At 42.7% G+C, this 260,040-nt stretch overlaps 1 protein-coding gene across 1 annotated transcript; it reads left to right on the forward strand.

Annotated features, from left to right (window-relative positions):
• Positions 1–97,340: 97,340 nt before the first annotated feature.
• On the forward strand, positions 97,341–234,895 carry VWC2 (von Willebrand factor C domain containing 2). Its single transcript, XM_005900732.3, has 3 exons — positions 97,341–98,118; positions 124,194–124,323; positions 234,462–234,895. The coding sequence occupies exons 1-3, from the start codon at positions 97,420–97,422 to the stop codon at positions 234,611–234,613; spliced, it is 981 nt and encodes a 326-aa protein (XP_005900794.2). The 5' UTR covers positions 97,341–97,419; the 3' UTR covers positions 234,614–234,895.
• The last annotated feature ends 25,145 nt before the right edge of the window (positions 234,896–260,040 follow it).

Raw genomic sequence — 260,040 nt, forward strand, 5'->3', positions numbered from 1 at the left:
AATCCAAGTCTATGCCCCAACCAGTAATGCTGAATAAGCTGAAGTTCAACAATTCTATGAAGACCTACAAGACCTTCTAGAACTAACACCCAAAAGAGATGTTCTTTTCATTATAGGGGACTGGAATGCAAAAGTAGGAAGTCAAGATATACCTGGAGTAACAGGCAAATTTGGCCTTGGAGTACAGAATGAAGCAGGGCAAAGAGTTTTGCCAAGAGAGTGCACTGGTCATAGCAAACACCCTCTTCCAACAACACAAGAGAAGACTCTACACATAGACTTCATCAGATGGTCAACACCGAAATCAGATTGATTGTATTCTTTGCATCCAAAGAAGAAGCTCTGTACAGTCAGCAAAAACAAGACTGGGAGCTGACTGTGGATCAGATCATGAACTCCCTATTGCCAAATTCAGACTTAAATTGAAGAAAGTAGGGAAAACCACTAGACCATTCAGATATGACCTTAATCAAACCCCTTATAATTATACAGTGGAAGTGACAAATAGATTCAAGGGATTAGATCTGATGGACAGAGTGTCTGAAGAACTATGGACAGAGGTTTGTGACATTGTACAGGAGGCAGTAATCAAGACCATTAACGAGAGAAAGAAATGCAAAAAAGGCAAAATGGTTGTCTGAGGAGGCCTTACAAATAGCTGATAAAAGAAGAGAAGTGAAAGGTAAAGGAGTTGCAGCAAACCAGGTTTCCCTATCTCCTAGTCATGTCCGATTCTTTGCGACCCTATGGACTGTAGCCCTCCAGGCTCCTCTATTCATGCGGATTCTCCAAGCAAGAATACTGGAGTATGTTGCCATGTCATCCTCCAGGGGACTCAAACTCATCTCCATTGAGTCACTGCTGCCATCCAACTATCTCATCCTCTGTCATCCCCTTTTTCTTCCTGCCTTCAATCTTTCCCAGCATCAGAGTCTTTTCCAAAGAGTTGGCTCTCTGCATCAGGTGGATGAAGTATTGGAGCTTCAGCTTCAGCATCAGTCCTTCCAATGAATATTCAGTGTTGATTTCCTTTAGGATTAACTGGTTTGATCTCCTTGCTGTCCAAAGGACTCTCAAGAGTCTTCTCCAGCACCACAGTTCTAAAGCATCAATTCTTTGATTCTCAGTCTTCTTTAGGGCCCAACTCTCACAACTGTACATGATGATTGGAAAAACCATAGCTTTAACTGTACAGATTTTGTCAGCAAAGTAATGTTGTTTATCTACTAGTAATCTTTGCTGCTCTTTTCTTCATTTTTTCTTACACTTTCCTTATACAAATACTATATTTCTTTTATACTTCTTTGTATAATAACTCGACTTTCCTGGAATTTGGTTCCTACTAGCTGAGGAGGACAGAAAGGCTTCTCATGAACCCATGGCTCTTCCTGCCACTTTCTCTGCTCCTTTGACTGAAGCTGATCCAGAATGTTTCAGCTGCTAGATTTTTACATCAGGTCTGTGATTTTCTCTTTCAACACTAGTGTTTCTTAGCATGTATTTCTTATACCTGATGCTACTGATCTCTTCCTTTATTCATTCCAGCCTAGTATTTTTTTTCTCCACTCCTGGTTAGTCTCTTGAATGTTTTTGGAACCTATTAATTTTATCTATTTTCTATTTTAGTAAAACCTGAGTCTAAAAAAAGGTTTTTTGCTTCTTTTCATTTTATTTTTAAATAATTTCCAGAAGAAGAAAAATGCAGACTTTTGTTGCCATGTTCAAGATTAAACTCCTCTTGATTAAGTTATTCAAACTTATTGGCTTTTTTTTTAAAACTGAAATAAAATGCACATGAATTCTTCACAATTAAAATATTTATCAGATAATAAATTTTAGTTATGAACTTGACACTAAGCTATGTACTTTAAAATATACATTTTACTTTGAAGCAAAACATATACATGAAGGCAGATATCTTTTACGATTATATGAGTCTTAGAAAAGAGAACTTAGATATTTGTGTAAATCCAATTTTGCATACCAGGTAGAGAATAGTTAGAATGTTTTTTACATTTACAGTTTTAACTTAAGAATTTGCATCATATAAATCACTTGGGGGACTTCCTTGATGGTCCAGTGGTGAAGAATCTGCCTTCCAATGCGGAGGATGTGGGTTAGATTGCTGAGTAAGATTCCACCTGCCACAACCAGAGAGAAACCCACACTTCACAACCAGAGAAGCCAGCAAGCTGCAACTAAGACTGAATACAGCCAAATAATGGGCTTCCCCTGTGGCTCAGTGGTTAAAGAACTTATCTACTAATGCAGGAGACACAAGTTCGATCCCTGGTTCAGGAAGATCCTCTGGAGAAGGAAATGGCAACCCACACCAGTGTTCTTGCCTGGAAAATTCCATGGACAGAGGAGCTTATGGGGTCACAAAGAGTCAGACACGACAGAGTGCGCACACATGACTAAGTGTGGACATGGCAAGAGTGTGCGCACAGACAAATAGTAAACATATCACTTGGAACAGTGTACCTCACAGACACATTTCACTAACGCTAGAGTTGTGTGTTCCTAAAATGTAACAGTAGGTCCAAGATCCATAAAAGAACTTGTCAAACATTTCCCATTTCTTACATCATCTGGTCTCTGTTTCGGTCTCTTGAGGTAGTTGATGATGAAGAAAATTCTCTCCTTTTCTCAGGTTCTTTCAACCACCTGGAATTCTGCATCTGTGTGGGTGGGAGGGATCTGCTTTTAACTCTCCACTTCTCCGGATAGATAGACGATTGATAGCTAGCTAGCCACAATGTTTCTATATAATATTTGGGGGATAAAAAGTATCTTCTTGGTGAAGTATCTCTCATGTTACAAAGATGTTAGTCTTTTTTTTTTTTTCCATTGTTACATCTTGTTTCTTATTTTTCCTCAGTAATTTTTACTTTCCTACTCAAAGGTTTATACTTTAAGTCTTCTTTTACCAGCTTTCCTTTTTATTACAAACAAATGCTGTTTGAAACTTGACTCTGAAAAGTTCTATGTAGAGTTTGCCTTCAGTGTCTCTTTCATAGGCACAATCTGTCACCATGGTTCTGCTCATGTCTCCAGTTAGAAATCAGCTCCCATGGTTACAAATGGGCACACTCCCCTAAAGGTGCCGATGACCACATCAGCAATGGACCTCGAGTGCAAGCTGGCAAAGTCCATTTCTTCCTCCAGCCATTTGGGATCAGGACATTAAAACTAAAAGTTTCTCCAATAACTATTTAAACTGAGGTTCCTTAAATCTAAGGCTGAGGAAGCCAGGTTTATGAAGACAAGAAAAAAATTGAGAGAAAGAAATATAGTGTGATAGAAAGGGGAGAGAGGGTGAGGGATTGGTATGAAAGATGAAGGGCAAGTGGGAAAGCGTGGGCTCCGAGGGGAATGGAGGGACAGCTACGTGGTCCGAGCTGTCAAACCCCCTGAGCCCAAGCCCACCTTTTTGACGCTGGGATCTGCTAGTGTGCCAATGATCCTTTCAGATTTCCTTTTTTGCTTACCCTGGTTTCACTAAACCAATTCTTTGTGAAACAATTATTCCATAAGGACTTCCCCAGTGGCTCAGAGGTAAAGAATCCACCTGCAATGCAGGAGACCAAGGTTCAATCCCTGGGTTGGGAAGACCCCCTGGAGAAGGAAATGGCAACCCACTCCAGTATTCTTGCCTGGGAAATCCCATGGACAGAGGAGCCTGGTGGGCTACAGTCCATGGGATCTCAAAAGAGTTGGACATGACTTAGCGACTAAACAACAATTTTTTAACTTAAGACAACATGAAGACATTTATTGAAAACGACGAACCTAGTAGGGAATGGACTTGTGGACACAGCAGGGGCTGGTGAGGGTCGGACAAACGGAAGAAGTAGCATTGACGTGTGTGAACATCAGGTAAAATGGTGAGGAGCTGCTGTACAACACAGGGAGCCCAGCCTGGCACTCTGTGCTGATCTACAGCGGTGGTATGGGGGGAGGGAAGGGAGGCTCAAGAGGAGGAGGATTTTCCTCTCGACTGATTTTCATTGTTGTACAGCAGAAACCAACACAACGCTGTAAAGCAATTTTCCATCATTAAAAAATATAAGAAAAATGCTACAAAATATTTGAATTCCTGGAATAACAGCAGAGATTCAAATTAAAGGTTAGGAGGAGGGGCAATGCTGGGCCATTTGCATTCCTGACCTTTGGGAAATGACTTGTTTGTGCCGGCTCATTAGGCTTCAAAGAATCCTCAATGGAACATACTATGTAGAATAAAATTAAAATAAAATATCACAAGCTCCTAAATTTTCAGTCCTGCTATGAAAATCCGAAAGCTATGCTTCCAAACCTGCTTACACACCAAAAATGTTAATCACATCCTTGAGACCACTTCAGATGAGTTAATCCGGATTCACAGATGTGGGATGAGAATGATTCTTCTTCAGCCAACTGGAGAACCTCTCTAGGGGATAAAACAGTTATTGTTTAGGCATAAACAGTATTAAAAAAAGAGAGAGAGAGACTAGCACAAACAGTGGGCATAGCAGGAGGGTGAAGGCAGTGGTCCTACCTGGAAGAGTAGCTCTGCTGGAGCTCAGATCCCAGGCACAAGGCAGGTCTTCCAATCTCAGGCTTCGGTGAGACATCGAATGCGATACTAAGTAAGATTAGCTAGTAAATCCCAGTCATGGAAGAGATGCACTGGATGTTCGATCCCTGTCCACCCAGGGCTCATGATCTGACTTTCACAAGGCACGTCTCCCGTTGTCAAACCAGGGAACCCAGGTGTGTACACACGCACGTGTGAGCCGGGCACAAGCAGGTGCATGCTTCTTCAGATGTGCTTTCTGTCTCCCCTCCCCCATGGTCTCATTCCCATGCTCCATGCTATTAAACCCATCAGCATTTGCTTAGGAGTTTCCAGTCGTGTTTTCTTGCCTAAGTGAAGACTACCTATGAATTTAGAAAAGTTGATGTAGAACAAGAAGAAATTGGATCACTTTACTCTTTATTCAGAGCTGCAATCATCTGTCTCTGATTGAGTGTATAAACACATTCACTTAACTCGCATGTTTTTCTATGGGAGTGGAGAGCTGAGTGTGTATATTCTGTTTTTATCCATACACAGGAATGAAGAGGCTTATGTTAATGTATGTTAATGTTTCTTCCTTTTATTTTATTGCCCAAATGTTTAGTGTTCTAAACAACATTTGAATTCAGATTCAATATGTATATCTAGGAAAATAGTATAGATGATCTTATTTGCAAAATAGGAATAGAGACATAGAGGTAGAGAACAAACATGGACACTAAAAGCGGAAATGGGGGGGCGGGGTTTGAGATGAATTAGAAGATTGGGACTGACATGAATACACTATTGATACTACGTATAAAATAGATAACTAATGAGAACCTGCTGTACAGCACAGAGAAATCTACTCAGGGTTCTGTGATGACCTAAATGGGAAGGAGAGTCCATTGGACTGCAAGGAGATCCAACCAGTCCATCCTAAAGGAAATCAGTCCTGGGTATTCATTGGAAGGACTGATGCTGAAGCTGAAACTCCAATACTTTGGCCTCTTCCTCATGCGAAGAGTTGACTCATTAGAAAAGACCCTGATGCTGGGACGGATTGGGGGCAGGAGGAGAAGGGGACGACGGAGGATGAGATGGCTGGATGGCATCATTGACTCGATGGACGTGAGTTTGAGTGAACTCTGGGAGTTGGTGATGGACAGGGAGGCCTGGCGTGCTGTGATTCATGGGGTCGCGAGGAGTAGGACACGACTGAGAGACTGAACTGAACTGAAATGGGAAGGAAATCCAAAAGATATGTGATACAAGTTTCACTTTGCTGTACAGTATAAACCAACACAACATTGTAAAGCAAATATACTCCAATAAAAACTAATTTAAAAAATAAACAATAAGATCTTGGTGTATAGCATAGGGAACTATATTCAATATCTTCTAATAACCTTGTGTAATGGAAAAAAATCTGAAAAAATACGCATACATATAACAGAATCACTTTGCTAAAATGATTCACCAAAACCTAATCAAAACTAACTCAGAATTAGTTTTGTATATGTATAACAGAATCACTTTGCTAAAATGATTCACCAAAATCTAACCAAAACTAACTCACAATCACCAAAAACTAACTCAACATTGTAAATCAGCTATACTTTAATATGGGGAAGGAAATGGCAACCAATTTCAATATGCTTGCCTGGAAAATCCCATGGACAGAGGAGCCTGGTAGGTTACAGTCCAGGGAGTCACAAGAGTCAGACATGACTTAGTGGCTAAATAACAGTTCTTTAATAAAAGACAATTAGCTTAAAAAAACACACTGATGTATAGCCAGAAGCATACTTGTCCAAAAAGAACTGTATCTAAAATCTCTCTATATAACTTGTTTTGCCCTTGGAGTCCTGCAATCAGGCTGGGCTCCAGCCAGCCTACTTCTCCATCTAGAGCAATAGCCCTAGGAGTGAATGTTCATGGTAATTTAATAGAAGGTGACAAGTAAAGAATTTGTTTAGAATGTTTGGGTTCACTCTTTGGAATTATAACAATGTACATTTAGCATTAAGATGGAGTCTTCTTGGCTGCTTTCTTAAAGCACCAAACATTTTTTCCCTTAAAAAAAGAAAGAAAAATCTGATTCAAAACCCTGGTATGTGCAAAATGCAAAACAGAGCTGCTGCATGTAGCTCAGTCATTTCCAACTCTATATGATCCATGGATTGTCTCCTCTGTTCATGGGATTCTCCTAGCAAGAATGTGGGTAGCCATTCCCTTCTCCAGGAAATCTTCCCAAACCAGGGATCGAACCCAGGTCTCCTGCATTGCAGGCAGACTCTTTACTGTCTGAGCCACCAGGGAAGCTATTTCAATACTTCCCAGTAACCTCAAGAGCTTCCTAGAACACTGGTGCATGTGTTCCTCCCTTCAGTCATCTCTGACTCTTTGCAATCCTATGGACTATAGCCCGCCAGGCTCCTCTGTCCCTGGGATTCTCCAGGCAAGAATACTGGACTGGATTGCCATGCCCTCCTCCAGGGGATCTTTTTGACCCAGGGATCGGAACCGTGTCTCCTGCAGCTCCTGCATTGGCGGGTGGGTTCTTTACCACTAGCACCAGCTGGGAAGCCCAGAACACTGGCACATAATGAGAAAAAATGAATAAAACAGCCTGTCCCCCATGGAAGGATGCAGTGTAAACTCTCGTTCTCTTGGATTAAAAGAATGGACATTAAAATGTCCATACTACTCATAGCAATCTACAGATGTAATACAATTTTTATCCTAAATTATTGGTACCATGTAGTTTATGAAGGTTTTTAAACAGCTTCCCTTATTGCCAGGCCTGAATTCTTTTTTGAATTTTCTTCCTTTATCCCATCCTTTTCTGAGTCGACATAATGTAGCTGTGAGTTCTTCCTGATCTGAACCACACTTACATGGCAGTGCTGGTCTTCAGCTCTGTTTATTGACACGTTCACACTCTATCTGATTCTTTTCCTAATCAAAAGCCCTGTGAGGGAGGCTTCCCTCTGCTCATAAGCAAATTAAATATCTGCTACTAAACACATCCAACCCTAGGAAATGGTTCCCTTCCCTTTTCTTCAGTACTTGAGTCACATTTATAACACGTGTTTGATACTGTTTAGTAAATGTCACAGTCAGCAATTATCCTTCTATGACTGCTCCTCTCATAGACGTATTTTGCTCTCATTGATGACCATTCTCTGATTCGAATTCACACCGTGGATGGCCTTTTCCTTGGCACAGAATGACAATCCTGGTGGCCTGTTCAGTGTTGGACTTGATCATTACCATCGGCCTCAGAGCAGGTCGTTTCCTTTCTGTGTATCTATCCAGGGCCCTGTGCCTTTGGTCCAGATGGTTTTGTCTAATTAAGTATAATTTAAATACATCAAATGGAATTGGAATCATTTTGAGAGTCCTGTTGGATTTTTCAACCTTGGCTTCTTATTAGAATTACCTGGGGGAGAATTTTGAAAATGCTGAAATGTCATCCATGTCCAGGTAAATTCATTCAGACTGCCTGAAGGCAGCACACGGCATTTATGTCCAGCAGTGTTCAGGTGATTCTAGCAGCAGCTAAGTGCTGAGAGCTGCCAAGTGCGATATGGGAGGTCTGGCAACACCTAGGAGACAAGGGTTCTGAATGTGTCCTGTGGACTGTTCTACCCCATTCTCCTTGAGCGGCACTACATTGTTTCTCTCTCTAAGCAACACTGTGCTAAATTCACATTTGAGTGCCCTCCACCTGCCGTTTGAATCATGTTCCCTATGATGGGGCACCTGGCTCTGCCTCGGAAGCTCCCTACAGGCAGGAGCTGCCCAGCCCCACACTCCCTGTCTCTGCGGTGAACAAGCAGGGAGCGGACCGGTCCAGTGGAGGGCACCCAGCAGGGCTACGGCTGGCATTTCAAGGAACTCAGGAAACTGTACCTCCAAACCTTGCTATCTTCAACAACACAGCAGGACTAGTCACTCTGATATTTTAATTCTCACCTGCCTCTGAGACCATTTATCAGTTGGTTCAGGATCTATGCAGCAGGGAGAAGGAATGAATTATAGGATATATAATTAATATATACAATTATATAAATTAATATATATAATTATATAGAATATATAATATATAAAATTATAATTATAAAAATGAATTATAAATCTGCACAGCTTGCACCATGGCTGAGCTTTATGGAACTAAGGACTCTGCGCAGAGAGAAGCAGAATGGCTGCCTCTGAGGGGAAGCAGTGGGCATGCTCCAGGCATCCGCAGGCACCTCGCCCAGCACTAACATCAAGTGGAGGATGAAGGATGCTCCTACTTCTGCCTGGAGCCAAGTACAGCTCCTCAGTAGTAATGATGGGAGGGAACAGCATCCCTCAGGCGGCGCACAACATACATCGCTCTGGGGTCATCAGGACACCACCTCATCTCCCACCGAGAGCATGACTGGTGAGGGGAAGCAGCCTGGGTTTTCCCCCTCACTCCTCTTTGTATAGCTGCTGATAAGATATGGGGTTCAAGAATAAGTACAATTATATTCAGGTTAATAGTAAAATCATTTTATTTCTAAAGGTTCTGGCTAATAATGATTTTTATTTTATTGTTTTCCTTAGCTGAACTTTCTAATCTGAAGTCTGAAGACTCATTCCTTATTGAAAAAGAACAAGAATTTAAATGTATTAGAAAATAAAATGGTAGTTTTGTAATTGGTTTTTGACATTTGTGCAAGTTTATTTAGTAGAAACTATCTCCAACTTTTGCTTTAGATTGCTGTCTTGCTTAAATTAAGCCACATGGCAGCTCAGATATTAAAATGCTCAGTATTCCTGAAAACATACAATGGGACAGGAATGCAGTCGGTTCTTCATGTTAAATCTGTTTAAAAGGAGATAAAAGCAAAAAACGAAAACACTCACACATGTGTACTCACATGCCCGAATCCCCACCTTCACTCTGAATGTCTTACAATGGACTGGTAAGTATGTTTTGTACTCAATAGTATGGTCTTTTTTTAAATCTAGTCTAAATCAGGAATCAATTTTCAAAGGGTTATGTGTTTAATAGCATAAATATTTTAATATGAACATAAACTCTGCTTTCCCAAACTCTATTGCATTAATCCATCACTTTCTTCTATTGCATTTTTTTTTAATTTATATTTGTTAGTAGATGAGTACAAGCTTTGGAGTCTCATGAACTAGACTTATGTCCTGGGTCTGCCTGATGTAGGAGACATGAGCAGTAGCTTTGGGTTCAGAGGTCGGGTTTCAATTGAGAACAGTCGCTCGTTAGCTGTGTGCTTGGTGCTTCCAGAAGCTCATTTTCCTCATCTGGAAAATGGTGCTTAAATGGCTTTCTTTGTGAGATTATTGTGAGGACACAATGAAGTAATTCCTATAAATACTATTGCACTGTGACTGGCACATCATAAAAGCTGAATTGCTCACGCTTCCCTTTCTCGTCTGTTAATCATCCACACAGATATTTCAAGCTTGTGTAGCGAAACCCTTGTGCTATTCAGAGAGTCTCCATCCATGTCTTTGTGGCCCCCTAACTCTACTGTAACTGACTGCTTAAGAAGGGGTTGAAGTTTACAGCAGCAAAAACACTTCAATTCTCCCTAACGAATCAATCCAACTTAATGATTGTATGTCAGAAACAATAATAGAACAGAGAAGTGTCATCAGGGCTTTTTCCTCCAAAAAACCACATTTGAGTTTCAGCCCCTAGAGTGAAGGCTGAGACAGGTAGAAGTCGGCAGAGTGAGGGAGGTTTCCTCCTAAGAATTCCTTTGCTTCCTGGCTCACTGAGCACTTTACAGAACACTTGCTGCCAGAATTCTGGGTGGGGGGGCACATAGCAAGTGATCACCTATTTCCAGAATTAAACCCACATTCAAAATCTTCTACCCCACTGATGCCAGCACTACAGAGCTCATCCTAGAGTTTCCAGTGTGTTCATGAAAGAAGAACATAAAGTCATGAGTATTCTCCCCATAAAGTATTTGCCAACTTTGCACTGCATTAGATGTAACAGCGGAGAAGGCAATGGCACACCACTCCAGTACTCTTGCCTGGAAAATCCCATGGATGGAGGAGCCTGGTGGGCTGCAGTCCATGGGGTCGCTAGGAGTCAGACATGACTGAGTGACTTCACTTTCACTTTTCACTTTCCTGCATTGGAGAAGGAAATGGCAACCCACTCCAGTGTTCTTGCCTGGAGAATCCCAGGGACAGGGGAGCCTGATGGGCTGCTGTCTATGGGGTCGCACAGAGTCGGACACGGCTGAAGTGACTTAGCAGCAGCAGCAGCAGATGTAACAGTGTCCACTGTGTTCACCTTTGGGCAGCTGTTTATATTATCATAACTCAAAGGACAAGCAGATCTGTGCAATGGACATGTTGGCTCCCATGGGTAAAAAGTCCTGCGTGTTAGCTAAATCAGACCTCTGAACAAGTCAAGTTCAACCTGTGCTTGTTTATGGTTACAAACGTGCCAGTGTCATCAGAAGAGACAGGCTGGAAACATTTCTTTGTAAACCCACCTATTGCAGAGGTGTCTTCTACACCTTCCCTTGTAGCCAGGCATGTGGGCTTCCTGTGAAAGGTGATGAGCTGAAAATATAATAGAAAAAGCAAAAAAGCAGGCAACCAGCCAGATCTGGGCTCAATTCCTGGCTGTGTTACTTACTCAATGCTCTACCTGATTTGAAAATTTTAAGCTTCAGTTTCTTATGAGGGATAGCAAGACCAGCCCCACAGAATGTTCTTCCTCCTTCCTATCACACATGGATCCTGTCTGCCTTAATGTGACTTTCTGCTCTTGGCCCGTTTCTGTCTTGGTGGCTACCCGTCCTTACCAGGATTTATCTTCAAATAACCTCTCCATCTCCTCATCTCAGGCTAAAGCAGCATCCTGTTGCATTACCATCTCGTCGGGGGAAGGAACAAAAAGCCCCCTCACATGCCCTAAGCCAGGAAGGAGTTTTATCAGCTCAGTGATTAGAAAGTTTGGAGGTTCATGGGTTTCACTCTTAGTCTTCTTGGTACTGTTGGTGCAACCGCTATTTCTCTGTGAGGACTTGAGGTTTTGATTCTTAAATGTGTTGCCTTTGCCCCCCAAAGATGGCTGTTAGTATTACCAGAGTGCCATGCTGCCCATCTGGGGAAACACTATGTCTCTTCCATGCCGATTATAAAATGTCTTCAGCTTCACTATACGGGGAGCATCTCAAGCCATAAGCCCACTTCCCAACCAATCACCATATTACCCTGATTGACCCTCCTGAGTCAGAGGTGGAGTCTACCCAGCTGAGAACACATGAGGGCCACATTCAAGAAGGGTAGCATAGATTCGAACAAGGCAAATAAAACTCCCACATTCCCTCACCACCACCATGCCTCCACATTCTGTGAAGTTTCCCAGCCTTGACACCTTGGCTTCTATGTTATGATGTTCTAATCCAACCTGATCCTAGTAGCTGGCTCTAGAAGGTTCAACGGGAGAGGCTGTGGCCAGAGAGCCATGTGGTGACGCATCTGCAGGAGAAGGACATCTAGTTGGCTGCATGGTAATATGGAAAGGATTTGCTAGAATTATAAAGACTCTTAATAAACTACACATGAGTGTGAAAGTCTCCTGGCTGGTTCCAAGTAAAACTCATCTACAAAAGTAAAGTTGCACACTGGTGAGGAGACACTGATTTATGGGAGAGAAAATTAGGGGGGAGAGTCCAACAGCAGAGCAATCGTTAACTAAATGATGGTTTATTACTCATTCAGTAACTGCATAGTCATGAAATGTACTAACACATCAAATTGATGTTTTGAAGTAAAAGTCTGCTTGTGATATGATTATATTTACATGAAATAAACTTTACAAAGCAATGGTGGTGAAAATTTTAAAAAATCATGAAAGTATTAGGAGTATCCATGTGTGGCATCATGGATGTTTTTTTAATGATGGAAAGGAGATACATATTAGTTTTTAAATTACAGATTCCAAAGAAAGTTTGCCATATTATAATGAATATGTACAGCCTTTCAAGTGACTGCTTTAAATGAGTAATACATGTTATATTTAGTGAAAGAGAAATAAAAAAACAGCCTAATACTTAATATATTCAAGATGACACCTTAATATTGGTTCTGTCATTACTTGTTAATATAGACTTATTTATCATCTCTCAAATTTTTAGACTGTGCTGCTCAGTTCTATTAAGTATCCATCCCATCAATATTCAGTCCTGCAGAAAACTCAACAAACAAGTTCCACATAAATACATCACAATAAACTTCTCAGATAAATACAAATATGTCTCTTTCTTTATGAAACGGCATTCTCACCAGCCAATAGAACCCTACCTTACAGAACACCTGTTATAGGACACCCTAAAATTTTGGTTTTTTCTCTTGAAAACCTGGAGCCACAAGCATCTCCCTGGCTGAATTCCCAGATGCCTGGTGCTTTAGTTTTATTACAAAGCTTGCCCATTTTAATCTGATTTTCTTCGTGATACATGAGTCTCTCCTTGAAGGCTAAGTTCATTTGAGCATGATCCTTTCATTTTAAATTAATTGGCCGCTTTCAGCATCATCTAGATTGAAGTGTTGATTGTGTACTATTTATCTTCTTAATAACAAAAAATTAATCTGCAAAGCAAAGATCTAAGAGGATGGTCTGTTCTCCACGGTGAGAGATGAAATGGTCTGATACTCTCACCGAGGGTAACATTTGCCTTCTTAGAGTTATTCCTGGGTAGCCATTATTTTGTTTCAATGTGATTGCTTTCTGGACTTTATATTTTATCATTATTCCCAGAACACCCATCAGGAACACCTCCAGGTCTCATCAAGATGGAGCAGCTGCTGCCAGGAATGCTGAAAAGCACCTCCTAACTTTCTCTTTTAGGCCAACACCCTTACATCCCTTCTTGGGGCCATGGATGTAACATCCACACCAAAAGTAAATATTACAAACGGATGCTCAGGTCTACAAAACACACCTCCATCCTGTCTGGTCAGTGCAATTCCTTCCTAACATCTCTGCTACATTTATTGCTTCCCAGAACCATCTTCCCTACCCCCTTTGCCTTCCCATTCCACAGGGTGATGCAGGATATGCCAGGGGGGACCAAGAACACATCCTCAGAAGCCTAAAAAGTAGGTCCCATTCTAATTCTGCTCAGGACTCTACTTACCAAGAAGTCCAGCCTGTGCTTTGAGGAAGAACAGCTGTCTAGGGTTGTGCATGGTAAGTCACTTCAGTCATGTCCAACTCTGTGACACTATGGATTGTAGCCAGCCAGGAGCCTCTGTCCATAGGATTCTCCAGGCAAGAATACTGGAGTGGGTCTCCATGCCCTCCTCCAGGGGATCTTTCCGACCCAGGGACTGTCTTTTATGTTTGATGCACTGGCAGGCAGGTTCTTTGCCACCTGGGAAGCCCCGTTAGGATTATTCCCAGGTTAAGGAAAGATGCAGAAAAAGACAAGCCCTTCTATGAACTATGCTCAAAAGAATAAGCAAAGGAGATGACAAAGTCATGATAGACATAACGACAGAGCCCTGAGATAAAGTCGGGTCTCTGTAACATTCCTTCCACCAAACCTCCGGCCCTGCATTCAGCGTATGGCAAGTACCAACCACATGCCCTGCCCTGGAAAGACAGCTGAAAACCAGGTCACAGCCCCACCCCCAGGGGACTTGGAGGACATGATAACAAGGCTTTAGATGCCTGGCATTGCCCTACGTGTTTCCCAAATATTCATCCTTTTAATCCACAAAAATTACTGTATAGATATTACTATCATTGTCTCTATTTTTACAGATGAAGTAACATAAAACGGAGTGTCTAAATTACTGGCCCCAAAACAGAGGGCCAAAAAGTTGCAGAGGAGGATCCGTGAACAGGTAAGAATGGCCCAAATCTGTGTTCTGAACACCCTGGCTGCATTCATGGTCCTTGCCACACTCAACAGTCACCCTCTCAAAACAAGACAAGATTACAGCCTCTTTATGGCTGCAAGTCAAGGTGGAGAACATCTTATCCAGCTGTTTGCAATGAGGAGACTAGAGCACAGGCAGGGTTACTAAGAGATCAGGCGGAAGGATGTATCTGCATTCTCCAGGCTGTCTTCCCCCACTTAAAAGTAGCCAAATGCTTGGGGGTGCATCATACCCAACACAATATTGTAAAGCAATTATCCTCCAATTAAAAATAAATAAAGTTTTTTAAAATAACAATACCACTTATTTGTGGAATCTAGAAATATTGATGCAGATGAATTTATTTGCAAAGCAGAAATAGAGACGCAGATGTGGAAAAAAATATGGACACCAAGGGGGGAAAAAGGGGGTGGGATGAATTAGAAGATGGGAATTGACATATACAACACTGATACTGTGTATAAAACAGATAAATGATGAGAACCGACCATACAGCACAGGGAACTCTACTCAGTGCTCTGTGGGGACCTAAATGGGAAGGAAATTCAAGGAAGAGGAATATATGTATATGTATGGCTGGCTCACTTTGCTGTAGAGCAGAAGCTAATACAACATTGTAACACAATTCTAGTCCAATAAAAATCAAAAATTTTAAATGGATATGGGCTCCAGAACAGTGAATATCTTGTACAGCTGCCTGAAAACAGCACTCTGATTGTTGATGAGTGATTTTTATTCATGTTGGATGCTTAGGTGTTTTCACTTTGCAAAGGTGTATCTTTCTTTTCAGCTTTTTTAATAACAATTTTTTATTGAAGTATTTATTTAATTTGCAATGCTGTGTTAGCTTCAGGTGCACAGCAAGATGAGCCCATGTATATACATATCTATGTGCCTATATACATATATATGTATATATATATTCTATTTCAGATTCCTATCCAAAAATGTATCACTTTGGATCTGTACTATTTTCTGTTGATTCACTAAAAAATGCATGTGATTCAAAATCACATGGACCTAAGTCTAAATCGCCAGACGTTATTCACTTCTACCTTTGATTCTGGGCAAGTTTCTCAATCTATCACAAATAATCACACCTCCCAGAGTTTCCCTGGGAAAATGAAAGTACTCCACACATACAAAAGCATCTGGAACACAACAGCATTCTCATAAAGAAAGAGACTGCCTTTTTATTAACCTTTTCTCCCAAATACCCACTATGGAATAGCTAAACAAATATCTTGTTTTTAAAGTATTTATTACATGATTAACTAAATTTTCTCAAAAGGACAAAGTCTTTCATTTACAAAAGGCAATTCTGACAATCCTGAATTTGAGGACTTAAAGGTTCTTTACACAGCCCAGTAGCAGAGGAGATGCTGTGGATCTCACCAAGACTGAGCACTGCCCCACTGAGCTGGTTAAAACAGTCCTTCAGGACCCGGCTCTCCCTGAGCTGTGCCCAGCCACCAGACGTGGTGTAGGCGATGCTTCTGTAGGATGTAATGGCCTGATTTGCATAACTGATCACCCTCCTTCCCTGCCCTGCAGCCCGGCTTGTGCCAGCAGTCTGATGTGGGGCTGAGAGCCAGCCAGCCTGGTGCAGACTCTCTCTCTGCACTGCATTTGCTGAACAGTTCAGACAAATCACTTAGAGCGTCCCCATCTCAATACCTGCTCTTGAGAACAGTACCCGTGGTTTATACTTGTTTATCCATTAGCTGACTTAGTTAATAAATTTAAATTCCTCTGTAGATAGGTGAAACTGAGTGTGCAGAAGTGTTAATTATCATGATTTGTGGACACTTCTCAAGTCCTCCATCTTGTATGCAAATGAAGCAATAACTACCTCATTTGGTAAAAGAGAAATAAACACTAAGTAGAAATCATGTTGGTGAGTACAAATATTTACATAAAAGCAGAAAGGAAGAATGAGAGGACTCTTTGCTGGGAGAGTGTCCTTGAGTTGCCAAAATCATCTGTTGCTTGTGGAGCCTAAAATCTAAAAGTGATGGAGAAGATGGGAGCGTGGGACAGCCTCAGACCTTCAGAGAGGGTGGGTGGGAATCTCAACAACTGGCCCTGGGAGGAGGCGAGGTGCCTAGCAGTCACGAATGCTTCCCTTGGGAGTAATTAACTATTAGATATAGCATCCCTGAGCGGAATGTGGATTAGGAATTGCAAACTCTGCAGGGTGAATTGCTGTGACTATGAGTGACAAGAATTAATATGGCACCCCACTCCAGTACTTTTGCCTGGAAAACCCCATGGATGGAGGATCCTGGTGGGCTGCAGTCCATGGGGTCGGTAAGAGTCAGACACGACTGAGTGACTTCACTTCCACTTTTCGCTTTCATGCATTGGAGAAGGAAATGGCAACCCACTCCAGTGTTCTTGCCTAGAGAATCCCAGGGACGGGGGAGCCTGGTGGGCTGCCATCTATGGGGTCACACAGAGTCGGACACGACTGAAGTGACTTAGCAGCAGCAGCAGCAACTTTCAACCCATGAAACACCCATTATCTAAGAAGGGAGCACAGGCAGGTGAATGAAGAGCTACAGCCAACACGCTGGTAGGAACAGTCAGGAGAGGCTTTTGGAAGAGGTGACATTTGAACAGGGTTCTGGTCATTAAGTAGAAATTAACCAGGAAGAAATGAGGAAAGGGTCAATGGGATATGCCACTCTAGGCACTACATAGAATGTGGACACAAAAGGCCCAGGAAAAGCCAGTGCAGGTAAGAGATAATCAGGATAGCAGATGACAGAGAGGAAACCATGTCTGTCACCTAGGAAGCATCTAAGGCTAGGTCTTTAGTACATCATCACCTAGAAAACCAGACTCTGTGCCAAGGACAGATTTCAGGTCTACAAAAGGATCTCTTCCCTCAGTCACTAAAATGTCCCTTTACCACGAGTTCCAGGAGTGTAACCCATGACAATTAGAAGGTGTAAAAATGTTAGGTTTGTGCTACTAAATTTATGAGCCTACAGACATCAATGGCCTTGACATTATGGATATTCATTTCTGCTATGATACTATACAGGATCATAATCCTTTGCTCATGTCTTCACCTGCCCACCTGTCACACAACAGACCCCGCTAAACCTAAGAGTCTGTGCTGGGTATTAGTCCATGTGGGCATCTTGAACTAATACACTTGGTTTCACCTATCTACAAAGCAATTTTGATTTATTAACTAAGTCAACTAATGGGTAACCAGTATAAACCATTGGTCCTTCCTATTTAGAGGACTCTTACTGTTTGCTCCTGGGGAAGGCAGTTTCCTCACTCTGGGGAGGCCAGGCCTGGAGCAGGGAGGGTGAGTGGAGAGGGAGGGTGAGTGGAGCAGGGAGGGTGAGTGGAGCAGGGACACCCTCTGAGCTCCAACAATATGGTCCTGCTCAGGTTGTGCAGGGACCGGGCTTAGCCAGAAAGCACATGCGTGATGATCGTCATGTCGGTGCTGGTGCCCCAACCAGAGCCCGCCCAGCGTTTCTGGTTCCAGCCTCTGCCCTTTCCCAGCCAGGACCACCATGCCTTTCCCAATAGCTTTTGTATGGGTTTTTGCTTGATTTCTGTTCTAATTTACAAACAAGAATGCTGACTTCACTGAACAAGTTCCACCCCTTACGGAGGGGCTTGGGGACACCTGCTCTGCCCAGCACTGCCTGAGGCTCTGTTGGGTGCCCGCTCAGTGGGTACACGAGATTGAGCAGAGTAAGAGGGGGCTGGAAGCTGCCTAGCAGCAAATCTAGCAGCAAATCTATATCCACACCCCTCAATCCACATAACAGAGGGTACAGGCAACCATGTATTTATATCCACTCTGTGTTTGCCTTGTGCTTTAACACAGGCCATCTCATCTAATCTTATTGTTTATGTGGAACAGTGTTATTGTCCCTGCTGACAGAGACAGAAGCTGAGACTCAGAAAAGAGAGGTTTGCCAACAACACAGAAATAATACAGGTTTGCCGCACTCCTGAGCCACGTTCTTTCTGTCTCACCAAACTTCCACCTGAGACAGGTAGGTGTGGGGGTCTGTGCTGTCATTTCACAGATGATGGGGGACAGCAGGGCAGAGCAGAATTCAGAAAATAGGTGCTTATTTGTAGGTTTTCCTGTTATAGTCAAGGACCTCTATTATATTGCAGAAATAGAAGCTGTCTTGCTTTTATCCCTCATCACTCATGCATACAAAGAAAAAAATCTTTACAAATAATCTATCCAATAACATGTACACAGAATACATAAATAATTCTTTAAAGTGGGCAAAGATTTTAATAGAAACTTCTCCAGTCAAGATATACACATGGCCAATAAGCACATGAAAAGATGCCCAACATCATTAGTCATTAGGGGAAATTCAACTCAAAAGCACAATGAGATCACCTCACATCGCTGGAATGGCTGAAATAGAAAACACAAGAGAACAGTAAATGTTGGCAAAGATGAAGAGAAATTAAAACTTTGATACTTGCTGATGGAGATGCAAGATACATGTAATAGCATGAATAAGCCTCAAAAATATTATGCCAAGTGAAAGAAGCTGGTCTCAAACGTGGTACATATTTAGGATTTCATCATAGGAAACATCTGTGATGGATGAAATTTAGAGATAAATGCTGATCAGTGCTGCCTAAAGCTTGGGGTCAACGAGATGGGGGCAATCATGGGTAGAAATGAGGAGTGACTGATGGTCAAAGGCAGTTTTGTTGCATCTTTCATTTCATTTAAATAAGTTGTAACGTGAGGTTCCTAGTGTCAATTGCCATAAGATTACCTTTAGAAACAACCTAGACCTGCACAAACCAAAGCTGCATTTTTTACCTTTTACAAAGATTATATCAAACCCATATTTTCAGTTTTTGCATTTTTAATCAGAACTTAATGTCAAAACTAATATTATATTTCAATAGATGTGTGCAGGAAATGCAATATTCTCACTAAAAAGTATTTGTAGGTTCATTTTCTATCCTATTCACATTTGTAAGCTAATTTTAAATTTATTACTGTAACATGACTCTGGAAAGCCTTATACTTTTCAAAACTTAGTTTTATACAATTTTAAAGGTTACTTTCCATTTACAGTTATTACAAAATGTTGACTAGATTCCTCCTATTGTACAACACATCCTTGAGCCGTCCGACATCAAATAGTTTGTATTTCCCCTTCCCCCACCTCTATATTGCTCCTTCCTGCCGCCCCACCAGTAGAACAAAGTCTCTTTGAGGGTTAATCACAATTTTCTAAAATTAGATTGTGGCTGATTTCTGAATAAATGTGCTAAAAAGTGTGCAAAGCACACTCTAAGTAGTGAATTTTGTGGTATGTAAATTATATCTCACTGAATCTTTCCACAAAAAAAGAAAGAAAAAAAATGCCTTTTTCAATTGATAATCATACCCTCTGACATATTCTCCTACGCAAATAACCTCACAAAATTGGTTTAATGGTTGCCCCTCTCCGTGGTGGAGGAATGTGAGGCTGCCGCCTCGGGGGCATGTAACCTCAGGGTGACATAGCCGATCAAGGCTGGATCCGAAACCTATCGTCATCCCCTCTTACAGTGATGGGGCAGCAAGCTCCATCATGTTCTTAACCAAACATCATCTTCAAATGAAAGGACCCAATATATTTTGGAGGCTGTACATTTAACCCCACAATAGGTTTGTCCTGTCTTTAATATTAGGGCTGAAGAAACTGAGATGCAGAGAGGATATGTTTCGATTTTGCACAGTTTATTAATAAGTTGTCCAAATCCACATTTGGACAAAAATCCACATTTTGGGGGATTCAAAATGGTAACTCTTTTCTCCTATACACATAATGTTTTGTTCTTTAGTCATTCAAATCCTTAACTTTTTGCTTCAAAACTATTGAACCTTATGGAAAGCAAAGTTGCAAGCTTCTCATAATTTATACCAAAAAAAAGCACCAAAGGACATTGTGAAAATTGCCAGAAAGAAACACACTGTGTAGAATGATGATTCACCATCCACTGACTCTAATATTTCTGAAAATGTTTGTATAGTGCAGTACTACCTAGAACTCATATTTAATTTTGTTCTTGTCAATTGTTGCAAAATATACATAATCTATTTTTTTTCTTCTTTAGGAAAGCAACATAATTAATACACAAATGACTACCAAAAAAAAGGACCTTTCCATTCTAGAACAGGTGTTAAATTAGCCACAAGAGGACTCTCGTGTTATTTCCCAAATGTAATACAATAAAATTACAAGGAAAGCATCACTAAGAAGGGAAATGCTTTTTAAACTCCTCTTCTCTAGTCTAAATTAATAGCTTCTAGGTTTATTGGTTCCCAGAAGAAAACAAGCTGAATTTGTTTACTCCTGCATATGAATAATCATGTCAATAGTGTTCCAAGGGAAGAAAACACGCTAGAATGATCAATGTTCCTGGTTCTAAGAAGTAAACAGAAAGCTCAGTCAGAACGAGGAGGGAGGGTCTGAAATGGAACAGAGATAATGGAGTTTGCCCCAGGAAGTTTGTGTGTATAGATGGAGAGAGTAAGAAGCAATAATTCAGGAAGACAAGAAAGATGTCACCCTACCATGTACCAACCAGCATGGATGAGAACTATCTGCCCCTGCCCCACCCGGCAGAAAGCTTATGGCTTCCTCAATTCTGAGTCAGTGGAGTGAGTTTCATTTATGGGGAACAGGAGATGGAAAACAGGGAGATGAGCATAAACAATTCCCAAAATAAAATGACCTATATATAGATTTTTTAAATTGTAATAAAATTATCCTATATTTATACAGCTATTTAGAGAATTTACTCAATTTGCAGTTTTAAAATATTTTCAAATATTGAATAGGAATTATGAGGTTATAAATTTTCAGAAATAATAATTTAAAAAATTCCACAAAGCAAGCCATATATAAAAGAAGCAACCTTTGTATGTGTCTTTCCTCATTCTTCATGGCTAGAACAGAACAACAAATGCTATTATTCTGTAACAGCTAACAGTGCAATCATAAGTGAAAATTTGCCTGTTTACTGTCAACTTGAGCTGCGTGTAAAGAAACATCTAAAAGAAAACTGAGTCATTGAGCGGGAATTGAGTGTAGAATGCATTCAGTTTAAAGGTTTAACCCAAAAAGTGTAAAACATGAGTAGGCAAAGACGTTTCTAGAATCCTTAGCCATCTCTCAACCTATATCCAACCACTAAGGACATACTATGACAGAAACGTGATGATCTGCATCATGCCCTGCAAAATGTATTTTCTCTGTTATGCTTCTACACAATCCGCCTGGAGACGCTGAGAAAGATGGGGAATGAGCTTTCTTGTGGATCCAGGGAACACCTACAGCCTTTTATTCAAATTTCATGTGTGCATGTGTGTGTGCGTGCATGCATGCATGCCCAGATGCTAAGTCTGAGCCCATGGACTGTAGCCTGCCAGGTTCCTCTGTCCATGGAGCTTTCTAGGCAGGAATACTGGAGTGGGTAGCCATTTCCTTCCCTATTTTTACCCAAAGTGAGCACTCTCAAAATGAAGGTTAGACAAATAACCATAGAGGAAAGTAAACACAAAAGCAAAAGAGTTAAGTACGTTAGCTAAGCATAAATACAATAAGCAAATCTCATTAAGCAGGTTAAATTTGCATAATAAATGATTTATTCCTTTGTACTATTTGTAAAAGCCTTATGAGATGTTGTGGTCCACATTTCCCAGATGGGAAACTGAGGTTAGAGCAGGTATGTGCACTCAAGCTTAAGTGGCCTGGTCCATCTCTGCCATGCAGGGCCATTTGACCCCCAAACCATCCTGTTAATGCTTGTGATTATCATCTTCTCTTGGAAGAGCAGGCAGACAAAAGTCTGAAGAAAATCATTCCAGGCATGCAGGCCAGCAGGGAAATGACATAACCAACACTACATGCTCAAGGACATGCCAACCTATGAAGCCCCTGGGGAAAGATCTCCAGGGAAAAGCAGGGAGAGGAAGCAAAAGAATTAGGAGGTTCCAGGTCCAAGGATTTCATGCAACATCCAACATTTCATGCAAAGATGAGCTCGATAAAGGACAGAAATGGTATGGACCTAACAGAAGCAGAAGATATTAAGAAGAGATGGCAAGAATACACAGCAGAACTGTACAAAAAAGATCTTCACGACCCAGATAATCACAATGGTGTGATCACTGACCTAGAGCCAGACATCCTGGAATGTGAAGTCAAGTGGGCCTTAGAAAGCATCACTATGAACAAAGCTAGTGGAGGTGATGGAATTCCAGTTGAGCTATTCCAAATCCTGAAAGATGATGCTGTGAAAGTGCTGCACTCAATATGCCAGCAAATTTGGAAAACTCAGCAGTGGCCACAGAACTGGAAAAAGTCCGTTTTCATTCCAATCCCAAAGAAAGGCAATGCCAAAGAATGCTCAAACTACCGCACAATTGCACTCATCTCACACGCTAGTAAAGTAATGCTCAAAATTCTCCAAGCCAGGCTTCAGAAATACGTGAACTGTGAACTTCTGATGTTCAAGCTGGTTTTAGAAAAGGCAGAGGAACCAGAGATCAAATTGCCAACATCCGCTGGATCATAGAAAAAGCAAGAGAGTTCCAGAAAAACATCTATTTCTGCTTTATTGACTATGCCAAAGCCTTTGACTGTGTGGATCACAATAAATTGTGGAAAATTCTGAAAGAGATGGGAATACCAGAGCACCTGACCTGCCTCTTGAGAAACCTATATGCAGGTCAGGAAGCAACAGTTAGAACTGGACATGGAACAACAGACTGGTTCCAAATAGGAAAAGGAGTTCATCAAGGCTGTATATTGTCACCCTGTTTATTTAACTTATATGCAGAGTACATTATGAGAAACGCTGGACTGGAAGAAACACAAGCTGGAATCAAGGTTGCCAGGAGAAATATCAGTAACCTCAGATATGCAGATGACACCACCCTTATGGCAGAAAGTGAAGAGGAACTAAAAAGCCTCTTGATGAAAGTGAAAGAGGAGAGTGAAAAAGTTGGCTTAAAGCTCAACATTCAGAAAACGAAGATCATGGCATCCGGTCCCACCACTTCATGGGAAATAGATGGGGAAACAGTGGAAACAGTGTCAGACTTTATTTTCCTGGGCTCCAAAATCACTGAAGATGGTGACTGCAGCCATGAAGTTAAAAGACGCTTACTCCTTGGAAGGAAGGTTGTAACCAACCTAGATAGCGTACTGAAAAGCAGAGACATTACTTTGCCAACAAAGGTTCGTCTAGTCAAGGCTATGGTTTTTCCTGTGGTCATGTATGGATGTGAGAGTTGGACTGTGAAGAAGGCTGAGCGCCAAAGGATTGATGCTTTTGAACTGTGGTGTTGGAGAAAACTCTTGAGAGTCCCTTGGACTGCAAGGAGATCCAACCAGTCCATTCTGAAGGAGATCAGTCCTGGGATTTCTTTGGAAGGACTGATGCTAAAGCTGAAACTCCAGTACTTTGGCCACCTCATGCGAAGAGTTGACTCATTGGAAAAGACTCTGATGCTGGGAGGGATTGGGGCAGGAGGAGAAGGGGGACGACAGAGGATGAGATGGCTGGATGGCATCACTGACTCGATGGATGTGAGTCTGAGTGAACTCCGGGAGTTGGTGATGGACAGGGAGGCCTGGCGTGCTGCGATTCATGGGGTTGCAAAGAGTCAGACATGACTGAGCGACTGATCTGATCTGATCTGAGGTCCAAGGAAGTACCATAAGGTTTGTAATAATCAGCTCTCCCTGGGTAACAGACAAGCTCAGTGTCTTACAGACATATGCGTGTAAGCCTTTACTTCTTACTCACGTGTTAGTAAATCAGCTGGGGTAACTCTGGTCCATGTGTCCTTCATCCTCCATGCAGAACCAGACTGTGTTCTCTCCTGGTTCCTGGAGATGCTCTGAGAGCCCTCCCAGCTGTGCAGCTGACAGCAGGAGCCCCTGCCTGAGGTCAGCTGGGACCTCAATGGTCAGAACTAGCCACAGGGCACAGCCCACAGCTGAAGGGGAGTGAAGTGGACTTTGTGGGAAGAATATCAGGGTGAAAAATGATGGGATGTAAAGACAGTGAGGTATGAGAAACACACACATCACATCCCAGCATAAAAGAAATTTGACTGCATGAGAAGCTTCTGGGGAACCACTCCAGCCTTTACTCACCAGTTTGAAACAGATTTGTTTAAGGGAGAAAAAGAACTTTAGAAGAAGAAATCAGTTTTGGGGATGCTTGGTTAAGGGAATAACTTTTTCCCTTTCCTAAAAGAATGTATGGTACTAGAAAGAGAGATTCTACTCCAGCTGAGGAGGATGGATGGAGTACATGTGCCTGATGCACTCAGATGGCTTCTGTGATCTGATAATACACATTTTTCCCATCTGACTCTTGTAAATATGTGACTGGAAGCATTTTCCTGGAATTTTTATAGCCACTTGTTCAAAGACAAAGAAGCCAAAAAGGAACTGGGATGAGATTTCAAACCTGTTTCAAATTAAGCAACATACTTAATACCTTTAAATGTAGTTTTGTACTTTTATTCAGTAGACAGTTAAGTTACCAACTGACTAATTTTTATTCAGTATGTACATATCCATTCAATAAATGTGTGTGGTTCTCTCACTGTGTCTTTAAATTGACACAATTATTTTTATAGCCCACTCCCAGCTCTACCCACCACTTGAACTTGACTCTTTTACCCAAATGTGTGAGCATGCATGCTTGAAATGAACATCATCTTCATGTTTTTGGACTTTGAAGTCACATATCTGAGCACTTTACTTTTCTGAGCCTCAGTTTCCTTGTTTTCAAAAGAAAAATACTAAAACCTACATTTTAAGGAAATTGTGGGTGTTACAAAAGATGCAAGCCTGGCACAGGGCCTTCAGCAAAGGGGACAATGATGCTGGTGATGGTGGTACCACTCAGTTAAAAGTGGACACACAGTTACAACCCTTCAAAGACTTCTCTAGATGAGGATAAGCCACTGCCAATGCTTTTAGAGTAACAACAATCAGGAGGAAAATTGCTTTGTTGCTTAAGTATCCATCAGGCAAGCAATAGGTTTGCAAAAGCAAGCTGTGGCTTTTTCTTTTTCTTGCTTAGTTTGAATCTAGATCTACACTTTGAAGACTAAAAGTTATTACTGCCTGATGGCCTGCAATAAAGAATGTGGGACTCTCCGTCTAGGGCCGTGGAGACGTATGTCTGGCCCAGTAAAATGAATGTCTGTAACTTCAGGGGATGCTCAGAGAGGCTGAGATGGATGAAGGATCCACTGAGCACATTGTGTGATGCACAGCATCTCTGGTGGGAGGAGCAGCGAGAACCTGACACAGGCTTCTCTCTTTCACTCTCTTTTAATAGACAGAACTAAGCATCTTCTTATGTAGCACCAGCAGTTCAGTGAACTCCGGACGTTAGGCTCTTACAGTGTGAAAAGCAAGTCCATGGGAATGATGTGGCCTGCACTTGACAAAGTTTCTATCACACACATTTGAAGGTCAGGTCCATCCCTTCCAAACACAGATAACAGCAAAGCATAAAACACTTAATCACTGTGAACCATAAAGGAAAGGAGACAATGTATTTGGATTTAATCCCTTAAACACAAGAGTGTTCAGTCCTTCTCAAGAAGTCCCAACAATGTCTGAGCAACTCTTCTGGTTATGTCTGCTTTACCCCATAGGAAGGAACTATCTGGGTTTTCAAACATTACATTGGAGAATAAGACTCTATGCTTTGTCCAAATTTCTCCTACAAACGTATCATAGACATAGTTGAATATTTGGACAGTGCAATCATTGTTTCTTTGGAGTGGACAAAAGCCAGGGTAATTAGCAAATTTACTGAATGCTAGCATCTCAAGTGATTCTAATAGCAGTGGCAAAACCAATGTGATGAAAAGTAACGAGGATGAAATTCCCTGCACTAGTTTGGGTAAGGGAGACGGAACTATTTGTTTTTGTTTTTCTTCTTGCAAATCTGTCCCTCTGTCCAAAAAATGCTCAACTATAAGTCAGGAAGCACACCTGAAGTATTCAGGTAAAGCAAGGTCAGCTTCAAGAGCATCAGTGAACTGTGATACCAAAGCTGCTGCTGCTGCTGGTTTAGTCGTTCAGTCGTGTCTGACTCTTTTGCGACTCCATGGACTGTAGCCTGCTAGGCTTCTCTGTCCATGGGATTTCCCAGGAACCAATACTGGAGCGGGTTGTCATTTCCTTCTCCAACCAAAGCAGGAGACAGGGACAAAAATAATGCGGGAAGAGGGATCTTCAACCCAGAGCTCAGGGAAGACAGCAGGGAGGCACGGTTGGTTCCCGGGCAGATTTGTGAACACAGCACCCCTTGTTTGAGAGGTTCCTCCAACCCTGGGCAGAGATGATAAGAATCACTCTGTGCTGTGGAATGAGCATGAGCAGGCTACTCATGTGAGTCCCCTAGAATCTTCTTGAAAGACACACATCATGATCTTGCCAAATGTAATCATGGGAGTGACATCACCTCTACCACCTCCTATTGGAGACAGACCCTGCCACACTAAAGTGGAGAAGGACAGGAAAGGATGTGAGATCCAGGAGATGCTCTCCTTGGGACCTTATCCCAGAGTCTGTAGTCACCTGGCCTCTTACCTGGAGGGTGGGAAAGGAAATGATACAACAGACAGCTAAGCAAAATCCAGAATTGCATGAAACCCCTGCCCGATTCCACTACATCTCTTCAACTCATTCTCAGAGAGATCTCTTTACAATTAGGAGTCGGAAGAGACTCCATGGAGAGTCAAGGGTCATGAGTAACCACCAGAATTTCCAAGCAGAGGCAGTACAGCTAATCAATCCGGATACCTGCAACCTGCTTACACTACACAGATGTTTGATATCCAGCTTCTAACATAGAAAACTGGAAAAGACATGGTCTTCCCTGGTAGTACATGGTTAAGACTCTGCCTTTCAATGCAGGGGATGCAGGTTTGATCCTTGTTCAGGGAACTATCAGAGAAGGCAATGGCACCCCACTCCAGTACTCTTGCCCGGAAAATCCCATGGACAGAGGAGCCTGAAAGGCTCCAGTCCATGGGGTCATTAAGAACCAGACATGACTGAGCAACTTCACTTTCACTTTTCACTTTCCTGCATTGGAGAAGGAAATGGCAACCCACTCCAGTGTTCTTGCCTGGAGAAGCCCAGGAACAGGGGAGCCTGGTGGGCTGCCATCTATGGAGTCGCACAGAGTCGAACATGGCTGAAGCGACTTAGCAGAAGCAGCAGCAGCAGGGAACCATGGTCACACATGATATGGGAGGGTGGCCAAAATTTTTTTAAAAAAGAAAATTTGAAAGGACATTCACATGAGTTGCAGAGCTACTATTTGCCAGACACTATTATGGAAGCTTTATAGAGACTTGTTTTTAAATTAAATAATGACACACCTCTAGAGCAACTCTATTTTTATAGAAAAAAGAAATATGATTCAGAGAGAAAAAGGATCTTATGCAAGATTTTGTATCTAGAGAATGTCAGAGCTGGGATTTAACCAGAGCCAGTCAAGCTTTTATTTCATGGCAGGGTCAGTTTGCTCTGCTTCATCTCCCAAAACTACCTGATAAGCCTCACACATGAGTAATGATCATGTGCAGTCAGAAGGTGAATTTGATGGAGCTTGGCGTTTTTCATTAGTGACTAAGCACGTTACCCTGTGAGTCAGAAAGAAAAGCAAATAAGGTAGCAGTTTCTGTGGCATCATCTCCTCCCAGTAACTTGACTGGAGGCAAATGAGAAAAGCAAAAGCTGTTTAAAAAAAAAAAAAAAAACTTGGGGGAAAGAAATAAAATATTATACTCCTTAAATAAAAGAAGTGCTTTTTCCTGGCTCCCAACTATCCTGAAGTCAAAAAATGTTAACTTGGCAGGCGTTGGGAGGAGAAATGCAAAAAAATCAAAAGCTTTCCTTTATAGTAGGACAGGAACACAGAAGAATTATCAAACTCCCAGGTTCTCCCAGAATCAACAAAGAATCTCCACTCAACTTTCCAAATCCCAGGGCTTCCTTGAAGACAAATTAAAGTGTCTGGAGTAGAATGAGATGGCTCTGCTGGCTGGAAAGTCTTTGTGAAAGTGAAGTGTTAGCAGCTCAGTTGTGACTGACTCTTTGGGACACTATGGCCTGTGTCCCTCTGTCCATGGGATTTTCTAGCAAGAATACTGGAGTGGGTAGCCACTCCCTTCTCCAGGCGATCTTCCTGACTCAGGGGTCGAACCCTGGTCTCCTGCATTGCAGGCAGACTCTTCACCTTCTGAGCCACCATATTCCCTAAAACCTCTCTGTGGAGTCCTCAATTTCTGGAAAAGTTGTCAAGAATAGAAAAACAATGAAGAAGGATCTCCCTTTAGCCTTGTTCATAAAAGCAAAAATAGCCAGCCATTTGAAAAGGGGAGACTTTTAAGAGAAGGATGCTCATCATGACAGAAGAAGCAGAGAGAGCATGGGAGATGAGATGGGCATAGGTCAACCTTCAAAAGGGCAGTGTGACATTGCGACCTCCTCAGATCTCCCAAACTCTGGTCTGGAATTATCCACAGCCCTTCACCCACCCCTCCATTTGATATGGGTGGGGCTTCCCTCATAGATCAGTTGGTAAAGAATCTGCCTGCAATGCAGGAGACCCGGGTTCAGTTCCTGGGTGGGGAAGATCCCCTGGAGAAGGAAATGGCTACCCATTCCAGTATCCTTGCCTGGAGAATCCCATGGACAGAGGAGCCTGGAAGGCTACAGTCCATGGGGTTGCAAAGAGTCAGACATGACTTATCGACTAAAGAGAGAGAGAGAGAGAGAGAGAGAGAGCGAGAGGGGAGATCTAACATGTTGAATACTATTCTAAATGCTGATTTCAGACACATAGCATCATTTCTTTGGACCCAGGACTGATAGGAAGGGTGGGGTCAGCTAGTCAGTGATCAAACCTAGCATTCTAAGTACTATACTAGTGGTAGGCTTTCTAGATCAACGTGATGCAGAGAGGAGGAGGAGGGTCTGAGTTCCCCTCGAGTTGGGTCAGGACTTAAGCAAAGGAGCTGATGTCAGCCAAGCAATTAACGCTATAGTATCAGTCTTAGGCTGCTGCTGCTGCTGCTAAGTCGCTTCAGTCGTGTCCGACTCTGTGCGACCCCATAGACGGCAGCCCACCAGGCTCCCCCATCCCTGGGATTCTCCAGGCAAGAACACTGGAGTGGGTTGCCATTTCCTTCTCCAATGCATGAAAGTGAAAAGTGAAAGTGAAATCGCTCAGTCGTGTCCAACTCTTAGCGACCCCATGGACTGCAGCCTTCCAGCCTCCTCTGCCCAGGGGATTTTCCAGGCAAGAGGACTGGAGTGGGGTGCCATTGCCTTCTCCAAGTCTTAGGCTAGTTCAGTGTAAATAAGTACATTAGAGGAGTCAGAATTATGTTTATGTTTCTCATTGAATACAGAAGTTAGGGGACTTCTCCAAAGTCAGATTGCTGAGCTCCAACATTTACTATCTATATAACCTTCAAAAATGTTTCACTCTCTAAGCCCCAGTTTTTTAAAAAAATTGTATAATTAATTTACAATGTTGTGTTAATTTCTGCTGTACAGCAAAGTGATTCAGTCATACACACACACACACACACACACGTATATATATTCTTTTTAACATTCTTTCCTATTATGGTTTATCACAGGATACTGACTATAGTCCCCTGTGAGATACAATAAGAACTTGTTGTTTACCCATCATATATATAACAGTTTGCATCTGCTAGCCCAAGCTCCCAAATCTTTCTGCCCCACCTCTCCTCTCCCTTGGCAAACACACATCTGTTCTCTATGTTCTAAGCTCCAGTTTTTCAACAGTGTAATGAGTATACTGATAGGTCCTACCTCGTGGTATTTTTATAAGAATAAGCAGAGGTATCTATGGTTAGCATAGTACTTAAAATATTTATTGCTATTCAGTTGCTAAGTCATGTATGACTCTTTTATGTGACCCCATGGACTGAAGCCAGAGAAGGCAATGGCACCCCACTTCAGTACTCTTGCCTGGAAAATCCCCTGGGCGGAGGAGCCTGGTGGGCTGCGGTCCATGGGGTCACATAGAGTCGGACACGACTGAGTGACTTCACTTTCACTTTTCACTTTCATGCATTGGAGAAGGAAATGGCAACCCACTCCAGTGTTCTTGCCTGGAGAATCCCAGGGATGGCGGAGCCTGGTGGGCTGCCGTCTATGGGGTCGCACAGAGTTGGACACGACTGAAGCAACTTAGCAGCAGCAGCATGGACTGAAGCACACCAGCACACTATTTTTCACTATCATCCCAGAGCTTGCTCAAACCCATGTCCATCGAGTCAGTGATGCCATCCAGCCATCTCATCCTCTGTCATCCCCTTCTCCTCCTGCCCCCAATCTTTCCCAGCATCAGGGTCTTTTCCAGTGAGTCAGCTCTTCGCATCAGATGGCCAAAGTATTGGTGCTTGAGCTTCACCATTAGTCCTTCTAATGAATATTCAGGGCTGATTTCCTTTAGGATGGACTGGTTGTTCTCCTTGCAGTCCAAGGGACTCTCAAGAGCCTTCCCCAGGACTATCGTTCAAAAGTATCACTTCTTCATTGCTCAGCCTTCTTTACGTTCTAATTATCACATCCATACATGCCTACTGGAAAAGGCAGAGCTTTGACTAGACAGACCTTTGTCAGCAAAGTGATGTCTCTGCTTTTTAATATGCTCTCTAGGTTTGTAATAGGTTTTCTTCCAAAGAGCAAGCATCTTTTAATTTCATGCTCCAGTCACCTTCCACAGTGATTTTGGAGCCCAGTCATGCCTCATATAAATGTTGTCAATTATTTTCATTGTAAATTAGAAAAAGACTAATTTAGATTTTCTTCCCCACTGAGAGTTTATAAGGCTTATAATCTTCTGGATATAAGCCTTTTTCAAAGAGCTAATGGATCAAGATGACATGGACAATCTCTCGAGAGGTAGCAATGCTGACTTTTACCTGCTATCCATGGGTCAGTTGCAAAAGATTAAATTTTTTAAAATTAAATATTCTTGACATTCTTTCATGGTATCTAGGATGACTGGGCTACAAAATGAAAAAAAGTTTTCAGTTACTGAGATGAGCCAGTAACTTTACTATATAGAGAAGGAAACCGGGTCTTCTACACGCTAATGTATCCAGGAAGGAAAAATACTCCACCACAAAATGTGAGTACCTGGATGTGCCATTTAAGGCTTTCAGGCACCGCCCACATCAGGGCTCCAATATCCTACACTCATCACAGTCTAGGAGCAAACCACTGACTTCTCAACAAGGAATGCCACTTTTTCCAGCTTCTGACTTTGTTCTGGGCCATCTCATTTATGATCATTTCTCACACTCAGTGCTGATGCTATCCAGTACCTCCCATCAAGAGGCTAGCTCCTCCCCTTGGTGATGCTCCAGACTGCCCTTCCATCTACACATTTGAGAGAATGTCCCACTCCATGTCCAGAGCCCTTGGCAAGCAATCCTCAAGGGCAAAGCCTTCTTCATGTTTCACAGCAAGCAATTCTGTGTGTTTCCATGAGCATCTGGCCACAAAATTGATGGGGCCTGGTGCAAACGAATGGCAGGGTCTCTTACTCAACAAGGTGAGAGTGGCATTCTAAACCAAGCATGGGCCCCTCTGTGAGGGCATCTGCACAGTGCACTATTTAGGGTCTGATACCCAATTCCACTGCTTGGGAGGGTGCAAGGGGTGTTCCCCCAAAACACCAAGCAATGCTCCAGACTCCAGCTTTGGGGGTTCCCAAAATTCAACTCAGTTCTGACACTGTCTGCCCAGAGACTACATGAGACCCCCTAGATATGGGGCATGGGTGTGTGTGCTCAGTCGTGTCTGACTCTTTGTGACCCCATGGACTGTAGCCCACCAGCTCCTCTTTCCATGGAATTTTTCAAGCAAAAATACTGGTTTTCACTTCTTTCTCCAGGGATCTTCCCAAACCAGGGATGGAACCCAAGTCTTTTGTGTCTTCTGCATTGGCAAGTGGGTTCTTTACCAGCTGAACCACCAGGGAAGCCAGTCCCATAAAACCTCCCTCCACTTCAGACAGACAGCCATCACAAGACCAGGCACTTATCTGTACTTCTGACTGGCTATACAACAGCTTCCCACAACTCATCCTGAAGTTTGATTAATTTTCCAGGGAAGCTTGTAGAACTCAGGAAACTGATGTACTTACTAGATGAGCCATTTACTGCAAAGGGCACTGAAGGATAGAGAGAGGTGAAGAGATACAGGGGATGAATCCCAAACAAAGAGTCTCTGTCTTCATGGAGTTTGAGGTCCCACACTCGCCAAGTGAATGTGCTCTGGATCACTAACCCAGAAGCTCTCCAAACAACCCTGCCCTTGTTGGGTTTTTATAGAGGCTTCATTACATACATGCATGCATTACATACGTGCATACAAGTCACTTCAATCATGTCTGACTTTTTGCAACCCTATGGACTGTAGCCCTATCAGCTTCTCTGTCTGTGGGATTCTCCAGCAATAATACTAGAGTGGGTTGTCATTCCCTCCTCCAGGGGATCTTCCTGACCCAGGGATCGAACCCATGTCACTTACGTCTCCTACAATGGCAGCCAGGTTCTTTACCACTAGCACCACTTGGGAAGCCCATCATTATATATACACAATAGATTAAAGCATTGGCTATCGGTGATTGATTCAACCTTAGACAATAAAGCAGTGCAGTCAGTTCTAAGTTCCAGAAGTGACTCCCGGATGACACAAGCCCTCCAAACTGCCCACTCTCTCCATGGTAAAAGGACTGACAGTGCATCCCAAGGAAAAGTGAATTCCCTGGAAACTGGAGATGAGGAATTCCCTGGTAGCTCAGTCAGTAAAGAATCTGCCTGCATTGCAGGAGACCTGGGTTCAATCCCCAGGTCAGGAAGACCCCCTGGAGAAGGAAATGGCAACCCACTCCAGTATTCTTACCTTGAAAATCCCATGAACAGAGGACCCTGGGGAGCTACAGTCCTTGGAGTCGCAGGAGTCAGACATGACTTAGCAACTAAACCACCACCAAGAACCTGAATATCTGCTGTGTACAATTCTTTCCCATGGGTGTTTAGTTAACACTAGTCAACATCCTTCAACCTCAGTCAGTTCTACAATTCTGACAATATTGAGTGATCAGTGGGCAGAACTCAAATTCCAACCCCTGGGCTCAGTGTGACATCATATCTTATACACAATAAGTCATTTCAGCCAGCCTTCCTCGCTGGGGGCCAGCCACACCACCTTCCTTAAAAAGTCAATAGTCTCACTGACAATATTTCTCTTACAAAAAGCTTAAAATGGTAAGGAGGTATCGAAGGTCGCTGGAGGCCACCTCATCCTGGGGAAGGAGCCTTACTTCGTGGAATTCCCACATCTTTTCCAGGGGTTATGATCCAGCATCTTTGCCTTCTGAGGTTGAGGGAACCACTCAAGCATCTCTTGGCCTTGATCTCTAAAGGACCCTTGGTTAGTACTCACTGCAGTAGAAATGAGTGCACAGCTGAGTTCTTTCTTAAAGAGGGCAATGCCCATCAGGGTGTGGTTAGAAAATGGCCTAAATAGTAGTGATTGATGTGACAAAAACACAACTTAAGCTCAAGGCTAGAGAAGGGCATCTATTCCAGTTTCATCCACTGCAGAAGCAGCAAACATCCGGGACTCCTATTCCCCAGCTCCAGGTAAAGGGTGCCTACACTGTACACGCTAGTCGTCTTTGACATCACATCCATGTTCAGATTGATGAAGGCTGTGAGGATGACTGCAAATGATGGATGCAGCCACCACATCCCTTCTTGCAAAAATAAAATCACATAAAGGTGATTAATGGACTAGGAGTGTCAGTAAGTGAATTGCAGGAAATAAAATACATATTCAGCAGTATTTGTATTCTCCTTCCCAAGGGAGATCTGGGATCAGGTTGGGTGTGGTTTGGATCCTTAAAAAGTCTACTGTTCTTGTGAAGGAAGCATTCCTGATGCCTAACAGCCTGTGTGGAAGGACCAGCCACCACAAAGTGCCCTGAGACTCAGCATTACAACTGCACAGAGGACTCATTTGGGAATGGCTATTTTTGAGGATGCCTGTTAGGGTGACATGGGGCATCTCTGAACATTTTTTACTTTCATCTGAGATTCCTTCTGATAATATTGACAAAGTTCAAAGTGTTTGCTCAGCTTCATTTTATCTGTTCAGAAATAACTATAACTGGAAAAGACTCTGGTCGTGGGAAAGATCAAATGCAGGAGGAAAAGGGGACAACAGAGGATGAGATGATTGGATGGGCATCACTGACTCAATGGATTTGAGTTTGAGCAAACCCCCAGAGATGGTGAAGGGCCGGGAACCCTAGCATACTGCAGTCCATGGAATTGCAAAGAGTTGTACATGACTGAGAGAATGAACAGCAATGTCATATAGAACCTCAAAGGCATGAACAAAATTCTAATTGAATTGTGTGCTGGTGGGAGGAGCTTTTAAAACATTAACCCTCGAGAACTGATGCCCACGAAGGAAAGTGAAGACCAAAGCAATCACCTCTTCCCAGGCTTATGAGAGTAAGGGGCTAACATGATCTTCCAAAATCAAGTGTACAAAAGAATGGCAACCTCACCAGACACTAACCAGTGGGTTAATATCTAAAATATTCAACTGGAAGGAAATCATTAAAATGTGATATAGGAAAGATTGAATAATGGGAACTCATGGCCACAAGAGACCCAAGTTCTACTCAAAGGAAGTGAGAACTATTCAAACAAAATACAAGTTTGCATATCTCAAGGGAGAAAAGTCAAGGTTCCCAGATGTAAAGGACTGAGCCAGTGTTACACAGAAAACCTGGAGAACTTTGCTCCAGAGATGTGAGTAGGGCAGTCTGTTGGTCAGGAAGTTATACGAGAAGGGGTCCTTAGAGGGCAGCTATGACTCAGAGCCCATGTATGTGAGACATGAATCTTCACATCAGCAGACCTAGTAGCCTTGACTTCATGACATCAACATTCCAACATTTGACTTACTACTAGCAACTTGGAAAGTCCCAGAAAAAAATCATAACATGAAAAATCATAATCCCAGAAAATCACAATACACAGTAAGTCGCCTACAAATATGAATGAGTTCCATTCTGAGAGGATGTTCATTAAGTCCAATTTGTTCATAAGTCCAACAAACTTAGCCAAGGGGCCCAACTCGCACAATTGGCTATATAGTACCAAGGCAAAGGAACCAGAGATCAAATTGCCAACATCTGCTGAATCATGGAAAAAGCAAGAGAGTTCCAGAAAAACATCTATTTCTGCTTTATTGACTATGCCAAAGCCTTTTACTGTGTGGATCACAATAAACTGTGGAAAATTCTTCAAGAGATGGGAATACCAGACCACCTGATCTGCCTCTTGAGAAATCTGTATGCAGGTCAGGAAGCAACAGTTAGAACTGGACATGGAACAACAGACTGGTTCCAAATAGGAAAAGGAGTTCATCAAGGCTGTATATTGTCACCCTGCTTATTTAACCTATATGCAGAGTACATCATGAGAAACGCTGGACTGGAAGAAACACAAGCTGGAATCAAGATTGCTGGGAGAAATATCAATAACCTCAGATATGCAGATGACACCACCCTTATGGCAGAAAGTGAAGAGGAACTCAAAAGCCTCTTGATGAAAGTGAAAGTGGAGAGTGAAAAAGTTGGTTTTTTAAAGCTCAACATTCAGAAAACCAAGATCATGGCATCCAGTCCCATCACTTCATGGGAAATAGATGGGGAAACAGTGGAAATAGTGTCAGACTTTATTTTTCTGGGCTCCAAAATCACTACAGATGGTGACTGCAGCCATGAAATTAAAAGACGCTTACTCCTTGGAAGAAAAGTTATGACCAACCTAGATAGCATATTCAAAAGCAGAGACATTACTTTGCCAACAAAGGTTCGTCTAGTCAAGGCTATGGTTTTTCCTGTGGTCATGTATGGATGTGAGAGTTGGACTGTGAAGAAGGCTGAGTGCCGAAGAATTGATGCTTTTGAACTGTGGTGTTGGAGAAGACTCTTGAGAGTCCCTTGGACTGCAAGGAGATCCAACCAGTCCATTCTGAAGGAGATCAGCCCTAGAATTTCTTTGGAAGGAATGACACTAAAGCTGAAACTCCAGTCCTTTGGCCACCTCATGCGAAGAGTTGACTCATTGGAAAAGACTCTGATGCTGGGAGGGATTGGGGACAGGAGGAGAAGGGGACGACAGAGGATGAGATGGCTGGATGGCATCACTGACTGGATGGACGTGAGTCTGAGTGAACTCTGGGAGTTGGTGATGGACAGGGAGTGCTGCGATTCATGGGGTGGCAAAGAGTCAGACACAACTGAGTGACTGATCTAATCTGACTGTACTCTAATAGGTTTATAATGCTTTCACACAAATAATACATAAAAAACAGGCAAAAAAACAAAACATGTGTGATCTTACAGTAGAGTACTTGAATAGTACAGTACAGCAGTTAACATACAGGAACTGACATCAAGTGAACAGGCAAGAAGAGCTATTGACTGGAGGAGAAAGGAGGTAGGAGGTGGTGGAGCTGAGGGATGGTCAGCATTAGGAGACGAAGAACAGGCTGCAGTCTCACTCACAACTGCCGTTGATGGCACAGGTTCTACTTTCTTGCTGAATTCAATTCCATCTACCCTCTTGAAAACATGATCCAGTGATATTTGGGTAGTAACTCTTCTTTGCTTATCATAGATGACACAACTGTACTGAATTGCATTCTGAACGGAAGCTGCAACTTTCAGGTACTGTTTGTTCTATATTCGGGTCCTGTACCTCACCTCAGCCACCAGGGAAGCCCCCAAAACTAGCAGTGCCTCCATAAAGAAAATCCACTTGCCATTCCCTGCATCATGAACCTCTTCAGTTCTTCAGTTACTTCTTCACCCTCTTGTCTCTCTTTGTCCTTTCTCTAGGCCTCCAATTCCATCAGGTTTTCATTAGTAAGTGCCTCATGTTGCACAGCAACAATATTGTGCAGTGAAGTATAAAAGCAAAGGATGCGTGATGCATAGGCCTATACACACCCGACATGAACTAACGTACATGTCCGGACATGTCTGTTGTTGCTGTTTTTTGTTTTTTGTTTTTTTTTTCCCACTTGAAGGACAGTCAATGCCTATTGCATTCCTCGTGAATAGGAAAATCAATTTTCTTTCCTGCTGCCAATGAGCTGGGAGGGCCAAGTGTCTGACCGGGCCTGTCGTCTGCTGGCCTGCTGCCTGGACAGGGTTTAGCCTGTAGCACTGAGATCTCATTAGGGACCGAGACAGGCAGCCAAGGAGTCATACGTGGGATTGTCTCAGATCCACTAGGCTCCAAATAGTGTGCGAAAGGATTTGGAGGGAATTGAATAGGCTCACAGAGCCAGTCAGGACGCAGGGCAGTCAGTGCAGGGGCTACCTCTCTGGAGGTGGACACCAGGGGGAGGTACTGGGTCAGCCTCAGCCTCCAAAAGAGCAGAGCAGTGACGGGGCTTTTAGGCACAACATCCACCAGGAAGTGGCTAAAGGGGCATCTCCCACGGTGCTGGCTCCAAGCAGAGCCCTGCTGGTGTCCATGCCCCCAGAACCTCCCAGAGTAGCTGACAGGGCACCATGAGCTCCCAAAAAACAAACAGTGAGGAGTTCCAGGGAGAAGTTCTGCTTGGGGTAAGGAAGGGATCAGGGGGAGCAGAGCTAGTTGAGCACCGCTCAGACGCAGGGATCAGAACTGTAGTAGAGTTACACTTGGAATACTTCTCAGTCATCAAAAATGATGCCATTTTCAGCAACACAGATAGACCTAGAGAAAGTAAGTTAGACAGAGAAATAGACTCACTGACATAGAAAACACTGGAGTGGGAGGAAAGCTGAGGAGGGATAAATTAAGAATTGGGGATTAACATGAACATACTATAAAACTGATTATCAACAAAGACCTTCTGTATAGCACAAGGAACCACACTCAACGTTTTATAATAATCTACAAGGGGAAAAAAAATCTGAGAAAGAATATAAATGTGATATATATATATAATTGGAAAAGGCAATGGCAACCCACTCCAGTACTTTGCTTGGAAAATCCCATGGATGGAGGAGCCTGGTGGGCTGCAGTCCATGGGGTTGCAGAGAGTCTGACATGACTGAGCAACTTCACTTTCACTTTTCACTTTCATGCACTGGAGAAGGAAATGGCAACCCACTCCAGTATTCTTGCCTGGAGAATCCCAGGACGGGGGAACCTGGTGGGCTGCTGTCTATGGGGTCGCACAGAGTCGGACACGACTGACGTGACTTAGCAGCATATATATATATATATATATATGTATATAACTGAATCACTTTGCTATACACCTGAAACTAACACAACATTGTAAATCAACTATATTTCAATTTAAAAAATCAAAGAACAAGCAAAAAAATATACTTCAATAAGAGCTTCCCAGTAAAGAATCTTCCTGCAAAGCAGGAGACATGGGTTCGATCCTTGGGTCAGGAAGATCCCCTAGAGGAGGGCATGGCAACTCACTCCAGCATTCTTGCCTGGAGACTCCCATGGACAGAGAAGCCTGGAGGGCTACAGTCCAGAGTCACAAAGACTCAGAAATGACTGAAGCAACTGAGCATACATGCCCGCACATGCTTCAATAAAATGGAAATAATTTTTCTAAAAAAAGAATCGCCAGGAAGAGACTAATAGCAGGATAAGAGCCTATAATTGCCATCAGCAAACTTTTCCCAGTAAAGGTCCAGATAATACTTCAGGCTTTGTGGGCCATATGGCCTCGATTCACCTATTCACCTCTGCAGTTGTTGAACACAGAGGATCAGACAATAGATAAGCAAGTGGGAGAAGCTGTGTTTCAATCAATTTCACTTATAAATCCAGGTTGCTGGCTGGGTTTGGTTGTAGTTGGCCAATGAGTGTCTTAGTGTAAAGGCTTTACATTTTTAAGTAATATTTTATTTCTTTGTCCTGACAACAACAACAAAAAATGTGCTTATTGTTCAAAATTTAGACAAGATAGGGAATTCCCTGGCAGTCCTGTGGTTAGGACTCTGAGCTTTCACTGCCATGGCCCAGGGCGCACTACCTGGTTGGTGAACGAAGGTCCCACAACCTGCACAATATTACAAGCAAAATAGAAAAGTCATTGAATGTATTCCATCCACTATTTCTGCCTCATTTTACACATTTAAATCCTAATGTGTGACTGACTGTGACTACTGCTTTTTCATGGAAAATTACATCATGTATACACACACATAATGTCATAAATTCCTCATAAATATTCTGGAGTGGGTTGCTATGCCCTCCCCCAGGGGATCTTCCTGACAAAGGGATCGAAGCTTTATCTCTTACATCCCCTGAACTGACAGGTGGGCTCTTTACCACTAATGCCACCTGGGAAATCTCATATAATATTCTATCATATGGATATATCAAGTTTTATTTAATCCATATAAACTGGATGAAAAGTTGCTTTTAACATTTTACTGTTATAAAGCCTTGTCACACAGAAATTTATGTTTACCCACAAATCTGTTTACTCACAAACCTTTGATACACAAACATTTCTCCATGTGTCTTACTGTTTTCCCATAATCTCCTACTTCAAGTCGAAGCTGAGGGGAGAACCCAGTTTGTACCTCGGAGCACAAAAACAAATCAAAGGAAGGGCTAATTTTCAATATGACCCATAGCCTGGCTTTTAGGACAGAGCAGAGAATAATGACAGTGTTTTTATGCAATTAAAAACAATTATTATTGCTCTCTGTGACCATTCTATTAGCATGAAATTTGAACCAAAGACAATTTTACAACTACGTATGTGTGGTTATAGATGTTAACTAGACATACTGTGATCATTTTACAATATATATAAATATTCAATCATTACACTGTACACTGGAAACTAATATATGTTATTTATACTTCAATTAAAAAATAACTATTATTGCTATCCATCATCATTTTACTACCATGAAAACTTGAACCAAAAAATTCTGGGTGTGTCCATTGCTCAGAAATGATAACAAGGTTAAAGCACTCAATTTCAGCAGTTGAGTTTTAAATTTGAATATTAATAAAAAACATCCACAGCCAAATACAACATTATAGATCATAGTTATAATAATAACTCACATTTGTATCATGACTTACTGGTTTTAAAATCATTTTCACATGCATTATATTATTTGCCTGTAGAATTAGCACTTTCTCTAGATGGGTATTTTAAGACAATAGATGCATGATCTCAATTAAGCAAATCAGCTCTTGGATTAGATCCTCAGCATCGAAGCAAATCCATATGCTACTTGCACAATCCCAAGCTGAACTCTGAAATTTCTTTCTAGGAGAGGAATTTGTGGACGGGCTTCATCCTCTGCTTTCTGTCTCCTGCACCTGCTGTGCTCACAGAGGGTCTGATTACTTGCATTTTCTCTTTGATGGCAGGCATTTGGTAATTCTAAAGCAATTAAAAGCAGGCTTGGCAAAAAGGCCAAATTAGTATCTGAGTTAAATAAAATCAAACATTTATGTAACACTTTACTATTTGCAGATCTAAACATTAAAACATGAACTATTTAACAATGAAATACTTTTTCATTCTTAAAAGTAGTTGTTTTCTTTAATTATTATTTAGCATAAGAATTGTCCATTTTATATGCTCATGTTCAAAAAATGACTTTGAAGTACGATTATGCTGAATTGTGTAAAGACTTTTAAGTTCACAGTAAACCAAAAGATAACTTATATGATTCAACTCTGTTTCAGTCAATCCAACAATCATTGCTTGTGTTTTCTATGTGTGGACTATCATCATAAACTGCAATAGCCATTCTGATCAGATCAGATCAGATCAGTCGCTCAGTCGTGTCCAACTCTCTGCGACCCCATGAATCGCAGCATGCCAGGCCTCCCTGTCCATCACCAACTCCCAGAGTTCACTCAGACTCACATCCATCCAGTCAGTGATGCCATCCAGCCATCTCATCCTCTGCCGTCCCCTTTTCCTCCTGCCCTCAATCCCTCCCAGCATCAGAGTCTTTTCCAATGAGTCAACTCTTCGCATGAGGTGGCCAAAGTACTGGAGTTTCAGCTTTAGTATCATTCCTTCCAAAGAAATCCCAGGGCTGAACTCCTTCAGAATGGACTGGTTGGATCTCCTTGCAGTCCAAGGGACTCTCAAGAGTCTTCTCCAACATCACAGTTCAAAAGCATCAATTCTTCGGCACTCAGCCTTCTTCACAGTCCAACTCTCACATCCATACATGACCACAGGAAAAACCATAGCCTTGTCTAGACGAAACTTTGTTGGCAAAGTAATGTCTCTGCTTTTGAATATGCTATCTAGGTTGGTCATAACTTTCCGTCCAAGGAATAAGCGTCTTTTAATTTCATGGCTGCAGTCACCATCTGTAGTGATTTTGGAGCCCATAAAAATAAAGTCTGACACTGTTTCCACTGTTTCCCCATCTATTTCCCATGAAGTGATGGGACCAGATACCATGATCTTCGTTTTCTGAATGTTTGAAAATAAGGGCCTAAGGAACAATTGTCTTCCAAAGTATTGCAGTTGACTTCAATAGAAGAGAAGACACTGGAAATTGTAGTGTCCGTAAAATTTGTGGTAGATTTTTGATTAGGATGCAAATTCAAATAAAAGAGAGAAAATTAAGATCTATATTAAGAAATGGTTTGCTTCTGGTCAGAAATGTAATGGTGTCCCCATATCTTGAAAAAAAATAACAGTTTTATAGTATATAAGCCACAGCCTATAGCAATTAAAACTTCATAATACAGGCAACAATTTCTCTGAGATCTTACACTGGTAAGGTAATCTCTGGTTCTGAACTACTGTTTCCACTGAAATGATTAACCATTCAATTGCCTAGAAATTCTACAAGTGTCCTCTCCATCTGTCTTATACTGATAAAAAGAATCATAGGCAGAAAACAAATTAACATAGCTACAGAACCAAATTTATTGAAAACTTCTTTAGGAAGGGTAGAAGAGTTTAGTTTTAGCAACACAAAGAAATTCATAGTCATATTCTTAAAAGTACTTCTGGAAGGAACAGGTATTGAAAGCTTGAGCAGACCTAGAATTGGGAGTCTAAATGGTGATCTGTGTTTAGGGGTGAGATATGAACATCACACCTTCAGGTGTGGATAAAAAACAATCCTGAAAACCAGAAGGGAACAACAGGAAACATAGTTGTTTACAGCTAAAGCATCGACTTAATTAGAGATACCAAGGGAACATTTCATGCAAAGATGGGCACAATGAAGGACAGAAACGGTATGGACCTAACAGAAGCAGAGGATATTAAGAATAGGTGGCAAGAATATACAAAAGAACTGTACAAAAAGATCTTCATGACCCACATAACCACAATGGCATGATCACAAACCTAGAGCCAGACATCCTGGAATGCAAAGTCAAGTAGGCTTTAGGAAACATCACTACAAACAAAAGCTAGTGGAGGTGATGGAATTCCAGTTGAGCTATTTGAAATCCTAAAAGATGATGCTGTGAAAGTGCTGCACTCAAAATGCCAGCAAATTTGAAAAACTCAGCAGTGGTCACAGGACTGGAAAAGGTCAGTTTTCCTTCCAATCCCAAAGAAAGGCCAAAGAATGCTCAAACTACCACACAACTGCACTCATCTCACAGGCTAGCAAAGTAATGCTCAAAATTCTCCAAGCCAGGCTTCAACAGTACATGAATCGTGAACTTCCAGATGTTCAAGCCGGATTTAGAAAAGGCAGAGGAACAAGAGATCAACTTGCCAATATCTGTTGGACCATGGAAAAAGCAAGAGCATTCCAGAAAAACATCTATTTGTACTTTATTGACTATGCCAAAGCCTTTGACTGTGTGGATCACAACAAACTGGAAAATTCTGAAAGAGATGGGAATACCAGACCACCTGACCTGCTTCCTGAGAAATCTGTATGCAGGTCAGGAAGCAACAGTTAGAACTGGACATGGAACAACAGACTGGTTACAAATAGGGAAAGGAGTACATCAAGGCTGTATATTGTCACCCTGCTTATTTAACTTTTATACAGAGTACATCATGAGAAACATTGGGCTGGATGAAGTATAAACTGGAATCAAGATTGCCAGGAGAAATATCAATAACCTCAGACATGCAGATGACACCACCCTTACAGCAGAAAGTGAAGAAGAACTAAAGAGCCTCTTGATGAAAGTAAAAGAGGAGAGTGAAAGTTAGCTTAAAACTCAACATTTAGAAAACTAAGATCATGGTATCCAGTCCCATCTTTCATGGCAAATAGATAGGGAAACAGTGGAAACAGTGGCTGACTTTATTTTGGGGGGCTCCAAAGTCACTGCAGATGGTGACTGCAGCCATGAAATGAAAAGACACTTGCTCCTTGGAAGAAAAGTTACGACCAACCTAGACAGCATATTCGGAGAAGGCGATGGCACCCCACTCCAGTACTCTTGCCTGGAAAATCCCATGGACCGAGGAGCCTGGTAGGCTGCAGTCCATGGGGTTGCTAAAAGTCGGACACGACTGAGTGACTTCACTTTCACTTTTCACTTTCATACATTGGAGAGGAAATGGCAACCCACTCCAGTGTTCTTGCCTGGAGAATCCCGGGGACGGGGGAGCCTGGTGGGCTGGCGTCTATGGGGTTGTACAGAGTTGGACACGACTGAAGTGACTTAGCAGCAGCATACAGCATATTAAAAAGCAGATATATAACTTTGCCAACAAAGGTCTGTCTAGTCAAAGCTATGGTTTTTCCAGTAGTCATGTATGGATGTGAGAGTTGGACTATAAAGAAAGCTGAGCGCTGAAGAATTGATGTTTTTGAACTGTGCTGTTGGAGAAGACTCTTGACAGTCCCTTGGACTGCAAGGGACTCAGTCACTCAGTTGTGTCCAACTCTTTGCGACCCCATGGACTACAGCATGCCAGGCTTCCTGACCATCACTAACTCCTGGAGCTTGCTCAAACTCATGTCCATCAAGTTGGTGATGCCTCCAACCATCTCATCATCTGTCGTCCCCTTCTCCTCCCACCTTCAATCTTTCCCAGCATCAGGGTCTTTTCCACTGAGTCAGTTCTTTTCATCAGGTGACCAAAGTATTGGAGTTTCAGCTTTGGCATCAGTCCTTTCAGTGAATATTCAGGATTCATTTTCCTTTAGAACTGACTGATTTGATCTCCTTGCAGTCCAAGGGACTCTCAAGAGTCTTCTCAACACCACAGTTCAAAATTATCAATTCTTGATTGCTCGGCTTTCAAATAAAAGAGATAAAATTAAGATCTATATTAAGAAAAGATTTGCTTCTGGTCAGAAATCTGATGGTGCCCCCATATATTGAAAAAGATAGTTTTATTGTATATAACCCACAGCCTATAGCAGTTAAAACTTCACAATATATGCAACAATTTCTCTGAGATCTTACACTAGTAAGGTAATCTTTGGTTCTGAACTACTGTTTCCACAGAAATGATTAACCAGTCAATTGCCTAGAAATTCTACAAGTTGCCTAGAAATTGCCTAGAAATTCTACATTAATAGGTCTGTCTAGTCAAAGCTATGAGTTTTCCAGTAGTCAGGTATGGATGTGAGAATTGGACTACAAAGAAACATGAGTATGGATTATGAAAAATTATTCGAGTACAACACAGAGAAAAGAAAACCATAAAATATTTTTAAAATATAAAGAAGAGGTTAACACACATAGATTATTAATAAAAATTCAGAGAAAAGATTGTAGAAGGATTAAACAAGAAGGCAATATTAGTTCAGATAATGACTGAGAACTTTTCAGATTCTGCACCAGAATCACAGTGAAACCTAAAATCAATTACAGAAATGATATTTTACTGAAAAAAAAGTGAGTTTCTTTATCCACTAATAAATAATTTAGTAACTTTTACAGACTATATTTTCAGTAGAAATTAATAATCCAAGCTGAAAAGTCAAATAAGCAAGCAAATAGGATAAGTAAAAAATTTTAATACTTAACAACATAGTTTACTATTTAGACCTAAAATTAATATTACTGTTCAATTTAAAGATTAAATAAAATAGGATAAAACCAATATACTGAACAAAAATATTATAAAAGCTGAAAAAATAATCTAAGTTAAAGCACTCAGAGGTCCTATCTTGTTCATGAAGATTATAAAAAGACATTATTATTATATAATCAATCCAAAAAGACAGAGATCCAGTCTAAAAGACAAATAGCACAATAAAAAGATGAAAAACAAATTTAAAAATAAAAATTAAAATAAACATAAAAAAATCAGAGATTCTTAATAAATGACAGATTCTCATGCAAAGAGAGATCAAAATCAGAGATATCAAAATTTAGGTGTGGAGAATTATTGCCAGATATAATAACCAAAAGTAAAGTGGTGCTGTTATATTAGTAAATGGAAAATAGTCTTTTGGTAAAGAACCCTTCTAGAGACAAACTTTCACCATCCTAATCAAAAGGTACAATTCATCAAGAATAATAAAATACACAGATGTGAATTTGTATATATGTATGTCCCCAAACTAGAAACAACCCAGGTGTCCATCCATAGAAAAATCAATAAAACAACGGTGGTATAGATATAGAAAAAATGGAATCCTATTCAGCAACAAAAAGGAAGAAACAAAACAACATGGATAAATCTCAAAATCACAACACTATGTGGAAAAAGCCTTATAAAAGATGCTGTATTATTACATATATAAGTGTCAAAAACAGGTAAAACTAATCTGGGGTAGAAAAAAAATCAGAGGAAAAATTGCCTGGGTTTAGCAAGGATTTATCAGGAGGAGACATCAGGGCAATGATCATGTCCTACATATTGACAAAGGTTTTATTTGCACAGGTGTGCACAGTCATGAGAACTTACCAAAGATACACTTATGCAAGTAAATTTTATCTCAATTCTTTTAGAGTAAGTACATATGGAATTCTTCTCAATGTTATACACAATACATGCTGAAATACTGGGCTTCCCAAGTGGCGTTAGTGGTGAAGAACCCGCCTGCCAATGCAGGACACAGAAGAGACTCAGGTTCAATCCCTGTGTTGGGAAGATCCCCTGGAGGAGAACATGGCAACCCACTCAAGTACTCTTGCCTGGAGAATCCCATGGGCAGAGGAGCCTGGTAGGCTACAGTCTGTAGGGTTGCACAGAGTTAGACGTGACTGAAGTGATTTAGCAGCAGAAGCGGAAGTGTACTGAAGTTTACTTTGAAATGTATAAGCTGGATTGAAAAGTGGAGAAAGAAATGAACATATATGTGAAAAACCAAGCATAGTGCAATGTTAACTGTAATATTTAGCTGGCAGTTTTATAGGACTGCACTGTAAACTGCTTTCAATCTTGTTGTATATTTGAAAACATTTATAATAAAATTATAGGATAAGAAGTAGGCTGATCTTCAAATAAGACACACAAAAAATAAGGACTATCTTCATAGAACATTTTAGCAAACCTACCCTATTTGTGGTTGATAGATTGAGTGCACATAGGAAATATGTAAGACTATAGAAGATTTGAGTTATAATAACCACCTTGACCTAATGAACAAATCAAACCATAGATTTGTTTCATTCCTTTTCAGCCACCTCAAACACATTTCAAGGCTTTGACTCAGAGACAATTTTTTTTTAATCATGAAAATATAATTATGTAGAAATCAATAACAGACACAAATAAGAAATCCATACATTCAAAAATTTCAAAAACTGTTTTAAACACTCAGAGTCAGAGAAGAAACACAATTTGAAAGTATTTATTTTGAATGATAGTTAACACTAATGCATACTCTGCTGCTGCTGCTGCTGCTGCTGCTAAGTTGCCTCAGTCGTGTCCAACTCTGTGCGACCCCATAGATGGCAGCCCATGAGGCCCCCCATCCCTGGGATTCTCCAGGCAAGAACACTGGAGTGGGTTGCCATACCCAAAGAGTTTTAAAAGAAAATACAGCCATAAATACTTGCATTATAAGTGAAGAAAAGGTGCAAGGACACTAATCATTAACTTTATTCTGCAAACTAGTATTGTTACTCAGTGCAGTAAGACAAGAAAGCAGAATAAACACTATCAAGATAGGAGACAACAAAAATAAAATAGCATACAGATAATACGTTTGCTTTTGAAAAAAATCCATGAGTATAGCAAGAATGCTAGATATACAATTAATGTACAAATGCTATCATAGCCACATAGCATCAACATGGTAGAAAATATTTTTAAAAAATTAAAATCTTCTATATTTAAATATAGATATATTATGTGATATAGAAACTCCAAGCTTAGGTATGTATCCAAGCAGAAATACAAGCATATATACCCCAAACAGTCATTCAAAAAATGATCAGCCCAGTATTATTATCCTTATTATTTGCTCATGCTTCAGGAGCTACGTGACTTGTGCTTGTGTTGTGTTGTCTCTGAACTATCTAAAAACAACTCAGTATCATTAGGAAAAGAATAGGGCCCATTTGGGCTTTTGTGGGTACCTTGTCAAGGTTAGGGTTAGTGGCAGAAAAGTGGGTGTTGTGTGACACGAACAGGAGAGCAGGAAGAATATCCATGTGGTTATGGATCGGTTCTGTATCCTGACCTGGTGTTAACTGTACTCGTGTGACAGAATGGCAGACAACACACACATATTGCACCAACGTTAGTTCCTGCTTTTGATATTTCACTATAGTAATGTAAAATGCAACCATCAGAAGAACTGTGTGAAAGGTTCATGCAACCTACTTACAACTTCCTATGAATCTAATGATTTTAAAATAAAAAGCTAGCAGGTATACCTGTGGTGGATTCATTTCGATATTTGGCAAAACTAATACAATATTGTAAAGTTTAAAAATAAAATAAAATTAAAAAAAAAAAGCTAGAAAAAGATTTGTTCCTACATTAACCACCTTAAAATTAAGAGCTTCTACTAAACAAATAAACAAACATAAACATTTCTCCAAAGAAGACATACAGATGGCTAACAAGCACATGAAAAGATGCTCAACATCACTCATTATCAGAGAAATGCAAATCAAAACCACAATCAGGTACCATCTCACACTGGTCAGAATGGCTGTGATCCAAAAGTCTACAAACAATAAATCCTGGAGAAAAGGGAACCCTCTTACACTGTTGGTGGGAATGCAAACTAGTACAGCCACTATGGAGAACAGCACTATGGAGATTCCTTAAAAAACTGGAGATAGAACTGGCATATTACGCAGTAATCCCACTGTTGGGCATACACACCGAGGAAACCAGAATTGAAAGAGACACGTGTACCCCAGTGTTCATCGCAGCACTGTTTATAATAGCTAGGACATGGAAGCAACCTAGATGTCCATCAGCAGACCAATGGAAAAGAAAACTGTGGTACATATACGCAATGGAGTATTACTCAGATATTAAAAAGAATACATTTGAATCAGTTCTAAGGAGGTGGATGAAACTGGAGCCTATTATACACAGTGAAGTAAGTCAGAAAGGAAAACACTAATACAGTATACTAATGCAAATTTGGAAAACTCAGCAGTGGCCACAGGACTGGAAAAAGTCAGTTTTCATTCCAATTCCAAAGAAAGGCAATACCAAAGAATGCTCAAATTACTGCACAATTGCACTCATCTCACACGCTAGTAAGGTAATGCTCAAAATTCTCCAAGCCAGGCTTCAGCAATACATGAACCGTGAACTTCCTGATGTTCAAGCTGGTTTTAGAAAAGGCAGAGGAACCAGAGATCAAATTGCCAACATCTGCTGGATCATGGAAAAAGCAAGAGAGTTCCAGAAAAACATCTATTTCTGCTTTATTGACTATGCCAAAGCCTTTGACTGTGTGGATCACAATAAACTGTGGAAAATTCTGAAAGAGATGGGAATACTGGACCACCTGACCTGCCTCTTGAGAAATCTGTATGCAGGTCAGGAAGCAACAGTTAGAACTGGACATGGAACAACAGACTGGTTACAAATAGGAAAAGGAGTACGTCAAGGCTGTATATTGTCACCCTGCTTATTTAACTTATATGCAGAGTACATCATGAGAAACGCTGGACTGGAAGAAGCACAAACTGGAATCAAGATTGCCGGGAGAAATATCAATAACCTCAGATATGCAGATGACACCACCCTTATGGCAGAAAGTGAAGAGGAACTCAAAAGCCTCTTGATGAAAGTGAAAGTGGAGAGTGAAAAAGTTGGCTTTTTAAAGCTCAACATTCAGAAAACAAAGCTCATGGTATCCGGTCCCATCACTTCATGGGAAATAGATGGGGAAACAGTGGAAACAGTGTCAGACTTTATTTTTGGGGGCTCCAAAATCACTGCAGATGGTGACTGCTGCCATGAAATTAAAAGACGCTTACTCCTTGGAAGGAAAGTTATGACCAACCTAGATAGCATATTCAAAAGCAGAGACATTACTTTACCAACAAAGGTCCATCTAGTCAAGGCTATGGTTTTTCCTGTGGTCATGTATGGATGTGAGAGTTGGATTGTGAAGAAGGCTGAGCGCCAAAGAATTGATGCTTTTGAACTGTGGTGTTGGAGAAGACTCTTGAGAGTCCCTTGGACTGCAAGGAGATCCAACCAGTCCATTCTGAAGGAGATCAGCCCTGGGATTTCTTTGGAAGGACTGATGCTAAAGCTGAAACTCCAGTACTTTGGCCGCCTCATGCAGAGTTGACTCATTGGAAAAGACCCTGATGCTGGGAGGGATTGGGGGCAGGAGGAGAAGGGGATGACAGAGGATGAGATGGCTGGATGGCATCACTGACTGGATGGACGTGAGTCTGAGTGAACTCTGGGAGTTGGTGATGGACAGGGAGTTCTGGCATGCTGGGATTCATGGGGTCACAGTCAGACATGACTGAACAACTGAACTGAACTGAACTGAACTTAATGCATATATATGGAATTTAGAAAGATGGTAACGATAAAACTGTATGCGAGACACAAAAGAGACACGGATGTATAGAACAGTCTTTTGGACTCTGAGGGAGAGGGCGAGGGTGGGATGATTTGAGAGAATAGCATTGAAACATCTATGTTATCATATAGGAAATGGATCGCCAGTCCAGGTTCGATGCATGAGACAAGATGTTCAGGGCTGGTGCACTGGGATGACCCTGAGGGATGGGATGGGGAGGGAGGTGGGAGGGGGCTTCAGGATGGGGAACATAAGTACACCCATGGCAGATTCATGTCAATGTATGGCAAACCAATACAAGATTGTAAAGTAATTAGCCTCCAATTAAAATAAATTAATTTACAAAAAAAAAAAAATGAAAAGTGAAACCAATAATTTGGTAAGGATATTGCCACATTTATAGTCAACAAAGGGAAACATAAAAACATATCAAGAACGTTTACAATTCAGTGGCAATCTGAAAATCAATCTAAGAGAAAATAAGCAAACTACTTAAACAGCTATTTCTGGGAAGAGAAAACATGAATGATACATGAATATACAAATATATACTCATCTTCATTTGAAACAAGTGTCAATCAAATCATTATTGACTCTTTCATAGCCTGTAATGTTGGGGAGAGGCACAGAGCAACAAGAGCTGACACCCACTGTTGGCACTGTGTAACTGGTACAGTCAATTCCAAAAACAATTTGATGAACTTGAGTAAAGTCAAAGACTTGTATATCACACAATCCAGCACATTCCTTCCAAATCACACATCTTAGAGAATCTCTGGCAAGTATGCACCGCAAGCTAAGACAACATTGTTAAGAAACAAACAAGTGAAAAAAAACATCTAAGAACAGGAGAATCAGGATGAAGAATGTTGTATTTCTTTCCATTTTTTAAATTTAATTAAAAAACATTTTTACAATATTGTGTTGATTTTTTCCATACAAATTAGCCATAATTATACCTACATCTCCTCCCTCCCCAGCCTACCCTCCTCCCCCTATCCCATCCCTCCTGGTCATCAGGGAGTGTAGGACTAAAATTCAAGAACCATGGTTACATTTTGCCACTATGGCAAAATATATTTCTCATGAGAAAGATATTGGATAAAAAAATACTGAACAGTTCAGTCGCTCAGTCGTGTCCGATTCTCTGTGACCCCATGAGTCACAGCACACCAGGCCTCCCTGTCCATCACCCAGATTCACGTCCATCGAGTCGGTGATGCCATCCAGCCATCTCATCCTCTGTCGTCCCCTTCTCCTCCTGCCTCCAATCCCTCCCAGCATCGGAGTCTTTTCCAATGAGTCAACTCTTCGCATGAGGTGGCCAAAGTACTGGAGTTTCAGCTTTAGCAGGAGTCCTTCCAAAGAACACCCAGGGCTGATCTCCTTCAGAATGGACTGGTTGGATCTTCATACATGTATGCAAAGTTTCAAACAGGCTACAGTAAGTGAAATTTAGAGGACTGAGATAAAACCATAAATAAAATAATGAGATACCCAGCATCCAGGATGGGGCTTCTCTCACTGGAGTTGGAGGGAAGGCAGAAGAAGAAAGAAAGAGGTCTGAGGGGACCATTACTGCCCTTAAGGCAGGTGATGAAGACCTGGGTGTTTGGACTCTTGTGTACTTTACAGCATTTAGATTTCCTTTGAACCAACTGGATAATACTAAAAAAAAAGAAAAAGAAAAAAGAATTTAAGTGAAATAAAGTTAACTTAAATGGTCGTTTAGCCATCTGCCCACTCGAAGGGGTGGACACTTCATCCCAAGCTCAGACCATATCACTGGCTTCCCACCTCTTTCCCCTTCTGTCTCCCCTCTTTAGCTTCCTTTTACCTTATTATGCAAAGTAGTGAGCAACTTTCCACAATTTCCAATGGCAAACTCACCTCAAAGCTCATCTGTAGATATTCAAATTCCCTGCAGTATAAACCTGGGCTCCCCAGGTGTTGCTAATGGTAAAGAATCCACCTGCCAATGCAGGAGATATAAGAGACCTGGGTTTGATCCCTGGATCTGGAAGATGCCCTGGAGAAGGGTGTGACAGCCCACTCCAGTGTCCTTGCCCGGAGAATCCCATGGACAGAGGAGCCTGACGGTGTACAGTCCATAGGGTTGCACAGAGTCGGACACGACTGAAGCAACTTCGCATGCACGTAGCATAAACCTAGCAACGTTCAAAACATGTAGCACTGCTGTAGAACAGACACTGGTGGATTAGAATGGACTTGGAGATCAATCAGAATGTTAAATGATGATTATAAAGCAACTGTGATAGCCTCTCAGACTGAACTAGATGCCTCTCAGCCCTAGTTCAAAGCAAATCTACTCAACAATGTAGACCGTAGACATCCATGTACACTCTTTGTGGACATCCTGTAAACACTTGTAGTTTGGCTGAGTTATGATCCTGAATGGTTCGCCCAATTGAGGCTGCTGTTGCTAAGTCACGTCAGTCGTGTCCGACTCTGTGCGACCCCATAGACGCCAGCCCACCAGGATCCCCCGCCCCTGGGATTCTCCAGGCAAGAACACTGGAGTGGGTTGCCATTTCCTTCTCCAATGCATGAAAGTGAAAAGTGAAAGTGAAGTTGCTCAGTCGTGTCCGACTCTTAGTGACCCCATGGACTGCAGCCTACCAGGCTCCTCTGTCTATGGGATTTTCCAGACAAGAGTACTGGAGTGGGGTGCCATTGCCTTCTCCCCAACTGAGGCTAAGTGGAAGCAAATCACTTAGCTTGCAAGGAGTTCAGCCTGCCAGCAGACCGGAGGGTCCTTGTGTTTTCACCTGCTGCAGTGGAGTAAACCCTAATCTTACCCTAACCCACTTCCACCCCAACACCATCCATCTGAGACCATACCCCTGACACCATAAAATCATATTATTTACTATTCACGGCACTAGAGACCCCTTTTGTCATTTCAACCCACCTCCATATATAAACCATCCCAGGACAGTCTTTCTTCTCTTTATTCCTACTACCAATTGTAATTACTAGAATAAATGTGAATTACTAATAAACATTGCAGTCTCACTGTTCAAGATGAGAATAAAACTTTTAGTCTCCATAAGCACTTAAGGTATTTAAGGATGATGTGTTTGACGTCCTCCTTTTATCTTTTTCTTAACAGGAAAACAATTACGAGAGAAGGGACATTTTATAGAGCTGCTAAAGTGGCAGTTGTGTAGACATAGCTCATCTTCACTTTGGAAGGAAAACAATCTACAGTTCATGTCAGTCTGTCTATAAAATGGTGCTTGTCAGATAATATTTAGTGGAAAAACCAGGATGTTCATATAGAAAAAAGTGTATGAATTAATAAGAAACTTGAGGTTTCAAACTGTAAAACCCTAGCTTACATTCATTATGTGATTTAGAAGTTCAGGCAATTGAAGTCTCTAAGTTGTTTGTAAACTGTTACGGCAATTTGTATTATTATATAATTCATGCCATGTAGAATACTTGAGCTTATAGAAAAGTAGAAAAAATAATAAATAATGTTACAATGATAATACCTGGGACTACAGAAAATGTAAAGTGTTTATAATCAGTTACACATTTTTCTTTGACTTCATCTATTGATTTTGCTCTGAAAGAAAAGTCTCATCACAAACATCAGCTAATTGCTCATTTACTTGTTCTAATATATAATTATTTTATATTAAAAATGTAACAATTGCCATGTTCATGGATGGGAAGACTGTCAACTTCCCAATAACCATCAAAATGCTGATTCTTCCCAACTTGATCTATAGATTGAATGTGGTCTCAATAAAAATCCTAGCAAGTTATTTTGTGGATCTTGAAAAAATGATTCTAACATTTCTATGGAGAGTCAAAAGACACTGAAATTGAACACAATATTGAAGGAGAAAGTTAAAATTGGAGAACCGACCCTACCTGATTTTAAGACTTAATATAAAGCTACAGTCATCAGGACAGTGTGGTTTTGGCAAAAGAAGAGATGAATAGACATGAACAGATCAGTGGAACAGAATAAAGAATCCATAAACAGACCTGCAGAAATACATTCAACTGGTTTCCAAGGAATGAACATAGGCCACACAGTGGAGCAAAGACTGTTTCTTCAATAAATGGTGTTGAAACAACCTATCCTGCTAAGTCACTTCATTCGTGTCCGACTCTGTGCGACCCCATAGACGGCAGCCCACCAGGCTCCCCCGTCCCTGGGATTCTCCAGGCAAGAACACTGGAGTAGGTTACCATTTCCTTCTCCAATGCATGAAAGTGAAAAGTGAAAGTGAAGTTGCTCAGTCATGTCCGACTCTTAGTGACCCCATGGACTGCAGCCTACCAGGCTCCTCTGTCCATGGATCTTCCAAGCTAGAGTACTGAAGTGGGGTGCCATTTCCTTCTCCGGAAACAACTTATATCCACATGCAAAAGAAACAAATTTAGACACAGACCTTATACCCTTCACAAAAAGTAACTCAAAATTGATCATAGACCGAAATATAAAACAAACAAAACAAAAACTAGAAAATAACACAGAAAACTTACATGACCTAGGGTACAATAATTACTGTTAGATATGAAGATCAAAGGCATGGTCCATGAAAGAAATAATTGACAAGCTGGACTTCATTAAACTTTCAGACTTTTGTTCTATGAAAGACAATATCAAGAGAATGAGAAGATAAAACACAGACTGGGAGAAAATATTTGCAATAGACACATATAATAAAAGACTATTATCCAAATACACAAAGAATGCAGGAGACTTGGTGGCTCAGACGGTAAAGCGTCTGTTTGCAATGTGGGAGACCTGGGTTCGATCCCTGGGTTGGGAAAATCCCCTGGAGAAGGAAATGGCAACCCACTCCAGTACTCTTGCCTTGAAAATTCAATGGACTGAGGAGCCTCGTAGGCTACAGTCCATGGGGTCGCAAAGAGTTGGCCATGACTGAGTGACTTCACTTTCACTTTCAACAATAAGAAAGCAATTCAATCAAAAAATGGGGCAAGACTTCACGGGCATTCCACCAAAGATATGTAGGTGGAAAACATGCATATGAAAAGATGATCCCTATCATGTCACCAGGGAAATGCAAATGAAAACTGCAGTGAGGTACCACTGTACATATATTAGACTAACCATAGTCTGGGACACTGAGAGCACCAAATGCTAACAGGAATGTGGAGCAGCAGGAACTCTCATTCATCACTGCTGGGAGAGCAAAATGGTTCAGCCAGTCTGTATGACAGTTTAGTGGCTTCTCACAGAACTAAACATTATCTTACTATGATGCAACAGTCATATTACTTGGTATTTGTCCAAAGGAGTAAAAAATGTATGTCCATACAAAAACCTGCACATGGATTTTTATAACAGCATCATTCATAATTGCCAAAACTTGGAAGCAACCAGCCTGTCCTTCAGTAGGTTAGTAGGTAGATAAACTGTGGTCCATTTAGACAATGGAATATTACTCCGTGATAAAGGAGTAATCAAGCCACAGAAAGCCAGGAAGGAATCCTTAATGCACATTACTAAGTGACAGTAGTCAATTTGAAAAGGTTACACACTATATGATTCCAACTATATGACATTCTGGAAAAGTGAAAACCATGGGAACTGTAAAATGATCAGTGATTGCCTAGGGTTGGAGGAAGGGAAGGGTGAACAGGTGGAGCATGGAGGAGTCTGGGGCAGGGAACATACTATACAATACGATAATGATTTATTCATGTGATTTTTCATTTGTTCAAACCCACAGAATACACAGCATCAACAGCTAACAGTCATGTAAGCTATAGATTCTGGGTAATAATGATGTGTCTGTGCAGGTTTATCCATTTCTGCAAATGCACCCTCCCTCGGTAGTGGATCATGACCACGGGGCAGGCTGTTTGTGTGCTGGGGGAGAGTGTATACTAGAAACCTCTCTGCCTCCCTCAATTTTGCTATGAACCTAAAACTGTTCTAAAAACATGTATTAATAATATTATTTTTAAACATACATAACTGTTTCACTTATTAACGTTTCATTTCCAACTTTTTGTTCTCTCCTTTGTTGATCTGCAATTATTCTTTGTTAATGCATTAAGGCCTTATTTATGCTAAAAGTCTTCCCTGTGGCTCAGTGGTAAAGAATCTATCTGCAATGCAGCAGCCACAGGAGACATGGGTTCAATTTCTAGGTCCGGAAGATCCCTTGGAGGATGAAACGGCAACCTATTCCACTATTCTTTCCTGGAGAATCCCATGGACAGAGGATCCTTGTGGGCTACAGTCCACGGGGTCTCAAGGAGTTAAATATGATCAAAATGACTGAGAATGCATACTAAAATTCATTCTAAAGAGCTTCTATTTCATTGATCATCTTGAATTTCTTAATTGCTATCCATGTATATGTTTTGTTGGGCTTGTGTGTGTGTGTGTGTGTGTGTGTGTGTGTGTGTGTTTAGTTTTAAAAATGAGATCTAAAGCAACCTAGATGTGTATCAACAGATGAACAGATAAAGAGGTTGTGGTACATACATACAATGGAATATTATCAGCCATATAAAGGAATGAATCTGAGTCAGTTCTAGTGAGGTGGATGAACCTAGAACCTGTTATACAGAGTGAAGTAAGTCAGAAAGATAAAAACAAATATCATATACTTACCAACACATATATATAGAATATAGAAAAATGGTCCTGATGAACCTATTTGCAGGATAGGAAGAGAGATTCAGACATAGAAAACAGACTTGTGGACGCAGCAGGGAAATGAGAGGGTGGGAGAAATTGGAGAGTAGCATTGAAACATGTACATTATGTGAAATAGCTAGTGGGAAGTTGCTGTATAACACAGGAAGCTCAACCAATGCTCTATGACAACCTAGAGGATTGGGATGGGGTAGGGGGGTGGGGGGAGGTTCAAAAGGTTAGGGATGTATGTATACTTATGGCTGATTCACATTGCTGTATGGCAGAAACCAATATAACATTGTAAAGCAATTGCCCTCCAATTATAAAAAATAAAATAACTTTCAACAACAACAAAAAAATGAAATTCTTATTTCTTTTGGGGTCTTTCCTATCAACAGGTCTATCATTAGATGCAACAGACAAGCCGCACAATATACGTTTTAATAAAGAAAGAGACAGGTCATCTCCTATTGTCTTCATTTTCAAAATACACTTTGCTAACCATGGAGATGGCGTGGGGTGGAATTCAGGCAGAGTGCACTCAGTTTCTGGATTTAAATGGGAGATTAAACACAGGTATTGAAACATGCTCCTTCCAGATACACTTTAAAAATAAAGGTTCATTTGAAAAAACACATAAACCTACAGAAAAAGTGAGACCAAGTAAGGAGGTAAGAACAAAAGATACTGAAGGCTTCAAATCAGATGGATGGGGTGGGAGCTGACCTCAGAGACCTGAGCAAAGAGAGTCCAGAGCAGGAGGCGGCTGGAAGCTGAATGATTGACGGAGCAACATCCTGAGTGTGTGTATAGTGATTGATGACTCCAGTCTCTTTGATAAGAGTTGCTGTGGGGATGAGGCTGCATACAGAGGAGGGAGGCAGGCCATCCCTCCATTTTTCACATGGACCCTCCTCCCAACAGTTATAGTCAGTCACTCCTAGCAGACCTCCAATCTCACCAGAGAACCCCCTCAATATCAAGCCAGAGTGGGGCCCCCTGTGACCCAAAAGACAAACAGATTTCAGCAGCTCCCTCATCCCAAGGCCAGGTATGGCCCCACAACAGCAGGGACCTTCACTGCAAAGAACTCTTCATGGCACGGAGCAGTGATATGAGGGGCCCACCTAAGCCACAGCCAGACAGGCTTCCTTGAGGACTTCTTATGCTGTGGAGCAGTCAGCTTTGTCCAGCCCTTCTTCAGCTGTGTCCCATTTTACTCATCACTCCTGCAGATGACAGGAGGATCTAGGACAGCCCAGGGTGCATGTGCATGCCCAGTCCCTTCAGTCGTGTCTGACTCTTTGTGACCCCATGGACTGCAGCACACCAGGATCCTCTGTCCATGGGATTCTCCAGACAAGAATACTGGAGTGGGTTGCCATGCTCTCCTCCAGAAGAACCCTGACCCAGGGACCAAACCTGGGTGTCCTGCACTGCAGGTGGATTCTTTACTGCTCAGTTATTGGGAAAGTCACTAGAAGTCTGTTTTTTTTTTTTTCTTTTCTTTTTCTCATCCTAGCTTTATTGAGATATTATTGACATATAACATATGTAATTTTAAGATGTTCAAGGTGTTCATTTCTTAATAATTGAAAAATCAAGCAATTCAATTCACCACATACATAGAATAAAGAGAAAAATCATATGAAAATATCCATACATGCAAAACAAAATTTAATAACAGTTGAACATCCATTTATAATTTAAAACTCCCTACACTTAATAGTAGGTGGCTTTTTATTCTTATAAAGTATATCTAGAAAAAGCCAGTGTGATATTTAATGATAAAATACTAAAAGCTTTCTTTTTTTCTGTTTTTTTTTTAATTTTTTATTTTATTTTATGTTTAACTTTACAATATTGTATTGATTTTGCCATATATCAACATGAATCCACCACAGGTATACACGTGTTCCCCATCCTGAACCCTCCTCCCTCCTCCCTCCCCATACCATCCCTCTGGGTCGTCCCAGTGCAACAGCCCCAAGCATCCAGTATCCTGCATCGAACCTGGACTGGCGACTCATTTCATACATGATATTATACATGTTTCAATGCCATTCTCCCAAATCATCCCCCCCTCTCCCTCTCCCACAGAGTCCAAAAGACTGTTCTATACATCAGTGTCTCTTTTGCTGTCTCGTATACAGAGTTGTTGTTACATCTTTCTAAATTCTATATATACACATTAGTATACTGTATTGGTGCTTTTCTTTCTGGCTTACTTCACTCTGTATAATAGGCTCCAGTTTCATCCACCTCATTAGAACTGATTCAAATGTATTCTTTTTAATGGCTGAGTAATACTCCATTGTGTATATGTACCATCGCTTTCTTATCCATTCATCTGCTGATGGACATCTAGGTTGCTTCCATATCCTGGCTATTTATAAACAGTGGTGCGATGAACATTGGGGTACACATGTCTCTTTCAATTCTGGTTTCCTCAGTGTGTATGCCTAGCAGTGGGATTGCTGGGTCATAAGGCAGTTCTATTTCCAGTTTTTAAGGAATCTCCACACTGTTCTCCATAGTGGCTGTACTAGTTTGCATTCCCACCAACAGTGTAGGAGGGTTCCCTTTTCTCCACACCCTCTCCAGCATTGATTGCTTGTAGACTTTTGGGTCACAGCCATTCTGACTGGTGTGAAATGGTACCTCATAGTGGTTTTGATTTGCATTTCTCTGATAATGAGTGATGTTGAGCATCTTTTCATGTGTTTGTTAGCCATCTGTATGTCTTCTTTGGAGAAATGTCTATTTAGTTCTTTGGCCCATTTTTTGATTGAGTCATTTATTTTTCTGGAGTTGAGCTGTAGGAGTGGCATGTATATTTTTGAGATTAGTTGTTTGTCAGTTGCTTCATTTGCTATTATTTTCTCCCATTCTGAAGGCTGTCTTTTCACCTTGCTTATAGTTTCCTTTGTTGTGCAGAAGCTTTTAAGTTTAATTAGGTCCCATTTGTTTATTTTTCCTTTTATTTCCAATATTCTGGGAGGTGGGTCATAGAGGATCCTGCTGTGATGCATGTCAGAGAGTGTTTTGCCTATGTTCTCCTCTAGGAGTTTTATAGTTTCTGGTCTTACATTGAGATCTTTAATCCATTTTGAGTTTATTTTTGTGTATGGTGTTAGAAAGTGTTCTAGTTTCATTCTTTTTACAAGTGGTTGACCAGTTTTCCCAGCACCACTTGTTAAAGAGACTGTCTTTAATCCATTGTATATTCTTGCCTCCTTTGTCAAAGATAAAGTGTCCATAGGTGTGTGGATTTATCTCTGGGCTTTCTATTTTGTTCCATTGATCTATATTTCTGTCTTTGTGCCAGTACCATACTGTCTTGATGACTGTGGCTTTGTAGTGGAGCCTGAAGTCAGGCAGGTTGATTCCTCCAGTTCCATTCTTCTTTCTCAAGATTGCTTTGGCTATTCGAGGTTTTTAGTATTTCCATACAAATTGTGAAATTATTTGTTCTAGCTCTGTGAAGAATACCATTGGTAGCTTGATAGGGATTGTATTGAATCTATAAATTGCTTTGGGTAGTATACTCATTTTCACTATATTGATTCTTCTGATCCATGTACATGGTATATTTCTCCATCTATTAGTGTCCTCTTTGATTTCTTTCACCAGTGTTTTATAGTTTTCTATATATAGGTCTTTAGTTTCTTTAGGTAGATATCCTAAGTATTTTATTCTTTTCGTTGCAATGGTGAATGGAATTGTTTCCTTAATTTCTCTTTCTATTTTCTCATTATTAGTGTATAGGAATGCAAGGGATTTCTGTGTGTTGATTTTATATCCTGCAACTTTACTATATTCATTGATTAGTTCTAGTAATTTTCTGGTGGAGTCTTTATAGAGGTCTATTTTAAAGGGATTTTTCTGAAACCAGATACACTCTTACTTCAAAGTTTGTATTTCAGTATTTCTCAGGAAAAACTAGGATGAATACCTTTCTTGGAGTGCTTTCAGCAATTCCCAATCACATGTCCACTTCATTAGCTTATTTATAAAAATGAAGCAAAAATAAAGTTAACCTGCATTTTTGAAATATTTGTCAAAAATGTATTAGATAATGTAATATGTATAAAACTAATGAGCTTATGTGTTTTATGAAATTCTGGTCAAGACTGGTGCTAACATACAATTAAGGTGAGTTACAGGATTTATAACCTTTACTAATACTGAACATGGGGCTTCCCTGGTGGCTCAGACAGTAAAGAATCTGCCTCCAATGCAGGAGACCTGAGTTAGACCCCTGAGTAGGGAAGATCCCTTGAAGAAGGTAATGGTTACACACTCCAGTATTCTTGTCTGGAATACTTGCCTTCCATGAACAGAAGAGCCTGGCAGGCTATAGTTCATGGGGTCACAAAGAGTCAGACACAACTGAGTGACTGACATTTATAATACTGAACATAGATGAATATTTTATTTCAGATTTCAAAATATTTCAGCATTTATAGAAACAAAGTGAACCACTGTTTACTGGTTAGTATTCTATAACATACAAAGTTTTTCTTTTCACATTTTAGGCCTTTTTCCTCCTTCACTGTCATATAGAACTTTAGTATTTTTCATCAATTTAATATTCAAAGTAACACCCCGTTTACAGACATAAAGATCAGATCAGATCAGTCGCTCAGTCGTGTCCAACTCTTTGCGACCCCATGAATCGCAGCACACCAGGCTTCCCTGTCCATCACCAACTCCCAGAGTTCACTCAGACTCACGTCCATCGAGTCAGCGATGCCATCTAGCCATCTCATCCTCTGTCGTCCCCTTCTCCTCCTGCCCCCAATCCCTCCCAGCATCAGAGTCTTTTCCAATGAGTCAACTCTTCGCATGAGGTGGCCAAAGTACTGGAGTTTCAGCTTTAGCATCATTCCTTCCAAAGACATCCCAGGGCTGATCTCCTTCAGAATGGACTTGTTGTATCTCCTTGCAGTCCAAGGGACTCTCAAGAGTCTTCTCCAACACCACAGTTCAAAAGCATCAAGTCTTCAGTGCTCAGCCTTCTATGGATGGACTAAATAAAACCGCCAAATATTCACATAATGTACAAATGAGTTAACAAATAGGTGTATATTTAGGGAAAGTAATCTAGACAAACTCCTGAACCTAATGACTTCTGTCCCAAACCCCTTCCTCTGAGAACCCTCTCACATGGTTAGTGGAAAGGTAAATTGCTGCAGCCACTGTGGAAACAGTATGAATATTCCTCAAAAAACTAAAAATAGAACTACGATATGATCTAGTAATCTCTCTCCTGGTCATATACCCTGAGAAAATCATAATTCAAAAGGATACATGCGTCCCAGTGTTCATAGCAGCACTGTTTACAATAGCCAAGACAAGCAAGCAACCTAAATGTCCATTTATAGATGAATGGATAATGAAAAGATGGTACATATATACAATGAACTACTACTCAGCCATAACAAAGAATGAAATAATGCCATTTGCAGCAACAAGGATGGACTTAGAGACCTTATACTAAGTGAAGTAAGTCAGAGAAAGACAAATGTCATATGCATATATGTGGAATCTAAAATATAGCACAAATGTACTTCAAAACAGAAACGAACTCATAGACATAGAGAAGAGGCTTGTGGTTGCCAAGTGGGAGGGGTAGTGGCAGAGAGCTGGAATGGAACATGGGAATAGCAGATGCGACCTAGTATTTGTAGGATGGATAAACAACGTCCTACTGCACAGCACAGAGGACTATATTCAGTATCCTATGATAAAACATGATGGAAAAGAACAACAAAAGCAATGTATTAATTGCACAATGTAATTAATACACAATGATTAATTGTGTATGTGGGGGGGCTTTCCTAGTAGTTCAAGCAGTAAAGAAGCTGCCTGCAATACGGTGTATATGTGTACAACTCAGTCACTTTGCTGTACAGTATAAATTAATACAACGTTGTAAATCAACTATACTTGAACAAAATACATTTTTCTAAAACCCCCTTTTTGAGAGTCTCTGAACTTGCACGCAGCTTTGCTCTGTTGTTTGTTCGTTTCACTTGGGAGTGGACACACAAGCCCTGTGTGTGTTCAGAGGCCTTGCATTTCCCTCACGTGGTCACTGGGACACCCAGAACCTCCCTTCCCTGTTTTAATGAACCCAGGGAAAGAGCTACATCTTTGAGCGTGTTCTTCAGATGTATAAAGTATGTTTTATTTAGAATAAAAAGTAACCTTTGGAAATGTTTTTTAAAAGAGGATTTAGTGACAGCAAGAAGAGAAGCCATTCCGCCCTAAGATGCCTTCCGCTCTACATGGCCATGCAGCAGCCTGAAGCCTGAAAATGCCTTTAAGGATCCGAAGCTCACCTGGGAATCCAGGTACATACTCATCACCGAAGGGGAGTTCAGTGACTGAGAGCGTCCTGCTGGGAACAGAGCCCCCTCATGCTCCCCACACCAGGCTCCCCAGGGATGATGGAAGGAAGGCCCTTACCCCGTGACGGAAAGGCTCTTCTCTGGCTAATTCAGTGAACCCAACAGGAAGGACCTAGAGACAAAATGTCAGCGGTTACCCCACAACAGCTCCACTACAACTGAGATCAAAACTAACAAGCATCACCCACGACAGAGCCTCTGATCAGCTTTTCAGCCCTTTTGACTGTCAGACAACAGCCATGTATGATCACATATCTGAAGAAAGCTCCTCTTACAGAAAAGACTTCCTGAAATAATAGGAATAAACAAACAAACAAACAAAAAATAAAAACAACTTGGAGGCAATAGGGACCATGCTGGGAGAAGAAAAACTAAAACATAACAAACATTAGCATGCTCAGAGGAAGAAAAGAACTAGCCTATAAATGAAGTCAGTAATTATATATAATTAAGAGATATATATGGTACATATATGACACCTATCTTGTATATATAATATATATGATTAATTACATAATTATAGATAATTGTCTATAAATAAGAATTCTATGCACAGAAAATATACACACATATTTGACATATACATGGCATGTGTGCTGGGCAACCCCGTGGACCGTAGTCCGCCAGGCTCCTCTGTCCATGAGAGTCTCCAGGCAAGAATACTGGAATAGGCTGCCATGCCCTCCAGGGAATCTTCCCAACCCAGCAATCGAACCTGCATCTCTTAGTGAAAGTGAGTGAAGTGAAGTCGCTCAGTCGTGTCCGACTCTTAGCGAACCCATGGACTGCTGCCTACCAGGCTCCTCTGTCTATGGGATTTTCCAGGCAAGAGTACTGGAGTGGGGTGCCATCATCTCTTAGGTCTACCTGTATTGATAAGCTGGTTACCGCTAGCGCCACCTTGGAAGCGCCCGTACATGGCATACATTTCTGTTATATATACAACATTCAGCAAAGAGTAAAGAGACCCTAATAATGGATGACATGATAGGATGACTATAAAACAGAAGAGAAGAATTTCCAGGTAAGGTCTAATCAAGACTGCAGAGTAGCAAGACCCTGAGCTCAGGAACCCATCCACACTACGATCACATAGAAAACAACCTCTGAGAATGCCCTGAAGCCCAGCAGAACAAGGTGTCTACAACTAGGGATATAGGGAAAAGGCCACATGGCGATGCGGAGGAGGGGAAGAGACACGGTCCAGTCAGAACCAGCACCTCAAGAGCACAGACTTACAAATCAGGGGACTATCACCACCACGGAGGCCCCCACCCCCAAGGAACCAGGAGTCCGAGCCCCACATGGGGATCCTCCGCTGGGGCAACTCTGCCAGAAGAATGAACCACCCCTGCCCATTCCTCTGAGTTTAGAAAGCAGCAAGGCTCCATCCTGGAGCGACTGAGGGCTGAGCAAGGCTGAGACTTGAAGGGCTCCCACACAGACTCCCTCCTTCTGAGTTCCAGAGCAGAGGCAGCAGCTTGAAAGGCACCTGGGCCTCAGGAGCAGGAGATTCTTTGACTAATTTTAAAGAGGCTGCCAGGGAGAGAGGGGCCTCCTGAAAATTCCTTGAGGATGGAAACATGGGATGGTCCCTTTTTTTTTTCCTCACTCTCCTTCCGCCTGCTGACCCATCTCCAGTGGGCCCTATTTCTGTCACTCTCCATCATACTAGCTCACCCTGTGTGCCCTGCCTGGTCATTCCTCTGATGACCTGTCCTGCCCAACCCACACGCCCCAGGGTGGCCCTCCAAAGTGCTCCCATCTGAGGGATCAGCCTCCACCACCAGGGTGCCTGCAGCAGTCACAGGCAAACCACAACAGGAGCCCCCCCACCCCCAGGATGACTCTGGGGAGACCAGTTCTGGTGACGAGTGGGAGCTGCACCTCTGTATCCAACAGGACATCTTCCATATCAGGCCGCCCCTTCAAGCCTGGGACATGTAGCTGATATATCTGATACAAAGGAACAAACACAGACAGACTGGCAAAATTAGGACAAATAACACTGATTTAAAAAGTGGGCAGGGCGCCTGAATAGATATTTTTTCAAAGAAGACATACAGATGGTCAACAGGCACACGAAAAGACGCTCAACATCACTGATCATCAGGGAAATGCAAATCAAAACCACAAGGAGATATCACTCAACACCTGTCAGAATTGCTATTATGGAAAACAACAAATTTTGGCCAGGATGTGGAGAAAAGGGAACCCTCATTCACTGCTGGTGGGAATGTAAATTGCTGCAGCCACTATGGAAAACAGTTTGGAGGTGCCTCAAAAAACTAAAAATAGAACCACAATATGACCCAGCAATTCTCATTCTGGGTAATTTTCTGAAAAAAAAAAAAAAAAAGACACTAAATGAAAAAGATATACACACCTGTACATTCATTACAGCATTATTTACAATAGTCATGGTATGAAAGCAAATAGGTGCCATGGATAGATGAATGGATAAAGAAATACATATTTTGTATGTATTTGAAATGAAATATTAGATTTTCATTTTTTAAAACTCTTGCTATTTGTAACAACATGGATAGACCTAGAGGGTATTGTGCTTAAAATATGATAATCTGAATTGTCCTATATCTATGAAAGGAATTAAATTGATAGTTAATCATCTTCTAGCACAGAAAACTGCAGAAGATGGCTTCACTGTTCAATTTTTAAGAAACACTTAAGAAAGAAATGATACCCAAACTACACAGACTCATCCAGAATACAAAAAAGAGAGAATGTGTTTTGTGATGCAAGCCTTACTCCGATACCCAAACTAGGCAATGATGGAACAAACCAAGAAAATCACAGAACAATATCACTTAGGAACATGAATGCATGCATACTTAGTCAGTCCTCACAAATGAAATCCTGCACCGCATAAAGACTCTCATGTATCCCAACCAAGTGTGTTTCATCTCGAGAGCACAAGCTGGGTCAACGTTCCAAAGTCAATCAATGTTGTTCATTATGCATCTCCTGTTAAGTATTTTTACCACAGTACAATGAAATAAAATATTAAAAAAAAAAATAGTGTGACAGTTCAAGAGTAATAGGTCATTGGGAAATTTTGGTCATTGGGAAATTTGAGGGGAGACCTACTGCCAGGGTTGCCAGCAGGTGAAAGCCCAGGTGGGATGGAAAGCCTCTGTGAGCAGCTCCCTAACGTGAGCAGAGTGATGGGGGTTCTCGTGAGCAGGCCCGGCCACACTGCAGCTCCTCTGCTCTAACTTCCTCATGTGTGAAATAGGCATAGAACAAAGGGCATTAGAATGTCCCCATCATCAGACTAGAGAAGAAGAAGAACAGGAATGCAAAGGATGAGAAGAGAGACTCACCAAGCTCTGCATGACAGCTCCTTACCCCTTGAGAAACAGATAAATGCCCCCAAATTATGGCTTTCCTGTTTGGTTGTTTTTTTGTTTTTGTTTTTTTACTTTAAGCTGTGCATTTCATTGTTTTTTTTTTTTTTTTTTCAATAAGCTCAAGTAATATAGTCATTGTAAGAAACCAGGAAGTGCAGGTAAGCAAACACGAGAAAAAAAGTGACACAGAATTCCATTGTCTAGAAAGAACCACCACTGATGTGTCAATTTGGGTGAATACGTGTGTGCGTGCATGATAATTCTCTGTCTTTACTAATCTCCTTTCTCTCTTCAAACACAAAGCTTTCCTTGTAATAAATAAAATAGCTTTATCATTTTAAATAACTATTGCTTTGAGGATCCCATAATTTCTTTTAAAATGGTTAGCTCAAGGCAAGAGAAGCTTTATCAATAAAGATGGACTTTTAAGGATATAAAATGTCAAAAGATCTTGGGAGACCGTGTGGGCAAGTACTTCATATTTTAATAAATGAATCAATTTACTAAAATTCGTTTGCAGTGAGTATTCTGCACACATGGTGATCCTCTGTGAAATAAAGAAATAAAGATGAAATAGAAGGGGATTCTGATCTCACAGTCTTTACTATGTAAGAGCTCAATTTCTTCAAAGAAACATTTATTCAACAAGCTACATAACAGGTGAAATGTGAAAGTGTTAGTCACTGAGTCGTGTCTGATTCTTGGGACCCCATGAACTGTCGCCCGCCAGGCTCGTCTATCCGTGGGATTCTCCAGGCAAGAATACTGGAGTGAGTTGCATTTCCCTTCCCCAGGGGACCTTCCCCACCGAGGGATCGAACCCAGGTCTCTTTCATTGCAGGCAGATTCTTCACTATTTGAGCCAGAGGAGACCTTTATGGAGGGTGAGATGGGTGTAGAAAAGCGTCATGATTGTACAGACACTTTAGCTATGTCCCACTGGGAGACTGGAGGGAGGTTTTCTGGAAAAGATGGCATTTTATTGGGTGCTTCACAGTGATGATTCTCAGGCCCAAATTGACTAGGAAAGTTCCCAATGATGAGAGAACAGCCTGTGCAGAAGTCAAGGCAGGACAGAGAGGCCAAAGCCTGGGCCTCTGAGGGCAGCACCAGCTCCAGGCTGAGTGGGAAGACAGGGCTGGGTGGTCACCAGACCAGAGCTGGCAATGAATTCATCAGAATCTGCCGGGGACCAGCCCCGGCTGATCCAGGGTATTCGAAGCGGGGACGGCGTCGGCGACCTATTTATTTAAATATTTTATCAAAGATATAAAGAGTAATAGGATAAGGATATTTCAGTAGGAAAATTCAGTGGAGAAAAGAGGCTGAGTAGCTTGGTTTATGCGGGAGACCAATAAAACTTCAAAACAAGAAGTTTGCACCACTTACGTAGGCCGCAGGCGTCCTTCCGTTCTCCCGAAGGAGAGGAGATACTGAGGCCTCCCCAGTCGGATCTTAGAAGCCCAGGCATAATTAGCAAGTATGGCGGGTTCCGCGCTCCAGATGGAGACTCAGCCAGAATTTGAGAGAGAGAGCGCGACATGGGGAGACCAAGTTTCGGTGAACAAGGCCCGCACTTTATTTTCCAAAGTAGTTTTTATACCTTAAGTTGTGCGTAGAGGATAATGGGGGAAGGGGTGGAGTCATGCAAGGACAGCAGTTCCTGGTCCTAATCGAAGCCAGGCTTTCAAACTTATCATATGCAAAAGTTCAGGTGAATTACATCATCTTCTGGCCAGGAGGCCTGTTAACATTTTAAGAAACTTATCTTTCTCTACAGGTGATTATTCCAAAGTCAGGCACCAGCCTCCAAAAAAGCATTGGACAAAGCTGCATTCCTATAGGGCAAAGGTGAGGTGGGCTCAATCAAGAAAAGAATTTACTCAAGGGTCCAAGGTTACAAACATTGAGGCCACTACTTACATTTCTATACACCCATTATATCAATCAATACACTGCCAAGGACACAGTAGGTAAGGAGTATGGAGACTTAGCAACAAACATTGGCCCAATAAGTGAAAAACCCTTCACCAATACAATTTCTAATCAATCTTTTAACTACTCAAAGGAATCTGTGTTTAGACAGTTTAGAACATCTCCTGCCTATCACAGTTGGGAGGCTCTGAACAATCACATGTGGCCAGAAAAACCTATTCAGGCAGGCTAGAGGATTTCCAAAGGAGTTTGTAGGTTAAACACTGTCACACCCAGGAATTATTCACTGGAGCTGTAAGCTAACTCTTTTTTCAGAGAGAGGTAGTGGGGGACAGCCCCCCGTAAAGTCAGAGGTATAGGTGAAAGCACAAAGCAGAAAGTAGGCAGACTCTGGTTTTGGGGGTAGATGCTCGAGAATTTCCAAGGAGACTCCTGAGGCTTGATCCCGCCTTTGCGTATGCCAAGCCTCCTTCCTCATGACCTTTGCCACAGGCGGAGCTCGCTCCCCGAAAGAATCTCCACAAACAAAATTTGCAATTGCCCAAGAGATTTACTGGACAGAATGGAAGAGGAGGAGTAGTTTAGGGCCCTTGCGAATGACTTTCTCTTGTGGGAAAAGTCTTCCCATGTGGTGTTAGTGGTAAAGAGCCCAGCTGCCAATGCATGAGACATAGGAGACATGGGTTCCATCCCTGGGTAAGAAAGAGCCCCTGGAGGAGGGCATGGCAATCCACTGCAGTATTCTTGCCTGGAGAATCCCATGGACAGAGGAGCTTGATGGGCTCCAGTCCATAGGGTTGCAAAGAGTCAGATATGACTGAAGCAACTTAGCATGCATGCACAAATCACATAACCTCCTTACCCACCATTTGAGTTTTGTAAATACTGAAGAGCATCAAATTTGCCCTCCAATCTACAGATAAGAAGTGAGAGAAATCCATTAGCTTCCAAAAGACTATTTCAATCCCATTACTGCTACCCTGAAAGTGATTTAAGTGCAGGCAGTCACCTGAAATGAGCTTCTCAATGAAAGGAAGGTCCAAGTTGATGGAGGAGTCCCAGAGGAGATCTGAGGATGAAGATGAAAAGAGGAAGAAAAAGAAGCAGCAGGAAGATCCAGTCCAGCTGACAGGCTTGGGCCACTAACTGATGCTTCTTCTCAACTCCACTGTCTGGAAAAGAGGCAAGCCACAAAATACTAGCAGAACCTCTTTCCCATTATGTCAGCCACACTTCAGACAGTCGTCTGAGAGAGGCCCAGAGTCTCCAGGTTACATGGTATCCAAGGAAAAAGGGGCTGTACTGTGCTGTGCTTAGTCACTCAGTCGTGTCTGACTCTGCAATCTCCTGGACTGTTGCCCGCCAGACTCCTCAGTCCATGGGCATTCTTCAGGCAAAAATACTGGAGTGGGTTGCCATGCCTCCTCCAGGGGATCTTCCCAACCCAGGGATCGAACTTAAGTCTCCCATATTGCAGATGGATTCTTTACCATCTGACCCACCAGGGAAGCCCAAGAATACTAGAGTGAGTAGCCTATCCCTTCTCCAGAGGAACTTTCCAATCTAGGAATCAACCAAGGTCTCTTGTATTCCAGGTGGATTCTTTACCAGCTGAGGTACCCAGGAAGCCCCATCCAGGGAAGAAGGGGGACCCTGCTTAAATCATGACTTACATTACTCCAGACTGATCCAGGTAAGTTGGACTTCGGAAAATCTGCAGCCAAACCCCAAGCACCTGAGCAGGGAGCATGCAGACCTGTACTGACCATTCCAGGGCCTGATCTTCTCACCGTCCATGGAGACTTTTTGTTTTAAGAAGGAAAAGGCATAGGTGAAATCTATGTGTCACTCACAGCCCCAAGAGCTCTGCTGTGAGCCTCTGAAAGAGCTGGGCATTCGGGGACAAGACATTTTTGAAGGCCAGGGGAGATTTGCAGCAGGAGAGGAAGATGGCCAAGCTCCAGACACTTGGCAGGTGGAGAAATATTTATTCAGTGAGTTTGGGACCAAGTATGGAAATGATTTTGCCCAGTTCCCCAAAGCAGGTGGATTTGTGAGACTTGGAAGCCTTCTTGAGAATTTATATTTGAAGAAAAAATCGGGGGAATATCAAACAGGACTCCCTGGTAATCAAGACTCCTGACATTTAAGCTCTATTTCCAGCCCACAGGAGCACCTATTTTTGAAAGCAAGGGCCTCCTTTAGTTTCTGTGCTATGGTTCCCCAACGTCCATGATCTGTGGAGAGATTAGCTTTTTCAGGATGGGTTTTTTCAAAGCAAAGACATATCCAGGGCCACCTATCAAATAAATATATTAATTTGAAGTATCATGTTATAATAGAAATGCTCTATGCACATACTAACCATGCAGAGGACCATATGCCCCTGCAGTTGTTATCTGTCACTGCAGCAACATATTTGTAGACAACATTCATCCTCTAATAAAGGGAGTCAAGAGCTAGACTGTTGAGAAGGCCTAAGCCTGCCTCTAAGAATTCCAACATCTTCCTCCTTGGGATCAGTTTTAAGGTTTCTTCAGTGATGGAGTGGCTGCCACTCTAGATGACTCCAGCCCGCTTTGGCACTGGATGGACACAGCCAAGAACAAGGTCAGGGGGATGGGAAAGCCAGCTAATGGCTGGACTCACTGCAAACAAGCAAGCAAGTAGCTGCTACAGTGGGAACAGGTTGGCTTCTGCAAGGGGGGATCAGGGGGATTCTAACTGGAAGGTTCAAGGTTGCCTATATTATTTGGAGAAGCAAGGGATCTAGGGTAACAGAAAAGACAACTATCATATCATATAGCTTATATGAGGAATCTAAAAAAATGACACAGATGAATTTATTTACAAAACAGAAATACATGGCTTCCTTGGTGGCGCAGTGGTAAAGAATCTGCCTGCAATGCAGGAGACCTGGGTTCAATCCCTGGGTTGGGGAGATGCCCTGAATAAGAGAATGGCTATCCACTCCAGCAGTCTTACCTGGGGAATCCCATGGTCAGAGGAGGCTGGTGGCTACAGTCCCTGGGGTCGCAAAGAGTCGGACACAACTGAGGGACTAACACTTTCACTTTCACAAAACAGAAACAAGGACTTCTTTTGCACTGCAGTGGTTTAAGACTCCACACTTCCATAGCAGAGGCAAGAGTTTGATCCTGGTCGGGATCATGCTTGGGTTCTGACAAAAAAAAATAATAGTAAAAATAAATATTTAATACATTTTAAAATGTTAAAGATATTTAATAAAAGGCCAGCACTTAGAAAAATAGAAACAGACTTACTGACATAGAAAACAAACATATGGTTACCAAAGAGGAAAAAGGAGGGTGGGGTAAATTAGGAGGTTGGTATCAACAGATACTCACTAGTGTGTATACAATGGATGACCAATAAGGACCTACTGTATAGCACAGGGAGCTATATTCAATATGTTGTAATAACCTATATGGAAAAACAATTTGAAAAGGAATATACATAAATATATATGTATAGAACTGAATCACTTTGCCATTACACCTGAAACTAACACATTATGTCAACCATACTTCAATAAAAAATAAATATAAAAATATGCAAAAACTAACTACCTCCAAATTAAAACAAAATGAAAAGAAAAAAATTTACTAAGACACAAAAGGCAGAGTAATCTTAAGCCTTAAGAATTGCATCTGTGTGTAAATAGGTGTGTAGTCAGCATTTAAAAGTTACCTTGCAGGCTAGGACAGGAAACTGTTTCTGTATATAGGCATATAACTTTGCTCACAGGCTGACTGCTGGAGTCTGAGACATAGTGATTCTAAAATTATATACACACACCCTTCTTCTGTCTATATAAAGAGTGAAAGGAATGGGTCAAGGTGTGAAGAAGCTTTTCTCCAGTGGTCTAATCAGTGTTTATTGCTTTCCTAGGCATTGTTTTAATTCTCCAAATGTTCTTAAATGAGCAAGTTTAATTTTTTATTAAATGCTTTTCAAATAGCAGTAAGAAGACTGTGTCCTTGTCCTCAAGGAGGTTACAATATAACAAAAGAAACTTCAGTTCCACAAACATTTGCTTGGATCCTTTCCCCAGAACTCAGGACCATAAAGTGATTTCACTAAATGTCAAAATCTCTACCAGCAAAGCTCTGATCACAGAGAGGAGCAGAATGTTAAAATAGGCATTTATTTTTACCTTTTGACTTGGAAAACAGGGAAAGCTGTCATTATCATGTCTTCTTATAGAAACTCTTAACACAAAAAGTCAGCATTATGCAATCAATGGAAATGGGGTTGCCAGGTTTAGCAAACAAAAATGCAGGATTCGCAGCTAAATTTGAATTTCTGATAAACAATATACAATATTTTTGATACAGTATATCTCATAAGGTATTTTACATGTTTGTCTGGCAATCCCATGAGGAAAGAATCCAGGAATAAGAAGCCTGACTCTTTAGCTCAGACTCTTGCCCTGGCTCTGAGGATGATCTGGCTTTCAGTTTTATGGGTTAAATAAGAGGGCTTTCTGCTGACTTTTCCAATATTCTATGTAAAGGCTTCCAAGGCGAGGAAAAGTTCCTTATTAACTTCACTTCCCAGGGAGATGTGATTGATTAAAATAATATTTTTTCCAATGTGACACCTGAAGATCCTGAAAACTTTGCACATAGATGTTGAGGTTTTTGTATTTGTTTCGACTCCAGTACTCTTGCCTGGAAAATCCCATGGACAGAGGAGCCTGGTAGGCTGCAGTCCTTGGGGTCTCTAGGAGTCAGATATGAATGAGCGACTTTACTTTCGCTTTTCACTTTCACGCACTGGAGAAGGAAATGGCAACCCACTCCAGTGTTCTTTCCTGGAGAATCCCAGGGATCAGGGAGCCTGGTGGGCTGCTGTCTATGGGGTCACATAGAGTCGGACACGACTGAAGCGACTTAGCAGCATTGGTTTTCAGTTAATTTTCATTCATCAAATAATTTTTAAAATCAGATGAGTAGGTTCCACTCCAGTTACTATTTAGAAGGATGTAAAAAAAAATCAGACCTATATCAATCAAAAGTCATAAGAAAGTGTTTTAATGAATCACTGAGGTGCTGTGGATGCAAAGAAATCTAAAAGGACAAGACTACAGATTGTCCTAGAGATCAAGGGCTAAGGCATCGTTTCACAGGAGGAGAAAAGGAGAGGAGAGAAAGAGGAAAGAAAATTGGTTTTCTGATCTCGACAATTTTTTTTTAAACGATCAAAAACAGCAACCCAGAGATATAAAAAGCTCTGAAAAATTTAAACAGAAGTATAAATGAAATGACACCTAGGAACAACAGAGTTAAATGACTTAAAAGCACATATAGAAAAACTTTAAAGAAGCCAAGGAAAAAGCCATATTAGATACAGGTAAACAATGAAAAATAATAGACTTTGCATTCAAAACAATGGAAGATCAAAGACAGTGAAACAACATCTTTAAAAATCCCAGGGAAAATAAAAATCTATCAGTTTAGCATTTAATATCCAGTAATACAAATTTTCTAAAATAAAGACGAAATGTTCAGATAAATGAAAGCTGAGGGATTGCTATTGCCAGCAGATAAGACAGGCTAAAGGAAGTTTTTCAAGTTAGAAACTAAAAAAGGATAACAGATGGAAAATTCTATGTTTAGAAGAAAAGAGGAGCACTAGAAAGAATGAGAATGTGAGCAAGTAGAAATATTGTTTTGTTTCTTTTCTCATTAAAAAAGTTTGTGACTGTTCAAAGCAATATATATACACACACACATACAAGGAAAGTTATGACCAACCTAGATAGCATATTCAAAAGCAGAGACATTGCTTTGCCAACAAAGGTCCATCTAGTCAAGGCCATGGTTTTTCCTGTGGTCATGTATGGATGTGAGAGTTGGACTGTGAAGAAGGCTGAGCGCTAAAGAACTGATGCTTTTGAACTGTGGTGTTGGAGAAGACTCTTGAGAGTCCCTTGGACTGCAAGGAGATCCAACCAGTCCATTCTAAAGGAGATCAGTCCTGGATGTTCATTGGAAGGACTGATGTTGAAGCTGAAACTCCAATACTTTGGCCACCTCATGCAAAGTGTTGACTCATTGGAAAAGACCCTAATGCTGGTAGGGATTGGGGGCAGGAGGAGAAGGAGATAAAAGAGGATGAGATGGCTGGATGGCAACATAGACTCAATGGACATGGGTTTGGGTAGACTCTGGGAGTTGGTGATGGACAGGGAGGCCTGGCGCACTGCGGTTCATCACAAAGAGTCGAACACGACTGAGCGACTGAACTGAACTGAACATATTTTATATATATTAATTAATTATATTGGGGTTTATATCATATGGAGAAGCAAAATGTCTAACAATGGTAGAATGAGAAATAGGACAGGTTGCAAATAGAATTCAGTTCAGTTCAGTTCAGTTGCTCAGTTGTGTCCCACTCTTCGCAACCCCATGAATCACAGCACGCCAGGCCTCCCTGTCCATCACCAACTCAAATAGAATTATATTGTTGTAAATTCTTACCTTACACAAAAGTGCTGCAATATTAATCAAGCTGGAATTTCAAGTTAAGGATAATCATTGTAATCCCTATAGCAACCATGACAAAAGTAATACAAAAACATGCACCTAATAGTCAATAAAAGGGACACAATGAAATGATGCAAAATACCTAATGAACCCACAAGAAAACAACAAAGGGGGAACAAAGGAGCAATGAAAATAGAGGACACACACATGGTAAACATAAAGCTGATCATGTGAATAATTGCAATAAACTTAAGGGAAAGGCTATCCACTTCAGTATTCTGGCCTAGAGAATTCCATGGACTGTATAGCCCATGGGGTTGCAAAGAGTCAGACTTGACTGAGTGACTTTCACTTTCTTTAAATAAAAGGCAGAATTTTTCATTTAAAAAGCCATAAAGAAGGGACACAATTGTTTATGCCTCAGAATGGCAAGGTTGGTCTGGCCTATTTTTATGCTGGTCCCAAGAGATGAATGGTAAATAGTAAAGTGTATAGAAAGATTGCAAAAACAGAAGAAGATACACCATACAAATGGTTGCTGTTGTTCAGTTGTTCAGTCGTGTCTGACTCTTTGCAGCCCCATGGACTGTAGCACGCCAGGCTTCCCTGTCCTTCACTATCTCCCGCAGTTTTATCAAACTCACATCCACTGAGTCAGTGATGGCATTCAACCATCTCATCCTCTGTCTACCCATTCTCCTCTTGCCTTCAGTCTTTCCCAGCATCAGGGTTTTTTCCAATGAGTCAGTTCTTTCCATGAGGCCAAAGTATGGGAGCTTCAGCTTCAGCATCAGTCCTTCCAAAGTATATTCAGGGTTGATTTGCTTTAGGATTGACCGATTAATCGATCTCCTTGCTGTCCAAAGAACTCTCAAGTATCTTCTTCAGAGCCACAGTTTAAAAGTATCAGTTCTTCAGCACTCAGCCTTCTTTATGGTCCAGCTCTCACATTCTACATGACTCCTGGAAAAACCATAGCTTTGACTATACAGACCTTTGTCAGCAAAGTGTTGTCTCTGTCATAGCTTTTCTACCAAGTAGCAAACATCTTTTATTTTCAGGACTGCAGTCACCATCTGCAGTGATATTGGAGCCCAAAAAAATAAAGTCTGTCGCTGTTTCCATTCTTGCCCCATCTATTTGCCATGAAGTGATGGGATCAGATGCCATGACCTTAGTTTTCTGAATGTTTAGTTTAAAGCCAGCTTTTTCAATCTCCTCTTTCACTTTCATCATGAGGCTCTTCAGTTCCTCTTCACTTTCTGTCATAAGGGTGGTATCATGTGCATATCTGAGATTGTTGATATTTCTCCCAGTAATCTTGATTCCAGCTTCTGTTTCACCCAGCTCTACATTTCATATGAGGTACTGTGCATATAAGTTAAATAGGCAGGGTGACAATACACAGCCTTGACCTACTCCTTTCCCAGTTTTGAACCAGTCCATTGTTCCATGTCTGGTTCTAACTGTTGCTTCTTGACCTGCATACAGATTTCTCAGGAGGACGGTAAGGTGATCTTGTATTCCCATCTCTTTAGGAATTGTCCACAGTGTGTTGTGATTCACACAGCCAAAGACTTTAGCATAGTCAGTGAAGCAGAAGCAGATGGAATTCCCTTGCTATTTCTATGATCCAAAGGATGTTGGCAATTTGATCTCTGGTTTCTTTGCCTTTTCTACATTAGCTTGTACATCTAGAAGTTCCCAGTTCATGTACTGCTGAAGTCTAGCTTGAAGGATTTTGAGCATTACCTTGCTAAAACATGAAATGAGCACAATTGTATGAGAGTTTGAACATTCTTTGGCATTGCCATTCTTTGGAATTGGAATGAAAATTGACCGTTTCCAGTCCTGTGACCATTGCTGAGTTTTCCAAATTTGCTAGCATATTGAGTGCAGCACTTTTACAGCATCATCTATTAAGATTTGAAATATCTCAGCTGGAATTCCATCACTCCACTAGCTTTGTTTGTACTGTGCTTCCTAAGGCCCACTTGACTTCGCATTTCTGGTTGTCTGGCTCTAGGTGAGTGACCACAGCACTGTGGTTATACAGTTCATTGAGACTTTTTCTGTACAGTTCTTCTGTGTATTTTGCCACCTCTTAATAATATCTTCTTCTTCTGTTAGGTCCATACTGTTTCTGTCCTTTGTTGTTCTTATCTCTGCATGAAATTTTCCCTTGGTATCTCTACTTTTCTTGAAGAGATCTCTAGTTTTTCCCATTCTACTCTTTTCCTCTATTTCTTTGCATTGTTCAGTTAAGAAGGGTTTCTTGTCTCTCTTTGCTGTTCTTTGGAACTCTGCATTCACATGGGTGTATCTTTCCTTTTCTCCTTTTCCTTTCACTTCTCTTCTTTTCTCAGCTCTTTATAAGACCTGCACAGATGACCATTCTTCCTTGTTGCATTTTTTTTCTAGGGGATGGTTTTGATCACCACCTCCTGGACAGTGTAACAGAACTCCATCCATAGTTCTTCAGGCACTCTATCAGATCTAATCCCTTGAATTTATTCGTCACTTCCACTGTATCATCATAAGGGATTGAACTAAGGTCATACCTGAATGGCCTGTGGTTCTCCCTACTTTCTTCAATTTAAGTCTGAATTTTGCAATAAGGAGTTCATGATTTGAGCTACAGTCAGCTCCAGGTCTTGTTTTTGCTGACTGTATAGAGCTTCTCCATCTTCAGCTGCAAAGAATATAATCAATCTGATTTCAGTATTGACAATCTGGTGACGTCCACGTCTATCTGGTATTTGCTATGACCAGTGTGTTCTCTTAGCAGAACTCTATTAGCCTTTGCCCTGCTTCATTTTGTACTTCAAAGCCAAACTTGCCTGTTACTCCAGGTATCTCTTGACTTCCTACTTTCACATTTCAGTCCCCTATGATGAAAGGACACTTTTTTTGGTGTTAGTTCTAGAATATCTTTTCGGTCTTCACAGAACCGTTCAACTTCAGCTTCTTCAGCATTAATGGTTGCGTCATAGATTTGGAGTACTGTAATATTGAATGATTTGCCTTGGAAATGAACCAAGATCATTCTGTCGCTTTTGAGACTGCACCTAAGAACTGCATTTCAGACTCTATTGTTGACTATGAGGTCTATTCCATTTCCTCTTGCCCACAGTGGTAGATATAATGTTCATCTGAATTAAGTTCACACATTTCAGTCCATCTTAGTTCACCGATTCCTAAAATGTTGACATTTACTCTTGCCATCCCCCCAGTTTGACCACTTCCCATTTACCTTGATTCATGGACCTAACATTCCAAATTCCTATGTGTTATTCTTCACAGCATCAGACTTCACCTTCACCACTAGACCAACCACAGCTGGGCACCATGTCCTCTTCATTCCTTATGGAGCCGGTTCTCGGCTCTTCTCCAGCAGCATATTGTACATCTACTAACCAGTGGAGTTCATCTTTCAGTGTCTTATCTTTTTGCCTTTTCATACTGTTCATGGGGTTCTCAAGGCAAGAATGCTGAAGTGGTTTGCCATTCCCTTCTCCAGAGGTCCACGTTTTGTCAGAACTCTCTGCAATGACCCATCCATCTTGGGTGGCCCTACATGGCATGGCTCATAGTTTCACTGAGTTAGGCAAGGCTGTGGTCCATGTGATCAGTTTGGTTAGTTTTCCGTGATTGTGGTTTTCATTCTGTCTGTCCTCTGATGGATGAGGATAAGCAGCTTGTGCAAGCTTCCTGATGGGAGGGACTGGTTGGCAATGAGGGGCTGAAATTCATTCTTGCTAACTCTCAGTAAATGATAGGCAATATAAAGAAAAAAAAGCACTAAGAATATAGAGATAGAAATAATATTATCAACCAACTTGACATAATTAACATTTGTAAAACACTATGCCTAATAACTTCAGAATACACAGTGTTTTCTAGAGCTCTAAGACTATTGATCAAGGCAGATAACATGCTGGGCCATGAAACAAGTCTCAGTATGTTTCACAACACTGAAGTCATAAGTATTATGTTCTCTGACATTCAAATTATATTAAAATTCAAGGTCAGTAATAACAAAATAACTAAAAACTTTCCAAATATTTGGTGTATTGTGGAAGGTTTCAAATAAGAACTAGATCAAAGAAAAAATCTCCAGAAAAATTTTAAAATATTCTGAACTTAACAGTAAAAAAGATAACATATCAACATATATAAGATATAGATACAGTGTTCTTCAGATTAAAATTAGTAGCTTTAAATGGTTATATTTCACTAGAAGAATATAAAATTAATTACCTAAGCTTCTAATGTTCAAAAACTAGGGAAAAGAGCAGAACACAACATAGCCAGTGAAACAGAAAATAAACTATAGAACACATCTACAGATCCCAACATTGTTTTTTGAAAAGATTAAAATTTCAAGGAAACAGAAAGCAAACACAAGCTAGAAGAATGAAATTAGAGAGACAACTAATATTGAATGGCTTCAGCATTAACAGCATGACAGAGGCATAGTATGAATAACACTATGCCAAAATTTAACAACTTAGATAAAATTACCAAATGTCTCAAAAATATCTTACCAAAGAGGCACAAACTAGAAACCTTAGCTGTGATATATTTATTTTTCAAGTAGAATTTATCATTGAACTTCTACTCACAGTGTTGGTTTGCGACCTCAGGACTTTCCCAGGTGAGATCTGAACATGGTCTTCACACTCAGAGGGCAGGGAGAAAATAAAGAGGCAGACTCTCCAGATGGGAAGGCAGCAGGCTCAGTAAGCAGTGGACTTACATATGAGCCTTCTCTTGGGCACCTCAAGATGAGTAGCTCTCAGCACCTGCCCGCCAGAATCTTGAAAGTTTACAGAGAGAACTCACCTGGATTCAGTCACATGTATCATCCGAGTGGTCTCAACAACACTCTACTATCTCAAGGCCGTGTCCTCCGGCAGCTTCTATCCTGGGGAAGACAAGCAGATCACACCTTCTAAGAACAAGGAGGAAGGGTGGAGCTGAGGAACTGCCAGTTACCCTGGTCCAGCAGTCATGTCCTCTCGATGACTTCCTCCAATAATAAGGAACCCTCAAGTATGGATGGCTTCACTGGTGAGTTCTACTAAGCATTAAATGAAGAAACTGTATGAATCTTAAATGCTTTCAGAAAAGCGAGATTGAGAAAATGCTTCTCAATTTCTTCTGTGAAGCCAGCATTACCTAACAGCAAAACCTGATAGAGATCTTAGAAGAAAAAATGTAAATCAATATTTCTCTTGAACATGTACATAAAAGTCCTCATTAAACATTATAAAATTGAAATGAGCATCCTAACCTTGTGGGTTTACCCCAGAAATGTAATATTTGTCCAACATTCAAAAATCAAGTAATGTAATTCTCACATTAGGAGAAAATCATATATAAAGGTTAACAGACACATAAATTAGATACACAAAATTCAACACTTGTTCATCATAAAAACAACCAGCAAAGGAAAAAAAGAAATTTCTTCAATCTAATAAAGATGAACCATAAATAAAACCTAAACATTGTATTCAATCATGTAATTTGAATGCTTTCCATGTAGAATTGGAGAAAAGACTGAATATTTTCCAACATGTTGTTGGAGGTCCCTAAAGAAACATTTAAAAATAAAACATAGTAATTGAAAAATAATTAAAACTGTATTTTTTTGAATCCCATATAATTTTTGCTTAAAAAATTCTTAAGAAAATAAAAAATAATATTAGAATAATTATTAGAATTAATAATTCTAATATAACAATCAGGTCATAAGATATAAGGTCAATATACAAAAACCAACTGCATTACTATATATACTAGCAATAAACAACTGGAAAATAAAATTTTAAAGTATCATTTATGATAGCATCTAAAAACAGAAAATATTTTTCTAATAAATTTAAGAAAGTATGTGCAGGATTTTTACATTAAAATTCCACAGAGAAAATAGAGCTAAACATTCAGAAATATACTATGTTCATGGATTAGGCTACTCAATGTTACTAAGATGTCAGTTTTTCTCTAATGCATCCATAGTCTCAACATCACTCCAGCAAGCATTTCTATAGAAACTGACACACTGATTCAACTACTCACATAAAAATTCAAAAGACTTATTAAAGCTAAGAAAAAAATTTAAAGGTTGGAAAGACATTAATTGATTTCAAGGCTTACTATGAAGTTATCATGAGAAACACTGGGCTGGAAGAAGCACAAGCTGGAATCAAGATTGCTGGGAGAAATATCAATAACCTCAGATATACAGATGACACCACCCTTATGGCAGAAAGTGAAGAAGAACTGAAGAGCCTCATGATGAAAGTGAAAGAGGAGAGTGAAAAAGTTTGCTTAAAGCTCAACACTCAGAAAACCAAGATCATGGCATCCAGTCCCATCACTTCATGGCAAATAGATGGGGAAACAGTGGAAACAGTGGCAGACTTTATTTTTCGGGGCTCCAAAATCACTGCAGATGGTGATTGCAGCCATGAAATTAAAAGACACTTACTCCTTGGAAGGAAAGTTATCACCAACCTAGATAGCATATTGAAAAGCAGAGACATTACTTTGCCAACAAAGGTCCGTCTAGTCATGGCTATGGTTTTTCCAGTAGTCATGTATGGATGTGAGAGTTGGACTATAAAGAAAGCTGAGCACAGAAGAATTGATGCTTTTTAACTGTGGTGTTGGAGAAGACTTTTGAGATTCCCTTGGACTGCAAGGAGATACAACCAGTCCATCCTAAAGGAGATCAGTCCTGGGTGTTCGTTGGAAGGACTGACGTTGAAGCTGAAATTCCAATACTTTGGCCACATGATGCGAAGAGTTGACTCATTTGAAAAGACCCTGATGTTGGGAAAGATTGAAGGCAGGAGGAGAAGGGGATGACAGAGGATGAGATGGTTGGATGGCATCACTGACTCAATGGACATGAGTTTGGGTAAACTCCGGGAGTTGGTTATGGACAAGGAGGCCTGGCATGCTGTGATTCATGGGGTCACAAAGAGTTGGACACGACTGAGAGACTGAACTGAGTTGAATGAAATTATTTACATAGGACATGATAGGTGTTGCCATAAGGATGTTTGTATTAATAATGCAACAAACTGCTGCTGCTGCTAAGTCGCTTCAGTCGTGTCCGACTCTGTGTGACCCCAGAGATGGCAGCCTACCAGGTTCCTCTGTCCCTGGGATTCTCCAGGCAAGAACATTGGAGTGGGTTGCCATTTCCTTCTCCAATGAATGAGAGGTTCAAAAAATACAGTGGTTGATAGAATTTTGACAATTCTATCAATAATTCTGAAAGAAAATTGTCTTAACAACAGTGCTGGAAAAAATAGATATCTATGTGAAAAGTAAATCAATAAACCTTGACCTCAACCTGGATAAACCACAAAATGATATTGACCTGAACATAAAAACTAAAACTGTAAAGCATTTGGGAGAAAATATTGAAGAAACTATTCTCAATCATGGAGTAGACAAAGATGTCTTACAAAGCACATACCCAAGAAAAGAGCACTAATGAATAAATTTGATAAGCCAGAATTTATAAAAATTACTGTTCTTCAAGAGACTTTGGTTCAAAAAATGAGAGTATGAACTTTTAAAAGTTTATCTTCATGTCATTGTTAAAAACTGTTGAAAATGCAAGCTTCAAAAAAATTTAAACAATTAAAATGGGAGAAAACATTCACAATACTTTTATGGAGGGAATTCTATCCAAAATGTATAAACTCCAGAAATTCAATGAGATAGATAACCAAATTTAAAAAGGGCAATTTCAAGCAGTTCTCAAAACATAAGATATAGCAAAAGCCAAGAAAGTACATGAAAAGAACCCAGCTTAGTTAGGTTAATGTACCAGCTAACATTGCAAAAGCAAATGAAAACCACGCTGATTCACCACCACTAGAGTGGCTAAAACTTTAGAAATGGATCACATCAATGTTGACGAGGAGATGAGACAGTGAGAACACTCTTACTGCTGGTAGAAATGTACAACATTTACAATCATTTGTGAAATTTGATAATTTCTTATAACGCTATGTACACACTTAGAGACACAGCAATCCTACTGGGGAAAAAAAATGGAAACGTGAATCCACAAAAAGACTTGTATAAAAATGTTCATGTCAGCTTTTATTCTAAAAGCCATCCAACGTGCTACATGTCCATTAGCAAGCAAGCACAAAAACAAGCTACTGCCAAGCCATACAAAGGAACATTATTCAACAACAAGAATGAACGTCCTCCTGGTCCCCGTAACATATTCAGGAATCACAGACGTGTTAGAGTTACTGGAAGAAGCCAAGCATGGAAGGCTCTGTGGGGCCGCGTGAGTCCAGGCAAAGGAAGTCTTGAAGCAGCAGAATGAAAAAGTTTTCTGGGAGGGAAGTGAGGGCTGGTGCTGGCAGTCAGACAGGGATTGACTCAAAGGGCTTAATAAGGCACTTTGTGAGGTGTAATCATGTATATCTTGATTGGCATCCGTGACACAAGTATGATCAAAATGTAGCACAAATATATATATATATATATATATATATATATATATATATATTTCAGTATATATATGTGAAAGTTATTGTTTATAGATTGTTCCTCCAAAACGCTGGTGATCTAGACCCCCCGAGGGTCACCTCAGGGAGGATGGTGACATTTTCACGTCCCACAGCTCTGTTATGATCGTCAGTATGCTGACATATTGTCAGTATGTACACTTCATACAATTTTAATGCTCACAGACCCAATAAGAAAGAGCAAGGAATGAACTTACTGACAAAACAGAAACAGACCCACAGACATGGAAAACAGCTTCTGGTTACAAAGGGAAGCAGGGAGGAAAGATAAATTAGTGAGATGGGGGGGCAGAAGTTTGGGATTAACAAATACACATTACTATATATACATAATAGATAAACAGCAAGGACCTACTGTATACCAGGGAACTATACTCAATGTCTTGTAATAACCTATAATGGAAAAGCATCTGAAATATAAAACTGAATAATTTTACTATACCTGAGGCTAACACAACATTGTAAATCACTGTATTTTAATTTTTTAAAGTGGCTATTAAAAAAAAAGAATAGTAGTGAGCCTTCACAAATGAATGTTGTAGCTGTGATAGATAGAGACCAGTGACTTTACAGGAAGCTGTGCTCACTGAAGTTATTTGAATACAGAAAAATGCTGGAGGACCCACACCCTGCCAGGCATGAGCCTTCTCACCATGCTGGGCTCAGAGCCCGCATAAATGACCACACGGCCCCCAACCCTGCCCACAGATCTTCAGGAGCAGCCCTCCTCAGTCTCCCCAGACTAATGTGGTTCGCTTCAGTTCCATTGGTTTTGTAGTTTATTTTATATCCTATCAGTAAATTTATAGGTGCTTTTTAAATAGGTACTTACAAGCTAAAGGCCTAAGAGTTTGTAGCGTTTTCTATTTGCATACATTTTCTACAATGAAAAGAACTGAAGCAAACATTGGGGGCCTGTGAGAGTATTTCTTCTTTTAAAGGGATCAATACATTATTCAAGGCTGGGAGATGCTCAGTATTTCTAAATGGTGTTATAATTGGAAGAGACCCAGAAATCTTGATTGGATGCTGGGGCTGCCAGAAAACAATGTCGCAGTGCTGGCTATGGTGAGTCTTTGTGCGATTCAGACACAGCTCTGCCTCAGCACACAGAGGAGGATTTGCTGGGATGGCATGAAAGGAATTCTTGTGTAGAAAAAGCAGTGGCTTCATTTCTAAGTGAGAGGGCACTTTTTCAAATGCTGCGGAAAGGACTAAAACCATTGACAGTCTAACCATTATGGTGGGATTTTGGTGTCTGCACATATATGGGGGCTGCTATTAGAATTATGACATTGCTGAAGTCCATCAATGAGCCATTATATTTGCCAAGTCTTTCTAATTTGCAAGGGATGGAAAACTCAAATTCAAATAGACTTGGGCAAAAAAAAAAAAATGTGTATTGGCTTTGACCATGGAAGACACCAGCCTTCTCTAAGGCTGCGAGGATCTCACATAATATTTTCAAGACTGAATCTGTCTTCTTTTCTTGCTTCAATTTTCCTCTGTAGTCTCCATTTCGGGTAAAAACCCTGGCAGGTCCAAGCTGGATTTTCACAAGACTCAAGTCAATGAGAATGAGAAAAAAACTGTAATCCTCAGATGATTCAAGCAGAAGAGGTAGACGTGACTCTCATAGCTTTGGAAGGACCGCATGAACATCCCTGAAGCATCCTCTGTGGTCGGAGGACCACGACGCAGGCCAGACGAGGTCCCTTGCCCCATTTGACAGTTCTGCCTGAGAAGCAGGTGGTTGAGGATGGAGTAGGGCTTGGTTCTTCTCTAGAGGAAAACAGGTTAGTGTTTGTTATTATGAGAAAAGGAATGGATATTGGGTGGCAAACTTTGATATATCCAAGGCTATATCTCTTTGACTGCATGCAATCTCTAGTAAAATCAGTATGAGCATAAACTAGTAAACAAGCCTCTAACGAATGAAATAATAGTAACTTTGAGACACAAGGGAGAAAGATGATTTGAATGTAAGTATAGGCGGTGGCCTTTTCATACTGTTCATACTGTTCATGGGGTTCTCAAGGCAAGACTACTGAAGTGGTTTGCCATTCGTTCTCCAGTGGACATGTTTTTCAGAGCTCTCCACCATGACCCATCCATCTTGGGTGGCCCCACATGGCAAGGCTCATAGTTTCACTGAGTCAGACAAGGCTGTGTTCCATGTGATCAGATTGGTTAGTTTCCTGTGATTGTGGTTTTCATTCTGCCTGCCCTCTGAAGGAGAAGGATAAGAGGCTTATGGAAGCTTCCTGATGGGAGAGACTGACTGAGGGGGAAACTAGTTTTTGTCCAGATGGACAGGGCCATGCTCAGTAAAGCTTTAATCCAATTTTCTGTTGATGGGTGGGGCGGTGTTCCCTCCCTGTTATTTGACCTGAGGCCAAACTATGGTGAAGGTAAATGAAGATGATGATCTCCTTCAAAATGACCCAGATAATCACAATGGTGTGATCAAAAACCTAGAGCCAGACATCCTGGAATGGGAAGTCAAGAGGGATGCTTAGGAAGCATCACTATGCACAAAGCTAGAGGAGGTGATGGAATTCCAGTTGGGCTATTTCAAATCCTAAAAGATGATGCTGTGAAAGTGCTGCACTCAATATGCCAGCAAATTTGGAAAACTCAGCAGTGGCCACAGGACTGGAAAAGGTCAGTTTTCATTCCAATCCCAAAGAAAGGCAATGCCAAAGAATGCTCAAACTACCACACAATTGCACTCATCTCACACGCTAGCAAAGTAATGCTCAATATTCTCCAAGCCAGGCTTCAACAGTACATGAACCGTGAACTTCCAGATGTTCAAGCTGAATTTAGAAAAAGCAGAGGAACCAGAGATCAAATTGCCAACATCTGTTGGATCATCAAAAAAGCAAGAGAGTTCCAGAAAAAAACATTTACTTTTGCTTTATTGGCTCTGCCAAAGCCTTTGACAGTGTGGACCACAGTGTGGACAATGTGGAAAATTCTGAAAGAGATGGGAATACCAGACCACCTGCCCTGTCTCCTGAGAAATCTGTATGCTGGTCAAGAAGAAATGGTTAGAACTGGACGTGGAACAACAGACTGGTTTTAAATATGGAAAGAAGTATGTCAAGGCTGTATGTTGTCACCCTGCTTATTTAACTTATATGCAGAGCACATCAAGAGAAATGCTGGACTGGATGAAGCATAAGCTGGAATCAGGATTGCTGGGAGAATGTCAATAACATCAGATAGGCAGATGACACCACCCTTATGGCAGAAAGCGAAGAAGAACTAAAGACCCTCTTGATGAAAGTGAAAGAAGAGAGTGAAAAAGTTGGCTTAAAACTCAACATTCAGAGAACTAAGATCATGGCATCTGGTCACATCACTTCATAGCAAATAGTTGGGGAAACAGTGGAAACAGTGACTATTTTGGAGGGGATCCAAAATCACTGCAGATGGTGACTTCAACCGTGAAATTAAAAGATGCTTGCTCCTTGGAAGAAAAGTTACGACCAATCTAGACAGCATATTAAAAAGCAGAGACATTACTTTGCCACCAAAAGTCTGTCTAGTCAAAGCTATGGTTTTTTTATTTGTCATTTATGGATGTGAGAGTTGGACTATAAAGAGTGCTGAGTGACAAAGAATTGATGCTTTTGAACTGTGGTGTTGGAGAAGACTCTTGAGAGTCCCTGGAACAGCAAGGAGATCTAACCAGCCCATCCTAAAGGAAATCAGTCCTGAATATTCATTGGAAGGACTGATGCTGAAGCTGAAACTCCAATACTTTGGCCACCTGATGCAAAGAACTGACTCATTGGAAAAGACCCTGATGCTGGGAAAGATTGAAGACGGGAGGAGAAGAGGTCTACAGAGGATGAGATGGTTGGATGGCATCACCGACTCAATGGACATGAGTTTGAGTAAGCTCTGGGAATTGGTGCTGGACAGGGAGGCCTGGAATGTTGTAGTCCATGAGGTCACAAAGAACCACTGAGCAACTGAACTAAACTGAACTGAATAGGTGGTAGCTTTCTTATTCCAAGAATTCCAATTAGTGAATTGGTTTCCACCTGGAAGCAAGCCAGCAGTAGTGCCCTGAGATGGCCCACTTTTGGCCATAGAAACGCCAAGCTGTGCTCCTCACATCTCCCAATGAAACAAACATCTGCTAGTGAGCCAATTTACAGGAAGATAAAATGAGACTGTTGAGAATAATGGACCCAGGTGAATAACTTGATGTAAAGAATAAGATGGAGTACAGATGTACAGAGGACCAACTCCACAAGTATACTATGGAGAACCCTCGCTGGCTATCCAAGTTCAGTGGACACCTAAGTGGCTCTTCACTGACCAGGTTTTAGTCAGTGAAAAGCAAAAGGAAATGGTCAGGGGTTGGCACTTAACCCAGGAGGAATCAAGGACCAAGGACCTAGCTTTGGTGGATACCCGACTGACTCTTTACTGACCAGTAGGGGGGACCTGATTTTGAACCCCTCGACCCTCAGTTGACTCGTTAAAGTGTTTCTTTCTAGAATCTTGCAGGAAAGTGGAAGGAAAAGGACACAGCAGGCAACAACAGAGCAGTGGACAAGGCTTCTTCATGGCTCAAGACCACAGAGAAGTTTCACTCTTCCTTCTGCTGGTCCTGGAAGAAAGGAGTTTCTCTCAATAGCTGCAGATAAAACCTAACTTGCACATTCTCTAGTGAGGGCAAAGGGAAGTCTGGAAACCCTCAAGTGCACCTGTAGGACTGCGATGAGTGACTCAGCCCAGTGTGAATGTTGGGGAGTCACAGGAGATTCAGGCAAGGCACGACCCTCAAAGCTCACACTGTCTGGATTCTTCCCTAATTCATCTGACAAACGTTTGTCACAACCTGGCTACATACTGCAGAGGCCACAGGAGCTAGAGACACAGAAGTGACTTACGGTAAGGGGGCTGGGCTGTGGAAGGTGAAGGGCATCATTAAACAAGTATAAGCAACACTGTTCTGCAAATGCTCAGAAATGTAGATTTGAAAATAAAAAGCTCTTGGCCCTGCGGGGGCCATCATATGATGTCAGCCTTGTTCCGGTTTGCAGGTCCAAATCACCACCCCCTATCCCAGGAAGACCAGCAGAAATGGACTCCAGGGAAGGCTCTGTGTGCAGCAGGATGTCGCGAACTGTTAACATGAGACACAGGATGGATGACACTGACTGACATCCTGCCATCACAGGCTTCCCACAGTCTCCCTTGGTCCTTGATTCCTCCTGGTTTAGGCACCAACCCTTGACCATCTCCTTCTGCTTTTATCTCAGATTTATGACTCAGTCACCATCCTTATACCCCTAAGTCCCAGATGTCTGGATGTTCCCATGTTCGGGGTCTATGTGGAAGTAGTTTGGGGCAAGGAAGCACTTCCTTATGATCATTGTGACATACACGCTCATGTCAGAAGCCCAGGGTCTGAGCCCTAGTAGTGTTCTGGGCCACTATTTCCCAAACGATTCTTTTGAGGGTCCGTCCCCCTCCTGTCCAGGACTCAGTAGCTAGTGACATCTGGAGAGTGCTGAGATCCCCCAGGTATTGGCATACCATGGAAGGATCAAGAGGCCACTCAGCCTGGGGTCCAGGGAAGAAGTCATCCAAGGAAGACAGGTCGTCTGACACCCTACCAAAGACACATGTACCACCCAGTGGTGTTACTGATCCTCCTGGGAATACCCTCTGCTCTGTACTCTGCTTTCTTCTCCTTTGTTTTCAATATAGCAGTGTGTACATGTTAATCCCAAACTCTCTAACTATTCCTTCCCCCACCCTCCCCCGCCACCCCAGTAACCATAAGTTCATTCTCTGTGAATCTGTTTCTCTTTCATACCCTTTTTTTTTTTTAGATTTCATATATTGGTGATGTCATATGGTATTTGTCTTCCTCTTCCTGATCTACTTCACTCAGTATGAAGATCTCTAGGTTTATCCATGTTGCTGAGTAATATTTGTGGCTGAGTAGTATTCCATTGTGTATACGTACCACATCTTCTTTATCCATTCCTCTGTTGATGGACATTTAGGCTGTGTCCATGTCTTGGCTCTTGTAAACAGTGCTTCAGTGAACATTGGGGTGCATGTATCCTTTTGGATCATGTTTTTCTCTAGAATAGTGCCCAGGAGTGGGACTGCTGGATCATATGGTAAATATATTTTTAGTTTTTAAGGAACATACATATTGTTCTCCAATGTGACTGCACCAATTTACATTCCCACAAACAGCATAGGAGGTTCTTTTTTCTCCACACCCTCTCCAGCACTTACTGTCTGTGGATTTTTTGATGATGGCCAGTCTGACTGGCCAGAGCTCTGTAGCTCAGATGGTAAAGCATCTGCCTACAATGTGGGAGACCCAGGTTTGATCCCTGGGTCGGGAAGATCCCCTGGAGAAGGAAATGGCAACCCACTCCAGTATTCCTGCCTGGAAAGTCCCATGGACGGAGCAGCCTGGTAGGCTATAGTCCATGGGGTCGCAAAGAGTCAGACATGACTGAGCAACTTCACTTTTACTTTCATTCTGACTGGAGTGTTATGGTAGCTCATAGTTTTTATTTACACTTCTATAACAATTATGGCACTGTTGAACACCTTTTCACGTGCCTCTTGGCCATTTGCATCTTTTCTTTGGAGAAATGTCTGTTTAGATATTCTGCTTCCTGCTGTGCTGGGCTCTCATCCCACTGGGGGACCTAGGAGCAGAGTATAAACAGAGCTAGGTCTCTGGCTGTGCCACGGTCCCATCTGGTGCCTGACTCCTGGGAAGACCAGGGGCCAAAGATGCAGTCATGAGAAAATGCACCCCATCTCAGAAGTGCTCCAGAGTGGACCCCAGACTCCCTTCACCAGTTGCAAGGAAAACCCTGCCCAGAATGGCGTGGCATCCAGCATCTGACCGGCTGCCTCCTTCGGAACTGTCCCAAAGGAGGAGGAAAACCTTACAGAGTGGCTCTTGAGGCTTTTCACCTCGGTTCCACCCAGGCCCTTCCTCTGAGAGCACTGCCTATGCCAGCAGAAGCCCACGACCCCATTTTGTCCTTCTCAGGCCAATCAATTCTGAGGGGCCCTGGTTCCATTAGGATTGTTTTGGAAACTTCTGTATGGGTCCATGTGTCTGTGGTCTGGGGTGTCTATGATGTAAATGCAGTGCAGGTCTTTACAGTGTGTTTGAAATGGATCCCCGGCCACCTCCTTTCAAGAAACATGCTTTGCCACTGATTTCAGGAGAATACCTGTAAGTCATCCATTCGATTATCTGAACAGATGCTGCTGACTTTGGGCACAACAGTGGGAGGGAAGACTCCCCAATTTGTGAGGTAATCAAGCCGCCTGTGCAGCGGGCCAGCCCGGGAGCAGTAACTCTCCACTCTGGCCATGGATCAGAGGCTGCATGGGATGGAGCAGCTGCCTGCGTAGCCTGGTCCAGAGTTGAACTTTAACTGGTGGCTCCCTTAACGGCCAGGCTTGCTCTGGGCACAACTATAAAAAGGCATCTGAGTGTCCAAGGTGGCTTCTCTCATTCGTTAGGCTGAGTTAGTGGTCAGCCTTCTGCCTGACCCTGATTTCAGGTGCAAGTGGCTTTCAGTCTCTCCGACTTGGAAAGTCGGAGATTTTATGGCTTTTCTCTGGCCTAAGACCAGAATTCAAGATAAATGCAACTTCAGTAAAGGTGTGAACTCAATAATGGCAACCCTTAGGCACTAGGCCCAGACAGGCAGGAGCCAGCAGGATGTAGTGAGAAGCTTGAAGCTCTGCATTTTCTGCCCCATCTTTACTGAACAAGAGTTTCCAGAAGGCTCTCCTTGCCACAGAAATGACTCTGCATCCCCTCCCAGTAGGGCTGGTAGTGCTGGCAGCACCCTGCCATCCATGGCCACCTCTGGAGAAGCTCTCCCTGCATCCCAATTCCCTTTGCTTGTGGAGAAAATGCACAAGATGCTAGGCCCCCAGGCATCCACTTTCTAGTCTCCATCAGACCCTCTATACCATGGCTGTTTATTTGTTCATCCTAACCTCATCCATGGGCTTTCCACGTGCACCAGCGGTAAAGAACCCACTCGCCAATGAAGGAGACATAAGAGATGAGGGTTCCATCCCTGGGTTGGGAAGATCCCCTGGAGGAGGGCATGGCAACCCACTCCAGTACTCTTGCCTGGAGAATCCCACAGACAGAGGAGCCTGGAGGGCTATAGCCCATAGTGTAAGAAAGAGTTGGACTCAACTGCAGTGACTGGCACATACGCATGTAACCTCATCCCACAGTCTCTTTTCTACTCTCAAGCCACAGACATCACCTCTTCCCCCCTGAGTCCCGCAAACGACCCTGTCTCATCCCTCTAGGGGAGTTGGGAGCAGACCCAAGCTTCATGACATCACTTGCCACTTTATCTCCTAATATACCTCCATTCCAGTGCATCTGGTCTAATTCTTTCCTCGAAGGAGTTACCTTTCTTCAGTTATGCAGGTATCACTCTGTCCCTGATTCCTCGGCAGAAACAGACTGAGCCCCTAGGGTAGGTTAGTTTGGCCTGATCCACACACGCGACCACTAGGACGTCCCTGGAGCTGACCACAGGGCACACAGCCCGCTCTGATCCCTCCCATCCCCTCTGCGACTGTGTGCTCTCAGAAGTGTAGGACCCGGGATGCAAAGTCAGCAGGGATCGGCTGGATTGGGAGGTTGAGGAGTCCCCGTGACATGGACAGTTAAGTCACGGGCAGAGCACCACCAAGGCAGCAGTGGTGCTGGCCCAGCAGCCCTGGAGTTAGATTCTGAGGCTCCAGTGTCACCTGGCGTCTGCCCTGTGAGTCGGGACCTTAGCCAGATCACAGCTTCCTTGAGGTGTGGCTCCCCACTGGCAAAACGGCGAGCAGCAGTGGTGTCCCGGGCGTGCCGCATGGAATGAATGAGACGGCGTGCGCATGCCCAGGACTGTGAGAGTCGAAAGCACGGCTCTCCCAGCTTTTCCCAACCCTCCCTCCGCATCTGCTTCCGGGGCTGAAAGCACGAGAAGATGAATCAAGTCCAGCAGGAGGCCCTAGTTTAATAAGCCACCTTTTCAAAGGTGTGTGCAGACACCCCAGAGCTAGGACACAGTCTGCGGCTACGGGGCCTGTGTCGGAGCCAGAAACAAGCCTTGATAAAAAGGAAAGTAAACGAGCTATACCTCAGGAGACAGAAAACTGAGGACGCGGCAACTCTGAACTTGGCCTGGAACCCGTCCGCCTTGCCTGCTGCTCAGGATGGGCCTGGGGGCTGTGGGCACACTCACAGACTCAGGTCTTCTGTTGGTTGCTTTAAGACTAATAAAGTCAGTAACAACAGGTCAGGGGGGCAGAAACATGCCATGGTCTCAGAGCTCTTTGGGGTTGCTACCTACTCAGAGATGCTTTTTTTTTTCTTCCCCTTCTTCTTCTTCTTCCTTTTAAAGATGAGAAATGGTGACCCTGAGACAGCAGGTGAATTGTCTGAGGTCACAAAACTGCCCCGAGTGGGACCTGATAAGACCTTGTCACCTTACTCCACATCCAGAAATCTTTTTGCCGCTCCCTCCTACTCTGCAACCTGAGAGGAACTTAGATAAGAGAAAGGATGGAAGAAAGGAAGAAAAAAAAATTGAGGAAGGAAGAAAGAGAGGGAGGGATAGAGAGGGAAGGAGGAAGGGTGAGGGAGGAGAAGGGAAGAAAGAGACAGAGAGAAAGAAAAGGAGAATCAGATTCCCCTTTATTTCCCAGATATTGCCTTGAATTTCTCAGCTAATCAAGGTGGCATGGACATTGTTCTCCACTAAGTACAGAAATCCTTCTAAAATTGCTTCTCCCCTCATCTCATCTGCCCTCTAACAGAACTCCTGAGAGTTACCTGCCATAAGGTAGTGTTGGGACACTGGGCAGTGTAATTACTCCCTCATTTTGTCAGCCTCTTTGAGAGGCCACCATCTCTCACCACAGCTCTCCACTGTGCCCACAGACGGAGGCACAAAGCCTTCTGATTCAAGGGCTCTGTGACTGAAGTGAGATCAGAAGAGGCTTTGTGATTCCCTCTATCGGACCCCCAACCAACTTATTAGCTAGAAGTAGAATCTTTCGCACATACCATTAAAGTTTTATTCTTCTTAGTCACATCTACTAGGGATTACGCCAATGTAACTTGGTGTTATAACAAATAACAAAGTAACAAAGATTCCTTGGTGTTAAAACAGAGACAAACATGATGTGAAATGATTGGGTGGCCAGGCTGCTCAGTCCCACAGGCCAGTGTGACCAGTCTCTTGAAGTGACAGGATGCAAAGGCAGAAGGGCTTAAATCTTCCTGGACATTGAAACGCTCCACCCAACTGCTTTTCTTTTTTTTTTTTTTTGGCGTGGGGTTGGCTGTGGCGGGAGGTTGCTTAGGTGAATCAGGAGAAACTTCTTCTGCCCAGTCTTTCTGTGGCTGGGAGAGGGCCTTTTCGCAGTTCATTCAAATGGTTTGTTCAGGATCAAGAGGTGGGTACTTTGCATGCTTAGTTGCTCAGGCATATCCAATTCTTTGGGATTCTATGGACTGTAGCCCACCAGGCTCCTCTGTCCATGAGATTCTCCAGGCAAGAATACTGGAGTGGGTTGCCATTTCCTCCTCCAGGGGATCTTCCTGACCCAGGAATCCAGCCACATCTCCTGTGGAAGAGGAAAGCAATTGTTCTCAAACACCCATCCCCAGGCCAAGGCCTGACCTTGTAGGATAAAGGTTGTATGTTATACATCTGAGTATTGTCAGTGATTTTAAGATGACACAGTAAGAACCACTGACTGGGAATAGACATCTCTACAAAAAATTTCATTTTAGGAGTTAATTTGAACAGTTTCCTTTTCTCCTTCCTTTTCTTATCAAAGAAAAGTAGCATGTTCATTGAGCAAGATTAGAGTAAAAACAAGTCTGAACCACACAGGCTTCTGCTGGACAGCTTAGCATTCCAGCGAAGTTAACCTGGCAGATGTTTCTATTCGGTGACAGGAGTCCCTCACCCAGGAAAGGGGAGCCAGAGGGACCGGGGTGGGGCTGGGCAGTAGAGGAGAAGAGAGATAGGCAGAGAGTCTGAAAGTACACTGCGCGCATTGTTATGGGTTTCTGACTCTTACACGTCTATACTTCTGGCTTTCTGAATGTAAAGAGAGAAGCAAAAAAAAAAAAACCTCCGCATAAGCTGCTATGCTAAGCTAACACGGCCTTCGAATTCCAAACTGAACACAGTTTGATTCGGGTTTTTCAACAGTCGCAAGACCAGGCTGTCCGCGGGGAGGAAAGCCAGAGGGGGCCAATTAGGAAGGAAGGAATTAAAGGGAAGAATAAAGGAAAGGAAAAAGCCCAGATGGAAGGTCCAGCGGAGGGTGAATGACAAGGCTGGAGGATGGCAGCCGGCGGCGGAGGTGGGGAGGCGGCTGCGCGGGAGACTGACAGGTGGGTCTCGGCCGCGAGGTGGGCAGCGGGGCGGGAGGTCTTCCAACCCCCGGGTAGCGCCGGCCGCCACGGCGACGCCTCCCAAACCCCGGCCGCAGAGGAGGGCGGGGAGCGCGCGGGGCGGGAAGCGGCTGCGGCAGGGGAGGCGGGAGCAAGGGCTCCCACTCCGGCCTCGGGGCCCGTCGCCCGCCCGCCGCGCTCCGGGCGTCTCTTCTGCCTCCTACGCGCCGCGGACACCCCAGCCTCCCGGCTGCCTGGTCCGGGGAGCTCTCCGCGCCTGCCCGAGAAGAGCAAGAATGAGTTGGGGCGCCCCGGGGCGCGATTCGTGGCGGAGACGCAGGGACCAGATCGGAGGATGAGCGGCGGAAGGCGGCGCAGAAACTGACGCGAGTTGGGGCCACGGCTCCCGGCCGCCGGCGCGACGAGCCAGACCGCGGAGACGCCCTAGCCGAGTGCACGCGCCGGGCGGAGCGCGCGCAGGTGGGGCTGAGCTCTCCGCTGTGCGCTCCGCTCCGGGCCCTCGCCGGCCGGAGGATGGGCGCCGGCGCCCAGGGTCCGTGCCCGCCGCTGCTGCCCCTGAGCCCGCCGCGAGCCCGGCGTCCGGCCGGCGCCCTGCGCTCATGTATGTAGGCTGGGCGCCCGCCCTCGGAGATGAGGATGCATGCTGGGTGTCCGCGCCCCGGGGGCCCTTCCGCATCCCTGCTGCTTAGGAGAAGTCCCCCCACCCCAGACCCCAAGTTTGTAAATATGGTTGATCGCCTGGATGAGGTCCACCGGGCTGGGGCTGGAAATGAGCAGAGGGCACAGAGGAGCCCTGCTTACTGTAAGAGGGTGGGGAAGCGGAGGAAGCCACTCCGGGGCGCACAGATTTGGGGAGTTGGACGGCTAGGTGGAGAGAGACTGGGCGGCCAGTACCCTGCAGCGTCTAGTCTAGGGTTCTGTCGGCCCTTTTGGGCCGCAGAAAGTTTGGGAACCAGAGAGGTTTTCGGAGACCGGGAGACTGAGGGGCGTTCGCCCCCGCCCTCCATCTCCAGCCTTCTCCACCGCACACCTTCAGTCTGCTGGGCCTTCCTGCTCCAAGGCCACGACCCCCTCCAGGGTCAAAGAAATTAGGAGACTGAGCGCTGCGGCTCACACGAGGGTCTCTGGTCTGCGCCCGGAGTCGCTGAGCCGCTGCCAGATGGCTGGCGGAGGAAGAGAAGCCTGCGGAATCCCCGACCCGCAGCCGGGAACTGGGGGTGGGCTGGGGGATAGTCGGGGACCTTCTTCCCCCGGCAGCCGGGTCCGAGCTGGAGAGCGGGGAAGGGGCGTCTGCGCCCCGCACTGGCGGCGTTTGAAAAGTTTTTCAGATGAATCACCGGGCCCTGCAAGGTTTCTTCCCTTCCTTCCCTCCCCTCTTCCCCAAACGCCCTCAGGCAAGCGAGGAAGGGTTTCCTTCTTATTTTTCTGCACAGTCTTCACCGTCCACTCCACTGCGGAATTCTCCACTGTGCGACCTTTGGGGAAGTGTGGCCGGGACCTGAAGAGGGGCGCGAGGCGCTGGAGTTATGTGGCTCCATCCGAGCCTTGCAGGGGGCGCGGGCCCAGCTTGCTGCATCCCCACCGCTCCACCACCCGCTAATAACGACGACAGGGGGCACACTGCGGGTCGGTGTTTTTCTGGGACTCGCTTCCGTGTCCAGGCCCGCAATCTTGGATCTGTAGGACCCCTGGCGGCGCCCGGGCGCCGGGAATGCAGCCCCTGCCCTCGTGGTCCGGCGAGTCCATCTAGGGAGCCTCGGGGTCGGGCGGCTCGGGGCCGGGAGGGGGCCGGGCGCGCGCGGGCCGCGGGGCTCAGCTGTGCTGCTGTTCTCTCCGCAGGGACGGCGGCTCCCGGCTGGCGGCGGCGCGCCCCCGGGCTGTGAATGCGACTCGCCCCTCGGCCGCGCTCCCCGCCCGCCCGCCCGCCGGGACGCGGTAGGGAATGCCCAGCTCCACTGCGATGGCAGTTGGCGCGCTGTCCAGTTCCCTCCTGCTCACCTGCTGCCTGATGGTGGCCCTGTGCAGCCCGAGGATCCCGCTGGAGAAGCTGGCCCAGGCGCCGGAGCGGCCGGGCCAGGAGAAGCGCGAGCACGCGTCTCGGGACGGTCCGGGCCGGGTGAGCGAGCTCGGGCGCCCGGCGAGGGACGAGGGCGGCGGCGGCGGCCGGGACTGGAAGGGCAAGAGCGGCCGCGGGCTGGCCGGCCGGGAGGCGTGGAGCAGGCAGAAGCAGGCCTGGGCCGCCCAGGGCGGGGGCGCCGGGGCCGGGGACCTGCAGGGGCGACCCCGCGGGGACACCCCGCACGAAGAGCCCCCGGCCGCCGCCGCCCAGGACGTGGCGGGTCCGGAGTCGGAGCCCACGCCTGAGCCGCCGGAGGAGTACGCGTACCCGGATTACCGGGGCAAGGGCTGCGTGGACGAGAGCGGCTTCGTGTATGCGATCGGGGAGAAGTTTGCTCCGGGACCCTCGGCCTGCCCCTGCCTGTGCACCGAGGAGGGACCGCTGTGTGCACAGCCCGAGTGCCCGCGGCTGCACCCGCGCTGCATCCACGTTGACACCAGCCAGTGCTGCCCGCAGTGCAAGGAGAGGAAGAACTACTGCGAGTTCCGGGGCAAGACCTACCAGACCCTGGAGGAGTTCGTGGTAAGAGGCCAGCGCCCGGGCGACTTTGCACGTCCCAGGAGCCGGTGAGCTGGCTCCTCGCCCCCACTTTGGAGAAGAGGCGCCCTGTGGTTCTCAGAGGTGGACCGCGCTGTGCCTGTGTCCCCTCTCTTTTTCAGTGCAGAGGTAATTTTTGAAAGCCAAGTGCCCAGCTGACATGCATTTGCTCCAAAAGGGTTGCCTTAGAGTAAAGCCCGTGGCACCAAAGCCCAAGCAAAAGTACTGGCTGCGCTTTTAACCTTAATTGGCTGCTCCGGAGTTAAAAGTGTTGCTGCTGAAATGTTCACCCTGTTTTCAAATACAGGGCAATTTACCTTGCTGTTTGGGATGTATTCTTCAGTTAATAGTTCATTAAGGGAGACTATTCATATAAATAAGCCATTTCCCTGGATTATGTGCTGGGTATCAGGCAGATGTTCTAGAAATTAAAACAAAACAAAACAAAATTGTTGCTGATTGGATGCCAAAACATGGTCCATGGCAAAAATAAGTCCAGGTTATGGTTTTTTAAATGGTTTTATTTTAGGCGAGTACTGGTCATAATATTAGTACTGCTATTTCCTGAATGCCTACAGTAATGTCCCACCCCCAGGCTGCATTTTCACCTATACTAACTTAGTTAAACCTCAAGCTAGGCTATAAAGTCGATTGTGATCTCTTACCTCCAGCTGATGGAGAAGAGGAAACTGAGACACAGAATATTTAAATAAGGTGTCCAGGGCAACACAGCTGCTAAGAAGCAGATTCAGTGCCCCAAGCCTTCTTTGATATTCTAGGCTCTATTTACACCAAAAGCGCAGCCCCACGGGTGCTGGGTGGACATACTGCCCAGTGGGTGTGCTGGCCAGGGGCTAAACTTGCCCAGAGCCCTGCTTCTTCACTAGTGGCCCTGGCAGACCACCCACACCTCTGCTCAGTCTTTCCAGCCCCCCAGGGTTGGCTCAGCCTCTGGCCTTCCTGGACTTGGCCAGTTGACTTGGCATGCCAGAGTTTTTCTGGGCAGCAGAGGGTGTCCTGGGACTTCCGGCCCCCAAAGCTGAGTGAGGAGGCAGATGGGGAGGAATCTCCTCCAGGGTCTCCAGAACGGAGCCTCTGAGATCTACAGATTGAGAATGTGGCCAGGGTGTGACATCAGGTAGTGAGTTTCAGGAATGAATTCCTGAGTGCTGTAGAAACACTCTCTTTCCTGTCATCTGTAAAGTAAGGCTAGCCATTCCTTAAGGCTCCCTGGAGTTCTAACCACCTGACATTCAGGGTCTAACTCCAGGCAAACATGTTGAACACAATTCTTGGCTTCGACCCTTTGGAGAACCAGACAACTTTGATGAGAACTTTATGGGAACCAGGCCCTGGCCATACAATAGAAGTCAGGAACTCTGCTTTCAAAATTCTCCTAGAGGACTGAAGAGCCAGACAGATGCCTCTCCAGAAGTTTTGAGTGCAGCCCGGAAGTGCAGAAGCAAAGCTGGCCCTGGGAGCTAGTGGGACCCAAAGGAGCCACCTTCTGTGTTGGCCAGAATGGGACTGTAGCCAAACAATTCCCTGGAGTTTCAGGTTCATCAGAAAGTGTTATAAGATCAAAGACAAGGAGTTAATTTTTTTATTAATAATATTTACTGTCTGCACTATGTGTAGTAACATAATCATTTCTTATGTATCCCACAAGGCGGGCTGAGGAATTACTAACATTTTGATCTCAGAAGCCCAAACACATCACAGAGCAGCCATCACAGGCAGAAGGAAGAATTCAAATCTGTTTGAGTTATCCATTGCTAAATGCTGGATGCCATGGTCTGTCTGTGTATATGGTTGGTGGGGGAATCTCCTGGTGGATTTCTGTTTCCAAAAATTAGTGCCTACCCTGATGGCTCAGCTGGTAAAGAATCTGCCTGCAATGCAGGAGACTCAAGTTCGATGCCTAAGCCTAGAAGATCCCCTGGAGGAGGAAATGGCAACCCACTCCAGAATTCTTGCCTGGGAAATCCCATGGACAGGGGAGCCTGGAGGAGGGCTCCAGTCCATAGGGTCGCAAAGAGTCAGACACGACTAAGCATGAGAATGAACAAATGAAAGTGGAATGTGTTTCCCACTCTGGAGATGGGAGAATTTAGCAAAAGGGAGTTTGGAGAGATGATTATCTTGGGAAGAATCAAAATATTAATAAAGCTATTTTGAGTGTATTAAGTGCATCTTTCATCTTCAAGTGACCCTTCATTCTTAACTTTCATCCAATCATTACCAGCTGCTAGGATGACACATGCATGAGGGTTGAGCAGCTGCTGCAAAATTTCCACTGTATTCCTGCTCCTATGACATATACAATTGCATAAGGATTTCACTGTATATATCGTGCTTGTTCATTTCTGTTAGTATCAGGAACATTTGTAGGTTTTCCCTGATTTAGTGCGGCTTTGTGCATGTTTCCTTCCAAGACCAAAAGGATGCAGGGCTTTGTCAGGGGTGTTGGGAGGTTGAGCTTAGAAGGGTTTAGGGTCAGCTGTGGTGGCTCACTGGTAAAGAATCCACCTGCAATGCAGGAGGCCTGAGTTCAGTCCCTGGCTCAGGAAGATCCTGTGGAGAAGGGAATGGTTACCCACTCTAGTATTCTTGCCTGGAGAATCCCATGGAGTGAGGAGCCTAGCAGGCTACACAGTCCTTGGGGTCACAAAGAGGCAGACACAACCGAGCAACTAAGCACACAGGGTCAACCGTGAGTCCGTGGGGCTTGCCCCCGTGCCTGGTCTGGGCCCACTGGGCTTCCAGGAGGTCTGCCAGGGCTTGCAGGTTGCATAGCAGAGGAAACAGAAAAGGGAAGCATTTTATATCTGAAGCTCTGGGGGCTTCTCCGAAAAAAATGCAGTTCAGTGGAGGTTGTGGTCTCAAGGGTCACACATGAAACACTGCTGACCATGGCAAAATTGGAGGTGAAAGGGAGGCTGGTTCTGGTCCGCTTTCCCTGAGGCACGCAGGCGCTTTGGTAGTCTGTACTCTACTTTCTGAGAGAGAGGAGATTACGGATGGAGACTGGGAGCTCGACAGAACTGATTCTTGTGCCTGTGATGTGTAGGCAGCCCCAGGCAGAACATCACTTCTCCCAGCCCTCCTGTGGGTCTCTGTCCTGGGGGCCTCTCTGCAGTCACTGTGCCAGCTGCACACTGGAGCCAAATCAACTGAAACCTCAGAGTTTAGAGCAGATAAAGGTATATTTATTGCAGGGCCATGCATTCAATAGTCATATATGGATGTGAGAGTTGGACCATAAAGAAGGCTGAGTGCCAAAAGACTGATGCTTTTGAACCATGGTGTTGGAGAAGACTCTTGTGAGTCCCTTGGACTGCAAGAAGATCAAACTAGTCAATCCTAAAGGAAATCAACCCTGAATATTCATTGGAAGGACTGATGCTGAAGCTGAAGCTCCAATACTTTGGCCACCTGATGCTAAGGGCTGACTCATTAGAAAAGATCCTGATGCTGGGAAAGGTTGAAGGCAAGAGGAGAAGGGGACGAGATGAGAAGGGTGAGATGGTTGGATGGTATCACTGACTCAATGGACATGAGTTTGAGCAAGCTCCAGGAGATAGTGAAGGACAGGGAAGCCTGGCGTGCTGCAGTCCATGGGGTCGCACAGAATTAGACATGACTGAGTGACTGAACAACAATAACAACAAGGCAAGGAGCATGGGGAGGGAGAGGGGTTTTGGACAAGATTTTACAGGCAAAATTTGGGAGGTAGGCTGCTGGGTGTGTAACCCTCCTCTGATTGGTTGGTAGTGAGGGCTCCAGGAATTTTGTGCTCAGCCTGAAGTTACCATTGTCCAGGAGGGGGCGTGCCTTACTTTCTGCAAAGGAATTCAAAGATAGATATCAGAGGTCTGTGTCCATGACCCAGGAGAAACTAGGGCCCTCCTCCATCTGCATGACTGTTTCTTTTTGCGTTCTTCATGCCCCTAATTATTGATGTTTGAATCTGCCCTTTGGAACTCAGGGAAGGTCTTGGAGGCTGAAATCTTTGTCCTACAAAGGAGAAATAAAATGCAGAAAGGTTTTTATACTAGGGAGGGCCCCACAGAGTCCTGCTCACTTTCACTCTCTGCCCAGTTTTCTCTGTACTTCAGTCTGTCTCTCCCTTCTCTCCAGGCTCTTTACCCCTTTAAAACCCTCATTCCTTACAGCCTAGTTGATCTTGGGCAGATGTCAGCTGAAGACCTCACTCTTCAATGAAATACCATTGAGCTGCTAATAATACTTAGAGTAATACCCTCATCCCGCTGGGGGTGTTTGCAATTTCATTTGTATATCCAGATAAAAGCATAGTTACTACTAGAATGCCTTCCATTGCCTCTCAAGTCATACCTAGTATCCTGTTCTTACACCAACAAGTCTCCAACTTTGAGTAAGGAAGCCTGTCTCTTGGTTTATATTTTTTATACATGAACACCTTTCCGTTTGCTTAACAAAATCCCACAGACGTGGTGGCTTCCACAGTACAAGTTTGTTGTCTTACAGCCCTGAAGGCTGGGGGTCCAAGATCAAGGAGTGGGTGGGGCTGTTTCCCCCAGGCCTCCCTCCTGGGCACGTAGATGGCTGTCTTCCCGAGTGCCCACTTGTATGACCTTATTTCACCTGGACGGCCTCTGTCAAGACCTTGTCTCTAAGTACAGTGGCATTCTGAGCTCTTGGATTTAGGATTTCAGTGTCTGAATCTGGGAGAGGACCCAGTCCAGCCTGTAACATTGGTGTCAGTGATCAGAGTTGACCTCATAGGCTTGGGTCCAGGGAGGCGTAAAGAGTGTGGTGGGACAAGGATGCATCAGCAAGAGTGATTGGAAGAACGAATTCATAGACAAGGCGCAGAGGGACGGGTAGCACACAAAATGCCTGAGAAACATAAATAAAACATAATGAAGCTGCCCACACAGATCGCGGTGATCCAGTGTCTGTTCCATTCAGAGCACCATTTCAGGAATTATCATGCTACTTAAGTCAGTGGGTGCTTGTGTCACACGAGGGCCTCACTTTTAAATGTGCCCCTGAGAACTTCCATGCAGACCAGCAGCAGGTCAAATTTGAAATTCTTTCATTAAAAAATGACTCCATTTTGAGCAACAGAAGAACTTGTTCCCCTCCCGGGAACCCTGATTTCTGGGGACTGTGAGGACAGAATTGGGGTCTGCAGGTTTGTTTCCCGTTTCACAGAATCTCATGAATGTGGGACTCCCCTGGGTAAGGCCACTCAGGAGAACTGAACTTTCACTTTGCTTTTGTTAGAATCACATCAGTTCTGTGTGTCCACACTGGTTATTGTGGCAGATCAGGAGCTCTGATTGGCAATTGTATAAGCCTTTGAAGAAAAGAGAAAATGAATTATTAATACGTGCTCCTTGCTAGGCTGTCTTTCAAAGCACGGGGAAAGTTGGACAGGAAATCAGTGAATGAGGGAGTCACAGGTGAGATGTTTGGGGACCACTGAGTTACATGCCTTTCCTAAGGCCTCAGCATCTGGCTTGCTACAAAATCTCCTTTCTAGGAGTTTATTAATGGAAAACAACCTACATGAAATTTGGAATCAAAAGCATCATCATCTCAACAGATCTGTAATGCAATTATGAGAAAGTGCCAAGAAGGAAAAAGACACAATTGTCCATGTTTTTCAGTCTAATAGGATTTGTATTCTTTCTACTGATGCTACTTAAATCAAAATAATACTATTATTGTTTTCCTTTGCAAAAGAACATGAACTGAGTTGTATAAAGTGGACGTTCTTTTATGGAAGTCAGTTTCATGTGTGTGTGGTTGCTACCACTGAGTTTGTTTTGGTTCCTAGTAAGATTTGATGAATTTTGGACTTCTTAGTTTCTGCCTTTCTATCTAGAGCCATTTAAGTGGTAACAATTTTATTTTTAAAGCAAGGAGAGTCCATATGGTTTCTCTAGATCTTTCGATGTGCCCCTAACTCAGGTGGGAGAAACTTAATGTGAATGACTGCTTTTTTTACCTGTTCCACATGGTACTTTGTATGCACATATGAGATAAGTACTATAAAAGTTCCTGCAGGACAGTTGTTCATATCCAAACTTTCCTAAAAACTCTGGTCCATAAGATCTTCAATCTATGCCAAAATGTCCTTGATATCTGTATGATCATTTGGTCCAATCCAAAACTTTCAAAAGATATTTGCTCCATGCCAAGAGGTCCTTGGCATGGAGCAACGTCATGGACCTAGAGATTATCACACTAAGTGAAGGTCAGACAGAGAAATACAAATATCATATGATATTGATATCACTTATATGTGGAATCCCCAAAATAATGACACAATTGAACTTATTTACAAAAGAGAAACAGACTCACAGACAGAAAATAAGCTTATGGTTACGAAAGGGGAAGGCTGGGGAAGGGATGATCTACGAGTTTTGGATTAACAAATACACATTACTATATATAAAATAGTTATTTAACAAGAGCTTTACTGTATAGCCCAGGGAACTATATTCAGTATCTTGTAATAAGCAGTGATGGAAAAGAATCTGAAGAAGTTATCAGTTCAGTTCAGTTCAGTTCAGTCGCTCAGTCGTGTCCGACTTTTTGCGACCCCATGAATCGCAGCACGCCAGGCTCCCTGTCCATCACCATCTCCCGGAGTTCACTCAGACTCACGTCCATCCAGTCAGTGATGCCATCCAGCCATCTCATCCTCTGTTGTCCCCTTTTCCTCCTGCCCCCAATCCCTCCCAGCATCAGAGTCTTTTCCAATGAGTCAACTCTTCACATCAGGTGGCCAAAGTGCTGGAGTTTCAGCTTTAGCATCATTCCTTCCAAGGAACACCCAGGACTGATCTCCTTTAGGATGGACTGGTTGGATCTCCTTGCAGTCCAAGGGACTCTCAAGAGTCTTCTCCAACACCACAGTTCAGAAACATCAATTCTTCGGAGCTCAGCTTTCTTCACAGTCCAACTCTCACATCCATACATGACCACAGGAAAAACCATAGCCTTGACTAAACAGACCTTTGTTGGCAAAGTAATGTCTCTGCTTTTCAATATGCTATCTAGGTTGGTCATAACTTTTCTTCCAAGGAGTAAGCGTCTTCTAATTTCATGGCTGCAGTCACCATCTGCAGTGATTTTGGAGCCCAAAAAAATAAAGTCTGACACTGTTTCCACTGTTTCCCCATCTATTTTCCATGAAGTGATGGGACCAGATGCCATGATCTTTGTTTTCTGAATGTTGAGGTTTAAGCCAACTTTTTCACTCTCCTCTTTCACTTTCATCAAGAGGCTTTTGAGTTCCTCTTCACTTTCTGCCATAAGGGTGGTGTCATCTGCATATCTGAGGTTATTGACATTTCTCCCAGCAATCTTGATTCCAGCTTGTGCTTCTTCCAGCCCAGTGTTTCTCATAATGTACTCTGCATATAAGTTAAATAAGCAAGGTGACAATATACAGCCTTGACGTACTCCTTTTCCTATTTGGAACCAGTCTGTTGTTCCATGTCCAGTTCTAACTGTTGCTTCCGGACCTGCATATAGGTCTCTCAAGAGGCAAGTCAGGTGGTCTGGTATTCCCATCTCTTTGAGAATTTTCCACAGTTTATTGTGATCCACACAGTTAAAGGCTTTGGCATAGTCAATAAAGCAGAAATAGATGTTTTTCTGGAACTCTCTTGCTTTTTCATGATCCAGCGGATGTTGGCAATTTGATCTCTGGTTCCTCTGCCTTTTCTAAAACGAGTTTGAAGTTATATGTACATTGATATTTATATATATATAAAACTGAATCACTTTGCTGTATACCAGAAACGGACACAGAATTGTAAATCAACTGTATTCATTAGAAAAGGAAAAAAGTACCTGCTGTTTGGTCCTGTCCCAAATCATTTGGCATGGATTCTTTGAACAGGACCAAATTTTAAGGGTATTTTGGTGTGGCCCAATTGTCTTACAGACGTTTTAGACAGGACCAATATCTGCTAACCTAAAAGTTTAGTCTTTTATGACAAGAAGAAGAAAACCAACATTTATCCAGGGATTATATGTTTATATGTTGGGGGTGTGATTACACAACAGACTGATGAGTTGGTGGTGTTTTCTTTAAGGAGAGAAAACTAAGTTTCAAAACAGTTAAGTAACTTGATGAAAGTCATCAAGCTAGTAACAGGGTGTGGGGGGCAGGATTTGAGTCCTGGTCTGTCGGACCTTTCCTTCCAGCCCTGCTCCCTTATCTTCCTGATCCCAGGGGGTGGAGGGGCATTTTGTGTGTGGCTGGAAGAATTTCTGGTACCTGGAAAAGGAAAGGCTTATACTGGCCTGGTAAACACTGAATGAATTTGGTTGTGTTTATGTGGATGTATGTTATGTTTCACTTATAACATAGGGGACAAAGCCATAGGGAACAAAATGAGCATCTGTGGGCTTCAAAGTATGAAATCTTGAGTTGTAAGGAGAACATGAGCTCTGAGCCCCGGGAGCTCCCTGAGGGCAAAGAGGAAGGTTCCAGTAGGTTCCAGATCTTGACCAGGGGGTAGGACCTCAAAGGTCGTCAGGCCGGGGTGGCAGATTGATGGACTGACAACCAGCCCTGGCCCAGGGAGTGCTCTGCTTGGCTCACAGAACATCAGCTGTTTGTGTCACTGGAGAGGACATTTAACAAGTGAGAAGTTCATACAGATACTTCAATTGCCAGTTTGCATGAGAACAGGGGGAGTCCCAGATGGTAGCCATCTGCCAGGGCCAAGCTGCTTTTTGAGAAGGGCTTTGGCTCCCCAGGAGACCATCTCCCCGCTGGCCTGACTTTCCCATGGTCCTGCAGTCATGTGGCTTTGTGATGCTGTCTGTTCATAAGTGAAGAGGTGTCACCGTATAAAACCAGCAACTTCTTCAAGATCAAACAAGCCAGCCTGCATCAGAGGCGGCTCAGGGACCCTGGCCACCCTCTCCAGCCTTGTCCTTCAGTTGGCATGGATAGTCAGTCTCTAGAACTTCAAGGACTCTGTCCTTGTGAGCCCTTGTGTCACTGTGAGCCCTTGTTCTATGCCCAAGGATGATAATCGTGCACGCTCAGTTGCTCAGTCATGACCAACTCTTTGTGATCCCATATTCTTTGCAACCCCATGGACTGCAGCCTGCCAGGCTCCTCTGTCCAAGCAGTTTTCCAGACAAGAATACTGCAGTTGGTTACCATTTCCTCCTGCAGGGGATCTTCCGAACCCAGGGATCGAACCCACGTCTTCTGCATTGGCAGGCAGATGCTTTTACCACTCCACCAACTGGAAAGTCCAGGCAACAGAGCCTCCTTGTTAGCTGTTAGGAAACTGTAGAGAGGATCTTGCTTGTCTGTCATGTTATAGGAAGGAGGTGAGAGATGTGAGAACCCACAGAGCTCTGTACAAATAGCAGAGCAAAAGCCTGCTGCTCATGTGGCCTGGGGGGGTGGGCTTCTCAGGAGTGGTCCTGCCTCCAGTGAGGCACTTGGTCTCCAGGAGGATGGCCCATGAAGAAGGTCCTCATTGTTAGGAGGTGACTCTAGGGGGCTGTGTGTTCCTGTAAATAGTCCTTCCTCGGATCTGATACATCCCAACAGAAAATTCATTCTTGCATTTATTTATTCAATAAATCTTTGCAGGCATTGGCCTAGATCCCAGTGATACGGTGACAAACTGCCAGGTCCTTCCAGTCAAGGAGCAGGGACCTTGTAGAGAGAGATGTGCCCGGAGGTTGGTCATGGGGCACGGGGTGTCTGCCGGGCAGGTAGGTGGAGGCAACTCATTCAGACCCCACGGCTGTTGATGGTTTGCCTTTAAATGGCAGAGGAATCCTGGGGCTGATTTTGAGGGGAAAGACCAAGCCTGTTTCAGATAGAACAGTTGTGAGCTTGAGTAAAGGTTCCAGTTTTCCACTCAAGTCTGCAGCCCCTGTAGCCATCCTTCATGGCATGGTTCTGACCACGTAGCCGGAAATCCTTCTTGCTGCTTATCTGTTCCAAGGCTGAGATCCTGCCAGCTGGATTTCACTTCTCTTTCTATTTCTGCCGGGCACTGGGGTGCGGCCAGGACACAGAGTGCCTTTCGAATGGATGCATAAAGCAATGATGTCAGGCATCTGCCCATGGCCCTGTGAGTTCTCAGGGAGGCCCTGGCCCGTGGAAAAACAGAGCGTTGGAAAATTAAGGCTCTGTGCATTTCTGATCATAGCACAGGTGATTTTGCCTGAGAATATGGAAGACTTATAGCCTGAAAACCCACTGTTTTTATAAAAGTCATGAAATCTTGGATCTCATACAATAAAACACATCTTCTTAAAAGCACATCAGAAATGGCAAAAAGACACACACACACACACTCACAGAGAAATTAGTCTCTGGAGGTGGACATCAGAATCCAGAGAGGAAAGTCAGCCAGAGGGGCGGCTGGCTTCAGGGGTGGCTGGCTGACAGCCATCACTGATGCCTGGGACCTAGATGCTTGATACTTATGGCCAGGCTGGGGCATGTGGCAAGCCCAGGACCACAGGTGGAGAGAGTCAGATCAGGGTATGTCTCATAGAAGCAGGCTCCCCAGAAGAGTCTGTCCTGCAGGAGGGCAGTGCAGACACAGTCCTGGACAGCCTCAGTGTGGGCAGAGCTGGGGCTCACAGTCAGCAGTTGCACATGCCCTCCTGTGGATGTGGATGGTCATGCTTCCCTGAGTGCTCTGGATAATCCACGTGGAATGTTTTCATTTAAAGGGGCCCCAGACTGGCAGTGCCCACAGGTATCTGGCAGAGGCAAACACTCTCTGGCCTCAGAGACTCCCCACACATACAGTTCCAAGGAATATGATGTCAAAATAACAATAACACATAAGGAGAAAAAGCAGCTGAGACAAAAGCAGTCAGATCAGACTCAGATGTCAAGCTATAAATGAGAATTATTTTTTATGCCTAGAGAAATAAATGCGGGAATAAAATGAATGGGTAAACAATATCACTATACCAAAGTACTCATCAGCTTTGGGAAGGAATCAGATAGAACCTCTGTAAAGGAAGGCTACAGTCATTAGAACTGATCTTCAAGGGGAGAGTTTGGCAGGATGGCAGATGCAGGTTCTGAGATAATCTAGTGAACCTGGGGGTGGACTTGAAGCCGTGGCCGGGAAGGAAACACAGGGGCACAGGTGGAATGTAGGAAAGACATGTGTGGGGACACGGAGGATTGAGAGAGAAGTGACATACGTGCAGTTAGAATTTTGAGAGAGGTAGCAGAGAATGTGGGGAAGAGATAGTGATAGGTCTTTCTCATTGAAAGACCTCAATTTCCCGGTTCAGGAATCCCAATAAAGCTAAAGAAAGATATATGCGTGTGTATATATTTATACACACACTTATATATTAAGTGTACATAACATTATATGAGCTTCACCAAAGAATTGATGCTTTCGAACTATGATGCTGGAGAAGGTTCTTGAGAGTCTCTTGGACAGCAAGGAGATCAAACCAGTCGATCAAAAGGAATCAACCCTGAATATTCTTTGGAAGGACTGATACTGAAGCTAAAACTCCAATACTTTGGCCAACAGATGCAAAGAGCTAACTCATTGAAAAATACCCTGATCCTGGAAAAGGTTGAAGGCAGGAGGAAAAGGGGACAACAGAGGATGAGATGGTTGGATGGCATCACCAATTCGATGGATATGAGTTTGAGCAAACTCTGGGAAACAGTGATGGACAGGGAAGCCTGGCGTGCTGCAGCCCATGGGGTCTCGAAGAGTCAGACATGACGGAGCAACCGAACAACAAAAACTGGTGGCTCAGATGGTGAAGAATCCACCTTCAATGCAGGAGATGTGGGTTTGATCTCTGGGTTGGGAGGATCCCCTGGAGAAGGGAATGGCTACCGACTCCAGTATTCTTGCCTAGACAATTCCATGGACAGAGTAGCCTGGTGGGCTATAGTCTGTGAGGTCACAAAGAGTCAGATACAACTGAGCTACTAACACTCACACACACTACATAATGTATTTGCTGCTGTTGCTGCTAAGTCGCTTCAATCGTGTCTGACTCTTCACGACCCCATGGACTGCAGCCTACCAGGCTCCCCCATCCTTGGGATTCTCCAGGCAAGAACACTGGAGTGGGTTGCCATTTCCTTCTCAATGCATGAAAGTGAAAAGTGAAAGTGAAGTCGCTCAGTCGTGTCTGACTCTTGAGACCCCATGGACTGCAGCCTACCAGGCTCCTCTGTCCATGGGATTTTCCAGGCAAGAGTACTGGAGTGGGGTGCCATTGCCTTCTCCGATATAATATATTTAAGTGTATATATATATACATATATCTATATATATATATATATATATGTCCATGGGGTCAAAGCGTCAGACATGACTGGGCAACTTCACTTTCACTTTTCACTTTCACGCATTGGAGAAGGAAATGGCAACCCACTCCAGTGTTCTTTCCTGGAGAATCTCAGGGACGGGGGAGCCTGGTGGGCTGCCGTCTATGGGGTCGCACAGAGTCGGACACGACTGAAGCGACTTAGCAGCAGCAGGTGTGTATATATTTACATATATGCACATAGGTGTGTGTGTATGTATATATATACACACACATGTATAAAACCACAGCTAGTGATGCCACTTCTTAGTGATCTGGCCCTTCTGCTCCGGAGGCAGCTCAGAAATAAATAGTAACACACAGTCTACTAGAGAGGTTGGACCTTCTGTCTTGTGTCTTTGCTTTCGTTGGAGGTTGACATGGTACAGTCATTTACGTTTCCCTCGTCCAACTTTAAAAATTCCCTGGGGACTTCCCTGGTGGTCCAGGGTTAACACCTCGCCTTTCACCTCGGGGAGCACCCGTTTGATTCCTGGTTGGGGGGCTCAGATTGCATGTGCCTTGTGGCCCCCAAACCCAAACATAAAACAGTAGCAATGTTTTAACAAATTCAAAAAAGACTTTAATAACGCTCCATGTCACAAAACCATTAAAAAAAAATCGTTACTTGCATTTTACTTTTAAATTCTGTGAGTTTTTTTTTCCCCCCAAATCTATCTCAATAGTTTTGTTTCAGAAGGCTTGAAACAAATAAAGTTCATTTCAACAAGCCAGGACTCATATTTATTCATCCCTGTTGAGATGTCGGGAGCCATAGTTTTAGGCCTGGTCACACTCTTGAATTGTTGACAGTCATGTTCTGGGGACACAGGGCTCCCGGCCGGTGGACACTGTCATAGGGGCATCTCTGTTCCCCAGGCCCCAGTGCAGGGAAGCCGGGTGGACAGGATGCTGGCCATCCATTCCCATGGGGAGCAGGGCCGCCTGGAGCACCTTTGCCTCCACGGGCCAGTAGTTGAGTCATGTCACACTTGCAGAAACGTCAGGGTCTGGGAGTCAGGAAGAGAAAGAATTCTGACAAGCCTGCTGCCTTTGCCTGGGCCTGTGAGGAGCAGGGGACACCAGTGGCCTGAGGGATAAACTGTGCTGTGATGTCAACCACTCGGCTCAGGTCACCTCCCACTGGCAACAGAGTTCCCCTCAGGCTTCCTGTGCCCTCCAGGGAGCCAAGGAAGTAAGCTCAGCTTGCTCCGGGGTAACAGTGAGGGGCCACTGGCACAATTGAAAGGTTGGCTCTCAGGGAGGTGTCTGAGCTCAAAGATGGTCCCTTTTTTGTGAGTGAGCCCCATGGTGTTTTAAACCTCTGTGGAAAGGGACCTCATTAACTGGAGAAACCGCTGGGCTGGCCTGTTGTAACTGCAGGATGCTGTGGAAGAGGCTGAGCTTCAAGGCAAAGTGCAGGGGCCAAAGGTGTGAGCTGAGGATGCCTGTGCTCCAGGCTCAGCCCGTGGCCCAGCACTTGCTGGGTGATTGACAGCTGAGGCAGGCTGCTGGGAGCCAGGCTCCAACCTCAGATGTGTCCACGTGGCCACTTTCTAGTTGGCGATTGTGACCCTTGTTCCCTCCAGCTCCACTGAGTCAGCGCGCCTCTGGAGGTCTTCATCTCTCCCCATTTAGCGTTTAAGCATTATTACTTCCATCCCAAGTGAAGAATGCTGAAAGAAAGCGGCATGGTTTTGTGTGCTTCCGGAATGTGTACATGTCTGTGTGTCAGGAAGGGATACACACATGGGCTTCAGTGTGTTAAGTGCTTTCTCCATTTGCCAGAGTCCCCACCACTCCCTGTTATCACCAGTTCACTGCCTCATTTCTGAACTTGTATCCCCAAGGAAACCAGTCCTCTCATCACATCTCACACCCACCTTTTAAAAGCCTGCTCTTGGAAGACACTTAGTTTTTGTCATTTGTATATTAAAGGAAGGCTGTGCATGCTCAGTTGCTTCAGTCATGTCCAGCTGTTTGTGACCCCATGGACTGTAACCCACCAGGCTCCTCTGTCCATGAAATTTTTCCTGGCAAGAATACCAGAGTGGGTTGCCATTTCTTTCTCCAGGAGATCTTCCTGACCCAGGGATCAAACCAATGTCTCTTGCGTTTCATGCATTGTAGGCAGATTCTTTACCACTGAGCCACCAGGGAAGCCCATTCATTTTATTGCTTCTTTCTCCTAAGGATTACTTATCTTTAACCTTTATGCTAATTCCAAAATAAAAGAATTTAGATCCTCTCATTATTTAAGAGGAGTTGGGCTTTTCAAATTTTTTTGGCTGTACCACTCAACTTGTGGGCTCTTAGTTCCCGACCAGGGACTGAACCTGGGCCCTGGCAGTGGAAGCATTGAGTCCTAACCACTGGACAACCAGGGAGGTCCCAGAAGGAGTTTGGCCTTAACGGAACTGCTCCCCTGGCCTTTTCCCCCCATTTGGCCTGAGTGGGTGATCATGCCCAGTTGGCCTCATGTCCCGTCTATTAAGGTCTTAATTTTAGAAATCTGTGAATAGGTAAAGTATTAAAGCTGTTCCATCAAAATCTTACCATCCCCCATGATCCCAAGTGGGAAGAGAGGGGCCCTCCCTACTGGGAGTGGGGTCCAGGCTGGGGTTACTCCAGACCTTGTTGGCCCCGCCTCCTCTCTGTCAGCTCTGTTTGCAGCAAGCCAAGAGCTGGAGGCCAGGGCTGGGTCCACGTGGACACACACCTCTCTCCACTGCAGAAATGCGGGTGCAGGTGGTGTCTTAGCTCAGGCTGCTAGAGTGAAATACATGAGACTGGGTGCCTGAAACAACAGAAATTTGCTTCTCTTGGTTCTGGAGAGTTGAAGTCTAAGATTGAGGTGCCTCCAGTGTCTGATTCTGCTCGCTCTGTCTTGTACATGGCCACCTTCTCACCATGTCCTCACAAGGTAGAGAGAGGGCCTTCCTCCTCTCACGGGAGGACACTAAGCCCACCCTGAGGGCCTCACCCTCATGAACTCGGCCTCATCTTACCCTTAGGACCTCCCACAGGCTCTCCCTCCAGAGACCATCACACTGTGGGTGAGAGCTTCACCGTATGAATTTTAACCATATGAATTTACAAATGTTCAGCTCTTAACAGGAGGCCAGCAGGCTTTTTGCTGCATCTTATTTGACTGTGTGATCTGTCAGATCAGGACCCTTCCAGGACACTCACCAGGTCTGGGTCTTCATCTCAGAAGCAGCAGCCTTCTTCATTCTCATCCCAACTACTTGACTGCTTGCCGCCAGGCGAAATACACCATGTAAACACTGTCCACATTTTCCCGGTGAGTGAGTTCCTGCATGATCCAAATTTACCCAGAGGACTTATTCACAAGAAGTTTTGAAAGATGTTAGACAGAGGGTCCTGCTTCAAGCTAAACTATAAAGGAGAAAAAGTCAGTCTTTGGTGCCTGAGAAGAAAGCAGGGCCTTGTCGGGTTGTCAGACTGTTGTTCTGTTCATCTGCTGTGTGTGTGTGTGTGTGTGTGTGTGGTGGGTGAAGTTGTGTTCTTCTTGAGACTGGAAACTGACAGCTCCTGGGGACAGTTCTTAATTAAGTCCCTTTGTGTGCAAATCCATTCTCTGACAGCCAGGGGAAAGACAAAAAGAACAAAACAAAACAAAAATCTCTAAAGGCAGAGGAAGCAGCCGCTTTCTGTAGCTGCGAAGGACCATTGGTTAGTTTGGTGGCTGGAAGCTGGCTGTGGATCAGGTTCGTTTCACTCCAGAGCTGCTGTCCTTGTGGTAGGGGGAGGACAGAGAGCCTTACAGGGAGTGGGCGCCCCCTGTGGCCCTGATGGACAGGGGTGGAGCTCAGAGAGCGCTCAGAGCCTGGGAGATGCAGGCTGCTGGTGGTGCCCCATGTCCGAGGCAGGCCTCTGCTGCTTAGGGGCTTAGTGAGGCCTTGCTCTAATTTAAGACAGTTTCAGATGTGGAACCTGTAGTAAGGTTGGGGAAGGATTTAGTCCAAAGTGACTGTTGAAAAGAAAGCTGGGACCCGCATAGCATTTTTCAGGCTTCTTGCTAGGAGTCAGGAGATACTGGTCAGAGTAGAAAGACTGGCCCAGGACATACTCGTGAAGTTGGTACCTGAATGACCCAGGGCCCTGGTCAGACTCTCAGTTCCAGCCACTGCTCTGACTTGCTAAGCAGGTTCCTTGGCCGTACATCAGCCCTGCGGGTGTGTGTTCACTCCATACAAAAGCAGGGTTGAAAAGCATTTCTCCTGCCTTTTCCTCCAGCTCCAAAATAACCCAGCTCCCAGTCATCAGAAGCTGATGAGACCTGTGGTTTAAGTAGAAGGGACTTTTTGATTCCCCTTAAGTGCATCCTGCTCACAAGTGTGACTCTGGGCACTTTGGGGAAGACATTTAGCAGCTAGAAAGGACACTCTCGCCATCTGGTGACAGAAGTGTGGCAGTGGTTTTGGGAGGATGCTGTCATCCAGGGCCAAGCCTAGACTGCTTTTAGGGAAGGGCAATTTTAGCTCCTGCCTCTTATTTCTTTCTTTCTCTCTCTCTCTTTTTTTTTTTTTAGTTTCGATAACATTTTCTTTTATCACATTAAATTTTTTCTTAAAATAACTTTATCCTATGAAAATACAACATCAGAAAAGTAAAGAGTGGTTATTAAAGAAGTTACAATCCATTCGGTGGGGAGAGAAAAGATAACATGTGAACAGAGGAATTCTCTTTTAAGAAAATTTTCTTGTTTCAAAACTTTATTTAGATTGTTGTTTTGCAGATTAAAAAAATGAAATGAGAAAGTGATGTAGTATCTTAAACTTGAAAACACTTACATTAGTTTTTATTTTAAAACTATTGAAAAACTTCTCCTGAAAAAAAAAAAAGAGTTAAAATTTGTATGTATCTCTGCATGGCAACTTGTTCCTTAATTAGAGATTATCAGAATAATTAACCAAAAAAAGTCATAGTATATCCCTGGGTTGGGAAGATCCCCTGGAGAAGGCAATGGCAACCCACCCCAGTATCCTTGCTTGGAAAATCCCATGGACAGACGACTCTGATGGTCTATAGTCCATGGGGTCACAAAAGAGTCGGACATGACTGAATGACTAATATATAAATAAAACTCAGATGCACTAACACTGAGTTCTTGTTCTTTAGTTTCAGAACAGTTCTTTTAGTTCTGCTGATGGTAGAAAATGTTTGTTCTCACCAGGTCAGATTTCTGAGTCTCTTTAGGGTAGGTTCTTGGCCCCAGGAGGGACCTGAGGAGCAGTGATACATCCTGTCTACCCGGATGGGGCCCCTTCTCTGCCTGCCGCCTCTTCTGCAGCTGACTTACCCCCATTCCAGTCTATACTCTTTCCTCTCCCTCCAGCCCCTAGGGACAGCTTCGCCTTTAGGAGTTGTGACATGCATATAGCTCAGTTGGCACCTGCCATTGTCTGCAACTGGGCACTGAGGTGAATGACTTCGGCATGTCTTTATGTCCCTGTGAGATACAGGATTCTCTTAGGTAGGGAGCCTATGGGATCAGCCAGTGGAGGTGGGAGGATTTGGTGGTAGGTCCTGGGCAGCCTGTTCCTGTCTTTCTGTCCCAGGACCCATGCCTGCATAAACCCGTCTGCAGGGTGGGTGTGTCCACATCTGGTAACTTCCATATTTGTATTTGAAGTTGGTCCATTGGGTAAGTAAGAGAGTATGTTTGTTGGTGTTTGGTTGCTAAGTTGTGTCTGAGTCTGCAGTCCATGGGACTGCAGCACTCCAGACCCCTCTGTCCTCCACTATCTCCCAGAGTTTGCTCAAATTCATGTCCATTGAGTCAGTGATACTATCTAACCATCTTATCCTCTGCCACCCTCTTCTCCTCTTACCTTCGGTCTTCCCCAACATCTGGGTCTTTTCCAATGAGTCGGCTCTCAACATCATGTAGCCAAAACATTATATCTTCAGCATCAGTCCTTCCAATGAATATTCAGGGTTGATTTCCTTTAGGATGGACAGGTTTGTTGTCCGTGCAGTCCAAGGGACTCTCTAGAGTCTTCTCCTGCACCACAATTTGAAAGTATCAATTCTTCAGCGTTCAGCCTTTTTTATGGTCCAACTCTCACATCCATATATGACTACTGGAAAAACCCAGCTTTGACTATACGGACCTTTGTCAGCAAAGTGACGTATCTGCTTTTGAATACGCTATCTAGGTTTGTGATAGATTCCCTTCCAAAGAGCAAGCATCTTCTAATTTCATGGCTGCAGTCACTGTCCACAGTGATTTTGGAGCCCAAGAAAATAGTCTATCACTGTTTCTACTTTTCCCCCTTCTATTTCCCATGAAGTGATGGGACTGGATGCCATGACCTTACTTTTTGGAATGTTGAGTCTCAATCCAGCTTTTTCACTCTCTCTTTCATCGGCATCAAGAGGCTCTTTAGTTCTTCTTCATTTTCTACCCATGAGTGGTATCATCTGCATATCTGAAATCATTGGTATTTCTCCCAGCAATCTTGGTTCTAGCTTGTCAGAGTATGAGTCCTCAGGTATTCCATGTAAGTTTTCTCTATTTATAGGAAACTGTGGCACACAGAGTAGAACAGGTAGGAGAGATGTAACAGGCAGAGCATGGGGGACACCTGCTTCCTACGTGCAGGACTGGACTGCTCCAGAATCTCCAGGAATTGCTTACTGATGTCAGGCTGTGGGTTTAGGGGCCTAATTTCCACACATCCCTCTATGCACTGTCGGATCCTTTCTGTAAGTCTCCGTTTTTGTATTTATATCATTCTAACGTCTGTATCTTCTCGTCCGCTTGTGGATTAAGCATGTAATCCAAATCTTGATCCCTCATAATAGAAGGATCTGTCTTCCCTTTGCCTTGTGTGTGGGTGTCTAATCCTTCAGAGCTCCTCACCAGGTGGTGACCAGCCCTTTCTGAAGCAAAGCTGTAGATTTCATTTTTTTTTTTTCTGTTTCTCATGTGCTGTGCAAGTTAATTTTAGCTCTTGTGTCTTTCCAACCATTTTTTCCTTGATTCAGTCAATATTTATTGAACCTGTGCAGCATTTTGCACCAGCTCAGTTGCTATAACTATCCCAATGTGACAGGGACTCAGCCCTGGCTCTTGAGTTGTGCTGAATCTAGTTAGCAGCTGACTGCAGGCTGGGAGTAGGACCGCACTCTGGGCCAGTGTGCCTGGAGGAATTCAAGGGGCCCTGGGTCTTACAGAGATTCAAAGAAAGGAGAGGATGGGGGAGCAGGAAAGGGGAAGGGAGATGGAAGCCCCAGATTTCAGTGTTTCTCTTTGTTTTCATGTTAATCTTACTTTGCAGAATCCAACAGTACAACAGTTAGAAAAATAAAGAGGATCTCTCTGCTGATGGATGAAATAAAGAGAAGAGTTTATTTCAGGTTGAATGATTTTAGTTGAGAAAGGTCTGGGCTGACATCTCTTCGTGCATAAATTAATCCCATCTATGAAAATGTTACAATTTCTTGGGACATTTAACTAGGATTTTCATGGTCTCTGATTCGTCTGTTCTGGCAGGGGCATCTGCATTCAGCGTGTAATTAGTGAGGTTTCATGGCTTCCATGCCAGCAACCCCAGGACAAAGTCCCAGATTGGAAATATAATGCTGGTTGTTAGTCAGACAGCAGAATTCAGGTGACACAAGGCATCTTTGACTTCTCACCTGGGCCACTGGCCTTTTCTGGCAGCACAGGACAGAAAGATGTGTAGAAACTGGATTTAAGAAAAGTATATTGGCATTCCCAAGTAGGTGGACATTCTGCAGGATGGTGAGGAGAAGGTGCTGTGTAGACGGGATGGAGCAGCAGGAAGTGTCTGAAAATTAGTTTCTTTTCTGTGTCCCCGAGTTTTCATTGCAGCTTTATGGGTAATAGCCCCAAACTAGAAACAACCCAAATGTCCATAAGCAAGTAAATGGATACACAAACAGCAGCATGTCTATCCAATGGAATATGATCAAAAAGGAATGGTATGCTACAGCAGAGATACATCTCAAGGTCACAATGCTGGGTAAAAGAAGTAAAAAAAAAAAAGTACATGTTGCACAAAATAAGTTGCTGCTTTGAGAATAGAAAGACATTTAGGACACAGACAAGACTGGGATTCAAATTCTGCCTTTGAACACAATAGTTTTCTGCTGTGTTTCACAGCCTGGTCCTTCTCACAGTTATAATGATGATAATCATGGTTATGAAATGACACAAGGCAAAGCTCCTTACAGACAGAGATCTGACTGCACCTGAATTCATGAATGTGAAATATATGGGATAAAATACAACCACTAATAGATGACTTGCACAGAAGGTCTTCCCAAACCACTACTCACTTATACAGATCATTTATGTGTGAGGCGATTGTTGCAAGCAGTATCCATCATGAAGGCCTCATTTTACATTTAAGAATCATTTCATGTGTGACTTACATTGCTTGTTCCTACTTAATTGTTTAGAAATAAACTCAGTATTTAATGTAGAGTCTTACTGCCTATGCACATGTGATATGGACATGTACGTCATTACTGAGCATTCTAAGGTTCTAACTATGAAAACATTCTAGTCACTGTCAAGTTAGTATCTTTCTTTTATCTGTTCATAGATGGTTCAGCGAAAACATGTTCCGGCAAGTCTGTTCTTCATGGTTTTGCTTCAGGTTGAAAGTGAAAGTGTTAGTTGCTCAATAGTATCCATCTCTTTGCAACCCCATGGACTATAGCCCACCAGGCTCCTCTGTCCATGGGATTCTCCAGGCAAGGATACTGGAGTGGGTTGCTACTTCCTTCTCCAGGGGATCTTCCTGACCCAGGGATAGAACCACGGTCTCCTGCATTGCAGGCAGATTCTTTAAGGAAACCCTTCAGATGAGATCCACTTTAAAGCTGTTTGTAAGTCACGGTCACTGGGGTGACTCTGAAAGCAGAGGAGGCCTGTGAGACAGAGAGGCCCTCGGCATCCAGACTTGGATCCCAGGCTGGTCAATTGCTGGCCCCTCACCAGGCTTCCTAGCCATCATCCCCCCTCCCAGCCATGACCCATGTTCCTACCTTTCTGGAAATAGCACACAGTGGGGGCTCGTCATCTGGCCTCAGGACTGGGATAAATGAATGAATGAATGACATAGAGCTTATCTTTACTCTCATTCTGAAGAATCGTGTTCTTCTCCTTCAACACAACAGTTGATTACTCCAGTCCATGGTGGGTTCCTTGAGAGTGGACTCCTCTTCCTCAAATGACCAAGTGCTCTTCCAGGCTCTGCATCTAATTTCTGATATGCACAAAACTTGGATTTGTAACTGGAAGACTGCAGAGGGTGATATTCCAGTCATTGGATGTGTTATACACAGTATAGGTAGCTATTGCTAACAGGAGAGACTGCAGAACTGCACCTTAGAAGCGTACGTTGCTGCTCACAGATTCAGGAATGCACTAGGCATCCTTACCTTCAGATTGCACTGAAGGGCAGAGAACATGGGGTGGCAGGAGGCCTTTTGGGGCTCGAGCTGGTAGCTGAGGATTCTGTGGCTCGGGCAGTGCTCAGACCTGGCGCCTGGAGTCAGAGCAGCCGAGTGGAATCCAATCAGGCCCTGGGCAGGCCGACCTCCCACCAGGGTCCTAGAGGCCAGTCTGCTGCCCCCGCCTGCTACCACTGGGCAAGGGGGTTTTCAGCCACACACGTGGTTGGGGAAGGCAGAGCACGGGCTGAAGTCTGGGAGGAACACCCTTGTGATCTTGACTGTAAGCCTAAACTCTGATTTTTGAGAAGTAAACAAACCTCCGCATAGTTGAACCAGGATTTCCAAATATTTCATGATAGTAAAACCCACAATCCAACCTTTGATCAAGTTGCTAACCTTTTTAAAAAAAAAAACTTATTTATTAGTTTAAGTTACTTAATTTATTCATGAGTTAATTTGGCTGTGCCAAGTCAGCATGGGATCTTCTATCTTTATTGTGGCTTGCAGTATGTGGGATCCAGTCCCCTGACCAGAGATTGAACGTGGGCCTTCTGCACTGACAGTGCAGAGTCTTAACCACTGGACTGTTGAGGCAGTTTGAGCATGGGTTGGAAAATAATTTCCAGACACAGAGCATTTCAGAAGGGAGTGAGTTTATTAAGGACAAAGAACAGAGATAACGTGGGCGCTGTGAGTACAGCGGGCAGACTTCCCGACAGACTGGGGAGAGTCAACAGTTTTCGTAGGTTCAGTTCAGCTCAGTTCAGTCGCTCACTCGTGTCTGGCTCTTTGTGACCCCATGAATCGCAGCACGCCAGGCCTCCCTGTCCATCACCAACTCCTGGAGTTCACCCAAACTCACGTCCATCGAGTCAGTGATGCCATCCAGCCATCTCATCCTCTGTCGTCCCCTTTTCCTCCTGCCCTCAATCCCTCCCAGCATCAGCGTCTTTTCCAATGAGTCAGCTCTTCACATGAGGTGCCCAAAGTACTGGAGTTTCAGCTTTAGCATCATTCCTTCCAAAGAACACCCAGGACTGATCTCCTTTAGAATGGACTGGTTGGATCTCCTTGCAGTTCAAGGGACTCTCAAGGGTCTTCTCCAACACCACAGTTCAAAAGCATCAGTTCTTCGGCACTCAGCTTTCTTCACAGTCCAACTGTCGCATCCCTGCATGTCCACTGGAAAAACCATAGCCTTGACTACACAGACCTTTGTTGGCAAAGTAATGTCTCTGCTTTTGAATATGCTATCTAGGTTGGTCATAACTTTTCTTCCAAGGAGTAAGCGTCTTTTAATTTCATGGCTGCAATCACCATCTGCAGTGTTTTTGGAGCCCCCCAAAATAAAGTCTGACACTGTTTCCACTGTTTCCCCATCTATTTCCCATGAAGTAATGGGACCAGATGCCATGATCTTCGTAGGTTAGTAGCTGATTTTTATAGCCTTCAAACAAAGAAAATTCCTGCTGGAAGGTTGGCACTAGGTGACTGGTTAGGGCAGTGTAGGGTGGTATGTGTGCGTGCTAAGTCACTTCAGTTGTGTCCAGCTTTTTGCGACCCTGTGAACTGTAGCCCTCCAGGGTCCTCTGTCATGGGATTCTCCATGCAAGAATACTGGAGTGGGTTGCCATGCCCTCCTCCAGGGTATCTTCCTGACCCAGGGCTCAAACCCGCATCCCTTATGTCTCCTGGATTGGCAGGTGGATTTTTCACTACTGGCACCACCTGTTTGGCATCTTTGCCTAATTTAGAGTCACCTAATCTGTTCGTGAAGATCACGGGGGCTTTTGATAACAGTTACAAAGGGGGTCAGTCAGCTTCAGAGGTGACTTTGGTTCTGGGCTCTGCTTCTGTGGCCTTGAGGCAGGACTCAACACAGACAACCAGGGAAGTCCCAAGTTGCAGTCCTTAAAGAAAACAGCAGTCCAAGCTGCTTGTGTGATTTGAGTATGGCTCTGTGGTGGGGCAGGGTGCTGTCTCAGGCCCAGAGCAGGAAGAAGACTGATTTCCAGGAGGGGCTACTTAGGACCTGTGATGAAGCCTTTCTGGCCCTGTCCTGGGGACAGGACAGGAGGGCCCTTCTCTCCTTTCAAATTCCCAAACCCAAATGGGGCTTTTTCCTGCTTCCTGCATGACAGCCAGGGCGTGTGTGGTGCCTGGCTGTTGCCCTTTTTTGGCCACACCATGAGGCATGCAGGATCTTAGTTGACCCGGCGATTGAGCCTGTGCCCCTGCATTGGGAGCATGGAGTCTTCACCAGTGGCCCACCAGGGAGCTCCCTGTGCCCATTTCTTGAGGACAGACGGCAGTGACTCCCGGCCCTCTTGCTCTTCCCTGAGTCTCCAGCCCTCCCAGTGGAACTATCCTCACTTCTGGAGTGGGAAGTGCCTCCTCTCTGTCTAACCCACCCACTCTGCGCTTTATGCCTCCACTCTGGAGCCTCTGACCTATAGTGAGCTGGAGCCCTTGCAACTCAGGATCTCTGCTTTTGAAAATTCCACAATTCTTTTCATATCCTGCTCACTGAGTGAACCCACCCTGGACACGAGGATGCTACTGGCTGAGCGGGGAACTGGTAGGAGACAGAGGACAGAAGGGGAGCAGCGGAGCCATGCTCGTTATGGAAGCGAGAGAACCTTCCCATGCCTGCACCGCGTCTCAAATATGTGCCTTTACATTGCTGGCAGATTGACTTTAACTTCTAAGATTGTAATGCAAACCAGTCAACTCTGGGCAACTCTAAAGTGTTTTTTCAGTGTCTTATTTCTCCTACTTTTCAAGTGTGAACACACACACTCATATCCCCTCACTCCTGATTCTCAGCTACAAGTGGTTTAGTGCCTGAAAACCATGCCTTTGAGTACAAGTACAGCTTTTGCTTCATGCAGTAAGCGAGCCCCTCGGTGGAGATGTCAGCTCACTGAGTGGAGATTCCAGTTTGGGGCATCTGCACTGTTTAGTCTGAGGGAGCAGCCATGAGAGTCCTTTGTGTGGTGCTGGTTGTGCCACAGGTGTTACCAGCAAAAGTGAATCAGGGCTTCCCTGTCCAGAAAACTCGGTTTGACAGTCCTCCCCTCATCTGCACTGTCCCACATCACAGGGTCCGATTGCTGGGTCTGCATGTCCTGTTTCACTTTATCATGGGTCAACCCAGATGAAAACTCACTCCACTGGGGATTTCCAGGAAAATAAATATCATCCCCACCACGACCTGTCTGAGTTACTACAGGGGGATTTGTTGGCAGTGTCCAGCCTTGCCAGGAATGGCCATAATGCTCGACTGCATGCTAAGTCGCTTCAGTAGTGTCTGACTCTGTGCGACCCTATGGATCGTAGCCCCCCAGGCTCCTCTGTCCATGGGATTTCCAAGGCAAGAATACTGGAGTGGGTTGCCACGCCCTCCTCCAGGGGACCTTCCCGACCCAGGGATGGAACCCACGTCTCTTAGATCTCCTGCTTCGGCAGGCAGCTTCCTTAGCACTAGTACCACCTGGGAAGCCCCTTATTGTGCTGGATTGGAGAGAGCCAAAAAGGGGGCATTGGGGCCAGCGGCTGGCAAATTCAGCGAGGCCAGTTGGCACCAGGATGTGAAGGATGTGGTGACACTGGGTGATGGAAGCGACGGCCCAGGAGTGGCCCTGGGCTCTGGAGCCGGAGCCCTGCCTCTGATGAAAGGTCTGCCCCACCTGTGGCCCATTGCCTGACACCTGAGCCTCAGTTTCCTTGCCAGAAACAAGGACCACCATTGGAGTAGGTGTGGTCACTGCTGCCCTGAGCGTTAAATGAGGTCGTGTTGGGACAGCCCCTGGCCAGGTGCCCAGCTCTGAGAAGCCCTAGGTTTCTCCTTCCATCACCCCTCCCCTTCCTGTCCTGCTCGCTTTCTTCACTGGGCAGAGATGATAAGAGTGGGCCCTGAAGGCCGGCTGGCCCTGGGCAGGGCTATGCAGGATCTACAGGATGCCTGCGTGGGCAAGAACTCAGTACAACGTGCTGTGTAATTTTTAGAGAAACAAAAATCTTTCTTCAACAAAGTTTGTAAAGAAGCTCACTATGTGGGTTAATAAAAATAGAGGCTCCCCAGTGTGGAGCGAAGAGGGAGAGAGCAACCTCGGGGTCCCCGGCGGGTCGGTGTACTCACGCCCAGGGGAGCCTCCTCAACGTCAGTCCCTGTCCTCATGGGCTAGGGAAGTGTGTGAGGTTTCAGCAGAGGACGGAGACGCTGCCCCTGACCGTGGCCTGTGTTGCAGGTGTCGCCGTGCGAGCGGTGCCGCTGCGAGGCCAGCGGGGAAGTGCTGTGCGCGGTGTCCGCGTGTCCACAGACCGAGTGCGTGGACCCCGTGTACGAGCCGGACCAGTGCTGCCCCATCTGCAAAAACGGTAGGTGCCTGCGCGGTTAGCCCTGCGCGCTGCGATGACGCACGAGTTCCCGAGCGCTTTCCGTGGACGCAGGAAGAGAGGCACGATGAGATGCAGGACAGGAAGAGCAGGCTGCAGGATGGGACGCTTGTGAGTTTTGGTATTTGCATCCACGCCCTAGCACGCGAGTCCTTGCCCTCTGGGCTCCGGGGAACCTGCGGGAGCTGGGTTCCAGTAAGGCCAGCCCTCTTATTGGTATCAGTTCCATGCTTTAAAGGTGTTTAAGTTCTTTGGAGGAAAATTCAATTTCCACTGTCGGGGCGAGTCGCTTACTTTAATTTAACTTTGTTTGTTCTTGCAAAGCAGTTTCTCTCTTTCCGCCACAAATCAAACATGCCGGTTGGGCTCATTTACTTTTCATTACTAAGTGAATTAAACGTGGAACATCGTTGAATGTTTTTCTTAAGCAAATTCGGCAGGAAGAGAAAGAAGCCTCTCTTCTTCCGTGTGAGAGGCCAGGGGAGATGGGAAGCCTCCTGTGCTTTGTCAAAGAGAAATGGCAGGAGGGATGTGGTTAGCCAGGGAGAGTGTCTCCTCAACCTGCAGGGTGGAAACTGCTTTGTACCTGAGCTCTGAGCCTGTCTGGGCACCACTTATGGGGGTGTTGATGAGAGTGGGTTCTTCAGGAGGGGGGTTGAACAACTGTGACCCAGGTGGGTGGATGGATGAAGCGCTTGAAAGAGAGTTGACTCTGGTCACGCAAGCGCATCTTCAGGTACAGGGGGGTCCTGCCTTGGGAGGGTGTTGGGCCGCCTCTGTGTGGCCCCAAGGCCATGATGCAAGATGAGGCCAGAGCAGGGTGTCTCAGAAAGATGAAAGCAACTCCCCCATGGCCAGAGTGTGTCAAAGAAGTGATGAGCTTACTTGTGAGGTTACCAGCTTGTCAGCTGTGGAGTTGCTGGACATCAAGCCAGGAGATGTGGGCCTTGTCAGTGGCGGATGGTTACCCGGGCTGTTACTAGTGTCTGAGGTCATTCTGAGATTCTGCCATAATGCCCATCGCTGTTGTGTGGCTGTGAGGTGCCACAGACACCTCCAGACACACACAGACAGCCAGATGTCACCACGGGAGATTTTTAGATTCTTGAAAGAAGTCAATAGGAGAGGAGGTGAAGTTTCTGTGGAAGCAGGATGTGGCAGCATCTCAGTGGGCTGTGGAGAGAAGGGAGCCTGGAGAAGGGGGAGCTGGTAATTGCGTAGGTTTGGGACCAGGACCTTTGAGGTCCAGGCTGCACTGTGCTGCGCTTGGCGGCCTTGTTCCGCCTCTCCCCAAGTCAACAGTATTTAGTGAATAGCTTCAATACAAGTGGCTCAAATAGTTGGCGTCCTAAGTATCCAAGATACTGTGTCTCACTTGTCAGTTATGATAAAAAACAAAGTTTTGGCCTTAGACAGTCAGGGAGTCCTCATCTCAATGTTTACAAAAGATAGGAAAACGTGACTTGCATCCTTGAGGATTTTTTCAACCCCAAAAGCTTTATAAAAATTTCAAACCTACAGAATATTGATAAATAGCACAAGGAACAGAGATATATCCTTCACTATCTATACCCATTGTTCAAATTTCCCTGTTTTGTTTGCTTTATGTCTTTTGATCTCTATCTTTGTCCCCATCTCTGTATGTAACTCAATATTATCAATATATTTGCTTAGTTGTTCTTTTCCATAAAACACACAGGATATCTTCTGTTTGTACCACAATCAGCATGAAACCTACTGGGCAAAGTTCACGATTTTTTTGCAGTTCTTTTTGCCCTGAAGATATATCCCAGTTACAGTACAGAGTTAGAAATTCTTTGAATTAATTCTTTATCTTGTGTGAATATGTTGAAATGTTATGAAGATTTAAAGTCACTTATTTCTGTTTGGTTCAGTTTTTATTATTAAGACATAATTTTTTTTTTGGATAAGCAAACAATGTTCAAAAGTAAATTCTGTATAAATAAGGTCTGACCAGAGACTCGCGGGATGTTTTAATATTGTACTGATGTTTTGAGGGGAGAGAAGATGGTTGTTCTGAAGTCAAACTTCTAAACGCTCTGCCTCTAACTTTGAGAGACAGCATAAGATGAAATAAGGCAGGATTTGGTGAGTATTATCTTAGAGACTCTTAGAAGGAGGATGAATATGTTTTTAAAAAAGCTAGATTAAGAAGGATTATTACAAAAGGATTTGTATTCAAAGGTTTGATCCAATTATATAAAAAAACTTTTTACTTTCAGAAATGGACCCATAAATAAATTTAAATGTGTCTAATCATGTAAGTTCTCTTTAAGTTTTGTTATAACATATTCACTAGATATAATCTGGTTTTCATCTGTCTCTTTAGGTGTAGGGTATTTTGACCTTGACAGGGCAGATGGTGCCTGGAATTCTTAGTGAAAATTTTGCTTAAAAAATGAGAACAGTTTCTCCCAGATATGAAAGTCCTGTAATAGCTGTTGAGATCAGTGAATAATTTATGGCGGTCTGTCCCTATAGCTGCACACAAAAATCAGTATCTTCATAACAAAAAGTTACACATCTGATAGGTTACAGATTACAGGACATCAGAAGTGATGCCTTATATAAAATTACATGCTTGGATAGACTTAGCTTGGGTGGAACATGAAGGTTTTAACTCCTGATCTTGGGAAATCAGTCTTCACTTTCACACTCTAATGTTTTAACCTGTGGCATTAACTAACTCCTTCTCCCAACAGAAGCATAATAACAGTTCAGTTGCAAGCTGCCAAAATCACTTGCATCAAAGGTGCAGAAGTTTGAAATCAAGAATGCCTGGAATATAAATAAATGATCACAAATCACATGCAACTTAAAACATTCACGTTGTTGTCTTGCAGAGATCAATCTCCCGAGGATGTTCTCTGATAAAATGGTGGTTTGTGTGGGGCTGGTTTTCGGATTTTTTTGGTGATACAGGGAGCGTTCTGCTGACTTTCAGGATTCAGAGTTCTCCCTGGCACTCGTGCGCCTCATGCAGCTCACACTCACCACACACATTCCCTTCAAGCTCCGTCCTGCATGTGTGCACGTTTCCTTACTCTGAGTACTCAGAGGAAGAAAGCTGACGGATGTAGGGTGTTGGCCTTGAAATGGGAGAGTCTTGTTGGGACTAACTCTGGTTCTCCAATGTGGAATGTTATACCTGAGGGGAAATATGTACACCAAAAGCACAATTCACAGGGATTGTGTATCCCCCTGGAGTATTCACTGCTACTTGATGTTAGTTATTTACAGCTTTATTTCCACCAGAGAATGAGGATGGCTATTTTTTAGAGGAAAAGGACAGTTTTTACAAAACTTTTAAGATAAATACAGAGATTTCACATTACTAGACACACTTTCTTGGAAAACATGTGAGAGGCACTAAGAATTAGACACAGTTGGATTTTGTTTTTTTCCCTTGTGTATTTCAGACAGCAGGATAAGATCATAATTAAACCACATGTTGTGAGTTGCACAGCATCGAATGATGTGTGTGTGTGTGTGCGCGAGACATCCTTCTCATAAGGAAAAGACCATTCCCACATGGCTTCAACATTATACTTTTCTAAAATTTTTACCAAAGAAATAGTACCTATCTCATGGAAACACTTGGTCATTGCTTAAGATACTACAATTTTGTCCATAAAAATAAAGGAAACTATGAGTATCAGAATTAATACTTGATTATACTGTTTCTTTTATAAAATTGGTATGTAAAAATCAGCTATTATGTCTAGATACCAGCAACAAACAAATATAAATGAATTAAAAACTACTCTTTCAAATAACATCATACATATCAAATAATTAGAAGTAAATATAACAAACTTGGACAAGATTGCCACACTTAAAAATCTTAAAGCTTTATTGAGAAAAATTAAAGAAATCCTCAGTAAATGGAAGGATAGACAATATAATAATCAGAAAACTCAGTAACATAAAGATGTTGGCAGCCTCAAATTATTCTGTTAAATAAACAAAATCTATGTATTCAGCATAATGCCAATAAAAAATAAACACAATGACTTTTATGTGCAAATTACCAAGTTTTAAAATCTACATGGAAATACAGAAGTTGAAAGCTAGCCAGTGAAATACTGAAGAATAACGGAGCTGTAAAATCTACACTATAAAAGTGATGAACACGCTGTGGTATTGTCTCAAAGATCAAAAAACTGGCAAATGGGAACAGAATAGAGTCAGAAAAGACTCAGGCATAAAAGATCACCAGATGCATGATCACGCTGATCCTGTGGCACAGGGGAGGGTGTGATCTTTCCAGTAAATGGTACTAGATGAGTTGGATAGCAGTCTGGAGATAAAGGTATCTCGACTCCTTCCTCACATAGTACCAAAAAATCAATTCCAAATGTATTACAGATTTAAATATGAAATTTAAAATAATGCTTTCAGAGGAAAACAGAGAACATCTTTATAATTTTGATTTGGCAAAGTTGAATTTTAAAAGATTCTTAAAAGACTTACCATATGGAAAGAATTGATAAGTTGAATTTTATTAAAATTAAGAACCTCTATTCATCAACACTATTACACCAATGCAAAGCAGCCCACATGTTGGGGAAAATATGCAATACATATATCTGACAAATGAATAAACCATTCTAACACATCAAAACAGAGAGATGGAAAAGTAGGGACGAAGAGTAGAGAGAGAAAAATTTAAAGGAATTCCCACTCTGTGGACCTCAGTGTCCTTCTTCTAGTTCCACGAATCATACAAACAAGTTTTCTCACTGAGTTTTACATACCAGAATGCTGCTACTCACCACTATTTTCATAACACTCTGTAATAGGATATGTTCTTGGTGCAGGGTCACAAGAGAAAAGTAAATTGAATTTCCTATTTTAGTGAAATTAAGCTAGTGTTAATCTGGAGTAGATAATGATAAATTAAGATGCATATTTTAATGCTTAGAAAAATCACTAAGAAAATCGACAAGGTGGTTGACCCTGGTGGTCCAGTGGCTGAGAATCTGCCTGCCAACGCAGGGGACATGGGTTTGAGCCCTGACCTGGGAAGATTCCACATGCTATGGGACAACAGAGCCCACGTGCCACCACCGCTGAGCCTACATGCTCCAGGGCCCTTGCTCTACAAGAGAAGCTACCACAATGAGAAGCTGCCATGCTGCAGCTTGAGAGTAGCCCCTGCTCACTGCAACTAGAGAAAGCCCATGCACAGTGATGAAGATGCAGCACAGTGAAAAACAAATTTTTAAAATGAGAATTCTTGTGGCCCTAGTACTAAAGCGAAGCAAGGACATCACACAGAAAACACAACTACAGATCATTTTTTTCTGTGATTATAGGTGGAAAACTCCTTAACAAAATATTGACAATCTGAATTCAGCACCATAAAAAGGATTATACAGTATAACCAGGTGAAATTTATCCCCAGATTGCAAGGTAATATACGTATTATCAAAAAGATGAAGAATAAAAAATAATTACGTCAAAAATGAAGGAAAAGTATTTGACAATATTCATCACTCACTGATGATTAAAGCTCCCAACAAAATAGAAAAAGTGAAATGTCTCATCCTGACACAGTGCAGCTAAGAATAATCTATGCAAAGTAAAGTGTTAGTTGCCCAGTTGTGTCTGACTTTTTGAGACCCCATAGACTGTAGCCCACCAGGCTCCTCTGTCCATGGAATTCTCCAGGCAACAATACCAGAGTGGGTAGCCATTCCCTTCTCCAGGGGATCTTCCCAAGCCAGGGACCAAACCCAGGTCTCCTGCACTGTAGGCAGATTCTTTACCCTCTGAGCCACCAGAGAATAATCCATAGCCATAGGTAACGTCATGCATAATAGTAAAGGCTAGATGCTGTGTCAGTAAGATCAGGGAAAAGGCAAGATTATCCACTTTGGCTACTTGTATCCATTACTGTAGTGGATATTCTACATGATGGTGAAAAAAAGAAGAAAATAATGATAGAGTAAATTAAGGGGTAAGTTGCTTTTACTCTGACATGTCATGATTCTGCATTTGAAAAATTCCAAAGTATACACACACACACACACACAACTATGAGAACTAATGAAGAATAACATCAGATTAATGTATAAAAAGTCTATTTTTGGGTAGCAAGCAGTGAACCACTAGCAATAGACAGTAAAATGAAACAGAAAATAGTTCTATTTGCAATAGAATCAAAAACAGTAGAATACTAAGGAATAAATTTAACAACAAATGTGCAAGATTTGTACACTGAAAGCTACACATTATTACGGAAAGAAAGGAGATATAAATAAATGGAGAGACATTTTATGAATAGAAGTCTCAACATCATCAAGATTGCAGTTCTTCCAAAATGGATCTATAAATTCAATGAAATTCTGTACAAATCCCAGCATACTTTTTGAGTCAAAAATTGAAAAGGGGATCTTAAAATTCCTATGGATCATAAAGGATAGACAAAACAATTTGGAAAATAACAAAATTGAAGAGTTGGTGCTCTCCAATTTCATAACATACTCTAAAGTCTTAATAATCGAAAACTGTGATGTTAGTACAAGCATAGACATGCTGTAATGAAACAGAATTGAAAGTCTAGAAGTAAGTCCAGAATATAAATCCTTATGTGTTTATTTTCCACCAACATACAAAGGCACTTTCAGTGGGGAAAAAAGGAAAGTCTTTTCAACAAATGGGGCTAGAGCTATTACATACCCTTGTGTAAAAAGAAAGAAAAATAACTTAGATCCTTGCTTAGATCACTCCACATACAAGCATTAACTCAAAATGAATCACAGAATTAAATGTAAGGCTTTAAACTATGTAATTTTTATATAATAACAAATAAAACATCGTCATGACCTTTAGTTGGGTAAAGAGTTCTTAGATTCAACACCAAAACCATAATCCATAAAAAGGGGGAAAACTGATAAATTGAATGCCATAGAAATGAGAAGTTTCCATATTTCAGAACATATGATTACAAAAGTGAAAATATAAGCTATAGACTGTGAGAAAATGTTTACAAATTATATATCTGATAAAGTCTTTTGTCCATTGTGTATAAAGAACTCATATAACACAATGGCATAAACAACCCAATAAAAATTGAGCAGAGTATTTGAACAGATAGTTCAGCAAAGAAGATAAACAAATGTAAATAAGCACATAAAAATATTCTCAACCTCCTTAGTCCTTAGGGAAATAAAAATTAAAGTCACGGTGAGATACCAGTATACCCCACTAGAATGGTTTTAATAATACTAATAAAGACAATACCAGGCTTGGCAAAGATGTGGAAGATGTGGAGAAACTAGACTCAGCAACTAGAACACATTGTTGGTGGGACTAGTCCATACACTTTGATAAACAGTTTGGCATTTTCTTAAAAAGTGAAGCAAGTGAATTCCTTGGCAGTCCAGTGGTTAGCACTCAGAGCTTTCACTGCCAGGGCCCAGGTTCAATCCCTGGTCAGGGAACTAAGATCCCATAGGCCTCGTGATGCGGCCAAAAGAGAAGGAAAAAAAAAAAGTGAAGAGAAAACTTAATATCTGTCCTAGCAATTCCATCCTGGAATTCAATCCCAGAAAATGAAACATATGTCTATGCAAAGGTGTAAGATAAATATTCATGACAGGATTATCCTTCATAGCCAAAAAAATGAAAATAATCCAAATGTCCTGCAGTGGTGAATAGATAAACAGCATGTGTTTATTTCCATGCAGTAGAATATTCAGTTCAGTCTCTCAGTCGTGTCCGACTCTTTGCGACCCCATGGACTGAAGCATGCCAGGCCTTCCTATCCATCACCAACTCCTGGAGTCTACTCCAACTCATGTTGATTGAATCGGTGATGCCATCCAACCATCTTATCCTCTGTCGCCCCTTCTCCCACCTTCAATCTTTCCCCATCAGGGTCTATTAAAAGAAATCAAGGACTTCCCTGGGTGTCCAGTGGTGAAGATTGTGCCTTCCCATGCAGGGGCTGCTGGTTTGATCCTTGGTGTGGGAGCTAAGATGCCACATTCCTTGTGGCCCCAAAACCAAAATATAAAACAGAGGCAATATTCTAATGAATTCAATGTGGACTTTAAAATGGTCAACATTAAAAAAACTTAAAAAGAGAAATCAGCAAACAATGCATGCTACAAAATGGTTGTACCTCAAAAACATCCTGAATGAAAGAAGCGAGTTGCAGAGACCACATATTGTATGATTTTACTTATTTGGAATGTGTAGAGAAGACAGATTTTTTACAGAGAGAAAGCCCGTGGGATCAGACAGAGGATTAACAGAATTTACTGAGGTGATGGAATGTTTATTAATCGTGTTGGTTACTAAGATCATTAAATTGTATGCTTGCATTTAATGACTTTTATAGTATTTCAAATATGCCTCAATAAAGCCGTTAGAAATATAGACAGATCTCTTTAAAAGATGGCCCAGTGCAGTTTTTGTAATTTCCCTTGGCTGATTGCTAAGGCCAGCCTTGACTACACAGCCTTTCATCTTTCCTTAAGCCTTTCAAACCTGCACTGGTGGCTTAGCTGAGACCCTGCTAAGTATATATTGTTATGCACCTTGAAGGGCTTGGAGGTTGTAAAAAGTTGCAGGCACACAAGCCCATAAAGGTTTGTAGCTTTTTCTAGAATTTCTGGGCTTGGAGCCCCATGCCTGATGTAGATGTGCAAACCTCCTGTTCTCTACCCTTCACTTACAGTGTGAACACCTCTCTCCCTCCTTCAGTGCCTCTTCCCCGTGCCATTCTAGACTCTTCTTGGTGATCCAGCTTCCTAGGACACAGGGCTGCAGATCCCCTGAGAATGGAGGTTGCTGGCTGCCTCCAGGTCTCATGCAAATATTGTGTTCTTTGGGGATCCCAGACCCCAGAATGCAGTGTTCACCCCATTCAGGCCTGGTGAGCATCACCTGCAAGGCTTGTTATAACACAGACTCACTGATCCCTCCCGCTTTGCACAGTTCTGGATCCAGGTGGTCAGGGCTGGGGCCAGAGAGGGCTTCCCTGGTGGCTCAGACAGTAAAGAATCCACCTGCAATGCAGGAGACAGAGGTTCGATCCCTGGGTTGGGAAGATCCCCTGGAGGAGGGAATGGCAGCCCACTCCAGTATTCTTGCGTGGAGAATCCCATGGACAGAGGAGCCTGGGGGGCTACAGTTCTTGGGGTTGCAAAGAATTGGATGTGACTGAGCAACTAAGCATGAGAATGGGGCCAAAGAGTTTGCGTTTTTAGTATGTGCTTCCCTGGGTGCTTCTGGTGCTCTTGGTCTGGGGCCATCCTTGAAAAACTGTTGCTTTGAGGTACTTATCTTCTCAGTCTTTGATTTTTCCTTCCAAATTTAAGAAAAGAAGCATACTATGGAGCTGTGCAACTTTGGCATGAATGAGATCTTTTTGAGGTTGTGAAGCATTTCATTGTTTTTCTAGAGATTTCAGAGTTTATAGAAATATGTAACATGTAATCTTATTTTACCTTTTCATACTGTTTGTGGGGTACTCACAGCAAGAATACCAGAGTGAGTTGCCATTGCCTCTTCCAGTGGGCCACAGTTTGTCAGAACTCGACATTATGACCCCTCTGTCTTGGGTGCCCTGCACGACGTGGCTCTGGGCTTCATTGAGTTATGCCAACCCTTTGCCACGACAAGGCTATGATCCATGAAAGGGATCAAACCAGTATATCCTCAAGGAAATCAACCCTGAATATTCATTGGAAGGACTGATGTTGAAGCTGAAGCTCCAATACTTTGGCCACCTGATGCGAAGAACCAACTCATTGAAAAGGACCCTGATGCCGGGAAAGATTGAGGGCAGGAAGAGAAGTGGGCAGCAGAGGATGAGATGGTTGGATGGTTTAGTACAGATCCCTGCTCCCCAACACCCTGTGTCTCAACAGCTCATTATTAGAGACAGGCTGCAGAGATGACTATACGTTTTCTAGTAGCGAAGCAGAAAAGAAAGTCCTGATAAATATTACCTACAAAAAGAAATGCCCCAGAGAAAATTACTTCCTGCTGAACAATTTTCCTAAAAATAATACATAATTAAATTTTTTTCACTCCAATTTACAGTCTCTGGGGTGTAGAATTTTTACTATTCTTATTTTTTATATTAAAAATTAAAATGAAGACAGTTTAAATCTGATCACAGTGATTTAGTAACTTGCTGATATGAGGCATGTGGTATATTTTTCCCCGTTTGGTATGCTTTGTTTTTCAATTTTATTGAAGTATAGTTGATTTACAATGTTGTTTTAAGTTCTGCTGTACACCAAAGTGACTCAGGTATACAGAAATATATATATATATTTTTTTTTTTTCATTGTGGTTTGTCATGGGATATTGAATACAGTTCCCGGTGCTATACAGTAGGGTCTTGTTGTTTATCCATCTTATGTAGTGTCTCCTAATCCCAAACTCCTAATCCTTCCCTCTCCCCCCAACTCCTTGGCAACCACAAATCTTTTCCATATGTCTATGAGTCTGTTTTTATTTTGTAGATATGTTGATTTGTGTCATATTTTAGATTCCACATATAAATAATATCATGTGATATTTATTTTTCTCTTTCTGACTTAGTAAGATCATCTCTAGGTCCATTCATGTTGCTGCAAATGGCATTTTTAAATATTTTTAATGATTCGATATTTGTGTATTTGCAAAATTTTTACAAAATTGGTTTATGTCCAATGGTTAATGTCCATCACCATACAGTTACAGATTTTTTTTTTGATGAGAACTTTAAAAAATCTAACCTCAGCAACTTTCACGTCCACAACACAGTATTAAGTAAAATCACCATCCTGTATGTTACATCCCTGTAACATAAATTTACAGCTCAAAATTCATTTTGATATTTGGCAAAACTAATACAATTTGTAAAGTTTAAAAATAAAATGAAATTTAAAAAAAAAAAAATATGGGGTCTTAACCATTATACCACCACCAAAAAAAAAAAAAAATTTACAGCTCAAAGTTTATACTTTTAACTCCCTTCTCAGTATTTTTAATGTAAAAACGTTATTCACCTCCTTGTTAGCATTTCCCAAGAGCTCAACTCCAAAGTGCTAGCATATTTCTATTCCGTGTGTTGACTTACACTTTGGTTTTGTGGGAGCGATGATTCAGAGGCTATTCCATGAATCCTCACAAAACTCAGTGGGCACCCATATTTATGTTTTCGAGAAGCATTCACCTGCCCCACAGTGTTCCTCATCCTTCATGAACTAAGATCAGCTCTGGGTTTGCGAAGGTCCATGCCAGATCAGGGTCCTCGGTGTCCTGAGCGCAGACGGCTCTCAGATCTCTTCACTTCTGACACGTTAGACCAAGAGAAGAGATGGGTCGGGTTTGATCTCTTGAATTCAGGAGCTTAATTTGTTTCCCATGTCTTCGGGAGATCTTTGAATCATCAGCTCCTTATTGCAAATTTGTGGATAGCTTAAAATGACACTTTTGTTTGCAAACATTGGGCATTCTCTCAGTTTTTAAGAGACTGCCACAAAGTCGTTGTTGCCTGATTATCACAATGAAGTGCTTTTCTGAGTGAAGTGCGTGTTGAAACTTCTAGGCAGAAAGTGCACGACTCTGGCTTTATTTGCGTGTTTCCTAGAGTCCAGCGGCATCTGGCCTTGGATTTCAGACGGTGCTAGGACTCAGGTCATAGACCAGTCTCCACGAGGCTCGGCCACTTTACATGATGCTCTGTGAACTTGCAGAGGACCAGCCTGGAGCCCCTTCCTAGTCCCCCTTCCTTATAAAGACGTAAGCACAAGTGTCCTCACTCAGAAAACCTTCGCTAACCTGCTTCCTGAAGCGGGTTAATTCCCCTGTCGGTCCTTCTCACAGCCCAGAGCTTGAATCGTATTGTCTTCTTATGTAGGAAAGGTGGAGACAGGTAATTAAAACTGCTCTTTTGTTGAATATTTGGCTCTTTTTTTTTTTTTGGACTTTTGTAGAGGAGTCTGTGTGTGTGTGCATATTTATTGCTTTTATAAAACAAGGAGGCACTTATTATATATTTTCCATCACATGCAAGGATGAGTCAGGTTCCTGCCCTTAATGAGTTCATCAACTAGAGGGGAAGTGGTCTGTAAATATTGTGTCTGCTGCTTTCCTTGAATGATGATGAAAGTGGTGAGAAAAGTAGGGGAAAAACTGCAGGAAACATCGCCAAGTGTGCGACCTCTGTTTGCTTTGAATTATTTCTTGAGGATAACCTCCCAGGAGTGAGATGATTAGGGCAAAGGCTTGGAACATTTTTATCACTCTGATAATATCGCCATGTTGTTTTATAGGAGGTCACATATAATGTGAAACCTCTGGTTCTGTGATAAAATTGCTAGCCTTGTATTAATTTAATTTATAGAAGACAGTGTCCATGGTTTGAGTATTAAGCCCAAAAACTCGACAATAGCTTGATGATATTTTTCTTTCAATGTGTTCTACTCTTTCACATTCTTAACAAAATACCTTTAAAGAGAAGGTTGAGTGGTTCTTGATGGTTGAAAGTCATTGATGTGGAATCCATTTTCTGGGGACTTCCGTGGTGCTCCAGTGGTTAAGAATTTGCTTTGCAATGCAGGGAACTAGGGTTCCATCCCTGGTCCGGGAACTGCGATCCCACATGCTGAGGGGCAACTAAGCCAGTGTGCTGCAACTAAGTAAAATAAATAAATAAAGATTTTTAAAAATCATATTAAAAAAAAAAACAATTATTAGACTGCCCTGGAATACAATGCAGTCTTCAGAATAAGAATTTGATCAAGTAACCTCATCTCTCTGTAATCCTTTCTGGAAAATGAGCATATTAAGTGTAGCTGTATCTATGGATGCTTTTTGACAGTTAAGTAAGGAGGTGGGTTTATGTGAGTTTCATTCATCCAATCAGCAGATACTGTTGGATCCTCTGCTTTGTGCCAGGAGATAAGACGGCAAATGGAGAAGATCACAGGAGGGACCCGAGTGACCTCGCTGGGGAAGGAGGCTGTGATGGGGCAGGGAGGACTGCAGTCCTGCGGGCTGTGGAGGGATGAAGATGCCCTGTGTGTGGGCTAGGATAGCCCCACAGGCCTGCAAGTGGAGGCATGGCTGGGTCCTGAGAGGCGGGGGCAGGGGGGTGGCACAGACCAGCTCTCGAATGACCATTAGGCCGTGTTAGGGGGTCAGATTTAATCTCGAGGTAGCAAGGCACCAGAGAAGCGCCTGGAGGGTGGGAGAGGCGCACTTGCATTTGAACAGAAGCAGTTATTCTGCTGGCGAGACCCAGGGTGCTTGAAGGGAAGGTTGAAGGTTCTGTTGGAACAAAGACCATGATTCACAGATACTCTTTGTCCAGCATGTGCAGCTGTCGGCTTAGACTAAACCTGGAGAAGCATCATGGAAAACCCTGGCTTTGGAGCTGGACACATGAGTCTCCAGATGAACCCCTGTCCCCCGATTGGACTTGCTTATTGTCTTCACATACTTAGGATGAAGGATGCTTATCCCTAGGTCATCATGCTTATCCCAGACTTGTCATGAGGATTAAATGCAAAGTGCCTGCTGCCCAGTCAAGCCTCAGGGCCGTTTTCTCCCATCCTTGGCTTCCTAGGGGCTCCATTTAAAATTGTGCTTCTTATCAAATAGATAGTCAACAAGGACCTCCTGTAAAACACAGGGAATTCTACTCAATACTCTGTAATAACCTATATGGGGAAAGAATCTGAGAAAACTAGAAATGTATATATGTACATAGAACTAAATCACTTTGCTCTTCTATCCCTGAAACTAACACAACACTGTAAATCAACTACATTCCAATTAAAAAATAGTTTTAAAAATACTTTTTAAAAAATGCTGTGCTTCCTAAAAATTCCACATGTTTTTCTTTCACCAGTTTTTTTTCAAGGAAACCCTAAATTTGTACCACAAATGCTGTGGCAGCTTGTCCAGCCTCAGCCAGGAGTGAGGACCTCAGCTGTAAAAGAGGTCACGTTTCCAGCTGTATTTCACAAGCAAGATTATTTGTTCTCTGTAAGATTATCCATACATACTCCCTCACCATCATTCATCTGTTAAAAGCCACTTGGTCATTAATACAGTTGTCTCACATTATCTCCAGCCTGTGTCCTCAGCAAAAGGGAAATCAATTGTCACAAGATACAATAAAGCCATTCATCCAAGGCGGGCAGGTACCTTCACCCCATCCACAGCTTGATCAATAGTGCCATTCCCAGAGGTAAGTTGAATTGCTTTCAGAACCCTTCCATGGGATGTGTTCTGGTAGAAATGAGCTGTCAGTGGCCGACAGTTTTAGACAAATAGCCCCATGGACAGCTCACCCAATCTGTCTCCATCTCGAAGAGAACAAGCCAATGAATATTCTCCTCAAAGGCCTTCAACGGGTACGTCCATGAGATGTCAAATATCCTCTTTGATGATCAGCAGACACATTCTGCTCTTACACTAACAGCAAAACCCAAAGCTCTTATTTGTCTTTCAGGAAGATAAACTCCAGGTATAAAAGAGCCCATTACCCTGGGAGGTACCCATAAACCACTGGTTCTGAAAATTGCATCTCATCTTTTCTCAGACAAATGCCTTCACTTAAGAGCAGTTACAATTTGGTAATCCTGACAGCTGTGAACTGAATTTATCTTTAATCACACATTCGCTGAGTGTCTATGGGAAGCACGTCAGCCATTGCTGAATAAAGCATTATTGTAGGGAGAGAGACATCACCATTCTTTAATCAGGAGCACTCACATGTTTTAGACAATAAGAGAGGTAGGCCTCTGAATAGACTGTCTATATTTTAACCTATGTGATGCCCTGATTCTCATAACACTGGATAAAAATGCAGTAGTTTGAACAATGCTTCGGTCACCTGAGGACGTGCAGTCCCGGTGGGTACCAAAAACACTTTAAATTTTATCCCTTGAGAGCCCCGGATGCTGGTACACCTGCATCCAGGTCCTCTGGAGGGGACTGAGTAAAGATGGCTGGACTTTGAAGGAGGGCAGACAGTGATGCAATGCCCAGCAGTCTTTTCTGACCATTAGAACTATTCCTCAGCAGTTTTCAGCAGCTGAGGAGCCTGATCCAGAGATTAATACTTTCCAAATTGGACCAGATGACTTGAAGAGCCCTTCAGTGCTAAAAACTCTATTATTATTTGACACTATGTATATACGGACACTATATATTTAGTGTCTCACAATAATAATAACTCTATTATTCTTTGACACTAATGCAAACCTGTCCCAGGCAGCCTTACTCAACAATCCACTTTGGGGACATGGAAGGGACAAGATTCCTTTCTTTGGTTAATTCAGATGTTTGCTTATTTTTTCCCCCATCTTCATTATATCAGTAAGTCATTTCATAAATTAACAAGATAAAAGTTAAAACACTTCCTCTTTGAATACCCATAGAGAGAAGATCCTATATCACCTTCACCTAAAGTGAGTGGAAAGACGTGTAAAATCCAGGCAGGGGGACTGGGGCCTCCCCAGGGGCTAGAGCAGGCAGCAGGGTTGCTGGCTCTGGGTTCCCCCCCCTCCTGTGCTGCATGTCTGGGCCTCACTTTCATTTATGTCAAGGGGATAAACAAAATGGGAGAGATATATATGAAGTTGCCTTTATAAATTTTATACATATATAATGCTCATTTGCTCAGTTGAGTCTGACTCTTGGCAACCAGCCCCATGGACTGTACCCCACCAGCCTCTTCTGTCCATGGGATTTCCTGGGGAAGAATACTGGAATGGGTTGCCATTTCTTCCTCCTGGGGATCTTTCCAACCCAGGGATCAAACCTGCATCTCTTATGTCTCCTCCACTGGCAGGCAGGTTTTTACCACTAGCACCACTTGGTAAGCCATGTGTGTGTGTGTGTGTGTGTGTGTGTATGTATGGATATATGTATACTAAAGATGGTGGACTAGAAGGATGTGTGCTCATCTTCTCTGGCGAGAACACTGGAATCATATAGTCAAAGCTTTGGTTGTTCCAGTAGTCATATATGGATGTGAGAATTGAACCATAAAGAAGGCTGAGCACCAAAGAATTGATGCTTTTGAACAGTGGTGTTGGAGAAGACTCTTGAGAGTCCCTTGGACTACAAGGAGATCCAACCAGTCAATCCCAAAGGAAATCAAACCTGAATATTCATTAGAAGGACTGATACTGAAACCAAAAGCTCCAATCCTTTGGCCACCTGATGCAAAGACCCAACTCATTAGAAAAGACCCTGATGCTGGGAATGACTGGAGGCAGGAGGAGAAGGGGACGACAGAGGACGAGATGGTTGGATGGCGTCACTGACTCAATGGACATGAGTTTGAGCAAGCTCCAGGAGATGGCGAAGGACAAGGAAGCCTGGGGTGCTGCAGTCCATAAGGTCACAAAGAGTCGGACGTGACTGAATGACTGAATAACAACAAAATATATATAAAATTTAAAGGAGGGCTATGCCTTAGGAAATAAGTGATTGATATTTTCAAAAGTATCATACATTTCCCCCTAAAAGTCCCAAATTCAGTTATCTCCTACTATTTAGATTTTTGAAGGCCCCTCGCCACCCCTTGGAGAGGCCCAGCACACAGCCTCCTGCTTTCCCGCAGGCCCTGCCTGCTTGGGCAGACCCTGCCCAGAGCTTCAGCCTTATCACTCACCTGCTCTGCTGCGGTTGCTCCCTCCACCTGGAGTGCATCAGAACACTCTGGAACAGACCTGTTTTCCAGGGCCAGTGCCCACACCTGTGTCCTCTATTACGCACACTTCTCACCTTCCTTCACAGAGAAGCCTGCGGCCCCGGACATTGGCTCCCACAGGAGTGATGCCTCGATGGCCGGTTCCTTCCTGTGCAGCCGTGAATGGCCCCGAGGCCAGGGAATTGCTTGCTTTATTGTCCATTCTTAGCTGTTGAGAATAAAATGTTAATTACAGTATTTTTTATATGTCTCCGGGATCTTATTTAGATCTTATTAGAATTTCCTTCTAAATAAGACCAGTCTCCCTGCCCTGACTTTGAAAGAGTGAGCATACCAAGCTCCCGAAACCCTGGAATGAAATTTTGTCTTTTCAGCTCTGTCTGGTAAATACCTTCCTGACCCTCAGCCCCACTGGCTCTCCGGGCACTGACCCATCTTGAGTGCCAGGAACATCTCACACCAACTGCTTCAAACCCCAGGCTCCAGGAAATCATGATCACCAAGGCCGCCTGCTGTTCATTATGTAAGATACAGCATCGAAATAATGAAGATGTAAGACTGTTCCCTCTGGCCCCTGAGTAATGAAAAGCCTCCAGGAAGGGCTCATTCATTAAGTTTTTATAAGCCGGGGTAGGGTGGGGGTGGGAATAAAAGGATATTTGTTTTAAGGAAAGCTATTTTCATCCAGTCTGGTCTTACTTTGGAGGAAATTTGGAGAGAATGTAAATTTATTAAAAAAAAAGAAAACTGAAATCTAGCGCCCTCCAAGTGGTCTTTTACCTGTGGGGGAAATGCTTAACATTTTCTTCACAAATTCTAATCAATCACACAAGAACCTGGTTTTTGTTCTGTGTTCTGATGGCATGTTCATATACTGGGAATGCAAAGAAAAGCTGAAATTGGCTCTTCTTCCCCATCATTTAAACTTACAGTAATTTACAACACCTCATTCAGTTCAGTTCAGTTCAGTCACCCAGTCGTGTCTGACTCCTCATTAAATGGGCAAAAATCCAAAATTTTTTTTGAAATTGCTAAAAAGATGAAAAGGCCAGTTCTACCCCAAGGGATTCTCCAGGCAAAGGAGCCTAGTTGGTTACAGTCCATGGGGTCGCAAAGTCGGACACGACTGAAGCGACTTAGCACACGCATGTGCCCCAAGGGAGCAGTAGTCTGGCAGGATGGGGCTCCCTGAGAAGGTGATTGGACGGGAATGAGCAGCTGAGCCTTGCCCCGCTACTCTCCTGACTCCTCCACCCTTGTCATGCAAGTCTGAATAACGTTTTACTGTTTATCAAATAGGGCTTCCCTGATAACTCAGCTGGTAAAGAATTTACCTGCAATGCAGGAGACCCTGGTTTGATTCCTGGGTCAGGAAGATTCCCTGGAGAATGGATAGGCTACCCACTCCAATATTCATGGTCTTCCCTTGTGGCTTAGCCAGTTATTAATGATTTTCTTAGCATCAGGCTTAAACAAAAGTTTTTAAAGAAATGAAATTAGCAAGAAAGTGAACATTTAAAAAACCTTTAATATTGATTTTCTGTTTCTCAAAGCTATTGGTGATGAACATGCAATTTGCACAAACTTTGTCTAGTCATTTTGGAGGGTTGTAGTAAACTCACTGAACACATAGAAATAAACTAGAATACATCTGTCTATTTAAGAAGCATCAGCTTCTAGTTCATAAGTTGGTAGTCGTTTTAAGAAGACCGTCTAAAGACAGTGATTTAACAGGCATGACAGTAGAAGACGTGACAAAGCTGTCATTCTCTGAGCTGTGAGTTCTCACTGAGAGTCGCTTAATCCGGATTAACGTTACTCCTTTTCAACCACAGGGTTTCATGTATTTGTACAGAAAGTAAAACAACAGCTGTCAATAAGTTGTCTCCAATAGAAATAGAAAAACAGTAAAAAATTAAATAATGTCAGTGTTATATCAGTATTTCATGTGCTTCAGATAGATCAATTCAGCTATTTTCAAAAACAAAGTCAGTTGACTTTTTTACAATTCAGTTTCAAGAATCAGGGCCAGGCTTTTGGAAATTAATTTCATCAAAGACAAAACATCTAGTGTGATTGCTAATTCTATTTTAGGCGCATTTTGAGAAGTTTGATGTTGAAAGTAAAATTATTTTTAACTGCTACTATGAATTCAATTTTGCAGAAAAGAGCATCATTATAAAAACATGACCTACCTAACTTAAGGAATCAGTTGGGTAGATTTGAAGTTGATTGTGGTACATATGTTATTCATAATTGTATCCCAACAAATTGATATGCTAGAAATAACTACAGAAGCAATAATTGTCAAAATTATTAAATAATTTTCTAAGCATGTCTTTTTTGCGAACAAAAACTCAGCTTGGCAATAGCGCTTCTTTTGCCAGCTGGATTTTTTCCTTTAGAAATTTTTGAACCTGGGAAGAACCACTGTGAAGTCAAGCTAAGTGCTTGAAAACAATTTTTGACTTATTTTTGTAGATGAATTCTCTGTATTTTGGCTGCATGTTTCTTTCAAATCAACTGGAGATCCTAATCAGTATTCAACAAGTAGAAAAAATCTGTTTTTGAAGTCTGAAAAAATTACCATTGTTGCAACAAAACCTGTGAACCAGACAGTGTTGTCTCCAGAGCAACTGAGCCAAGCATACAGTGGCCCCCACGCATGTTTAAGATTTAATTTTCAAATTTTCTTAGTGTGTTTTCGGCTATATCAGTTTGTGGGTAGAATGTTTTGATTGAGCTTATATGTTTTGCTGGATCTCTAGATACTCTATACTGAGAAAGCCCATGACTTTTCTAACATTTGAATTCAGTGAACACTCAAAAAAAAAAAAATCATAAACAGAGATGAATTAATTACTTGATGATTTTTGTCTTCAAACCTATTTATTAAGGAAAATTCCTATACAGTGTTGTAAAGATGTTACCTGTGAAAATAGTTGGCATATCCATGAAAGTAGCGATTAAAAAGAAGGATGTCTCCCATTTAACATAAAATGTAACTGGAAACAAAAATTCCAGATAATTTGATGAAATATTTAAAATAATAGGCAACTTAAAAAGATCTCTCAAATTGAGATTATGTAGTTAAGAAATTGAATAGATTTTATGAACTATACCAAAAATAATTATTCCTAGTGTAGGGGAGGAAAAAATTTTCTTGATCCTCTTCAGGTTCATGGCTGTGTCTGAAAAGAAAACCGACAAAAACAGATTCAAAGGAGAAAATTATACAGACTATATTAAAATTTGACACATATATGGGAGCCTTCACAAGAGAGTTAAAGATCCAATGAAGTGATTAAGGAGGAGGCTCTTCTACCTTTGGACAAATAAACCATACGTTTTTGAAGCGTTGATGAGACAGAGTTTGGGGCTAAGGGTAGTAAATGATAAATTAACTAGGAAGGTAAGGGTGGCTTTAACAAGCTTGTCTGTGTAGATTTTTCTTCATGGTTCAGTCAGTTTTGCTTCATCATATATAAATTATGTAGTGTTTTTACTTTACTTTTAATGTATGGGTTTTGTTTGTTTGTTTGTTTTGTTTAGCATTCTTAAGTTGCATATAAGAAAAGGCCTCTTTTTGGCTCTGCAGTTCTGTTCTCAGCTCTCATCCCTAACCCCCTAACCCATACACTCTGTTCCCAAGCAACGGCCGACCTGCTTTCTGTTGTGATGGTGTTTTTAAGTTGCCTTCTGTAGAATTTCATGTGACTGCAGTCAGAGAGATGGATCTCTGCAGGCTTCTTTCATGTGTCATGCTCTGAGACCCATCGACACTACTGTTGCATGTATCCGTTGCATTCTTTTCCTTGTTGGGTATCATTCCGCCATAAAAACACACCATATCCTATTATATTTCATTGGATGGATATGCCACATCTTATTATATTCCAGTATAGGAGCTCACCACATTTTATTATATTCCTTTGTACGGATATACCACATTTTATTATATTCCATTGTATGTATAAACTACATCTTACTGAATTACATTGTACAAATACACTATGTTTCTTATTGTATGGATAAACCACATATTTGTTGCGTTCCATTTATGAGTATACCACAGTTTATCAATATACCACTTGATGGACTTTTGAGTTGTTTTCCGTCTCTGACAAATACCAATAATGTTGATACAAACATTGACATATAAGCCTTTGTGCAGAAGTGTGATAACTTGGGTAGATTCCAAGGAATTGAAACTTCTAAGTGTAAGTGTATGCACATGGTCAACTTTATCAGAAAGTGCCCAACAGTTTTCCAAAGTGACTTTTCCATTTTGCTTTCTCTTCAATAAATATGAATGCACCATTAGGTTTCATAAATAAATGATACTGGGGTCCCTGAATGGAAGAACACAACAGAAAGACATTGGAATGATGAAAGGCAGAACTCTTTGTCACTTATCACTCCAGAGGGGTTGCCTCCAGGGGCAGGGTGACAGGAACCTGGGGAAACTTACACATGGAGATGGCCTGCATGTTTTGGATGGCCAGATATTCAAGCTGGACTTAGAAAAGGCAGAGGAACCAGAGATCAAATTGCCAACATCTGCTGGATCACCCAAAAAGCAAGAGAGTTCCAGAACAACATCTACTTCTGCTTTATTGACTAGGCCAAAGCCTTGGACTGTGTGAATCATGACAAACTGTGGCAAATTCTTAAAGTGTTGGGAATACCAGACCACCTGCCCTGCCTCCTGAGAAATCTGTATGCAAGTCAAGAAGCAACAGTTACAACTGGACATGGAACAATAGACTGGTTCCAAATTGGGAAGAAAGTACACCAAGGCTGTATATTGTTACCCTGTTTATTTAACTTCTGTGCAGAGTACATCATGCAAAGTGCCAGGCTGGATGAAACACAAGCTGGAATAGAGACTGCCAGAAGAAATATCAATAACTTCAGATATGCAGATGACACCACCCTTATGGCAGAAGGCAAAGAAGAACTAAAGAGCCTCATTGATGAAAATGAAAGAGGAGAGTGAAAAAGGTGGCTTAAAACTCAACATTCAAAAAACTAAGATCATGGCATCTGGTCCCATCCCTTCATGGCAAATAGATGGGAAAACAATGGAAACAGTGAGAGACTTTATTTTCTTGGGCTCCAAAGTCACTGCAGATGGTGACTGCAGCCATGAAATTAAAAGACGCTTGCTCCTTGGAAGAAAAGTTATAACCAACCTAGACAGCATATTAAAAAGCAGAGACATTACTTTGCCAACAAAGCTATGGTTTCTCCAGTAGTCATGTATGGATGTTAGAGTTGAACTATAAAGAAAGCTGAGCACCAAAGAATTGATGCTTTTGAACAGTGGTATTGGAGAAGACTCTTGAGAGTCCCTTGGACTGCAAGGAGATCAAACCAGTCAATCCTAAAGGAAATCAGTCCTGAATATTCATTGAAAGGACTGATGCTGAAGCTGAAACTCCAATACTTTGGCCACCTGATGGGAAGAACTGACTCATTTGAAAAGACCCTGCATGATGCTGGGAAAGATTGAAGGTGGAAGGAGAAGGGGACGACAGAGGATGAGATGGTTGGATGGCATCACTGACTCCATGGACATGAGTTTGAGTAAGCTCTGGGAGTTGGTGATGGACAGGGAAGCTTGGTGTGCTGCAGTCCATGGGGTCACAAAGAATCGGACACGACTGAGCAATTGAACTGAGCTGGCCTGCAGGTGGAGCAACATGGCTTCCTAGCAGTTGGGGATTTGAATAACTCCGTGGTTTCCATAAGAAGAGGCCATTCCTGCGTGTGAAGTGTTGGGGCAGGTGGAGCATGTGTATTCTAACTTAGGAGTGTCAGAGCCTGAGAAGGGAAGAAGTTAGGATGGGAGCTTAGTTACTGCACAGGGAGGGTACTTGAGAGATTTCAGCCCCAACTTCAGAACAGGGTCAACACAACCCTTGTCACACACCATATTACACCATTACCTCCACAGACTTACCAACGTTTGGTTTGGCAGTGTTTACTTTTAGTAAAATTCTGGTAGTTCTAGTAGAGGTAAATTTGCTTTTTCCTTTGGACTACTGAGCATCTTTTCATGTAGGCAATTACCATTTGTACAGCTCATTTTGTGAAGAGCCTTTTCAAATCTGGCTCAATTTTTATAGAGTTATTTGATCCTTATTATTGACTTAAAGAGATTAATACAAATCTTTTGATATATAGTGAATATTTATCTCAGTCAGTAGATTACACTTTCATTCTCTTAACGGCATCTTTCAAAGAACAGAGGTACTTAATTTTGGTGGCAGTTTAATTCTAGTGGCATCTACTGTATCAGGAAAGGAACACAGCCCCACCCATCAACAGAAAATGGGGTTAAAGATTTACTGAACACGTCCCCACTCATCAGAGCAAGACCCAGGTTCCACCACAGCCAGTCCCTCCCATCAGGAAGCTTCCACAAGCCTCTTATCCTCATCCATCAGAGGGCAGACAGAGTGAAAACCACAATCACAGGAAACTAACCAAACTGATCACATGGACCTCAGCCTTGTCTAACTCAATGAAACTATGAGTCATGCCATGCAGGGCCACCCAGGACGGATGGGTCATGGTGGAGAGTTCTGAAAAAACACGGTCCACTGCAGAAGGGAATGGCAAGCCACTTCAGTGTCCTTGCCTTAAGAACCCCATGAACAGTATGAAAAGGCAACAAGAGATGACAGTGAAAGATTAACTCCCCAGATTGGTAAGTGCCCAATAGCTACTGGAGAAGAGTGGAGAAATAGCTCCAGAAAGAATGAAGAGGCTGAGCCAAAGCAGAAACAAGGCCCAGTTGTAGATGTGACTGGTGATGGAAGTAAAGTCAAATGCTGTTAAAAAACAACATTACATGAATCAAGGTAAGTTGGAAGTGGTCAGACAGGAAGTGGCAAGGGCAAACACTGACATTTGAAGGATTAGTGAACTCAAATGGACGGGATGGGTGAACGTAATCCAGATGACCATTGTATCTACTACTGTGGCAAGAATCCCTTAGAAGAAATGGAGTAGCCCTCACAATCAACAAGAGTCTGAAATGCAATAGTTGGATGCAGTCGCAAAAATGACAGATTGATCTCTGTTCGTTTCCAAGGCAAACCATTCAATATCACAGTAATTCAAGTCTGTGTTCCAACCACTAATGCCGAAAAGGCTGAAGTCAAATGGTTCTAGGAAGACCTACAAGACCTTCTAAAACTAACACAAACAAAAAGATGTCCTTTTCATCTTAGAGGACAGGAATGCAAAAGTAGGAAGTCAAAAGATACCCGGAGTAACAGGCAAGTTTGGCCTTGGAGTACAAAACGAAGCAGGGCAAAGGCTAACAGAGTCTTGCCAAGAGAACACACTGGTTATAGCAAATGCCCACTTTGAACAGCACAAGAGATGACTCTAGACTTCACCAGATGGCAATACAGAAATCATATTGATTATATTCTTTGGAGCATAACATGGAGAAGTTCTATACAGTCAGCAAAAACAAGACCAGGAGCTGACTGTGGCTCAGATCATAAACTCCTTATTGCCAAATTCAGACTTCAATTGAAGAAAGTAGGAGAAACCACTAGACCATTCAGGTATGACCTATATCACATCTCTTACAATTACACAGTGGAAGTGACAAACAGATTCAAGGGGTTAGATCTAATAGACAGAGTGCCTGAAGAACTATGGATGGAGGTTCATGACACTCTACAGGAGGCAGTGATCAAAATCATCCCCAAGAAAAAGAAATGCAAAAAGTCAAACTGGTTGTCTTAGAAGGTCTTTAAAAAGCTGAGAAAAGAGAAGTGAAAGGCAAAGGAGAAAAGGAAAGATATATACATCTGAATGCAGAGTTCCAAATAATAACAAGGAGATATAAGAAAGCCTTCCTAATTGATCAATGCAAAGAAATAGACGAAAACAATAGAATGGGAAAGACTAGAGATCTCTTCAAGAAAATTAGAGATACCAAGGGAAGATTTCATGCAAAGATGGGAACAATAAGGACAGAAATGGTATGGACCTAACAGAAGCAGAAGATATTAAGAAGAGGTGGCAAGAATACACAGAAGAACTGTACAAAAAATATCTTAATGACCCAGGTAACTACAATGGTGTGATCACTCACCTAGAGCCAGACATCCTGGAATGCAAAGTCAAGAGGACCTTAGGAAGCATCACTACGAACAAAGCTAGTGGAGGTGATGGAATTCCAGCTGAGAAATTTCAAATCCTAAAATATGATGCTGTGAAAGTGCTGCACTCAGTACTCCAGCAAATTTAGAAAGCTCAGCAGTGGCAACAGGACTGGAAAAGGCCAATTTTCATCCCAATCCCAAAGAAAGGCAATGCCAGAGAATGTTCAAACCACCTCACAATTGCACACATCCCACAGACCAGGAAATTAATGCTCAAAATTCTCCAAGCAATGTTTCAACAGTACAAGAATGAAGAACTTCCAGATGTTCAAGCTGGATTTAGAAAAGGCAGAGGAACCAGGGATCAAATTGCCAGCATCTGTTGCATCATAAAAAAAGCAAGAAAAGTCCAGAAAAACCTCTACTTCTTCTTTATTGATAACACCAAAGCCTTTTACTGTGTGGATCACAACAAACTGTGGAATATTCTTAAAGAGATGGGAATACCAGACCACCTGCCCTGCCTCCTGAGAAATCTGTATGCAAGTCAAGAAGCAACAGTTCCAACTGGACATGGAGTAATGGACTAATTCCAAGTAGGGAAAGAAGTACGTCAAGGCTGTATATTGTCACCCTGCTCATTTAACTTATATGCAGAGTACATCATGCAAAATGCCAGGCTGGACGAAGCACAAGCTGGAATGAAGATTGCCAGGAGAAATATCAACAGCCTCAGATATGCAGATGACACCACCCTTATGGCAGAAAGTGAAGAGGAACTAAAAGAGACTCTTGATGAAAGTGAAAGAGAAGAGTGAAAAAACTGGCTTAAATCTTAACATTCAAAAAACTAGATCATAGCATCCGGTCCCATCACTTCTTGGCAAATAGATGGGGAGACAATGGAAACAGTGAGAGACTTTATTTTCTTGGGCTCCAGAATGACTGCAGATGGTGACTGGAGCCATGAAATTAAAAGACGCTTGCTCCTTGGAAGAAAATCTATGACAAAATGAGGCAGCGTATTTAGAAGCAGAGACATTACTTTGCCTACAAAGACCCGTCTAGTCAAAGCTATGGTTTTTCTAGGAGTCATGTATGAATGTCAGAGTTGGAACATAAAAAAGCTGAGAGCCAAAAATTTGATGCTTTGCACTGGGTGTTGGAGAAGACTCTTTAGAGACCTTAGACAGCAAGAGACTCAAACCAGTCAATCGTAAAAGAAATCAGAGCTGAATATTCATTGAGGGGACTGATGCTGAAGCTGAAACTCCAATACTTTGGCCACCTGATGGGAAGAGCTGGCTCATTAGAAAAGACCCTGATGCTGGGAAAGATTGAAGGCAGGAGGAGAAGGGGACGACAGAGGATGAGGTGGTTGGATGGCATCACACTGACTCAATGGACATGAGTTTGAGCAAGCTCTGGGAGTTGGTGATGGACAGGGAAGCCTGGCGTGCTGCAGTTCATGGGATCACAAAAAGTTGGACATGACTCAGCGACTGAACTAAACTAACTGACTGTATCCATTTTCCTTCTGTGGTTTATATTTTTTTGTATCCTATCGATGGCACATTTGACTAACTCAAATTGCTAAAGTTTCTCTTTTTAGAATTTCATGTCTCAGACACATCATCTGTAGTTCATACTTGGAGTAGATGGTGGGAAGTAAGGGGTAGTATTTGTTTTTCCCTGCATATTGATACCAAGTTGTCCCAGAATCATTTGTTGAAAAGATTATCTTATTTCCATTTAATTACCTTGACATTTTTGTCAAAAATCGATTCACCATGTAAGTTTGGCCTATTTTTGGACCATCTATTCTGATCCACTGATACTTCTGCTAGTGTTGGACTCTGCATTCTTTTGGAATTATTATAGATCTTGTGTTTTAGATTGCTTTGGACTTTGCATTGTCATAAAGAAATTTAAATCAACTTTCTACAAGAAACCTATTTGGATTTTGAGATTAAGATTGCATTGAGTTTATAGATTAATAGTGGAGAATACATACCTTGACCTAATTGAGACTTCCAATTCACCAATATAGCATCTCTCTCCATTTATTTCAGTCTTTAATTTCTTTCAGTGAGTTTTATAGTTTTATTGTGTAAGTCTTGCAATGCTTTGTTCATTCAGTTTCTTATATTATTTTTCCTAATATTAAATGCAAATGCTATTATATTTTATTTTCCACTTGCTTGCTGCTTCAAGATATAAATACATTTTATTTCTGTTTATTAATCATTGTCTTACCACCTTGCTAAGTTCACCAAATTTGTGAGATTTTTTATTTGGTTATTTATTGTGCTTCTTTTTCTCTCCTCTGTCCTTCTTGGATTCCAAGTACACATGTGAAAATGTCTTAAATTGTCTCATAGGACTTTGAGAATCTGTTCATTAGTCCTTTACCTTTTTCTTTTCTGTTGTTTGCTTAGATGATCTCTACTGATACACTTTCAACTTCACTGGTTCTTTCTTCTGCCCCCTCCAGTCTGCTATTGAGTTCATCTAGTGAGTTTTTCATTTCAGTTATTGTCCTTTCAGCTCTAGAAATTTTACAGAACGATTTTTACAGTTCTCATTTTTCAGTTTTGAGTTTATATGTTCACTCATTGACTCATTAAGACCATGTATAAAAAGATTCTTTCTGCTTATTTTAATAGCTGCTTTATTGTCTTTGCACATCCAGCATTTAGACCGTCAGAGTCAATTCCTACAGCCTTCGTCCTCCAGCATGGGGTAGGCGTATTCGTGGTTGTTTCTTTATATGGCTAATTTACTTTTGTTTAAAAATGGATAAACAACTGGATTCTACTGTATAGCAGAGGGAACTGTATTCAGGATCTTGTGATACACCAGAATGGAAGAGGATATTAAAAGAGTGTGTATATGTGTGTAAGTGAACCACTTTGCTTGACAGCAGAAATTAACTTTGCAAATAAAATATACTTCAATTGAAAATTTTTAAAACCTAGATAGTGTAGATGGATGCCTCAGCGCCTCCAGATCTGTTGTGTGTCTGAGGACTGCTGCTGTCTGCCCAGGGGGCGCTGGCTTTCCTGGACTCACTCTGTACCTGTGTCTCTCGTGCCCCTGCAGGGGCTTTGCCCAGGCCTTCGTGCCTCAGCTCCTCCTCCCCAGCCCCGCCTCTGGGCCATGCGCCTGTGCTGTCCACGCTTGTGTTTCAGCCCAGCCTGCCTGTTTCCTGCTTCCAGGTTCCTCTCCCCATGTTCCCACTCCCCTGCCCATCACGCCTGCGTCCTCAGACACTTCCCGCCAGGAGGGCTGCAGCTTCTTCCTGCACAAGCTGCAGGCTGCAGGAGGGTGTTTCAGGGTGCTCTGCACTTCAGGATGGACGCCCCTCTGACACACCTCCTTCAGGCCAGCGCCTCGGATCTCGCCTGCAGATCCCTCCTTGGTGGTCAACAGGGAGAGAGATTCAGGGCTCAGATTTTGCACCCCTGTGTGACTCTCGCACTGCAGCGCCCTCCCTGCCGTCTCCAGCTTTCGCCGACTCTCCTGGAGGCAGTAGCACGGATTTTTCTGAGTGGAGTGCAAAGTGCCTGTTGGGCTTGCCCTCACCAGAAAGATACAAAGTCGTGATTCTCACCCTCTGTTCTCAGTGTTTGTTCAGAGTAAAGTCTCTCAGACTTTTTCCTGCTTTTGTTTCCCAGTGCCTTCTAATTGTTAGTATTTCATCTAGTTTTCATCCGTAGGAGGATTTTTCAACTGTACCACAACCACCGTTATCGAAATCTTCTACTTTGAGTTTTCAGAATGAAGGTTCTTTAACAAGCTATACGCTTATGTTCTCACACACAAAAAAATCTAATAGTCAAAAAAGAAAATCAGTGGCTAAACAACTTAGAACATTTAAATCATATACTTGGTACAAATGAATTATTCATTGATTTGAAAGTGTGAAATTTACAGTTAGTGATTCAACGAGTTTCATTTGAAGACTCATGATAACCCAGGTGTGATTCTAAGGGTATAGTCTGCAGATCCACAGGCTGGAGTCTGTGTCTGAGACGAAAAACAGAAAAAGCCTTCTCTCACTTATTTTTAGCTTAAAGAAGAAATCATACTGAAATTGTACACTGTTTAGAAATGAATGGAAATAAATATTACATGTCAAAACCAGTGATATTTTTATTATTAATGTTTTTATACACTGCAAATCTGGTGTGAGGTTTTCAGCAGTTACATTTAAAAAGTCTTTAACAGATTTCTTAGGTCTCTAAATCGATTGTTTGAAGTACTTACTTGAAAGTTTGGAAAATATCATAAAAGATGACTTGAGTTCTTTAATGAAGGCTGACACTTAACAGTTGTATTATATAAATAAAAATGTGTGGTTTTTCACAGAAAGTACTATGTATTACTTGATTTATGGTAAACCTAATATTATGTGAATTTGATATATTTTCTTAGGTAAAACGTTCATCTTTAGTCACTCAAGAAAAACTATTTATCCATAATTATTTTTTCCTTGTCTTTATTCACTTGCACATCAATGGCATCGCCTCCTTATTACTTTTACATGTTTTCGTATGTTTATTAAATTTTCAAACATTTTTATTATCTTTGCTTAGCCTGGTGTTTCATACTCTGATAACCCAATTAGATATCTCAGCTTGCAGTTGTATTTTTTGAGTAGGGCTTGGATTTTTTTATATTTAGGTTTTATGTAGTTTTTAATAATCTTGGAGTTTGATAGTCAATTCAGAAGCTTTTATACTTATGCAAATAGAGTGAAGCTTTGCCCATTCTACAACTTTAGAATATTTATTTTGATTTTGTGTTTATTCTCAGTGAAGTTGTTTTGACCAGCTTCAATTTGTTTTATTCATCTGAAATGCAGCAGTATCTTCCTTTTTGTGGAAGAGTCCAGCTCGTTTGAGTGTTTTATCAATACTGAACCCATTTTCAGATGTGTTCAACATTGTTTCCAGCCTTTGTAGTCTCTTGTTGTTTCTGTATTTATTAATCATTAGAACAGTAGCCTTCTTTTCTTTGTAAGAGACAAGAGGTTGGTAACGTCGTACTGAACGAGGGGACGCGACGGAGGCAGGCCGGAGCCGTTGCCGTCGCCAAAAAAAAAAAAAAAGAGACAAGAGGTTATCGTGTGACTAAATGGTGCTAAGTCACTTCAGTCGTGTCCGACTCTGTGTGACCCTATGGACTGTACCCACCAGGCTCCTCTGCCTGTTGGATTCTCCAGGCAAGAATACTGGAGTGAACTGGCGTGCCCTCCTGCACTGGCAGGCAGGTTCCTTACCACCAGTGCCACGTGGGGAAGCCCCTGCCAAAGCAGAAGACTCGGGAGACACAAGTTCAATCCCTGGGTTGAAAAGAACCCCTGGAGGAGGAAATGGCACCCCACTCCAGTATCCTTGCCTGGGAAATGCCGTGGACAGAGGGGCCTGGCAGCCTACAGTCCAGGGGGTCTCAAAAATCAGACACAACACACACACCATGCCAAATGTATCTGCTGGATTTTACTGCATTTGAAAAAGCTGCCTTCATTATTTTCTGCCATTCTTACCATTACATCCTATTTTTACTTTTCATTTAAAAAAATTTTTTTTCAGTTGCACTTCACAGCATATAAGACTTCAGTTCCCAACCAGGGATGGAATCCGTGCCTCCTGAAGTAGAAATGCGGTCTTAACCCCTGGAATACAGGGGAAGTTCCTACATCCTATTTTTAAGAGTAATCGCATTTAGGAAGGCTGCTTTGTACCAGGAACAAAGTCTGCTTTGTACCATTACATGCCAAGACCTATCTTAAGGTTTTGGCGTGTAATGGCCCCGGTGCCCCACCATCCTACTGGGAGACTTCTGTGGTGGGGACAGGCCCTCTGGACAGCTCATCACATCTTGGTCCTGTAGTTTTCCACTGTGAAATGCAACACTTTCCCCAGGCTCTTCTGTGTATATGTTTCCAGAATGAATTTTGTCTGCTTCTCTATTCTGATCAAGCTTTTAGTGAGACACAGTTTAGGTATAATACAATGCGCGGTCTTCATCACCCAGTCCTAGTTTTGATAATTATGTCCATCCACCTAACCATCACTCAAGAAAATTTCTTCACATTCATTACGTTTTAATCCCCACACTGCCCCACTTACCAGAGGAACATATTTTCCTGTTTCTATCTCTAGAGATAATTTCTGTGTGTTTCTAGACATCATATAAGTGGAGAGAAGTTTTGTATCTGGTTTCTTCTACTCAGGGTAACATGTTTAGCTTCATTCATGGTGCTATTTGTCTTTCAGCTTCTTTTTCTTGCAGAATAATACCTATTGTATAAACATCCTACAATCTGATGGACCTCTGGGCCCCTCCAGTCTGGGCTGTGCTGAGCGCAGCGCCATGGACTTCGTGCTGGCCTTGTCCTAAACATGCATATGCCCTCTGTGACACAGGTATATATGGAGTGGGCTGCGGGTTGGGCTTGTATTTAAAGTTACAGGAAGCGTTTAGGCCGTGTTTCCCCTCTGTCGACCCCGCCCTTCACTAGCACTTGACCTTGTGGCTTTCTAAGTGCAGCCCTTCCAGCGGGCAGCTGGTGGCCCCCTGGTGTGTTGTCACCTCGCTGTCCCCCAGGTGGGTTCAAGCCATCTACTGGCTTTGGATGTTTTCAGAGTGGGGTCAGGACTTGCCCTCTCGCAAGGCTTAGGGTTTGAACACAGCTTGCCTGGAGGTTTTTTGTTTGTGTTTTGCTGAGTGTTAAATTCCAATAACCAACTTGCTGAAACGTTGAGTCTCCATTTACAACACGGTCACTGACTTCTTGGGTTTCTGGGTATTGCTCCCCAGCTGAGGCACTGGCTTCCTTATCTTCAGCAGCTTCTCTGCTCTGCGGGCCTCGGTGGGCACGTACCTCCAAGGCACGTGTTCTCCTGGGGTCTGAGTATCAGGCTGGTCCTTGTTCTCATGATCGTTCAAGTTGTTAACTGCGCTGACTGCCTCCTCCTCGCTCTGCCACTGCAAAGGCATCTCTTGTCTCATACAAGGCTCTCCCTTTCTGGATTTAGTTCACTTGGGTCTTCCTGCAGACAGAACGCTCTAATGCTTAACATATTAGACAAATGACAGCCACAACAAACCGGCTTAGGTTTTATAGTTTCCCCAACTCCTTCTCCATAGGGTGGGAATGGTCCTTACTTGAGACATTTTATACTGAACTGAAGGCAGAGCTTCATAGCGATTCCTTTGAGACAATTCCATTGTCCTCTGAGTTAATTTTATTTTCTCTAGGTAATCTGCTGTTGGGTCTCTATTGCTGCTTGTTGTGATTTTTTTTACAGTCTCAGGAATGTATTTACAGATTTTTCTCATGTCCTCCAGTGACTGAGACATTTTTCTTCTGTCTTCAAAGCAAGAGTCAGCATCATGGGATGAGCATTTGCAGGGGGGCCTCCCTTTCTTCTCGCTGTGCTCATCACATCCCCTTCTTCAAAGTCTCCAGGAGGAAACCTGAAGCCTTTTCCTTTTTGTCCTGGCAAGTTGTTGGATCTTCATTTTTTTTTTTCTTTAAAGTTTTAAAAAATATCTTTCCAAGTTGATGAGTCCTGGAACAGGAGAAAACCAGTTTCTTTCAGAGTCCCTCCTCCTCAGGGTGCTGGGTACTGTGCTGAGGCTCTGATTTCACCCATGTGGGGTTTCCTGGAAGCAATTCCAAATGTGCAAGCTCACCTTGTTATTGCTGTGATTTGTGTCTATTTGGGGGGCTTCCCTGGTGGCTCAGATGGTAAAGAATCTGCCTGCAATGCAGTAGACACAAGTTCGATCCCAGGGTCAGGAAGATCCCCTGGAAAAGGAAATGGCAACCCACTGCAGTATTCTTGGAGAATTCCATGGATAGAGGAGCCTGGTGGGCCACAGACCATGAGGTCGCAAAGAGTCGGACATAACCAAGTGACCAAGCACACACGCATGTCTATTTGACTGATGATAGTTTTCCTAGGCTGCTGTTTATTTGATGTTACTCCTTCATTATTTCTCACTTTTCAGTATTTTCCACCTCATGGAACATTTATTAATCGCCAAGTACCCTGGAATTCACTGCTTTAGCATGGCTAGAGCAATAGCATCTGCTTGTCTGCTTTTTCCAGGGAACAACTGTTCTTTTGCTTTGAGAAGGTTCTCCTGGGTCCTGAGTGGAGCATCCTTGTCCCATGCTGCCCGCTCTGCTTCTGTGTTCCCATCAAACTGGTTTTCATGGGTGGTTTTGGTTTTTTAATCTCTTATCACTCTTTGGAGCCATTCTAATTTATTTTGATGTGGATGTTCTGTCTGTGAAATAATATCCTGTGCTTCAGATTGTTAATAGCTTAACTTTTTTTTCAGTGGCAGTCCTAAAGAGGATTATGTCATGTTGCAGACACCAGGATTTAGAAACAATATGATAAATAGTGTGTGTCTTTAGCTTAATTTTTTAACCTGAAGAAGAGAATCTGCTGAGGTTTCAAGAAAGAAATGTAATAATTGAGTACTTATTTCCTGGGAAAGGGACTAAATTTGTTTTGCTTAGCTTCCAAGGGCCTGCTGCTGCTGCTGCTAAGTTGCTTCAGTCGTGTCTTGACCCCATAGACGTCAGCCCACCAGGCTCCCCGGCCCCTGGGATTCTCCAGGCAAGAACACTGGAGTGGGTTGCCATTTCCTTCTCCAATGCGTGAAAGTGAAAAGTGAAAGTGAAGTCGCTCAGTCGTGTCCAACTCTTAGCGACCCCATGGACCGCAGCCTACTAGGCTCCTCCGTCCATGGGATTTTCCAGGCAAGAGTACTGGAGTGGGGTGCCATTGCCTTCTCCGTCCGAGGGCCTACATATGTGGAATAAACAGGTGTCTCAGTTTACATCTCTTTACAGAGATGCTGCTAGTAATGGGGCTGTTCCCCATTGAGACAGACATTGAGGGACTGGAGGGGTGGGCAAAGACTGGGTGGCCAAGCCTTTGTGACAGTGAGAGCAAGTCCCAACTAGGGCAATGATGGTACCATCCTGTTCTATCAACAAGATGACAGACTACCAGTAAACTCTCAAGTGAAGGAGAAGAGACATTTATTCAGAAGAATTATTGCAAGGGGGAAAAGGGACCATTGCAATATCACACCATCACACCTGCAAGTGTCTCCAGCCCAGCCAAGTAGGTTTGCTCTGATAGAGAGGAGAGAGTGATCACGGTGGACAGAGCTGGGTGAGGATATGGGGGGCAGTGAAAGGAGGATGACTGGACAGAAGGTCAGAGAACATTCTACCTAAGGCCAGGCTGTCTTCTGGGGGGCTGTCTGCTGCTCAGGCTGAAAGGTAATGAATTATCATACTCCATCAGGAACTGAGAGACAGTTTGGGAATAAGAAAAAGTATTTTTGAAAAGGCTTCCTTTTTATTTTATTAGCCCACATTTGTATGAATGTGTGTGTTTTAATAATTTGACTAAAGATTTCATAACCATGATTTTTAATTGATCATTTTCCTCACAGTAAAATATAAATGCTTGATTCCATTTATGCATCCAGATTCTTTGTAGCCAGTCTAGTCTTAGGATTTTCAGTTAATATGAAATTTTTCATCTTATTTACTGTTTATATATGGGTCATTTTCTCACCATCTGCAAATCAAATTAGAAGATATAAAATGATGTCAAGGCCTGGGAGAGAGGTTAGCATGCATTTCATTCTACTTAATCCTTGGGGATAAAGCAGTTGAGCTAATCATTTATGAGACAAGAATGGGAGGGTCTAGATATGACCTTTTCCTGGGTAACCAAGGGGTCCTCTGTGAGTTCCATCTGTCCCTTGGGGAAGAGGGATGCTTTACAGTCCACTGTTTACCAGAACACAAAAGAATGGGGGGATTTCTTGACTTTCAGATGACATTCAACATTAGCAAGGCTTTCTCAAATTCTATTAGCTTCCTGACAATGAACTGTTCCCAGGGGTTATTTTGCTTCCCTCAGGGGCTTCATCAGGCTCTGGGGTTGAAGTGTGGTCCTCAAGGAGACCATGCTCTACACATGTCCCAGGGAGAAGAACTTTCCTAGAATCATAACTATGAACCATGCACATCTTGAATTGGAAATGTGTAAAATCCAGGAAATTAGGATGAGCAGAGAGAGGGCTGGAAATCAAAGATTAGACCAGTCATCTTTGCTGATGGGTTGAATCCAGGCATTCAAGACAGAGAGAGGTCCAGGTTCACTGAAGGAACCTCAGCCTGAGCAACAAGATGAATGGGATTGATTTCGTGCTGATTCTGAGAAGGATGTGGGCACAGCAAGGTGGTGGTCGGGGCAGGTTAGGAGTTCACTTTTCGATGACCCTATTTATTATTGATAGCTTATTAGATAAGCTTATTGATAAGCCTATTAGAAATCCAAGTGTTTTTATCAAGTAGGAATTTCGATTCTGGAACTCAGAGGAGGAGTTCAGGCCAGAGAGGTGTCTGTGGATGTGGCCTTTGGATCATCATAGCCAGGGTCTATAAGGCTGACCCGTACCTTGGTAGGGTGAGACCAGCAGAGGTCCAGGCTGATGCGTAGGATTCGGGAGTGATGTCCACTTGTACTTTCCAACTCTTCCCTCATTCTGCAGCAGGACTGCTCTGATCCACTGAATAACACTGTGTGGGTTATGCAGGCCTTGGGGCAGACTTCAGGGTTGACTTGATATGGTTCATTTGTCTGTTCTTTGTCCTCTATTCATTATCCCCAGAGGCTAATTCATTGCCATGAGGGACTCTGTGGGAATCCAGTAGTTCAATTATATGGAGGATGAATCTGGGCAGAGGGCTTTCTTCACACATTAAGAAGCCCAGGCTGGCAACAACATTCAGAGCTTCCAGAGTTGGATTCCAATTATATAAATAGAAATGCCTGGAACAAGTTAATGAGAAACTGATTATTCAGCGGATTTGTTAGTCCCACTAAGTGTCTGTAAAATATACTGAGGAATACATGGAAAATACAAGCATTTCTGCCAACACAGCAGGTGGAACCTCTCCTACTGCAGATACAAAATGCTGAATAAATATAGATTTTTTTGTTTCTTTTTGAAAAGTATAGTTTCATTTGAAAGGAAACATGTAAGTAAAATCCTGCAAGGGCTACAAGTGAAGAAAGAAGTAAACTCTAGAGGAATATCAGACAACCGATGCCACAGTGACGCTGGCAGTCTGAAACGCTGGGGGCTTCCCAGGTGGTGCTAGTGGTAAAGAATCCACCTGCCAGTGCAGGAGGCATAAGAGACGCTGGTTCAATCCTTGGGCTGGGAAGATCCCCGGGAGTAGGAAATGGTAACCAACTGCAGTGTTCTTGCCTGGGAAATCCCATGGACACAGGAGCCTGGCGGGCTACAGTCCATGGGGTCGCAGAGTTGGACATGACTGAGCGACAGCACTGTGGAGGACCCAAGGACTGGCTTGTGACCTCCTGTGTGGACAGGAAATTTGGCTGCAGATGTGACTCAGAAGACCTAGAACACACCCTTTCAATAGTTTTCTAATGTAGACTGTGTTCAGTGGTGAGTGGAGGGGGGAGATATATCAACAGGTGACACAGGTAAGGAAGGAAAAATAATTTTTCCACTGCCTTTTGAAGTTCTTGCCTGAGACCCCCTATAATAACAGATTAACAAGAGAAAAGCAGAAATTTATTAACTAAAGGCAAATGAGGTTGAGGGTGATGAATGGGGGTCAGTTGGGATATGACCAGGAAAAGCACAGAAAACGAGGGTTAGGTTGTCCTGCAGACTTGAAGTTGAGAGCTTTCTCTGTGGAAGAGAGTTTCTTCTGATTAGTTATCCTTCTCTTCCTGATACGTAGAGGGAAACACCCCTAAAATGTATATTTCCCATATAAATATACATTTTCTTCACAAAAGCGTAATTTGTGCTTTTTTGAGACTCTCCTGGGTTGGCAGCCAGTCAAAATAATCAGTCCCCAACAATATTTATTCCAAAGAGGCCTGTTCTGCCCCTCTTCACACACATGGGCCAGGGGTGCAAATGCTGCTGTGAGGAGCAGGGGGAGCAGAAAAAAACAGGGTTGAAGATTGTCCATGAGCAAAACACTACTACTACTATTACTACTAAGTCGCTTCAGTAGTGTCCGACTCTGTGCGACCCCATTGACGGCAGCCCACTAGGTTCCTCTGTGCTTGGGATTCTCCAGACAAGAACACTGGAGTGGGTTGCCATTTCCTGCTCCAATGCATGAAAGTAAAAAGTGAAAGTGAAGTCGCTCAGTCATGTCTGACTCTTAGCGACTCCGTGGACTGCAGCCTACCAGGCTCCTCCGTCCATGGGATTTTCCAGGCAAGAGTACTGGCACTGATTAAAAACAGCAAGACTGATCTTCAGACCAGGGCAGTGGGGGAGAGATCAGTGTAGAGGACCTCAACTCCAGCTGAGAAGGAGGTGAGAGAGGTTTCTAAGGGGAGAAGAGAGATCAGAAAGGGGATGTGGACCCTGGAGAAATGGAAGGCGGTAGAAGATGGGTGGTGGGGAGTTCCCCTGTGTGGCTGGGCTCGGGGGCTGGACAGGGGCCCTTTAGCAACTTTGCATTTTCTTGAGCAGAGACTCAGTGGACTAAGGGGGCTGGGGTGGCCCTAGGGACAGCAGTACAGGTGCAGCAGGACTATAGATGGGTCAGTCTCAGTGCAGTGCTTGGCGTTCCAGTGTGCTACCTGGCTGTCCCCAGATCACAGATGAACACTTAGACATGTGGAATTCTGGTGGAAGAAAGCTCAGACCATGTGATGGCATTTTCACAAGACAGAAATAAATAAATCAATCCCAGAAATGATCAAACTGTACTGAAAATGAGACTGCGATTCAAAATAATAGTAAACTCACAAGCTTGCGCAGAAAACAGAGAAAAGACAAGTGATATTTAGGAGAAAAGATCTGAGACTTAATTGCAACTGTAATTAAGGTTATAAAAGAGAATACAACACACTTTTTTTTAAAAAAAATACAATGTGTTCTTTTCCTTTTAGAAAAAGAATACAGTAAATAGTTTATGTGAAAATATTGAAACAAGTAAAAAAATAATTTTTGAGAAACATAAGTTTCTAAAATTGACTGAAGAAAAAATGTAAAGCCCTAAATAGCAATGTAAACTTATAAAAAATAGAACTGGTGATTTAGTTTGTAAAAATCTGTTCACAAAAATAAGATCTCATTTGTTTCACAGGAAGACTTCATCAAATTTCCCAGAAAGAGGCAGACCTTGTGTTTCTTTGAATAAGGGATAGGAAATTGTCCCAATTTATAAAGAATTGAGAGGCCAGAAAACCTTGATAAAAGACAGTTTCTGTAAGTCAATCTTATTTACAAACATATATAAAACAATTACTGTATAAAATACCATCCAACTAAATCCATTAATATGAAACAAAAACCGAATTATGATCTGGTAGAGTTAACTTCCCAGAGAAGGCGATGGCATGCCACTCCAGTACTCTTGCCTGGAAAATCCCATGGACGGAGGAGCCTGGTGGGCTGCAGTCCATGGGGTCGCTAAGAGTCGGGCATGACTGAACAACTTCACTTTCACTTTTCACTTTCATGCATTGGAGAAGGAAATGGCAACCCACTCCAGTGTTCTTGCCTGGAGAATCCCAGGGATGGGGGAGCCTGGTGGGCTGCCATCTATGGGGTTGCACAGAGTCGGACACAACTGAAGCGACTTAGCAGCAGCAGCAGCAGCAGAGTTAACTTCCTGATTTACAAATAGTCAAGGTAAGAAAGTCAGTGAGGTATCAGTCACATTAAAACATTACATGAGAAAATGTGTGATTGCTTCAAAAGATTCAATAGAAAAATATGACAAAATTCTGTCCCCATTCATGGCTAAAGAATAAAAATCATCTTAAGAACAAAGTTTAACAATCTGGATGTAGTATGAAGAAAACCTAAAGCAAATATATTTAAAGATGCATAATAAGTATTCTTTTCAAGGAAAAGAAAAGAGTAACCATTCTCATCATTTGTTAAAAATTCAAAATCTTATTGAGAATTCTAATAAATATAATGAAACAAGTAAACATAAAGGGAGTAAGAATTTCAAGGGGAAGAAAAATATTTCATTCACAGAAGACAAAATGTAGAAAAGCCAAAGAATCTATTGATAAGCCATTGCAACTAATAAAGGAGTTCACTAAACTGTTGATACAAAAGTCAGTAGTATTCCTGTAAAGCAGGAACAACTAATAAGTGTAATAAAATAGGCTAGAGATTTGTTTATTCTCACCAGAAGGACATATACAAGTGAATGGTATTGGCTATTTGCCTTAGAAAGTTATTAAACCTTTTGGTTTTTTATTTACATATTTCTTTCAATTTGTTATAATGACCGTTGTATTTTAAACCAAAAGAAATTGTTAACCAGAAACAAATAGACTGTGGGTTTATTTGGGATCAGCAGAGACTTGCAAAACAGAGTCTGCAACCCTGGGGAGCCAAGTGCAAGTTCCCACATGGGGAGGAGGATGCTTTAATGGAGATTAAAGGAAGGTGGGAGGGCTTAATAAACAGAATCCTTGGCTTTTTATTGGCTGAGTCTTTGCCAGAAAAAGGAGGGGTCTTTCTGTGCTTCAGGCTGTGGTCTCTGGGTGTGAGAGCTCCCCTGCTGGCCTCCCAGCTCTATTTATTTGGGGTTTCTGTTTATTATTATTATTTTTTTTTTTACAAAAACAAAGCCTCTAAAAATAACGTCATGACTAAGTTCCTTATACAAGACAGTAGAAGATAGTTAAATTGCCTTAGGAGAAAATACAACTCTTTGCTTATCCATTCGTGGACATTCAGTGATAACATGAAGACGTGGTCAATAGAAGCCAGAGAAAGGGACCTATTAGTTATTTCATATTCATTCTGGGTTTAACCAAAGTCTGGGATTCTGTTCCCACATTTATCCAATATAGCATCAAGTCATCAGATTTAATTTAGACAGACTATTTTAGCCCAGTAACTAAAGGAGAACGTTTCAACTGGTAAAATTTTTTAATTAAAGTAAATTAGACAAATGTGTAGGTTGATGGCCTTCATTAATATTTTTACACTGAAAGTAATGTCTTGCCAATGGCTTTATTTCCAACCATATTTAAAATATATGCTTAGGCATGCACAGAATTCATACATTTTTTTCTTGGAGTCAGGCAACATTTTTTCAGAATTTTGGGTGCCAAAAAATAATTTTATCTATATGTGTATTCTGAAAAAAAAAACAAACCATTGTTTAGTTATAGATATAGCTATCTGTAGGTCAACTTTCTCAGGTTAGAAGTTAACACTACCTTTGTTCTGCCTGTGAACAAAATTTCAAAAGACATAAGAATGGGTGCACAATTAATTGCTAAAGAATGTAGTCACTAGTGACTTGAAACTTTAGTCTTTGAAGTCTCAGTTACTTGGTTTCTATGACATTAAAAATTGGCTTTATAAATGAAAATATGTGGCAGCTATTGAAGTGAGTGGAGAACCTTAAAAAAATGACCCAGTCTTTTCGAATATATTTTAAACATATTCCATAGAGATATGAGGACTTTAAGAATTGCAACTGAAATATTCAATGAGGGATATTTAAATAACCAGAGCTCTGTGAAACTCAATGAACCATGCAAATGTTTCTCATACCACCTTATGTAATCAAACTTAATTAAGTTCAGACATCTTAGAATAATTGTTGAAAATTATCTCTATTAGAAAGATAGATATAAAAAAAAACTAGTATTAAATACAAAGAAGCCAGTAATGACAGATAACCTCAGTTATGAGCTTGCCATACCAGGTGGGAGAATGGGTATCTCCAGGACACAGGAAGGACCTTGAGGGTCCTCTCTTACTGGCTTAAAGTGAAGAGTCATCCTTCACGTGGTGCTGCCTTGGAACCCTGAAGACTGAGCGTGGAAGTGGAGAGTTTAGAGTGTGGATCCTGACCACCCCATCAGAACAGGCCACCTGCACTTGGCCCAGCCGTGGGGGAATCACTGGCTTGTGTGTGTTCTTCGGTCAAAGTTAGGAAGCTTGCATGAAAAAGGAGTTGTATCTGCTTCATTCCACTTCATTTGAAAAAGTACTTGACAAGGCTCATGGAAGATACAGAATATGAAGCGATTTAAGATTTAAAAACTGAAGCAGTTTGAAAGAAAGGAGGAAAAAAATAAATCCAGTAGCAAAGTCATGACCCCCCAATGCTTTCTGAAGGTCATATACACTTATTAGAGACAGAATACTCTCTTTGTTTTGCATTCACTAGTAGCCAAGGGGGAGAAATCTAATACCTTCCATGATCCATGGTGTTAATAATGTAAATAAAATGCATTGCTTGCAGAGGGGCATATCAATTTCTTTTTTTTTTTTTTTTTTGAGGCCCCAGAGAAATTTTCCCATTAAGTTCTTGGGATATAACATAATAAAAAACATCTTTGGAACTCCTTGCAGGAAATGCAAGCATAAAGTTTGAAAATCTGCTTACCACCTTCTCTGTCTGTGATGGGAAGGTGCCAAACAGCTCAGTGGAAGGAGATCCAGGAGAAGCTGCCTCTCCAGGCAAATAAGCAAGTCTCAGATGGCCTGGTTAATCCCAGTATTACTTTACAGCAGTGGTGGGCTGCAGCCAGGGGGTCCCAAAGGCGCTCTTCCGTGCAGGCCAGCCTGGTGATGGGCGCTGGGAGGCAGAGTCAGGGGCTGTGTCTCTGGCTGGTGCCAGGAACACAGAACCAGGAGAGGTGAGCTGCTCTCCAGATGTGAGACATTTTCATCCGGGACTCCTGAAGGGTCTTGTGTTTAAGACTTGCAATCAGATTTACCTATAATCTCTTCTTTAAAGAATGCCTTTTTGGCAGATGAGTGCTCCATTTCATTTCCTAGGAGAACTGCTTAGAGTTTTCAGGGGGTCTGGCTTTTGGCAGAGGCATGTGAGCCAGGACAGGATTTGAGCAGACTCCTGTCTCTCCAGGTCTTATCCGTGGAGAAGCAGATGTTCCTAGCTGGGATCCTTGCAGAGGCTGGGGGAGCAGGGACCCTTACCGTTCCTAGAAATTGCCTGTGGTTTCTGTCTGCCTTTGGAAGACAGGGCAGCAGGGTGTGATCAGAGTCCTGCAGGAGAGATTAACGGACATGACCAACGTCCTCGTAAAGTTAGGGTGGCCGTGAAAATAACTGTAATATATTTCTCAAGACCCAAAATTTTCCAGGATTGTCTGTGAATTTTTAATCTATTCTTTAAGCCTCACAGTGAGTCTAGGAAATAAATATAATGTACTTTCACAAATCAAAAAACAAGGCTTAGCAGTGGGGTATAAAGTGCCCCATGTCACACAACTATTAAGGATTGCTAGGGACTGAACAATTTCCCTTTGCAATGCTGTGTTGAAGCCCTCACCCCCAATATGACTGTGGTTGAAGATGGCCTGTGAGGGGTGGTAAGGCTTAAATAGGTCATGCTGAGGACCTTAATCAAATCAGGGTCCTTATCAGAAAAGGAAGGGACACCAACACCCTCTTTGTGCCACATGCGGACACGAGGAGGAGGTGTCTGCAGCCCAAGGCCCTCTCAGAAGTGGAATCAGCAGCCCCTGACCTCTTACCTCTTAGAACTCTGAGGAACGCACTTCTGTTGTTTAAAGCTCCCAGTCTGTGTTGCTTTGGTATGGCCCCTTGGGATGAGTAAGGCAGGATGCAGAGCAGAACATGGACACAGTCCGTGTGGGTCCTGAGGTCCTCATTGCTGCTGGGATCCCACTGGGCAGTGGTGCCCCTTGCCATCAGCAACGCCCTGTCACCTGCAAGGCTCTGTCCCACACACTCTAATACCTTCAGCACTGAGGGGCATCCAGGCTTTGCTTGTTCCAAAAAGTCCAGAGTCCCTCCAGAATTGTCTGCCCTGAACCATGTATTTCACATTCTTGTTGACTGGAGTGGAGAGAAGCCTGGGGCTTATCACAGAGGAGAGCTGGGGAGGCTGGCGCCTTCAGTAAAGGCAGGGCTGGGGTGTGGAAACTCGGTCTGCTTTCCTTTCCTGAGATCAAAGTCCCCACGTGTGGCCCAGGCCTGAACGGTCCAGGACCAGATATGTTGGACCAGTACCGCCGGGAGCCCCAAAATGGTTGAAAACATTGCAAGGTAGAAACCACACAACCCAGACTGGGACCTGAACCCCCTGTCTTCTCATTGAGATCACACATCTGGTCTCAGGTTTGAACGAAGCTCAGGTTCTCAACATGTCACTGCAGAAAAAATTCAGTGAGACACCAAGTGATAGGTCAAAAGTGAATGTATTTACAGAGAAACCCACTTCACGGACAGAGTGTGGGCCACTGCAGAAGGCGAGAGGCCCGGAATATGGGGTGATCAGTTTTTACGGGCTGGTAATTTCATAGGCTAACGAGGGGTAGGATTATTCCAACTGGTTGGGAGAAGGGGCAGAGGTGTTCAGGAGCTGGGCCACTGCCCACTCTTTCGCGGTCAGCCTGGGAGGTGTCACAGTGCGTGTGTCGTTTAGTGGCTGTGCTACAACAAACGTGTCAGGAGGCTCAAGGGCCACTGGAAGCCGAAACCTCTGTCATCGTGGACCTAGTTGGCTCTAACCAGTGTTTGTCGTGTCCTCGATGGCTGTGCATTCTTTTAAAGGTTGTGCCCTGCCCGCTTCCCTCCTGTTTTTAAGATGGGAGAGCTGCCTACAGAAAGAAAGTCCCTTGACAGAGGAAGAGTCTTCTGATAGGAGCCCAGGTTGAATGCTGGGGTTGGAACCACGTTGCTAATCGTGAGATCCCATGTTTCAAGAACGTTAGAAGTATTCAAAACAGATGTAGTGTAATGGCTTCTGAGCTAAGATTTTCTTGATGATTTTCCTACATGAGTGATTCCAAGTTGTGTCTCCCTGAGGTCAAGGCCATGGTGAGTCCCCTGGAGTGGGTGTCATGCTTTTCTTTGGGAGATGGACACAGGGGCGTTTCTTTCTCACGGTAAGGGACCACTCACCCCACAGGGCCTGCCCTGAAGTCTGGCCCCTCCTTCCTGCCACCTTACTCTCCCCACGAGGACAGGCTGCCTGAGAAGAGCCCGGGTCCTTGGGTTGAAGGTAGAGTCAATCTTGAAAGCTATTCTATTTCCTAAGCCAGCATGTAGATAAATATACATTTCTTTGTATGCCAAATGCAAACCATTAGAATCCTCATCGTGTTCTAGAGCTTTGGGGAACATGGGGAGGGGTAGCTGGCACTGAGTGTAGGGGGCAGCCAGCGCAGTGACTACATGTCACACCTTGTCAGGACCTGACTCTGTGTCCACCCATTTCTTCCTGGACTGTTCTGCTGCTTTAGGCAGGGTCCCTGGTCCAGCGTGGGAGGGGTGCTGCGGGTCACTGAGCACAGACCAGGGTGTCAGGTACCCAAAGCAATAATCGCTTGGGGAATTCCTTCGCTTTTATTTATTTTAGGAAGAGAAGGTATATTGATAACACTGTGGAACATAAGTTCATGTGTCTGACACACAGTGAGGCTAAACAAATGGAAACGTCAGTCAGTTTGGAGCAAAGAAAGGTTTATGCAAGGCTGAGCAAGAAAAACGGGTGGCTCACGCTCAGAAGACCCAGACTCCTGGAGAGGTTTCAGGGAAGAGCTTTTAAAGGCAGACTGAGGTGAGGGCTGCAAGGTGTGTGGCTTTCCTCAGACGGGTTGGGGGTGAGGTCAGAGGGCAGTGCTCCGGGTGCGGGACCTCAGCCTGAAGCCCCCGTCCTCCATGGGGGCACGGGCCTTGGCTCCTGCGGAAGAACTGAGATACTGTTAGGTTCAACTACTGTCATTTCTTTCCTTGCTTGACTGCTTTTCCTGTCTCTGCATCCCCTCACCTCCCTAACTAGCACCTGTTTGCATCTCCTCTTTGGAACTCAGGGCAGGCCTCAGAGACTACAGTCCTTTTCAACAAATAAGAAAAGGGAACAAAGGGGCTTTTGTACCCAGGAGGGCCCCACGGGTCCTGCCCGCTTTCAAAATTAGTATTTTTTCTTCCCAAATATCTAAGAAACTTGCTTAAGTGCATACAATAAGCTGCTTATTCTGCTTATTCACTGTTTTACTGTTTTTTTGGTTTGTTTTTCAAACTTTTTATTTTGTATGGGGTATAGCCAAGTAACAGTGTGATAGTTTCAGATTAACAGCAAAGGGACTTAGCCATATATACACATGTATCCATTTCCCTCCAAACTCCCTTCCCATCCCAGCTGCCACATAACATTGAGCAGACTTCCCTGTGCTACACAGTCAGCCCTTGTTGGTTATCAATTTTAAATATAGCAGTGTGTACATGTCCCTCCCAAACTCCTTAACTACCCCTTCACCCCATCTTTCCCCCAGCAAACCATAAGTTTGGTCTGTAAGTCTCTTTCTGTTCTGTAAGTTCATCTGCATCATTTCTTTATAGATTCCACATACAAGGGATGTCATACGACATTTCCCCTTCTCTGTCTGACTGACTTCACTCTATGACAATCTCTATGTTCATTCATGTTGCTGAAAAGGCATTATTTCATTCTTTTTAATGACTGAGCAATAATCCATTGTATATATGTACCACATCTTCTTTACCCATTCCCCTGTCAGTGGACATAGAGGTTGCTCCCATGTCTTGGCTATTGTAAACAGCGCTGCAATGAACACCGGGGTGCCATTCTGGAAGACTGTCATGAATTTCCAGTTGTAGCTTCATGGGCCCTCAAGCTCATGGTGAGTCAAGCCCCTTTCATATTCAGCTGGTTTCTCTTGCCCTCTCTCTAACCCTGAGTCAGTGGGTAACCCAATCCAAGCATGAGTCTCTGGTCAGCACTGCCACTGGTCACTGGGGTTGAGCTGATGGCACCAGAGGGTGGGGGAAGGGCAGACTGAAAGGGCATCAGCAGAGGGAGAAGAAATGCTTTCTTCCTGATTGGATCCCCTCTGAATAGGAGAGTTGAGAGACTTGGTTTGACTTGGGTGCCTGGAGGAGGGTGTGTTGGTTTTTCTGTCCCAGTAATGAGACATAAGACACAGGAGCAAAGCTGTCTGTCTGACGCAGGAGGGGTTCCAGAGAGACTGGCCTTTGTGTGGCAGCCTCCGGGAGCAAGAGCAGGGACAGCTCCCTACTGGCCGGAGAACACAACCAAGGCTGAGGCTTTGTTGTGGACACTAGTGTTTGTTGAGACAGTCTGAGATGTTTACACAGCATTTTTGTTAAGAGAATCTGGCAAAAGCAGTAAGCAGAGCTGAGTGTGCATAGAATTGGAGGCAACCAAAAGTAAAAGGCTTCAGAGCGGGGAGCAGAAATAAAACGTGTTGGAGTTTAAGGAAGGGCTCGCTGCTCAGGGAGTGAGGTCCTCCCTTGACACAGCTGCAGGCATCTTTGCCTCAGAAGCTCACGCTGCCTCTCTCACACGTCAGTGTGACTGGAGACCACAGAACAGGGCACACTCTGAGAACAGGTTTGGATGTGGAGTTGTTTCCCTCAGCCATTCTGGCAAGAGAGAGGGGTTATGGGCCCACAGGCAAGGGGATCCCTTCCAGGACCCGAGTATGGGCTCTAACACTCAGAAATGGGTTGTCTGAGGAGACATTCATGATGAGAAACAAGAGGCTTGATTGGGAAGGGGTGCCCAGGTGGAGAGAAGGAGGGGAAGGGAAACCAGGAGAACTGCTCTGCAACATAGCCCACAGTCTCGGATTTTATGGTGATGGGATTAGTTTCCGGGCTGTCTCTGGACAGTCTCCTTATTTGGCCCATATTTAGTCCATCTCAGGGTCCTTCCTGGTATGGTGGTGTGTGCATCTCTCAGCCAAGACGGATTCCAGTGCAAAGGATTCTGGGAGGTTGGCAGGGCATGTTATGGGCTAACATGCTCAAGCAGCGTCTCCTCCCTGCTTTCTGCCCCTCCTGAATACTTCCAGCTAGTTCTTACCATCAGCACTGTGTTCCATATCGGGACTTCCTGTTGTGAGAGAACTCAGCCAAGTTGTCATCATCGTGCCTGGCCAAGATGGGCAGTTTTAGTCGACGGTTCCCTAACAAGGCTGTGGTGCAGACTGACTCGGGAAGGTCTGTTTTTCTTGTAACCCCTTTTCCCATTCACTGTTCTCGTCCATGTGTCTGACGATGTGTCAGTCTATGGTGACATGTCTCATAGAACCCCCTTTCTGTAGAAGATCATGTTCACCTATTATGGTTTCTGAGCCTGGAGAGCCTGTGTGCAGGGCCTCTTTTCTCATCAGTTCTGAGCGATCACCAAACAAATTTCACATTCTACTTGCTGAGGAAAATTTATTAGTCAATCCAAGACATGGAAAATTTTATTCGAGACAAATTTAGGATTATAGCCAAGGAAGAGCATCTCAGAAAGTTCTGAGAGCTGTCCCATCCATTAGAAGTATAGACACAGTTATATAACTTTTAGAGACAGAGGGCTCAACATCTAATTACATATTATTGACAGTTTACATGATCCAGATCTAAGCATCATCGTGGTGGGTCACGTGGCCCCTTACAAGCTCAAGAAGCAATGATGTGTTAAGCAGTTGTCCTGCTGACACTTGGAGAATGCTGCTGTGTGCATTCCAGCAGGTGTTCCTGCCTGTGGGGAGCTTTGGTGGATGTGTAAGTGCAGACACAGTGCAGAGTGCTGGGGAGACAAGGGGCCAAAGGCAGAGAAAAACGTTTATATTTACATTTTTCTTGTCTGGCTATAAAAATGATTTTATATCACATGCTTCATAGACAATGTGCAGCTCTCATGAGGCGAACCTTTTAACCCCTTTTAAGTGCTGTTGTTAGCATTATACTCAGTAAATATATGCTAAAGTTTAGTGTACAGAAAAAAGTGGCTGTTCCAACACCACAGCTTATATGAGAATAGATCATTCAGGAAACAAAAAAAACTAAAAATATATGACCCATCCACTCTAGCTCACTTAGAGTAAGAAAGAAAACAAATACGCTGTAACTTTCATTTTTAAGTGGATGCCTGCTAGGTGTGACCGTTTAAACTATACAGTAGTTTAAACAATATAAGGAAAACCCTAAAAGTTTAGAGCTGACGTGAGAACAAAATAGGAGTTAGGATACTAATGTTGGAAAAGGCCACCTCCGTGACATGACAGTGAGTCTTGTCTGTAGGATCCTTCCTTAAACAGGTAACCCAATAATCATGTAGCTGCTGCTGCTGCTGCTAAGTCGCTTCAGCCGTGTCCGACCCTGTGTGACCCCATAGACAGCAGCCTGACAGGCTCCTCCATCCCTGGGATTCTCCAGGCAAGAACACTGGAGTGGGTTGCCATTTCCTTCTCCAATGCATGAAAGTGAAAAGTGAAAGTGAAGTCGCTCAGTCGTGTCCGACTCAGCGACCCCATGGACTGCAGCCCACCGGGCTCCTCTGTCCATGGGATTTTCCAGGCAAGAGTACTGGAGTGGGTTGCCATTGCCTTCTCCAAATCATGTAGCAGTGATGCCTAAATCTCAGCCTCTGCACTGGTGGCAAATCAAATCTTAGAGACAGAGTTTCGTGTGAAATAGAAAAGAATAGCTTTGTTGCTTTGCCAAACAAAGGGGGACAGAGCAGGCTCCTGCCTCATAAACTGTATGTCCCGACCCAGGGAGATTTGGTGAGGAGTTTTACAGCAATGGTTCAAGGGCAGGGCTGCTTATAAAGATCGGGGTGTGTGCCGGGCCTGCACTCCTTTAACCTGGCTCCCCAAGGTTGTCAAACTCTGACCTTCTCAGGAATGGAGAATGCTGACATCTTCCATTTACTGAGGGGTTTTAGTTCTGTTGTTGTTCAGGCACTAAGTTGTGTTCCACTCTTTGTGACCCCATAGACTGCAGCCTGCCAGGCTCCTCTGTCCATGGGATTCTCCAGGCAAGAATGCTGGAGTGGGTTGCCATTTCCTTCTCCAGGTAATCTTCCAAACCCAGGGATGAAAGCTGCGTCTCCTGCATTCCAGGCACATTCTTTTTAGCTGTTTATATTCATTAATGAGCATACAATTCATTGAGTCATGTCGTATAAAGATGGCCCAGGGAAGGATTTACAGGAAAGTTTCAGAAGCATGTCTGAGTCAGCTGACTCCACTGCAGCAAAGCCCACCAACCCAATGGGCTTCTTCCCTGGTGTAGAGAGAACAGGGCCTTAGGAATGAAGCAAGACTCCCAGATGGAACATTGAGGGTTCTGAGTTGCTTTAAAGGTGGAACGATTAACACGACTGCCCTCAGAGGACTCTTACTGCATCCTCCTCTGCAGCCGGGGCTTCCCTGGAAGCACCAGGAACCCTCTCCCCTCTGGCCCAAACCCAGAAATCTTCATGGACTTTCTCCCTTTTCTTCCTAGTACCCACAGCCTCCCCCTCATCCAGTTAGTCCCACCTGTTGAATTTCCTGCCTCCTCCACGTCTCTGCATCTCTCCTCTCTTCTCCACCCGTCAAACCCGATTACTCTGACCGCCCATCTCCTTTTCCTGTTCACCCGCCACAGGACCCACAGCTGAGCCATCACCTAAGATGAGACGTGACCTCACCCCTGCCCATTACAAGCCCTTCCTACTTTGGGCAGCCTCGGATGGACAGTCACACACAGGGACTTCTCGCTTCTGTGCTCGAGCTCTGCCTCCCTGTTCCCTAGGGGATATTCTGACATCTGGAAAACAGCTAGATTCTCCCTCACCTCTGTCTCTGCACCTGCCCTTCCCCGGGTTTGGAATGCCCTTCCCCACCTTCCTAATTTGGATGTGGTCCTGCAGAATGCAGAAAGCCTGGGGGTCTAGGACAGACCACTCTTGTCTTGTATGCTGATCAGGCTGTTACTAGCACTGCCTCACTCGCTCCCTGCACTGGGCCGTGAGTCCCACACAGACTTTCGTCTTGTACCCACGGTGCCCAGAGGTCCTGACTCATTAGCCTCCCCCACCGCATGTGTCGAATGAACTTACAATTTCGTAACATACGAAGGAGCACGTTTCCCCTTCTCATGTACAGATGCGTATGTAAATTTCCCTGAGCATCACTTGACAGGCAGGAAAGTCGGTAATCATGCTGACACCTTGGCAGTTTTACCTAGATGAGGTAAAATATTATGATACAAATATCTGATTGTTTTTCTTTGAAGGAATAATTAGCAGTTTGACAGATTGCATATGTGAATTATTCAGTGTGAGGCTGTGAATTTCCTACATGCAGAATTTAACTCTCTAGCTTGCGGGGAGCAGAAGGTCTATGTTACAAACTTTGGATGTCTTTGAAAATGTTGTCTTCGCAACAATTCACAAAATGCTTCAAAACAACAGAAGATGTAGAGATGACCTTGTTAAAAGAGTAGATGAAAAGTAGAAGTCACGGCCAGGAAATAAGAGTCTTCTGTGGGATGCAGTGTTAAGAAAGAAAAAAAAAAAGTTAATTTGCTAACTTAATGACTGATAGGCTCTAAGTTCCATCTGTGATTAGTATCAACTACGTAAGCTTTGACAGTGTATGTATTAACTGTCAGACCCGGTTTTTCCTATTGAACTTGGCATCACAACATTGCCTGTGTTGTAACGTTTTAGAGGTTCACACGGTGAGTGAGACGTGGGTGGTGTTCCGTGTATGCCAGCCCTGGGCCAGACCCGTGACCCCATGGAGGGCATGGGCTTCACAATGTTGGTTTTGTGATTATTGGAATGGTGAGGCCAGCAGATCAGCTGATGACTTAGTCACAAGAGAGCCTGAAACATAGATTTCCAGGAGGAAGGAGCATGCGCGCCACAGGGGGAGGTGCCAGGGTTACTCAGGGGGCCGTGGGACCAGGAGCTGTGGGCCAGAGGCTTGATTCTGCTGTCTGGTCCCCTGGGGAGGAGCAAGGCTTAGGACAGACACTTCAAATCATCTCAGGGCTGGGGCACAGGGCGACCCCTGGTTGTCTGGTACCCAGTCCTGGGGGAATCAGGGCAGGAGGCCGGCTGTCCTGAGTGGTGGCCCGTAGAGCAGGTGGCGTGGACCAGGGCTCTGAATGGGTGTACGTGTGTATATGTACATCCCTGCACGCTCGGTCGCTTCAGTCGTGTCTGACTCTTTGCAACTCTACGGACAGGCTCCTCTGTCCATGAGATTCTCCAGGCAAGGCTACTGGAGTGGGTTGCCATGCCCTCATCCAGGGGATCTTCTTGACCCAAGGATTAGACTCACGTCTCCTGCAATTGCAGGTGGATTGTTTACCATCTGAGTAACCAGGGAAGCTGGTGTGTATATATATATATATATATATATATATATATACCCCACAAACACATATATGTCACATGTCAAAAACTCTGATGCTGGGAAAGATTGAAGGCAGAGGAGGAAAAGGGGACAACAGGATGAGATGGTTGGATGGCATCACAGACTCAATGGACATGAGTTTGAGCAAACTCCGGGAGAGGGTGAAGGACAGGGAAGCCTGGTGCACTGCAGTCCATGGGGTCGCAAACAGTGGGATACGACTTAGCAGCTGAACAACAGCAACCAGAAGTCAAAGCCTCAGAACACAGGAGATAAACACAGGCTGATGGAACAGCCCTTCCCACAGCCCTCTTCTCGCAGCAGGTACCTGCCTGGGCCAGCCTCTAGGGAGAAATCCCACAGGCATCTGTTTGGGATGCTGGATGCCCTGCATCGCCCTGGACCATGTTGGCTGGGGAAGCTGGAAAGTGAAAGGGTCCTGCAGTCGTGTACCATACTTTTACGTGTGGTGTGAGCCTCTTGGGGATGCAGCGGGCATGGCACGGCCACCCACCCACGACCCGGACCCGCCATGGAGGGTCACCCAAGGCCGTGCCCCAAGGAGCTGGTCAACAGAGCCCAGGTATCCTTACGCGTCTGATCATTGCCCTCTCTCAGGCTCCCTTCCCTCCCCAGGGGCTCTCCTCTTTCAGGGCCGCCCCTCTGTCTCCATCCGGGCATCCTGCACCTGCGTGTAAGGACCCGAATTGGAAGGCTGTGGCAGATTGCCCACAGGGGAGACCCCCGGACCCGGTGGCTGTGGACCACGTGCTGCTGATGGACTTAAAGGGCTTGGCTCTGCCCCGCGTGTCAGGGAGACGGTTTCATTCTATCTTTACATCAAGCCTTTATCATTATTTTAAACTGAGGGGCAGGAGGGCTGAAATCCATACCCAGGGAGAACGATATTCAGTGGTATTCCTGTTTCTGTGGCTTTTTGATTTTCATCTAAATTTGGAGATGATGGATCTGGGTTGAGGGCAAAGAGGTGGGGGCGGGGCGGGGCGAGGGGGGGCTCTCGCTCCTCTAGACAAGGGTAAGGGGGAGAGCGTTTCTGTCTTAAATTACCTTCCTCCAGAGCCTGGGCCGGCACAGGCCTTGGGGACTTGGGCTTCCTCCCCACCTGCCCTAGATGATCTCTTCGCGCCCCCGAACCCCCAAACAGAAGGAGTGTTAGGGGACGACCTAGACAGCGACGCCATCTGCTGGTGGCATGCTTGAACTGCATGCGCAGACAACCGCCTTGCAGGGGTGGCCCTCTGATGACTCCGGTGACTGAACAAGCTGGCCATGGGGGAGAGGCGGTCATTCGACTTCCATAAAAGTCCATATTACTGCACACCTCCAACCCAACCCTCTTCTCATTCCTCTTTACACTGAAAACATCTGCAGTAACAACGACCTAAGCAAAAGCCACAGGAATTCAAAGCGGGATGGGGGGGGCGGGGGTGGTGCGGGGGGAGCCTCTGCGTGAGGATGGTCCCCAGGGATGGCTGTGCTGTGTGCCCGGGATCCTCGTAGAAGCAGGGGGCAAGCCCAGAAAGCCGGGGTCCCTCTGCTGGGTGGGGGGGCGGGCTCTGCGGAGCAGACCTCCCAGGCGGCTGCAGGATGGTGGCTGACCGCCACCACCACCATGAAGGTGTCCACCTTGTCCTTCCGGGGCCCATGGGATCTGCATGAAGGGGCCTTGGCCTGGGTGGATGCCTGGGGCTGATCTGCTCTGCCCGTTGGGAGAAGACTGAGACTCCAGACTTGAGTCTTGTGTCCTCCATTCCAAGGATGCGGTGGGATAAACCAGGTGCGAACATTTCCCGATGGCGGAAGCACCCAATCCTTAGGATAAGACTAAATGAGAAGATTTACATAAAGGGCATTTAGTACATTGACTTTTCTACCTGCCGCTTACTGTGTCTCTAGCATGAGCCAAGCATGTGCTCAGCGCTCTAACTGGGTCACATCTGTCACAACGCTGAATGAGAGAGCTGTTGTCATCCACACTTGTTCAGATGAGGAAGCTGAAGCTCAGAAAGCTTATTTGTCCAGTCACTGGCATTGGTGACTACCGGGTTCAGGGTCAGGGAAGGAAGTATTACTCATTGTCTCGAGAGACATAGATGTACAGTAGAGACATGAGACCAGGTACGAGCTCCTATCTGTTTGGGAGAGATGAGGAGTTCTCAGCTTTCATATTTTAAAACAGAAATGACTGTGGTCCTCAGTAAAGCTGGGAAAACAGAAATCAATGAGATGATGGTGTGAAAAGCTTGCTCAGATCTGGTTCTTACTAGAATAAAGGGTGTATCTCATAGTTTCAAAAGGCACTGCTTTCTTTTTGGCATGTTATTGTCTTTGAAGTTAGGATTTTTCACAATCATTGATTAAAGTGGTTGGTGACAGTCTCCTGACAGTCCGTTTTTCTCTTAGCGATATTTCAGGATCCTTATCATCACCCCTGACAGCTTGGATTAATTAGACACCGCATGACTAATGGTGGGGTACACAAACTTGACAGGGACCCGGCCACTGTGTCTGAATGGGAGTTTACCTTTCAGGGATGAGGGTTCGGTTTGATTGGTCCAGGAGTGAAAGAGGGTAGGGGTCCAGGAGAGGTGATGACGGGAGGCCAGTCAGGATGGTGTGAGGGAAAAGCTGGAACCGTAGGCTTTAGGGAGATCCTGCTCCTTTAAGTCAGGACAGGATTGGTGCTTGAGCTGGAGGGCAGGGCAGTTCTCCACAACCATTTCTGAGGGTCTTGTGGTAGCAGATGTGAGCAGTCACTCAGCCAGAATCATCCCCTAGGGCCAGCTCGGTCCTCAGCCTCCAGGCTTGCTAACTCCCGGACAGGTCCGCCTTCCCCACAGGCAGGCAGGGTCCAGCTGGAGCCGGGGAGAGAGGAGACTCAAGCCAGTGAGGAACAGGCCCTGCAGTTTCCCCAGCCTCTGCTTTGTGCGGGTGTGTAAGGCTGCCTTTCAGGGCTGGCGCCCCTTCCATGCCCACAAATACCCTCCTCAGAACTTTCTAGATCATCGTCTTGTTATCTCAGATCAGTCCATGCCTGGGACAGCTGCTGTCCATGGTCTTGATTTCTTTTATGAGAGTGAAATTGATTACCAACAGACATTCTGCCCTTCCCCATCAATAAAGCTATCTGACCCCAATAATGTGATTTGCATTTTTTTTTTACTTGCAGGGTTTTTGTTGTTGTTTTGGGGAACAAAAGGAGAGTTTATTTATTCATTCATACAGTTCATTCAACAAATATTTATTCCAAGACTCCCACTGTAGATTGATCAGTGATGAGTTCCAGGCAGACGAGTTCCCTGCTCTCCTGGGACTTCTATTCAGAGAAGGGTGTTTGCTAGGATGGGAAGGCAAAAAGGAGATGGGAGATTGATAAACAAGTAAATAAGTCACAGTGAAGCCATTCAAGTCCTATGTCTATTTTTTTAAAAATTAGGGTGTTTGTCTTTTATAGCTGAATTATAGGAATTCTTTATATTCTGGATATTAAGCCATTACCAGATATACAGTTTTCAAATATTTTCTCCCATTCTGTGGGTTGTCTTTGCATTGTCTTGATAAAATGTCCTTTGCTGCACAAAAGTTCTTACTTCAGATGAAATCCAGTCTATCTGTTGTTGTTGCTCTCGTCTTTGTGGTCTAGCTAAGAATCCATTGCCGAGTTTGAGGCCATGAAGACGCACTTGCTTTCTTCTATGAGTTTTATGGTTTTGCTGTTATATTTAGGTCAGAGTCCATTTACAGTTCATTTTTGTGTATTGTGTGAGGTAGGATTCCAACTTCATTCTTTTGCATGTGGTTGCCTGCTTTTCCCAATGCCGTTTGTTGAAGAGACTGTTCATGTTATTGAATAGATTTGGCATCCTTGTCAAAAATCAGGGGCTTCCCTGGTGGCTCAGATCTGCCACATGTGGGAATTGTGGATTTCTGAAAAAGAATCTGCCAGCAATGCGGGAGACTCAGGTTTGATCCCTGGGTTTGGAAGATCCCCTGGAAAAGGGAATGGCTATCCACTCCAGTATTCTTGTCTGGAGAATCCCATGGACAGAGGAGCCTGGTGGGCTACAGCCCATGGGGTCACAAAGAGTCAGAGACAGCTGAGAGACTAACAATTTTCACTTTTTCAAAAATCAGTAGCCATAGATGTCTGGGTTTCTTTTTGCACTCTCAATTGTGTTTCAATGTTTTTTGTTCTCTGCACTGTTTTGACTACTATAGCTTTGTATTAAGTTCCTAAATTGGGAAGTGAGGATTTATGACTTTTTTTCTAAGATTATTGTGGCTAATTGAGGCCTCTTACAATTCAATAGGAATTTAAGGTTTGACTTTGTATCTCTATTTTTTAAAAAGTTGGTGGAATTTTGAAGGGATTGTATAGAATCTGTGGATTATTTTGAAGAATATTGCCATATTAGCAATATTAGCAATATTGTCTTCCAAACCATGAACATGGGATTTTTTCTGCTGATTTGTAGCCTCCTGAATTTCTTTCAGCAATGTTTTATAGCTTTCAGTCAACAGGGTTTTTACCTCGTCATTGAATTTACTCCTAGATATTTTCTTCTTTTAGATGCTATTTTAAAGAGAGTTGCTAACTGACATTTCTTTTGGATTCTTTGCTGATGTATAGAAATACAATGGAGAAGGCAATGGCACCCCACTCCAGTACTCTTGCCTGGAAAATCCCATGGACGGAGGAGCCTGGTGGGCTGCAGTCCATGGGGTTGCTAAGAGTTGGACACGACTGAGCGACTTCACTTTACTTTTCACTTTCATGCACTGGAGAAGGAAATGGCAACCCACTCCAGTATTCTTGCCTAGAGAATCTCAGGGACGGGGGAGCCTGGTGGGCTGCCGTCTGTGGGATCACACAGAGTTGGGCACGACTGAAGTGACTTAGCAGCAGCAGCAGAAATACAAATTATTTTTTGTGTGTCCATCTTGTAACCTGCAACTTTGCTGAGTTCAGTTATTAACTCTAGCAGCTTTCTTGTGGATTCTCCAGGATTTCCTATGTTATCCAAGAATTTGTTGCTGTTGTCATTCAGTCTCTCAGGGTGTCCGACCCTTTGTGACCCTGTGGACTGCAGCATGCCAGGCTTCCCTGTCCTTCACTATCTCCTGGAGTTTGCTCAAACCCATGTCCCTTGAATCAGCGATGCTATCCAACCATCTCATCCTCTGCCGTCCCCTTCTCCTCCCGCCTTCGATCTTTCCCAGCATCAGGGTCAGAACAGAGATAGGCAAAAAAACAGTCTCTGCAGACTGGCTCAGTCTGTGCTGGGGCCCTACTTCAGTCCTTAGCAAGGCTTCTGCTGAGCATAGGGATCAGCCTGCAATGAAAGCTTAGAGCCCTTTTAGGAACTTCTGACCATGTGTCTTGCTCTGGGCTTCTGCATGGTTTTCCAGAACTCCCATAAGCATGGGCCCTTTTGACTGACCTAGCATCCACGTAGACTCTTCACAGGCCGGTCCTCCCACGCTCCGGTGGCCCAGTGCCTGTCACGTTTGATCCCGCAGAAGCTCATCAGCAGTCACGAGCTGCCTCCATGGCTGCAGGTTGTTCATCCTCTTACAGTCTCTGCTGCTTTTCTGCCCTAGTGAGTTACGAGTGAGCAGAAGCAGGGACCCTGTGTGGCTCCTTCGGGGTGCCCCCGACAGCTTCAGACAGACACACACGACACTGTGCAGATATGGTCAGCTCTGCTGCCCCGGAAACCAAGGGCTGCGTTCCCACCCGGGCAGGTGGGCTGCAGGCTTCCACACCGAGGCTGAACTGGGGACCGCAAGTGAAAGCCCTGCAGGGCCTTTCTTCAGCCAGCACTTCCCTCTTTCCTACTTCACTGGCCGCTGAAAACCTTTGGAAGCCGTCCGTGATGCCAACAGACTTGACTGACGGCCCACTGGCTTCTGTGGGGTGGGTGTGTAAAGCTGTCTCCTCTGCTTTCTCGCTGACACCCTTCTCTATTCTTTTTGATTAACCTTTATCGGAGTAGAGTTGCTTTACAATGTTGTGTTGGTTTCTACTGTCCACTAAAGTGAATCAGCTATACGTACACATACTTCCCTCTTTTCAGGATTTCCTTCCCATTTAGGTCAAAACAGAGCACCAAGTACAGTTCCCCGTGCTTCACAGTCGGTTCTCATCAGTTACTATTTTATACACGTGTTGTTGTTCAGTCACTAAGTCATGTCCAGCTCTTTGTGACCCTAATGGACTAGCCTAGCTCGCCAGGCTCCTTGTCCATGGGATTTCCCAGGCAGCAATATTGAAGTGGGTTGCCATTTTCTTCTCAGGGATCTTCCCAATCCAGGGATCGAACATGCGCCTCCCTGCGTTGCAGGCGGATTCTTTATCACTGTGCCACCAGGGAAGCCATTTTATACATAGTAGTGTATATATGTCAATCCCAATCTCTCAATCCTCCTACTCCCCTCTTCCCCCTTGGTGTTCATGCATTTGTTCTCCCTCTGTTCTTGAAGATTTAATCTTTGTTTTAAACTATTGTAAATGGGATGTGATGTTTTCTGATTTTTGTTGTATAGAAATGTAATTGATTTTGTATGACTATGAAGTTTAGGAGGAGTGGACCATGGGTGTTGATTCAAGAGCTGGACTCTGAAGTCAGATCGCTATGGACCAAATCACGGGTTCTCTCCTGTCTGTTTTGTCATCTTTGATATGTTACTTAAACTTTTTAGGTCCTCAGTTTTCTCAGCTGAAAATGGGGATAATGTGAGTACTGAACGATCGGCTTTTGCTGTATAACCAACCACCACAAAGTTTTGTGTCTCAAGCGCAACTTATTTTCTGTAGCTCAGGATTCTGAAGATGGTGAGGGGTGGCTAGCATGCTGGAGGCTTCTTTCCACATGTTCTTAAAGGTCTCTCCATACCTCAGGGCCCACAATATAGTCCTCTTTTCCTGAATTTCATATTCTTAAAAGATCAGTGTGCAAAATCAATTATATTTCAACACACACAAAAATTCAGTTAGAAAACATGACCCAAAGCATGTACCTTTTACATTTGTTTAAAATGAAAGGTAAGACCTTCCTGGTGGTCCCTAGGGAATTCTCTGGTAGTTTGGTGGTTAGGAGTCACTGCTGTGGCCCAGGTTTGATCCCATGTCCAGGAACTAAGACCCCACATCCTACAAGCCTGAGGACCAGCCCCTCTCCTCAGAAAATGGTGGTCCCTCCCTCTCTGGGAGGCAGGCTCACCCAGGCTCCTTTACTTGAGAGGCCCAGGATTCTGAAAAACAGCAAGAGAAGACAACCCTCCTTTTGTTTGTACATCTCTTGCTGTAAATCAGTAGCCATAGATGTCTGGGTTTCTTTTGCACTCTCAATTGTGTTTCAATGTTTTTGTTCTCTGCACTGTTTTGACTACTATAGCTTTGTATTAAGTTCCTAAATTGGGAAGTGAGGTTTATGACTTTTTTCTAAGATTATTGTGGCTAATTGAGGCCTCTTACAATTCAATAGGAATTTAAGGTTTGACTTTGTATCTCTATTTTTTAAAAAGTTGGTGGAATTTTGAAGGGATTGTATAGAATCTGTGGATTATTTTGAAGAATATTGCCATATTAGCAATATTAGTAATATTGTCTTCAAACCATGAACATGGGATTTTTTTCTGCTGATTTGTAGCCTCCTGAATTTCTTTCAGCAATGTTTTATAGCTTTCAGTCAACAGGGTTTTTACCTCGTCATTGAATTTACTCCTAGATATTTTCTTCTTTTAGATGCTATTTTAAAAGAGAGTTGCTAACTGACATTTCTTTTGGATTCTTTGCTGATGTATAGAAATACAATGGAGAAGGCAATGGCACCCACTCCAGTACTCTTGCCTGGAAAATCCATGGACGGAGGAGCCTGGTGGGCTGCAGTCCATGGGGTTGCTAAGTTGGACACGACTGAGCAACTTCACTTTACTTTTCACTTTCATGCACTGGAGAAGGAAATGGCAACCCACTCCAGTATTCTTGCCTAGAGAATCTCAGGGACAGGGAGCCTGGTGGGCTGCCGTCTGTGGGATCACACAGAGTTGGGCACGACTGAAGTGACTTAGCAGCAGCAGCAGAAATACAAATTATTTTTGTGTGTCCATCTTGTAACCTGCAAACTTTGCTGAGTTCAGTTATTAACTCTAGCAGCTTTCTTGTGGATTCTCCAGGATTTCCTATGTTATCCAAGAATTTGTTGCTGTTGTCATTCAGTCTCTCAGGTGTCCGACCCTTTGTGACCCTGTGGACTGCAGCATGCCAGGCTTCCTGTCCTTCACTATCTCCTGGAGTTTGCTCAAACCCATGTCCCTTGAATCAGCGATGCTATCCAACCATCTCATCCTCTGCCGTCCCCTTCTCCTCCCACCTTGATCTTTCCCAGCATCAGGGTCAGAACAGAGATAGGCAAAAAAACAGTCTCTGCAGACTGGCTCCAGTCTGTGCTGGGGCCCTACTTCAGTCCTTAGCAAGGCTTCTGCTGAGCATAGGGATCAGCCTGCAATGAAAGCTTAGAGCCCTTTAGGAACTTCTGACCATGTGTCTTGCTCTGGGCTTCTGCATGATTTTCCAGAACTCCCATAAGCATGGGCCCTTTTGACTGACCTAGCATCCACGTAGACTCTTCACAGGCCGGTCCTCCCACGCTCCGGTGGCCCAGTGCCTGTCACGTTTGATCCATAGAAGCTCATCAGCAGTCACGAGCTGCCTCCATGGCTGCAGGTTGTTCATCCTCTTAAAGTCTCTGCTGCTTTTCTGCCCTAGTGAGTTCTGGTGAGCAGAAGCAGGGACCCTGTGTGGCTCCTTCGGGGTGCCCCGACAGCTTCAGACAGACACACACAACACTGTGCAGATATGGTCAGCTCTGCCCCCGGAAACCAAGGCTGCGTTCCCACCGGGCAGGTGGGCTGCAGGCTTCCACACGAGGCTGAACTGGGGACCGCCGTGAAAGCCCTGCAGGGCCTTTCTTCAGCCAGCACTTCCCTCTTTCCTACTTCACTGGCGCTGAAAACCTTTGGAAGCCGTCCGTGATGCCAACAGACTTGACTGACGGCCCACTGGCTTCTGTGGGGTGGGTGTGTAAAAGCTGTCTCCTCTGCTTTCTCGCTGACACCCTTCTCTATTCTTTTTGATTAACCTTTATCGGAGTAGAGTTGCTTTACAATGTTGTGTTGGGTTTCTACTGTCCACTAAAGTGAATCAGCTATACGTACACATACTTCCCTCTTTTCAGGATTTCCTTCCCATTTAGGTCAAAACAGAGCACCAAGTACAGTTCCCCGTGCTTCACAGTCGGTTCTCATCGGTTACTATTTTATACACGTGTTGTTGTTCAGTCACTAAGTCATGTCCAGCTCTTTGTGACCCCACGGACTAGCCTAGCTCGCCAGGCTCCTCGTCCATGGGATTTCCCAGGCAGCAATATTGAAGTGGGTTGCCATTTTCTTCTCCAGGGGATCTTCCCAATCCAGGGATCGAACATGCGTCTCCTGCGTTGGCAGGCGGATTCTTTATCACTGTGCCACCAGGGAAGCCCATTTTATACATAGTAGTGTATATATGTCAATCCCAATCTCTCAATCCCTCCTACTCCCCCTCTTCCCCCTTGGTGTTCATGCATTTGTTCTCCCTCTGTTCTTGAAGATTTAATCTTTTGTTTTAAACTATTGTAAATGGGATGTGATGTTTTCTGATTTTTGTTGTATAGAAATGTAATTGATTTTGTATGACTATGAAGTTTAGGAGGAGTGGACCATGGGTGTTGATTCAAGAGCTGGACTCTGAAGTCAGATCGCCTTGGACCAAATCACGGGTTCTCTCCTGTCTGTTTTGTCATCTTTGATATGTTACTTAAACTTTAGGTCCTCAGTTTTCTCAGCTGAAAAATGGGGATAATGTGAGTACTGAACGATCGGCTTTTGCTGTATAACCAACCACCACAAAGTTTTGTGTCTCAAAGCGCAACTTATTTTCTGTAGCTCAGGATTCTGAAGATGGTGAGGGTGGCTAGCATGCTGAGGCTTCTTTCACATGTTCTTAAAGGTCTCTCCATACCTCAGGGCCCACAATATAGTCCTCTTTTCCTGAATTTCATATTCTTAAAAGATCAGTGTGCAAAATCAATTATATTTCAACACACAAAAATTCAGTTAGAAAACATGACCCAAAGCATGTACCTTTTACATTTGTTTAAAATGAAAGGTAAGACCTTCCTGGTGGTCCCTAGGGAATTCTCTGGTAGTTTGGTGGTTAGGAGTCACTGCTGTGGCCCAGGTTTGATCCCATGTCCAGGAACTAAGACCCCACATCCTACAAGCCTGAGGACCAGCCCCCCTCTCCTCAGAAAAATGGTGGTCCCTCCCTCTCTGGGAGGCAGGCTCACCCAGGCTCCTTTACTTGAGAGGCCCAGGATTCTGAAAAACAGCAAGAGAAGACAACCCTCCTTTTGTTTGTACATCTCTTGCTGTAATCGCATTGTCAAAAGCAAGTCACAGGTGGAGTAGAGAATCAGATTGGTGGAGACCATCTGAGGATGCGGCTTCCCTGGTGGCTGAGAGGGTAAAGAGTCTGCCTGCAATGCGGGAGACCTGGGTTTGATCCCTGGGTGGGGAACATCCCCTGGAGGAGGAAATGCCAACCCACTCCAATATTCTTGCCTGGAGAATTGCATAGACAGAGGAGCCTGGTGTGCTACATGGGGTCGCAAAGAGTCTGACACAACTGAGCGATTAACACTTTCACTTTCATGTAAGGGTGCAGTTCAGAGAAATTTCCACAAGGGGGCAGTCATGGCAGCAGCCCAGCACCAATCACCCTCAACGCCAGTGATCCACCCGCCTCCATCTCAAACACTCAAGAGAAAAGCTGCCTCGCAACTCCTCCCACTTCTCCTGGACCACATAGGTCTCAGCACCCAGGAATCCCTCTACTATGGCAGCATCTCAACTGTGACACAAGGGCCTTGTGACTCTCAGCACCCACTGTCCAGCAGAAACTCTGCAAATCTTTCCTAGGTCTGTCTAAGACCTTAAGGCCATGCCTTGATTTTATGTTTTTCTCCAAGGCCATTTCTTCCTTTGAGACTTTTCTGCCAGTTGGTGATATTAGAAATGTGAAACTGTTTTTCACTTCAGAAGGTTCTAGCTGCTCCAGTTTTGCTCTAAATTCTGTTTTAAGCTAAATGGTTCCTTCTTTGGCTCACCTCTATCCCATCAGGAGGACCAAGGACTCAGGCAGAGGTAGGTTTTTTTCCTGTGAGTCACTGCCAATGTCAGGGATGCTGGTATTTCCTCATTTGTTAGGAGGGGATAAAATGAGATGCTGCTTCATAGGATGGTTGTAAACACCACCTTGGCTGAGGTTCTGGGCAGTGTCCCTCTGTTGCTGGATTGGCTCTGCATTTGCTTCCTTTTAGTTTGGATGTCCTGAGGCAGGGACATGCCCAGAGTAGTCCCAGTGAGCAGGGGTGGGGAGGCAGAGCCCCCTTTCCTCCCAGGACAGAGAGATCTGGAAGCCGTCTGTGTCCTCCTCTTCCTAAGAGATTCCCAAATGAGACGTCAGCCCAGAGCGGGGATCATCCAGAACTGAGAACATCATTATCCTCGTAACTCACAGCAGAGAGCAGATGGCTCATGAAATTTAAATGGCAACACCCAAGGGTCCTGCAAATATCCTGTGGCTGTCTCTCCAGCGTCCACTGGATACAGAAGAGTGGGGAAGAAAGCCTTTTCATTGTAGCAACTTCTTGCAAAGAGATCGAAACTGTATTTATCCATATCCTTGAACAATTCCACAAGGAAATGATATTGACCAAGATCTCACTAAAATACATGTTTAAAGATTTTTCACTCCTGGAGACCGCTGGGAAGGGAGAGCTGGGAGAAAATGACAGGCTATGTTTTCATTAATTTATTTCGTGTCAAAATTTGCTGCTCAGCACAGACTGGAGGGGTGGGGGAGCATGGTAATGGCCCAGATGTCAGGACCAGGAGGGGTGGGGCTGCACAGCCCACTTTGAGAAAAATGTTAGCGAAGTGATGCTCCACACTAAATGAAACATGCCCCACACACTGACACCTTCTACTTGCTGTTAAAAATAAGGGTGTAAAGCATACGGAACTCTATTCAATATTCTTTGATAAACCATAATGGGGAAGAATATGAAAAAGAATATATTAATATATATGTATAACTGAGTCACTTTACGGTACAGCAGAAATTAACACAATATTGTAAATCAACTATACTTCAATAAAATAAATTTTTGAAAATGAATGGAAAGTTCACAGAGACATCCCAGTCCTGGGCTATGCCTGAGGGCCTGAAAGCCTGAGGCACCAGCTCCTCTGAACTCTGGGCTGAGGACACAGGAGACGGGTCCTAAGGTACACCTGTCAATCAAGCATGAACTTGAGGGCATGGAGCTGCTCCCAAGGCCCCGTGTACAGAAGCAGGGAGCAAGAAGATCTGCCCAAACAGATTCACCCACTGCCTACAGCAGCATGGGTTTTATGTCAGGAAAATTCCATCAAAGGGATAAAGACTCAGGTAATAATCCAGTTTCCTTATGATAACTGAGTTCTTATCTTTTTGTGGTAATACACATAGATTCTCTAGAGCTCTAACGCACATAGATGCTCTAGAATTAACAATTCGGTTTAATTAGTAAGAGACATGCACATTTTGTTTTAAAGCAGACACCAGCCTCTTTAGCCAAATTAATTTTGTATACATTTCAAAATATCCATTGGTGATTTATTTCCTTGATCACAAGTGAGCTGAGGATGACACTTCGTGATTGTGAGATGATGTATATCTAATTTAGGGCTGTGAAAAGAAGAGAAGTGAAAAGCAAAGGAGAAAAGGAAAGATATAAGCATCTGAATGCAGAGTTCCAAAGAATAGCAAGGAGAGATAAGAAAGCCTTCCTCAGCAATCAATGCAAAGAAATAGAGGAAAACAACAGAATGGGAAAGACTAGAGATCTCTTCAAGACAATTAGAGATACCAAGGGAACATTTCATGTAAAGATGGGCTCGATAAAGAAGAGAAATAGTATGGACAGAAGCAGAAGATATTAAGAAGAGGTAGCAAGAATACACAGATCAGATCAGATCAGTCGCTCAGTCATGTCCAACTTTTTGTGACCCCATGAATCACAGCACTCCAGGCCTCCCTGTCCATCACCAACTCCCGGAGTTCACTCAGACTCATGTCCATTGAGTCAGTGATGCCATCCAGCCATTTCATCCTCTGTCGTCCCCTTCTCCTCTTGCCCCCAATCCCTCCCAGCATCAGAGTCTTTTCCAATGAGTCAGCTCTTCACATTAGGTGGCCAAAGTACTGGAGTTTCAGCTTTAGCATCATTCCTTCCAAAGACATCCCAGGGCTGATCTCCTTCAGAATGGACTGGTTGGATCTCCTTGCAGTCCAAGGGACTCTCAAGAGTCTTCTCCAACACCACAGTTCAAAAGCATCAATTCTTCGGTTCTCAGCCTTCTTCACAGTCCAACTCTCACATCCATACATGACCACTGGAGAAACCATAGCCTTGACTAGACGAACCTTTGTTGGCAAAGTAATGTCTCTGCTTTTGAATATGCTATCTAGGTTGGTCATAACTTTCCTTCCAAGGAGTAAGCGTCTTTTAATTTCATGGCTGCAGTCACCATCTGCAGTGATTTTGGAACCCCAAAAAATAAAGTCTGACACTGTTTCCACTGTTTCCCCATCTATTTCCCATGAAGTGATGGGACTATGCCATCTGGATGCCATGATCTTTGTTTTCTGAATGTTGAGCTTTAAGCCAACTTTTTCACTCTCCACTTTCACTTTCATCAAGAGGCTTTTTAGTTCCTCTTCACTTTCTGCCATAAGGGTGGTGTCATCTGCATATCTGAGGTTCTTGATATTTCTCCCGGCAATCTTGATTCCAGCTTGTGCTTCTTCCAGCCCAGCATTTCTCATGATGTACTCTGCATATAAGTTAAATAAACAGGGTGACAATATACAGCTTTGACATACTCCTTTTCCTATTTGGAACCAGTCTGTTGGTATACACAGAAGAACTGTACAAAAAAGATCTTTATGACCCAGATAATCACAATGGTGTGATCACTCACCTAGACCCAGGCATCCTGGAATGTGAAGTCAAGTGGGCCTTAGAAAGCATCACTACGAACAAAGCTAGTGGAGGTGATGGCATTCCAGTTGAGCTATTTCAAATCCTGAAAGATGATGCTGTGAAAGTGCTGCACTCAGTATGTCAGCAAATTTGGAAAACTCAGCAGTGGCTACAGGACTGGAAAAGGTCAGTTTTCATTCCAATCCCAAAGAAAGGCAATGCCAAACTGCTCAAACTACCACACAATTTCACTCATCTCACATGCTAGAAAAGTAATGCTCAAAGTTCTACAAGCCAGGCTTCAGCAATACGTGAACTGTGAACTTTCAGATGTTCAAGCTGGTTTTAGAAAAGGCAGAGGAACCAGAGATCAAATTGCCACCATCCACTGGATCATGGAAAAAGCAAGAGAGTTCCAGAAAAACATCTATTTCTGCTTTATTGACTATGCCAAAGCCTTTGACTGTGTGTATCACAATAAACTGTGGAAAATTCTGAAAGAGATGGGAATACCAGACCACCTGACCTGCCTCCACCTGACCTGCCTCTTGAGAAACCTATATGCAGGTCAGGAAGCAACAGTTAGAACTGGACATGGAACAGCAGACTGGTTCCACATAGGAAAAGGAGTATGTCAAGACTGTATATTGCCACCCTGCTTATTTAACTTATATGCAGAGTACATCATGAGAAATGCTGGGCTGGAAGAAGCACAAGCTGGAATCCAGATTGCTGGGAGACATATCAATAACCTCAGATATGCAGATGACACCACCCTTATGGCAGAAAGTGAAGAGGAACTAAAAAGCCTCTTGATGAAAGTGAAAGTGGAGAGTGAAAAAGTTGGCTTAAAGCTCAACATTCAGAAAACAAAGATCATGGCATCTGGCCCCATCATTTCATGGCAAATAGGTGGGGAAACAGTGGAAACAGTGTCAGACTTTATTTTCCTGGGCTCCAAAATCACTGCAGATGGTGATGCAACCATGAAATTAAAAGACACTTACTCCTTGGAAGGAAAGTTATGACCAACCTAGATAGTATATTCAAAAGCAGAGACATTACTTTGCCAACAAAGGTCCGTCTAGTCAAGGCTATGGTTTTTCCTGTGGTCATGTATGGATGTGAGAGTTGGACTGTGAAGAAAGCTGAGCACCAAAGAACTGATGCTTTTGAACTGTGGTGTTGGAGAAGACTCTTGAGAGTCCCTTGGACTGCAAGGAGATCCAACCAGTCCATCCTAAAGGAGATTAGTCCTGAGTGTTCATTGGAAGGACTGATGCTGAAGCTGAAATTCCAATACTTTGGCCACCTCATGTGAAGAGTTGACTCATCGGAAAAGACTCTGATGCTGGGAGGGATTGGGGGCAAGAGGAGAAGGGGACGACAGAGGATGAGATATCTGGATGGCATCACTGACTCGATGGACGTGAGTCTGAGTGAACTCTGGGAGTTGGTGATAGACAGGGAGGCCTGGCTGCAATTCATGGGGTCGCAAAGAGTTGGACACAACTGAGCGACTGAAATGAGCTGAACTGAACTATCTACTTGGACAGAGTGTGCTTTTATTTTTTGTTGACCTACAGTTGATTAAGTGTTGTGTTAATTATTGCTGTAGAGCAAAGTGGTTCAATTATATACATATATGCATTATTTTTTGCTTTCTTTTCCATTATGGTTTATCACAAGATATTGAATATAGCTCCCTGTTCTCTCCAGTAGGACCTTGTTGTTTATCCATTCTCTGTATAATAGTTTGCATCTACCAATCCTTACATCCCACCCCATCCCTCCCCCACCTCCTTCCCTGCTTGGCAATCACCAGTCTGCTCTCTATGTCCATGACTCTGTTTCTGTTTCATAGGTTCTTTTGTGTCATATTTTAGATTCCACGTACAAATTACATCATGTGGTGTTTGTCTCTTTCTAACTTATTTCACAGAGATTGTGTTTATATTTTCTAAAACATCAGAATCACCTAGTAGAGAAAGTGGCTACAAACATTCCTGTGCATGGATGATCATACACCTATGACCGGTTTTTATAAGCATTCACATGCCTCATTTAAACAGTCTCATGTAGGGAGGTAAGACAGGTGTTATATGGAGGGACTTTTTGATCTCAAATTTATATAGGGTTTCCTAGAATATAATTTCCAGAGGAATAAACTACAATTTAGAAAAATATCAGTTGTTTATGTTTCTGAATGACAAGGAATTTTTGAAAACCCTGTAAGTGAGGGATCATTTACTTTTTCATTCATTTTTTTCCATGAAATTCATGGAACAGTAGGTGCTTAAATGCTGCAGTAAGTTGTGGCTGTAAATATAAGTAATATATGTCATCCAAAAGTTTAGGAGAAGAGGCAACATTGATCATAATTCCATGCAATAATTAAATTAAGCATTTTCAAATAACACAGTGGGTGGAGGACTCATGCCACCCAGGACTCCAGGGAGGTATGGTCAAGTCATCTGAAAGGCTGTGTCCACCTGTCTAGGTGGAGAATGGGGGAAGGACTATTCCAGACAGATGAAAGACTGAAAATCAAAGCCTCCAGTAGGGTAGGGAGATTCCAGATAGGAAAACAGAATGGTCTCAGATACTTCAAATTTGGTGAGAATCTTCCTGCAATGCAGGAGACCCCGGTTCAATTCCTGGGTCGGGAAGATCTGCTGGAGAGGGGATAGGCTACCCACTCCAGTATTCTTGGGCTTCCCTTGTGGCTTAGCTGGTTAAGAATCCGCCTGCAATGTGGAAGACCTGGGATGGATCCCTGGGTTGGAAAGATCCCCTGGAGAAGGGAAAGGCTATCCACTCCAGTATTCTGGCCTGGAGAATTCCACGGACTGTATAGGCCATGGGGTTGCAAAGAATCAGACACAACTGAGCAACTTTCAGATACTGAAAAATAGGTGTTGCAATCTCTGTGTCATGATTATTTCTGGGTTTTAAATTGCTTAGATTTTTATACTGATCCTTTTGCAAAGTTTTAAATCCTTATTTTGATATCTTTTGGTCAAAGGAGTTAAAATAAAAGATAGTCTTAAAAAAAAGGATATTTTTTTCCCCATAATGGTTAAAATTTTAAAATGCTTACCAATAGAAAGTGATCTCAAGGATGTAAAGCAGCTGGTTCTTTAAAAAAAAAATCTTCCTTATTGAAGTGTAGTTGATTTACAATGGTGTGTTTATTTCTGCTGGGCAGCAAAGTGCCTCAGTTATACACATATGTACATTTTTATATATTCTTTTCCGTTATGATTTATCACAGGATATTGAGTAGAGCTTCCTGTGCTGTACAGTGAAACCTTGTTGCTTATCCATCCTGTACACAATAGTTTATATCTGCTCATCCCAAAGTCCCAGTCCTTCCTTCTCCTACCCTGCCCTCCTCCATTGGCAACCACAAGTCTCCTCTCTCTGTCTGTGAGTCTGTTTCCTCTGTCTGTAGACTCCACATGTAAGTGATATCAGATGATATTTGTCTTTCTCTTTCTGATTTACTTAACTCGGTATGGCAATCTTGAGGGTCATCTATGTTGTCACAAATGGCATTCCTTCCTTCTTTTTGGTGGCCAAGTAATATTCCACTGTGTATAAATCACATCTTCTTTATTTATTCCTCTAAAGTGGACATTGAGGTTGTCTCCATGTCTTGGCTATTGTGACTCTTGCTGCTGTAAACATTGGAGTGCAAGTATATTTTTTAATTATACTTCTGTCTGGAAATATGCTCAAGAGTGAGATTGCTGGATGGCTATAGATGGCAATTCTATTTTTAGCTTTTTGAGGAACCTCTGTACTGTTCTCCATAGTGGCTACACCAACTTATACTCCCACTAAGAGTGTAACCGATTTCCCTTCTCTACACACCCTCTCCAGCATTTATTCTTTGTAAATTTTTTGATGCTGGCCATTCTGAGTGGTATGAAGTGGTACCTCACTGTGGTTTTGATTTGTATTTCTCTCATAATTAGCAATGTTGAGCATCTTTTCATGTGCCTATTGGCCATCTGTATGTCTTCTTTGGAGAAATATATATTTAGTCCTTCTGTCCATATTTTGACTGAGTTTTCTGTTGTTTTTTGTTGTTGAGTTGTCTGAGCTGTTTGTATATTTGGGAGAGTAAGCCCTTGTCAGTCACATCACTTGCAAGTATTTTCTCCCAGTCTGTAGATTAATTAGATGCCATTTGTTTATTTTTATTTTTATTGCCTTGGGAGACTGACCTAAGAAAACATTGTACAATTTATATCAGAGAACATGTTGCCTATGTTATTTTCTAGGGGTTTTATGGCATTGTGTCTTATGTTTAAATCTTTAATAAAATTTGAGTTTACTTTTGTGTGTGGCATGAGGAAATGTTCTAATTTCATTGACTTACATGCAGCTGGCCAGCTTTCCCAACACCACTTTCTGAAGAGAATGTCTTTTCCCCATTGTATATTCTTGCCTTCTTTGGCACAGATTAACTGACCACAGGTTCAGGTTTATTTCTGGGCTTTCTCTCCTGTTCCATTGATCCATGCATCTGTTTTTGTGCTGATATCACACGGTCCTGATTGCTGTAGAAAAGCACCTGGTGTTCTCTTAACTTGATGTTGCAAACTTAACCCCAAGCCTCCCAATGCACACAGCTATCCTCCTAGATACATGCCCAAGAAGAGTGCACGGGTCCACTGGAAGATGTTTATAGAAATGTACATGTCTGCTTCAGTCACAATAGCCCCAAACTGGAAACAGCCTCGGTGCCCATCATGAGGCAAGCGGATTAACAAGCTATGACAAATTCCTACAGCAGAGAACCACTCGGCCGTCATAAGGAATGAACTGCTGCTTACATGCAAGACAGGGTTGGATTTCAAAAATATTACACTGAATAAAAGAGGCCTTAGAAAAGAGTACATAACCTATGATTCTATTTATTTGAAGTTCAAGAACAAGATAAGGAATGGGTGGTGAGAAAAGAATACCATAGTGTGAGGGGCATGAGGGGGACTTTCCTGGGGACATAAAAACGTCATAGTTTATGATCAAGGTGGTAGCTTCACAAGTATGTACATGTGTAAATATTCATCAACCTGCAACATTTATATCTTCTACTATACAGAAAACTGGGGCTTCCCAGGTGGTGCTAGTGGTAAAGAACTCACTTGCCAATGCAGGAGATGTAAGAGACACAAGCTCAATCCCTGGGTGGGGAATATCCCCTGGAGGAGGCCTAGCACCCCACTTCAGTATTCTTGCCTGGAGAATCCCATGGCCAGAGGAGCCTGGCAGGCTACAGTCCATAGGGTTGCAAAGAGTCAGACACGACTGAAGCAAATTAGCATGCATGCATGCATATAGATAAGTAAACATTTTACACGATGAGTAGATGGTAGTGCTGACAGTTACTTGGGTAATAAAGGATAGGGTGTATCTTGCAGGTTGAAATCTTCACACCTGCACAGGTGAGCTAAGGCTCTAGAAGTCCATGTGCATCAAGAAGGTCAGGGAAGGCTCTCCTTAACCCTGTGTACGAGACAGAAAAAGAGACACTGGTGTATGGAACAGTCTTATGGACTCTGTGGGAGAGGGAGAGGGTGGGAAGATTTGGGAGAATGGCATTGAAACATGTAAAATATCATGTATGAAACGAGATGCCAGTCCAGGTTCAATGCACGATACTGGATGCTTGGGGCTAGTGCACTGGGACGACCCAGAGGGATGGTATGGGGAGGGAGGAGGGAGGAGGGTTCAGGATGGGGAGCACATGTATACCTGTGATGGATTCATTTTGATATTTGGCAAAACTAATACAATTATGTAAAGTTTAAAAATAAAATATTTTGATTTCTTTTTTGATTTCTTCTGTTATTTGTTGGTTATTCAGCAGCGTGTTGTTCAGCCTCCATATGTTGGAATTTTTAATAGTTTTTCTCCTATAATTGAGATCTAATCTTACTGCATTGTGGTCAGAAAAAATGCTTGGGATGATTTCTATTTTTTGAATTTACCAAGGCTAGCTTTATGGCCCAGGATGTGATCTATCCTGGAGAAGGTTCCATGTGCGCTTGAGAAAAAGGTGAAATTCATTGTTTTGGGATGAAATGTCCTATATATATCAATTAGGTCTAACTGGTCTATTGTATCGTTTAAAGTTTGTGTTTCCTTGTTAATTTTCTGTTTAGTTGATCTATCCATAGGTGTGAGTGGGGTATTAAAGTCTCCCACTATTATTGTGTTATTGTTAATTTCTCCTTTCATACTTGTTAGCATTTGTCTTACGTACTGTGGTGCTCCGTGTTGGGTGCATATATATTTATAATTGTTATATCTTCTTCTTGGATTGATCCTTTGATCATTATGTAGTGACCTTCTTTGTCTCTTTTCACAGCCTTTGTTTTAAAGTCTATTTTATCTGATATGAGTATTGCTACTCCTGCTTTCTTTTGGTCCCTATTTGCATGGAAAATCTTTTTCCAGCCCTTCACTTTCAGTCTGTATGTGTCCCCTGTTTTGAGGTGGGTCTCCTGTAGACAACATATGTAGGGGTCTTGTTTTTGTATCCATTCAGCCAGTCTTTGTCTTTTGGTTGGGGCATTCAACCCATTTACGTTTAAGGTAATTACTGATAAGTATGATCCGTTGCCATTTACTTTATTGTTTTGGGTTTGAGTTTATACACCGTTTTTGTGTTTCTTGTCTAGAGAATATCCTTTAGTATTTGTTGGAGAGCTGGTTTGGTGGTGCAGAATTCTCTCAGCTTTTGCTTGTCTGAAAAGCTTTTGATTTCTCCTTCATACTTGAATGAGATCCTTGCTGGGTACAATAATCTGGGCTGTAGGTTATTTTCTTTCATCATTTTAAGTATGTCTTGCCATTCCCTCCTGGCTTGAAGAGTTTCTATTGAAAGATCAGCTGTTATCCTTATGGGAATTCCCTTGTGTGTTATTTGTTGTTTTTCCCTTGCTGCTTTTAATATTTGTTCTTTGTGTTTGATCTTTGTTAATTTGATTAATATGTGTCTTGGGGTGTTTCTCCTTGGGTTTATCCTGTTTGGGACTCTCTGGGATTCTTGGACTTGGGTGATTATTTCCTTCCCATTTTAGGGAAGTTTTCAACTATTATCTCCTCAAGTATTTTCTCATGGTCTTTCTTTTTGTCTTCTTCTTCTGGAACCCCTATGATTCAATGTTGTAGCGTTTAATATTGTCCTGGAGCTCTCTGAGATTGTCCTCATTTCTTTTAATTCGTTTTTCTTTTATCCTCTCTGATTCATTTATTTCTACCATTCTATCTTCTAATTCACTAATCCTATCTTCTGCCTCTGTTATTCTACTATTTGTTGCCTCCAGAGTGTTTTTAATTTCATTTACTGCATTATTCATTATATATTGACTCTTTTTTACTTCTTCTAGGTCCTTGTTAAACCTTTCTAGCATCTTCTCAATCCTTGTCTCCAGGCTCTTTATCTGTGATTCCATTTTAGTTTCAAGATTTTGGATCAATTTCACTATCATTATTTGGAATTCTTTATCAGGTAGATTCCCTATCTCTTCCTCTTTTTTGTTTGGTTTGGTGGGCATTTATCCTGTTCCTTTATCTGCTGAGTATTCCTCTGTCTCTTCATCTTGTTTAAATTGCTGATTTTGGGGTGTCCTTTATGTATTCTGGCAGTTTGTGGAGTTCTCTTTTTTGTGGCGTTTCCTCACTGTGTGTGGGTTTGTACAGGTGGCTTGTCAAGGTTTCCTGGTTAGGAAAGCTTGTGTCGGTGTTCTGGTGGATGGAGCTGTATTTCTTCTCTCTGGAGTGCAATGAAATGTCCAGTAGTGAGTTATGAGATGTCTATAGTTTTGGGGTGACTTTGGGCAGCCTGTATCTTGAAGCTCAGGGCTGTGTTCCTTTGTTGCTGGAGAATTTGCTTGGTATGTCTTGCCCTGGGACTTATTGGCCCTTGTGTGGTGCTTGGTTTCAGTGTTGGTATGGAGGCATTTGATGAGCTCCTGTCAATTAATGTTCCTTGAGTCAGGAGTTCCTGGAGTCAGGGTTTGGACTTAAGTCTCCTGCTTCCGGTTATCGGTCTTATTTTTACAGTAGTTTCAAAACTTCTCCTTCTATACAGCACCATTGATAAAACGTCTACATTAAAGATGAAAAGTTTCTCTACGATGAGGGTCACTCAGAGAGGTTCACAGGGTTACATGGAGAAGAGAAGAGGGAGGAGGGAGTTAGAGGTGACCCAAATGAGATGAGGTGAATCAATAATGGAGAGAGTAGGGTAGCCAGTAGTCACTTCCTTATGTGCACTCCACAACTAGACCACTCAGAGATGTTCATAGAGTCATACAGAGAAGAGAAGAAGGAGGAAGGTGACAGAGGTGGCCAGAAGGATAAAAGGGGGGAATGAAAAGGAGGGAGACAGATCCAGCCAGTAATCAGTTCCCTAAGTGTTCTCCACCGTCTGGAACACACAGAAATTCATAGAGTTGGGTAGAGTAGAGGGGTTAGGGAGGAGACACAGGCGACCTGGTGGAGAAAAAGGAGAGTCTAAAGGGAGAGAGAGCAGTCAAGCCAGTATTCTTGCTCCCTAGAAACGAATGAAAATGAAAACACAACAACCCAAAACCTGTGGGACACGATAAAAGCAGTCCTAAGGGGAAAGTTCATAGCAATACAGGCACACCTCAAGAAACAAGAAAAAAGTCAAATAAATAACCTAACTCTACACCTAAAGCAACTAGAAAAGGAAGAAATGAAGAACCCCAGGGTTAGTAGAAGGAAAGAAATCTTAAAAATTAGAGCAGAAATAAATGCAAAAGAAACAAAAGAGACCATAGCAAAAATCAACAAAACCAAAAGCTGGTTCTTTGAAAGGATAAATAAAATTGACAAACCATTAGCCAGACTCATCAAGAAACAAAGGGAGAAAAATCAAATCAACAAAATTAGAAATGAAAATGGAGAGATCACAACAGACAACACAGAAATACAAAGGATCATAAGAGACTACTATCAACAATTATATGCCAATAAAATGGACAACGTGGAAGAAATGGACAAATTCTTAGAAAAGTACAACTTTCCAAAACTAGACCAGGAAGAAATAGAAAATCTTAACAGACCCATCACAATGGAAATGAAACTGTAATCAAAAATCTTCCAGCAAACAAAAGCCCTGTCCAGATGGCTTCACAGCTGAATTCTACCAAAAATTTAGAGAAGAGCTGACACCTATCCTGCTCAAACTCTTCCAAAAATTGCAGAGGAAGGTAAACTTCAAACTCATTCTATGAGGCCACCATCACCCTAATACCAAAACCTGACAAAGATGCCACAAAAAAAAAACTACAGGCCAATATCACTGATGAACATAGATGCAAAAATCCTTAACAAAATTCTAGCAATCAGAATCCAACAACACATTAAAAAGATCATACACCATGATCAAGTGGGCTTTATCCCAGGGATGCAAGGATTCTTCAATATCCATAAATCAATCAATGTAATACACCACATTAACAAATTGAAAAATAAAAACCATATGATTATCTCAATAGATGCAGAGAAAGCCTTTGACAAAATTCAACATCCATTTATGATAAAAACTCTCCAGAAAGCAGGAATAGAAGGAACATACCTCAACATAATAAAAGCTATATATGACAAACCCACAGCAAACATTATCCTCAATGGTGAAAAATTGAAAGCATTTCCTCTAAAGTCAGGAACAAGACAAGGGTGCCCACTTTCACCATTACTATTCAACATAGTTTTGGAAGTTTTAGCCACAGCAATCAGAGCAGAAAAAGAAATAAAAGGAATCCAAATTGGAAAAGAAGAAGTAAAACTCTCACTATTTGCAGATGACATGATCCTCTACATAGAAAACCCTAAAGATTCCACCAGAAAATTACTAGAAATAATCAATGACTATAGTAAAGTTGCAGGATATAAAATCAACACACAGAAATCCCTTGCATTCCTATACACTAATAATGAGAAAACAGAGAGAGAAATTAAGGAAACAATTCCATTCACCATTGCAACGGAAAGAATAAAATACTTAGGAATATATCTACCTAAAGAAACTAAAGACCTATATATAAAAAACTATAAAACACTGGTGAAAGAAATCAAAGAGGACACTAATAGATGGAGAAATATACCATGTTCATGGATTGGAAGAATCAATATAGTGAAAATGAGTATACTACCCAAAGCAATTTATAGATTCAACGCAATCCCTATCAAGCTACCAACAGTATTCTTCACAGAGCTGGAACAAATAATTTCACAATTTGTATGGAAAAACAAAAAACCTCGAATAGCCAAAGCGATCTTGAGAAAGAAGAATGGAACTGGAGGAATCAACCTACCTGACTTCAGGCTCTACTACAAAGCCACAGTTATCAAGACAGTATGGTACTGGCACAAAGACAGATATATAGATCAATGGAATAAAATAGAAAGCCCAGAGATAAATCCACGCACATATGGACACCTTATCTTTGACAAAGGAGGCAAGAATATACAATGGATTAAAGACAATCTCTTTAACAAGTGGTGCTGGGAAATCTGGTCAACCACGTGTAAAAGAATGAAACCAGACCACTTTCTAACACCATACACAAAAATAAACTCAAAATGGATTAAAGATCTAAATATAAGACCAGAAACTATAAAACTCCTAGAGGAGAACATAGGCAAAACACTCTCTGACATACATCACAGCAGGATCCTCTATGACCCACCTCCCAGAATATTGGAAATAAAAGCAAAAATAAACAAATGGGACCTAATTAACCTTAAAAGCTTCTGCACATCAAAGGAAACTATTAGCAAGGTGAAAAGACAGCCTTCAGAATGGGAGAAAATAATAGCAAATGAAGCAACTGACAAATAACTAATCTCAAAAATATACAAGCAACTCCTACAGCTCAACTCCAGAAAAATAAATGACCCAATCAAAAAATGGGCCAAAGAACTAAATAGACATTTCTCCAAAGAAGACATACAGATGGCTAACAAACACATGAAAAGATGCTCAACATCACTCATTATCAGAGAAATGCAAATCAAAACCACTATGAGATACCATTTCACACCAGTCAGAATGGCTGCGATCCAAAAGTCTACAAATAATAAGTGCTGGAGAGGGTGTGGAGAAAAGGGAACCCTCTTACACTGTTGGTGGGAATGCAACCTAGTACAGCCACTATTGAGAACAGTGTGGAGATTCCTTAAAAACTGGAAATAGAACTGCCTTATGATCCAGCAATCCCACTGCTGGGCATACACACTGAGGAAACCAGAAGGGAAAGAGACACGTGTACCCCAATGTTCATCGCAGCACTGTTTATAATAGCCAGGACATGGAAGCAACCTAGATGTCCATCAGCAGATGAATGGATAAGAAAGCTGTGGTACATATACACAATGGAGTATTACTCAGCCATTAAAAAGAATACATTTGAATCAGTTCTATTGAGGTGGATGAAACTGGAGCCTATTATACAGAGTGAAGTAAGCCAGAAGGAAAAACAGAAATACAGTATACTAACACATATATATGGAATTTAGAAAGATGGTAACAATAACCTGGTGTACGAGACAGCAAAAGAGACACTGATGTATAGAACAGTCTTATGGACTCTGTGGGAGAGGGAGAGGGTGGGAAGATTTGGGAGAGTGACATTGAAACATGTAGAATATCATGCAAGAAACGAGTTGCCAGTCCAGGTTCGATCTGCGCGATACTGGATGCTTGGGGCTGGAGCACTGGGACGACCCAGAGGGATGGTGTGGGGAGGGAGGAGGGAGGAGGGTTCAGGATGGGGAACACATGTATGCCTGTGGCGGATTCATTTTGATATTTGACAAAACTAATACAATTATGTAAAGTTTAAAAATAAAATAAAATTAAAAAAAATTAAATAAAATAAAATAAAAATAAAATAAAATTAAAAAAATAAATAAATAAAACCCCAAAAAAATAAAAAAATAAAGCAAGAGCTGGGAAACCATGACAGTATTATGAGTAAGTAACAGAAATGCCCCCTGCCCTGCATCCATCTAGACAGCTGAAGATGCAGTATGCATAGTGAGTCATGACTGGAACAGAGTCACCCTCAAGAGAGAAAGTTAGATCCACCACTTCTTTCATAATGATTTTGGTGGGGCAACCTTAATTCAAGAAACTATCAAAAAGCTGATTAATAGCAGGTGAACTCCTTAGTGCTCAGGCAAAATGACCATGAAACTGCTCCAGGGTATGGGCTGGGCTCTCTTAGCCTCTTCAACTGCTTTGGAATATGAGTTTTTATCAAAAATAGTAAAACATACTAAAAAAAAAAAAACACAAAGCCATGAAAAATATCCCACAGAACCAACAAACTGGAGACTTCTCCTAAGGATGTCAAGAGAGTGGAACATTCCAAAGTGGACTTGAAGAAAGTATTTTTAAAATAAAGTGATCAAGAAATACATTATCAATTTATAGCAGGATTTGAGTAGTGAAAATAAAAATGCGTGCTGATACCTATCACTTGTATCTTTTAAAAAATATTTATTTTATTTATTTAGCTATGTTGGGTCTTAGTTTTGGCACATGGGCTTTCCCCATAGCATGTGGAATCTTAGTGCCCCAACCTGGGATCGAACCCACATCCCCTGCATTGGAAGGTGGATTCTTAACCACTGGGCCACCAGAGAAGTTCTGATCATTCGTATCTTTATGAGACTTTTACTGCCTCCTGGGTAAAAAGGAGAGCATGATTGCCTAGAACTGAAATCTCATGTACCTTTCAACCCAACAGTTTAACCCCTGAGACCACCGTACAGTGAAACCTCCAGACATGACATGGGTTTCTTCTTCATATGTTATTGGTACAATCAGAAAAAATAAAGAATTATGGTGAATGCTCATCAGTAATAGAAAGACTACAGGAAATACGGTGTGTGCACGCATGAGCTAATACAGAGTAATTAAAAGGGATGACTTCGTTATAGATGAGTTGCTTGGTGGAGATTCTATATTATGTTTTTAGGTAGAAAAATAAGAGAGAGAAAAGGTGTTTCTCCTAAAAGAAGCATTGCAGAAAACAAAACAAAAACCTCTGTATGCTTTTATTCATTTCGTTACCATATGATGTGATAATGGAATGTTGTGGAAGGAAACACGGGGTGATGCCTGGGTTTGTGCCCATGTGGGGCAAGAGATTTGGATGAGGTATAGGAGAAAAATTAAAACAAATAAGTGATTTCTTCAAAAAAAGTAGTGACCACAGAAAGTAGAATCGAGCTTATGGGAAATTATACTCCCAAACACATACATATACACGTGTTTATGTGTGTGTGGTGTGTGGGTGTGTGTGTGTGTGTGTGTGTGTGTGTGTGTGTGTATATATACACATACAGAGAGAGAGACAGAGAGAGAGGGAAAAGAGCAGAGAAAGAAGGAGAAAGAAAGAGTAATAAGACAGCATGTAGGAAAATTTTTAAAAACTAAACAAAATTAAAAGTAATGGAAGGATAAAACATTTAAAGAACAGCAAACTATGAAACAGAAAAAAATAGTTAAGATATAGAAAGAAGTAAAAAAAAAAATCCTACAAGTGAAATATGTGGTCATTGAAACTAAAAATCCATATAAATCTTAGGATTATTGTCCTAGTTCTGTGAAAATTGTCATGGGTAACTTGGTAAGGATTGCATTAAATCTGATTGCTTTGGGTAGCATGGCCATTTTAACAATATCAATTCTTCTGATACAAGAGCATGGGATATCTTTCCATTTCTTTGAGTCACCTTCAGTTTCCTTTATCAATGTTTTACAGTTCTTAGCATATAAGTATTTCACCTCCTTGGCCAGGTTTATTCCTAAGTATTTTACTTATTTATTTTTTGATGCACTTTTAAAAGGGATTTTTTTAAAACTTTCTGATATTTCATTGTTAGTGTGGAGAAATGCAACAGATATCTGTATGTTAATCTTGTATCCTGCTACCTTATTTAATTTGTTTATCAATTCTAGTTTTTTTGTGTGTGGAGTTGTTAGGGTTTTCTATATGTAGCATCATGTCATTGGAATATAATGACAATTTGGCCTTTTTCCTTCCAAATGAACCTATTTATAAAACAGAAACAGAGTTACAGGCATAAAAAAATAAACATATGGTTACCAAAGGGGAAAGGAGGGTAGGGAGGATAAAAAAGAGTAGTTTGGAATTCACATACACTATTTTATATAAAATAGATAATCAGCAAGGGTTTACTTTATAGCATGGGGAACTATATTAAATATCTTGTAGGAATCTATAATGGAAAAGAGTCTGAAAAAGAATTAACTTTGCTGACTAACTTTGCTGTACAGCTAAAACTAATGCAACATTGTAAATCAACTATAACTTAAAAATAAATAAAATTTTGGGACGACCCAGAGGGATGGTATGGGGAGGGAGGAGGAGGAGGAGGGTTCAGGATGGGGAGCACATATATACCTGTGATGGATTCATTTTGATATTTGGCAAAAACTAATACAATTATGTAAAGTTTAAAAATAAAATAAAATTTAAAAAATAAATAAATAAATAAAATTTTAAAAACCACTTTCTTTTTTAAAAAGACTCCCATTGATTAGTCACAAACACAGAGCAAGTTAGTGCAGGGAGGATGGGTGGGTGGAACAGCAGACAGGCAGCTGATGAAGAAGCTTTGAGAAAGCTTATAGATGTCAGCTTAGTGTGTCCTGAGAAAAGCTTGTGGGTGTGCGGGTCTTGACTTTAATGTGTCCACCAAGTATCTGGTTGGATGTCCTGGGAACAAGGGCTCACTGCCAGCCGTGTCCCAGTGATCCTGCTGCAGGAGAGCTTCCTGCAAAGTCCCACAGAGAAAAGGCGGGTTCCTATAAAACACCAGTGGGCGAAGTGACATCAGTTCATCCCCCAACAATAATGGATGTGAACAGGCAACACACATTTTAAATTTTTGAAGGTGTGGAGAGGAAAGAATTGTAAATTAGAATTCAGTAGTGATTAAAACTTGCATTCGAGAATAAGGCTAACGTGAAGGCATTTTTTTCATTTACAAGAACCGAGCCCTCAAATTATGTCAGGAAGACGTAGGGAAGACGCACCTCAGTCAGAAAAGCATAGCTCTTGCAGGAAGGATTTGCAAGGACGTCCCCAAAGAAAAAGACTTATAGGGTTTCCCTGGTGGTCCAGTGGCTAAGACTCCACACTCCCAATGCAGGGGGCCCGGGTTTGATCCCTGGTCAGGGAGCCAATCCCACATCCAGCAACAGAGTTGCAGACCCTGCAGACCCTGCAGGCTGCCATTAAGACCTGGCACAGCCAAATAAACAAATACATATTTTTTAAAAGACAAACATGATGTTCAACAGCCGGGATATCCCAGTATATGTAGGAACGCCCTGGTTCAGCCTATCCCAGCCTGGAGAGGGGGTAAAGTTCCTACTGGAACCCAGAGAGAAAAGGCCTGTGGGGCAGTGGCCAATGAGGTGACCTTTGGGATCACGGCGCCTCACTATAGATGAAAACATGAGTCCCAGATAGTTTAGGATTCCATCTGTGACAAACAGGCATTGCACCTATAAGAATCTATGGCATATGGGATGGTGAAATTTTTCTTGAAGTTAAAAACTATATATCTGCTTGTAATATTTTTCTATAATAAATACAAAAATACCACAAAAATAAGGATTTGGTACCTCAAATGAATTAAATCATAAATTAATAAGAAGAAATATTTGGGAAAAGAGCAGGAGGAGAAAGGAGATACTAGAGACAAAAATTATACCAAACAATATTCAACCTTAGTTTTTTGGGGGAACTACAAAACAATACAGAAGAAAGCCAGTTCTCATCCAGTATTTTGGAAAATTAGAGTAACAGCTCTTGGCTCACCGTAGGGAAATGATGCTGCACGTACCTGGGGCGAACATGCAGGGAAGGGCTGCTTTGGGGGAAGTTTGGCAGAAGATTTTTAAATTGTAAATATGTATAGCAAGGCAACCGGCTTCCCAGGGGGCGCTAGTGGTAAAGAACCTGCCCACTAGTGCAGGAGACGTAAGAGACACAGGTTCGATCCCTGGGTTGGGAAGATCCCCTGGAGGAGGGCATGGCAACCCACTCTGGTATTCTTGCCTGGAGAATCCCAGGGACAGAGGAGCCTGGTGGGCTGCAGGTCTATAGGGCAGCACAGACTGGATCGACTGAGCACACACACATAGCAAGGCAATGTGCAGTGATCGCGTAATTCTGATTCTGGGTACATAGAGAGCCCCATGGGTTTCATATTACTACAAGGAGACTTGAACATGTATACCTGTTGAATCATTGTTTTTGATACAGAAAATGGAAACAGTCTGCATAGTGTTCAGCAGCAGAGTGGATGAGCTCATTATGGTACATTCTTTACCAAACAGTACATTACCATACAATACAAACACAAAATGTACTGCTTTACAGAATTTGAATTTATGTCAACATGGAGAAATGTCAGGGGCATAACCAAGGAAAAAAATTAAAAGCAAGGTATGTTAATGTTATATATTATAGCATGCTGTAACTGTGCTGTGCCATGCTCAGTTGCTCCAGTCGTGTCCACTCTTTGTGACCCCATAGACTGCAGCCCGCCAGGCTCCTCTATCCATGGGATTTCCAGGCAAGAATACTGGGGTGGGTTGCCATGCCCTCCTCCAAGCCATCTTCCAGAGCCAGGGATTGAACTTGCATCTCCTGTGTCTTCTGCATTACAGGCAGATTCTTTACCACTGATCCTCCCAGGAAGCTCATATTTTATAATATGCTTGTTAAAATGTAAAAATTGAACAAATTAAAATTGGTGGATTATTATGATTGGAGTGTTTGTGTGTGTGCGCGTGCATGCATTTGTGTGTGTGTGTGTGATTTTGTTGATGAAGCCAGAGCACACACAGCACAGATTGATACAGGCTTTCTCTGGGGATGAGGAAGAACAGATTGGAATTAGTGGGGAGAAGAGACCCTCACCTTAGGCGTTGTAGCCACAATTTGCAAAATCCAGGAACGGCCCACACCACACACACATCTAAAACAATTAGAGTTGCCAAGTCTGGGTGAGAGGATCTAGGGCATTTATCGTATTCTATTGTCTTTCCTGGGATTTGAAATTCACTGACATGAGTTTGGGTAAACTCCAGGAGTTGATGATGGACAGGGAGGCCTGGTGTGCTGCGATTAATGGGGTCGCAAAGAGTCGGACACGACTGAGTGACTGAACTGAACTGTACACATGGAAGACCCCCTTGGCAGCCCTGAGCAGGCCACCCTCCTTCTAAGGGATGTGGGGTGATGAGTCAGCCCTGGGTTTTATATCTTCTGAGTCCATCTTTTCCAACCTGCCCTCCTCCCACCCCTGTTTGTAGGAGGGACCAGATTCCTGGAATTCCCAACTTCTATGCAAATGAGTTTTAAATTGCAGAAAGATGTAGTTAAAATGATTCTAGCATTCTAATATTATTTCAAATGAGTAAAATAAGTTTGGGGGACAAGGCTAGAAACTGTTTATGATATTGTTTCTATGGGAAATAAATTTTTAATGGACTTACACAGTGGAAGAATACAAGCATTTGGATCCAATACGCTTACCATGTGGGGCCCCAGTGCTGAGCCAGCAGCAGTCTAGGAAAGCTGTGTCCTTGGGGAGCACGCTGCAAGGGGGAGCATCCATCTGAGCTATTACAGTAAGTCCCCTGCATAGAAACCTTCAAGTTATGAACTTTCAAAGATGCAAACACGCATTCCATCCACACAGGCATGAACGGGATCACAGCCGCCCTCCATCTCCTGTGGCTGCCGACCCTTTGATCTGCCATCTCCTCCAGGCTTGTCCCTCGGTGCCCGTCTCTGTAGGACAGCCGTTGTGCGGCACTGCTGTGCTTTTCAAGGTGCTGTACTGTAAGCTTAAACATGCTTTATTGTTTGTGTTTTTTCAGTTTTATTTGTGTGAAAAGTATTATACACCCATTATAGTACTGTACTACAGAGCTGATTGAGTTAGTTGGGTTCCTCAGCTCATTTTGTTGGACTTATGAACAAATTGGACTTACAAATGTGCTCTTAGAACAGAACTCATTCTTATGTAGGGGACTTACTGCACTCCTGTAAAGGAAGGAGAGTCAGAGGTCAGGAGCACATCCCTCTCCTTCTCAGCTCTGAGGCTCAGGGTCACCACCTCGCCCCTGGTACCCACTTGTCCCCTCTGTACAGTGATGGGGTGTATTAGTGGTCTGATGAGATCAGATGAGGGTGGCATCACTTACTACATACTCAGTGCCCGGGACACAGCTGGCCACAGTCAGTACACCTAGGCAGTAGTCCTGTTACTACCACTGTCCATGGCATCTGTCTGCCCAGCCCGGACCCCAGTCTCGGCTCCACCAGGATGGAAATCATGCCCGTGCTTTTCACCACTGTCTCGTTGGCATTTGCTACCATGGCTAACAAGTAGCTGTAAGAAGGAGCAGAAGGCCTCAATACTGTATTGCACTCAAGCCCTCATCTTCTGCACCAGGAATGTGAAATCCCACAGCATTTCTGAAATGTAACTTGATCACATATATAAAGTATTAAAATCTTTCAATATATAAAGTATTAAAAACTTTCAGAATGGGTGACCCAGGGATTCTACTTCTGTAAGTTCATTCTCAGGAAATAACCCGCTTCATCGGCCACGACTTATACACAAGCTGTTTCAGGAGTGTGAGTTACTCTTGAGCACCTGGACTCCAGGGCCAGTGAGTCCAGGGTCCGTGGCCAAGTCATGTCCACGTGGAAGGACGCTAAGGTGCACTGTCTAAGAAAGTTAGACGAAACAGGGGACTTTCCCACATGGGGAGCGGTTATGGCTGGTGCAATGGAAAATACATGTGCTTTTCACTTAAGAGTCCCGATTTTGATTTTTCTGCTTGCCACCCTATGATTGACACATTGGCAAATAGCTTAACAGCTTCGCACCTTGATTTTCACATCTGTAAAATGGGAAAGTAGCACCTGCCTCACGGAGTTCTAAAAATAATCAAACATACGTACAAGCCCTTTGAAGACCACAAACTCATAGATAAATATAAGGTAGTTCTCAAGCTGTATTCAGAGATATGCTTTTTATATATCGTTATATACATGCTCAGTCATGTCTGACTCTTTGCGACTCCATGGACTGTAGCCCTCCAGGCTCCTCTGTCCATGGGATTCTCTAGGCAAGAATACTGGAGTGGGTTGCTCTGCCTGCCTCCAGGGGCTCTTCCCACCCCAGGTATCAAACCTTCATCTCCTGCAGCTCCTTTATTATAGGCAGGCAGATTCTTTACCACTGAGCCACCTGGGAAGCCCATGCTTTATATAATTCATATTTAATTTAGTACTTCAATTAAATACCTATTTGAAGAAGTATATGAGCATTAATGGAGAGCAGCATCAGGGCCAGGGTCAGGGAAGAGTTTCCTTTCATAATCCTTGACATTTTATCCTATTTTCAGATCCCCCTCACCTCCCCTTTCTCTTGACAGCCTATATCTGTATTCAATCATTACCTGTCAACACAGCTTCATTAGGTATGCATAAATACGGCTTAATTAGCTAGAAAACTATGCTCTTAATTACTGTGGTAGAGTTCCTTTATTTGCTCAGCCTTCATATCTAAGGAATATGACACAACCTGCCAAGTCAACTTAAAACAAAGTCTAAATTTATCAGCGAGATGCTTTTGATGTGCTCATTTCATGGTGGTTTTGCCCAATCCCTTCTGACAGGTTTGGAGGGTTCAAGTGCATTTAACCACATTTATTCCTCACAACACCCTGGAGTTGCAGAACTTTCTGTCTGAATGTCAGTCTCTGCCAGAACGAGAGATGCTGCCAGAAGGAAGCAGGAGGAAAGATGTTGCTGCTAGCATCCATCGCTGGGTGTGAAAACCCAATGAGAATACACTGGAAGAAAGAACACGGCACTTTCCTGGCACACAGCTGATGCTCAGAGATGTTCCCCAACTCACTCGTTCATCCATCCATCCTTTGCCTCCCTCCATTAGGACCCTACCGTGAACAAAGCCCAGACCCATGGATGGACAAATACTAGTCTGTAGCTGTGACGTTTCCATCAGGGAGATGACACAGAGAACCTATCTGGTCCTTTTATCCCTGGAGCATCATTGTCACTTTTCAGACAAAGGCTGCACAATGGAAGCCTTGATTAGTATTTTTGGAGCAGGTAGTGGTCTCCATGCAGCCACCGTTCCCCGCCACCCCTGGTGGGCACCTGTGGCTGCCCTGCCTGCTTCTCCCTCCCCTGGAGTGTGCGCTGGGTTTTGTGAATGTTGTTGGACAGCTGCCGGGGTCCAGCCCCGGTGGATCCAGGGAATTCGAAGCGGGGACGGCGTCGGCGAGGATCAGGAAACAACTGCTTAATTAAACGTTAATTAAGGATATAAAGAGTAATAGAATAAGGATAGCTCAGTGAGGAAATTCAGTGGAGAAAAGAGGCTGAATAATTCAGCCAGAAGGTGAGAGAAAGAATGACATGGGGAGACCAAGTTTCGGTGAACAAGGCCCGCACTTTATTTTCCAAAGTAGTTTTTATACCTTAAGTTATGCATAGAGGATAATGGGGGAAGGGGTAGAGTCATGCAGCAAGCCAGGCTTTCTTCCTGCAAACTTATCATATGCAAAAGCTTAGGTGATTTGCATCATCTTCTGGCCCAGAGGCCTGTGAACATTTTAAGACCCTTTCTTCAGAAAACTTATTTTTTTCTAAAGGTGATTGGTCAGGAGCCACCCTCCAAAAGCATTAGATAAAGTTGCATTCCTACAGAGCAAAGGTGTGGTGGGCTATAACAAGAAAAAGAATTAACTCAAGGGTCCCAGGTTACAAACATTAAAGCTACTACTTACACCAATTATATTAATCAATACACTGCCAGGGACACAGCAGGTAAGGGATATGGAAACTTAGCAGCAAACATTGGCCCAAAAAGGGAAAATCCTTCACCAATACAATTTCTAATCAATCTTTTAACTGCTCAAAGGAATCTGTATTTAGACAGTTTAGAACATCTCATGCCTCTCATGGTTGGGAGGCTCTGAACAATCACATGTGGCCGGAAAAACCTATTCAGGCAGGCTAGAGGATTTCCAAAGGAGTTTGTAGGTTGAAACACTGTCACACCCAGGAATTATTAACTGGAGCTGTAAGCTAACTCTTTTTCAAGAGAGAGGTAGTGGGGGACAGCCCCCTGTAAAGTCAGAGGTGTAGGTGAGAGCACAAAGCAGAAAGTAGGGACTCTGGTTTTGGGGGTAGATGCTCGAGAATTTCCAGGGAGACTCCTGAGGCTTGATCCCGCCTTTGCGTATGCCAAGCCTCCTTCCTCATGACCTTTGCCAGGGGCGGAGCTCGCTCCCCACAGACAGCGTGTATTCCAGTGTTACAGGGCTCAGCCTCCTGTATCCTGTGTCATTTGGCTTAAGTTTGCTTCTCCTTCCTTGATTTATTTTGTCTGTTTGGGGGGGGTCTTTTACTACTTTCACCTTCCACTAGCTCAAGCTGTCCATCACTTCACATGATGACCTTGTGTTAAGATATATCACAAACATTCAGTGATTATTAATTGTAGTCACCATGCTGTCCACTAGGTCTCCAGAACTTATTTATCTTATAACAGAGAGTTTGTACTTTTTGACCAACATCTCCCCACACCCAACCCCTGATAACCACAGTTCTTCTCTTTGTTTCAATAGTTTCTACGTTTGGAAATTTCACATATGAGATCATGCTGTATTTGCCTTTCTATATCTGGCTTATTTGATTTAGCATAATGCCATCCATTTATACCCATGCTGTTGTAAAATGGTAGGATTCCCTTTTATTTTCAGGCTAAATAGTCATCCATTGTATATATACCACATTTTCTTTATCCAGCAATGGCTGTTTAGGTTGATTCTTACCTTGCATATATATCTCTTTACAATAGTGACTTTATTTCCTTTGGATATGTGCCCGGAGGTGGGATTCCTGGGCCTATGGTAGTACTATTTTAAAAATTGGGGGAACCTCTATACTGTTTTCCCAGTAGTTGCACTAACTCACATCCCCACCAACAGTGCACAAGGGTTCCTTTTTTTCCACATCTTTGCAAACACTTATCTTTTTTTTTTTTTCTTAAGAATAGCTATTCTATCAGGTGTGACATGATATTTCATTGTGGTTTTGGTTTGCAGTTCCCTGATGATTACTGATGTTGAGCATCATTTCATGGTCATTTGCTTTCCTCTTTGCTCCACCTCCAGAAAGGTGTCTATTCTGGTCCTCTGCCAGTGTTTTTCCTTGGGTTCTTTATTTGATTTTGTGACTGAGTCATATAAATTCCTTATGTAGTTTGGATATTAACCCCTATTGAAAATATAATTTTGCAAATATTTTCTTCCATTCTGTAGGTTGCCTTTTCACTTTGTTAATTGTTTCCTTTACTGTACAGAAGTTTTTTTTTTGTTTCTTTCAGTTTGACATAGTCTCATTTATTTATTCTTACTCTTTTCCCCTGTGCTTTTGGTGTCATATCCAAGAAATCAGTGCCAAGACCACTGTCAAAGGAGGTTTTATCTAAGTTTTCTTCTAGCAGTTTTATGGGTTTAGGTCTTATTTTTAAGTCTTTAATTCATTTTGTGTTGATTTTTCTGTATGGTATAAGTTAGAGGTCCAGCTTTATCCATTTGCCTGTGTAAATCCAGTTTTTCCAGTGTCATTTTTTGAAGAGATTATCCTTTCTTCATTGTATATTCTTGAGCCTCTTGGGAAGAGTAGTTGAGTTTATTTGTGTGGGTTTATTTCTGGGCAATTTCATCTGTTCTGTTGGCCTATATATCATTCTTTAATGCCAATACCATTATGCTTGTATTACTATATTTTGTAATATAATTTGAAATCAGGTAACCTGCCTCCAGCTTTTTGTATATATAGCAATACATTAATACTGTCATTTTCTCAGACGATGTTCATTTGTATCCACTCTCATATTTATGATTTTGCTGCTCTTTTTGAGTGTCTGCCAATCTGAGTTCCTTCTGGAAAGTAATTGTCTGGCTTGAAGATTGCCCATTAGTAAGGTCCTGGTAGTCATGAATTTCCTCAGTACTTGTTCATTTGAAACCCACCCAAAGGTGAAATCTCAAAAAGTCTCCCAGAATTTATGTAAAGAATTTTTAAATGTTTGCTCAGTGTGTCCTCTAGTTTAACTGTCATTTTCTCTCAAAACTCGAATATACTTTTTCATTGTTTTTGATCATTTAATTCCCAACATTCAGCTTTCCATTTAGGCTGCTCTTTGCTGTTTCTCTCTGGTTGCTGTTAAGATTTTGTATTTGATTTTTTTGCATGTTTGTTTTTGTTTTTGTTTTTTTCTGAGCATTTTTATAATGCTATTCCAAGCTGTTTATTACTTTATTAAAAAGTTATATTCTTTGTTTTGTAGTTCTGTGATCAGGGACATAATGTCTTTCATAAGTTTTGGAAGTTTTCTGCTGTAATCTTTTTTTTTAATTGGAGGATAATTGCTTTACAATGTTGTGTTGGTTTCTGCCATACAGCGTGAGTCAGCCATAAGTATACATTTGTCCCCTCCCCACACACACACTTTAGGTTGTCACAGAGCATCAGGTTGGGCTCCTGTGCTGTACAGCAACATTCTATTACATATCTATTTTACATATGGTAATGTGTATGGTAATGTGTAATGCTGAAGAAGCTGAAGTTGAATAGTTCTATAAAGACCTACAAGACCTTCTAGAACTAATACCCAAAAAAGAAGTCCTTTTCATTATAGGGGACTAGAATGCAAAAATAGAAAGTCAAGAAATACCTGGAGTAACAGGCAAATTTGGCCTTGGTGTACAAAATGAAGGAGGGCAAAGGCTAATAAGAGTTTTGCCAAAAGAACACACTGGTCATAGCAAACACCCTCTTTCAACAACACAAGAGAAGACGCTACACATGGACATCACCAGACAGTCAATACCGAAATCAGATTGATTATATTCTTTGCAGCCAAAGGTGGAGAAGCTCTATACAGTCAGCAAAAACAAGACCAGGAGCTGACTGTGGCTCAGATCAAGAACGCCTTAATGCCAAATTCAGACTTAAATTGAAGAAAGTGGGGAAAACCACTAGACCATTCAGGTATGACCTAAATAAAATCCCTTACAATTATACAGTGGAAGTGACAAATAGATTCAAGGGATTAGATCTGATAGACAGAGCGTCTGAAGAAATATGAACAGAGGTTTGTGACATTGTACAGGAGGCAGTGATCAAGACCATTCCCCAGGAAAAGAAATGTAAAAAGGCAACATGGTTGTCTGAGGAGTCCTTAAAAATAGCTGTTAATAGAAGAAAAGCAAAAGGCAAAGGAGAAAAAGAAAGAAAGACCCATTTGAATGCAGAGTTCCAAAGAACAGCAAGAAGAGATAAGAAAGAATTCCTCAGTGACCAGTGCAAAGAAATAGAGGAAAACAATAGAATGGGAAAGTCTAGAGATCTCTTCAAGAAAATTAGAGATACCAAGGGACCATTTCATGCAAAGGTGGGCACAATAAAGGACAGAAATGGTATTGACCTAACAGATGCAGAAGATATTAAGAAGAGGTGGCATGAATACATAGAACTATACAAAAAAGATCTTCACAACCCAGGTAGTCATGATGGTATGACCACAAACCTAGAGCCAGACATCCTGGAATGTGAAGTCAAGTGGACCTTAGGAAGCATCACTACGAACAAAGCTAGTGGAGGTGATGGAATTCCAGTTGAGCTATTTCAAATCCTGAAAGATGATGCTGTGAAAGTGCTGCACTCAATATGCCAGAAATTTGGAAAGCGCACCAGTGGCTACAGGACTGGAAAAGGTCAGTTTTCATTCCAATCCCAAAGAAAGGCAATGCCAAAAAATGCTCAAACTACTGCACAATTACACTCATCTCACATGCTAGTAAAGTAATGCTCAAAATTCTCCAAGCCAGGCTTCAACAGTATGTGAACTGTGAACTTCCAGATGTTCAAGCTGGATTTAGAAAAGGCAGAAGAACCAGAGATCAAATTGCCAACATCTGTTGGATCATCAAAAAAGCAAGAGAATTCCAGAAAAACATCTACTTTTGCTTTATGACTATGTCAAAGCCTTTGACTGTGTGGATCACAATAAACTGTGGAAAATTCTGAAAGAGATGCAAATTCCAGACCACCTGACCTGCCTCTTGAGAAATCTGTATGCAGGTCAGGAAGGAACAGCTAGAACTGGACGTGGAACAACAGACTGGTTCCAAATGAGAAAAGGAGTACGTCAAGGCTGTATATTGTCACCCTGCTTATTTAACTTATATGCAGAGTACATCATGAGAAATGCTGGGCTGGAAGAAACACAAGCTGGAATCAAGATTGCCGGGAGAAATATCAAGAACCTCAGATATGCAGATGACACCACCCTTATGGCAGAAAGTGAAAAAGAACTAAAGAGCCTCTTGATGAAAGTGAAAGAGGAAGGTGGCTTAAAAGTCAATATTCAGAAGTTGGCTTAAAAGTCAATATTCAGAAAATTAAGATCATGGCCTCTGGTTCCATCACTTCATGGCAAATAGACAGGGAAACAGTGGAAACAGTGTCAGACTTTATTTTTGGGGGCTCTAATATCACTGCAGATGGTGACCTCATCCATGAAACTAAAAGACACTTGTTCCTTATAAGAAAAGCTATGACTAACCTAGACAGCATGTCAAAAAGCAGAGACATTACTTTGCCAACAAAGGTCTGTCTAGTCAAAGCTGTGGTTTTTCCAGTAGTCATGTATGGATGTAAGAGTTGGACCATAAACAAAGCTGAGCACCGAAGAATTGATGCTTTGAACTGTGGTGTTGGAGAAGACCCTTGAGAGTCCCTTGGACTGCAAGGAGATCCAACCAGTCCATCCTACAGGAAATCAGTCCTGAATATTCGTTGGAAGGACTGATGCTGAAGCTGAAACTCCGATACTTTGGCCACCTGATGTGAAGAGCTGACTCATTGGAAAAGACCCTGACGCTGGGAAAGTTTGAAGGCAGGAAGAGAAGTGGATGACAGAGGATGAGATTCTTGGATGGCATCACTGAGTCAATGGACATGAGTTTGAGTAAGCTCTGGGAGTTGGCAGTGGATGAGGAGGCCTGGCGTGCTGCAGCCCATGGGGTCCCAAACAGTTGTACACGACTGAGCGACTGAACTGAACTGAAACTGCATGTGTGTATTTCAGTGCTGCTCTCTCAATTCCTCCGACCCCTTCCCCCACCCACTGTGCCCAAAGTCTGTTCTCTGTGTCTGCCTATGTCTCTATGCCATAATCTTTTAAAAAATTGCTTATGCGTATTTTTCTCCTTGACTGCTGGTATTTTAATTTTTCATCGGTTAGACCAGGACTCAGCAATGTAGCTGGCTGACTGAATTTGACCCTTTGCCTGTCTCTGTAAATAAAGTTTATTGGAACACAGCTGTACTTGCTCAAATTCCTGTGTTGTGCTTGGCTGCTTGCATGCTGCCAGTGGCAGAGCTGAGTTTGCTAGAGACTGTTTAGTTCACATGCGAAGAACACTTGCTCTTTGTGGCCCTTTAAGAAAGGGTCCCTGGTTTAATGTGTTCTTCTCTCGAGTCCCTTTGTGTCTGTCACATGCTCCCCATAGGTTTTCATCTTTCGTCTACTTGTGATTCATTCTGCATATTTTCTTCTGAACTGTCTTCCAGCTCATTCATTCCGTCTTCAGATATGCTTACTCTGTGTTATTTTTTCCCATTGCCATGATAATATCAAATACTACTTTTTATAGTGCTAGGATTTCCATTTGATTCTTTCTTTATAGTTTCTAGTCTCTGCCAAAATTCTCAATTTTGCCCTTTCCCTTCTTTAGCATAATGAGCAAATTACATTTAAATTCTGTGTCACTTTTATAATGCATAAACAATTGAAAGGTATAACATTAATCAAAAATGTCTGCGTAGTGAGCCTGGACTTAGAACCAGGGGATTATTTATAAGATTCAAATTATTGTGACTTCCTTGGACATTTATCTTTGTGACTGTATCTTCATGTGCTATATGGATGATCAGTCTCTTTTATGATTGACATTTTGTGTGTGTGGCGGAGGGGGGGGGCTATACTAATATATTGAGTTTACATTCATTCCTTTCCGGTCTTGGAGAATTTCTATCTCAGGACATGGAGAGATGGAAGTACAGTTACCTAAGTACAGCCAATTATGTTCCATAAACACTCTAACATTATCTGGGACTAGAGATAGAAAAGTAGATGGGATTTTCTGTCTCTATACAGATTCAACTGCAGTCTTGTATAAAACGCAATAATAGTGACCTTACACTTTTACTTAATATTACCTTAAACTTGAGTATAAAAAAAATTCTGTGTCAGGTAATTCCAATATCTGAAGCAATTATGTTTCTATTCTACATGTTTTATTCTTGTTGACTGATCTCCTTATGTGTTTATTCATTTTTATTATTTGCTACATACTCTTGGCAAAATTGCAGAAATCATTCGAGACTAGAGATGATGTTGGGTTTCTGTTTGCACGTTCCAGCTTGCTATACTGTGATCAAGCTGACCAAAGAGCGCTTCTGTCCCACGAGGGCCCAGCTACTCCTATTTCACTTTAACTTCCCAGGGGTAGCAATTCAGGGCCCTGACTCGAAGATGGTGGCCTTTGCAAGCAGCTCTGCCCCAGCCCCAGTGACCAGGCCCCGAGCCACAGTATTTGTGATGTAAAATGTCTCCTTCCTGGTATACAGAGTATCCTTCTCTTTGGTTCTTGTGTCATTTCTTTCAACAGTTATTCTTTTCAGTAAGCTTTGCTGTCTTTGTTAATATTATTTCTTAGAATCTTTCAGTGTGATCACTGTTGTCAATGGAATTGTTTTCTTCCTTCCTTTTTCAAAAGGAGAGTTATTTGGTTTTCTGTGTGTCTCATCTTAACCAGCAGCAGGATGTTAGACTCCTTGGTGGCTTCCCAGTATTTGTTGAGTGATTTCATTCTTTGTCCCTTTTCATTTTCCACAGTCTTCAAGTATAAATAAAACAGTTATGAGAGGAGACGTGCTTTTCTAGTCCTTGTTTTTGCTTTTTTCAGTCCTTGATTTTAACTGAAATGATTTTAGTGTCTCATCATTTAAGAAGATAATTCTAATTAGATTTTTTTTGGAAAAATAGTTTGTTTTTATTTAAGAACTTTTCTGCTTTTGCAATATTTTACTAAGTATATCTGCTAAATTTTATCAAATTATCTCATGATAAAATTTATACATATTAATATAAAACATATTAATAAATTTTCTAACTTTATCCATACTTGCATTTCTCAGTACATCATATTATTGTCCTTATTAGGCTTCCGTAGTAAAGTTTTCCTGACTTCCTGGGAGGTAGTCTTCATTTTTTCCTATGACAGGATAATTTAAATAGCCCTGGGGTTAAAGTTACTTTAAAATCAACTGTTAGTTTACCTGGCCTTGGTATCTTTTTTGAAGAGCAGTCTTTTAATCCATCTTTTCTATGGTAATTGGTCCATTCAGATGTTTCACCCTTTCTTGGTTCCAATTGTCTGGGGGCCTTGGTCTTGCTGGAAGTATTCATTCATGACCCTGGTTCTTCTGGGCCAAGGGAACCAGTTTTGTTTCACTTGCATGCGGTTGTCCTCAGGCTTTAGAAGCTACTGGTTCAAGAAGTGAAGATGCATGAGCTTGAGGAGACGAGAATAGCGTTGGCCTCAGCTCTCCAAGTCTTTTTGTTTTACTAGTTCACAGCTTTGGAGTGTTGCCCACCTAGCAACTCCACTTTATCATCTGACAATACAGCTTGCCCAACTTGAGAAATTCATAAGACCAGGGGAGAAATTGTTTTGGGGGGTAAGAGGAAACCTGGAATAACAGTGAACTATTTGCTTAAAAAATAAAAGCTCATTAGACCAAACCTCTACCCCACCTCTATCCTTGGGCAAGATGTCCATTTGTCTTCTGTCATGGCTTTAGCTGTTTGGGTTGTCTTGGAAATAATTAGGAGACTCAAAATAGGCATTACCAGACCCACAAAATGTGTGCCATAGTTTTATTGCAGAGGAAGAAAGTTTCCTTAAGTTCTTCTGGCTGGTCTAAGAGTTAAACAGACATGAGACAGATTAACAGGAAAAAATAAACAAAGTATAATAACCGATATACTTGGGAGAGACCCAGGAAGGCTGAGTCACTCACTAAAATGGTCAAATGCCTCACCTTAAATACCATCAAGTAAAGACAGAAGAGGATGTTGGGGGTAGTGATTTAGGACTTCATAGTAGAGGAAAGCAATTCACATGAAGAGGGAAAAGAAAACAAGTGAGTGCTCAGTTGTGTCCAACTCTTTGCATCCCCATGGACAGTAGCCCACCAGGCTCCTCTGTCCATGGGATTCTCCAGGCAAGAATACTGGAGTGGGTTGCCATGCCCTCCTCCAGGGGATCTTCCCAGCCCAGGGAGCAAATCTGTGTCTAGGTGCACCTCCTACCTTATAGGTGGAATCTTTACCACCGGGGAAGCCCAGTGAAAGAAAATGCTGATAAACAAATGTCTGCTGGGTTAGTGGGACACAGTGAACTCTGATGTCTGGGCCCTGCCTGTTCACCCCACTCCCACCCCTCACCCCAGCTCTTTGCAGACTCATCCCTTCCTGGTGATGCTCTGATCCAGTCCCTTTATCTCAATTCTTTAGGCAGCTAAAGAGGAGGTAAAAATAAACTCTTCTGAGTTTCTATTTCTTCTAAATCAGATCAGATCAGATCAGATCAGTCACTCAGTCGTGTCTGACTCTTTGCGACCCCATGAATCACAGCAAGCCAGGCCTCCCTGTCTATCACCAACTCCCGGAGTTCACTCAGACTCACATCTATCCAGTCAGTGATGCCATCCAGCCATCTCATCCTCTGTCATCCCCTTCTCCTCCTGCCCCCAATCCCTCCCAGCATCAGAGTCTTTTCCAATGAGTCAGCTCTTCACATGAGGTGCCCAAAGGACTGGAGTTTCAGCTTTAGCATCATTCCTTCCAAAGAAATCCCAGGGCTGATCTCCTTCAGAATGGACTGGTTGGATCTCCTTGCAGTCCAAGGGACTCTCAAGAGTCTTCTCAACACCACAGTTCAAAAGCATCAATTCTTGGCGCTCAGCCTTCTTCAGAGTCCAACTCTCACATCCATACATGACCACAGGAAAAACCATAGCCTTGACTAGATGAACCTTTGCTGGCAAAGTAATGTCTCTGCTTTTGAACATGCTATCTAGGTTGGTCATAACTTTCCTTCCAAGGAGTAAGCGTCTTTTAATTTCATGGCTGCAGTCACCATCTGCAGTGATTTTGGAGCCCAGAAAAATAAAGTCTGACACTGTTTCCACTGTTTCCCCATCTATTTCCCATGAAGTGATGGGACCAGATGCCATGATAATCAGCTTAAATTAATCCTCATGCCAAAGAAACACATTTAGGGGACAAATTGTTTTTTCCAACAGTTTGTTTTTTAGTTTTTAAAATATTTATTTATATAGTTTCACTAGACAGAGTTGCAGCATGTGGGATCTAGTTCCCCAACCCGGGATCAGCCCTGGGCCCTTGCATGGGGAGCCAGGAGTCTTAGCCACCAGACCGCGAGAGAAGTCCCCAGCAGTCTCCTTCAGACATTCTTACTGTTTCCATCCAGAATGCTTTGCTTGTGTCCATGAAATATACCACCATGATACTGCTCTAGGATGTATCAATTTCCCTAAATGTCTTTCATTCAGTTAGATTTCTATTAGCATAACCATAAATAAGCTATGAAGGGAAGTTTCTCTTTCTTTAATGATGACTGAAATTATTTTGATGTAATAATTTTAACTGAAATAATTATAAATTTATTTTTGTACTATTAGAGATCTATATCCAGAGTTGAATTTATAGATATACTTAGAAATGAAGAACAAATACTAAAATTACTAAAAGTTTATTATTTGGTATAATCTCTGATTAAGTTTTTCTATTCCTTGTTGAAATTTATCTTGAAAATAAATTTATTTTCACATCATTTTATGTGCCTAAGAGAAAAAGAAAACAGCCCCTAGGTCAACATTGAAGCACCATCTGCCTGCTTAACTGCTGCTCACAGATTTTTTTTTTCTGTTTTAGAAATTATTTAACATGGAGAATGATTGTAAATAAATATTTAAGAGTAGATTTACATATGCCAAAAAAAAAAAAGAAGAACAAACTGGTGATGCAATCAATATTTGTTCTATTTTTTTTATTAATTGAATAGAAAACAAAACTAATGGGAGGTAATTGTCCCTTACAGGGAAGTTGTGCAAACTTTGCAAAGAGAAATAGGAGGACAGATCCCTGGAATGTTCTCTCTGTTCTGCAGAGCCTGGCTCCCTCCCCCACCCCCATGCTCCTGCCCCCCTTGTATTAATTATTTACATGTATATGATGGCAATAAAACACAAGTTAAAAAAGAGTATAACATGCTACGCTTTCATGTCTGTAAACCATCCGCTGTTTTCATTTGTGTGTTCTCTTCCAGTCTTTTCCCCCATAGGTCCCCATAATTTAGAGTGTCAATATAATAGTTCAGATACAACTCTGCAAGCTTTGTAGGGGAAGAGAGGAGGGAGGGATAGGGAGGGAGGGAGAGGTAGATGGGGAAGGAGAGACAGGAAAGGTTTAGGAACCAAGCCCTTGAATCCAGTTTCCTGAAAGCTTGTAGTGTCCCCGCCCCCAGACTGCAGTTGAAGAGACTAATGTGGGTCTCTTAAAGCCCTAAGATCAGAATAGTCTCATTCCAGAAGCACAAGCAAAAAATTATTAAAAGGAATCAGATTCTTTAATTTCTTAAAGGGAATTGAGATGATTTATAAGCTGCATCTACTTCTCTTTTTTTGTCTGCATTTTCCTGCCCCTCATCTGCCCTGAAGCAGCAGTCCATGCCCACTCTGTCCTCTCAACCTGTCTAAAAGTGTGCTATGTCCCTGTTCTCTGCCCACCCCACCCCCAACCTTGTTGGCTGGACTTTGTCTTCCTCATTGTGCTGATCTGGACCCGCTGAGACAGACACCAAGACAGGATTAAACAGAAGGGATTTTCAAAAAGAATCATCTTTGAGGAAATGAAGAGGGAAGCCCTGCAGCTGTCTGACCTTGAGGAGAGAGGGAAAAAAGGAGGTGAGGTCATCTGAACTGACAAGCAGAAACCTGGTGTAGGGAGACTTCTCCCAGATTAGTGACTGGACATTAAAGCAAGGCCCTGACATGGAGAAGCAGCTCAGGCTCATGGACATGTGGCCACGTGCTCTGTGGATCCAACAACAGAAACTCACATGCAAAAGTAAATGTATTAAATAAAATAAAATAAATGTAATCAACAAAACAGGAAAAAAATGGAATAGAGGTAATTTGAGTTTTCAAAATAAATGAAAAGAATGACCTATCTATGAAATTAGATTTAAAATAACTCAGGAGATTAGAAACCCATTAGAAAATTGAAATCTTATTTGCTAATGTTTAAAAATTGCAGTGGCGAACACATAGGGATTGAAGTGAGCTAGCTCAGAGGTATGGATGGGCAAACGGTGTAAAGATGGAAAGGGCCATGATGACAGGAAAGTCAGGAAGAGCATCAGAACAGTGAACTCATGAACACAAATTAACCCCAGAAAGGTTCCTTTTGAAGAGGCGTTTGAGTTTGTTAATGGAAATGGCTCCCCGAGCATCAGCGGAAAGCACTGAAGAGAGTCCAATATGTCGACAGAAACTAGTTAATGTTTGAATTTCTGGAATTATGAAAGAAAAGAGTCCAACAACTGTTAAGCAGAAGGGAATCAGAACTTCGGAATTTGTAACATTCTCAGTATATACGTATTTCAAAAAATGAGAAAGCTGGTTCTAACAGAAGACTAAGGATGCGGCTGAAACCATTTAATAAAGTGATGCTGGTGACTCTTGGACTTAATCGGCCACCCCAGTGAAAGCCAGGAATAGAGACGGGTTATATCAGCAGGAACACGGCCAGTTTGAACTAAAGGGACAGAGAGAAAAGAGCAGAATGAAGGAAGAGATTCTACACAAGAAACCCTCGAGCTAGTCAGCTGTGAACGTGTACTAGTCCTCAAGGAATTCACTGTCTTAAATATTTCCGTTTCTAAACAAGGATAAAAATAAAACAAGCAAAGGTTCCAACAGAGAGGGAAAAACAGAAAGTCTAAAAATAACACAGAAGTTAGTAGCTTATAAAACAAAGAGAAAAATAGTGAATTAGAAATTTTAAAAAATAGAAAGGATAAAACAAAAAACTATCTTTGTGACCAAAAAATAAAATTATAACTGGTAACATGTCAAATTAAAAAGATGAAAAACATTAAATTGATAAAATTAGGACTTGCCAGTGGCTCAGTGGTAAAGAATCTGCCTGCAATGCAGAAGATACAGGAGACCAGGGTTCAACCCTGGGTCAGGAATATCCCGTGGAGGAAAGTACAGCAACCCACTCCAGTATTCTTGCCTGGAGAATCCCATGGATGGAGGACCCTGGCAGGCTACTGTCCTCAGGGTCACAGAGAGTCTGACACAACTGAGCACACACGCAGTCATGCACGCATACAATTTGATAAAATTAGGGAATATAAGGAGGATATAATAGTTGTAGAGCTGAATTTAAAGTTATAGGAGGATACTTTGTACAACTGTAACTTTTATTAAACTCTCAATGAAGTGGAATATGTCTGGGTTTACTAAAAATGTCTCATAATTTCCTGTTGTGTGCCGTAAGATTTGTCTTTCCATAGAATTGACTAGAATTATCAAATAATTGTCATGTTAATGGCATTGTTCTCTGAACAGCCTGGGTTTTGTGCCCACATGGTCGGTCACATCTACCTCCGAGTCTGCGGCTCCGTCCAGAGTCACATGTTTGCAGCTCCAGGATGGACGTGGTGAACGTATAAATGGTGTTTCTGTTTCCTGGGTCTTCTTCCCTTCTCCTTTTGTATCTGAGAGCCACCTGCTAAACGTTTCCCAGACCATCACTAGATCTCCTTTCAGCTTTCCCCTCCTCAGGCTGAATCCTGGCTCATGTGACACAGGGACAGTCCTTGGTTCCCTTTTCGTTACTTGTTCATAGTGACTTAGTGTCGATCCATGTGGTTAGCTCTGTGGCTGTTGTTTAGCTGCTCAGTGGTTTCCTAAATCCAGTGCTCTTTCAGATATCAATTTATGTGTAAAACAGGGTGAGGAATACTCTGGTTCAATACATTTTATGCCATTATGAGTATAGATTTTTTTTCTAATTCATAACATTATTACTGATTGCACAGCTTACCATTCAAAATCAAAGAGATCCTCTAGGCTTTTGGAGAAGCCCAATGTGGTGATGGTGGTGGGGGTCCACCCAATCCAGGAACCACCTTGGGGCTGGCTCAGAATCCCATCATGCCTGGATGGATGGGCTGCATGGACCAGCCGACTCTACTGCTGTCTGCATGTGGACCGCAAGACCAGGCGTTCACGGGACAGGTATCTTTTGTGGCTGCTGGTGCATCCCAGGGGGCTGTCCTCGCATTTCTGATCTCACCACATTCACTTCACAGGTAATTGCCAGGAGCCCAGTCTTCTAGATCAATGATACCCTTTTCTGCTCTGCCTCATCTTTTTAGCAAACCCTCTACTGAATTCTTAATTTGTTATTGCCTCTTGCAGTTTCAACTTTTTCAGTATAGGCAGTTCTCAGTGAAATTCTCCAAATTTTCTTCTGTTTTTCTGGATCACATTAATCTATTACTTAAAAAAAAAAAACTTTCTGTAATAGTCACCTGTTACATATCTTGATAACCTGTGAGTCTCTCATTTCCTATTTTGTGTCTCTTGGCTTGGGGTTATTTCTTGGCTTACCTGGCTATTTTTAATTAAATGACAGATACTGTGAAAGGGACATTGTACAGACTCTGCATGGAGCCTCTGGGCTGACAGAATACAGGAGGGCACAGTGATCTGGCTGCGGATGGATGTGAGGCTTTGTTCAGGCATCTTTCCCACCACCTCCCCCTCCCCCTCCTAGGACATAGCCTTTCTGAAGCCTTGGTTGAAAACCCCTGCTGTTTGTCAGGGCCCCTCCACTCTCCCTCCTGAGCACTGCAGTCCTGGTGGGTCTCTGCAAGCTCCAGCCACCCAGCCACTGCTTTCTGCTTGGGTTCTGCTTGTCTTGCCTGGCACATCACAGCTCTGCATTCTGTAAATGCCTGGAAGGAAAATTCCTCACTTTTTTGTGATTCCCTCTTCTCAGATACAGCCTCCCTCTCAGATCCCAGCTGTCCTGGCAGCTCCAATGCTAACTCCCATCTCCCAGCTCAGTCAGAAGGCTGCCACCTTGAGCTCCATTTTCAGCGGACATGCATCTCTGCTCCAGATCCTGCAAACACCCTGAGCACTGGGGCTGTGAGTGTGGAGTTCAGTTCAGTGAACCTGCCTTTTCTCTGATGGCTAGACCTCCATGTCCTTTGCTGTCTGACATCGTCAAACCATTTTTTTTTAATCCATGTATATTTTATCCAAACCTTAGTGTTGATCTCAGTGGGAGAGTTTTTCATACACTCTATCGTGGTGTGAATGGAAAATGTCACTGCCAAGCAAAGGATGCTGCAGCCATCAAGCCATCATCACATTACAGCTGCCCCGAAGGCGAGGCCTGAGGGCACTCGGGATGGAGACTAACAGGCTGCCCACCTGCTGGCAAGCCTTCAGCCACTGCCACTCCCCCACCTCGGTGCATCTTGACGAGGCTCAGGATGAGAGAGCACAGGACACTGGCCCGATAGCTGAGGTGCAGATCAAAGGGATGACTTCAGTGAGCCCAGACTCTTGCATCTTTCCCTTGGTAGAAAAGCACTGAATTCCTTAACCTGGGATATCCAGTTTTCTTTAATTAATAGTAATCTTTTGATGCTCCAACTCTCTGGTCTTGTTTATAAAATCCCTGTGTATCCCGCCCTACCACCCCGTTACCTCTTCTGAGCCTATGTTATCTGAGAGGCTGTGTCCCAGGCCGCAGTCCTCAGTGTTTCCACCAAATACTACATAATTCTTAACTTTTATGTTGTGCATTTTTTTTTCATTCAACACTAACAATTCCCAAATGAGTAAGGAGAAGATGATAAGGAGCCCTGTGGGATAGTGTTGACTGAAAAAGTACATGCAGCCTAAAAGTTGAGTTATGTTTTATCCAGTGGGAACTTTTAGGACTTTAAGCCCAGGAGATAGCATCTCAAGTGACCCTGAGAGAACTGTTCTAAGGAGGCAAGGGGAGGAGCAAGGTTATATAGAAGTTTTGCAGCAAAGGACAGGTAGTGTGAACATCAAAAGATCATTGTGATTTAAAGAAAATCAGATATCCCAAGTTAAGGAATTTAGCACTTTTCTATGTATGGGAAGATGCAAGAGTCTGAGCTCACTGAAATCAATCCTTTGGTATGCAGCCCAGCTATCTGGGGCCAGTATCCCGTGTTTCCACATCCTGAGTTTCCTCAGGGCTCACCACAGGGAATGGCTGCAGTCTGATGGCTGCTAGAGGGCAGGTATTCCTTCCTTCCTGAGTTTCTTGAGGGGTCACCAGCTCACCGTCTGTGGTGGCTGGAATTTCTGGTGACTGTAACATCTTTGTGATTCCATCCTTATATGACAGGAAATATTTCATTTCTTATTTGTTTACTTTCCGTTTTTTCTACAAGAGGTGCCTGAGTGTTAACTGCAAGGTGGAAAAATTGAGGTGAAGAATGTTCACACTACAAATATTAGATTCTGGAGATCTTTTGTTCAGATCCCCTCACATGCAGATGGGAAAGTTGAAACTTAGAGAAATCAAGAGATTTGAATTCAGGTTGCATATCTGACTTTCTTTTGAAAAACAAGTATCTTTCTCTGCAGTTTCTGGTATAATCTAATATGCCAGCTGGCCCCCCTAGTTCAGAATGCTACATGGGAATGATGACCACAGAGTACACATTTGCCATTGCCAAAGGCCTTCTAAGGTTTACTGAATTCAGATAGAATATTTAGAGGTTATATTGTTTTCATTTATTTCCAATTTACACCATTTCTTCCAATATAGTTTTAGTGGTCACTGTGGAAAGCTGATGAGGGAGGCTTGAGCTCCTGGGACTCACTGTCCACTCTTGAGGTGTAAGCAGGACCCAAAGCGGTGCCCATGAGCGTCCCCAGATTCTGTCTAGGCCACCAACCTGCAGCCCCTCCTGGTTTCCTCTCCTGTGATGCTCTGGGTCCCCAGGTCCTGGGACCTCCTCCTTCAAGGGACCAGTCTACTGGCTGAGGTCCCAGGTTCTGACAGCATCTTCTGCCTTCTCCTGCTTCCCTCTGATCCCACACACAAGGTGCAAACATTCACCTGCTTGAGGAAACACAGATGCTGTGGCCAGTCTGTTTAAATGATTCGTCATCTTACTCTGGTAGTTAGGCCCAGCTTTATTCAATACGATGGCACATCATCAAGTTTAGCCTTCAAAATAGTAGCATCATGAAGAGCGGAAGAAATGGCAACTCCAGGAAATAGTCCTTCTCCAAATACCATTAATATATCTCTGGACAAAAAACTGTCACCTGCCATTCCAGTAAAGAATAAATTTGGGGCCACCAAGGCATCAGCCACTGTTGCTGCCCCCTCATCCCTGATATGAACCCTCTGGGTGGATTCGGGATGGAGAAAATCAGGACGATGGCCCTAGATAGCTAAGATGCACATCAAAGGGATACTTTCAATGAGCCCAGACTCTTGCATCTTCCCATACACATAAAAGTGCTAAAATCACTAACTTGTGATGCTTGGATTTTGTGATTAGCATAATCTTTTGATGTTCAACTACATATTTTTTCAGCAAAAATTCCCATGTGTCCTGGCTCCTCCTTTATCTCTTCAGAACAGACCCTTGGAGTTCACTGAGAGGCTGCTTCCTGGGCTACAGTCCTCAAAAACATGCCAAATGAAACATAATTGCAACTTCTAGACTGTGCATTTTCTTAGTTGACATATCTAAAGTCACCTGAAACATATACAAGGTCAGCTGTCTGGGTTTCTCTTCCTCAGTGTTCAGTCTCTGAGGAGGAGGAGGAGCCGCCAGGTACCCATTTGGGCTCTTCTTCATTAACATCCTGTCTTCCTGTGACTCACCAGTCCTTGTAAAATCTACACCATGTTGGCAGCCTACCCCTCTATATAGCCACAGGAATTTTATTCTTCTTGTGTCAATTCATCATTTAATTCTGAAGCTGTCATTCGGGTGTACCTGTCCTGACTCTGGCTCTGTGTAGGTGCAGGGTTGGACCCTGGGATGCAATTCCAGGGTGACTGTGGCTCTGGCTCCCAGGAGCTCCCCACTGCGGAGAGCAAGGGGAGCAGGGGGCACGGTGACAGGCAGCTCTGCGGGAGACAGGAGCAGCCAGGAGGAACGCTTAATTATAGGTGTCAGCCGTCCAGGCTGGGTTTGAAATTCATGAGTCTCAGCCTAGTTTGTTGTTGGTTCAGTGAATGCACCTATCTTGGGCTGGGTTGTACTAATGTTTACTGGAAGAAAAAAAAAAAAAGCACAACCCAGAAGTTGAGAATGATGTTTTATTTGATGGACAAAACTGAGGACTTAAGCCCAGGAATCAGCCTCTCAGGGTAATCTGAGGGACTGCTCAGAGGAGGTAAGGGAGGAACCAGGATATATAGGAACTTTTGCAACAGAGACAAGGGGGTCAGAACATCAAAAGATTACTGTTAATTAAGGAAAACCAGACATCTCAAGTTAAGGAATTTAGCACTTTTCTGTTTGTGGGAAGTGCAGGGTCTGGGCTCCCTGAAATCATTCCTTTGAGCTATGCCTTAGCTACCTGGGGCCAGTGTCCTGGGCTTTCTCAACCTGAGTCTCCTCTGGGTCCATCTTTGGGGGTGGGGTGGGGTGGCAGTCATGGATGAGGGCTAGATGGTTGGCTTCCTGTCTCCATGCTGTGTTCCCCTAAGGCTCACATCTGGTGGCTGTAATGTGATGGCTTGAAGGCTGCAGTACCCTTTGTGTAGTGATATGGCAGCCACACCATTTTACTCACATTGGTAATTAGGACAAAGCTGGGGATTCAACACAGACTCCCTTTTGGGAGATTTGATTTGGGCCCATAACAGGGGGAGACCTCCTTGTCTTTCAGCCCCTCCACTGGCACCTCGGGGCCTGGGCTGGGCCTGAGACTAACTGTTCTGACACTGTGTGTCAGTCACAGTGAAGGTGCCTGTGTTAATGGGGTCCAGGTGATGTGAACAGCAGCCACCCCCCACCAGGACCCCCCTGCTCTGAAGTCAGAAGGACACAGAAAAGCTCAGCTCAGCAGTGCCCATCAGCTGCCTGCTTGCACAGCTGTTCTTCAGCAAGAAAACATTATATGATGTGTCCATTCTGAAATTAGCCATTTTTACCCTGAGGGTCCTTGAATAATGGCCAGGCCAGATCAACGGATGTATCAGTAATTAGTTATGAGTCATGTGACTTGGACTAATGGTCTAAATCTCATTTTCATATTTATAAAACTCTGCATGCTTCATATTTCTTCCAAAGTACCATATAAATAAGAAAGTTACATATTATATTTAGATTAGTTAGTCAAGATTAAAATCTATTTTCTCTATTCCTTACTTTCTAATGAAGGTTTATTTGACACTGAATAACTGTGGTGACCAGAATCTGCTTTTGTATGTCATGGTTCTCTTTAGTGACTTATATTTTAGTTCATCAAATTCTCGCATGTGGTATTTTTTTCTCAAGTCTCTTAGTGGTTCTTGGGCTACAAATCTATAATATTAAAGTAAGTGTTCCATGAAAATGAAAAAGATAACAACTACACGTTGAAAACTTATGAGACCACAGCTACAGTAGATTTGAAAGGGAAATTTATGGAAGTAAAACTTACACTTGAAAAGAGGAAAATTCTCAAATTGATAATATAAGCCATCAACTCAAGAAACTAGAAAAGAAAAGTAAACTAACTAAAAATAGTAGAATAAAATAGTAAAGAGAAGAACTAAAAGATAGCAAAACCAACATCAGTTTTGAAAATTAATGAAATAAAAAGCTGGTTTTCTAAGATCAATAAAACTGATAAACACCTAGCAAGACATAGGGGGAAAAAAATACAGAAGATGCAAACTACTAAGATTAGGAATAAAACAGGAGATGTTATAGATCTCACAGAAATTAAAAGGATAATAAAGGAGTACTAACAACAGTTCTGCACACATACATTTAACAGTTTAGAAGTTGTGAACCAACTCCTTGAAAAATAGGAGCTACCTCAACTTACTCAATATGATACAGATAATCTGTATGAAGGGTGATTCCCTAGTGGCTCAGATGGTAAAGAATCTGCCTGCAACACAGGAGACCCAGATTCAATCTCTGGGTTGGGAAGATCCCCTGGAGAAGGGAATGGCTACCCAACTCCAGTGTTCTTGCCTGGAGAATCCCATGGACAGAGGAGCCTGGTGGGCTACAGTCCATGGGGTTGCAAAGAGCAACACTATTGAGCAATTAATTTTTTAATCTGTGTAAAAGCTATTAAAGAACTTGAATTCATAATTTTAAAACTCCCCTCAAAACTCCAGGTCCTACTGTTTTCACTGGAGAAAAATACCAAACATTTAAAGAATTAATATCACTTTTATCATGCCTTCCAGCAATAGAAGAGGAGGAAATAATTCCCATCTCATTCTATGAAGTCAGTATTATCCTGATACCAAAACTCAACAAAAACAATATTTTTTAAAAGTACAAATCAGTATCTTTAATGAATATGTGCTAACACAATGTCTCATCAAAATATCCAGCAAGTCAAATGAATTTTATGCTATGACCACGTGGGATTGTTTTCTCCAGGAATGCAAAGTGGGCTCAAAAATCAATCTATAGGATTTCCGGTCACCTTTTCTTCCTAAACACAAGTAAGAAGCTCAACAAACTGAAACATCAGTAATATTTTTTAGGTCCATCAGAAAAGTAAGATCACAAAGCAAACTGAATCTCCCTAAAATTGCAGACATATAGAGACAGAAATACAGTGTCACAACTCAGCAGAGCAGAGACCTCCATGGGAATCAGCACCCGGTAGGGAAACATAACTTGTACTTGATGAAAACCTAACCTGGGTTTTCGACTCTGAGTTTAAGGTGATGAAACAGCTCTGTCCTCGTTCTGGTGGTGGTCACACGGAGCTACACCTGTGATAAATGACAGAGATGTGTACACACCCACTGTACCCCATTCAGCTCCTTTGGTGTATGTGTGTGAGTACATCTATCTATCTATCTATACATATACAGGGCTCCCTGCATAGCTCAGTCAGTAAAGAATCCACCTGCAGTGCAGGAGACCTGATTCCAACTTCTGGTTGGGAAGTTCCCTGGAGAAGGAAATGGAAACCCACTCCAGTATTCTTGCCGGGAAATCCCATGGACAGAGGAGTCTGGCCAGGTACAGAACAAGGGTTGCAAGAGTCGGACAAGACTTAGTGACTAAAGCACCACCATATATGCATACATATATATATATATAAATATATATTTTATATAGACTTATATAGAGATATATACAGAAAAATATAAATATCTATATAAATCTATATATATATCTCTATATATAAATCTAAATATAAATCTATATTTATATATCTACATAAATCTATCTGAGCCACCAGGGAAGCCCATAAAATATATGTATAAGCCTATATAAAATATATGCATATATAAATTATATATACATATATATAAAGTTTATTTTGTAAATTCTTCAGGGGTCAACATTTATATAGCCTAACGCTGTGTCACTGATAATGACCACACAGAGACAAAAGTTAAGTGACTTTTGAACAAAATGCACAAAGTTGGAACACAAATCCTCTCCTCTTCAGTCAATCTTGCCATGTTGGACAAAGCCGTCCTAAGTGGTGTGCACAGCAACACAGATGGTTCTACAAGGTGTTGGGAAGGGGGTATAGGACATAATCCACATGAAACAATGGTCAAAATTGTACAAATTATGTCATAATAAAATTTTACCAGGAATAATTACTCTTTTTAAATTGCAGGCCTGGGAGATAAATCTCTGATGGTCCAGATGTGTGTAGCACTTTGCCCCGAATTTTATCCAGAGTTGATCTCAGTGAGGCTGAGAATCAGGGTTTCTTCTCACTATTCATCAATCAATAGGGAGATGACGTTACATATAAGTATTTTGAAAGCTTATAGAGCAAAGACTTTCTTATATGAGACAGTGTGAGTTGCTACATTCCCCTTCTCAGATCATGTGTTTAAATTACTTTTTTTTGGCCTCACCATTGGGCTTACAGGATCTCAGTTCCCTGACCAGGGACTGAACTCAGGCCCATGGCAGTGAACATGCCGGCTCTTAACCACTGGACTGCCAGGGAATTCCCCTAATTTTCCTTTTTGAACACTTGGTATTTATGTGGGATTTTGCTTTTCCTCATGAGTACAGATTTTACTAGAAGGCTATCAGCAGTTTCTTGTGAGCCTGGCTCTACCATATCTCTTCCTTGCCTGAAACAAATGATAACAAACACACTCCACATTTAAGCATTTTCTATACATGACGGGGTGAGGGGGCAGTCTCCAAGTCCCCACTGACCACGTGTGTTGGGGGACACAGGGCTGCTGCCTCACATGAGCTCTGTGTACAGATGTGGAGTGACCCCCCAAGACAAATCAGAAATGAAAAACCTAAACACACAGTTAGGAGAATGTTATCTTTTGTGAAAGAAAGATGAATAATTTGTTTACTCTTTTAAAAAAGTTACACTAGGGGATAAATTAGAACTAGTAAAAGTGGTTACTGCAGTGGCTGGGGTGGCAGGTGGCAGAGAAGGAAGGAAGATTGGAGGGGAGGATACAGTGAAACAGATGAACCTCACTCCACACATCACTGTCCCTGGGACCACACAGAGAAGACAGAGCGACTTGTGAATAAAATACATTGACTGTAAGAACTATAAAAATTTTTTTTCTTTACTAGGAATAACACTTATGGTGTCATTTTAAAACATTTATGTAACTGTGTAAGAGAGAAAATAGATGAATCTGTTAATTATTATTATTATTATTATTTTGGCTATGTGGCATGTGAGATCTTAGTTCTCTGACCAGGGATTGAACCAGCGTTTCCCTGCAGTGGAAGTGGGAGTCTTAACCACTGGACTGCCAGGAAAGTCCCAACATGTTTATAGTTTAATAAAGAGTCTCAGTGCAAGAGAAGGTAGATAATTTAAAATCTAAGTAGAATTAAGCAAAGAGTTAATGGGATCACTCAAATAAATATGTTAAAGTTGAACTGTTTCATTGTAAGAGAAAAGATATACATATATAAAACCTAAGAAAGGATTTTGAATTCTAATAATGTAAACTCACAATTTAAAACCTGTGTGTGTGTGTTCCTTCCTACCTGTGCCCACTGAGAGGGGCTGGGAGCAGTGTCACCTCAGTAGTATCAGGCACTTGCAATAATCAGGTCTCAGATCCTCAATATTCCTTTCTACCAAAGGACTCCAGGCCCCTCAGAGAAGAGGCTGATTCCAGAGGAGCCGAGGTGAGCTGAAACGTGTTGTTGGTGAAGACATGGAGAAGACTGAGAGCAGCTGATGGAGTTAGTCAAAGGACCTGGGAGCAGAGCAGCCTGACGTTCTGGCCTCTCTCACCAGCTGAATTTGGGATAATTGAATATAAAGACTGCAGTGGTTGCAAATCATTGACAAAGAAAGATCCAGAGTCCTACAGTGACTGCAGCCACTGAAGCATGTGTACTCTGCTTAGAATTATTCTGACTAGAATTATAAAATGGCCAGTTTTTATCCTGGAGTTTTAGTGAAGTAATTTATCTTTTTTAATTTTGTAATTTTTTTGATGACTTTAAAAGTGTCACTGAACGTGCTTTGGTGTGAGCACATTGTCAGAGACTTTAGAAGCAAAGGAAGGGAGAATGAGCATGAGCGTTCCAGGCTGAATTTCTTCAGGCTGCAGTGAGGACCCGAGTCTTCATTTTAGATGGTTTGGAGTCTGCACAGTTGTTCCCCTCTGAGTTGGGGGTGTGAACTGTAACATAGAAACCATTTGCTCCAATGGAAATAATTCACACTGGAAATCTCCCTGATACCCATCTTTCTGTGTCCTGGATTTTACATGGAGTAAAATGCACGTGGCACCTCTGTTAGTAGAGAAGCTTGTGAGTCAGAAGTCCTGGGGGTGGGAGGAGCAATAAGGGTTTCTAGAGTCGTCTGCATGGCTGTTCCATCCACCGACTTTTGAAACCTGCTCTAAGAGATGTGGTGGTAACACTGAGTTTAGCTCAGTTTGAGCAATATGCTTGTTTCTGCTGTCTCTCCTAATAAGCCTTTTTCTTTGAAAGTCCCAGTTAATCAAGTTTTTCTGTGATGACTTGGAATTAATTCAATCAAGCGATTGCAGATTTGGCCCCAGAACGGAATAACCTGTCAATGAAAATCCCAGGATTGTCACTCATAAAACTTTTCAACAACATGGCTTGCATTTCAGGAAAAAAGTGGGAGCAGTCCTAGGCTGAAACGGTAACTTTTTCACTGTCCTTCCTGAAAGAGAGTGGATAAAACCTGTAGGGGAGAGCAAAGTCCCCGGTTAAATCTGTGGTATACTTATGCACACGTGTCATACATCAGTACAGCCTGTTTCTTCTTTTCAGGCCCAAACTGCTTTGCGGAGACCGCTGTCATCCCTGCCGGGAGAGAGGTGAAGACGGACGAGTGCACCATCTGTCACTGCACCTACGAGGAGGGGACGTGGCGCATCGAGCGCCAGGCCATGTGCACCAGACACGAGTGCAGGCAGATGTAGGGCCGGCTGCCCGCGCCTCGGCGTCTGCGGGAGCCCTGCCCCGGCCGGGACTTCTGGGCGACTCTGGGAGGCACCGGCCAAACACATAAGACTTTCGATGAGGAATCGTGAAAACTGTTGGTCCTTTTGCTTTCTATCACAAAGACTGCAAGAGAAAGAACTGGACGTATTTCAAAACATCCACAAGAACTTTGGGCAAAAAAAAAAAAAAAAAAAAAATTCCGTCTCTAAATAAATGTGCTATTTTCACAGTAAGTACACTGAAGTCCACTATTATATATGAAATGTATTTCTATAATCCCTCTATTAGAGAGCTTCTATACATGTTTTCTATAGATACAGATTAAAAATGCTGTGTTGTCAACTGTCCGAGCTGTGTACCTGCGTTTCTTTTTCAGTCCTGATTCCATCACAGGAGTTTATTTGCAGTCGCTGATTTTCCTTCGAATCTTGAGAATATTGCACCCGTGAATGGATCATGAGATAAGAGAATGGATTTTTCCTGAGATCCTGTCCCAAATTCTTTTTAACTTTTTATTTTACACTGGAGTGTAGCTGATTAACAATGTTGTGAGAGTTTCAGATGGGATTCTGTTTCATTACAGAGATGTATGTAGTGTTGATCCTTACATGAAAGTGAAAGTGAAGTCACTCAGTTTTGTCTGACTCTTTGTGACCCATGAATTGTAGCCACAGAATTTTCCAGACAAGAGTACTGGAGTGGGTGGCCATTTCCTTCTCCAGGGGATCTTCCTGCCCCAGGGATCAAACCCAGGTCTCCCGCATTGCAGGCAGAGGCTTTACCTCTGAGCCACCAGGGAAAGGATCCGGTCTAATTCACACAAATATTAATACTTCCTTCTTGTAACTTTCTGCTTTTATTATCTCCATGCTCAGTCATTTGGGAGATGCAGCTACAAAGGTAACCAATACACCATTTTTCTCTTCATTCAAAGCCCCCACACCGTGGGCCATGGGTAGATGCACACCAATATGTCGTTTCACATAGTTCACTTCTTCTAAGCGTGACTTTACATAATGTCATACACTGAGGAACAGAATATGCTGGACAATCTGCATTATTGGTGCCTCATGCTGAAGAAAGCAAATAGGGGACCTTTGTTTCTCAGAGGAGCGGTAAGGGAAACTGAACCCCCGAACAAGTCTACGCCTTCAATCTACACGCAGTACAGACAAACCAGCTAGTCCACGGACTCGTGGGGCTGATCCTTTCTCCTCCACGACTGGCGTAGTCCAGTCCTCAATGAGAGCCCTGTGTTCATCACTCCGCAAGAGCCAAGTGAGAAAGTTCTGCTGAATATGTTAAAATAGCACTGAAGGTCACGTGCAGTGTTCCTGGAGTTACGTGTCCTTCCAAATTGACTCCATTTCTCTTCATGTGGATAAAAGAAGCCACTGCCAGTCCCCGCTGGTCTGATCAGTGTGTGTTAGAGAATACTTCTGCCCTTACCAATCACATCAACACTTGGCACACTGATGAAAAAGGTAGCCAGAGATTAATTGGTTTATGGAGAAAAGGGAGAATTACGGTCACTCTTTGACATCTTTAAAGCTTTTTGTCCCATACATTTATTCCAAAATTTAAGTTAAGCATCCATTAAGTACAAATTAATTGTGACCACAAAAAAGGAATAAATCATGGTTTCCTACCTTAATGGACTTTTGCCTCTGGTGTAGCATGAATAAGGAACGAATGTGTGCTGTGGTGGGAGCTGTGCTAGAGGTCAGCAGAGGCAGTTGGAGAGGCTTCATTCCATACAAAGAAATCATTCAGTCATTCAAGTATGAATAATAGTCAAGGAAATTTGATACTTTTGTCATCACTAAAAAATTGACCCATGTGAACCTTAGTAACCTGCAAAGCCACTGCTAACTGAATCCTCTGGAAATTTACAAACGCTTATATTTCATTTTTATCTTGGGCCTGATGGGTTCTGCACACTGCTTTTCATGAAAATTCTCAGGGGAAGTGCTACCTAGACAATCTCAGGTATGATCAGCTTTCCAAAATTTAATTTTTGGCGTTAAAGTCTACTAGACATCAGCCATCTCTCCATCGTCCCAGGGAAACATTTTATGGGACAAGGTTATACAAAGGTATGATTCTGCGAACAGCCCAGCCCCCTGGGGAAGTAGGGTTGTCTCAGCACACAGGAAGCCCCTCCACTCCCCAGGGGACGTGTTGCCACTAGAGACCCCACCTAGGCGGCCCAGAGTCCCCCGGCTTCCCTTGGTGAAGTCATCCCTCCCCGGGGGCAGTGAGCTCAGTGAGGACTTCAGGTAACCTGCTGCCGTGTTGCGCAGAGACAGTGCACCTGATGTCATCCTGGGACACTGTCTGAAGTCGTGTGGCCCACCCTGGTCCCAGGAGTGTTTCTCAGAGTCGGAGTCCTGGGGCGGTTATCTCAATAAGCTAACCCCCCTCCTCTTTCCACATAAGGATGATGTAGCACCAAACACAGGGCAGGTCACGGATTAATGACACAGCACAGACTCAGTACAGAATGTTACTACGTGTACTGTTGCCCAAGAGAAACACATGATGCTCGGGTTCTTTATTTCATGGTGTTAATTTAGACTTTCACATCCATAACATACCTTGGGGGAGATTTGGTTTCCACCTATCTTCTCCATAGAACACTTTCCTGAGATTTCTAACGATGAAACTGCTCTATTCAATAAATGTAGTGACCTCAAAACCTGCATTATAAATAGGGGACAGATTAAAGTTACTGATTCCAAAATATGATGGTTTTGACATAGCACTGAGGAAGGAGCCTCAAAATTCAAGAGCAGAAGTGGTGCGTGCCAAGTCGCTTCATTCATATCTGACTCTTTGTGACCCCATGGATGGTAGCCCGCCAGGCTCCTCTGTCTGTGGTATTCTCCAGGCAAGAATACTGGAGTGGGTTGCTGCGCACTCCTCCAGGGGATCTTCCTGACCCGGGAATGGAACCCGTGTCTCTTATGTCTCCTGCGCTGGCAGGTGGGTTCTTACCACCACGCCACCTGGGAAGCCCACAGAAGTGGGGGAAGAACTACAATTTTTAAATACAAATAGGTCTGCTCCAGGAATACCTAATAAATATTGTTGAATGACTGATTCAAGTGAAAAAAAAAGGAACTCATGCTTACCAATGTATTACATTAATTCATTTCAAATTATTCAAACTACATATCTGAAAACATGAAGGTACTTGTGTAACAGTAGAGTGATTCTGGAACTTTCTAACCTGACCTTTTAGATTTTCAAGTTAGAGTCATTCTTTCGGTTATAGGCTCTTTCTTCGTTGGATGGATCCATCAGTACTTGGACACTACACAGAAGCCCTGGGGAGTTACCAAAGCTCTTATTTCACTATTGCACACAACAGACATTAGCTGTACCCTTGGTGATGTACCAAGCCTGCAGTTCAGATGGAGAGGTGAGCATGTGCTTGCCTTCAAGGAGTTATATGCTTTGAAACTCATTTGCATTTGATTACTTCCTTTTTAATCTTTTCATACCTTCCATGCCTTCATCTCTGGTGTGCAGGAAAACATATTAAAGGACAAATTCTCAACATTTAAAAATTTTTCCCATCATGAATGTTTAATAAACTCTTCTCTTCACTCCCCCAATGTTGTGTTGTGTATCTATAGTGTTAAAAAAGAAGTCCAAAATTTTTCAGAGAATTCAGATGTTTTTGATTATTTTGTTTTGCTTTTAAGCATTGAAATGGATTTTGTAATGTGTCCATTAGTTGAAACATGCAAATACAGTTTCTAACAAGCATTATTGAAAACTACATCAATTATTTTAAATATAGATTATTGAAACAGTGAAAACAAAAGCATAGACACAAGCCAAATTAGTTAAATAGTAACAACTAACTCTATTTGCTTTAATAGGCAAGAGATCATCGGCTTTTTGTTTTCAGATGTCTCCCCACTGACACACGGGGCAGTTCCAGCATCCCTTTAGTGCTGTGCTGTGCTGAGTCGCTTCAGTCGTATCCGACTCTTTGCAGCCCCACAAACTACAGCCCACCAGGCTGCTCTGTCCACCGAATTCTCCAGGCAAGCATACTGGAGTGGGTCGCCATATCCTTCTCCAGGAGATCTTCCTGACCCAGGAATTGAACCTGAGTCTCTTGTGTCTCCTGCGTTGCAGCAGATTCTTCCCCCACTTGCCCCGTTAGTGGCACCACTGATTACAGCACATGGTTTCTCTGGCCAGTGTAATTTGGAACATAATGCTCTCACTAGATGCCCACTCACTAGCACTCTAATGGCTGATGCAGTCATTTTCCCTGAATAATCTGGTTTACAGCGAGCAATACACATATTCTAGAAAAAAATGCATTTTTATGGTTCGTCTTTTCACATTGCAACTGCCACTCCTCACTGTTCCATGCTCCTCACTGCAAATCAACCTCCCAGTCTACTTTATTTTCCTAAACATAGATTTCCATTTTGACTGAATTCTCCCAACTGCACACAGAACTGCCAGACTCCTCAGCATGGCAGACTAGCATCTTCACAAATAGGTCCAGGTCCACACTCCGACCCAGCCACTGGCTCATAGCACTTAGGCCCTGGGGGCCTCAGACAGTGCTCTGAGGATGTCTCAACCTCCCACCCCTGCCTTTTCAGTGCTGGGAGAGTGGAGCCACTTTTCAGGATGAACCTTAAGGGTCATTACTTGTGAGGAGCCTTCCTTCGTCCAGATTCTATGGTCATTCTATGCCCCACCATACTATTCACTTGGTATCTTATTTTAGCATGCTTTACTTTCTAAAATTAAATTATTGTTGATTTACAATGTTATGTTAATCCTGCTGTACAGCTAAGTGATTTAACTGTACATATAAGCACATTCTTTTTTGTATTCCGTTGTGGTTTATCACAGGATACTGAATACCGTTCCCTGTGCTGTACAGCAGGACTTTGTTGTCTATCCATTCTCTATATAATAGTTTGCATCTGCTGACCTCACACTCCCTATCCATCCCTCCCCCACCCCGCCCTCTCTCGGCAGCCACAAGTCTGTTCTCTATGTCTGTGAATCTATTTCTGTTTCATTGATAAGTTCTTCTGTGTAATATTTTGGATTCCACATATAAGTGATATCACATATTCATCTTTATCTTACTTCATTTAGTACAATCATATCTAGCTGTATCCATACTGCTGGAAGTGGCATTATTTTGTTTTCTAAGGCTGAGTAATACTCTATTGTATATATACCACATCTTCTTTATCCATTCCTCTGTCAATGAACATTTAGTTTGCTTCTGTGTCTTGGCTATTGTGAATAGTGTATTTAAGCATGATTTCAAAATCATATCATACTTTGCCTTATGGTTCATTTTATTTTTACTCTGTTCTTTAAAAGCTCTTTGATTCAGGCTATTAGCCAATCCCTACTGTTGCAGAGTTTAGGTTCAGCAGCCATAAGACAGTCATTGGCCATTTCTGATGTAAGTCAGGGAAGTTTAGTGAAGTGAAAGTCGCTCAGTTGTGTCCAACTCTTTCTAACCCCATGAACTGTAACACGCCAGGTTCTGCCCATGAGATTCTCCAGGCAAGAATACTGGAGAAGGTAGTCTTTCCCTCCTCCAGGGAATATTTTGGTGTAAACTTTCTGATGCTGAACATAACTATTTCTTATACTGAGGAGACACTGGTACTCACTGATGATAAAGCAAGTCTACAGTTTTGGTATTTATTTCCTGTTTTTGGAATGTAAATCTCTTATTTTAGACCTTCTTACACAGTTGTGAGTGCTCCTGCACATTTGAACTTTTTACATGATTAAACCACTCGATAGTATCTAATGAATCAATGAATCAATGAACTGAGTTATCAGTACAGAAAAGTTTCCATTCAGTTCAGTTCAGTTCAGTTGCTCAGTCATGTGTGACTCTTTGAAACCCCATGGACTGCAGCAGCCAGGCCTCCCCGTCCACTGCCAACTCCTGGAGTTTACTCAAACTCATGTCCATTGAGTCAGTGATGCCATCCAACTATCTTATCCTCTGTCGTCCCCTTCTCCTCCCACCTTCAATCTTTCCCAGTATCAGGGTCTTTTCAAATGAGTCAGTTCTTCACATCAGGTGGCCAAAGTATTGGAGTTTCAGCTTCAACATCAGTCCTTCCAATAAATATTCAGGATTGATTTCCTTCAGGATGTACTGGTTGGATCTCCTTGCAGGCCAAGGGACTCTCAAGTCTTCTCCAACACAACTGTTCAAAAGCATTAATTCTTTGGCCCTAAGCTTTCTTTATAGTCCAACTCTCACATCCATACATGACTAGTGGGAAAACCATACCTTTGACTAGATGGACCTTTGTTGGCAAAGTAATGTCTCTGCTTTTTAATATGCTGTCTAGGTTGGTCATAACTTTCCTTCCAAGGAGCAAGCGCCTTTTAATTTCATGGCTGCAATCACCATCTGCAGGGATTTTGGAGCCCAGAAAAATAAAGTCTGTCACTGTTTCCCCATTTTCCATGAAGTTATGGGACCAGATGCCATGATCTTCATTTTTTGAATGTTGAGCTTTAAGCCAACTTTTTCACTCTCCTCTTTCACTTTCATCAAGAGGCTTTTTAGTTCCTCTTCACTTTCTGCCATAAGGGTGGTGTCATCTGCATATCTGAGGTTATTGATATTTCTCCCAGCAATCTTGATTCCAGCTTGTGCTTCTTCCAGCCCAGCGTTTCTCATGATGTACTCTGCATATAAGTTAAATAAGCAGGGTGACAATATACATCCTTTCCCTATTTGGAACCAGTCTGTTGTTCCATGTCCAGTTCTTGCTGTTGCTTCCTGATCTACATACAGATTTCCACAGCCTATTGGAAAAGTGTTAAAAATTTATGGTTGTCTATATTTAGGGCTTTCCCATTGTCTCAGTATGTAAAGAATCTGCCGGCAAGTGTCAAACTTCAATCTGAATTTGTAAAGAACCTGCTGTTCTAACCTAACATAGAAATGTGGCAATTAAGTCCACATGCCTAATTTTAAAAGTAATAAATCTCATTGAACATTAAGTGACACATGACAGTCATGCCAGCTGAGAATACTCAACCGAAGTTTCACTAACATTCAGAAAACGTAAATGAAAATGTGGTCTAACTGCTTGGCACATGGGCATTTTTTGGTGTAAGGAATACATTTTATTTAATTCCTACCTGTTAGGTTCAGATAAGTACACAAAGCCTGTGGCTGCCACATGATTTAGACACAGAATCAAAAATAATCAGGATTTTTGAGCACATTATTGACAAAGTCTGATGAATAAAAAAATTTTTTAATAGTTATACCTAAGTTTTAATTCAATTTTCAGAAAATATAAACATTTCTCAATTTTACATAACATTTAATAATTAATTTACTTTTTAAAAAATCTCTTGGAAATAATTTCAGGCAAACTGTTCTTCAATATACTTTCTTAGCATATTTGTTTTCCCATTTTACTTACCTTATCAAAAGAACACAACTATTTTTCTGTATAATTTGAGGGTTTTTTTTTCTTAATAAGCATATTTTTCCTATAATTAAAGAGTGAAAATATGCAGTAATATGTATAGTTATATACATATTACATATATATACATATTACATATGTATACATATATACATATTACATATATATACATATATAGTAATATAAATAGTTAGTAAACTAACAGACTAGTTTATTTCACAGTCTGAAATAACCCATTTAGGCAATCAAGAAACACAAATTGTAAGCCAAGAATTATGCAATTTACCCAGGCAGGATTTAACGTATCTTTTTTTTTTTTTTTTTGGCAGAAAAGTAAATGTAGACTCAGAAATTAAAAAACTGACTCTAGTTTCAGCCTACTCACTCAATGATGGAACCAGATTCTACTTTATACCAGAGCCAGAGACTTGAAGTCTTATCATTTGCTTTAATAGCAGACACTCTAGTAATTAGAGAGAAATTTCCAAAATGCTCTTCTACTCTAACCCACAAACATACAGGGAATGAACAGCCACAGATTCCTCTAATTCAGCTATGGTGATTTTGACAGTTGTGAGACTGAAATTTTTTCCTCACAAAATATGACTCTCTAAAGATTCGGAGAAGGCGATGGCACCCTACTCCAATACTCTTGCCTGGAAAATCCCATGGACAGAGGAGCCCAGTAGGCTGCAGTCCACGGGGTCGCTCAGAGTCAGACAGGACTGAGCGACTTCACTTTCACTTTTCACCTTCATGCATTGGAGAAGGAAATGGCAACCCACTCCAGTATTCTTGCCTGGAGAATCCCAGGGACAGGGGAGCCTGGTGGGCTGCTGTCTATGGGGTCGCACAGAGTCAGACACGACTGAAGTGACTTAGCAGTCTAAAGATTTGTCATATGATTTTTACTTCTAACCAAACTGTACCAGCATCCCTTGTTAAGAATGTTCAGTAATCAGTGGTGTTTTATATCTTGTTTAGGTATGGTTCTTGCATTGAAATGTATAAAATGTGACCAAATATTAGGACTCATCTTCCTGAAACTAAGCCAGTTTTATGATATGCAGCACAACAGACATTTCAGATTCTTTCATCTGATTTCTTCCTTTTGTCAACTCTGCTGTATCAATGCGGGGATGGTGGATGACTTGTCTATATTTCAGTGTTGGGACTGAAGCCACATCTGTCTGGTCCATTTCTCTGCATGGGTCGTAGTCAGGGCTGGAATGGGTGGTTCCACCTTCATCAAATTTTCCAGGGCAGCATCTACTGACCTTCCTTAACCACTGAAGTCATATTACAGATATTTTTTGAGTGTATCCTGTATGATGAGTATGGTTTAGGCCTGGAAGACCAAAAAATACCTGGCCTTTTGGCCCAGGGAGCTCTTGTTTAGGACACCGACTCTTTGTGATTCCATGGACTGTAGCCTGCCAGACTCTGTTGTCAATGGGATTTCCCAGGAAAGAATACTGGAATGGTTGCCATTCCCTTCTCCAGGGTATCTTCCTGACCCAGGCATCAAACCCGGGTCTCCCATATAGCAGGCAGATTCTTTACTGTCTGGGCCTTAGGTCAGTAAAAACAGCTCTGGCATCACATTCCACTTTGAACTTTTGCACTAAAGTCATAAATTTGCATCAGTACCACCATTTAAAATTTAAAAACCTCACGATCTCCTGATATATAGTAGGGAGTGAATTACGAGGTTAAGATCGTATGGAACCAAGAACAGTATTAAGTGCTTTCTTGGGTTAGTTATACTCCACCCACATTTTATTTTCATTTAATCCTTGTAAACTTTAGTTTAATATAAATTAATTATAAATGTAATCTGCCCACACTGTGCATGTGCTCAGTCACTCAGTTGTGTCCAACTCTATGGACTGTAGCCCACCAGGCCCCTCTGTCCTTGGAATTTTCCAGGCAAGAGTACTAGAGTGCATAGCCATTTCCTTCTCCAGGGGATCTTCCTGACCCACAGATCACACCCACGTCTTGCATCTCCTGCATTAGCAGGTGGATTCTTTACCATTGTGCCATCTGGGGAAAGCCCAATATGCCTACATTCCATGTTTAATCTGTGGTTTCAAAGCACTTGTTAAGTCTCAAAACAAAGGCAAAGACTGTCCCCATTGGTAACAATCACAGCGGTGGTGATGGTGGTTTGGGGCAGTGAGAAGGTCCCTCTGGGCATCAGTCTTGACTGGCCAGGTCAGTCCAGCGGCCGCCACCCTCCATTTTTCTCTAAAAGAATTTCTACTTAAAAATAGGCATCAGTGCAATAAAGGATATTATTTCCTATCTTTTTATAGATTTGGATTAATTATAATGAATCAATACCATAAAAGGTACAGATCTTACAAACAGAAACACTAAAGAATCAAAATGTGTCCTCTATTTATGCAAAAAAAATTGAACGTCTTTACATAGAGAAGAGACTGGTGGTCACCAAGAGAGAGTGAGGGAAGGATGGACTGGGAATTCAGTCTCAGCAGAGGCAAACTGTTACAGACAGGATGGGTAACAACACGGTCCTGCTGCGTCCTACAGGGAACTACAGTCAACATCCCATGATAACTGTAATGGAAAAGAATATTAAAAAGAAGGTATATATATATACGCTGCTAAGTCGCTTCAGTCATGTCCGACTCTGTGCGACCCCATTGACAGCAGCCCACCAGGCTCCCCCGTCCTGGGATTCTCCAGGCAAGAACACTGGAGTGGGTTGCCATTTCCTTCTCAATGCATGAAAGTGAAAAGGGAAAGTGAAGTCGCTCAGTCGTGTCCGACTCTTCACGAACCCATGGACTGCAGCCTACCAGGCTCCTCCGTCCATGGGATTTTCCAGGAAAGAGTACTGGAGTGGGGTGCCATTGCCTTCTCAGTTATACATACATACATACATATGTATGTATGTATGTATAACTGAATCACTGCTACACAGAGAGGTAATTAACACAATATTGTAAATCAAATGTACTTCAATTAAAAAAAAAAACTGAATGTCTTTAAAATAAACATAATGTGCTTTTTTAGTACAATAAGCAACATGCCTATACTTTAAAGGACAGATAAGGCTATATAATAAGGGAAACATAAATGAAATTATTAATTTGTATCTGGAACCAAAAGGTGGAAATTTATACTAGTATAGATTTTTAACAGTGTATTAGAAAATTTTAAAATATTGAGAAGCATGATTTTCCCTTAAGGAAAAAAAAGACATTTTAAAAGCAGTCTTTTTGTGAGATAATTTCCCTCAATTTATTCCTCAGAATTATCTATATTTTCCAGCTGGACATTTTCTTCCCATATATGCATTGCATCTAAACAAATGGATGAACAGTTATGCTCTGAGTTCACTGAGATCTGAAGTATAAGTATAAGCAGCATCAGATTAAAACAAAACAAACAAAAGACAAGCAATGCATCACTGGGTAGACACTTCTTTTATGTCTGACATCAAAGAAAGTTAGATGGAAGCAGTAAAAAGTGTGCAGAGCAGATTGAAAGAGATGCCGCATGGTGGACTTTGCCATTCTAATTTGCCCATGTAATTCATAAGGTCTATAACCATTTGCTCATAACTATAAGCATAACCTGTATATACACATGTGTATTTGTGTTACTACTTATCATTTAATTTTTATATAATTGCAGATACTGATTCCATAGATCCAATATTTGAAAATAAAAAAAAATTTTAAAGGGCATCATTTATAAGTATGTGTGATGACTTATAAGGTAACAGGTGAACATCAAACCATAGGTCTCTGTTTTCATTTTTAGCAGACTGTTGTAGGGATTGTACTCACTGCATTTATGAATTACACAGTTTCCTGTAGACTGAGGTGATATATATATGTATTTTTAGTACAATAAACAACATGCCTGTACTTGAAAGGACAGATAAGGCTACATAATGTGGGAAATGCAAAGGAAACTATTAATTTGGATCTGGAACCAAAATGGAAAGGTGGAAATAGTCAATACTTTATAATAAAACATTTTTGAAGATTCTATTTAAGTAAAAGTATTGTCTTAATTTGGATTTCCCAGGTAGCTCAGTGTGTAAAGAATCTGCCTGCAATGCAAGAAACACAAGAGATGCAGGTCCGATCCCTGGGTCAGGAAGATCCCCTGGAGGAGGACATAGCAACCCATTCCAGTATTCTTGCCTGGAGAATCCCATGGACAAAGGAGCCTGGCAGGCTACAGTCCACAGGGTCGCAAAGAGTTGGACATGACTGAAGCGACTGAGCATAGCACAGCAAAGGACTCATTTTATGCCTCTAAAATTTATAAATTTAAAACATACAATAACTTAGTTGTACCCCATTAATATATAATATCTGCCAATAATATGTTTTATAATACTTTAACTATGTACGGAGCTGATTTTATAGGATTAGGTCCAATGTGCATGCATTGGTTTAAGGGTATGTGTGTTGAGCAGATTTATTAAGTGAACGATTAAGCTGGGTTTTGCACTTCCACACAGAGTCACATTTAAAAGAATACTTCTAAAATATTTCAGGCTTTTAAACTCTATTAAACAAGAAGAGTAATATGTGTGTCATTAAAAAATACTCAAAATGCTACAAATACTTTGATTTATTTCAATATAATCCTCAAGACTTAAATATACACTATGGTTTTCACTTCTTATTTAAACAAAGGATGGACATTACACTGAAGCAGTATCTATAATAGAAACATCCCACGGTACAGACAGTAATGACAAGGCATTCTCACTTTGTCACTTCTAAAATTAAATGCAATGCTCACTAAGCTGCATAACTAGAAATAAGGTCTAATAATCAGTAAATACCTTAAGTGCAAATTTTCACTAGTTTCCTTCATGTTAGCTTGGAGGAAGAAGTCTTTAAAAAGAAACAAAAAACAAAAATTTTCAATTTAAAGCTAAGAATGTCACATTCTTGAATTGGAAGATTAGTTAACTTAGAAAAATTTTCCTGCCAAAAGCAACAAAAAAATACGGGCAGAAGATATAATTCTTTTGCTATCAAAAGGAACCATGGAATTCTGAAGACAGTGAGGGTCTTCAATGTGCTAAAGGAAAACCACTGCCACCTTAGATTTCATATGCAGAAACAGTACCCTCCAGACTGCAGAATGCATGCGTGCCTTATTAAGATGTCATATTTACTGATGCTTTTATCATTTTTACAGACAATGCCAAGTCATAGTATGATTTAACTCCATTTACCTCTTCCTTATGTATGTTATTTAATGCACTTTAATTCTATGCACTTTAACCTTGTCTTTACTATTATTTTTCTGATACTCATTATTCATTTAGCTATATCCCTGTATTTGCTATTTTACTATTTTTTCATTTGATCTTTCATTGAAAATCATATTTTTTCTGCAATACTTTTTGGTATCTCTTTTAGTGAATTTCTATAGTTAGTGATTTTTTCAGTTTTCATTTAACTGAAAATACCTTTATGTCAACTGCATTCTTAAAATATAAGGATATAAGATGGTAAAAAAAATAAACATTAGATCTAGATAAAAATATATATGATAGTTTATACAGTAGTATTTTTATATATAACTGGTAAAATGAATAGGAGACAAAATACTCTTTTATAAAAGAGACATTTACCAACCTGATTAACTTCATTAACAAGGCTGACCTGGTGGACATGTACATAATTTTTCCTTAAAAATTACATAATACATACTGTTTTTACAAGTACATGTGGAAATTTATAAACAATGACTTTAGACTGAGCTACAAAGAAGTCTCAACACATAAAGAACTGACATCATCCAGACTGTAAATCCTGACAACAGTTCAATTAAACTATAAATCAATAAGAGCTAAGTAAAAGTCTCCATATGTTGCTAATAGAATTCCAAATATCCCAGAGGACAAATGAGATGTCACAGTAAAATTATACATCTAATGGACAAAAAGAAAGACAAGGCACAAATAACGTCAGGAATGGAAGAGGCAGTCACTTGAGACTTGCAAAATATTAAGATAGTAAAATTATACTTCAGGAGACATCTGGTTCTGCCAGACAGAGCAGTTCCATTCCTCCAAGATTCTTCCTCTTATTACTAAAAACCCTGGACATAACAAAGAAACAAAAGATGACTCTGGAAATTCCAAAGAAGCAGGAGGCCGCCTAAGTGAAGTGGGATTTGAGGAGCACCACGGAAAGAGTTCCCTGGTTTCCTTACTGCCTCCCCTAGAATCCAGACCCACCACAGGCACAGACAAAAGTGCTCCAAGAAAGGCTGAGCATGGGAAGAGGATGACCAATAGCAGGAGACTTTTTGCCCATACCTAACTTACCCCGGGTGCACACCCTCAGAAAAGTGTATCCCACCCTTGGTTTCAGCAGCCTTGGCCCTCCCACCTGCCCTCCACCTGAAGAAGCAGATGGCATTCCTGATCCTCTACTGGGTGGTGAAGTGTTCACTCCTGCACCTTCTACTCTGTGGAGTGGTCCTATCCCTGGCTGGCTACTCTTCTGGGCAGGATTCCATGCCTAGAGGTCAGGGCTCCTGAGAAGCAGTGCTGAACAATAATGGCTGAACAGTTATTCAAAGGACGGCCCATTGAAAGAAGATAAATCAGTGACTTGCTATCAAGTTGCTGCATCCTTGAGGAGCAGGGCTGTACTGGGGACTCAGTGTTGGTCTCTGTTTCAGGTAGGCTGACATGAGCTAGAGGAGTCCAGGAAAATGGGACTCCATGCCACTGGGGGCACATGTAGCTTCACCTCGCTGTCCTGGCTCTTCTGTCCATGTGTCCACATGGGGTTCTTGTGCTGCCAATGATGAAAGCCAAGTGTCACCTGGTTGGAACATTTTACCCACTTGCTTGTTCAAGGCTCTTCCAGAGTACATGCCCCATCTACCCTGGGCACTGTGGTCCTCAGTTCACTCTGCCACAGGACACAAAGGTGCTTGGACATGCCACTGAGAACCCCAGCCTTCCTCTCTGTGTCCAGAGTGCTCGGAACCCAATCTCCTCTGAACATTAGAATCAATCCCTCTGACCTGAGTCACCTCTGTTTTAACATGTTGATTCAAGAGCGTGAGGTGGAAGTTCCAGGTTACAGTTTAATAGAAGCGTTCCTACCTTGGTAAATACTATAGAATATCTCTAAACTAGCAGAGTCCATAGCTGCAGAGGCCAAGAGGCAGGTTGGCCAGTAGACCTGCAGGGTAAATGTTAGAAGCCGCATCTGTCACCTGCCCCCAACACACACACAATCTTTTTTTTTTTTTTTATGAATTTATTTATTTTTTTATTCTTCCAATTTTATTTTATTTTTAAACTTTACATAATTGTATTAGTTTTGCCAAATATCAAAATGAATCCGCCACAGGTATACATGTGTTCCCCCATCCCGAACCCTCCTCCTCCTCCCTCCCCATACCATCCCTCTGGGCCGTCCCAGTGCACCAGCCCCAAGCATCCAGCATCATGCATCGAACCTGGACTGGCAACTCGTTTCCTACATGATATTTTACATGTTTCATTGCCATTCTCCCAAATCTTCCCACCCTCTCCCTCTCCCACAGAGTCCATAAGACTGTTCTATACATCAGTGTCTCTTTTTTGCTGTCTCGCACACCGGTTATTGTTACCATCTTTCTAAATTCCACATATGTGCGTTAGTATACTGTATTTATGTTTTTCCTTCTGGCTTACTTCACTCTGTATAATAGGCTCCAGTTTCATCCACCTCATTAGAACTGATTCAAATGTATTCTTTTTAATGGCTGAGTAATACTCCATTGTGTATATGTACCACAGCTTTCTTATCCATTCATCTGCTGATGGACATCTAGGTTGCTTCCATGTCTTGCATTATAAACAGTGCTGCATGAACATTGGGGTACACGTGTCTCTTTTTCCTTCTGGTTTCCTCAGTGTGTATGCCCAGCAGTGGGGTTGCTGGATCATAAGGCAGTTCTATTTCCAGTTTTTTAAGGAATCTCCACACTGTTCTCCATAGTGGCTGTACTAGTTTGCATTCCCACCAACAGTGTAAGAGGGTTCCTTTTCTCCACACCCTCTCCAGCATTTATTATTTGTAGACTTTTTGGATCGCAGCCATTCTGACTGGTGTGAAATGGTACCTCATAGTGGTTTTGATTTGCATTTCTCTGATAATGAGTGATGTTGAGCATCTTTTCATGTGTTTGTTAGCCATCTGTATGTCTTTTTGGAGAAATGTCTATTTAGTTCTTTGGCCCATTTTTTGATTGGGTCGTTTATTTTTCTGGAGTTGAGCTGTAGGAGTTGCTTGTATATTTTTGAGATTAGTTGTTTGTCGGTTGCTTCATTTGCTATTATTTTCTCCCATTCTGAAGGCTGTCTTTTCACCTTGCTAATAGTTTCCTTTGATGTGCAGAAGCTTTTAAGGTTAATTAGGTCCCATTTGTTTATTTTTGCTTTTATTTCCAATATTCTGGGAGGTGGGTCATAGAGGATCCTGCTGTGATGTATGTCAGAGAGTGTTTTGCCTATCTTCTCCTCTAGGAGTTTTATAGTTTCTGGTCTTACGCTTAGATCTTTAATCCATTTTGAGTTTATTTTTGTGTATGGTGTTAGAAAGTGGTCCAGTTTCATTCTTTTTACAAGTGGTTGACCAGATTTCCAGCACCACTTGTTAAAGAGATTGTCTTTAATCCATTGTATATTCTTGCCTCCTTTGTCAAGATAAGGTGTCCATATGTGTGTGGATTTATCTCTGGGCTTTCTATTTTATTCCATTGATCAATATTTCTGTCTTTGTGCCAGTACCATACTGTCTTGATAACTGTGGCTTTGTAGTAGAGCCTGAAGTCAGGTAGGTTGATTCCTCCAGTTCCATTCTTCTTTCTCAAGATCGCTTTGGCTATTCGAGGTTTTTTGTATTTCCATACAAATTGTGAAATTATTTGTTCTAGCTCTGTGAAGAATACTGTTGGTAGCTTGATAGGGATTGCATTGAATCTATAAATTGCTTTGGGTAGTATACTCATTTTCACTATATTGATTCTTCCAATCCATGAACATGGTATATTTCTCCATCTATTAGTGTCCTCTTTGATTTCTTTCACCAGTGTTTTATAGTTTTCTATATATAGGTCTTTAGTTTCTTTAGGTAGATATATTCCTAAGTATTTTATTCTTTCCGTTGCAATGGTGAATGGAATTGTTTCCTTAATTTCTCTTTCTGTTTTCTCATTATTAGTGTATAGGAATGCCAGGGATTTCTGTGTGTTGATTTTATATCCTGCAACTTTACTGTAGTCATTGATTATTTCTAGTAATTTTCTGGTGGACTCTTTAGGGTTTTCTATGTAGAGGATCATGTCATCTGCAAATAGTGAGAGTTTTACTTCTTCTTTTCCAATTTGATTCCTTTTATTTCTTTTTCTGCTCTGATTGCTGTGGCCAAAACTTCCAAAACTATGTTGAATAGTAATGGTGAAAGTGGGCACCCTTGTCTTGTTCCTGACTTTAGAGGAAATGCTTTCAATTTTTCACCATTGAGGATAATGTTTGCAGTGGGTTTGTCATATATAGCTTTTATTATGTTGAGGTATGTTCCTTCTATTCCTGCTTTCTGGAGAGTTTTTATCATAAATGGATGTTGAATTTTGTCAAAGGCTTTCTCTGCATCTATTGAGATAATCATATGGTTTTTATTTTCAATTTGTTAATGTGGTGTATTACATTGATTGATTTGTGGATATTGAAGAATCCTTGCATCCCTGGGATAAAGCCCACTTGATCATGGTGTATGATCTTTTAATGTGTTGTTGGATTCTGATTGCTAGAATTTTGTTAAGGATTTTTGCATCTATGTTCATCAGTGATATTGGCCTGTAGTTTTTTTTTTGTGGGATCTTTGTCAGGTTTTGGTATTAGGTGATGGTGGCCTCATAGAATGAGTTTGGAAGTTTACCTTCCTCTGCAATTTTCTGGAAGAGTTTGAGCAGGATAGGTGTTAGCTCTTCTCTAAATTTTTGGTAGAATTCAGCTGTGAAGCCGTCTGGACCGGGGCTTTTGTTTGCTGGAAGATTTTTGATTACAGTTTCAATTTCCATGCTTGTGATGGGTCTGTTAAGATTTTCTATTTCTTCCTGGTCCAGTTTTGGAAAGTTGTACTTTTCTAAGAATTTGTCCATTTCTTCCACGTTGTCCATTTTATTGGCATATAATTGTTGATAGTAGTCTCTTATGATCCTTTGTATTTCTGTGTTGTCTGTTGTGATCTCTCCATTTTCGTTTCTAATTTTGTTGATTTGATTTTTCTCCTTTGTTTCTTGATGAGTCTGGCTAATGGTTTGTCAATTTTATTTATCCTTTCAAAAGAACCAGCTTTTGGTTTTGTTGATTTTTGCTATGGTCTCTTTTTTGTTTCTTTTGCATTTATTTCTGCTCTAATTTTTAAGATTTCTTTCCTTCTACTAACCCTGGGTTCTTCATTTCTTCCTTTTCTAGTTGCTTTAGGTGTAGAGTTAGGTTATTTATTTGACTTTTTTCTTGTTTCTTGAGGTGTGCCTGTATTGCTATGAACTTTCCCCTTAGGACTGCTTTTACCGTGTCCCACAGGTTTTGGGTTGTTGTGTTTTCATTTTCATTCGTTTCTATGCAAATTTTGATTTCTTTTTGATTTCTTCTGTGATTTGTTGGTTATTCAGCAGCGTGTTGTTCAGCCTCCATATGTTGGAATTTTTAATAGTTTTTCTCCTGTAATTGAGATCTAATCTTACTGCATTGTGGTCAGAAAAAATGCTTGGAATGATTTCTATTTTTTTTGAATTTACCAAGGCTAGCTTTATGGCCCACACACACAATCTTAAGTACAGAAGTACTCTGTATACTATCATACAGGAAGGGCCTGTCCTTCCACTTTGCCCTTCTTCAAATAATCACTATAATTCTGTAGGTGAAAGTCAGTGAGGAGAATGTGGCCAGTTGCTATTGGTCACTGATTCAGAGCATAGATCACACCCAAGAACACATTACCTGAGCTCCACCGAGTGATCCATTCAGGCGGCACCAGAAGAGTCTTCACCAGACCAACCTACCATCCTGTTAGTAAGGATGTCTCACAGCAACAGGGAACAGGGTACGGCCAGGACACTGTAAGAGCACAAGTCTATTGCCAGGATTTACCTCCTATAGAATGAACTCAACAGCAGTGTTACAGGGAACATAACCACAGCAACAATGGCATTTGGTAAGTGGTAAAGTATCTGCCTGCAATGCAGGAACCATGGATTTGATCTCTGGGTCAGGAAGATCCCCTGGAGAAGGGCATGGCAACCTACTCCAGTATTCTTGTCTGGAGAATCCCATGGACAGAGCAGCCTGGAGGGCTACAGTCCATGGGGTCACAGAGAGTCAAACAGGACTTAGTGACTTAATCACCATTACAAACCTGCAGGCAGTGGTTTTGGCAGAGATATTGGAACACAGACCTGTACCCTGTTCCAGAATGAACAAAGTCCAGCCCCTGTCATGATGGTCTTGGTGCCCCACTGCTGCACTTGCTACCTGGGCAGCTGGCCACCTCCCTGGTAAAAGCTGCCATAATGGGGGCTTCTTGTTGGAAGATAAGGCTCTCAGAACATGTTGCAGCCAGGTTGTGTCTTGATAAACAGACAGATCTTGCATCTTTGTCACCATAGCAACTTGGTTCATGGTGAGGGAGAGAGGCAGACCACTGTCCACAGAGCTGTTTGTCACCTTGGTCATCAGGTGGTCAGGCTCTCCCAGCTGACTTCACCTTCAGTGTGTTTATTTCAGGAGATCTCGTCACACACATTTCCTCCTTGTCACCAAATTTCCAATCCTGTCCCACTATACTTTTGCTTACTGCTGAAGAATTTATGCAGATCCAGAAGTCTAATCAACTCTCATTTCTGACCAAGTGGAAACAAAAGGGCACAGCTTAAAGTCTGTCTCTTGGGATTATTTCCCTCCCCTACTGTTAGGGGAATACCTTGAGTATGGCTTAGAACTCTCTACTTCTGGGTGCTTCCAACATATTGTGTACAATCTTCTACAAATCAGGCTAAAACATTTTCTCCCCAGTGAATATGTCACAAAGGATCCCTGTGAGGTCACAGGTGCAGGTGTGGTGAGGAGGCAGGAGTGGGAACCAGGGGAGTTGGAGCACAAGCCTGCGGGAGCCGCCCGAGCCCTTCCCCTGCACACCTGTCTGGCTCACCCGTGGCTGGTCACATGGGGAACACCAGCCTGGGTGGGGAGCAGCATGTGCAGGGCCTGCAATGGCTACAGAGCCATCTCTTGCTCTGAGTCTCATTCAAAACTGGCAGCTTCCTGGGTAACTTAGTAAATGAGCAAGAGAAACACATTAGTAGAAATAAATACTGATTCCAAAACCAAGAGAACTCCCCTCTTTGGCTTTGTTTCCCCTTTCTTACTGGAAGCAGCCAGATGAAATTTTTCCATAGTCATGGAAGGAGATCGACAGGCACCACATGACAAAACCCCTAGAAATGTCACCAAGGTGGCAGGTTCCTGAATTCCTGTGGGGCATATATCCAACTTTCTGACACGTGTATCTTACCACATGGTGGAAGAATATGATAATTCCTGTTTACCACTGCAACCAGCACGGTGCCTTTCGTGTAGGGGGTCAACCTGTGCGCCTTGGAGTGCCAGCTGTCTGCACTTGGAACCTGGCATGTCCTGCAGCAGGACAGTAAAACTGTTATTCCTGGATGCCCAGCTGAAAGCAAACTGCTTCTGGTGGACTTCAAAGAAGAAAGCATTCACCAGATCAGCAGGTGTGGACCACATATTAGCCTATTTCAATTTATTCTAGTAAATAAATGACTGGAAAGGAAGCTGCAACTGGAACCTCACCTAATGGGTTGGATGGTCATTCTCTAAGGTCCAGCATCTTCTGCACAGGCTAGAGAGATGATATGGGTATGATGATGTGTGAGGAATCACTATCCTTCATCTTCTAGTCTTTGAAAACAGAACTAATCTCCTAAATCCCTCCAGAAATGCAACGTTGCTTTTCATTTATTATTTTCATAGGCAGGGACAGTTCTAGGGATTCCACCGGGCCTTTCCAGTCTCTGTTTCATTGTTCATGGAACCAACAAGAGGAATTCATCCAGCTGCTATTTTAACTATGTATCCTGGAACTCGGAAAAGTAGGCCATGCAGTGGATCACGGGACCCATCCAGCCCACTGATCCCATACTCCTTTACTAGCCCCCACCCTGAGCAGAGTGGTGTTCAGATCCTGGCAGTAACATCAGTTGAGAGCCAGAATCAAGTAACCTCCAAAGTACTCAATATTTTTCACTCTCTATTATGCATCCATTTTAGCAAATGGCCATGGGTTTCTCTGGGAAGGCTGGTGAAATGTGCAGCATAAATCTTGGGCAGCATGGCAGTCATTTCTGAAGAGCCACTGCGGCTGCCTCTGCCCCAAGGTATCTGTCAGACTGTGAACTGATTCAGTTCTGGCGATTAGCTAAGAAGCCAGGATTCTCAGCAGGCCTGGAGCTGATGAACCAACCCAAGTTTGAATTCAACAGACTGAACTGCCCTCCAACTCCTTCAGTCCTGGGGGCGTCATGAGCAACACAACAAGATCCCTAGCTAGATATACCAACACAACTAGATCAGGATCTAGTCATCCTGATCGCTGTCTCAGCCCTAACATCCACCTGCCTCCAGCCTCTGCACAGCCTTTCTGCAGGATGCCATCACCCTCCAGTGATTCATGGAGTTCATTTCAACTTCCGTCCCTGTACCACAAAGGGCTGTAGAGACATAGGCCTCACGAATGCCAGCACTCTCTTCACCAAGAACTATTCCGAGCCCTAGAAAGGAGTGGCCTCTGGGCTGATCAGGAGCCAATAATAGGGGGGTCAGTATAGAAAGTATATATAAAAAGTCCACGTAAGCATTCCAGCCTCCCTTAGCTGTCAGATGCTTTACTCAGTATGCCAAGTAATTCCAGGCTGTCAGCTTTGTTCAGGGCAACCCACTGCTGGGTTCAGAGTCCAGTAAATTAGACAAATAAGCAAATTGTGAGTGTGTTTCTCAGCTGTTTGAATAACATTCTGAACCCAGGCTCTCTGGAGATGACACTCACAATACTTTCAGCTGACCCAGCTTGTGCACCCTCCACTCTGGCTGCACTCACTGAAGGCCTACTCCCTGTGCATCGGTTGTTGTTCAGTCACTAAGTCATGTCTGACTCTTTGCAACCCAATGGACCTGCAGCAGAATGCCAGGGTCATCTATCCTCAACATTCTCCTAAAGGGTGCTCAAACTCAAGTCCATTCAACCATCTCATCCTCTGCTACCCTCTTCTTCTTTTGCCTTCAATATTTCCCAGCATCAGGGTCTTTTCAAATGAGTCAGGCTTTTAGCATCAGGTGGCCAAAGTATTGGAGCTTCACCTTCAGCATCAGCCCTTCCAATGAATATTCAGGGTTGATTTCCTTTAGGATTGGCTGGTTTGATCTCCTTGCTGCCCAGTGGACTCTCAAGAGTCTTCTCCAGCACAATTCAAAGCATCAACTCTTTGGTGCTCAGCCTTCTTTATGGTTCAACTCTCACATCCATACATGATTACTGGAAAAATGATAGCTTTGACTATATTTTTTGTCAGCAAAGTGAGGTCTCTGCTTTTTAAAATGCTGTCTAGGTTTGTCACAGCTTTCCTGCCAAGAAGCAAGCATCTTTTAATTTCACAACTGCAGTCACCACCCACAGTGATTTTGGAGACCAAGAAAATAAAATCTGTCTCCACTGATTCTACTTTTTCTCCTTCTGTTTGGCATGAAGTGATGGGAAACTATGCCATGATCTTAATGTTTTTATTTACTTGGCTGTGTTGGGTCTTAGTTGTTGCACATGGGATCTTTGGTCTTCCTTGCAGCATGTGGGATCCATTTCCTGACTAGGGATCAAACCCCAGGCCCCCTGCATTGGGAGCATGACATTTTAGCCACTGGACCACCAGGGAAATCCCATGATCTCAGTTTCTTAATGTTGAGTTTTAAGCCAGCTTTTTCACTCCTATTTCACCCTCATCAAGAGGTTCTTTTAGTTCCTCTTCACTTTCTGCCATTAGAGTGGTATCATCTGTGTATCTGAGGTGGTTGATATTTCTCCTGGCAATCTTGATTCCAGCTTGTGATTCATCCATCCTGGCATTTTGCATGATATATTTGCATATAAGTTAAATAAGCAGAGTGACACTATACAGCCTTGTCTTACTCCTTTCCCAATTTTGAACCACTCAGCTTTACCATGTCCAATTCTGTTGTTTCTTGACCCGAATACAGATTTCTCAGGAGATAGGTAGGTGATATGGTACACCCACATCTTAAAGAATAAAGAAATTCTTGAAAAATGTTCCAGTTTATTGTGATCCACACAGTCAAAAGCTTTAGCACAGTCAATGAAGCAAAAGTTTTTCTGGAAATTCCTTACATTTTCCATGATCCAACAAATGTAGAAATTTGATCTCTAGTTGCTTTACCTTTTTGAAACCCAGCTTATATACTTGGAAGTTCTCTGTTCACATACTGCTAAAATCTAGCTTGAAGGATTTTGAGCATAACCTTACTAGCACATGAAGTGAGAAAAATTGTATAGTAGTTTGAACATTCTTCCACACTGTCTTTCTTTGGAATTGGAATGGAAACTGAAATTTTCCAGTCCCGTGGCCTCTGCTGAGTTTTCCAAATTTGCTGGTATATTGAGTGCAGCACTTTAAAGTCACAGCATCTTTTAGGATTTGAAATAGATCAGCTGGAATTCCAGCTAGCTTTGTTTGTACTAATGCTTTCTAAGGCCCACTTACCTTCACATTCCAGGATGTCTGGCTCTAGGTGAGCTGATCACACCATCATGGTTATTGGAGTCATTAATATATTTTTGTTAGTTCTGTGTATTTTTGCCACCTATTCTTAACCTCCTCTGCTTCTCATAGGTTCTTAGTGTTTCTGTCTTTACTGTGCCTATCTTTGTATGAAATGTTGAAAACTGATCTCTCAATTTTCGTAAAGAGATCTCTAGTCTTTCCCACTGTATTATTTTCTTCTGCCTTTATACTGTTCATTTAAGAAGATCTTCTATTCTCTCCTTGCTATTCTCTATAACTCTGCATTCAGTTAGGTATATCTTTCCCTTTCTCCCTTGCCTTTCACTTCTCTTTTTTCCTCAGCTATCTGTAAGGCCTCCTCAGACAACCATCATGCTCTTGCATTTCTTTTTCTTTGGGATGGTTTTGGTCATTGCCTCCTGTACAATGTTATGAACCTTCATCCATAGTTCTTCAGGCACTCTGTCTACCGTATATAATCCCTGGAGTCTATTTGTCACTTCCATGGTATATTCAAAAGGGATTTGATTTAGGTCATACCTGAATGTCCTGGTGGCTTTTCCTGTGCATGCACGCTAAGTTGCTTCAGTTATGTCTGACTTTTTGTGACCCTATGAACTGTAGCCCACCAGGCTCCTCTGTCCATAGGGATTCTCCAGGCAAGAATACTGGAGAGGGTTGCCATACCCTCCTCCAGGGGCTCTTCCAGACCCAGCAATCGAACCTGCATCTCCTGTGATTCCTGCATTGCAGGCGAATTATCTATTGCTGAGCTACCAGGGAAGCCCATGGTTTTCCCTACTTTCTTCAATTTAAGCCTGAATTTTGCAATAAGGAGCTCATGATCTGAGCCTCAGTCAGCTTTGGTCATGTTTTTGCTGATTGTATACAGCTTTTCCATCTTCAACTGCAAAGAATATAATCAATCTGATTTTGGTATTGACTTTCTGGTGATGTCCACATGTAGAGTCACATCTTGGGTTGTTGGAAAAGGGGGTTTGCTATGACCAGCGTGTTCTCTTGATGAAACTGTTAACCTGCTTCATTTTGTACTCAAAGGCCAAACTTTCCTGTTATTCCAGGTATCACCTGACATCCTTCTTTTGCACTCCAACCCCTTATGATGAAAAGGACATCTTTTTTTTTTTTTGGTGTTAGTTCTAGAAGGTCTTGTAGGTCTTCATAGAACCGGTTAACTTCAGCTTCTTCAGCATCAGTGGTTGGGGCATAGATTTGATCAAAGTGATGTTGAATGGTTTGCCTTGAAAAGGAATCAAGATCTTTGTTGTTTTTGAGACTCACCCAGGTCCTGCATTTCAAACTCTTTGTTGACTATGAGGGCTACTCCCCTTCTTCTAAGGAGTTGTTGCCCACAGTTGTCATTGTTCAGTTGCTCAGTTGCATCAGACTCTTTGTGACCCCAAGCATGCCAGGCTTCCTTGGCATGCTTCCCTTTACTATTTCTTGGAGTTTGCTCAAACTCAGGTCCATTGAGTCAGTGATGCTATCCCACCATCTCATCCTCTGTTGCCCCCTTCTCCTCCCGCCCTCAATCTTTCCCAGCATCAGGGTCTTTTACAACGGGTTGGCTCTTTGTATCAGGTGGCCAAAATATTGGAGCTTCAGCATCAGTATTTCCAATGATTATTCAGGGTTGATTTCCTTTAGGATTGACTGGTTTGATCTCCTTGCTGTCCGGGGACTCTCAAGAGCCTCTCCAGCACCACAATTCAAAAGCATCAGTTATTTGGTGCTCAGCCTTATTTATGGTCCAACTCTCACATCCATACATGACCACTGGAAAAACCATAGCTTTGACTAGATGGACCTTTGTCGGCAAAGTAACGTCTCTACTTTTTAATACGCTAAGTTGTCATAGCTTTTCTTCCAAGGAGCAAGTATCTTTGATTTCATGGCTGCAGTCACCATCCGCAGTGATTTTGGAGCCCAAGAAAATAAAGTCTGTCTTATTGTTTCCCCATCTATTTGCCATGAAGTGATGGAACTGGATGCCATGATCTTAAGTTTTTTGAATACTGAGTTTCAAG

The sequence above is a fragment of the Bos mutus genome, chromosome 4, assembly GCF_027580195.1.
Source record: "Bos mutus isolate GX-2022 chromosome 4, NWIPB_WYAK_1.1, whole genome shotgun sequence".
NCBI lineage: Eukaryota > Metazoa > Chordata > Mammalia > Artiodactyla > Bovidae > Bos > Bos mutus.

What these genes read in the sequence shown, in the direction of transcription:
- VWC2 (XM_005900732.3), top strand. Translation starts at nt 97,420, where the DNA reads ATGCCCAGCTCCACTGCGATGGCAGTTGGCGCGCTGTCCAGTTCCCTC. An exon ending in AGACCCTGGAGGAGTTCGTG is followed by an intron (nt 98,119 to 124,193) that starts GTAAGAGGCCAG and finishes CCTGTGTTGCAG; the next exon opens with GTGTCGCCGTGCGAGCGGTG. An exon ending in CTGCCCCATCTGCAAAAACG is followed by an intron (nt 124,324 to 234,461) that starts GTAGGTGCCTGC and finishes TCTTCTTTTCAG; the next exon opens with GCCCAAACTGCTTTGCGGAG.